Source organism: Podarcis melisellensis, assembly GCF_964234715.1.
Source record: "Podarcis melisellensis genome assembly, chromosome: 10".
In the NCBI taxonomy this organism is placed as follows: Eukaryota; Metazoa; Chordata; class Lepidosauria; order Squamata; family Lacertidae; genus Podarcis; species Podarcis melisellensis.
Genome location: NC_138542.1, coordinates 56,676,895 through 56,897,034, shown reverse-complemented (window position 1 = coordinate 56,897,034; position 220,140 = coordinate 56,676,895). Strand labels below are relative to the sequence as shown.

At 43.5% G+C, this 220,140-nt stretch overlaps 5 protein-coding genes and 1 long non-coding RNA gene across 15 annotated transcripts; 2 read left to right on the top strand and 4 right to left on the bottom strand.

Moving 5' to 3' along the window:
- Nucleotides 1-243: 243 nt before the first annotated feature.
- On the bottom strand, nt 244-26,163 carry CAPRIN2 (caprin family member 2). The gene is made up of 23 exons (XM_081927544.1): nt 26,012-26,163; nt 24,917-25,182; nt 23,224-23,286; nt 22,169-22,225; nt 21,188-21,274; nt 20,480-20,718; nt 18,575-18,657; nt 17,343-17,531; nt 16,860-16,903; nt 15,478-16,134; nt 14,497-14,592; nt 13,140-13,268; nt 12,817-12,892; nt 11,599-11,651; nt 10,740-10,835; nt 9,226-9,339; nt 8,581-8,730; nt 7,853-8,039; nt 6,751-6,873; nt 5,448-5,551; nt 3,265-3,328; nt 2,057-2,224; nt 244-1,142 (listed from the first exon to the last, which is right to left on the bottom strand). The coding sequence occupies exons 1-23, from the start codon at nt 26,109-26,111 to the stop codon at nt 577-579; spliced, it is 3,711 nt and encodes a 1,236-aa protein (XP_081783670.1). The 5' UTR covers nt 26,112-26,163; the 3' UTR covers nt 244-576.
- A 9,530-nt stretch (nt 26,164-35,693) lies between these two features.
- Nucleotides 35,694-54,974, bottom strand: SINHCAF (SIN3-HDAC complex associated factor). 2 transcript variants are annotated; one of them, XM_081927472.1, is made up of 6 exons: nt 54,825-54,974; nt 43,452-43,599; nt 43,187-43,286; nt 42,225-42,351; nt 39,973-40,123; nt 35,694-38,590 (listed from the first exon to the last, which is right to left on the bottom strand). In XM_081927472.1, exons 2-6 carry the CDS (start codon nt 43,577-43,579, stop codon nt 38,428-38,430), a joined length of 669 nt encoding a protein of 222 aa, XP_081783598.1. In that variant the 5' UTR covers nt 43,580-43,599; nt 54,825-54,974; the 3' UTR covers nt 35,694-38,427. The 2 variants fall into 2 exon arrangements, with proteins under 2 accessions (XP_081783598.1, XP_081783599.1); XM_081927473.1 differs by lacking the exon at nt 54,825-54,974 and adding an exon at nt 53,852-53,963.
- Nucleotides 46,110-48,180, top strand: LOC309378902. The gene is made up of 3 exons (XR_014172272.1): nt 46,110-46,126; nt 46,993-47,113; nt 47,832-48,180. It is a non-coding gene; the product is annotated as an uncharacterized lncRNA (long non-coding RNA).
- Nucleotides 54,975-57,597: 2,623 nt separating the features above from the next.
- Nucleotides 57,598-159,157, bottom strand: DENND5B (DENN domain containing 5B). 6 transcript variants are annotated; one of them, XM_081926726.1, is made up of 24 exons: nt 158,759-159,157; nt 113,815-113,880; nt 102,637-102,746; nt 97,137-97,803; nt 93,096-93,283; nt 90,355-90,891; nt 88,653-88,884; nt 87,921-87,992; nt 87,229-87,379; nt 84,403-84,496; nt 82,464-82,574; nt 80,805-80,936; nt 79,935-80,087; nt 78,497-78,575; nt 77,108-77,189; nt 73,244-73,372; nt 71,702-71,823; nt 69,495-69,640; nt 67,821-67,939; nt 67,231-67,418; nt 67,012-67,094; nt 65,329-65,455; nt 64,000-64,174; nt 57,598-62,252 (listed from the first exon to the last, which is right to left on the bottom strand). In XM_081926726.1, the coding sequence occupies exons 1-24, from the start codon at nt 158,877-158,879 to the stop codon at nt 62,069-62,071; spliced, it is 4,068 nt and encodes a 1,355-aa protein (XP_081782852.1). In that variant the 5' UTR covers nt 158,880-159,157; the 3' UTR covers nt 57,598-62,068. The 6 variants fall into 6 exon arrangements, with proteins under 6 accessions (XP_081782852.1, XP_081782855.1, XP_081782854.1 ...); XM_081926729.1 differs by lacking the exon at nt 82,464-82,574 and having other exon boundaries at nt 158,759-159,156; XM_081926728.1 differs by lacking the exon at nt 87,921-87,992 and having other exon boundaries at nt 158,759-159,156.
- Nucleotides 159,158-168,322: 9,165 nt separating this feature from the next.
- ETFBKMT (electron transfer flavoprotein subunit beta lysine methyltransferase) lies at nt 168,323-184,569 on the top strand. Of its 4 annotated transcripts, none has more exons than XM_081927448.1 (4): nt 168,323-168,417; nt 178,044-178,498; nt 179,404-179,534; nt 183,776-184,569. In XM_081927448.1, the coding sequence occupies exons 2-4, from the start codon at nt 178,179-178,181 to the stop codon at nt 184,117-184,119; spliced, it is 795 nt and encodes a 264-aa protein (XP_081783574.1). In that variant the 5' UTR covers nt 168,323-168,417; nt 178,044-178,178; the 3' UTR covers nt 184,120-184,569. The 4 variants fall into 4 exon arrangements, with proteins under 4 accessions (XP_081783574.1, XP_081783576.1, XP_081783573.1 ...); XM_081927450.1 differs by lacking the exon at nt 168,323-168,417 and adding an exon at nt 172,206-172,255; XM_081927447.1 differs by lacking the exon at nt 168,323-168,417 and adding an exon at nt 174,850-174,997.
- Nucleotides 184,570-188,527: 3,958 nt separating this feature from the next.
- Nucleotides 188,528-204,858, bottom strand: AMN1 (antagonist of mitotic exit network 1 homolog). The gene is made up of 7 exons (XM_081927451.1): nt 204,429-204,858; nt 200,207-200,339; nt 198,030-198,174; nt 195,639-195,856; nt 192,139-192,195; nt 191,410-191,521; nt 188,528-189,110 (listed from the first exon to the last, which is right to left on the bottom strand). Exons 1-7 carry the CDS (start codon nt 204,476-204,478, stop codon nt 189,037-189,039), a joined length of 789 nt encoding a protein of 262 aa, XP_081783577.1. The 5' UTR covers nt 204,479-204,858; the 3' UTR covers nt 188,528-189,036.
- Between the last annotated feature and the right edge of the window lie 15,282 nt (nt 204,859-220,140).

Genomic DNA, 220,140 nt, shown 5'->3' with positions numbered 1-220,140 from the left:
CAAGTCTTAGATTGCATATTTTTATAAGGAAAGTAAGAACATATGAAGCTGCCTTATACCGAGTTGGACCCTTGACTGGTCATCTAGTTTTAGAAGTCTACTTTGACAAGCAGCAGCTGCATCCTTTTAGGTGGGAGTTATGAGGACTGAGTCTGGGATCTCCTGCTTGCAACGCATATACTCTACCATAGAATGTGGCCCCTTATAAAGGAGATAATGTGCACCCAGCAGTACAGACATTGATACTAAGGCATATTTTTTTATTGAGGCACAAGGCATTGTGAATAGCCTAGACTTGAGGCAAATTTTGAGCAGTGTAGTAAGCTGATAATTACAGTTCAGGGAGAAAAGCAAACATACATTCACAGCTTTACTATCAAGACTACATCAAAACTGATAAAGTGCCACATTTGTGCTGACCCAACTCCATCTCATAGCAAGACAGTTCACCATATCCCATTTCAGAATTATGTGGGTGTGTTTTAAGCAGTTAATGTGCAGTGCAAAACGAGTCTTCCCAGTTTTCACCTTCCTTCACCAAATTGTTTAGAGCAGATCTATTGTAAACATTAGTATTCAGTCTTGATACAGCACAAATCCTGAGAATGTAGAGTACTTCCAACTACTTCCATAAATAGCTCCTCTATGGAGGCGTAACCAAATCTGGTCTCCCTGAAAAAGCTGGAGGACTGCATGATTACTAGCAGTCTCATGATCTGGAGCACCATCATTGGCGTACGCAGATACTAGAATCTCTTCATTTTTCATCAGGTTCACATACAGTGGAACATTCACAGCCAACTTCAACATATTGAAGAGGAACACATAAGTACCATTCACAGGACAACTAAACCTACCAAGATGGATATTAAAGGCTTCACCAAGATTGTGTAACAGGGAGTCAAATGTAATAGGTTGGTCTAGAGTTCCAGGAGTAAAGTTAGAAGTTCTACTAGCCGAAAAGGCAGCTCTGACTTGCTGTGGGAAGGCATAGATGTGCACAGGTACAAAGGTGGTTGCTTGGCTCGTCACTGGCATATCAACAGGAGTAATGCTGCGTGAGTCACCCTGCCCAGAGTCCCCACTGTCAAAAGTCTCACTGTCACGCTCTGGGCTGCTCACCTGAGAAGAATCGCTCCATCCTGCTGTTGAAGATTATGAGCAATGGTTAGTTCTGACGTAACCTTAAATTCAGTATTTCTAGCACTTGTTTGTTCAAGCTTGCATGTTTCAAGCAGTCGTTAAAAAAGACCTTGTGTATTAGTGACTAGACAGATCCCAGTTAGACTTGTACCTAGTTCTTACAAGTTTTTAATCATTTTTCTTCAAAGTGAGTGTGGAGATGAATACAATGTTAGAGAGGCTTGGGTGTGGGTTTCTCAGCTGTAAAGCAACTCCAGCTTTACTCAACCAACAAATATACAGCCTCTGGATTGAGTGTGTTCCTCATGCTGCTGCAAGCCAGCTATGCTTTGGTTGCTGTGCTTTATTCATTCTCCCCACCCCATGCTTATCTGCTCCAGTATCTGTTCAGTATTTTAAAAATCTTCTCCACTAATGGCAAGATAACCTCCAAAACACACAGTGGCTCCCTGACTGACAGCAGTTGGTGCTGTGCTCTGAAAAAAGCAGAGCTGCTTCATGGCAAACACAAGGGCCAGTCTATCAGCACGCTGCATGTCCAGATTTCCTCTTAACTCAAACAGCGCTCCCACCTCCTTACTCTGAAAACAATGTGTGTGTCAGATATGTAACAAGTGCGCTTCCACAGCAAGCTTAGCGTTGAATTGATTCAAGCTTCTCTTCACCCAGAAAGAGTAGCAGAGGTTAAGATGACAATGCAATAGTTCTACTATTATGTTTATGGTGAATAAGCAGTGGCTACATGCTCACCTTGAAAATCAAGACAAATACTTAAATATCTAGTTAACAGAAATCACATTTTGGAAGGTGCAATATTCTTACTACCAAGAAAGGATATATCTTATAAATGTGTGTTTATTTAGTATAGAAAACCAAGTTACCAATATCAACTGAACTGTTAATCAACACTAACTGAACTGATGCATCCTCGTGGCCACAAGACTGCTTTCAGACTCTGCTTCCTTCCCATTTCTCTCAGTTTTCCTCAATTCCCTTCTTCTGAAGTATTCTCTAACACGAGTTCTACCTCGAGCTCTACCTGATGAGCAATTCTCTTCCTGTCTGTTTTCTTGTCTGTAACCTAAAATACAGAAGCTTTAAGGATTTTATAAACTCTGCACCAAGCTGCTAATATGGCTAGACTGGAGGAGCAACTTCAGGACTTCTCCTTGATAATCTGAACAAACCATTAGGCCTACTTTAAATCACCTGTGTATAAAGTGGGCTTACTACTGGCTTGAGACAATAGTTACAGTGAAATGGTTGCTCTGAACTGTTAATTAAGCTAGTCTTGGATTCTCTCAAGTAGAGGTTGACAACCTGGTCCCTACCGCCCACTAGTGGGTGTGTCAGGATTCTAGGTGGGCGGTAGGGGATTCAACGGCACAAACGGAATCCTCCTTCCATCGAGCACTGGTGGGCGGTAAGGAAATTTTACCATCAAGAAAGATGCATTAGTGGGTGGTAGGTATATAAAGGCTGACTACCCCTGCTCTAGAGAATATTTTCTAGTTCTTTTTGCTCATATGACTCTGAGGTATGGAGAAGGCAGAGCAGGAACACTGCCTTTCCATAAAGTTTCCTTTACAGATGGAACAGGACACCCAGTGATGGGCAACTCCCTATCCACCAGAGAAGGCAGAGGGAGATTTCTCATGGTGAAAGTACCACAGCTGAGAAAACCTTTCACAGTTAAAAGCCAAGTATTAAATAAAAATAAGACAAGAACAAACCCAGCATCTGCTAGAAAGCCGGGATATTTGACTGATCCTCCTTGCTTTGGGCAAATGATTGAAGAGATTAGATATGATCATCTCTCCTCCATCAAGGAGAGCAGGCTCAGAACTCAACTGAAATGACAACTCTCCCCTTCCCCATCATCAATTTTTAATAGCTCTACAAATCATGTTCCTGGGCCAGAAAGAATTAGATGCATCTTGTGAGCAGAAATGGAGCTCGCATGGTGCATAAGACAGTTGATTCCAGCCAAAAAACATATGCGGTGAAAGAACATCCGATTATCCAATCACTATTGTATGCAGCCCTATGTTGTTTAATTTCAGGTATTGCATAATATCTAGGACAGAACAGCATTTTAAGCAATGTCTGAAGTAAACTTACCTCTTGAGGTTGCCCGGCCACTACTAATACCGCCTCGCTTATAGTTCTGCTGGTAATTCAAATCCTAGGAGAACACAAATATTTGTTCCTGTTTAGTCAAGCACCTCCAGACAATATTTACAGCCATATAACATCTACTTCATTGGGAAGGGGAGGGAGAAAAGAAAATTGCTACACAGTGGTACCTCGGTTTCGAACGTAATCTGTTCCATAAGACCGTTTGACTTCCGAAACGTTAAAAAACTAAAGCATTTACTTCAGGAAAACTCAATATGGAAGCTGTGTGACATGTTCGACTTCCAAAAAGCATTTGAAAACCAAAGCAGTTACTTTCGGGTTTTCGGCATTCGAAAACCGAAACATTTGACTTCTGAGACATTCGAAAACCGAGGTACCACTGTACCAGCACTGAAGTTTATTGCTGCTTAGTAGACATCAGAAGTAGTTAGTCCAACCAACATACTAAATTTCTACCAGCATCAACAGGATGCATATTAAGCACCTATACTTTTAAATTAGAATGTTGGTGCAGTACACGCCATGAATGCTACTTCTTATTGGGTGTGGGAGATGTCCAAGTGGGTTATGATTCCTCCTATTGCTCAGAAGGAAGGAAACATGATCAGATTTCCCCCCTTTCTCTGCTGGTGTGGTTCTGTTCCAAGGCAGAGGTGATGCCGAAACAACTTTGTAATATGAGACAGCGTGAGAGACTGAAGAACGAAGAAGAGGAGGAAAAGAATAAAGCAGTGTGGCCTGGACCTACTGGTTTCCAAAGCTGAACTTTCAAGAAAAAAAAAAGATAGCTAGAAGGTAAAAAAATATATTCTGAAGCATGTATGTCCAAATTGCAATGGTGTATGAAATGTGGCCTAGTTAACATGGCAAATCTGGTGCATTTATAGACAAGGCTGCCAATGTGTAGTGTGTCATGGTGTTGGCAGGTGTAATGACTCATAGAATACAGAATGCAAGTCCTTATCCACTAGGATTGAATTAAAGCTTTTCTGCTACTGTAGTTAGGCAGAAGGACATAAGATACTGTTTTGTGTAAAGGCAATTGTGTGGGAATGTTGATCTTGAGGACCCAGACATTCAGCTTCTGCCAGGTCCACTCAGAGGTGTGATGGTTTCAGGGTTGGATGAGGAGAACCGGTTACTGTGCTCCATGGAAAGACAAGCTGCCCTTAGGAATGAAGGTCAGGTCAGTCCAGAATACTGCATATTGGAACACACACCGGTGGTCATTGCTGGCAACAGCACTGAGTTCCAAGATTATCCACACTGTTGTGATGGCCGTGAGAAAAAGCACACTAATTGACTGACCAGGGGAGCTCAAAAGGCAGTTTTTATAGTGCATTGATGCCCTTGTGGGGAAACCAGTGGCCTCAGGTATATGTTTTAGGCTGGTGTGACTGCATGGCACTTTGATGCACATCTCAACTATGCATCTCCATCCTTTGGGAGGATAGCTCCAGTCAGGAGCAGTGCTCCAGGGGCACCCACTCCTGAGTAGTATTGGGAGAGGACTCCTGGAGAAAGAATATGATCAAATCTTTCCTGCCTTCAAAGCAGTAGGAGGGGGTCATAATCCACTTGGACACCTCTCATGGCCAACCCTTGCTCCAGTATCACTGCAGCTGACTGAATGTGCTTTATTAAATTGATATGAGTGTATCTTCCTTGAAAGTGGAGCAAGTTGTAATACCATTGTAGCTATCCATCAGCATACTGGGAAGTCAGAAAGATAGCTCCATGACACACACATTAACTTGGTTCTCCAGCTGCTTTGGGACTACAATTCCCATCATCCCTGACCACTGGTCCTGTTAGCCAGGGATTTTGTGAGTTGTAGTCCTAAAACATCTGGAGGGCCAAGTCTGGCAATGCCTGCATTAACCCAATAAACTTGAGAGATATAAACCTAAGTCATGTTCTCAGAGTTAGGATGGGAAGCATGAACACTGAATATATTCAGCCCTTTCTAGATGGCATTTCAATTAAAATTAGTCCCTACTAAATGATACATTACAATACTCCTCTCAGTCTGGTAAGTCAAATTTGTAAAGCACCATTAACCTGACTATGTGCAAATAAGTACTTGTTCTTTATTCCCGAGCAGGACACCACCACCAAGGGTCATGTATACTTTTGCAAAGCCAAAAGTCTTCCAAAATAATTACCCTGTGAGGATACTGCACTGAAGGATAATCTCTGCCAGGAAGATGCATTTGGCTATAAAGGCCATTGGGAACAGAAGGTGATCCTCTGTAAACTTCAAAACCTGCTAAACAAAATATGAAATCATTTGCTTTAAGAACTAGAATGATTTGGAGAACTCTGGTAGTTCCCTCCTAGGGGCAGGTCAAATACCCAATATGTTGCTGAGTACTGAGAGATTCTGACTCTTAGGACATAACTTTGTTTTATGGGTAAAGAGTAACTAAGAGGTTTATCCAGTGATTACAGTGTTAGAGAACTCTTCCTGTGTTAGAAAATTAAGGAGTTCATGACTCACTTTGGCAGCCAGCATTTTCAGGCAAAGGAGCAATGCTCAGTAACTACCGGTATGTATCTGACTTCAGTTGGAGCACATGCTTACAACCAAAGTTATTTAGGGTCATTAACACTTAAATTGATTGATATTCACCTAGTTTGCAATACCAAATAGCATCTCGGAATTACCACCAACCAAATACATGAGTGTTTCTTGTTGAGGTCAAAATCCAACTAGATATGGACAGCAAATGCTGCATTTGATCTTTTGGCTTAAGTTTCTTCCTTTTCACATGCTACTACTATTTGGTGAAAGTCACTTAAAAAAACAAGACTAACATTGTGGTTGATATGTATGGAGTTATATTGTTACATATGCAATAAACAATTCTTCTCAAAGAAATAAAATTCTTTTTTTAAAAAAACAGCTTAAAAAACAACTCCCTGCTTTTGCTTAAAGTAATGGATCAACTTCATAGATATCTTATTTAGGCACTTGAAAGTTGCCCGTTGAGTGCCTGCCTTTTCAACCTTAAGCTATCAAGCAGCTTACAACAGAGAACCACAAAAGGGCTTGATGTACAGCTGCACAGGCAGATGGCTGCTCATGAAATGGGACTTCCCTCCTTCTATTTGTGCATGGTGCGCTTACCAATTTTAGCATTTGACTCCATTCTAACCTCAGCCTCTGTGCTGCAGCCACACTTTAATAAAAGGTCCCAACTGAGAGACTTTAGGGGACACGGCGTTACAGCAGAGGAGAGCCTGGGAAACCCTGTTGTTCAAGCAACCAACTGCTGGCACAGCTTTGATCCAACCCAATGTGTCTTACTATTAAAAAACAACAACCATGAGCAAATAAGGTTTTAAAGCTCAGCAGTTTGAATGTTGCCCTTTACTATGTGGTTTTTTGTATTGGCCAACTATATTCTACTTGTACAATGTTAAGATATATCCATTGGTAAGTATTTCCACAGAAACTATACATACCTTTATAGCCACCAGGAGAGCGATATGAATTGGTTGCTGACCTTCCACCTCGAACGGTGCCTCTGACCGATCCACGGCTTGTGACAAAAGGTTGAGGTGGTCTAGGGAAAGTGGTCGGCTGTGCTGCATAAACGGCGAAAATACCATTGCTTACAGGAACAGCTCCCTCAACCAGGTACTTTAAAAATAGCCTTATAATTTTCAGGCTAAAAGCAGGAGGAGTTTCCCTTATTGCTTCACCCAACCTTTAGCAGCTAAAGACTTTCAAGATAGTTTGCAAGTCTTTATTTTGAACAGCTAGAATCATCTCCCCTATTACTGGCAGTTACAATTAACCAAACCATTTCTAGAGCTTTAACAAAGTAAAAGTTTTACAAATAAGTAATCCACCTGCCTTCTTGAAAATCTAATCATGTTTATCATAACAAGTAGTTAATGCAGTTATTTCCAACAGTGCTTTACTTCATCAAAGGCTGTCACATCAATAATTAGGACTTATTTTTAGAATTTAAATCTATACTCGACCCCTCAAATACAGGACAGATTGCAGTAGAAAACATAAGTAGCCAAAGTTAAAGAGCAACAAAAGTTGAAAGCCTAAGAAAATCTTCACCTGGCCCAGGAAGATTTAAGGATGTAAGATCACTGCTGAATCAGGCCAAAGGCGCTTTTGGTTCAACATTCTGTTCTCACAGTGGCCAACTAGATGCCTACCTATTGTCCTAGCAGGGCATGTGAACAATAGTGCTCTCTCCACCTGAGATTTCCAGCAACTACTCTGGTATTCAGAGGCATGCTATGACAGTGGGGGCAGGAAACAACCATTGTGGCTATTGATGGCTTTATCCTCCGTAGGGTTTTGTTAAAGAAACAGTCCCAGCCCAGCCACAATTTTTTCACTATGTGTCAGATAAGTTCATGTTTCCTTGGAGATGGGCAGTTGGATACTGCCAAGTCATCACTCTTCAGTCCTTTTCTACTTCTGCTTTTATAGCCACTAGCAGAGTGCCTTGAAATCATTTGGGTTAAATATTGTAAGGCACCCCCATTGCTGAGGAATCAATCAAGTTGTACTCTGATGTCCCCATTACCATTCTTGCACTGAGGTTTTCCTTACCATCTTGAGAAAAAGCAGTTTGTTCAACATTTTGAGTAGACTGTGGTTTACACTGGGGTGGAGTCTGTGTACTTGCTGTACAAAAATTCTGATTATATCCTGTAGGATGCAAAGAGTTCTCTTTTATATCCCGCTCCCTGCGAGGTGGTAAAGGCGCGTTCACTTTGAACACCTGCAAGACAACACACAATTATGCAAAAAAGGGGCTATTTTTACAGTGTTTCTATAGGCCACATGCATTATCAAGTCTGCCCCATCTTGTGCTGTGTAGTATACACAGAGTAGAAATTTAAGTATTTTCCATTTACGTTGGAGTGGGGGGGTCCGGTGCCATGGCCATATCACATTCTACCAGGAATTTGCAATTAATTTCAACTAAGTATTAAGATTGGTACTCCTTATTCACAGGGGTTCTAGTCTCAAAGCTGCAAAACTTCAAGTAGGAACTGTAAAACAGCAATTGTATTATTAGGTCTAAATGCAGCTGTAAGCATGCAAAAAAATAAAGGGATCCCTTCAGGGAATGCTTCTCTTGTAAACTTGTAGTAAATACATCTGCATCTGCTTAAAAATAATAGTTCCTACTAAACCCGTATCCTCTATCATACAGGATGCTCTGCTGTTTCTGAGGAGACCCTGGATTTAGCTCCTCCTTATGTCTAGCTTTTGCCCACCCATCTAATTGCATTCACCTAGACAGCCAATGTACTTACAATCTGCACAGCCTGAAAGGGAGGTGCTTTCATGCTAACACTACTACTTGGGGAAGGAGACTGGAAACCCTTCTCTTGGGGTACTGGTGACATGGTAGTTCTTGATGGAGTCAATGATGTCTCTGATTCACTTGAAAGAGGAATAGGAACCTTGAAGGAAAAAAATGTAATATTCTATTGTCATGCCAATGGGAAAGCCATTTACACTGTTAAACCCTATGCTGTCAAAACACCAGCAGTTTCTGCAAGCCAATGGTTGGGCATGTCAAAGAACAGAATAGCTTCTACTTCATTTGTTCTTGCTGTGCATTTGGGATTTCCATTAGTCTCTGCTGACTATGTCAAACATGTTTGAGCTAGATGTGTTACCACTTCAAACATTTACATACAGAAGTTTAACATGATGGGGATCCTTATGGCAATGAACTCGCATTTTAAAACTTACTAGTTTTCATTTTCAGAGATCATTATATAGCAAAGGGATAGCAAACATGGTCCCCCTCCAGTTGTTGGACTACAACTCTCATCATCCTTGACCAGCCATGCCAGCTGGGGCCAACATATCAAGGGAACAATATTTACCACCCCTGCAATAACGGCACACTTTTTTATCAGTCAAATTCTTACAGTATGTGTCAAACTCACCTGAGAAATTTCAGATCTTTTAGGCTTTAATACTTCAGCAATCTCTTTGCTTATCTGATAAAAGGACTGAGGTGGACTGAAGTTATCAGACTCTTGAGAATTTGTAACAGATGTCTAGAGACATAACCAGATAGTTATTAGTTACTTAAAATAGGGGGAAAATGCTTGCAAGAAAGTGTGCCCAGATTACACATGGTATTTTGGAAGATGCTGGGACTTAGTTATTACAGAAAGTATATCCTCTTACTACATGCCTAGATATCAATATTCAAGTTAGGTAAACTCTGAAATGAATCCAAGGCTGCAACCCTTACATCATTCCACCATAATGACCAATTGGCAAAAATACAGTCAATACTGCATGCATCAAATAACTGTTGTATTTCACTTAATTTCCTTCCCCACCAAATATCACCTAAGAGGAATGAAGTTAGTGCAGATTCACTAGAAGTGAATTCCCTGTTGTTCCAACTACAAGCAAGCTGTTAAGTATTCATATCGTGTGCAAAAAATGATAATAGTCACTTCCTTATTCAATAGCTATCAGTAGCTTTGGCACTGTAAATTGACATATTCTGGTTTTCAGTTTCGCTTGTAGTATAACACAACTAGAGCTGTATCTTAATTGGCAAAGTACCAGTTGCAAGATCAAGCTACATCTTCAGCTACTACAATCATTTAACTTCCAAGCTACAGTGGTACCTCGGGTTAAGTACTTAATTTATTCCAGAGGTCCATTCTTAACCTGAAACTGTTCTTAACCTGAAGACCACTTTAGCTAATGGGGCCTCCTGCTGCCACCGGAACACAATTTCTGTTCTCATCCTGAAGCAAAGTTCTTAACCCAAGGTACTATTTCTGGGTTAGCGGAGTCTAACCTAAAGCGTATGTAACCTGAAGCGTATGTAACCCGAGGTACCACTGTATATATTATTATAATTAAGCAAATATATCTATTTGAGAAGAATGCTTCAAAGAGTCCCAGGGCTAACCCACCTATTTTTTGATAGACAGCTCAGTTTCATTGAATAATTTGCCTTACTGAAAACTGTTCAAGCTTATATTATCAGAATTTCAATTTACTGAAGTGTTATCTTGTAAATGTAAAAACTCTGTTATAGGAATACATAAGGGTAAATTCCAAGCCTGGTTCACACATCACATAAAACTGCTGTTAACTTTAAACTATGCCTTAATGTGAACAAACGGCATGTTGGTTCATACTACTCAAGACCCTGCTTTGCTCCTCCTTAACAGTACAACAGCGGGGGGGGGGGGAGTTGGCTTCATTTGATATGCCTTCTCCCAGTAGGGGCTTTTCTCAAAGGCACGCCAGCATTTGCTGCACACCAACCTGTCACATTCAGTATCACCTGGCATAAGATGCTCCCAATGTGTGCCTGCCCCATTTCTCAGAAATACCAAACGAAGGAAGGTCAGAAATAGGCACCTCCTCATTAGAGGGCAACATGTTAATCAGGATCAAGGGCAAACTCTAAAGAACAATCAGTAACCTGTGGTGTCGCAAGTTCAGTTTCCGATTCAGACAGTGTATTGTCAGAAGTTAAGGAGGTGATTGAGCCGTGCAAGGCTATGGGAGAAGCAGCAACCTGTCAATAGAGGGATATACAATGTAATATATAATGTAATGTACGGTAGACTTCATATATAGTCTGAAAAAATTCTTGAAAATATTATTTAGGACTTCGGGTTTTTGCTGCCATGGTGAACAGCAGTTCCCACAATGGCAGACCAGGGGCATGCAGCCAATTAAGGATAATTTGAGAGTAATTATCATTGCAACCCCCCCACTTGGGTAGGAGGGGGAGAGCTCTCACTTGCAGATTGTCCAGTACCTGCCTCCCACTCCTACGGAGTGCAGGGGGGAGGGGTCGCTGAGTGCGTAGCATTCGAAACTCCAACACAGTCACCATGAGTGGAGATTCTTCTGTTTTTTAAGCTATATCAGAATTCGGACTTAAGAAACAGGCATGTTCTGGAAGGAGACAAGTTAACCTTCCCAATAGATCAGTCACTAAGTGTCAAGGTCTTGATCTGGAGAAGATTTTTGTCGTAAATGGATTGGTATGTGGTGGGGAGAAGCCAAAATGGCAAGCCACATTTAGAAGGTTACTCAAGGCCAGGCATCCCCAACCTGCGGCCCTCCAGCTGTTGCTGGACTACAACTCCCATGATCCCTAGCTAACAGGACCATTGGTCAGGGATGATGGGATTTGTAGTCCAAAACATCTGGAGGGCCTCCAGATGGGGATGCCTGCTCAAGGCAGTTTATGCAGTCAAGATACAAAAATACATTCCAAATAATCAATGCATGTTTGACATGCATTGTGACAAATGGCTCACCACTCTTACCTGAACCGGTTCCTCAGTGAAATCATTTTGGCTTGAAAGTTGTTCATTAGGTGCTACAATATATGGGAACATTTGGTTATGCCCTTTCTACACATGAAACTGCTCTTCAAATATCAGAGTTGAACTACCACCATTGTATGCCTGATGCTAGATAATCTATCAAGACAATGCTAACATATAAGGTTTTACTTAAATATGTATGTGTTTACTGATACTTGAAAATGGAGTTGTAAAAAGTCAGCAAGATGTACAAATCAAAATAAAATAAAAACCATAATAACTGTGACTGAGTGGAGTTCAGAGGTTGTTTACATTATGTTCACCTTTATATTAAGTAATAAATATGGAGCAACTGTCCAGAGTTGACATCTGAATGAAATCAAATCACAAGCCATCAACAACAACAAAACATCAGCTGAGAAAGGGGACAGTCCGAGACATGTCTAGGCCAACCAAAGAGTCTGATGGGAGGAAGGGAAGTAAATACTCCCTCTATAGTGATGTATGAGTCATTGGAGTTTTGTACAATATATTATTGTTGGTTATTAAAATTGTAAATAGAAACTATACTATTTCAAAGTATCTGCAGTGGTAAGCCAGATGCTCAGACAATACAATTTCCCATACACTCTCTAACCATGCAGTATGTGTAGGACCAACAGAAAATCTCACTTGAGGTTTTACATTTAAGAGAATTAGTTCTCATTTAATGACTATTTGTGTCAAGATCAAGTTTCCAAGTTTTAAAAATTGAAATTCAAAGATAAAACCTTTGAAGAAATTTCTAACAGGAAGAATTAAGTTCTGCTCCAGTATCAAGCAAAATTTTGGATGCAATGTAATTTAAGAGAATGTGTTTAACAATTTACTGCTTAATAGAAATAGAGGCTTTAAGAAAATAATGAATTCAATTAAAGTTTATCTCTTTTTTAACAATATATCTCTGCACAAGCTGTATAGTGTGTGTATTTACTTCTGGTGGTGGTTGAAGTGACCATAATGGTAGTAACAACAACAAAAATTGAATTTATATTGAAGTTTGCATACAATACTTATACCATGAAGTATTAATCTCACCTATCGGACATCTTTGTCACATAGATTTAATAATTTGTTGCTATACCAGTCTTTTCTGCTTTATGAAAGTGATAATAGATTCCTAGAACATCAAACAAAATAGGGTCTTCCTTGTTCACCATTAACCACAATTATGATTACCTGTGGAATCAACTGAAGGTGCTTGTGATGAACAAATGGCATGTTGTGAAGGTTTATCAAAATCCAGTAAAGACTCCTTAAAAACAAAAAAGTTACAAGTCTCTTGAAAAAAACAGTCTATTCAGAGATTAATAAAAGTTTACATGTTTTGTGGTGCATTTTAACCTCTGAAAATTGCCTTCAGCAATTGAAAACATGTGCCATTAAAATATCTATGACCTTAACACCAACTGATGCCCTCCTTTTCATTTTTTCCTTGCATTCACCATCCGTTAGGTACCTATCATACTCCCCCAAACTCCATGTTATCCAGGACAACTTACTTGCATGAAATTATAGGTCCCTTGTATCTGAGTCATCAGGTCTTGTAGTTTTTCCCTTCTTAATATTGGATCCTTTGGAAGACTAGTAGAGAAAAACTCTGCAGCTGGTTGATGAACAGGTTTAGGTGCCTAATAATAATAATAATAAATCACTGAGGAAAATGTTAGTTGAACTATTCAGAGTAGCCAAGATTCCCAGAGTGCTTTTTCCAGTATGCTACTGTATGGGTTAAAGCACGGGTAGGCAAACTAAGGTCCGGGGGCAGGATCTGGCCTAATCGCCTTCTAAATCCAACCCACGGATGGTCCAGGAATCAGCGTGTTTTTATATGTGTAGAATATGTCCTTTTATTTAAAATGCATTTCTGGGTTATTTGTGGGGCATAGGAATTCATTCATTTCCCCCAAAAAATATAGTCCAGGCCCCCGCCCCAAGGTTTGAGGGACAGTGAACTGGCCCCCTGCTGAAAACGTTTGCTGACCCCTGGATTAAAGGCTTTGTTGGTGCTGAAGTCAACTTGCAAAACACAAGTAGCCAACATGGTACCCTCTAGATGTTGGAATCCAACTCTCATCAGCGAACAGAACCAGAGGTCAAGAGCAATGCAAGCTGTAGTCTACAACATCTGGAGAGCACCATGGTGGTTACCCCTCCAATCAATAATATTCTCCCAATGTACATCTTACATTTTACTTTAGGCTTAAATTCTAAACATTGTTACAATGGAGAAAGCCCTCAGTGAACAAAGTAGGAGTTACTTCTAAATAAACACATGGGACTATGCTGCAGGTACACAATTTCAAGTCAAATAAAAGGGAGGATCCCAGAACCAAGTCCTGAAAGTGGCATTTTCAGAATATGAGCTCCTTTTCAAGTTACTATTTTAACAGGAGGTCCATTCGTACCTTTCCTGAAGTAGACCTCTTCCTGATATTAAAATTAAAAATTTCCAGAATTTTAAACATTAATCTACTACTAAGGTTATGAATTGATTCCTGAGACACTCAACTTAGGAAGTTGCCTTACAGAGGGCAGACCACTGGTCTGTCTAGCTCAGTACTGTCTGCACTGACTGGCAGCAGCTCACCAGGAATTCATACAAGGGTATTTTCCCAGTCCAACCTGGAGGTGTCAGGAATTGAACCTGTGGCCTCCCGTATGCAAAGCAGATGCTCTACCACTCAGCCGTGGCCCTATGTAACAACTTGAACAGTTTTTCTTTGGTTTTAAATTCTCCTTTCCCTGGGAAGATTCAAAGTGGATACTTCACACAGGAAGTATTCCAGCTGTTCTCAGGATTCTAAGTTTAAGCATTTTGAAGCATTTCCTATGATCAGTATGACCAAGAAAGCAAACCTGAAGGCTGTTTTCAAAGCTCCTAGGTAGTTTACAAGGTTCTCCAACAGATGTAGCATCAATGCCTCCTTCATTCACTCCATCCGTCTTTTCATCCTATGTAAAATAAGAATTCCATGTATTAGATTTATTATAATATGACTTAGCAATGTACACCTTTTACATAACTACACCACAGACTCAGTGTTATACACAAAGTATCAGATTAGCTAACTTTTGAAAGCCCCATTACCTAATGGCATTTTACTGTAACCACTTGTTTCATGTCGGAATCAAACTTCAGTCTAAGCTCTCATTTCTATATTGAAAAGCATTTAGAAATATGTTTTGACAAATTAATTGTTTAAGTAGAGATCAGTCATACAGAAGGATCTAATCTCAGCTGATTGATAACGTTGATGAGCCCTATCTGCCACTCACTTCCCTCTACAGCACAAGCAGAAACCACTTTGACTGTTGGACCCACTATTAGTCTTGTTTGTTCCCAATCTGCAGAGACTGACTTCACATGCAGGGAAGTCCTTAACTCACCAAGGGGTTGAGACCCATTGGCTACCCTCACCTTCTCCTTTAATCCTAACAACCCTGTCATGTAGGTTAAAAAAAGCCTTCCAGATTCATTATCCTTCCCTCATTTTTTTTATTATAGAAATCCAAAACTGATCCAAATTTTTGAACATCTAGAATCTTCAAGCTTTGTGATCAGCAATGCTAAGTTCTCTCCCCCTTGCCATTCCAAATATGAACCTGGCAAAAATTCACTGAACAGCAAACTATTTACGCCCCTTTAGGTTTAGTTTATTTCCATGCCCAAATATTCGCTGAGAACACTGTTTCAAGTAGAGTTAGACTACTGTGGCAAAAAATAAGCTGGTCATTGACAAAGCCCAAACATTGAACTTTTAGATACATCACCACCCTAAACTGTAGTTTTAGTATAAAAATATTGTACAGGCAATACTATTGTTTATACCAACTCACTTCACTGGGTCCCAAATCAGGCTTCTTTGGCCCAGATTGTTCCTTTGAGGTAAGATTTCCAGCTCCCCATATCTTTGGAGGGTTCTGTAATGGCTTCTGAAGTGCTTGCCGTGGTCCCTCAGATGTTTCCCAAACCTTTGGGGGTTGGGTTTTTTGTTCCCTCTCTTGCTTGATGTGTGCTACCCATTGCTTTGCAGGTTCGGGTTTCTTTTGCTCCTCCTCTCCAACACATGCACTCCAAAGCTTCGCAGGTTCCGGTTTTTCCACTCTTATTTGAGCAACCCATGTTTTTGGACATTGTGGCTTTTGTTCCTGCTCTTCCTTAGCTTTGCTCATCCAGTGTTTAGGGGAGGCCCGCTGCTCTCTGACCTGAGTTACCCATGGCTTCAGAACTTCCTCCTTGTGATCTTCATCACCTTCCTTAAGATGAGCTTCCCAAGGCTTTGAAAGTTCCAGTTTCTTTCCCTGCTGCCTTACAGATTCCAGAGTTTTAACATAATCTTGTTTCTGCTTCTGTTCCTGCTCTTCCGTGTCAACAAGCATTTCCCAGGACTTTGGAGGTTCATTTGTTTTAACATGTTCCACTTCCCAAGGTTTGGATTCCTCAGGCTTCTTGATAGGGGAGTCAGCTTCAGACAAATAGTGCCTATTAAGAAACTATACAAACCAAAGAAACTGAGCATTTTACCAGTACTCATCTTATTGCTAGCACAATTAAAATGAAATCATGCCAGAAAGTTGTTGTACAAGAGTCACCCAACAGGGTTGAATTGTACATTTTCCAAAAATGTTTGTAAATCTGTGTGACAGTGAACCGCCCAAAAATCTTTTTGATGAGGGGCAGTATATACCGTAAATTTAATAAATAAATGCCGAGATCTTCAGACATAAAGACAAAACAATTGCTTTCAGATTTCCAAAATGCTACTGTGCCATCCTGAATACTCATTATATGGTTCTCTTATTGAGAACATCTGCTGCAGCTTCCTGGCTAGTTTATATCCAGGATTCTTGAAAGAGAGAAATATGCCTGGTTTAAGACCACAGCAAGGTAGATGGCTTGGTTCAAAAAAACCACAGTGATAGCACAGAAAATCCACATTGTGCTAGAGACTTTGCCCATAAACCCTCAAAGCTGAACAGGCAACTGATTGTTAATTCTACCTCACTGCACCCTGTCTCAAAGTCAAAGGATTTATGGACTCCCATTTGGCAATTGCCTTTGCTGGAGCCTTGCTACAAATTTCTTCAAGTGGAGCTTTCTGAAGAGATTTCTGTATTATCTCCAGTTTTTAGTTCTAGCATCACTGCACTGATATAGCAAGCTATTCTGCAGTTTAACACTAATTTCTTCTACTGTAGCATATCATTTAATAACTTACCTCTTGAGGCTGTATCTCAGACTGAATGTGCTCCATTTGAGGTGCTAGGAAGAAGGATTGGATAACTTAAGATTCAAGTTCTCACAAAGCCAAATGATAGAAAGCATCCATAGCACATTCACTTTTGCGGGGTGGGGGTGGGGGGACCAAACAAAATGACTTACATTTCAGGCTAGTCTAGCAACCACCTCTTTGAGAATTTGCTAATGTCCAGTATTATAGTAAGAAGTCACACAACTTCTTCTGTATTTCTTATTAATACATTTAATAGGAAAGTTTAAAATTAATCCCAAACAGCTAGGATTGTTTTATTATTGTGGTACAATTGATTTTAACCACCAATAAAGCCTAAATAAGGTGAAGAGCAGAATATACATAATTATTTAGCTAAAAATTTAAGCTATATAAATTGACATGAAAATTTAAGACATACATCAGAAGTACTGTATCAGCAGTTAAGAATTTAAGATACAAATATATTACCCGATTCACTGACATGCTCTGAATTTGAGGGTTGTCTTGTTCTTTCAGGTCTTTGCATTTCTTCACACAACTCAGGTCTTGTAGACAGTTCTTTTGATTCCTCTTTTACTGGTATGTTGGAAGGAGCAGGAGTTTTTTCAAAATAACCAGAATTTAACAGTTTAGATAACAAATCCTTCAGATATTTATCTAGAGGACAGAGAGTTGAATGTTAAGCAGATTAAAAGATCACAAAATGAGTTTTCAGTTTTGGGATATGACACCATCTCATCTTAACAAAGATAAAACTTTTTTCTTGGCACAATATATTCTTGGAAACGTTTTTAAGTAAATACTTAAGAGGATGTTTGAAAGAGCAATGTAATTCAGGGATTTCAGTTAACCAAAAGACCCAAAAAAATTACAGTTGTGAACACTGAGAACATCCACAGAACACCCTTGATTTCAAGAACTAATTTGCTTAATGGTAAAAGACTGTCATATCCTCAAAGATTTAAAAAAATCTTTCATTTTCTCGACATATTGAAATGCAGCCTTGGGAAGTTATCCTGAGATATACTCTGAAGAATATATGCCATAAACACAGGGATGCTGAACTCACAATTGGTTAAAAAACCAATTTCCCTATCCAGCAAATCTCCTGGAGTCACACCCATAAATGTGCTGGTCTACCTTAATTATATACCAAGATAAAACATGGTTCCTGCAGCTGTGGGAACTCACCTGTTATTAAACACTTAACACATAAATGCAATCCCATGTACAGTACATCTACATAATATTGTGGCTTGCTTATTAAGCAAAATGACTTCCCACCCATGATAACAGACTGAGCACAATGCATCTAGCAGTACTTCCTCTTTGCATTCCTTGCACACACTCAAGGTCTGTTCTGGAGAGTTGGGAGTCTTCTGGAGCAGATTGTGGGTGCAGGGAGAGGAAAGGAAGAGGAGGTTCTGTCATGTTTCTTCATGCCATATTGGATATTGCCCTAAATGTGAAGTGGGGAGCTACAGGCCATGCTGGGGATCTCTAAACAGTTATAAACCATCTGCATTTATGTTGCCCTAACCAGGCAACAGCAGTTACTGACCTAGAAAATAATTCTTTCGAGCAAGGGAAGGAACAATATAAGTATGTTTCTGAACTGGAATAAATGTTCTAATCCCAATCTTGCTATGAAGTATTTTGCCTGAATACGGTAGATGCAAAAATATCTAAAGGCTACTCACAAGTTGTCCCAGCTACTGTTTTTTCACTGCCTTCTAGCAGATCCCAGAAGTAGCGTGATGATTGCTCCATTTGGTCTTCAACACTTCATGTCAGAGGAGAAAAACAAGTGTCAGTGCTAGATCAAGAAAGTAATGAACTTTTACTTAAGATGGTTGTTTGCTATAATAGGGATGGTAGAGTACCTTGTACCCTATAAGCAGCAACTGGTTTTTTGGTTCAGAATTGACTGACGTAATTAAAAACATCCTTTAGCCAGTTATGCCAACACCATTTCACCAATTTATTTATAAACCACTTCCTATGAGACATTTTGAAACAGTTTAATGATAAAGACATCAGTTTTTAGTAAGTCTTAGTACCAGTTTAACAGGTACAAGTGTACAGTGTACACCGTTCAGTTTTTTTCAGAAGACCCGAAAGCTAAGTATATTTTGCCTGCAAATGCAAATTGTATTCCCTTCAGGCTATCTAATAAGTTTTAATAATAATAATAAGACTTGTACGGCTCCATTCCAAGTTGGGCCTAAAGGTCTACCAAATCACATGTTAAGTTGAGAAAACTAGTAATTCTAATTGAATTTATAACTGTGCCATTTTAGTGTAGATAACTTCAAAAACTATTTTAGCAACCACAAAATAGCCACAGAAACTGGTGATATTCAGAGTCCCCTTCCCCCATAAAAAGAGACAAAACACATACACAATTCTCAAAAGAAATGAAATGTGGGAGTGTGTGGAGGGGAGAACAGGCAATTATCCAACTAAATCAAAACACTCAAATTTTAGAACACCAATTTGAGCAGCAGGAGGTCTTAGCAGATGCCAATAGGGTCTCTCTTGAGGACAGCAACACTAAGGTTTCTGGGAAGAATAAGCACATCAGCCTGGATTTCCCCAGGATGGCTTTGACTACATTATGGCAAAGTTCTGAAAAGGCTCAATTAAAAACCCAAATTTGCAAATTAGATGTTGATACCACTGGTATCCCCAAGATTAGCCAGTAGTCTGTGTTGCACATGCAATATGATTTCATTTAGTGTTGCATATGAAGTCTCCTCATTCAGAGAACTAAGCCACAACATCTCAGTTCAGTCCTCCGAATACATATTACGGTGCTCCATTAGTTGTTCAGAAAATTCTGTAAGTTGTCCCCTGAATAGTATTTGCTTGAAGAGTTTTATGTTTATCCCAGTCTTTTTTGGGGATAAACAAACAGGTGAAAGCCACAAAGCCAGCTCTATCAGCCTTGTAACCCTAAGGCAGCTTTCCCCAACCTGGTGCCCTTACTAGACTACAACTCTCATCATCAATCATGTTGACTGGGGCTGATGAGAACTGTAGACTACCACCACCTGGTAGACTACAACCACTCCAGGTTTAAAAAGGCTGCCCAAAGGAATTATATATTTCTAAACACAAAGTTCTGTAAAACAAACTATGCCAAGCACTGAGCACCAGGATGGCTGGGCACTTGTTGACATGCTGTGACTTAGAAGGGATCCACTACCAGGAGTTGATTGGCTCCTGCCATTCTTGCTCCATCATATGTAAAGGAGCAATGAAGCAACAGCAGCAAAAAAGGAAGGAACTGCCTGTCAGTGATAGATCCAATTCCCACCACTATCTTAAGCGACAAACAACTGCTCCCTTAACAGTGGGTGCCTCCTCACTTTGCAGGCAAAAACCTGCTAACCTCTCTCTGCAGTGAGAAAATGACTGTGGCAAGGAGGAAAGAAAGCACCAGCAGCAAGGAAGCTGGAGGCAGCTCATCCAAAGACCTATCCTGAAAGGGCCTCCTATGCGGAAAACTCGTAAGGTTTCAAAACTACACTTCTAATAAAGCTAAACGTCCAAATGCTAGCACAGATTCGCTTTGCAATTTAAGTAAGGACACATTTACTTACCTCACGCCTTCATTTCTTCCTGAGCAGGTCAATTTTGCAAAATTAATGAGGTAGTCTAGTTCTTTAGAAGACAAAAATATTGCGCCATTCAAGCCACATCTGAAGTCTTTCTGCACGTGCTCTTGAGTGAAACTCTGCAACACATACTGGACCTGCAGTACTGTGCGAAGTTTCTTCTTCTCTGCTTCAAGCTTCATTATACTCTCCCTTCTCTGTGCTTTCCTCTGTGCTTTCAAAAGCTGTATTAATATAAAAACAAAACAGGCATATTACACAAGTTCCTGACAGATCCGACCAGCAGCTGGACTGTAGCTCAGAGAAGTCAATCCAAAGTCGTACCTAAGTCATCTTCCTAAATGAAGGTGCTAAAGATTTTTCCTCAAGTCTCTAACAACACCTTTCAACTTCTACAATCATTCCACTTATCACACAACAAATGTTCAAAGCTTCAGTTTCTGGGTAGTGTTTCATATCAGGGTAGAATGGAATGACAGGGGTGGGATGGAAGAGGAGTACTCCATATCAGCATTTTTGGCACTGATATGCAAGAAGGCACCGGACATACAAGAGTAGAGACCCAACTCCAGATTCTCAGACAAGTGGGGATGGGGGAAGGATAAAGAGAACCTGAACAAAGCCCACCTCCCCTCACAAAGTGGATCCTAATCCACACCAACCCATTTCTAGTCCATAATTCAATCTACTTACATCTTGACTAAGCCCAGAAAATGTCTTCTGAAGGTCTTTAGCAAACTCCAAGTTATGGATCACTTCATCATATTTTTCAACAGCTTCCTGTAATCAGCCACACATTATTATTATTCATCATGTATAACGTGTCTAGAATTATGAAGCACTGATGTTTTAAGAAGACTGTCCTTTAATGTACACAAAGCTTCCAGTAACATCTCAACTTCTGATAGTCATAAGGTGCTAAACCTGAGGAGCAGTGTGAGCAACAGCCACTATGACTAAATTATAAGGTGACTTAAAAAGAATTTTAATTATGAAGTTTTCTGCCATGTACTGGTTATACAGTGAAAACCAATCATGGATTTTTTTAGAAGATACATACAACGAAGGCTTCTATAAATCTTAAATCTATTATTATTATTATTATTATTATTATTATTATTATTATTATTATTATATTATTATTATTATTATTATTATTATTATTATTATTATTATTATTCTACTTACAAAAGCACCTATAATTTACAGAATGCTACATTATTATTTTTATTAATTACCCATCTTACACCATGAAGCCCCAAGGCAGGTCACAACAATGTAAAATACAACATTAAAAGCAGTTATGCCTCTCTTCTTATATACTCTTCTATCTCTTCTTATATAAAGGGCTAGTTGCTCTTCCAGATGATGTTGCAGCAACTCCCATCAACCCCAGCCAGCATGGCTAATAGTCAGGGATGAGGTTCCCCATCTCTGATCTTGAGCAAACTGAGTAGTGCTATGCTAACAATTATGCTTACATGTGAAGGACTCTGCTCACTAAACCAGGAGGAACTCACCATCATAAAGCTTGCAAATTTCTTGCTTAACAACTATGGCTGGAGTGTTTAAGTATCTATACTTCCCTTCAGCAGTTATTCATAATACAGGGTTACACCATGGAAAATGGATTAACACAGGCTACATCTCCAACTCAAGATTCTCAGTGCTTACCTTGACCACAGATCCAGAAGTTATTTGACCTCTAACAAGCTGTGGCCCAAACTGCATCTATACAATTCGGTAAATGGCAGTTAGACAGCACCTCCCCTGTAAGCAGCAATATCTTCTATCTCCATCAATATGATGGAACCAATCTGAACTCTTGGTGTACCAATAGCCCCTTCGTAGCATCAATTTCCCAACCATTCATCCACTATGGTGTCATGAAGATCATGACATTCAAGTAAGTAATGGCTATACAATTTAACAACATTTGCTCATATACCTTAGAATTCTAATCAAAAAAGTCTACTAGCTGTCAACCAATAAATTGTATCTTGCTGTATCAGAATAATCTGGCAATGGCAGTGTGGGGAGAGGGCGGCAAAGAGAACTATTGAAGAAATTTTGTGTGTAAAGCCCAAACCATCCTCCTTAAAAGAATCAAAGTTATTGTTTCTCTGTGCAGTATTATAATATTTTTGTTAATGCTCACACATAATACTCAAACACGTAAAAATCAAAGTTCATGGCTTTCCTGCTGCCTCAATTCATAACCAATCCTGTATAAGAACAGGAAAATACAGCATCACAGTTACTATTGCTGGAACTTAAAATACCTTTTCTATCCAAACACGTGAAAAGAGCCAAGAGCCTGAGTCAAAAGGAGCCAACAGCATGAGTCAGGATGAAGACAGATCTACTATTCTCAGCAAAAAGTTAATTATATTTGATCATTCTGGAGCAGCTTACAGACCTTAGCTGAGAGCAATTTTAAGATTTTAGTAGTTTGCTTTCCTATCTATTTTCCCAGCTATGTTTTGCCCAGAGGACTGCTTGAAGGTAGGTCCTGTAGCTCTATTCCCATAGCTTCAATAGGGCCTAAACACAACACAAGACCTCAGCTTGACTGACACCACTGAAATCAATGTGCAATAACTCTTTGTTAAGATTTAGGCCAATGTATTTTGCCTAGGCATGAAGGAGCATCTCAGAAGTCTGTCATGAGCAGAATTCATTGCTGCAAATGTTTGCAGCAATCTGAGATACAAGAACAGAAAGCTTACCAACTGATCCTGATTGAGGGGTTCCCCCTTTTTCAGACGATCTCTGTAGTCTTCTAGTTTGAGCTGAAAACATGTATTGAGAGGGACAGGATTAGACCATATATAACCAACTTATTAAGACTTTAAGCATAGGCCAGACTTGAATAACATGGATGCCTACACATGCTACCATGCATTTATAGCCTTAAATACAATAAAATGCACATCAAAACAACAATAAATTAGACCTCTTTGGCAGACGTTAAACATTAGATTTTGGCAGTTAGTTTAAGCAAGAGGTACACAATATATTCATATGAATGGCAAAGGTTGCTGCAGCTCAGCGTCAAGTTCTATAAAGATGATGGCAATACAAGAATTTCATAATACTGGAACCACTGTTAAGATATTACCACTGGCAATATATCTTGTTACAGTTGAATAAGGTGAATGTTAGGTTCATAACAGCCTTTCTATGACATTCAAACTCTGGTAACTACTGCAGCTGGATGGCAAAGCCAACTTCCTGCTGAATTAAGACTGGCTAATTAAGCATGTGGCGCTGTGGGTTAAAGCCTCAGCGCCTAGGACTTGCCGATTGAAAGGTCGGCGGTTCGAATCCCTGCGGCGGGGTGCGCTCCCGCTGCTCGGTCCCAGCGCCTGCCAACCTAGCAGTTCAAAAGCACCTCCGGGTGCAAGCAGATAAATAGGGACCGCTTACCAGCGGGAAGGTAAACGGCGTTTCCGTGTGCGGCTCTGGCTCGCCAGAGCAGCGATGTCACACTGGCCACGTGACCCGGAAGTGTCTCCGGACAGCGCTGGCCCCTGGCCTCTTAAGTGAGATGGGCGCACAACCCCAGAGTCTGTCAAGACTGGCCCGTACGGGCAGGGGTACCTTTACCTTTTAATTAAGCATGAAACTACTTCTAGTCATGTAGGTTTCTTTATATACTTCCAGTAGCACCTTAGAGACCAGCTAAGTTTGTTACTGGTATGAGCTTTCGTGTGCAGGCACACTCTGAAGAAGTGTGCATGCACATGAAAGCTCATACCAATAACAAACTTAGTTGGTCTCCAAGGTGCTACTGGAAGGATTTTTTTTTTTTGTTTCGACTACGGCAGACAAACACGGCTACCTACTTGTAACTATATTTATATACTGACAGCACTGACAGACTGCATCAAAATTCAGTAGACAGTTTAATATTGGCATGCACTCTACACTACACACACAGCAGCATCCACCCTTTAGGTCTTAGTAGGCCAGTTTGGAAGCCAGAATACCATACTGGCAAAATTGTAATTGAAAAATGGAAGTAAAAGATGTGGGATTTTGCCATTGTAGCCATACAGGGAACACATGAACCTAAAGCTTGTTCTCATCACAGTAACAATAGTTTTTCATGACACCTGAACCAACTCAATACTGATGGCTCATGCAAATTACATGCCAAAGTAGAAAGTTCTTATTTCTCTCTAGTCATGAACTCTAGCCATTATATTTTATTAATCTAATTTTGAAGGCTGGCAAGTATCTTAAGTGAAATAAATTTATAGTTACACAGCATTTCACACTTTCATAAGCAATAAATACAGGCCTTGCACCTCAAAGAGCTTACAATCCAATAGGCAACGGCAAGGAAGAGTGAATGAACACACACAGTTTGGGCCGTTTCCTTTGGTACCATTTCTCTAATCTAGGAGAGATACATACCTTCTTTTTCTCAATGTTCCTGATCTTGTGTTTCATGCAGATAAGTCCATTATCAATGTAAGTCTCATACGCCTGGGAAGCCGTTGCAGCAGAACTCAAAGCTGCCTGCAGGGGGCTCAAGGGAGGCGGATTGTCCCCCTGAGGACCCTGAGTCACCTGCTGCTTGGCGGGTTTCATGCTCTTCTCCTCTGCTTCCTCAGAGTGGCATGAAGGCGAAGTGTGGCAAAGCGGGGACTGTGAAAGCTGCACCATTGAAACAGCTAGGGCTGCAAAGAAACTGGTACTGTTTAGTTTTTCCCTCAGAGCTGCAACTTCAGCATCCAGTTACTATTAAGTTTGTCATCCACGCAGTGAGCATCGAATGTGCCTTTTGTAGAACATGTACCATTACGGAGCAGGAGAGGCATCCAGAGACCACTATTTCTCTGTTCAGATAGCCTTACAATTGAGAGCACTTTAACATCCTCATCCATAATCTATTCTAGATGGGGGCGGGGACTGTTTTAAACAGCTGCAGACCTACCAGCATTTGGATCAATAAGATTCCTGAAGAAGGGGAGTCTCTCCCTTCTTTCCCTTATTCCCCATTCCAGTAAGATACCAGCTGATACTAATCACTATCCTAAACTCTTTGCATGCATGTACCAACTAGAACATCAAATCTATATGCCACTTTCCTAAACAATCAAACAAACCAACAAACCTACTGGAGGCTTTAGCCCTCCCCACCTGCAATAGAAACAGGGTCACAAATAAGGCATCAGCAATTCCTCATGCTGGAGACCGAAGGTAGCAGAGGAGTGCCTAAATATATTTTCAGAAAGAACACAACTTTCATTATGTATTTCTAATTGGTTAATTCACCTATGTACCAGCAGAAAAAAATTACTTCCAGAGAGGAAGCCCTGTGGGTCAGTTGCAGTGTGTGTGTGAGTGAGTGAGAGTGTGTGTGTGTGTGTGTGTGTGTGTGTGTGTGTGTGTGTGTGTGGAGTTCACACCTGCATCAAACACAATTTGAGAAAGATGCTAGGTTTCCCATTACCAACAAATTAGCAGTTGGGAAGCAGGTGAGTAAGACATTTCCTCATTCTTTACTGAAAATGCAAGGGCAGCTGAGCGTCCAAGGTAAAAAAAAACCCCAGCCATGTCGAGGCACTCTGCTTAAGTCGTCCTTCGTCAGAAGATTCGAGTGCATCACACAGAGCAGCGAATGAAACAATTTGGCGGCACGTCGCCGTTCTGTTCCAAGCCCGTCTCGCTACTTTCAGCGGTGCTCCTCCTCCCAGTGAAAGGCGCACGATGTTGCAGCCTCACAGCGCAGCACCGCCGCCCCCCGCCCGTCCGCTCACTAGGGCAGCTAATACCACATTCACACGTGCGCTTATACCACATTCACAAGTGCGCGCAGGACCGAGGCCTCAAAGCTCCCTCCCCTGAAAGGGCGTCCAGAGAACAAGGCGCAGCTTGCCTGGCAGGAAAAGCAGGGCGGCCACACAGCCTGCACCACTGGAGGGGTTTTGTGCGGCGTTTTGTTCCACGAGGGGAAAGACACCGGGGAATTCTGTCCGCTGTCGGGAAGGGAGGGTAGGAAAAGAGGAGGCTGTAATTATGGGCTACATCCAACTATGGATAAAAGGAGGGGGGTAATAAGCGACGTCGAGTTATCTTCTCCGCTCACGGAGGCGGGATAACGGCGAAGGCTGTCGGTCGTTCCTTTCCCCGCAGCGTTCCCGACCCCAAACGCCACCGGCCCCCGGGATACGCCGTCGCATGTACTGCCTTCCTTCCCTCCCTCACATCGCCGCCTCACCCACGCGGAGGAGGCGGGGGCGGCATCTGTTCCCGCGCTGCACGAGCAACCGCTGCCTCCCGCCCGCCGGACCCCGCCCTTCGCCAACTCACCTCAGCAGCCTAAACTCGCTCAAGCCCACCCGCTGGCCGGCTGGCCTCCCGGCTTATAAACCCGCCCCGGCAGCGGGGGAGATAAGGGGGCGGAGCCTCCGCGGGAAAGTCACACGCCGGCTTCCCAATCGCCAGCCGGCCACAAGCCGCCCAATCAGCCGCCGCGGCAACCGCGTGGCCTACTGCCGCTCGCGCGTTCGGCCCCGCCCCCGCGTGACATGCCGGACCGTTAACTGGTGAGGAGAAAAGAAGGTTGTGAGGTGGACAAGGGCGTCCTCAAGGAAGGTGATGTGTTTGTATGTCTCGGTCAAAGGTTCCAGGTCTGACCAGGATGATCTACACGTTCAGATACACATACAGTCCCTCCCATACGGTGTTTTAAAGCATCAAGCAACACTCCAGACCACTTTAAAAAGCACGAAAACCCCTGAAAACATATGCTTATTACGGTTTCTTTTTTAAAAAGCCACCAAACCAGATTAAAGTGATTTGGTATCTGGGTTGGTTGGTTCCACCCCGCCCTAGTCGATCAGACATATTTGCAATGCGTGCATTATATAGCACACGCATCCACACACTATAGGTATATATGCAGCGAGAGAGACATAAATGCACAGATAAAGATGAAAACAGCAGGCAAAACTGGTGCTTTAATTAAGGAATGCCACAAAGTAGTGAGCAAGCTTTGAAGTTTCACATTGTCTGAATGCTAAAAAGAAATACACACGTGCTGAGGAGGTGCTGCCTAAAGGAGAGGAAAAAACTCCAGTCTGCAATTTGGAAGATGGAGCTGAGGTGCTATGCAAACTCAGGATGTTTGTCTACTCAGAAGGAAGTTCTGCTGAGATGCTCTTAGGTAGGTAGGTAGATGCTGGGCTGCAGGTAAGGTAGCATTTTAAAAACAAAACATAACACAAACAACAGTAGTAGCAGCGCAAAACAACAGATGTTGAGGTTGGGTGGCCAGCTGTCATGTATGTTTTAGTTGAGATTTCTGCCTTCCAACTCTACAGTTCTATTATTCTATGTAGCACATTTCTGGGACTAAGTCCCAGTTGGGTTACGGAACTTGCTTCTGAGTAGACACGCACAATAAATTGAATTAGAACACGCTGCACTTCTTTTTAAAAACAGTTGACAGTTTTAAAGGCTGAGGCTTTTCCAACACATTCAGTAAGAACTTCCGCCTCCTGTCCCCCCCCCCAAGTTTTATTTCATTGATGTTATTGTAGGTAAGATATAATGCTGCTAATGCTTTTTTTAGTATTAGCCTTGGCAATGCACGTAGTTTATTGACAGCTCCCATAATTCTTTGGGAGAAGCCATGGATGGTTCTTTTTTTTTTGTTTTGTTAAAGTGGTATCATAATGCTTTAAATGCATTGTGTGAATGTGCCCTAAGTCTTTTTACGAACAGCAAACATTTTATTGTTTTGGATAAGAGCGGCAAGCTTGAATGCAATACCAATGACACTGATCAGATTAAAATGATTGTACATGTATCATACATGAATAAAGTTATAACTGTTGTTTTCAAAGCTTTGTATTATAGAGAACCCTCTGCTGACTTGCATGCATACCATCCTTAATAAGCAGTAGACAAATTGCTAATTTGTATGGACGGTCACTTTTAATAGCAGCAGCTTTTAGGAACAGTTTGACCTCTGAATAGATATCACCATTATGTTGAATATTCAGGTCTAAAATAATGTAAGAAGTCAGTGTCATTTAAATATGAAGAGCCACACTAACAAACAGGTAACCCTGTTCCAACAAATGGACTACCCTTGGAAAACAGTGATGGATCCATTGTTGCAACTGCAGAAGCACACAGTGGTGCCATTAGGGCAGGGCTTTGTGGGCAGATGCCCAGGGTCCCATTCAGCTGTAAGAGCAGAACAGCACTTCAGTGCAACTGGGCTGGCTTATAATATTTTGAAGTAGAATCACAGAATCGTAAAGTACCTCAAAGGTCATCTAGTCCAACCCTCTGCTGAGGCAGGTAAAACATTTCTATCTAAAGTAGTCTTTGCCAACCTGGTGCTCTCAAGATGTTGCTAAATGATGTCTCCCATCAGCAAAGCTCACTGGTGACTTTGAGCCAGTCTCTCTCTCTTCTCAGCCAACCTACCTCAGAGTGTTGTTGTGAGGATAAAATGGAGAGGTGATGAAGTGTGTATGTCACCTTTAGCTCTTTGGAGAAAAACTGGGATACAAATGTAATAATAATAAAAAGGATGGGGGATGCCAACTTAATGCCCATGGGTGCTATGACACTCATGAAACACTTGAGGGGCCTCAAATTCTAAGGTTTCATTAGAAAAAAGTAAACCTATATCTCTCCTATAAAGTAAGTTATGAAGCAAAATGTACTGAGTGATTTCTGTGAAATGAGCTAGGCTGACTGCTCTCACCTGTCACGGTTTTTAGCCAATGAGCAAAGCCAGCTGAAATTGATACATGAGTTGTTAGAACACCAGGCAATAGGAATCCCTGGGCGTGGCTGTAGTCCTTTCCACTTTAGAGGACTTATTTTATAGTAATCCTTGGAATCTCTGTGGTTTGGCTTTTCATCTTTCCTTGCCCCCAACTCCCATAAGACAAATGTGAAAATTTCCCAGAGGCTTAGCCATGTTTATTGCTGTGTAGGAGCTAAAGACCAGGCACTCAGTAAGAATTTACTGTATAGTTAACTTACTGTACAATGGTATGCATGTATACTGATGCAAATTAGAATTTGGATTAGGACTGGCTTTGGTGAAAATCAGGGTTCTTGTACCTTTAACAGCTGTATGGCTGGCAGAAATTCAACAGGTTAAGACTTTTTAAAGTATAGGAGCATAGTATAGGAAAAGCTTAAACCTGTGCTGTCTCTAATTTTTTGTTATGGCACTCCCTAAAAAATCAAAATGTGTGCACAGGGTCCTAAAAGCCTAGTGACCCCCAATATAGGATCATTAGCTTTGCCCACTGCCTGACATGGTACACTACCACTTTAGCATTCTATAGCTTCATTCAGCTACATGTGTAAATCAGACTTAAGCAAAAGTGCAAGTTTTTACCACTCTCCCAAGCTGAAGCCTTAATAAAGGCATATATTTCTGTTCTCTAGGGTTCAAATAAATTTTAAAAGGTTTTATCTATTACACAACCTGAGAAGGGAAATTCTAATGTATTCTACAATGATGTATTCCTGGGGTAAATGTTAGGAAACTGTAATGTGACCAATACATATCAGCTTTATGGCATTGGCAATATAGAGTTTGAGGCTTATGACATCTATTGCTAAACTAAGGCTTTGAACTGAATTTGGTGGCTGAAGATTCTCTGAAAAATTCTTTGAAGAGTCATGTTCTGCATCACATTTCAGTGATCTTATGAACTGTGTCATTCATATTTGTTTTAGAGCAGTGGTAGCCAAACTTGGCCCTCCAGATGTTTTAGGACTACAATTCCCATCATCCCTGACCACTGGTTCTGTTAGCTAGGGATGATGGGAGTTGTAGTCTCAAAACATCTGGAGGGCCGAGTTTGGCCACCACTGTTTTAGAGGAATGAAAGGACCTGGATGAAATTTCAGAGATATTGCCTACTTTACATTTCAGGGATCTGCTAAAACTACAAGTAATTTAGCTTCCAGAGTATTTGTATCACAGATCTCTAATATTTTACTTATGTACACAATAGCTGTGCTATTATTGCTAGCTAGCCTCAGTTATCCCTTAGATCAGGCATGTCCAACAAGTAGATCGTGATCTACTGGTAGATCACTGGATGTCTGTGGTAGATCACTGGTAAATCAGTGGCTCCCCCCAAAGAAGCTAAAAAACTTTGGCTTCCCTAAAAAAAACTTAGCATCTTTGCCCTGCACCCCTAAAATGACCTGAAACACCAAAAACAGGGCTTTCGTTCCCCAAAAAAGCTCAATGTCGCTTTCTTCCCTAAAGAAGCTCAACAACTTTGACGCAAACCCCGCAAAAGGGGGTAGATCACTGCCAGTTTTTAACTCTGAGTATATCGCAGTCTCTCGTAGGTTGGCCTTAGGTCATTGGGAAAGCTCTTTACTGGATTCCTTTCAATTTCAGCACAAAACATCACCTTTGAGCATTTCATTGCAAAGAATAAACTCAGAAATTAAATTTAGTTCAGCCCTTCCTGGGCTTATGTTTAACACTCCTTGGTTTTATCAAAGAATTGTATTTCCAGTTTTAAGTTCTACAGTCCCAATACAAATAGAAATAAATACTACATGTTGCTTTATGAATGAAATATCAGAGGGCAGAGTTGGCAGCAGGAATGAGGGTATGACGTGGATGTGCCAACATAGTAAGAAAGTTGTCCTGCATGCACAATGTTTGTAGGTGCTTTTGTGACCATTTCCTATTTTGCTCTATAATGGAGGCCTACCAAAATGGAATGCTGCTGTGTTCGCAAAACTGTCCAGCAGCCACTTACTTGGAACAAAAGTGACAGAGGCCCGTATTGTCAGGAGCACAAAGAACAGCTCTTACATCATTGCAGAGCTTTCCAAGAGGAATTAGAAAATGCAACCATGAGTGTCCCCTTGCTAATCTTTGCCTTTGCCTTACAAAAGTTCTTGCTGCCAATCATGTCCATGCCAGCATCTCCAACTGGACGCATGAGGCCAAGCCCTTGGTTCTCAGTTGGCATCTCATTACATGGGAAGATCTTTTGGATGCCATTTCTGTTTGCACCAATAATAGAATTAGCTCAGTACTGTGGTATCAGAAATGATTCCACTTAATATTGCTCTAGTAGCGTGGCCACCCATCAAAGGATAGATCCTCTGAGAGATGGTTGGAGCACTTCAGCAGCCCTGGTTCAACTCAGACACTCCTATAAAAGAACAGAGAGAAAGGGAGTTACCGTATTTTTCGCTCTATAGGACGCACTTTTCCCCTTCCAAAAATTAAGGGGAAATGTGTGTGCGTCCTATGGAGCGAATGCAGGCTCCTTGGCTTCAGCGATAGCAATGTGAAGCCTCCAAAGCGCAGAGGGAGCGCTCCCTCCGTGCTCCGGAGGCTTCGCGTTGCTTTCGCTCAAGTGAGAGGGCTCACCGACCCCTCTCGCTCTCCAGGCTTCAGGATAGGCGCCTGAAGCCTTCGGAGCGCAGCGCGAGTTCCTGCTGCGCTCCGCAGGCTTTGGGTTCCTTTTGCTGAAGCTGGGAGAGCAAAACTCTCCCGGCTTCAGCAGAGAGGGAAAGCTGCGCAGCACCCCTTCAGCCAAGCTGGAGGAGAAATGGAAGGGGCTCTGTTTCTCCTGCCGCTTCGCTGAAGGGGCGCTGAGCAGAGAGGGGGAGAATAGCACAATGGCAATTGCTCCAAACACATTAAAACTTGGTTAGATTTACTTAAATCTGCCCTCATCCACTTTAAACAAACGTACTCCACAAAAAGACCTAGGCTAGACTTAGTCAGAGTTAGCTTTGCAAACAAGTGAAATTTTTACTCAGTTTCAGGAGTTACAGCAAACAGGGCTGTGGCTTTGAGCCTCACATTGAGCAAAAAAATCTTGTATTGCAGGGGTTTGGACTAGATGGCCCTTCCAACTCTACGATTCTGTGCTTTTAAGTTGGCAGTAAAAATAACGAAGAAAAGGGTTCCGAACAACATAAAAAGAACTTTTGTTTCCTTACAAAAGAATCATGCAGTCTTTGCATTAGCAAAGGTATAGGCTATAAAAATCTCCTTTTAGAGATATTCTTTTGCGTGCAGTATTTGCTGACCTGGGAGCCAAGCCCATGGATCCTTTCTTCCAGATAGGCAGAGATAAGGGGGGAAAGCAGAGACTGCTGGTAGCCTGCCAAACCCCATCCACTGACAACTTGACTTCAGCACTCAGGTCAACCCTTTCATGCATGCAAGTAGCTTTTATTGATTGCGTGTTTATTGCTTTATTATTGCATTGTGAGCAGCTCTAGCTCTGTGATCGTAACTGGGTGAAGGATGGTATGTAAATGAATCAAATAAGTAAGGCTTTTTTGTTATTCTAGTTAACTTTGAAACCTATGTCTCACTTCGCAAAATTTCAAAGAGAACATTATTTTTGTCTCTGAATAAACTTTGAGTAGAATTCTTGTTCAAGCATTTGACTCAAAGCATTTTTGTGTGTAGAAGCCAGCCATACCAACCTCACCTCACATCATCCCAGTTGGCTGCAGACTTCAGACTTTGCTGTGTAGAACAGCAGAACATGCGAAGACCTTGGGAACTAATGGCCAGTTTAGCATGAGCTGCCTGCTTCTTTGAATGCATGGAGGCAAATGCCTGCACAAGTCTAGAATGAGACTGGAATCCTATATAAACTTGCCTGGATCAGAGTTCGGTGGGAGTTACTTCCAAATAAGATATAGATGGCATTGTGCTGTGTGACTGACACCCAGACATACTTGAGACCTTGAGGCTTTCTTAAGCAAACAACCCCATCTTGTGGCTCACAGCAATCATGTACAGATACAGTGGTACATTAGTTCTCAAACTTAATCCGTTCCGGGAGTCCATTCGACTCCTGAAACCGTTCAAAAGCCAAGGCGTGGCTTCTGATTGGCTGCAGGAGCTTCCTGCACTCAATCAGAAGCTGTGGAAGCCACATCAGACATTTGGCTTCCAAAAAACATTCGCAAATCAGAACACTCGCTTCCTTGTTTGCAGCGTTCGGGAGCCAAGCCGTTCGACTACCAAGGTTCCACTGCACTAAGAGATCATACTTGTACAGTTTGCACTATTAAGTCCAAGTCTACTCAAAAGTAAGCCCCATTACTTGGAAGATCACAGTTATCAGTAGATCTGCAAAGACGGACAAATTTCAGGCAGTCTGGTGAGTGTTTCATTTCTTATATCAAATCTGCTTCTTTATCTGTATTGAATTTGTAAATACCACCATTAACCCACCAACGGTGTACTGTTTCATCGTATATATATTATGATTTTTCTTGGGTGATGAAAGCTCAATTAAGCTTCTGTGACATGCATTTTGTTCTTGAACTTCAGCACCTTGCATTTGTTGCCGCGTTTCTTTTTGTTCGTATTGTTGATCTTGTTTTGTCTTGTTTTCCTTTTCTTACATGCAAAAAATCAATACAAACATTTTAAAGAGAAATGTAAGCCCACTATGTTTGATGTGGCTTACTCATAGATAAGAGTGCATAAATGTGCACAATAATATTGTCAAAATATAATGTGGGGTCAGGGGGGTAATAATAATTAATGCTTAATGCTTTCCCCAATTACAGTACTCAAGAACATTTCACATACATTACCCTGTTCATCTTTGCACCAACCTTGTAAAGTAGATCTGCATTATCCCCTCCCCAGACGGAGGGGGGAGAGAGTAGCTTTCCTAAAGGTCACCAATAGAGGTCATGACTGAGATCCCCATGGGAGGCATACTGGTTGTTGCTTAGAACAACTGCTGTGCCAAAGTCAATATATCAATATAGCCATCTGGTTTTTGGATGCAGAACTTGATTTATATCACATAAAAATTTCACCTCTATTAGACTCGAGAAACACTTCTGGGTACATTAAACAACATCCCACATGAACCAATGACAAGATCTGCTCTGAACTGTTTTAGATGTACATTAAGTACAAAATACTATTGAAAGCACTTCTAAGAAACAGCAACAATACTGAGACATGAGGGGATTTCAAGTCTCATAGGCTTTGCAGAAATTCTTGCCAGCAGCTAAGTATTGGGATCAACAATTTTTTTCCTGTGACACTTTGAACTTGTTTAATTCCCACACAGATCATAATTGGAAATTATAGAAACCATTATTATTCTGCTTAGGGAGTTACTTGCTCACTATGGTCACAGAGAAAACACATCAAAGATGCTAATTGGCTGGCAGCAAATATATTCATACATGTGAAATTAATTCCACAATAACTCAAGCTGTGGCACGGAGAATTCTCAGTGCATCTTCTAGCAACCAATTAATGCCAGAGTAACTCTGTCTTACACTATGCTGGTAAAGCCATGGCTAGGGTACAAAACGAATACAGTCGTATCTTGGTTTTTGAACAGCTTAGTTCTCAAATGTTTTGACTCCCGAACGCCGCAAACCCAGAAGTGAGTGTTCTGGTTTGCGAACTATTTTTGGAAGCCAAACGTCCGACAGGGCTTCCGATTGGCTGCAAGAGCTTCCTGCAGCCAATCAGAAGCCATGCTTTAGTTTCCGAACGTTTTGGAAGTTGCACAGACTTACGCAACGGATTCCGTTCAACTTCCAATGTATGACTGTATTGGGCTATTTTACTGTGGAGATAAAAATTCACGGAAGTGTTTCTCTGTGAAATACCTCATCTTTATTTCTGCAGCAATATGAGAAAGATCCCTGCAAAAAAGGGGGGAGGTTCTCCTTATTCAGCCCATGACATCATCACACATCCAAATCTGATTGACATCATGGTGTCATGCAGCCATCAAACTAGCTACTTGATTTGATTGGCTGAATCACAAAACAAACTCTTTAAAAATGTCAAAGTAGCTGTCAAGTGTGACAGTGAACAGGAGGGACACTGCATTTTTTTTTTAAAAAAAAGACGTTTGGTGGGACTGTGTGTGGAAAACATTCTGAGATTTATAAATCTTTTTCATACCAGGAATATTCACCCATAAAGGTTTATGTTACATAGTAAGTTCTCTCTTAACTTCCCATGGCTACCATTTAAGAATCAGGATGTTCTTCCTTATTCCATCCATCCTTGAAAATGAACAACTTCTTAAAACAGCATTAGCATTTGATCTGCCCCTGAATCTATACAGCCCCTATTCTCCTGCAATTCCCACCCACTTTAATGGTGAAATAAATAAATCAAAGTGTGGTTTTTTTAAGTCAGGAAGAAAAATGCTTATTTTTCTAAATAAAGTCTATTTTTTATTAATTACCCTAGTGTAAAAAAAAAAGTTTGGATTACAAGTGTATGAACAATATAAAAAGTATAAAAAACAGGTTCCATAGATTTCTACTACATTAATACAAAGTGCATAACTACATACAATTCATATTGCATTACTACATAGGAAGGAGGAGTAAGGAGGCTGAGGGAAAAGCAGTCTGCTGTTGTAGTAATAAATAAATAAATACAGAAGTAGACGAGATGATCCATATCATAGTACATTGTTTCATACTGTAGCTGTAAATGCACAGAACCATTGACGCTTACTAAAAACAACAACCCAGAAACGAACAAAAAAAATAAAACCTTAAACATGTAAATTGATGAGGGAAAAAATATCTGGGACTCCTACATGAATCCTTCAGAGATTACCAACCCAGCAAAACTGCCAAGTAGCTAGTCAGTTACAAATAAAGACCTATCTTATCCTCCCTTTAGAATATTTCTCCTATTTACAAATGCGGGGGACACAATTAAGGGAACTCTAAAAACAAGGTAGGAAAATAGCTCAGATTTTGTTTTCCTAATGCATCAGCTTAGGATTTTTTTGTTTAATAAAAAGTATAAAAGGAAAAGTTATGTTTGTAGTAGTGCACTGCACAAAACATGTCAAAATTCTCATGCTACTCAAATAAATTGGAGAAATCCGTATGAGCTAAATACAGCAGCATACTTACAGCGGAAGCCATTATTTGCCAAAGCTGATAGAACTCTTTCCTTGGTCAATTGGCGTATTTTATCAGAATCTTGGGAATCTCATTTTAAAACAAAGCAAACAATATTCTAATTCTTATGCTGGCTGAGATTTCAGGGAAAAACTGAATTCAGCCAAGTGCCCTGTCCTACGGCTAATATACTACAGTGACAATGCTTAAGAAACCCCCTTTTCCCCTCTCACAGTACAGACTGAGAAAGCATGGGGGGAAACATGGGAGTCTTAGGAAATGCCTGCTTGCCCATAGGGCAGAATTTAGGAAGAAGCAAATCCAAAATAGGGGACAAGCAGGCAGTGAGGGGAATTAACTGTGCAGTTCTGTGTTGAAGGCTGGGGACAAGAGAAGTAGGAACAAGGACTGAAGGCACTTCTGGGAGATTAGGAGGGAAGGAGGGGTAACAGGAAGGACTTGCAGCCGGGACCAGAAGATCATAAGACAAAGACTGACACTGACTACAACCTGTGACGGCTCTTCATACATGAAGGCTATTATACGCATTTAGTGTCGTGAACTTGGGAAATAGCTCTAACTAGACAATACTAGGTGGCTGTGGTTGTTTTAAAAAAGAGAAGTCACAGTAATTTACGCACACATTTACAGAGTATATATCTGAAATAAAAACGCTTTCTCTTATTTGCCAACAAATGCCGTGCATACCTAGACCTCTCTCTCTTTAGATAATACTTTATAATAAAGATGTGGGTGGGTTTGTTATTATTGCAATTTTCCTTCCTTGGGTGCGTAACCAAGCTAATCAAACAGTGCAGAAACACAGAAGAGGAATCTTAAACCTGAGCTTGTGCTAGAATGGGCTTGCTTTTGTTTCTGACTGGCCTTCAAAATTATTATTATTAATAATAAAATTTGTATAAAATGAAGAGTGATCACCGCACTGTTTGAATTCTGCTGTTGGATTGGGATTATAAAACCTTGCCAGGCACAAACTGACTGCTGTTCCCAGTTGCAATTTACTAGTTTTTGACAGATTTTTACTCGGTCCTTATCAAGGTGTGGAACTAGACGGGTAAAGAGAGCAATCACAAATTATAATATACACTTAATTGGTCCCATACCAAGGTACTGAAAACAAGGGCTTAGTATATATACTGTGTTATCATCACAGCCCTACACAACTGGCCAACATTTGTAAAGGGTGTCCCTTCAATACCATGAAGGAGCCCCTCATCTCCCTGAACGTTGTCTGTAATATTAATGCATAAATCATACATGGACTGCACACTGGAACAGGCAGGGGAGAGAAAAAAGTTAACTTGGTCCAGTACCAAGGTAATGAATGGGCCAGTCTCAAAACTTTATTGTTTGCCAAAGACTGATTACATGCTCAGTCCCTTCACATACAGACTTTGACTAGGCCAGAAAGATGAGCCATTTGCCTTGGGGTTCAGGACAGGCAAAACTTTTTATCCCTGTTAAAGCATCAGTAGTAAAAATTAAGGGCTCCCCACCTTTACAACATATACAGAGCAGGGAAGTCTTGTACAAACTTCAGCAAACCCAGGTCCATGCCTAAGAGTAATAAGTATTTTCCTCACAGGGAGAAAAGGTTACTGGCTAAAAGTTTTAACATGCCAAAATGTGAGCACTACTTCTCTTTCAGAAAAACACACTACATATTTTAATTCTCTTTTATGGCCTTTCATCTGAAGAAGAGTTGTGTGGGGAAAGAGACTGAACCAAGATGACTTGCAGCAGCATTCAGCTCAATTATGGATTTTAGAGCCTTTTAAATATTATTTACAGTCATTTGGGGGTGGGAGGAGAGATATGAACAGGTTTCTGAATTAGTGGAACTGAAACAGTAAAAAAATGGAATCCTCAAACCGTTCAAGGTCGCGGGGGGGGGGGGAGTCTTTTGGCAGCATAGCAGGCTTCTAAAGTGAAGAGAAAGTCACTTTCAAGCCTTTCCAGAGAGAAAAAGAGGTTCTTTTTTACACCAACTGCTGTGGAAGTCACCACTCTTCCTGGTTGGAGATGGCTGGAGACTGGGGACCTTGTGGCTCCGGCTTCTCAGTTGTTGACTTCTTATTGCTACAGCAGGGTTTGAAGAGGTGAGCATCTATAACAACTTCTCCAAAGCGGCCTGTGTAAATAATTCCACAGCAAATTTTTTGCCTTCAAGAGAAAAGAAGATAAATTTGGATTTCATTTCATACATGTCTTAATTTCGACAAAAGGTGGACTTGATGTGGCATACAAAAATATAAGTAATAATAATAATAAAAATCAGATAACAGATTAGGATGAAACCATCACAGCAAGGTAAAACAGCATTAAATCTAAGTGGTGTTCAATGAGATTACAAAGGATCAAAGCAGTTTAACCAGAAAATCAGGAAAAAAATGTTGCTCCTAAAATTCTTGCCTGAACAATGAAAGGTTTCACTGCCTCCAGTGGAAGTGAGTTCCATATGCACTGCATGAAGAAGTACATTCTTTTCTCAGTCCTGAATCTTCCAATATTCAGATTCAATGGATGTCAACAAGTTTTAGTGTTACACAAGAGAAAAACTTCTCTGTATCCACTCTCTCTGTGCCATGCCTAATTTTATAAATATCTACCATGTCAGCTCATATTCACTTTCTCTCTAAACTACAAAGTCCCAAATGCGGTAGCCTTTTTTCACAAGGGAGTTTCTCCACCCCTTTGATCATTTCAGTTGCCTTTTTCTGTTGCTCCCTTCCAAGTGGTATACACTTGCTTGTGAGCAAGAAGGCTCCAGCTAGCAAGCATACCTGATAGCCACGAATAGCCTTGCCCTCTGCAAATCTGTCTAATTCCCCTTTAAAGCCATCCAAGTTAATGGCTATCACCACACCCTGCAGCAGCAAAAGCCATAAATCAATGGTGCACTCCCAGACTTCTCAATCGCAGATTGTTATAGAACAGACGTACATATCTTGGTAGGCAATACAAGCCTACACCATATATGCAGCAACTAGCTAATCCTAAAGCAAGAGGGATGCTTGGAGATCAATACAACTGCTGGCTACTGTCACGGTATCCATCGTTTCCCTCTAAGAGAGGATTAATGGGGGGGAGCGGGGGGAGAAACAGCCCCAGGACTCTGGCTTTGCTTTCAAGAGAACAACAAGATGCCTTGTGACCCACTTCATGCTCTGCATGCTATCCAGTTACTTTATTTACATCCCTAAACACCATGTTGAGTCATCAGCTGTCTGCAAGTGCTCCCTAATTGCTAAACCGAACGGAAGCAAAAGAGCCTTGTAATTAAGATTACATTTATTGCAATTATGTGCATTTTTAACCTCTGCCTCTTCCTGTGTTTTCCTCCCGCTGTCTACTTTCCCCTTTGTCTAAAACGAAGACTGTGAGCCGCCTTCAAGCAGGGTCTTGCTGTAAGCATTGTTTTAAAAAGTTTTATAAAGAGTCATATTTGTGTAGCTCTACAGTCGCTAGTTGTGCTTTGGAAATAGTACAGATTTCTACCATGAATTAAAGGAATGTGCTGATTCTGTTTCAGGCTTCCTTTTTACCTTTTCCAGTAAATGGGATCTAAGAAGGAGAAGACATGAGGGCGGCTGGAGCCAGCGGTCATCTCAGTGTCTGAGCCGTCATCAGACTGATTGCTATAGCAGGGAGACTGGGCTGGAGAGGCACTTGAAGTAGTGCTGTGGGCATCAGAGTCTGTAAGGAAGAGGGAAAACAGTGTATTTAACTAGTTTTGCATACGTCTTTTATTTCTTTCGAATCTCAACTTCCAAAATCTCCCAAGTTTCTGGTCCATATGATGAAGAAAATGTACAGCACATTTCCACGGACTACTGAGACTACCCAAGTGTCCACCTCTATCAGTGGGGAAACTTTTGCTTACAGGCCACATGTGGCCCACCAGGGGTCCCAATTTGGCTCACCAGGCTGTTTCCCCCAAACCACACCCATCCACCCGGCCCATGACATGATATGTGACCTCAGATGCGTAGCAGGCACTGACATGGCTCCAAAGAAACATTTGTGAGCTTAAAGTTGAGCTCCCGATTCTCCCTTTGTTTAAACAAGACAGAGGGCACAACTTGCTTTGGGAGGGGAAAGTGGTTTCCATTGACATCTTCCCCTCCATTTTAACAGCCGTTTCAATGGAAACCACTTCCCCCTCCTGCAGCAAGGTTCAAAGAGCCACGTAGAGCTGTTTGAACGCCCCCCCCCCAAACAGCCCTGTGATGCTCTTTGTATCTCTGAAAATGTACCCCATTAGGGGTCGGAGTAAGAAAGATCTGGCCCGGCAGCCTGAAAAGGTTTTCCGCCCCTGAGTTATGCTTACACTTCTCCTAGGTTCTCTTCAGGGTTCTTAGTATTTAATCCCCCATGTACTTATTACCCCAAATCTTGCAGAGAACCATTTGATAAAACTTTTGGAAGTTTTGAAAATGTAATTTACCTATTGTGGGTGAGGAAGTTCCTGGATACACCCTCGTCACTTTGGTGGCTAAGAGTGCTTTTTACCAGTTACAGCTAGTGCACCAACTACCAACACACTCAGACAGGGACAGCTGGCCAAAGGTAACTCGGGACTTGATTACTGCAACAAGTTCTATGTAGGGCTACCCTTGGGCCTGGCCTTGAAGCTCTGGCTGGTGCAAAATGCTGCTGCTAGACTGTTGGTGGGGACAGACTAGTGCCAGCACTTAACACCTGCCCACAAAAGGTTGGCAGTTCAAATTCAGGGTTTTTTAAATTGATTTATAATGCCCTTAACTTGGGTTCAGGGCATCCTGGTCTCTTATAGACCTGCCTGGATGACTGAGATCTTAGGGGGAATCCCTGCCAGTGGTCCCCACTGACTGAAGACACATGGCTCATATCCACCAGGAGCCCTGCATTCAGTGCTTTGAGGGCAATTTGATGGAACTCCCTCCTGGCTGAGATTAAACGACTCCTGCCCACTTCCTGTTGAATGTCAGATGTTTGACAAAGACTTTTCCAGTTCAGCAGGGATTTTAAAATGTGTCTGATTATTAATTTTAACTGATCTTATGAATTGTATGCTTTTAATTTTTATGTACATTGCCTGGAACAGCCTTTGCTAAGCTGGTGTCCAAAACATCTTGAGTGCACCAGGCTGGCTTAGAAACTTTGGTAATTAAGTGGTATATAAATAACTTAAATAAGTAAATATGCTGCTGCTATATTTTAAAATAATGTCTTATCTTGCTCTTCTCTGGATTGCTAAAGGTGGTGTCATCCCATTTCCATCCCCAAAACAACTGCAATATGAATTATTCCTTTGGGATAAGATTGTGTACATACACAAAGGGTGGGAGATAGTGACCAGTCAAATGGGAGTCACATATTTTGACCCATTTATGATAAAAATGGTTTAAAATAGATATATGTCTATCCCTTAGGTCTCAAATTCAGCCAGGTTTGGGAGGGATTTTCAGCTTGACTGAATTTCCAATTTTACGCTGCAACTAAGCCACTGGAACTGCAGAAACGATACTTTCAAAGTCCTCCAGTAATGTTCCTTTGCTCAGGTCCAAGAATAAGCAAGACACATACTGTATAAAAATACAGTAAGGCTGTGAAACTAGCAGGATTTAAAGCCAGCCTCTTAGAGAGATTTAGGAGGGAGTATTCCAGGGTAGCCAACATGGTGGATTTTTGAATTTCATACTGCCTCTATACACCAAAGGCCCTCTCCTGTGATATATAGTACAGCCATTCAGAGTCAAGGCCCGCTGCACCAAATCAAGCCCATTAATGGAAAAAGCAGATAGGATTAACATACTGTGTCTCTTCAACTCTTTCTGCAGCTTGCTTATCTGATTGCTCTTCATCCTGCTGCCAGAAAGGGTTTTCATCTTCTTTGGCTTCAATGTCGTCTTAAGACTCGGTCCAGCTCTTGCATCCACCACCTGGAAAAGGACAGCCAGAAAAAAGTTTGTTTCATCGACTCTCATCTGATGAATTGTAGCAATAAGCAATAAGCAATGGTGCAAAAACTGCAAAACCTTTTTTAATGGGGAAAGCAGCTGTGTGCTGATTTGCACGCAAGAGTTTGCTTTACATTGCTCAGGCTCTACTGTGCTATAAAATAAATAATAAAAGAATAATAATTGAAACGCAGCACCCAAGACCTTTCAGGTTCAGTGCCAAGTAAAGCTGGATGTTCCGAACTGTATACATTATACAAATGGAGCAAAATTTGACTAAATTGCAACCCAGAAATCCACACCCGCCCTTTGAATTGTTCCAGCGCACTGGGAGATGCTTCTTCTGCCCCTTGCTTCTTATCTACCAGCTCCTACACCTAATGTGCAGCATACCTCTAGTCAGAAGGAATAGCTAACCAGTGTCCTTCAATCTGGTGCCCTCCAGATGTTGCTGGACTACAACTCCCATCAATTCCTGATTAGTGGCTAAGCTCACTGGGGATCAGAGGAGTCGTAGTCCAACTGTATCTGGGCCTGTTGTGGCTTATGCAACTCTCCCTCCCAGTCCTATTTATCGAATATATTAATGCCTTATGAGTCATAACATCCATTAAGGCAGGCAATGGCAGAACCATAATACCAGCTGTTCTACACATGTTGTACACACAATGGCTATTAAGGAAATGCTCAGGACAACAACTTCCACCAACCTAAGCCATCGTGATCAGTGATCATGGAATGTGTAGTCCAGCAAGATTTTGAGGGCAACAGGCTGGCTTCTCCTACCATGATACAGGATGAAAGATGACAAACTCACATGATTCCAGTTCTTTTTTGATCCTGCTGGCAGTTTTTTCCATCTTTTCACCAGAAGCACACAAGCATTGCAAATATCTCCTGAGCGGGCCTCGTGCAGACTGTGAGAAGAACACAATATAGTTCAACTGCTTGGTTATACTAGAAGGAGATCAACAGAAAGGCACACAACTTGGCACCCCTTTGGTTTCCAGGCTTCACTGATTTTTGTAACAGCCTTCGGCTCAGAAAACCCAACACAGTACTGGAACGGCACCAACTCTTACCCAAAGCAGTTCTGGAAGTCCTTTTCATAACGCTTGCTGTCAGTGAAGCGAGAACTGGAAGACTTTGCTCTGCAAATGCAGCAACCTTCTAAACTCCGGTACATCTTCGGTTTGTGGAAGCCAAACATCTTCTCTTCCCTTCTTTAGCCTGTTGGGATGAGGGAGGTTGGGAAGGAAAAGAAAGGAGGTGATCAGGCTTCAAAAAGGAACAAGAGTAGGCAACATTTAGAAGGCAGCTGTGATCTCTACCTCCCCGCATCTGCCTTGTACAACTCTGCAAACCGACACCGCATCGCAGTCAGAAATGCCCAGTGGGAGATGATCCATTATTCATGATCCCTGTCCCACACCATTTCCCATAAGGACAGGTGTCTCAGACACATTTCCGTTTCTCTCGATTGCCAGGAGCGCGTGCGTTTGTGTCGCCCCCTCGTTCAACACAGAGGACACCACAGGAAATTCAGCCAGGCATGTAACAAGGTGACCCAATCGGCTGCGATTAATGCAGGGAAAAAGGGGGAAGTAAAAAGGTGCATTCTAAGTCACCAAGTTTGTCTCAAAAGTTATTTCAGGTAGATTCATTGGCTTCAAATGTGGAAGGGAGAAAACAGGCATACACCACTCAAAAGAAAACCAATCAAAATGGGAATCTATGCCCACCAATAGCGTTCCTGATTTTTTAAGGAAAAAAAACCCCAAAACTACATTTCCGTGCTATTATTGCTACGGTACTATAAAAGTACAGGGTGGCCCCAAATACTGGTAGGTATACTTCCCTCAGGACCTGCACAAGTGCCCATCTCTGATAACCCCTTGGGGGCCTCCAAAGATCAGGACTGTATCCAAATTTCTATAGCCCCTGGCCATGGCGGGTGCTTACATGGGTCTTTCATTCTTGGCCCATTTCAGCTGTGCATGTTTTATAGCCATAATAATACAATGCAAAGTACCAGACTTTAATTTTTGTGCACTGCCTCGAGACTGAAGCGGGAAGCAGTACAAAAATGACTCAATAAAATAAATATAAAACAATAAGTCTTTTCAGGCTCTACTACCACCAACCCTTTTCTGTCGCAAACTGTAAATCCAACCTCTTAGCCGCTACGTATCTCCTGCCAAACATGTTGGGCAGTATCATCCTTCTTGCCGCTGCACGGCAGATTTCACAGAAGTGCAATATTAAATAAGAATACAGAAGCACAGTTATTTGCCAGGGGCACATTCCTTAACATGTACCATCTCAACTGAAGGGACGCTGACCTCACTGTTCCATCAACTGGGCAGCCCAGCCACCGCCTCTCGTGCCTTGAACATGCAAGGAATGCGCCTCACGACTAAGCTATAGCATCTCATCCAAGGACTGGCAAGAGGGTGGGGGCCACCGAGGAAGAGACACAGATGCCAAGGACAAAGTTGGCAAGGCTTTCTGTTGTCGACAGGTCTAATTTCTGTGCACCTGTAAGAAAAGCTTCCATCCAGTTTCACAAGGCTGGGTTTTCATCTGGCCAGAAATGAGCCTGCAGTTCACACCAGAATCTAAACCAGAAAGCGGCCTGTGGGTGTGGCCTTTATTTCTTTAATTTATATACCCCCTTTTCTTCCAAGGAGCTATCTCGCTTTCATCAGCAACTACTCCACAGGCAAAGAATCCCTTTTGTGCCAAGGGTGCCGCGTGTCAACTGTTGGGGCAGGGGCAAAGCCAGTGGTGGGTGGTGCCACCCCCTTTCCTCTCCTGGAGCCCCATTCTCTCTTTCACACTTCTTCCCCACCCAGAAGGCTACCAGGGAGGGGCAGAAGTCCACACTGATCACTTGCAAGGGGCCACTTATCCTACCTTCCCTCTGGAGTCCGGACTCCCCCTCCTTGCATGAAATTAAGCCCTATGTGATGGCTGACTCCTCCTGGAATTTATGGCCAGCTCTATCAGAGATGTGGAATTTCAGGCCCAGGGGCTGAATGTGGTCCAGGTCTCTGCCTGGCCCTTGTAGCTCTCCCCATCCCACACCCCCTCCCAAGTCACAGCCCTTGGCAGCCCTGCTTTACCTCCCCCTTTCCAGTGTTTCTGCCCAGCTGCGAGGTGACCCTGAACTCTTGATATGCCTCTTGCTTATCTGGGAGGAGGAGGATAAAGAGGAACACAGGAGAGCGAAGAAACCAGCCTTCTGTGCAAAAATCAACACTCACATTTCTTGCTCAGCTCATGTTTACCTCTGGTCCCATCCACTCCCAATTTGTGAAGGAGGCAAAGCAGCCACCTGGGCTGGGGGAAAAGTCCCCACTTCATTTTATACCTACCCTCTGTGCTTTGTTTTCGGAGGGGATGGTTTGGCATAGACTGGGAGCTGAATCAGGCACTGCTGTCCACAGTGAATCTGCACAGCTGCTGCCCCATGGCAGCAATTCCAAGCATGCTTTGATCAAGAATCAAGTCCCACTGAAGTCATGAGGACTTGTTTCCAACTAAGCGTATTTAGGAACCGGAAGCTGCAGATACAGCAGAATGCTGTGGCACAATCGCTGCCAGGAGTGAGACCCTGTCAGCATGCAAGCCCTTTACTCAGAGGTCTGCCCTGCTTGCCAACTTGCTACTGGGCCAAGTTCAAGTATATACATCCCTTAACAGCTTGGAACCAGTTTACCTGCAAGATTGCCTGGGAACTGCAGCCCTGTGACAGGTAAACTATAGTTCCCGGGATTCTTTGGGGCGTAGGCAGCCATAGGGTTGCTTTGTTGCACAGGAGCTGGGCTAAACAAAACAGGTTGGAGCAGAGCAAGAAATAGGAGTGTAAGAAAAAGCCGTACCAGCACTTGAAGACCTTGCACTTTAAATTAATAGCTAATACTGAAGGCTGAAATTGATTTAAGATACCATGCCTCAGTTGCTAAGACTTCTACCGAGTGTTGCTCTACTGAGCTCTGGGCACACTTTTGCTAGGGAATTTAACTCATACCAGGACTACTAGAGGGCAAATGGGAGTCCAGAGTCATCTCTGCAGCCACCAGTACTTTTCTGCAGTTTCTTGACAAAACAATTACTTCCAAAATCCTTAAACTCTCTTGTCCACCCAGTTACGGAGAAAGGTTGTAGTTGAAGCACAAGCTCTGCCTGCAGACAGACCCAAAATCAGCCTGTAGCATCTCCACGAAGGGCTGGGAAAGGCCACTGTCCAAAATCCCGGAGAACTGCAGCCAGTCAGTGTAGAAAATACTGAACTGGATGGGCTAAGCATTTGTCTCGGTACAAGGCAAGCTTCTTAAGCTCCCCAATGCATGCAATCATCCTACAACCTTTTGCAGAGACGCAGCTATTTTGGCAGAGTGACCATGCAAATAGAACAGATTCTCAGGCTTCTTTCAGCCTGAAACAAGAGGTTGAGGACTCTCCTTCCTTGGAGGTTTTTAAGCAGAGGTTGGATGGTCATCTGTCAGGGATGCTTTAGCTGAGATTCCTGCACCGCAGGGGGTTGGACTAGATGACCCTTGGGACCCTTCCAACTCCACAATTCTATTATTTTTTTCCACACCTATGTGTACCACAAAGGACAAGAAACAAATATGCTGAAGTACATGAAGGGCATTTATCTCTGGAAGGTAAGGGTGGATCATCTTGGGAAGCTATTAAGCACTGCAACTAAAAGCCAATGGACTTCAAAACAGAAAAGGTAGTAAAAGAAATATTTGGTTTCTATGGTGGTTTTACGGTGGAATGTTTAGTCTCCCAAAGTGCTTTATAATCCTTCTCTCATTCATAACAACCCAGTCGTGGCCCATTCTATTTTTTTATGATTGCACACACATGAGTAATGCCAAGTTTAGATTTCAAAGTGATCTGCAGGCAACAAAAACAAACCATAACTAGGAATTTTGGGTTGAATGCTGGTGCTCATTTCAGAATCCAGATCCAGCCGTTTAGGGGCAATTCCAAAACTTACTATTGCTTTCAAGTCTGCAAGAGTCATGCTTACATGAAAGGGCCTTATATACCACCCCCTTCTGACAATCTGCTTTCTCACAAGGCCAATTCATCTGCCAAAACCCTTCTGCAATGCAACCGTGGGAGATGATAAGCCTTGATACAGTTTGCCTGGGAGAAAAACACCCATGTGTGGAAACACCTGGAGCCTTTATTTTGAGAACGAAGGGTAACAATGAACAAACTGAACCACAACTGGAGGCCACGGAAACAGAATCTGCTGCTTCCCACTGGCAAGCGATGGCCCTTCTTCCTTTGGCAGATGACTATTTTTAACTTAAGCCTACGCTATGTAAGGCCAATCTCCACCAAACTTCAAATCATACTAGGCAGGACATCGAGCTGCCGGTCATTTATCTACCTGCACTTTTATTCCCATTTCTCCCTCAAAACTGGATGATACCAAGCACAGCCCCAAACTGCTGGACGTAAGATCTGCAAGTGGATAAAAGGAGCACAGCCCTTGCAGCTAATACCATGGACAGCCTTGGGCTCAGGAATTTCCTTCCCTCCCACCAACCGTTTACTGATCTTCAAGCCACAGTACAAACCTCCCATTTGACAGAGAATTCCTTGGCTCCAGGCACGGAAATTATTTACTTCGTTATCTTCCAACAGAAGGAAGTTTACAAAAGATATGCATCTGTACAGGCTTATATATTCTTTTAAACCAGTATTTCCAACCTGTTTTAAAAAAGTAGTAATTGTAGGGGGGATATTAGCATAAATTAAGTTTGTTCCAGAAGTGTAAGACCCATCTTTTTCCAGTTCTGACTATTCTTGCATAGATTAGTAGACTTGCAATAGTAGAGTGTCAGGGTTTTTTGTTTTGTTTTACTTTTGTCCAAATAGCACAAAGGAAGGTATTTGCAGGAATTCCTAGTTACATTGCACCCTGCTATTTCTTGCATAATGTACATTATATAAGAATGTATAATTCATTTGGCTTCTCTATCCATAATTTTGTTTTCTTTGCTTTTCTTCAAACTATAAAGTCTCAGATGCTGCAACCTTTCTTGACAGGGGAATTGCTTCATCCCCATGACCATCTGGGTTGGATACATGCAATCGTATTCACTGACTGTCCAATAAAACAATATTTTACTATGCCTGATGCAAATCTAAATGCTCTCTATGCAATACTTGTAAAACTATGTTAAGCAATGCTTCTTAAACACACACAGTCCATCTCAATATGGGATTGTGATTCTCCCAATTCCATCAATGACTATTAAAAGGTAAAGGGACCCCTGACCATTAGGTCCAGTCGTGGCCGACTCTGGGGTTGCGGCGCTCATCTTGCTTTATTGGCCGAGGGAGCCGGCATACAGCTTCCGGGTCACGTGGCCAGCATGACGAAGCCACTTCTAGTGAACCAGAGCAGCGCATGGAAACGCCATTTACCTTCCCACTGGAGCGATACCTATTTATCTACTTGCACTTTGACGTGCTTTCGAACTGCTAGGTTGGCAGGAGCAGGGACTGAGCAACAGGAGCTCACCCCGTCACGGGGATTCAAACCGTGACCTTCTGATCGGCAAGTCCTAGGCTCTGTGGTTTAACCCACAGCGCCACCCGCGTCCCCTTATCAATGACTATTACTGTATTTTTTTTCCATCCCTCAAACAAATTAGCAATGTCAGCATACTAGTGGGTGGGGTAAAATCCTGTAATGTATATAGAAGGCTTACTATTCTAGGACTAAGATAGGTTGCATACCCAGCTCTGCCTTCCCTTCAAGTCACTTCTATTTCAGCAGGATTCTGATCCTATGTTGTGGGTTTGCTGCTTAAGAGTCCACACCAACCGGCAAAAGCTTTCTGGGATTTCAGACCATCACAGATGGGAGATACCAGGGATCAAATATGGGGCCCTGCACATGCTCTGCCACTAGGTGGATCGTGGCCTGATCCAGCAAGATGCTTACATCCGTCACCAATAGTGCACACTCAGGACCATGCAACACAGCCGTGTTTTAACTTCAAGAGACCTCCAAGGTGGATCAATGGGGTTCTAGTAGAAAAAATAAATTATCAATTCAGACTAGCCCTGCTTTAAAAGGAGCACCCCAAGGAGAATGCGCCATTGCAGATCAAGAAACCCATGTGCTAAAACTCTCACCAGGTTCTTCACTGGCCCAAGTTTGCTCTTTCTGTTGCGAAAGATCACCAGATTACCAAGCTTCATTATCGAAAACTCCCTGGGTGGTCACAGGAAAGCCTGCCTCTCTCAGCCTTTCAATCAACAGCAAGTTACTTCACAAGGTTGATCCTGTGGGAATTAAGCATGGACTGCTCGGCTAGGTAATGCTATTAGTAGCAAGAACAATTTCTTAAAACTCTGGACTCACACAGTTTGTTAAAGATAACCGCCTCTCTCTCGCTTATTCAATGAAGTTTAAATGGGTATAGAATGATTATCTGTGATTGCTTGAGCAATACTTCCTTGCAATGTATTGGTGTGGCCTATAAAACACAGGGTGGGCCACTTTTCTCCTGCATTCCTTTGGGAGTAATCTGTGATGGGTGGGGCAGGAGCTCCAAGGGACAAAAGTGGGGAAAAATGGGTGGGTCCACTCCCTGTTTCTTTCTCTTTCCAGTGCCCCCTTCTCCTCCCTCCTTCCCTGGTGGGCCAGCAGGAGACAGATTGCTATTGTCAGAGGTCTGAATTGCTTGCCTGCAGAGGGCTGTTGAAATTAGGTGCAAGTTACCCACACTTTATCTCCATGGAGTAACATAAATGCAAAGCCAGCCAGGTCCCACTGCTGAGATACTGACAATTTAATTTCTTATGCTATTGCATCCAATAACACTGTCCTCCTGGAGCAAGGTCTTCAGTCTGCATAATGGGGCTTCTTCCCCCTCAGTGGTGCCTCCCCACACACCCTCCAGAGCAGATTCTGGGAGCGTACTGGGCAAGGAAGTCCCACCACGCTGGTGGAAGTCCTTGCACTAATGGGACAACTTTGTTGGATGCAATCCAAAGATAATAAAAGGGATGAACCTAAGCAAATACCGTTCCAAGTACTTGGAGATGAGGAGATACATAGAGCCCAATTCTGTATGTGTTTACTTGTGATGAAACTCCAGTGAGTTCAAAGAGCCTAAATCCCAAACTTAGAAGAGCCTATTGGACCACATAACCCTGCATCCTGTTCTCACAGTAGCCAACAAGATGCCTCAAGCAGGATCTGAGTGCAAGAGCATCTTGCCTATCTGCAAATCCCAGCGACTGGTATCGAGAGGCCCTACTGCCTCTGACAGCATCGCCTTATCCCCCATGAACTTGCCCAATCCTATTTTAAAGCCATCCAAGTTGGTGAGAATCACTACCCCCTTCGGGAGTTCCATAGTTTTAACTACACACTGTATGAATAAGTACAGTGGTACCTCGGATTGCGAACATGATCCATGCGGGAGGCTCGTGTGCAAGCCGCAGCGCCGTGTCTACGCACACGCAGGTTGCGATTCAGTGCTTCTGCGCATGTGCAAAGCACGATTTAACACTTCTGTACATGTGCGAGTGTCGAAACCCAAAAGTAACCCGTTCCAGTACTTCCAGGTTCGGCACGGTGCGCAACCCGAAAACGCACACCCTGAAGGATCTGGAACCTGAGGTATGACTGTACTTTCTTTTACCAAAGAGGTCCTTTAATTTCTGCCCATGATGCCTACTGTACTTTGCTGCTAATACCTGAATAAGAATAGCTTTTTCACACTACACTCAAAATTACCTTTGAGTTTCTGTTATAGTATTTCTGTAAGTCGCATGTGAATGCTCCTCTCTGTGCAAGGGAGAAAAGTAGATGAGAGCTTCTTAAGGACCCCTCTATAAAATACTGTATTGTAAATGAACACCCAAAGAGGTGGGAAAATACAAAGGGACTTTGAGCATCATGTTTTAAAAGACCCTCAACTGTCTCCGTCCATACACTGAAAGCTGTGTGCGTGCATATGTTGTATAAAGTGATTAAAGTAGGAAAGAGTTTCCTAGCATTTAAGCCATTTTTAAACGGAACCCTGTGCAAAAGAAGATCACCACGCCACTCACGGCGGAGAGGCAAGCCCTGCCTCCAGGAAAAACCACCCACCCACATCCACCTCAGCCAAGGACGACCTACTTTTCAAAACAGGCCATAATGATCAGAGAGACACCAAGCTCTGAGGTCTCTCTTAGGCACAGGTGCAAAGAACTCTGCCTGCCCAGAAACAAAATATGTATACACACTCCCTAGAAGCAGCAAAGAAGAAGAAGCAACACTCACAGCTACACTTACGCAAGAGGAGAATGTGCCAATCTACCTGCCAAGCTCAGCCACTGCCATGAGGTCTCTCCATGTAATGCCCAAACGTGCAACTGGACAAGAGAGAGGATACTGTTGTTGTTTACTGGTAGGATCTGATGGTTAAAAGAAGCCAACAATAGAGGGAGGTGGGAGAAGGGACTCACTCATGCATAGGCATTACAAATCATTACACACACACACACACAAAACAAATAAAAGGCAATCAAAAGCTGTCCACATTTCCTGTTCCGCTTTCGACTAGCTTTGCAGTAAGGGGCTGCCATGGAAGGAAGCGTCATAGCATTCCCCCCTCCAGAGGCCGCCTAATCTCCAGTGCTACTGGTGGTAGTCTCTGCGCAAGGGGGGGGCTGGAAGAGAGCGAGCGAGAGATCGGGGTCATCATAGCTACTGGCACGGATTTTCCACACACTCACACTATATGTATATAAAATGCGCGAGAGCACAGCCTGCGCACCTTTCCCCCCTCCCACGAGCACGCCTCCCACGTAGAAAGAGGGAAAGCGGCATCCCAGGCGAAGTGACTTGAGTTTCGAACGCTTTTTTATTAAAACTATAATGAGAAACAGCAGGTTGCGCTGGCGCTCTCACAAAATGTGTGTGTGTGTGTGTCTGCGCGCACACACAAACGGTGGGAGATGGAAAGCAAAGGAATGGACCCTCATTAAGTAACCAGGGAAAGTTTTACTCCTCCGCATTCTCGCAGAACAAAAGAGACGATAAAGGTTTCCACCCGCCCCCTCCATCCCATCGCCGCCGCGACCAGCAGCACTTCCTGCTCACTAATGCCGCCCGCCCCCCGCCGGCGCCCCGCTAAGCTCCTGCGCGCACATCGGGTGGGTGGGAGCGCGCGATCTGCCCGCGATGGTAGGAACTGGTTCCTCCTCATGGCTTTGCCCTGACGTAATTCAAACATGGCAACAGTTCCGACTTCAAAGCGGGATCGGCGAGACCTCCCATAAACACGCGCCACGAGGGGAGAGCGAAAGGCGCTTGAACCCCGCACAGAGGCACAAAAGCGTGTACCCAAAAGGCAAACGTGACATTTATTCCTTCCAGCTCTCTCACTTTCCCAGTTAATTAATGACCGAGCGACATTACAGCCCGGGACAGGCAGCAGCAGCGAGAGCGTGTGTTTGCTCCAACACTCCGCTCAGTCCCTCGACGGCGCTTCCTGCCTCTGAGCCGCCTAAACACGCCTCCTCTTCCCTGCACGCGGCTTGGTACCTTGCACTGGGGGCGCGCGGAGCATCTGAAGTTTAACATCAAAATAAAATTTTAAAAAAGTCCTCAAGAAGCGGCTGCGACCTCGTGCGTATTTCTCTGCTCCGATTTCGGATGCAACACGGTTCGTGCGTGTTTCTGTGTCGAAGGGATAGAAAGCAGCGCTGCTGCCGCCGCGCCGCCTTTCTCCCCCCCCCTGCCCCGCCTCTCGCGCGCCGCGCCGTTTGCAAAGCCCAGCAGCCACATGCTCTATATAAGCCCTTTGTTTTGCCTACATGCGGCAAACAAGGTAGTAGCCGGGGCTGTTTGCTTCCGCGGAGTGGAATTCGAAAACAAAAGATTAGGAGACGCGCGGGAAAGGGAGGAAAGGTTCCAGGTCGACTTTAAAGGAAAACAAGACTCGTATTGCACGGCGGCGCGGGCGGGGAGGGGCGGATGTTCAGCGAGGCGACTGTTAAAAAACAAAAGTTCCGATCAAAGTTGTATACAGTACAGTACTTTAAAGAGTGTCTGCTTTCAAAGTGGCAGGCCGCATGACCACCCACCCAACTCAGATGGTTAATGACATGGTAGTCTGATAAAAAGCTGTTTAATTTTTTATATTAAAAAACTCCGAGATTAACACCACAATCCTAACCATGTCAACTCATAAAGAAGTCCAGTTTTGTTCAATAAGGATTACCCCCTGGTAAGTAGCTTTAGGATTGCAATTTTAAACGACTTGCGTAGCTTGGAGCACGTGTCCTGACAGATTGCACAAAAACAAAAGATCCCTTCGTTTCAAGCAACTCAGTTGCGGCTGAAACTGGAGTCACCTCTAAAAGGTTGGGCAAACCACCCCAAGGGTAACCCGCCCCTCCTCTGTCCTGCTGCCTTTCCCATTCCTCCGAGGAAACATACCCCGACACCGCCATGGCTGTTACCCGCTTGCCATGCAACGCGGTGCAACTTTCCCCTCGCGGAATCGATCTACAGGTGTATCACTCGCAGAAAGGAACGCGGACCCCGGGGAACGTTCGGAAATGGAACGCCCGCGTCGCCAACATTCCAAACCTCGCCTCGAACCCTAAGCCGGTTTAGCCGACCTCGAGGGATTTGTAGCAAACCTTATTCCCCCTCCCCCTCCCTTTTGCTTCCCATTGTCGCCGGTCCCGCGTCCATAGCTGTAACGGACAACACAAATCTGACCGCCGCCAACACGCCGCGCACGGCAAATTGCTGCCCCAAATCCCACATGTTATTACTCGGAAGTAGAAACCCATTAACTTTCATTCCACTGTGAAGGGTAGCCGGGATTGCAGCAATCACCTCGCTTCCTTTCTGTTACGAGAGAGGAGCGAACAAACAACTTTTTTAAACTGGGAACTCCCCGCTCCGGGGCCCGACCGCGGTCCAAAGCACTAACTGCATTAAAACACCCAGCGATTTCCAAGTTCTCTTGACGACCGTGTCGAACAAACCGGATTCAATTGGGAGGGGTAGTGGAAGAGATAGAGAAACTCATCCTACAACTGTTTTCCTTCATGGGGGGCTGGAGTCGCCACTCCGCCACATGCTCGACCTACAACAATACAAGCAGCGTTCCGCTGCCCCCGTTTCTTCCGCCACAGGATACCCCTCCAAAATGCAAAGCATTCCAGAGAATAACGCCAGCTACACACCGTCTCACCTACAAGCAACCCCCTTGCATATATACGACGTCCTCTTGATAACTAGTTTGCCTGCAGAAAGGCAGGTTAATTAAAAAATTTAAAACGCACAAATAAAAGAGCACAAAACTTGTCCGACCCCGCTCCCCATGTTTCAGATGTACGGCTACTATTTTAAATCTATATTTCCCAACTGGAAACGACGAACATTTAAAAGGATTTACCTCCAACGAATCAATAGCGTGCTGGGTTGTGCGGAGCGATCTTCCTCCCCCCTCCTCCTCTGCGCGGTCTCGTTGTCTCGCTCCTGCGTCTGGAGAGATGCAAGCTCTGGAGTCATTGGCTTAACTTCCAGGCGGTGTGCGCATGCGCGGTTCCCACGACTCCGTACTCCTCAATCGAGCTCTTTTGCATGCGCGTACCATTGTCCTTTTAAGGGAGAAAAGGGCCGAGCGAAAAGCATGGGAAGGAAAAGCACGGGGGAGGTCCCGGTCATTGTGACGCCAGAAGTGACGTTGCACGCACGCGGGACTAGATTTGCGGGAGGGAGATTCTAAGAGAAGCTAAGGAAGGAGGAACGTCTCTTGCTGCAGTCGCTCATGCTCTCGCTGCCCATTCAGGATTTTCTTCGGTTAAAAGGACATAAATCTATGAATAAAGAGCAATGAATGAATGAGCTCGCTTCCCTTTCTGAGCCTATTTTATATTCTTCATGCACAGATAAGAGGCTTCGAGGTTTGGTTTGGAATGTGAGAGCACCAACGCTTCCTGTGTAGGATTTCCTCCCGGATACACACCGGCCATCACTGATTCTCCTGTAGCCTCCCATTCAGTCAATGATGAGGTCCATTTTGCCTTCGTTTCATGTCACAGGCTCCCAGCCTTCTCACTTAGGTGTGGCGTGGCGGCTAAAGTGTTGGGGCCTGAGATTCCAGGTTCGGATCCCGACTCAGCCAATGAAGCTCGCTGGATGAACTTGGGACAAGTCAATCTCTCGGACCAGCCTACTGCATAGGGGACAAGGGGCAGACCATGTGTCATCTTGAGCTCCTTGGAGCAAAGGCAGGATGCAGATGTAATAAAATACGTAATTGTGCATGTGGGCAAGTAGTGTTGGAGCACAGATTTTGGATATCTAATTAATAGCTGCCAGTCTGTGACATCGGTCACCCAGTCCTGATTCACTGTCTCTTAATTGTAATATCAAAGAGAAACCATTTCTAAATGTGTTAAAGATCTAGCTAGCTAGCTAGTTCAAGTCTCCTGTCTACTAGCATCATACAGTCGCTTCACCTGTTCTGCAGCAGGTACATTTGTGAAACACGTTTGCCAAACAGGAGTTTAAAAGCCCCTTGGGGCACAAAGAACTACCCGCCCAGTCTGGCCATCAAAAGCGTTGCATATGGACTTCTAATTCTACCAAAACTATCTAGGGCTGAAGTCAAACTGAGATGGTTGATGCTTTATCATCACTTGTGCTTCTAAAGTGTGCATTTCCTTTAACAACTCGGTTAGAGCGTGGTGCTGCTAATGCCAACGTATTGAGTTCGATCCTTGTATGGGACAGCTGCATACTTCTGCATTGCAGGGGACTGGACTAGATGATCCTCAGGGGTCCATTTCCAACTCAACAATTAAATCTTTCCAACAAGTATTTTCCTGTCCACTACCAAGAGTTGCTGTTGTGTTTTGGTGGTGGGAGAAGTCAACCTGGTTAGTTTATCACAGCCATCATGTTAAGTAAGTGGGTGGGGAAAGTGTGATTACTTTGGAAGGCCAGGACAAGGAGACTTGTGGGCAAGAGGTAAGGAGTAAATCCCAATGAATGCAGTATACTTCTGAGTAGACGTAAAGGATTGCAGTCTCTCAAGTTTCCAAACGTGCCCACTGGTCCAAAAAGGTTGGCAGTCCCTGACAGACAGGTTTGGAATGCATGCTAGTTACAGAAAACTACGGTATTATTGTAACTATAACATGGATAAGTGGGGTTTACATAAATTGTGAACATTAACTGCAGAGATTTTCCTGTTGGCTTTTATTCTGGGACATGGCGTTCAGCCTAGTTAAATTATGTTTAAAAAAATGAAATTCGAGCAGAAAAAGCAAATTTAATGCAACCATTAAAATCTAAACACCACTTTTTAAAGGCAATTGCACTTTAGTAGGTAGCAGACCAATTCTACAAGCATCATCAGCTTAATGGAAAATTTGACAATAGTAAGACCGTGTTTACATATTAGGCAGTCTGTTGGTCAATCAACCAGTCAAATATTACAAGAGTGCCAACCCTAAAGACTTGCAAATAAAATTCAAAGTGAGAAGTAATAGCAAAGCTAAGGTACAAGACGCCTTTTGTTCAGCTGGTATTACTTCTGCAATATTTTCCACTTTGGTCTGGTGCAGACTACTTCACAAAAGTAGTACATAATTGGTAACAACACAACCAAACTTGCACTATGTCAATTAACAACTGTAATATGAGGAAGGAAATTACTGTCTCTATTCATGCCCAAATGGATTGTCTGCATTTGGCATTTTAAACCCCCACCCTCTAAATACACCTGCCTATTGTTTCATATGCTGGCATCTTCCACTTTGTATACATGACAAAGCCAGCGTAGATGTCGCTGTGACAGGAGCACAAAGATGGTAGGCATATGGACTTGGGAGAACACATCTTTGAGACTCTGGACAGTAGAAAATGAACTTAATGGGCCTAAACAAGAAAAATAAATATTGACAACATACCCCAATCCCTAAAAATAGTGTTGATGCTATCGCTCCACAGTTCAGCCTATTAAATTCTACAAAGTTTTTTTTAAATTTTATTGGCCTTAATTAAAATAAAATATAATAATAATTTCCATACCATCCTATACCCGCAGGTCTCAAGGTGGTTCACAAGATAAAATTACAATATAAAAACACAAAATACATAATCAAAATATAAACGGAAACAGCCAAACAATCCCCCCCAATGAAGCATCACATGACACATTGTTGTTCTCAGTTTTATTTGTAAATACCATTGCATGAAAAGCTGCATTTAATAGTAATCCAAACCCTGGAAAAAAACACCCACGTCAGTTTGTGATATGTATGCTAAAGTGCTTGAAATAACAATACTTTTACTGATATTCACTTCCTGAACATTATCCAGTCCTGATTAATTTATGAATAACGTGAAGATAAAACAGCAACATATTCTGAAGATATTTAAGGGTGGGGTCGGAAGAAGTTCTTTAATAAACTCTGTCAGGTATATTTATACATTTCAAGTGTAACATACGACGACGTTTCCTTGTGAGAAATGCACCTTCACTTGATTGGGAAGAGGAAAATCAATGTTAATTATGACACTGCACCACCTCTTAAAACTTGCTCTAAACAGAAAAAGCTGCTAACAGCCCCATCCCAAACATCTTTACTCAGAGATCAATCCCAGTTAAAAAATAATGGCATTTACCTCCAAGTAAATGGGCTGCTAAAGTGTTAATTAGAAAGATGAAGTGGTGGGGTTTCCTCTGCTCTGAGACAACCACGTTCTGGTTTGCCTCAAAGAGCCATCAACTGTGTTACATTATTGATCTACTTTGCAATTCTACTTCTTAGCTTCAAATGTTCTTACTATGTTAGCTTAGCAATGCTATAAAGAACGTACAGTGCTTTGAGAGCCGCTGTTCTTCAACACAGAATTTTTACTTAGTAAGTTACCAGAAAGCCTTAGTTGCCTTAAAAAGTTGGGTTTCTCAAAATCAACAAAAGCTCATCAATACTGATGTTTAAAAGGTACATTAAATTCCAGAGAACCACGACTACTAAAGTCTTCCTCACTCTTTTAAAGAAACTGGAACAGTTTCTGAAAACTGCAACAGGGGTGGGGAACCTGTTTCAAGTGATCAAAATTCTTTCTTAAACAAAAAAAGTTGCACACAACAGGAATAAAACAAATGTAACGGAAGAACTGCACTCCTGAAGATGTCAAATAGAATTAATCTACCAGAGATCAATCTCATGCTTCAGAAATACCTTAAGGTTGTTATAATACTACACATTTATACAGTGCTTTATTGCCTAAAAGGAAACTCGACACCCAGAGTCCCTTTCACACCAGTTTCCATGAAATGCTTTACAGAAATAAATTATATTGTGAAGCAAGACGTCCAGAGCCACATGTTAGAGGGGGATAGAAACCCGCTGTGAATTTCAGGCAAAAAACCTTTTATCGGGTGTCTCTCTTTATCTGCATCAATGGTTATTTTCCCCATGTCATGAAATAAATGTCAAAGCAGAAAGGGGATAGTACAGAAAACCAGTAGATGCAAGGGAGATGGTAGTCAGTTAAGGAATCCAGGTCTCCAATTTGACTCAGATTCTTCTGGAATGAATGCAGCCATCCAAGTAACGTATTGCTTTTTATTTACTGTCATTTAGTAAAACAAGACGTGGGACTTCTTCCATGACTGGGGCCAGTTTTGAGACATGTAAAAGCAAAGCACATTGATATCTGGACAATTCCTTTATTCTCCTGTTCGGTTCTGTACCAGATCCTCATTTTTCTTAGCTCAGTCTTCTTAGCTCTAGTACAAAGGAATTTCTCAGAAATATCAACAGGCAAAATATAGATAAAACTACAAACAATCCACCATTTGTTTCTTGAGAAAAACAGCAGTGAAGGCCAAATTGTATTGGCTATCTGGAAATTACAGGAAAACGAGGAAGGATCAAATATATCTATTAACTGTACATACTTGGATTTTCAATGCAATAACCATTTCTCTTCTAACTTAAGAGCAGAGTAAATGAAAAGGAATGAAAGATCAAATAACTTATCCAGTTTTTAATGGGGTTGCATGTTACTCCAGAAAACAGCTCTGGAAATATTTAAAATCATGTCCGAGATTGCAGGAACATGTCTTCCATCAACATCGGACTGGGGTTACTTGGTGAGGTAAATACATGGCTGGGGTAAAAAGGAAGCTGGTTTTGCTTGAGAAGGATTATCTGGAAATTTCTCCCCACCCCCAAATATGTGCTCTGAAATTTTGGTGAATATTTTCAAATGCATTCATGTTTCATAGTCATGTTGCCAGGGCAAATTTCATGCACTGGGATTCATGTGCTATTTCAGCAAAAGTTGTGGCCAAAGGTGCCACCTAATTTTTCAAAAGAGCAGAGGTATTGGTGAAATATCTTGATGCGTGCAAGCCACTTGTTGGCTCAGAATCTTCTTAGGGTTTATGGTTAACATTCCCAGATTTCTGCTCTTTTTTTGGATAACAAATTCACAGGTGAAGGGCCTTTGGAGGTCCCAGGTATCATTACCAGAAAAAGGGTGGAAAGACACATTGCACATCAAAATACAGGGTTCTCAAAGTCAGGGCTGCTGCTGAAGTACAAATTGGCAGCAGTTCTTCCATCCACCATGTTCTCCCACAAATCCCTTCCCTGCCATTTTTCCTCGACTTGTGTGCAGGATGCAAGTTTCTAATAGACGCAACTCTCTGCCATTTCTCCCTTGCAATTGCCCCTCTCCCTCTGCCACTTTGCACACTGATGGCAAACCCCAGCGTTGGGAGCCCCGTGTTTGTCACTGAACATACTGTCTCACCCTTAATATCACGCCCTAAGAGAATTCCCTGTCAGCGTACTACTTAGGAAGATAATCTGTTAAATGAAATAAATAGAGGCTTTGCACACTATTCTCTTGGCTGGTTTCTTTCCCAAATACAGTGTATTTTGCTTTCTGGGTTTTCCACCTGCTTCAGCCTTAAGGGGCCCTCTCTCTTGGACTCTCTCAGTTGAGGGTGGGGGAATAGAATATTATACGATACATCTGCTATCTGTGCTGCCTCACTATCCAGTACTAACTTTTGCAGAATATTACTTAAATTGGTCTGCTTAAAGCAACTTGTTTTGCTTCTCAAAATATTGCATCTATCCACTTGTCAGGATAGCCTCTAGATTTGGGTATCTGTTGCCTCTGCACAAAACCAAGGGATGCCTTACATTACGAGGTGCACAAACCGCTGTTCCAGTGGGATGCTTTCACATGCCACTGTGGCATCATAGCAATGCTGAGTTCACACGGGAGGAGCCGACATGCAGCTACTTCCCTGTGCCACCATTGCTCCCAGGTAGGGCTACGCTGGTACCATTGCCAAGCCCTCCCATGCACCTACTGGCTTCCTCTGTTACCCGAGTGCCATGGAAAGGAGAAATGCTGAAGTAGCTACCGGACCACTAAGGCAATGTAAGCATCATCCCTTAGGGGAGCCTTTACCTAACTGCATGGGAGGTTATTTCTACATGGCTACTCCACACATCCTGGTCGTCTTGCCTACAGCACCTTGCTATATACGGACCCTTTCTGTTTACATGGGAAGAGTTGTAGCATTAAAAGGTTATAAGCAGCCTCCCATTGGAGTAAGACAGTTGCAGGGCAGGGAGGCTGCTGACATTTTAAACCTTCCAAAACAATCATGCAGAAAATGTTTGTGATAAGAGATTGCCTTCCTCTCCCCTTTCAAATATGTCTCCTGAAGGAGGCGTTGCAACAGAACTCCAAACTCCAAATGGGGAGTGAGGGGAAAAGGGGGAGAGAGAGAGAGAGAGAGAGAGAGAGAGAGAGAGAGAGAGAGAGAGAGAGAGCTCAAAGGCCAGTTAACCACTCAACGCTCTAGTACAGCTTTTCTCCTCTTTTTGTAATCCAGTGGATCCCTGTTCAAAGCTCAAGAACTTCTCATGTCCAGTGTGAAGACTTTCCTTTGCACCACTTGCACTGACTGACGAAAGTCAGGGAGGGGATCCAGAATCCTATGATTCACAGCTTATTGGATGCACACAAACAAAGGTTTGGATCTAAACAGAATAACGAGACCCCCCGACACATACAGGGAACAGAGCAAACAATATACATTCACAAGAGGAATACAGCAGTGGCTACCCCAGAGAGTCTTCAGTTGTTCCTCTGCAATATGCAAAAAAGCCCCCCGCGCTACGTTTGTACAATATTTACAGATGGAGTGGCTTTTTCCCATACTTGCAAGAAATGCTTCCCTCCTTCACCCAACCCTATAAAGTTGTTTTAGGCTACATTTCCTTCCCTCCCCCAACCCCAAAAACACTGATTCTAAGAAAAGTTCCATATTGGTAATATTTCTGAAGTAAGGTAGCCTATTTACACACATTGAAGACACGAAAATACTCTATTTTATACTAAACCTCTGGTTTGAAAACTACAATACTGCAGCGTAGCTTGTTTGCGGCTTTGGGGCAGACCAGTAAGGAAACTACACAAGCAAAGAATCTGCCCACAACCCCTACTCTCACCTATCAACAAGCTGTTTTTTGAAACACACAGTGGGGCAATACCAGCAGCATTTGCATTTTAACAGATCCATCCTCTCCCAAATTCAACATTTGCCTGGGAGAAGAGAGAGGCAGAGCGGGTCTGCAAAGCCATACACTACACATCCACCCCTTTGACGAGTGACCCTTCCAAGACAATGCTGAAGTCCTGCAATGTCTGTAGGACTCTGATGAGAGAATTCACCATCATGCGGTCACGCAGGAGAGCGTTCTCTTCGTACATCCGAGTGATGGCTGGGCACTCCGCCAGTAAGGGAATCCACTGCGGGATGAAGTGATCCCTGCAGAAGAAATTGTATCATCAACCCATTTATGGTACATCCATATACTTTATGCAGACATAACATTTAATTAAGGGTTTCCTTCCTTTCTTCCACTGCAAATCCCTCAACCATTATTACAGATGGGCAGCCAAACAGAGCCCAAAGCCATGGTTTGATGCGGTGCTTCCAACAACCGTTTTCATTAACCATGGTAAGCTTACATCTCCATTGCAAACCACTGTTCAGGCACTTTCCCCAACCTCTCGAGTCTTTGTGCAAGGTGAAAAGCAAGCCTTGTTGGTATCTCCCAAAAAGTTTAACTTGAGAAGCCAAACGATGCTTTCACAGCACACTGGCATATTAAACCAGGGTTACAGCAACCAACACAGATGAGAGCAGCGGTACTTTTAAAGATGCATTGCTAGGTAATTACTTGCAGAATGTTGGTTTTGTTGGAAGCTACAGGGTAATATCAGTGAATCACAGAATCATGGAATTGTAGAGTTGGAAGGAACCAACCAAAGTTCAATTCCTTACAATGCAGGAATCTTTTTGAAGAAGCATTTAAAATCATTGTATCCTATCCCACTAAGACCGGAATGGCAAAGCTGTGGCCTTTCAGTTGTTGGATTGCAGCTCCCATCAGTCTCAGAACAGCCAGGAATACAGGATTATGGGAGCTGGAGTCCAGAAGCATCTGAAAGGCCACAGGTCCCCCAAACTTGCGCTAAGAGTTCCCAAAAGTAGCACCTGAAAACATCGGGCTAGAAAAGAGATCACGAGGAAAGAACAGCAGAAAAGCAAAACTGAAAGTAATCATGCAGCAGCTGCTGTTAAGAGCACTTGCACATTTTTCTAAATCTGAGGATAATATTTGATGTTTGATTCAGCCTCTGAAAATTACGTTGAATGTGGCCAAACAATGGATGGGATCTGAAGGGCTCAATTGTTGAGTTGCAGACCCATTTCACTTGCATTATTGTTGCCTCAAAACAGATGGCCTGTTTCAAAAAGAAATCAAATGCCACGGAGAAGCAAGGAACAAGTTATTTGTGTCAGTGTCAGAAAGACTCCTCTCCAAGAAATCAGAGTGTTTAACTGCTGATTCTCCCAGTGTAATGAAGCTGTTTGTTGAGGACTCTATCTTGCTCATGCAAAGTGGCTGAAGCTGGCAACCAGAGAGATCAACATCTTTTGTGAACTGGGTGGGTACCTTTGGATGAATCAGAAGCCCCTGAGACATAGACTGTAAATTGCTCTGTGATTCTTGGATGATAGGCAGTATAAATTTAATAAATAAAATAAAATAATGTATCTGTTGTATGGACTGAGAGAGATGGTTGTCAATTAACATACATTTCCTAATAATCTCTGCACATCATATAAAAGGCAAAATTGCTGAAGATGACAAGCTATTTTACAGCTAGTTTACAGTAAGTGCTATCACAGCTTCCGGTAGCTGCCAGAAATCTGCTCAAATATCCAGACTAAAGAACTCAAAAGAGATCTAACAAATGTATACAGAGGAGGAGCTTAAAAATAGATTCCAGTCAAAAATATTAGAGGTATTACTGGGAAAATCCTGGCTCCTAAAGCCAGCTTTTAATGATGCCACTGTGATTTTGGGCAAGCCGCATTCAGTCTCAGTTGCCCATTTTGAGGGGCTGGAAATGGTCTACATGACCTCAGAGTGTTGCTAAGGAAGAGAACAGCTTTGGAGACTTTTGCATCTTAGAAGACATTTGTGAGCAAACGACATACGTACCGAGTTCCAAGGCAAACAAGAATTTGGAATTTGCCGTCCTTCCCTATGTTCCGTGGTGCCGTATTGATGGCATTTACATAGTGGCAAAATGTTTTGCAGGAGGATTTTTGAAGAAGAACATCCTCTTCATTGTCCCCAAGCTGGTCAGTAGTCTCAAAGTAAGCAACTGCCTTTTCTGAAGGTGGATGATGGGGGGGGGGGGAGAGAGAGAGAGAGAGAGAGAGAGAGAGAGAGAGAGAGAGAGAGAGAGAGAGAACAAAAGCTCACTGAATGTAGAATGCAAATAATCTCTCAGCCCTTTCAACCTGCCATTTTGTTGAGTGACACCCTTCAGAAGCTAGGATTCACAAGTGCAAATAACACATTGCACTGAAACTATGTAACTAGAGGCAGGGCTGTATTTGTGCTAAAAAAAAAGTATTAAACTTTTTAGTACACCCAGCTTGATCCAAAACCTGCACCATGAAAAACAATTCTGAATCAGTTGTGCAAGTTGAGTGTGATTGCACAACTTCTTCAGTAACTAAGCTTTTAGAAGCCACAGATTCATGGCAATTAGGACTTTGAAATTACTATTATATGAGGAACAGTTAAAGTAACCATTTTGTCATTATGTCTGAAGTGATTTCCTGAGTGACAATTTGGCCTAGGCAGTTCCAGAATCGCAGCTAATTTATTGCCTCAGAGTGCATTCCTAACACATTAACACACAGTATCCATGAATTCAGAGGTAATGACTGCCTTGAAGGCATTTTGCACATTCTGTTGCTTTACACTGTCTTGCAAGTTAAGGGTCACTTGGCAAATACAGGCCTGTTCAAACAAAGGAAGATATGGACCTGCCTAGAAAAATCCAATTTTCATTGCATATGGAATGTCTTTGTGAATTTCAGGGAGTGGCAGCTGTGGTGTGGGAAGTAGCCAAGTCAGATGTGTGCCATTTCCCTTCCCCATTTAAAATCTTACCAGTGTGGCAAGATACCTGTCCATCAAGAAGCATGACCCACACTATGAAAGCAATGTGAGAATAAGGCAAGAGATGGTATAAGACTTTCCCCCTCTTTCTGAGCTGTTTATTACTTTAAAAGCAAAACAAAGTAATTGCCAGTTTGCTAGTCTGTAAGTAGCTCCCCCACTTGTTGACCAAGGTGGACTACTCCACATTGTCCAATGGTCTAACAGTAGGGCTGGCCGAATGGTTCTCTCAGCAAGCAGCCACCCGTTAGAGATGGGCGGCATTCAATTTCACCAGAATGACATGAAGTCCAAACTTGTGGACCTCAGGAAATTGGGCCCATAAACCCTAATTGAACTGAATGTGCCAATTACCTATGAAGTCCCAGATGAAGACATTCTTATGGAAGATGCGAGCGGACTTGAAACCGTGGTGGAAGACCTGCTCCAGTGCTGCAACCAGACCATTTTCTCCACATAAGAGAACAGTGAGGCTTCCCCTCTACAGAAAGAGAAATAATGGTTGTGAACACTGGCATACCAACACAAGCTACTTCTGATTCCCCCGCCCCCTTAGCTATGGATGCTTTTTAATCAGCTTTCAAGACTTGTTATGATGAGTGCAACTTGGTTTTCCATGTCTGCACCTTAGGCGGAAATGTGATCTGGGTTCAGAGATGGGGAACTTGTGAACTGCAAAAGCTGCATTTCACGAGTCAGTTTTGGAGCCAGTAGATACCAGGGTGAGGGAGAGCGTTGTTGCTGATGCAGCTCCCTTTCCGGATACTTGCAAGATTTACTCTGGTGCGCAAGGGCTAAGAAGTTAATGGCAGCCAAGAACAATTGGCAGTGCCCCAGATTCTTTATTCCTCATATATACTAATAACAACCTCAGTATTCCAAGTACTGGTCCCTATTTAGCCAAAAATACACCACCCAATCACAGGAGAGAGATGTCAGTGGACTTGGGGGAACCTTGAGTTTGCAGAAGTACACAAAAAAATACCCCTCTTTACAAAGCATCAGAGGAGGGGTGCTGGGATATCAAATAGCCCAGTAAGGACTGAGTGTGCTCAGTGACCACAAGATGCTAACTGGGTGGGTTTGCTGGGGGCAGATAGAGGGGATGGAATACAGGACTGATCTACACCAAACATTTAAAGTGAATTCAGTACCCATTTAAAGCCCACAACTTCTCCCAAAAAGTGGGGGAAGCTGTAGTCCCGTCCCCCCCGAGATCTACAATTTCCAATACTCTTTACAAACTACAGTTCCCAGGATTCCTTGGGGGAAGTCATGGGGTTTTAAAGTGCACTGGATGTGTTTTAAACATGTGGTGTTGATCTGCCCAGAGATATGGAGGAAGGCTTGAATGAAAACAGTGAGCAGATGCAATCCACACTTCCAACGTTTTGTTGCAGGAGCTACTTGCATGTTCTTCTAATTGAGAAAGAAGGATCTAGAGTTGGGTAGAGATTTGCTACAGCAGTGAGCTATGACCAAGTCACTGCCTGTTCATCTCTGTGCTGCAAAAGTTGCTTTATGAAGTCTACATCCCATTTGCTCACATGGGAACAAATATCTGAACATCATGTCAAATGCTGGGGTTGTTAAATTCTGCTTTTCCTTTTCTGCAAGCTAGTTGGCCTGTTTTTTAAACTTTGAATGGATTCAGAAACCCTTTGCATCCACTGCAAATATTGTGGGCAAAAACAATGTGGTCCTGAACTGCTTGAAAGACAGATACCATCTTAATTTCATGCTTTCCACCAGGAAACTCTAAACACATTTATAAAAAAAGAGTGGGGTGGTAATGGTAGTTGCTGAATGTCTGCTTCAAGAGCAGGATCACACAACAAACAATGAGCAGTTAGGTGATGAACTCCAAAGCTTGCCACAATGATGAATCTGAATCCAGAAATTTCGTAACGTTACAATTTGATCAAGATTCTGCGCCTCTTCCACATAACCCTCTTGTCACCCCAGCAGCCAGTGGAAGAGGTTTGCTAACATCCCCTTTGCAAACGTTAATATAATTGCAATTGTTTGAGAAGGTACCTCTTTTTCAGGTTTGTGGAAATGCTTCACAATATTGTTCACAGCCTCCCCGATCCCCTCCTGGATCTGTCCTGCATTGGGTTCTGCAGAAAATAGGAGCGGGGGGGGGGAGAAAGGAGGGCAGAATTCAGTCTCAAGAGATTCGAAGGTTCAAATGATAAAAGGGAATTGTTAAAAATGTCATCATTGATGGTGTTACCGCAAGAAGTTATGCCTTACTTGTATTTTTCCCGGTGAGAGAAGTGATACTCAACCTCCGGGCTGTCGTTGGGGATTTCTGTTGAGGTGGGGTTCGGCACTGCTTCCCGAGATCTTCATCCGATGCTGTTGAAAGCAACTCTCCTATGAGAATCCTCTCCAGGCTACCATCATCAACACCCTTCCCCAACCATCTTCCACATGGGAACCTAAGGGGTCACAAAATGGAGTTGGAACTGGATTCAGTGTTCTAGTCAGAAAGGTATAACCACACAAGCTCTAACGTACAGTTAAGCCACAAAGTTTTGGGATTTCTTGTTGCATCAGTTCATATGAATGGGGTCACTGTAGGGCTAGGGTAATCCCACATTAAAAAAACTTGTGAACTAATTTGCAAGTATGATTAAGACTGCGGTCTTATACCCACTTACCTGGGAGTAAGCCCCATAGAATTCAATGGGACTTACTGTACTTTTGAGTAGACATGTATCCGCAAAGCAGTAAGTGAAAGTGATCGTATTCATATATTTAGCATCTCAACTTTAAATAAGATAGGAGTTTAGCCTTGCTTGCCTTTAATATAATGTTTTCCTTCACTCTTCCAGACTTACTTGTAAGTGTGCCCTGTGATTTCATTCCTGACCATGACACAATCCACCAGCCATTTGGCTAACAGTCCTGAGTTGTCATGACCTATCTGAACAGTAGTTAACTTCCCCAAGTTCTGACACTGAAAAGAGAAAAGGACAAGCTTAATTACTTTTAGTATAAACACAACCAAAATCACCCCATTTTATTTCATTTCTCAAATCAGGCAGCAAAACATGGCAGCCTTTGCTCCCTCTATATTTCAAAGCCCCTGGATGTATATTGCAGATGATCCAAGCATAACTAAATGTTATAATCATACCAAATACGATCTGGTCCACATATGAATCTTCTTAACTTAAAAGACTGCAATATCAAGCAATGACCTATAAGTGTGTGAATGAACCACTGCTGATCTAACAGCACAGATACAATGCTCATTTCAGCCTTATGTATTAGGCTGAATACATGCTTTGCAATGGAGTCAGTTTATTTATCAAGCATATAAACCCAAGGACTCTAAAGCAACATACATAATTCTGTCCCCCACTCATTTTATCCTCATAACAACCTTTGTGAGCTAGGTTAGGCTGAGAGATAGTGACTTGGCACAAGATCAAACAGTGTGTTTCATAGCCAAGTAATCATCATCTAATTTGGGGGCCCTACACCCTGCTGCCCTACACACCTCTGGTAAACAAGGACATACCAAAATGAGTTTGATAAATGTGAGCTGAGTCAAGAGGCAACTCACCACATGAGCCATAGCTGCTCTGCTAGATTTCTAGAAGACAGATTGCTGTGGCTTCTCAGGAGGGAGAAGGGAGGCCAGCACAGTACAAATGTACCTGGTGAGGCACTTCTGACCATGGCCAAATGCCATGCACCAAGCAGGGATCACGCACTATCAGCTGTGATGGGGGAAAAACTCCCTGTACTCTCAGGGAACTCAGCCTCTTTTATTATGAAAATTGGTGCTGCAATACAATACCAGCCACCATCACAAAACGAAGCTCCGTGTGAGCCCTTAATCATTTCCAGTGTTTATAACTCTCAATGAAAACATAATGGGTCCCCAAAGAATCAGGAGAGAGTGCCATCTTATGAGCAATGCAGAGAAACGGCGATCTCTTCGCCAGCATTATCCTTACCGAGGTTTTAAAAAGGAAAGTGACAAGGAGCTATAAAGCTTCCCTGTTCCCCGAGAGACCAGAATATATTGTGGTTGTCTATCAGAGAGCAAAGCAGGCTCCCTTTTGCAGCAAAATGCTCCATGCTTTTGCTGGTCATCAAGTTATTTCTGCAGGTTTTTAAAAAGCACCACTGGGTGCTGCTTAAAATTCTACCCATGTCGCAATTTTAAACCAGGCTTTTCTGACAGCAGCAACCAACATCTGAAAACAGGGCAGAAGTGCAGTGCACTAAACCAGGGGTCAGCAACCTTTTTCAGCCATGGGCTGGTCCACTGTCCCGCAGACTTTCTGGTGGGCCAGACTATTTTTTTTTCGGGGGGGAGGGGAAATGAACCAGTTCCTATGCCCCACAAACAACCCAGAGATGCATTTTAAATAAAAGGACACAATCTACTCATGTAAAAACAGGCTGATTCCCGGACCATCTGCGGGCCGGATTGAGAAGGCGATTGGGCTGCATCTGGCCCCCGGGCCTTAGGTTCCCTTCTCCTGCACGAAACCCACCTCAAATGTCATTTCTAAAAGGTTCTTTGGGATCTGCATTATTCCAGTATCTCCCAGTTCTCCCGAAACACAAATCCATGGGTTTGACGTGGTGATTGCATTGCTGAGTTTTTTAATGGGGATTATCACCGTCCTATATGGAATCACTGCAAATAGCAAAGAAAGAACATTTAAAAGGGTGTCTTCATGTTATAAATTAAGTTCTGCAGGCCCGCTAGGAACAACACTGTCGCTACTAAATATGTAGCAGGATGCATACATCAAGGTGGTTGTTTTTTAAAGAGAATAGTGTCATTTGCAGAGATAGGCTGACTTGGATCTCCAGGTAAATCTCTGGGATTTGCAGTAGATCAGCAGGGATTTCCAACTCCCTGTTGTTAAGCAACAACTTTTTAAATGAACACACATTCCTGGGTTCAGAAGCACTTGGAAGCACCCTGTATCTTTGCTCTCCTTTGTAAGCCAACACTTTGCCCTTGGCTCCTGCAGGTTTAATCCTCTTCCCTTGCTTCTCTCTCTGCAGCTGCTTTTTGCATTTTAAAGGGAAGCCTCCACTGGCAACAATGGAGCCTCCTTTGAAATGCAAACTTTGGCAGGGAGGTGGGGAAGGAGAGAGGAGGAGAAAGTTCCACTCCTGGAGGCTGCTCAGGCTTCCCTACAGCTGCTCTTTACATGACAAAGAAGCATGCATGTTAATTGCATTCTTGCAATCAGCATCAGTTCTGATTTGAGCTTTAGTTACTGTTCAATTTGGGGGGTGGTTTTAAAATGCAGGGGTCTTCTTTTACAGTATTTTGGGAAAGTGCCAAGTTTTGGTAATAAATAAATAAAAACGTGACAAAGTTTTCTGCATGGTTATTTCCCCCTCCCAGGGACAGTCAATAGGTCGTGCTTCTTACCTTGCCGATTTCAGCATAGAACGAGCTATGTATATGTTCAGCTTTTATCATGCAATAATGCAAGTAGCCACTAGGTGTTGCTATTACTGCACAACCAAAATTAAAAGAGCAAGCAAATTTAGGAATTAGCTGCTATTTTTGGAAGGTAGGGTGGATGTCAGGAGGCAAAAATTCATACTTGCTGTTCTATTTCCACGGAGCTTTGCTGCACACATTGCCATTATTGTAAAGATGCAAGTTTGGTGCCTCCACCTCTCTGGCAAAATTGAACGAACTGTCATAAAATTGGTGCAGTTTTGAGACGTATATGGCACCTGCCCCCCCATGTGCCTATCAATCTATCCTGCTATCAAACCTGAACTGCCTTTCACTACATTTTTCCCCCTGATGCTCCAATTAGGCAGATGGGTCAAGGGACTGCCATTTAAATTTCTCACAATGCCTCAAATATAGCATCTTTCAAGGGCAGGGGTTGCTAATACTGTCCTCCAACTAACTGTTTGAATACAAATTCCATCATCCCTGTCCACTAGCCATGCCATTGGGGCTGATGGGAGACGTGGTCTAAAAACATCTGGAGTGTCACAAGTTCTCTGCCCCTGATATAAGCCATAATTACAGAATTGATCACTATTATTATTATTATTATTATTATTATTATTATTATTATTATTATTATTTCAACTTATACACCGCCCTATACCGGAGGTGTCAGGGCAGTTCACTATGTCAAAGGCAACCAATGCCTCTTTCACTTATATATTCTGTAAACATGCAGGAAAGGCAAACAATATGGGGTCAAAACTTTTCATATATTTCCACGAATAATGTGGGAACAACAGTGAAAGAGGACCTCAAACGGGGATGCAGAACCTGGCTCGCTCCAGATGTTGCTGGACCACAACTCCCATCTTTCCTGACCTTTGGCCACACTGGCTATGCTGATCGGAGTTGAATTCTATCACAATCTGGAGGGCTGTGCACAGTGGCGTAGCGTGGGGGGTGCAGGGGGGGCCAGCCGCACCGGGCGCAACATCTGGGGGTTAGGGTTGGGGGCGCAAATCCACGGGTTAGGGGGCGCAAATTACTTGCCTTGCCCTGGGTGCTGACAACCCACGCTCCGCCACTGGCTGTGCATGCAAAGGAGGTGTACGCCTACAGTTTGTGCAAAGAGATAGCAACTTGACACCAGATGGGGAGCAGTGCCGATCGCAATAGCCATGACTTCAGGCTTTGTTAGACGACCACAGTTATTCCTTTATCACACAGCAGCAGCTCAAGCTGAGGATGAGATTCCACCCTACTCACCGATGGTGGTGAAGACACTCGTGAAGCAGAAGTAATTCACAGCGTTGAGGGAGAGGAGGTGATAGAGGAACTGTTCCCGCTCCTCTTCGCAGCGCAGAAAGGCATAACGCTTGTACAATTTCCTGCAAGTAACAGGGAAGATGTTTAGATGCCCCTGAGAACAACAGAACTATATTAGGGAAGTGCTGGATGAGAGGAAAAAACTAAAGGCAAAAGTAGATTAATTGTCCTTGCACCATCTAAACAAAACCACCTGTCTATGTTTTTTTCCTTCTTCTGTTAATTCTTAGACATAATGAAAAAATGCAATAGTTCCGGTTTTTATTTCATTTCTTTCATATGCCAGTATAGGAAGCATGCAATAATTTAGGTAAGCTTTGCGGGCTCGTTAGGAAAAAAGCAAATGTTTGCACAGCCAGGGCTGGGCTACTGACCGCTCTAAACCAAGTACTTTTAAGGATGATTCAGTTCTTGAATCTGTCTGTTGATACAATACAGTCTTATTCCTTGTAGCCACCTAACTTGTTTTCAAAAGGGCATTTAAAGTGGTGGGGTGGGGGGTTTGAATTATGTTACAACACACAGTAGATTGTATGGGAGAAATGGTTTGTCTTTATGCTTCATAAGTGATTTTATTGATTAAACTGCATGTTGTCTAGAGAACTATTAAGGACGATGAGGACAACGACAACAACAAGAGGTTTTTAAGGTACCCTGATCCAAAGCCATACAGTGGTACCTCAGGTTAAGTACTTAATTCATTCCAGAGGTCCGTTCTTAACCTGAAACTGTTCTTAACCTGAGGTACCACTTTAGCTAATGGGGCCTCCTGCTGCTGCCGTGCCGCCGGAGCACGATTTCTGTTCTCATCCTGAAGCAAAGTTCTTAACCCAAGGTAATATTTCTGGGTTAGCGGAGTCTGTAACCTGAAGCGTATGTAACCTGAAGCGTATGCAACCTGAGGTACCACTGTATGTGGCATATATATATATTGTAAAGCAGCCATTTGTTAGCCTTGTACCCACATCTGTTAAAATACAGAGTTCTTTGTCTCCCCATAATTGGTTGCTATCCATGTCTAATGGTTCAGGGTGGTGGAGTGACCAAAACATGTTTTGTCACCTTAGTGCCCTCCAGATGTTTCAGACTACAACTCCTACTATGGCTGTGGAATTGAAGACTTGAAAACACATGGAAGACAGCGGGTTGGTCAATGTTGGGCTAGCGTTAAGCATCTAGAGCAGATATGAATAACTTTTGGCCCTCTGGGTATTGCTGAACTACAAGTCCCATTGTCATTGGGTATGCTTGCTGGAGCTGTTGATCTAGAACAGGGACGTCCAACTCTCATGAAACCATGCTACTTCAAGCACCAAAAACAGAAGCTTTCAGTACCCAGGTGAAACCAAAGAGCTCTGCAACACATTCCAAAGTGCATTTATCCAGAAGCAAGCCTATATATTGAGTTTAATGTACCCAGAATTTTTTTGCCTCAGATGAGGGCCCTAAAAAGGACTGATCCGTGACAACCACGTTGCTTACTTTGCCAGGGCTTGGTTGGAAAGCAGCTGCTTGAGATGCTGAGACAAAAGTTTCTTTTCAAGGGACAGCCGTATCCAGGCTCGAGCTCGGCCAACATCAGTCTTAATTTCACTCATGTTCTGAATGTGCCTGAAGGAAAATAAAGAAACCCACAAGTGAAAGAAAGAAAGAAAGAAAGAAAGAAAGAAAGAAAGAAAGAAAGAAAGAAAGAAAGAAAGAAAGAAAGAAAGAAACTTCTTATATGTTGCACGATTTTCAGCTAAGTAACTGAGTCTGGTGTGAGAAGACTTCAAGCTTGAGAGAGATACTTTCCTTCTTTTTTTGGAACCAAAGTTGGTCAATCAGAGAGAGATGCAAAATGATAGTTCAGAGATTGAGCCAATTACCTTCTCCATCCCATAAACCTGTGCTAGAATGACCTGCATGTACACTTACATATTTTCATCTATGTTACTACAGATCAGGTGTTACATGCTTCCTCCCAGTTCTTAGAATGACTTAATAGGGGAGGAGGTAGCAGATCTCCAAATGAGACTCCTTAGTTGCTGTGCAGGTACCAGGCTGCACCAAGGCCTGCTGGGAATAACTATGTGAGAAGCTTTAGGTTACACAGAAGGAGCCTACACACCATGGCTGCTCCCTCTGCCATCACTGCCCCAGTTCCAAAAGGGATAAATGCTGGCATGGGTAGGAGCTGTGTTGTTGCTGTTGTTGTTGCTGCTGCTGTTAAGAAGAGAAGGCTGCTTATATCACATGCCAGAACTGCAATACGCTACAATATATTTGCACAGCCCCAAACACTGCATTGCTTCCTGCAGCTTTTCAAAAACAAAGTGCCTGCCAGGATTTGCTCCGCATACATCCCTGACCTCAGTTAATAGTTTTGCCTGAGATGACACAAATTTATTGTGGTTCCCAACTCCTCGCACAATTAAGACCTAAAGCGAGCCCTTGAAACTCCGGCAGGCTGTTTCAAAGCAGTGAGATAATCCCCTACAGCTCCCTTTGTCCTTTGTTAACAACTCCCACAGCCTCCCCTTCCTTGAGCAGTGACTCACTGCAACCATCCAAATAACTACAAAAGAGCCTTGCTTCTGGCGCTCCCAACACTTGCTGCAAAGCAGCCCCCTCATTTTTTGGCTCAGTCTCTGACAGGCAGCTCTTAGGCTTCCCAGCAAACACAACTGGGCATGTGATCAGAAGTCCTTGAGAAATGCGATGCACACACATTATTCACCCGCATCGTGCTGAAACATTCAGCTTAGCTATTTAAAGCCTTCTGATAGGGGACTATATCAAAGCAGTTGCCTCCCTGTTCCCATCTTTGATCATGAGCTCCATTTAAAAGCACCAAAACACTACAGGCAGATAAATAATTTCCCTAACCTTGCCAAAGAAAATGGAGGTGGACATTGACGGCTGTTTCCACTCAGACCCAAAGGGTGGAAACTTTGTTCCCAGCATGCTCTCCTCTGCATGCAAAGATATGCTCAGGGAAGCAGATTAGACACAACAGATGATAACACAAAACTGAAACGTATTACAGCCACCTTATGCTCTTGGGCTGATGGTAACATTCAGACGCTTGGCAAGGATACTTTAAATATTCAGTACGAAGACACAATGGGTTATCCCAGCAAAGTCATTCTGTTAGCTCAAGGACTTCTGTTTTCAAAGAGGACATTTCTTTTTCTGAAAGACTGAGTAGTTGAGAGCTGTTTCCTAGTTCTGCTGGATCTCTCAGCGGCGTTTGATACCACCGACCATAACATCCTTCTGGACTGTCTTGAGGGGCTGGGAGCTGGGGGCACTGTCATACAGTGGTTCCGCTCCTTCTTCCTGGGCCGTGTTCAGAAAGTGGTGGTGGGGGATGAGTGTTCAGACCCCTGGGCTCTCACTTGTGGGGTGCCTCAGGGTTCTGTCCTCTCCCCCATGCTTTTCAACATTTACTGGGAGAGATCATCAGGAGGTTTGGGCTGGGTGTTCATCAGTATGTGGATGATACCCAGCTCTACCTCTCTTTTAAATCAGAACCAGTGAAGGTGGTGAAGGTCCTGTGTGAGTGTCTGGAGGCGGTTGGAGGATGGATGGCGGCTAACAGATTGAGGTTGAATCCTGACAAGACAGAAGTACTGTTTTGGGGGGACAGGAGGTGGGCAGGTGTGGAGGATTCCCTGGTCCTGAATGGGGTAACTGTGCCCCTGAAGGACAAGGTGCACAGCCTGGGAGTCATTTTGGACTCACAGCTGTCCATGGAGGCACAGGTCAAATCTGTATCCAGGGCAGCTGTTTACCAGCTCCATCTGGTACGTAGGCTGAGACCCTATCTGCCTGCAGACTGTCTCGCCAGAGTGGTGCATGCTCTGGTTCTCTCCCGCTTGGACTACTGCAATGCGCTCTACGTGGGGCTACCTTTGAAGGTGACCCGGAAACTACAACTAATCCAGAATGCGGCAGCTAGACTGGTGACTGGGAGCGGCCGCCGAGACCATATAACACCGGTCTTGAAAGACCTACATTGGCTCCCAGTACGTTTCCGAGCACAATTCAAAGTGTTGGTGCTGACCTTTAAAGCCCTAAACGGCCTTGGTCCAGTATATCTGAAGGAGCGTCTCCTCCCCCATCGTTCTGCCCGGACACTGAGGTCCAGCTCCAAGGGCCTTCTCGGTAGTGGCACCTGCCCTGTGGAACGCCCTCCCATCAGATGTCAAAGCGATAAACAACTACCTGACATTCAGAAGACATCTGAAGGCAGCCCTGTTCAGGGAAGTGACATTTTAGTGTATTTTTCATCTTTGTTGGAAGCCGCCCAGAGTGGCTGGGGAAACCCAGCCAGATGGGCGAGGTACAAATAATAAATTATTATTATTATTATTATTATTATTATTATTATTATTATTATTATTATTATAGTTCTGGTGTGGGAGGGAGACAATTTATCTGGAATGGACTGAGGTGAGGAGAACAAGATGGGGCTCTCCTTTTAAGCCCTAGGAGTAGACTAGGTTGACAAATGTCTTCTGTCACTTCCAGGCCCTGCCCACAGAAGCCCAAGAATAGATTCCGGTTGGCTCCCTAGAGACCAGTCCTGCCCTTGCTCTCCTGCCCAGCTGGCTGTAGGACACGGGTGGCGCTGTGGTCTAAACCACTGAGCTTCTTGGGCTTGCCAATCGGAAGGTCGGCGGTTCGAATCCCCACGATGGGTTGAGCTCCTGTTGCTCTGTCCCAGCTCCTGCCAACCTAGCAGTTCAAAAGCACGCCAGTGCAAGTAGATAAATAGGTATTGCTGTGGCAGGAAGGTAAACGGTGTTTCCGTGCGCTCTGGTTTATGTCACGGTGTTCCGTTGCACCAGAAGCGGTTTAGTCATCCTGGCCACATGACCTGGAAAGCTGTCTGTGGACAAACGCGAGATGAGCGCCGCAACCCCATAGGCACCTTTGACGGGACTTAACCGTCCAGGGGTACCTTTTTTATAAACCTAGCATGCACAAATACCCCACGGTCACAGAAAAGGGTGCCTGCTGCCCCCACCTCACATGGAACCACAGTTTGGCTTCCCCAGCAAGTGAAGGAATTGGGATTTGTTGAGTGAACTTCATGGATGAGTGGGGATCAGAACCTATATCCCCTGGGCCTAATCTAACACTACACCATACTAACATATCACATCACATCCCTGAAGCTGTGCGGGAAAATATTCCTCTCCCTGACTCATTCTTTCCATGCTCTCAAGTATTGCAAAAAACAACCACCCCAAGGCAAAATCTATTTGATGGCCATAGAGCTGTAATATGCATCAGGATTCAGTTTTAGGCTGTGGTATCAACATTTTAAGCCAACATTTTACATATTGAATCTCATACCTCATATCACTGATAAGCGAGACTCTCAGAGTAGGTAACATAAGCCCTGTGTCAGACTTCCTTCGTTCTGGCCCTACGGCAACTGTGGAGTGGGGAGGGGGGAGGAAAGCTGCATTAATTTGTTAGCGACACATTATCAGGAAGCTGCAGAAATAATCCTAAGCCTCTTTCAGAACTCCACCAGGAGCAGAAGGATGTCATGCAAAGACATTTCTACTTGTCTGCCACAGTTTTACATCATGGCAGCTTACTGGTTACTTTTCCCTTTAGTTAATCCAGAGCTGGACTCTGTAGATTTAAGAAGAATCAGAAAAAAATGCTTCCACTTTTACAATTGTAAAAGCTACACAAGCCTGTCTGTGCAAACGTCGTTGTTGTATGTTTTTTTACACATGAGAAATGCAAATGATAAAGTGTTTGGAATTATGCAAGTTATTACCATCATGTAAAGGGCATATTATGCCCAATTGTGTAGTCTAATTTCAGTGCCTACTCTTCTGCCTTTTCATTACAGTATCATGAACAACACACAGATCCCTCCCTATCAATCTGGCTAGCTCCAAGCATTAAATAGCTACACATCACAAAATTTTATATATTAGAAGCAGAAATATGTCGAAGTTTTACAGGCTAGAGCTGGAGTAAAGGGAACACTCTACTTCTCATTCCAATCCTTCCTCCTTAGGTCTTCTTTTTTTTATCATCGCCCCCCTTCCCGCAACCCCTTCTCTCCTCCACTCTTATCCCCCTCCAATTTGCCATCTTTCCATGCTATTGTCCCTCTCCCAGCCAATATGGACAACTCCTTCCCATTTTCCTGGTGGGGGAGAGAGGAAGAGCATCAAGGATGGAAGAGACTAGAGAAGGAATGTGTGGCCTTCCAAGAGGTTGTTAGGACTCCCAACTTTCATCAGCACCAGCCAGTGAGGACAGTCTGTGTTTGTCAACTGATTCCAGCTGTACCAGAAACAAACACTCATCTTCAAAATTGTGGGAATAAACAGCCTATTTAAATGCCATTAAATACTTCAGAACAAGTTAACATTCTCATATAAGCTTGCTGTGGGTATACAAGACCACCCAACCCACAAACAATAATGAAACTGCTTCTGTAATATTTTACTGATAAGGCACTCAGCAGTTTTTGATCCAAAGGATCAAGTCCTAGGAGAAGTTACTGCAAAGCACACCAAGACAAAAACTGAGTCACTCTGCAAAACAGTGTGCCCGCCAACTATTTGGATCTCTGCAGGTGCTTAGCAAATTTTAGGAGTACATTTATTTCTCTTCCTTCTTTGGCCATCACCCATAGTTGAGTTAAAATTTCCTTTATAAGGTACAGCTATTGATGCTGCACAAAACCACTTGACCAAAGTATTCTGTACTCACTTGGGGATTCTGCAAGCTGCTCCTGTTTCTCTTCCCTCTCCTGGTACTGAATTAAATGGGACCACAATGCAGATTTCCCCTTAAAAACAAAACAGATTTTAAGAAACCATTTGCAACTTTTCCTGCTGCACAGTGCAGATATACCTAAATCAGTTTTATGGTGTCACTTTTATATTTCCCTGCAGAGCAAAACACTGCATTTCAGCCTGCGAGGCAGGTTAGGTTTAAAGAGAGTGGTTTCCCCCAGGGCCACCTGATAAGCTCCACAGCAGAAGTTTGAACCCGAGAGTCTTGTATCAGAGTCCAACAGTTTTATTGCTATACTACAATGGCTCTTGCCACACAGCAAGTGAAACTATGAATGGAAGAACTATGCAGGCCACACTCTGAAATGCTCCTTTTTATCCCGTAGATTTACATGGGGCTTGGAGCCCTGCATATCTAGACTCCAGCATCAGAACCAATCACCACCATGGCATTCAGCTAACCTATAACACTTTGACTGATTGACTTGACTGATTATGATTCTATACGTATGATCTAGTTGAGATTCCTGTAGGGGGTTAGACTAGATGACTCTCAGGGTCCCTTCCAACTGTACTGTTCTATGGTTCTAGGTATTTCAACCCATTCATCCAATCCACAAAGTTAGAGCTGCACGTGTAAGTACTTATATTCCTTATATTGCATCACCAACTCACCAATACCTATGCTACAAAGGTGCAAGGGCTGCTTTGCGCATGATGCTTTTCCTAAAGAGTGCACTCCCATGTAGGAAAAAGCCCCAAACCCATACCAATTAAGAGACAAAGCTCTCGGTGGGTAAGCGCATTTTGCATAAAAAGAGATTCTATGTTCAGCTCTCAGTATCTGCATTTAAAATGATCTTAGGTAGCAGGGGCTAGGGAAGGCATCTACCTGAAACCTTGGCAAATAAATAAAATGTCTGAATTCCATTAGATACAAAAGACCAAAATGCTTTCATAAGCTTGCTGGGGGTATAAAAACAGCACTAGCACTAACAAACACCTTACAGCTGCCTCCAAAGATGTAATGTTTTACTGATAGGTGCAGGTCAACCATTTCCGATCGAGAGGATGAAATATACTATCAATCTTTGTAGACAATATGGACCTAGGTGGACCAGTGGTCTGACTCAGGATTCAAGACTCCTTTACTGAGATGGTTCCATGCGACAACATGCATGGTTTCATCCAGTCATGAGGTATCAGGGCTAAATCAGGTGACTGCTTGAAGCACCGGTAACCCACGGACAGAACAGACAACAATCCTGGGCTAGGTGAATCAATTGTCTAGCAGTGTAAGATGAACATCATACGTTCCCAGAAGCACTCTAAGATGAGTGACAGCTTAGTCCTAAAGGGGGGTATGAAATAGTATAGCGGCTGAGGGTCTTTGTGTCTTCCAAGTCACTGACCTGTTTGACCAGTAGTCCATGGCTCCAAATTCTTTCCAGCAAGTCACAAAGGCTAGCGATGAGCGTATTCTCTTCCAGACCCGTAATGTTGGCCTCTCCATGTCCAAGCTCAACAGCTTCATGGCCCATCTTCTCTACCAGCATACGTTTAGTCTGCAAACAAGCAGGGGATTTACAAGCATCATTACGCAAAGCATGGAAACTCAACACAGTAGCCGCCCAAGGAATCCACCGAGCTGATTTTTATGCTGATTTTAATTGCTGTCTCTGTTGCTTTATTGCCTTTCTTCCTGTGATCTATTTTCAGGTTTTGCAAGTGGCCCAAATTTGGCAAAAGGTGCTTTAGAATCGTCTTAGTAAACAAAAAGCAGCGAAACAGCAACCGGATAATCTATCAAGCTTTGCTTTAATTTCTAGTGACGTGAACCTCACTGAGGCTGGTTGAATCGTTATGTGAAATAAGCTACAAAGCAGGACTCCCTCTTGGTATGTGCAGAACCAGTGAGATTGAAATACTTTATTGTCACTTGTACAACTTGTATACGGTGAGATGATCAGATATGTAGACTCTCCCAAGGGATAATCCTCTGCAGTCTAACACAAGAGGGGGAGGTACTAGTCTTCTACATGCAAACCACTTCCTATCCCATTCATAATAAGTAAACCATAAATAACAGCCATATTCCCACACATTTTGACAGGAAACTATAGTACACTCGCAAGCATTTGGGCATTCTTTTAGGGCAATGCTGCCACTCCACAGTGAAGGGTTTGAATGAGGGGAGTGGAACCATGCCTCCCAACACAGATGTCTTTTTTTAGCAAACCATATTTTTACCACACACACACACACACACTCAAAATACTTACCTTCATTCGACATTCTTTGAGTAAACCTTCTACGAATTTCCAGTTTGTTTGAGCAATGACAGCAGGAGAAAGATCGGAGAGTTTGGGCTGCCTCAGATTTTTCCCCAAGGTCCTTGCTTCTTGCATGTACTTCTAATCCAATGATAATTAAAAAACAACAACTAGAATGAACACAAAAAACCACAGCACAAACACCTCTGCCCTCCTTAATCGACAAAGTAACTCTGCACTAAAAAATAAAACAAAATATAATATGTGGGGCCAAGGTCATCCCCCCCACCCCTCAAATGTCAAGAAGCTGGAAGTGAGAGGTCAGAGAGGTAGAAATAATACCTGCACAAACAGTAAGTTTTGTGTAGATGGTTTTCTGTAGGCATCAGCCTTATAAATACACAGGTAGGGAGAGAAAGATAGCCTGCAGTTGAACTGCATGGGCTGTCAAACTGGCTACACAGCTCACATCTGTTTTCTGCCTGTTAGTGGAGTCAGATGCAACAGACTACCAAATATATTTTGGTGCCTGAGGCAGAAAGCCCACATCTTCACACACACAAGATATTACAAGAAATCCTAGATATTACTGCTGTTCAACTGTACCCCCAGATCTGCTGAAATGCACTGCTTCAGCCTGGTGAAATGCAGGGCTGGCCATACTGGGGGGTGGGAGAGATGCACCCTCATATTCTTGGGACACATCTGACACCCCTGATCATTGGAGGTTGAAAGGGGGAGCACAGTAAGGCTTCTGCCTGAATCCTTTTGCGGGAAAGGGATTTGCGATCCTCTCCACACTTCTACCTTGCACCTATGACACTGGAGCAGGCACCCCCAAACTCGGCCCTCCAGCTGTTTTGAGACTACAATTCCCATCATCCCTGACCACTGTTAGCTAGGGGTGATGGGAGTTGTAGTCCCAAAACATCTGGAGGGCCGAGTTTGGGGATGCCTGCGTTGGAGGCACAAAGAAGAAGAGCAGGGTGGCTTTGAAAAAGCTCTTGATGATCCTCTGCCCCTCTTCCTTTGCACCCCTGATGGCAGAGATGCAAAGGAGAAATGCAAAGAGGGAAGATCAGAATGCTCACAACCCTGAACAAGGTTCTGCAACAACCATTTTAAGTATTTATTTTTTCAAAATAAAGTAAGTGACTGTGCAAGGATTAAACAGCAACTGCTTTGGAAAAATAACAGTGGAGAGAACGTAGCAACAAGCTAGAGAAAAGGGTGAGGATTAGGACGAGGAAAGGTGGTAGTCATCTTTTAAAGTGTGGTTCCATTCAGATAAGTAGCAGAAAAAGACCACCTATATGGCCTTGGTCTTTGCAAGCCACCTTGGCAACATTAATATGGGAATCAGGATTTTAGATGTAATAAAAACAACTAGCTCTGCATTTGCCAGGACCTGAATGGCCACACATCTCAATTTTTTTGCCTGCCCAACAAGCTGTTCTGGAAAATGAGAGGCTGAACTTGAACATCTTTCTTAGGCCTCCTGTTGTAAAACCAACACAAGGCAGGGCCCTGTAGCACTGCGAGAATCATCTGCCTGATCAGAACCACACTTTATGGACTGCTATAGAGGGGTGCACAGAATTCTACCCAAAAAAGCAGCGGTTAGCGTGAGAAGGAAAGCAGCTCTGGGCAAAATTAAATAAAACATACCAGACAACATTCAGAGAATGATTTTTTAGGTGGCCGTGCAGGAGGAGGTGGGCCCTGATCCCACTCCCAGAATGCCAGTGAGTTCTGACGGATCAAGAACTCCTCCAATGGCTAAGAGGAAGGTGGATGTAACGAATGGCAGAAGCAGCAGATGGAGAAAAAGGAGGCGGCAGTACATGCATGCATAAGAGTCAAAGCAAAAACAGAAAGAAAGAGTAAATACAGTAAAGGGATGAAGAAATCAAAAAGCATGGAAGCAATTCATATAAAACGTCACAAGGAAATGCTTTTGAGCCGTCACATTCGATAGCATCAACGCTCACAAATAACACATTCCTTTTGTTTCAGCAGAATAAGCTTTCACATTTGGGTATGTATAAAATGCAGGGTTTCTCGCCCTCCCTAAAACTGCACTCACTGAACTGGATGCAGAATTCAGCAATGTCGCAAGGACCAAATGGCCTTAAGAATAAAAGGGTAACTAAAAAGAAAGAAGCACAGTGACTTTCGTCCTCGCGAAAACCCTGTGTTGTTCCTGCTTGTTTCAAATGGGCAAAAAAAGGTAAATAGGAATAAGACAAAGACGTATGGTGTTTTAACAAGCCACGCAGGAATCCCTAACCTTCAGGTGCAGCTATAAATCTGGCACGCTCCCATTTAAAAGGCTAAGCAGCATGCCACTCACACACAGGTTGCTGGGATGAAACCAAAGCAAAACGTGCTTGTTTTGCTCAAGCATTTAATCTCCAGGAAAGATTTATTTGTAAGTCAACTGCTAAGTATAAGGCAGAAAAGAACTGCAATCTGGGGCTCTGAGGGCAGAGCCACTCATTGTGGGCAACCTAGGCCTGCTAGGTCTCACCCACAAATTGCAGGAATATTTCTCCTACACTGTCATGTCACCAGGCTGTGTGTTTCCACACCACCACCAGCCAATGATGTGGAACATGGTTGGGGAAAAACACACACAGCCGCAATGTCACAATCAATGCAGTTTGACACTTTTGATGGTCCCCCCCCCACTTTGCCCATAACTCACTTCCACCCTGATATAGAGTTCTACGCGTTTATAACTCTGCACAGGAAGGGAGTGCCCTTTCATGTCAAGCATTCCTCCTGTCTACAGAATTGGATGTGGAATCAAAAGCTCATCATGCACAGCTCAAAAGGAGAGACCCCTCAAAGTCCCGTAAGACTGCCTTGCATGCCCAAGGACAACTTACCCAAGGACTGTTATGGATGAGAAGACTGTCATGCGCTTATGGGGCTCTGCCAACTAGAGGCAGCTTGAGGAGCCTTATATGCACACGGGGCCCTCAGTACAACTAGAAGCCATAATTAAGTTGATGGAAGCTTAGCTTAGCATTCATTTAAATGCATAATTCAGGAGTTGCTTTGATGTTCAGCACACTGGACAAGCGGATCAGCGGGGGTCTGTAATCCTTTCTGAAAACTGAGCCTTTTGTTAAATTGAATGGATTTAGCGATCTTATGGGATAAGGGAGGACATTAAAGCAAGTTCCTCCTGGGAATTAAATCCCTATCATCTCCCATTCCCAGAAGCATTCCTTCTTCTTCCCTGAAGCCATACTGATGCACTTTGGAAGAGCAAGGGAATGCAACCATAGGAAGAGGCTAACAATAATCTCAAAATACAACCGGCTGAGAGCAATGATTTCTGATTTGAGAGAACAGACCCTTGGGGAATCAAGTAAGGAAGCCAGTCTACATGTTAGGCTTGCGGGGACCGTGTGTGGGGAGAGGACAATTCTTTCTAGATAGAGATGGCTGGAAGATGGGATCTCAGATTTTGAACTGAACCTCCGTACATGCTATATGCGGAGGAGGTCTTGCTCTTAAGTTTTGACAAAGCTAATGCAGCCAAACCCTAAATGGATAACAAGTATTGGGTGTCTCTGCTACTAACCACAGCACTTACCTCTCGTAAGTCATTGTCCAAACCAATGTGTTCTGAATGTTGCCGGAGGCGATCTTTCCTGCGCTGTGCTGTAGCGCTTCGACTCACCCACCGACTGAGGTTGAAAGAAAGAAAGAAAGAGTTGTAAGAAACCATTACATGCCAACTCTGGAGGGGGAAAAGGTTAGCACAGGTACTAGCTCAAGAGCAGACTCATTGAATGTAATGGACATGATTAACTTAGACCCATTTATTTTTTTAATATTCTAATACAAGCCTCATGACTCCAAAAGGGCCCATTACAAACTAGAGCAGGGATTCAGCAAACTTTTTCAGCAGGGGGCTGGTCCACTTTCCCTCAGACCTTGTGGAGGGCCAGACTATATTTTGGAGAGGAAATGAATGAATTCCTATGCCCCACAAATAACCCAGAGATGCATTTTAAATCAAAGGACACATTCTACTCATGTAAAAACATGCTGATTCCCGGACCGTCCGCAGGCCGGATCCGGCCCCTGGGCCTTAGGTAGACAGATGGTGACAGAGAGAAAATGAAGAAAAGAGAGGATGCCATGGAGACATTCCAAGTTACTCTTCACTGGCTAGGTCAGAGGTTGCCAATGTGGCATTTACAAATGATTGTGTGCCCAACCAGAGTCTCCTATGATGCCCATGGAAAGTCTCACTAAATATCCTCTCAAAAATCCACAGCACATGGGAGACTCTTTGGTCTTCCTGCTCAGTTTCTCTTTGCACTGACTCAGCCTCTCCTACCCTGAACACGCCCACTTGTTCATGCCCACATTTTGCTGGATGCCAGCATTGGACGCCCCCACTCTCATCTGTTTCTGAACAATTAAATGAATTCCAACTGGAAGAGACTTCCACAGGCCAACCAGGTGGGAAAGGGTTTGTCTTAGGTATTCCCCTGTCCAGCTGCAGGAGAATACCTACCGTAAGCTCACAGACCCACCAGGCCACACTGGATATCAGCTCTTCTAAGGGCCTTCTTAGAGAATGTCTACATTTACAAAAGCCAAAGTCAGCTGATATCATAAGTGTTACAAATACTAGTGCTCTGACGTTGTTATAGATGCCTGGTAAGGAGAAACAAGTTTTCTTCCAGGGCTGCAAGTCAATACTACCAAATCTTCATACTGGAATGTGCCCCTTCCTGGTTTCCTTAAAAGAAAAAGAGGGCAGGAACTTTCCCCTGCATTAACTCCCCCTTCCCCACACTTTCCTACACTGGAATGAACATACCCCAAACATCACACTCTTCATTAAATCCAAGACCAAGGCAGGATACAATATAATAAACAAAAGGCATAAAACATAATGGGTGGAATTCAATTAGGTTTTTCTCAGAGCAGACCACTGAAATTAATGAACATGACTAAGTTAGGCCCATTAGCTTCAATGGGTCTACTCAGCATAAAACCTGGTTGAATACCACCCAATAAAACCATGCTATATAAAAATACTAATATAACCTCAATACAACAAATCAGTCAGGGCATCTTCAACAGTAATATTTCAGCAAAAGGCCTGGGCAAACAAGCACGTTTTTAACTGGTGCTGAGGCCCAACAGGATCAGTGCCCATTAAACCTGCAAGGGAAGGGTGCTCCACAATTGGGGTGCCAGTATCAAAATCATTCTCCCTCATCTACAGTATAGAGGACACTGCTAAAGATAAAAATCCAGGGTTTCTTACTCCATCTGCAAAAACATTCAGAGATGTAAATGGCTCTTGTGCTCATTTTGCTGGTTGCTCTACCAAACCAATACATGTGACGCATTATGCTCCTTTGTAAGTAATTACAAAGAATTACAGGATAATCAGTGGAGATTAGTGTATTAGAGAGCTTATTTAATTACTTTGATTTCACAGCATACGTGTTCTGATTCCCTCCAAGTTAACCTGCAGTTTAAAATCAATCAAAGAAAACCCAATGAAGATGTCTGCTCCTGCTTGATTATAACTCCTTTTGTTACCAGAAAAAGAGAATCTGGAGACTCTGATTGGAACTCGAAAAATCAACATTTCGTAACAGGTTCAATGCTTATAGTTCAGCTCCAAATACAAAGCTTGTAACTGGCAAGAACAAAATACAATGTCCAGGGGATAACAGGAAGCGTCAGTGCAGATGATAAAGTACTGGAATAATATAGCCTTGTAAATAAGCCCATAGCAACTAGCATGTAAATTGTAATTTTTTTCCTAGTGTGCTAAGATGCTATAAAAGCTTGTGTTTCCACAGAGGAAGAGAAGCCCCATACCTGAACTTTGTCCCTTCTCTGCTAACCTACTTGGTTAAAAGGTGGTTTTTACAGCTACCCTGCATTTCCATTCAGGCTGAGGCTGGAGGAGTTTCTCTTCCACTGCAGCCAGTCTACTCACTCACCCACATAGAACTTAGCTGCATGAAATCTCTGGTCACCTATAGCTACCAAGTGAGTTTAATACTAGGCTTCTGCAATACATCCTCAAAATGATTTGGCACAGGCTGCAGGCCCTGAAGCTGCAGGATACTCTTCACAGGAAAGCCTCATAGAAGGTACGCTACGCAATGATGGCCAAACTTGGCCCTGCAGCTGTTTTGGCACTACAACTCCCATCATCCCTAGCTAACAGGACCAGTGGTCAGGGATGATGGGAATTGTAGGCCCAAAACAGCTGGAGTAATGCTGCCAAGGGGAAGGGACAAGCTCATATCTAGGTATCGCTGGGGGGTTTTCAGTGACTGAGGGAATGGAATCCTAAAGTGGCAAAGCAGCCTAGAGACTACACTGAAAGAACTATTCCCATGCATTCCAAGGGGTTATTACAGCTGCAAAAGCTTACTTGTTGTTGGTAGGCCCAGCTGCCAGCACATCTGACTGAAGCTTAGGGAAGAAGCCTTGTTCATATTTGCCTTGGCCTATCTTCATATCAAGCAAATGAGGATGGATTGCAGTGTGATCAATCTTCGTCAGCCGCTGTTCAATGGCCTGAGCTGAAAATAGCAATTAAGACACAAACAATTTCTTTTTTAGTTAACTGAAACCAAGGAACTTTTCTTCCACAGGCAGGATCTATCTCTGGAGCCAGCACACCTGAGGTAAGTTGTGGTCAGTCTATATAGGTGAGGCAAGAACCATAGCTGTCAACTTTTCCCTTTTTTAAGGGAAACTCCCTTATTCCGAATAGGATTCCTTGCAAGTAAAGGGAAAAGTTGACAGCTATGGCAAGAACAGAGGCCATTAGTAGACAGGACCATGCTTACTATTAGGGACTCCTAAAAAAAATGTTCACCAACAGCATATCGCTTGAGTCATCATTGCTAAATGGGAATGAGGGAAGCTGCTTCTCAAAATGCAGGCTGAAATATCAGTATGTCCATATTCAAAACCAACTCTGTTCCTTGGTGAACAACTGGAGCAAAACGCTGGAGGTGAAGGAACACAAGATTCCATGCCTGTGTGTTAGTCAAACAAACGCTGGGTGTTGGATTCAGATCTGTGGGGTTAAGAGATCAGAAGGAAACTTGATACTACTATCAACTTGAAGCGCATGAGGTTCTGGTGCCACCATATCAACCGAAACTAGCCTCCGAAGAAAAAGCAGACCTGAAAATTTAAAATGGTTTCAAACACAAATTAAACTTTTTTGTTTGGCTATTTAAATCCCAGTGTTTCATTTCTAAACATAAAAGAAAATGGAAAAACAACACAGTTTGACAGATCATATCTAGCCAGCTGCAATAAATACCTTCAGTGACAGTAGAATAGCTTTCACAGGTAAAAAGGAATTGCACAGCTAAATCCCTCCACGGGGACTTTTACATTCTAAATGTATCCAGTCAACATTTTTCATTGTAGAAGGTTTTAGGGGGTGGGCTGGCAAGTTAGATTTTTAATTCCGATTCTCCTGCTGGTTTCCATGAACTCTCAGATTGTACTAACCCAATTTAATGCTTTGTTTTTCTTGAGGTGTTTTGCATTGCTCCTTTTTGTTTTACTGCACTGTAAGGTGCCTCAAAGGTGGTGAAGGGGACTCAAAGGAGGGATGTAAATTAAAGCAAATTAATTAACTAAATCAAATAGGGTAAAATATAACTTCTGAGTAGCTAGTTTCTTTCTTTCTTTCTTTCTTTCTTTCTTTCTTTCTTTCTTTCTTTCTTTCTTTCTTTCTTTCTTTTTCTTTCTTTCTTTCTCCCTCTCCCTCCCTCTCTTTTTCTCTCTCTCTTTTGAAGCTTCTACACTGACAACTGATAGACCTGTACATACCTGCTTCTTTCAGTGTGTTGCACTTCTGATATGTAGACGTTCTTAGTGAAGGAACCCGGACATTATACAGCCTTATCTTCTCGATTCGGGAATCAAACACTCGCAAAAATGGGTCTTTTTCTTCCCAGTGGGACATAATTTTATTGTCGATGAATGTTGCAAACATTTGAGTTTCAATGAAGTGTGAGAGGAATGGGAGGTAAGGCTCAGGTTGGTCAGAGAGAAATGAAGCCTAGAGTTTAGGGAACCCAAAAGAAAAAGTTACACCTTGCAGTATACTTGTTTTCCATTTCAGTAATTGTCCAATTATGTCCTAAGCATACTTTCACAGGGAGCATGCATAGCCCAATAGCCAACAGTGACCTAGTTGGCATGTCACACTAAACCAAATTGAAAAGAAACTATGGTTTAATGCCAATGAGCTCAGGCAGTTCTGTAGCACTCCTCCCCTGCTCAAGCTGCACTACAAATGAAAGAGCCTGCAGTCTGGCTTACAATGTCATCCAAACCCAGACTTGTGGTTTGTTTCCTCCCATAAAGCTACAAGCAGTCACCAAGATCTGCTCTCGTCTTAATACTCAAGATTCTTTGGAGCAAACAATTCATAAGCCCAAGTTCAAAGGACACAAGCCAGACCGTGGTCTGTTCGTCTGCAGTGCAGCAGCCTGAACAGGAGAGGTAGGAACATCATGAGAACTTGTTCACATTTAACCATAGGTTAGTTTTTAAACTATGGTTTAATGTGACACAACAAACAGTGTCAGAGATAAGAAAATAAAAAACATTATTGCACCAATATCTCCAATCCAAAATGTCTCACCAGTCTAGAGTTCCTATTTGCTACTTTTCACTCTTATTACACAGATTGGTTACCATAGTTGGCTGAGAGGCACTTTTTTCAGGATAGACACCCAGGGCCAAATATCTCACCCAAGTCACTTTGTGACTTGGTCACAAAGACTACTCCATAAATATATACATTTTTGAACAAAGGAAGGACACCTTTGCCATTACTGGCAATAAAAAAATCCCACAAGATTCTGATAAATTTTCTACACCAAATCTACGGTTCAAAAAAGAGAAAAATCCATGCCAGCATCATTTTGGATCAATTTGGGAAGTTATTTCATCAGCTGCCTCCTCAAGTACTCCTCCTCTTACTCAACATGAAGCTTAAGTATTTTCTAGTAAGAAAAATAAACCAGTCACCTAACAAGGCCTAGACAAAACCAGGCTGCATCTAAATCATGGGTGAGGGGACCTGCTCTTCCACAGCTCCCATCACCCCTGACAACTGGCCATGTGGGAATGGATGGGAGTCTGGATGTTAACAGAGCCCAACAACATCTGGAAAGCCATAGGTTCCTCACCCCTGACCTAAATAACAGCCATCTCCATTTACACTTGCTAAGCAATTTGTGGTGCCCAAATTCAAAAAGAGCTTTTGCTCTTTGAATGGGAAGAGAATCCAAATATATAATATAACTATTGACATGAAGCTGCCTTAATGCCAAACCATTTGGCCACTCTAACTCAGTATTCTCTAACTCAAAAAGTATTTGGGGATCCTTTAAACTGGAGATAGGGGACTGAACTTAGGGTGCTGCAAATGAGATCATGTGCTCTACCACTGAACACCGAGCCTTCAAAAGGCAAGGCAACCGAATTGATTGTTACAATGAAAATATTTGGCTGCTTTTACTTTGTCAAAGTTTTGCATCTGTTCCCTGTTGGTCAGCCACGATTCCCTGTCTTGTGCGGCTTGAATGACGAAAGCATCATAGTCAGAAAACATCTGCGTGAAGCGGTTGGCGAAGACCTCTCGTAGCTGAACGTTCAGTTTGTAGTCCCTCAGCTCCCCGTCTTCACACTGGAGCTTAACATTCCTTTCCTTCTCTTCCAGAGGAATGTTGATGCTCATTTTATCCACTGTCACCCCTGTTCTCTTTGCCAAAGCGTGGAGGCGGGCAATAGTCTCATTGCCCTTGAGCAACTCATACATGTTGATGGTGTTGCTTGGTACGTTCCCATTTTTTTTGTCATTGGCCAAGTCATTGAGGACTAGGTTCTTAAATTTGGTGGCACTCTCGCTACAATGGAGGGTGCCCTCAAGGGGAATTCCAAACTGAAGCAGAACTTCGGAGATTTCCTGGATGAAATCTGGCTTGTTGGGAAACTGAGGAAGTTCCTCTGGTAACTCAATAAAGTGGTTATCGATATCCACGAAGCAGAGGTTAGCCTGGAGGGTGGGGAAAGCCAAATATTATTAAATGAATTAGTTGCCTAATACAGAAATAGTCTCTTTGGGCGGGGGGGTGAAATAGTCTCTTGGAGACAAAGTGTTTGAAATATACCAATCATCAACACACTAAAAATGCAACTTCAAGTATCACATCAACAACGGCAACATAAGAAATACATAGGTAATGATAACCCATCAGCACACATAAAATATTCAGAAGTCACTTTGAACAGGCAGGGATGTCTTTACAGGGAAATCCTTGGGAAGACTTGGGAAACAAACAAAACAAAACAAACCTTTCCAACTGATTATGGTATGGGCAAAATATTCATGCCAGAGGCAGCTTAATCCAAATATTCTCTCCCACTAAAGTACTAATATAGAAAATCCAAGAATGAGCCATTGGCTCCCCTCTAGTAGTGCCCAAGTGTTTGTCGCCTGTCCAACGGTGAGGCTGGCTTCAAAAATATACACAATGGTTTCACCACATACACGGGGATCTTTTGTTTGGAAATATAAAGTAACCCACCTTTTACATAAACCAGTAAACCCTCAAAATAAAGAGCGGTGCCTTGGAAGAGATTACTATTTCCCACCCCCACGACTCAGCTTGAGTCTGAAATTCATTGCTCATGAATTTGCTGTGCTGAATCCAGTTTGTTTCCCCGCAAGGGAGTTGAGGCCTCAGATGTACCAACCATGACAAAGTAGCATAACAGGAGACCTAGATATTCACAAGGGCAACGGCAACTCACTCTAGTCAGTCTTTGAACTGATATTTAATTGGTACCAGCACTTGGTTGTTTTCTCTAGGGTGTGTTGAAGAAGTCCACTTGCAACGCGCTTCTCACAGGAAGGAAAAGGCAGGAATCTGAACTAAATCCCCAAATTACATTAATTAGCTGCCTCATATGCTTAGAGATATATTTTAAAAACAGGACATGAAGCAGGGAAGGACTGCAAGGTTCAGAAGTTCAACTGGCATCTACGGTGTTATCTTTTCGGTGTCAGCTTAATTACTTTCCCAAGCATTTGGTGTTCAGATTTTATAAAACTTCATTCCAATTTATTTGAGCATTAGCTTTATCTGTTCGTTTTACATATTATATTGTGAGGATGAGGACCTGCATTTATTATTTTATAGTCGACCCTTGTGTCAATAACAACATGGGTGAGAAAAAATGCCAAAATAAATTGAGTGTAGAAGGAGGATCTACATGATAAGCTCAACTCCATGTTGCACATTCCCATACACTAGGGAGGTGAGGTCGTCTTTTATGCAAGGCAGACTGAAACTGTTAATGGTATCTGATGTTTAGTCTTTTCTTTCTACTCCTACATCTACTGAAAAATGACTCTAGGTAACAGAGAAGGGGAGGAGCTGAGGGGCTGCATTTAATGGTGGCATTTTGAAACAGCGCTTTCCACAAGATGGTAAAACCATTCGGTCTTCTGGCACATGAATACTAGTGAACAAAGGTTCATTTCAGTGTTCCTTTCATTGTTCAGGCCAGGCCCACACTCTTGGGGCTAAAAATAAATCCTTTGTGCACTTGAGATAAAATCCTAACAAGTGGCATGTGTATGTGTGTGTGTGTATATATATATATTTGAACCACCTTGTTAGAAACAGGAAGAGATGCAGGGAAACAGCTGTCAACAGTAATAAACTAAATTAAATGACTGGTGATGGCCAGCAGCACTAATAAATGGGACACAAACACAAACTGGAAAAAGGCAATTCAATGCTACTGGGGCTTGGCTGGGTAGATGGAGCTACTTCCATACAACAAATGGTACAAAGCTGGTCAGGGAATATGCTTCTCCATAGCCCAATAGTCAGGAAGACCATTAAAAAAAAAAACTTCTGAAGTGCCAGGACATGTAAACAATGACAAGTGTAAAAATGTTTTTGTGCCACAGCTGCACCTAAAGAGATCTTGTTCTTGGATTGAGTAAGAGAAACAGAGTATTTAGATTGCATTCCTAAAGCCTTACTTTGATGTTCCTATCCAGAGAGGATCCATGCCCAAACACAGAGCCCATGGTTTTGCTACAAATGCACAGAAAAACCAGGAATACCCATGTGGAATTATATAGCTCACATCCAGTTTTAACAACAGAAGGCGGCATCCTGAACTCAGGTTGCCAATATTCAGCACTGCACACAGCCCTAAGGTTCAGCAGTGTGCAATATTCACCTCTTGAGGAAGCTCCAGTTTGGAACGGTCTGTTCCCTCCTTCGACTGCAGGCCCATCAAGTAAGGTACAGGAGCATCGAGGAAATGCAGGAGAGAGGCTGGGAGGATAGGGACGTAGACATGTTGCCACTGAAATGGGAACAGCAGAGTGGTGATCCCTTCTGCAACCGTCATTAGACGCTGGTAGTCTAAACAGAGGAAACCAAGACAGAATTACTATATCGCTCCTCTTAAAAAGCCACCAACACATCAGCGTCAGACAGACGGCAAGTGCAGAGCAATTCTTAAACCCACAGAGCACGTTTTGCAGCTATTCGCCAGCTTGATTTAAGTGTGCGGCACGAGCTCGCTGCTTGTTTAAAACGGATTGAAATATTAACTGCAGAACTATTACACAAAGAAAGCTATGAAATTTTAATAGACACATCCAGCTGTGATACAAAATTTAAAAAGTGAATTTAAGATGAACACCAGGAGAACAGCAAAGCGGAATTATGTACATTGCTCTGCTGAATTGCCAGAGGAAGAGCAATATGCAGATGGGACAAGAAAGGAACCAACAGCAAGGGGAGCAACGGCTGTCATGCCCGTTTTTGCTCATAATTGTTCATTAGGCTGAATTTTCAGCTCACGTGTTAGCAAGGCAGCCTGCAAATCCACCTTGACGGAAAATCAGAACTAACTACACAAACGTGAAATGCACCCTAGGACTTATTTTTAAAACAAGATTCCAAGCCAGTACTCTCAAACTCACCAGTACCCTGTCAGCATTTTATTCCTGTGTATTCTATTAAGTTTCTAGCCAGAAAGGATGTTTGTACAATAACTGATATAAAGTGTTCTTCTTTTGATGCTTCCCGATACTGTTCCAACAATTCCAACCTGATCTTCGACTACTCCTTCCATATTAGAAAGTGCAAATGATTCTGTAGGGGAGGGGGCTCTAAGTGAAGGTTTCACATGAATGTAAAATATATCCCAACTGAAAATGGTCAAGTGGCTCACCAGCGTTAACAGTGATCAAATTTCTCTTCTTGAGTCGGAACAGTTGTATTCATATTAACTCTAGTTGGTTAATTAAGAATGGATTCCCACAGTTTAGACTCCTTCACATCTATTAATTTTTGTGTGTGTCCACACGTGTGCACACACACACACACAGTCAGATTAACAAGAAAAGGTTTTATGCCTTTTCCCACAACAGAAAAAGTCCTCTGACTTACAAGCACATGGTCCAAAGGAATACTGAAATGTTTACTAAGAGCACTCTACCAGGGGGCCATATGGAATGAAATGCACCCTCTTCTCAAGTATTCCGTTCCCTGATCCATTAAAGGGATCCCTAACCATTAGGTCCAGTCACGGACGACTCTGGGGTTGTGGCGCTCATCTCGCTTTATTGGCCAAGGGAGCCAGCGTACAGCTTCCGGGTCATGTGGCCAGCATGACTAAGCCGCTTCTGGCAAACTAGAGCAGCACACGGAAACACCGTTTACCTTGCCGCCCGAGTGGTACCTACTTATCTACTTGCACTTCGTGCTTTTGAACTGCTAGGTTGGCAGGAGCAGGGACCGAGCAACTGGAGCTCACCCCGTTGCGGGGATTCAAACTGCCGACCTTCTGATCGGCAAGCCCTAGGCTCTGTGGTTTAACCCACAGCGCCACCCGCGTCCAAACTTTACACAGCTTTAAATATGGCTTTAGAAGAGGGAGGCTACCATTGTAAACTAAATTTAGAAGTATTAGCTTGGAAACACAGGTCAAATCCATTCTAAATGCATGTGCGCCATGTCTACACTTTTATACTGCCTCCCATTAGCTGAATAGCTTCCTATTTATTACCTCTCTGCTGGAGGAGCGTTAATGAGCAAAATAAAAACCACTGCCTCTCAAGTATATTATATCTTTTTATGCCTTATCTACATCAGAGTATATTGCCAGGCTTTCAGCACAGAAAAACAATTTGATCAGTATTCACCCAGGAATTTAAAATTGCTAGGGGGCGGCACTGGCAGCCCAAACTCCCTCTTTATCTCTAGCACAATGAAGCCTTCTCAAGAGGGCGGAAGCTTAGGAAAATGTACTTTTTGAAAGGGAACAGCAAATAAACAATTTAATTATCTGTTGAAAATAAATCCAGCTATACAGGTTATAAAACAACCAAATAATACAAATAACATATAATAAAATTCAACATCAGAACAAATACAACCACCTTAAAATAGCTGAGAAGGCTGAACTACTAATCAGCTAAACATTAATCAAGGGACAAGGTGGTGTAGTGGTTAAGAGCGCTGGACCAGGACCTGGGAGACCAGGGTTCAAATCGCCACTCAGCCCCGAAGCTCACTGGGTAACTTTGGGCCAAGCACTGTCTCTCAGCCTGATCTACCTCACAGGGTGGTTGTGAGGTCTGCACATGCCATCTTGAGCTCCTGGGAGGAAAGGCAGGATCTAAATGTATTAATACATACCAAAACTTCGAAAGCCTCAGAAAATTTAAAAAGAATTAGCCAGGCACCAGAAGGATGACAATACTGGCCTTCCAAAGACACAGTGCTACCACAGAGAAAGCTCTGTCCTACAAAACCACAAAGTGACTTTTCCCCAGTGGCGGAATGTGAAAATGTGGCTCCTCCCATAAGGTCTGGCAAGCAACAATCATGCACACTCTTCCACACATATCACCAATTTCATAAAACAAAAATGTTCCAGTATGTAAGATGGAAAAAGTTTAGTTTCTTTAATTTTTTTAAAAATGTATATATTATTTTACTTGTTGCAAAAACTGTTTCAGATGTTTTTCTTCTTAAATGTTATTTAAAAACATAGTTATTTTGTTGTTGTTTTATTTTTAATTCTATCTTCTTAACTTTTGGGTGGTTGCAGTTCCTTTAGGAGGAATAATGGGCTACACATTTAATACACAAAATAAATAAATTAGGGGGTAGCCAATGCAGTATCCCCAGACCGCATAGCCAATAGTCAGGGATGATGGGGGCTGTAGCCCCACATCTGGAGGGCAGCCCCCACATCTGGAGGGATAAACCTGCTTGAATTCATCTATCTGGCACCAACATTGCTGTCCTTTCAGTGCAGGCAAAGAAATGTTTATTCTTCCGCATCTTTTTTTACAATTTTAAAACTTTCCCCTCTATAACTAAAAAATTCTCTCCCCTAGTTCTTAGTTATGTTTTAATTTTATGTAGTATCTTGTTTTTGTAAACTGCCCTGGAAGAATATGAATCTTTAAATTAAATAACAACAAATAAATGCCCATGAACAGAAAAAGGCTTAAACTGCAAGGCCAGGAGAATTCAAACTCTTCTTCAAATTGCTTGCAGGCACACATCCGAAACAGATTTCCTCCTTTCTGCAGAGTTAACAATTTAATTCACCCCTCTCTGGTAGCAATCTTGTGCTGGTAGCATTTGTCACTTATCCTCAGGAAGCTGTATTAACAGCCTCAGAACAGGATAACTTTGAAAATGTTGGAACACACACTTTCCCGCAATATTCATGACACACACATGATATATAAGCAAATAAATTACATGTGTGCTCACACACGCCTTCAAAGGGGCAGCACAGAAATTCAGAAACAGAAGGAAAATTAAAAAGTGAGGTAATTGCTTTTAAAAGTCAGTCCAGAAGACCCTGCAAACTATTCAAAAAAATTTGTTAAGAAAAACACTGGTGTGAAATGCTCTGAGCTAAGCAGTTAAAAGGGTTAACACCCAAAAATAAGCAACGTCTTTCCACAGAAACTGCTGTACTCCTGAAGGTTATAATTTTCTTGGAAGACAGTCACAGCCTTTGCAACGATGGTGAATCTTCAGTTGGTGCTTAGACTAAATTTGTAGGAGAATGCAGAGCACTCTGTTAAGATATATGCATTTGGCTTTAAAAGATATTGTTTGGCTGTTTCAGGTCAGTTCTTTTAAAAACATTGTTTCTGGGGGAAAACCACCACCCGCTATTACCATTCATGTGGACGAAAAACTCAGCAACCTGATTGAACTAAAAGTTAAGTCAGCTTACCTTGAGAATAAAGAAGGATCTGCATTTCTAGGAGAACACACGTAAAAACCTGGATGAGGTTCTCCAAGCCCAATAACTCAAAGGCCTCCCGGAGAGGGTAGTCGGATAGCGGGAGTTCATTAGGCCCGGGCCTCTGGCAAAAGATAGGCTCATAGACCCCGTAGAATTTGAGAGACCTTCCTGGAGGCGGAAGGGGCACTTCATAAAGAATGTTATGGATGTAGCTCTCCAGGGGTAAAGGTGGAGGTTGCTGGGAGGTGACTGCCTTGTAAAGCTGGATGAGGAATTTCTTGCAGGCTTGCATGAAAGGAAGGGGAGCAATGAGGCAAATGCACTTGGAGACGTAGAGCGTGTCCCTGTTGATATCGTAGGAGTTGTAGCGCTGCATCTTGGCCAGCGACGTGGAGTCCCCTTCGTCGAGGCTGCTTGCCAGGGAGTCCATGCTGCACGACGACGAGGCACAGACACTGTTGCATTGCTCTGCGTTGTGCATTTGATAAAGCGTCTGCATAGCTGTGCAAATCTGCTTGCTGGTGACCTCCTCGTAAAAGGTGAGTACGAACCCGTAAGTGCGGGAACCGTCTTCCCGGGTAATGATGAACGAGTGGAACTGGGGGTCTCTGTTATCGGTCTGAGTCCTGAAGGATAGCCCTTTGGGCATACATAACTGCAAGAAGAGTGGGGAGGGGGAACACAACACATCAGTAGCTCATCTAATTTCACCTGGTATAACCCACAAGGATGTTTCTCTTGTGCAGGCCCCAATGCAATGCCCAGGAGCTCACGCCATTTGTATAATTCCTGTTTGGTTCAAGAGGGTTTTTGCACAGGAGATGTTTCTGGCAGAAGAAGTTGGAGAAAGCTATCTTGTTAAACCAGTTAATTTTAAAAAATCTGCACTCTTGAAAATAAGATTCCCAGCCTCAAACACAAAAGGGCATTGCCTTTAATTTGTATTTTTTACGAAGCAAACGGAATGACTTTGCACAATTATACCGCAACAGCCATTTGCCACCGTTCATAAATTCATTTACAGCCTCGTGAGTTAAATGTGAGTATCTCAATAATGCAGCGAACAAGAGCTCCTCTATTTCCTTTGTCAGTCAGTAATGTGGAGTACACATAATTCTTAAAAGCGAGCAAAATTTACTGGTAAAAAAATTAAGCAAGCAAAAGCTGAATTGTTCAAGGAAACTGCAATCAGAAAAAAGGAAGAAAGGAAAACCCAACCAGGATTCCCCATGGAACAAATAGCTGCAGCAACTTTATACAAGTTACAAAGAAATGTATGTTCTTATTAATTTTGGTAGTGGAAGCATAGGTGTAAAGCAGGCATGTCCAAAATCTGTTTTGGGGGCCGAATACGGCCCGCCGGTCAGTTTAATCCGGCCTCTGTGGCAGTTTATTTCCTGGGGTAAAATCCTAAAAAACCTCTACAACTTCAATCCTAAAAAAAGCTCAACTTCAATCCTAAAAAAGCCCCTCACTTCATCAAATATGGGCCTCTCTGAAAAAAGTTTGGACACCACCGACTGTAAAGATAAAGGCAAAGCATAACTGTATTTAGCAGCCAACAAGGTAAAATCCCATTATTCTCACTCAATGCCACTAGCTAGAGAACACTAAAATTACTGATTTACCAGATGTGAAATGCAACTCAACCATTGGCACCGGAAGCAGAACAGTGAGACGTACAAGTGTAGATCTAGTATTGTCATCACCGTGAGTCATTCAGACTGGGTCCTCAAAATCCCTTTTACAGTTAATGCATAGAACAGTATGGATATGACTCAGTAGCAGGGTTTAATTTCATTTAACTGATAGCCTGTGTTACAATTTTACGGTTCATGTCAACAAAGGCTATTTCTGGATGGCAGCCACGCATTCATTCAAAATGTTTCCAGATTGTTAATGCTCACAGGGCAGAATTTTTACCACCACATCCTGCAATCAGAGATTTTCCAGGCTAGATTTAAAACAGAGATTGATTCAACAACAACAAAATACATTTGGGGTATACTGGACAACATCTATGGAAGGAAGAATAAATTTGGAAATGCCTCACTGAGGTATGTGATGTGGGCTTGTCTGCCATGTGCCTTGCATGTGCCTGGGTGTATGTATGTGAGAGAGAGAGATCACAAGCCCCTGTGGGATGTGTACATCCACAGTAAACACACATTCAAAATCACAGAACTGTAGAGTTTGGAGGGAGTACGAGGATCATCTTGTCCAACCCCCTGCAATGCAGGGATCTTTTGCCCAACGTGGGGCTTGAACCCACAACCCAGAGACTGAGTCTTGTTGGGCATTTAGTAAGTGCAAAGCAAGGACTGCCTGTAAGCTAGTGGCCACTACTCAAGGTACTGACAATCATTTATAAAGCCCTAAAGAGCTTGAGGGCACAAGTTCTTGCATGTGCACCTCCTCTAATGCCAGACAACACAATCCTAATGATGGGGAAGGAATTCTGTTTGTGGTCCTAATGAGGACTTGTGGTGAGAGGGACTTGCAGAAGGGTCTTGCTACTGTCCAGAGTGAGGAATCAACTCTTTCTTGTCAAAAGTACACTTACAAGTTAGGAAAATGCATGTCTGTTCATAAACACACATGTTTTCATTGATGTTTTCTTCCTGTGAAAATGCTTCGAGATATTATATGGGATGTGATTCACAAACGGAATCAAACCAAGAAATAATACATTAAATGAACATATATTCATTAGACTGTTTGGCAGCTGCAATTCTAGCCAATAATATTCTGCCAGTAGGGAGTAGATCAAGCAAGGGTAGTGATTGCGGCAGGATCTACCATTTTTCAGAGCTATGACTTACTCACCCTTACGTTTCCAGGCTCATAGATCCTAAAATAGTCACATAGAAAGGACTTACCGTATTTTTTGCACCATAACACTCACTTTTTTCCTCCTAGAAAGTAAGGGGAAATGTCTGTGCGTGTTATGGAGCGAATGCCTGCGGGTGGTGGTGGGGATCTGCTGCAGTCGTGAGCAGAGGATCCATGGTTCCCCTTCCTTCCCTCCTCTGTGATTACAAAGCATGGATCCACATGGATCCTCAGGATTTTTGCATTGGGCTACTCCAAACTCACTGTCAGATCACATGTCTGTGGCCACAGCATGAACCACAAAAATCATATATCCACTATTTCATTTAGAATATATTTTTTCTTGTTTTCCTCCTCTAAAAACTACGTGCGTGTTATGGTCTGGTGCGTGTTATAGAGCGAAAAATACGGTAATACTAATTCCCAGGGTGGGGGTGGGGAATAAGCAAGAAAGGATAAGAAGCAACAGCTTGGGAACATTTACATTTGCCAATGGATAAGGACATGAGTCACCTGGGATATCCCCCATAATTTAAGTGCAGGATGAAAAGCAGCCATTGCTGTCTGTGAGAAAACAGAGGTTTCAATGTGTGTTACATCCTGCAAGGTTCAGTACAAATGGAGAGCTGCAGTTTAGAAAAGGATTCCCCCTTCCTATCTCCTTTTCCATGAACTAGATTTCTCAGAAGCCATTTGCAATCCGTTTAGCATCCAGCAGTCCCAGAAAGTTCCCCCATGGGCTAACCTTCAAAAAAGCTCATGCATTCGCCTCCAAGGAAGACCACCAATTGCTATTTATATAAAGGCAGGCAGAAATGCAAGGCAATGACAAAACTAATACTGAAAGAAAAAGAGCAACAAAAGCTAGCAACCGCCTATGGTTATTGTTAGCGGGGGAGAGAGAAATGCTCTCTTAAGTGAGGCTTTTATTCCCCAGCCCTTAAAATGACAACAAACAAGATTTGGGGCAGAGGCAGCTCCATAAGGATTATTAATCTTAGCACATTGTTTTCACCCCATCATCATATAGAATGATGTCATTAATAGGTCAGGAAGTGAAGAAGGCCTAAAGTAGCCTGTTCTGTTTTTGACTTGGTTCTGATGAGGACTGTAGACCTGGGGTAGGGAACCTAAGGCCCGGGGGCCGGATGCAGCCCAATTGCCTTCTAAATCCAGCCCACAGACGGTCCGAGAATCAGCATGTTTTTACATGAGTAGAATGTGTGCTTTTATTTAAAATGCATCTCTGGGTTATTTGTGGGGCATAGGAATTCATTCATTTTCTCTCTCCAAAATATAGTCTGGCCCACCACATGGTGAACCGGCCCACGGCTGAAAAAGGTTGCTGACCCCTGCTGTAGACCATGGGTAGGCAAACTAAGGCCTGGAGGCTGGATCTGGCCCAATCGCCTTCTCAATCCAGCCAGCGGATGGTCTGGGAATCAGCATGTTTTTACATGAGTAGAATGTGTCCTTTGATTTAAAATGCATCTCTGGGTTATTTATATAGTCCGGCCCACCACAAGCTTTGAGGGACAGTGGACCGGACCCCTGCTGAAAAAGTTTGCAGACCCCTGCTGTAGACCATTCTACACAGAATAAAAACTACACAGTGAACTTCTGTGTTTACATGGGTATTACTGACTGAAGCAAGAATAGGGGAAATGAGCATGAATGTGGTGAACTGAGAGCTTACATAAGGGGACAACAGGAGGAAGAGAAAACAGGGAAGAGGGAAGGAGGCTTGTAAGGTCTGGGGCAGTAGACTGCTTAAGAGTCAGGAGCATAAATAAACAAACCCTGGAGGTTTTTAAGCAGAGGCTGGGCATCATCTGTCATGGGTGCTTTCCTGCACTGCAGGGATTTGGACTAGATAACCCTTGGGTTCCTCCTAACTCTACAATTCTATGATTCTATGGCTGTGCTTGCTGATAAGAGGAGCCTTAACCTTGAAATGTAGATGGGATCACCAGGTGGCTCTGAACGGAAGAGGCATGCTGAATTTCTGAATGCATTTGGGACCACAAAGAAGTAAGGGAGGAAGCTTCACAGACAGATTGCTTCGTAATTCCAATAATAAATTCCTTGCCACTATTTTGTACCTAGCTCTAAATTTGGGATCTAGTAAACAAAGCAAAGCGGTAGGTTCTGCCAAGCCTGAATTCTGCCCAATACTGCTTTACACAATAGTAATATTCACTGGCAAAACTAGTGTTCCACCAATAACAGTTGACGAAGGATAATCTGAAAATCGTACTCCTTTTGAAAGGAATACTTTCAAGCAGAAAACTGGTTCAGTGTGACAGCCTAAAAGCCAACAAGGAAACAGAAGGGGAAACTAACCCTAAGCTTCTCTGCTTAAATTTAGGGGGCAAGCCTACGTTTACTTAGAAATTAAGCTTCATGGAACTCAGTGGGTCTCGGCGCATTAAAAAAAATAGGGGGGGACTTCAAGTTGATATGCAGGCTTAAGCAATCACTACACCAAAATCCTACACTGCTACTTTCCCCAGCCTCCCCAGCCTACTTTTCACACTGTGGCTGAAGGAGATAGGAAGAGAGGAAGGCTGAAGCATGCAAGAGAAACCAGCCTTCCTATAGAGATGGGGAAAATAATGGAAGGATGAGATCTTTGAAAGGCGTCTTCTCTACATACCATGTTGACTGCATCTTGATCAAAGGGGTTCCACTCTATGTTCTGGGGATAGTGAGCCAAGACTTTGGACTTGAAAGTTCTTCTTAAGGGGCTCTGGTCAAAGTTTTCTCCTGCAACAAATAAACACAATAGTCACAACAACTGGTTTGCAAGACATCTGGCCTGCTCAATATCTGATCAAAGAAGAAAATGCAGAGGGAAAGGACATGTACGTTTTTACTTCATCGGCTTTTAGAAAAGGAAGGTCTAAAGGACGTGCACAAGATGCATTCAGCTGTTCCTTCCTTCAGTTAACTTGGTTCTGTAATTTGAACTGATGTGGGTACATTTTAAAGCTACTAAAAGCAGTGCTGAAAACTCAACAATCGTCATTAGGGGCTGCTGTAGAATGGCAAACTGGCAACTTAATACTCTTGCCCAAGTTTAATGTATTCAGTCTAATCTCCGGCACAGTGGCGGAAAGATCAGCGGAAGAAGGGCGACACATGAACTTGCATGGTATACAACAGTGTCTGCAATAAGAAACAAATGTGAAAACATGTGATCCAGGGATCAGCTCCCCATCACCAAGGGAGGAATGCTCATGTTTGTCTACTTAAGAAAAAGCTGGTAGAAAGGTCCACTGAGGCACTCCAAAAAACTCCTGCTCAATGAGACCTAGAAGTTTCAGCATCTCTACAAAGGGCCAAGACACCATGTTAACTGCATCTATGCACTGATCATGCAGCCCTGTTGTTTTTAATGCAGAAAAGCATCAGGGAAAGGGGCTGAAAAGTATGAGGATCCTAGCAAGCAACCAAGGTGATTTAAACCCAGGAAATGCCCCAGTGGCACCATTAGGGAGGAAAGCATTGAATTCTCTCTAGCCACTTGGTAGGATAGTGATAATTATCAGCCCACCACAAGCAGATGCTATTTGCACTTCTGAAAACCTCCATGTTGAACACTGTAATGCCTAACAGGTATGGCGTCACCAGAGTTCTCTAGCCAAAGTGCAACTGAATATAAGTTGCATAAGAAGACCACAGTTCATTTCAACTGGGCTTGCACGGGAGACTTGCCTATGGTGGTGTGCTTTATGCCACCTGATTCACGTGGCAAAATATCTCAGGCTGGCCCTAGACAGTGATAGCACCAAACTTCAGGAGATGGGAACTTCAGAAAGGAAAAGTGAACCCACAACATTCTTCTTGGTTGAGAAACAAGGCGAAGGGCATTCAATTTAGCACCATCAGTTTCAATGCTGGCCCCTCATTCCCCACCCCAAAAGTATAGCACTATATCCAGCAGTGGTAGTAGTAGTAAGCATTAGTGGTGGTGGTAGTAGTAGTAGTAGTAGTAGTAGTAATATTAATATTTATACCTTGCCCATCTGGCTTGGTTTCCCAGCCACTCTAGAGGCTTATAGCATATATAAAAACACAGTATAACATCAAAAATTAAAAACTTCCTGATGCTGGGCTGCCTTCAGATGTCTTCTAAAAGTTGTGTAATTCTTTATCTCCTTGACACCTGAAGTGAGGGTGTTCCACAGGTAGGGTGCCACTACCAAGAAGGCCCTCTGCCTGATTCCCTGTAACTTCGCTTCTTTCAGTGAGGGAACCAGCAGAAGACCCTCAGAGGAGGACCTCCATGTCTGGGCTGAGTGATGGCGGTGGAGATGCTCCTTCAGGAATACAGTGGTGCCCCGCTAGACGAACGCCTCGCAAGACAAAAAACCCGCTAGACGAAAGGGTTTTCCGTTTTGGAGGCGCTTCGCAAAACGAATTCCCCTATGGGGGAATTGCATCCCCCCACGGGTTTTTTCCGCTTTTTCCGCCCTTTTCTTAAGCCGCTAAGCCGCTTATCAGCTGTTCCGCTGATAAGCCGCTTAACAGCTGATCGCTGGAAGCCGCTTGACAGCTGTAGCGCTAATCCGCTAAGCTGTCAATGGGCTTGCTTCGCAAGACGAAAAAACCGCTATACGAAGAGCCTCACGGAACGGATTAATTTCGTCTTGCGAGGCACCACTGTACTGGACAGAGGCCACTGAGGGCTTTAAAGGTCAGCACCAACACTTTGAATTGTGCTCAGAAACGTACTGGGAGCCAATCTAGGTCTTTCAGGACCAGTGTTATAAGGTCCTGGTGGATCCCTCCTCTCTGCTAGTGGAACAGATTTCTACTGTGCAACGGAGCTTACCCTTCCTCTGCTTTAAAGGGTTGGGTTGATGGCAAGACCCTAAATTAACTTCTGTGCCCAGTCCCAGCTGCCTGGAGCTGATGGGAATTAGGAGTCCCACAACATCTGGAGAACTGCAGGTTCCCCATCCCTACTATAAAATCCTAGATAGAAAACAATCAATACTTGTTATCACCTACAAGAAAGATACTAGGTTCTGTTGAGGTAGTTCCACATTTCTTCAGGAACTCCTAAGTCTTATCTCAGAATCCTTGTGCATCATAAAAACTACATAAAAATGCACCTTAGACATAAGGCACCCTCAAGCCCCATAGCTCATGTGGCTAAACTTCAGCTCCCCAGAAGCTGTTATCACTCCAACTCCCATCAGCCCCAGCCAATATGGCCAATGGGAAGGGAAGATGGGAACTGTAGTCTAGCAACTTCTAGTAAACCATAGTCTAGTAAACTGTAGTCTAGCAAGTTCTAGTAAACCATGGTCTATTAAACTGTAGTCTAGCAACTTCTAGTAAACCATACCTGCCCTTAGAGAATGGCCTGTCCGTTAACTGCTGAACTTCTCACTCAACTCAGCAAGGTACAATCTGCTGGTTAGGATCATTTTGAAACTTTACACAGAAGCAAGCCAATGTTTATCTTGTAACACACTTGTGCCAGGGGAAGGCTGTAATATAATATAGAATAATAATTTATTATTCATACCCTGCCCATCCGTCTGGGTTTCCCCAGCCACTCTGGGCAGCTCCCAACAGAATATTAAAAGCTCGATAAAACAGCTTCCCATCAAGCAAAGATGTACAATAAACAAATCTCCAGCTATGAGTCTCATCAAATTCACCACTTTCATTTTTTCAGCAATATATCTGTTTAGAACATACACCTAAAAGTAAGCATATTTTAAGACTCATAAAAACCATTCTCAGTTTGTTATTTTCCCAGAACATATACACCTCAACACATTTACATACATTTTCCTGTCTCTGCTTTAAATTGGACAAAAATGTCCTGCTCATTTTTTTGCTTTTTAGAAAAAATAATAGCTACTAACACAAAAAGATGCAATGTGTAGTAAGGCCCAGTTTAGAAAAGCAATTGCAAAAGAGGACTAAATAAAACACAACACAGAGAAATACACAGGTGTATACAGGCTGCCAATCAAAGGACTGAAAAACACTGCAACGAATGGTGCAGATTACAGTGGTGCCCCGCAAGACGAATGCCTTGCAAGACGAAAAACCCGCAAGACGAAAGGGTTTTTCGGTTTTTGCGACGCTTCGCTAGACGATTTTCCCTATGGGCTTGCTTCGCAAGACGAAAGCCCATAGGGAAATCTCCGGGGACCTCTTTTAAATGCTGGTGGTGGGGAGCAAAGCCTTTCCCCCCCCTCCGGACTTCAGAAGAGGTCCAGGAAGGCCGGCGGGGGCGAAAGGCTTTGCTCCCCACCGCCAGCATTTTAAAAGCGGTCCGGGATAGCAGGGAAGCGCTTCCCGCTATCCCGGACGGCTTTTGAAGGCAGGCGGGGGGGTGGAGCAAAGACTTTTGCCCCCCGCCAGCCTTCAGAAGAGGTCCAGGACCTCTTCTGAAGGCGGGCGGGGGGCAAAAGTCTTTGTCCCCCCTGCCTGCCTAACCGGGGGCTTTTAAATCGCCCCGGGACTGTCCGGGGCGATTTAAAAGCGCCCGGACGGCTTTTGAAGGCAGGCGGGGGGGAGCAAAGACTTTTGCCCCCCGCCAGCCTTCAGAAGAGGTCCGGGACCTCTTCCGAAGGCGGGCGGGGGGCAAAAAGTCTTTGTCCCCCCTGCCTGCCTAACCGGGGGCTTTTAAATCGCCCCGGGACTGTCCGGGGCGATTTAAAAGCGCCCGGACGGCTTTTGAAGGCAGGCGGGGGGGGAGCAAAGACTTTTCCCCCCCGCCAGCCTTCAGAAGAGGTCCGGGACCTCTTCCGAAGGCGGGCGGGGGGCAAAAGTCTTTGTCCCCCCTGCCTGCCTAACCGGGGGCTTTTAAATCGCCCCGGGACTGTCCAGGGCGATTTAAAAGCCCCCGGACGGCTTTTGAAGGCAGGCGGGGGGGAGCAAAGACTTTTGCCCCCCGCCAGCCTTCAGAAGAGGTCCAGGACCTCTTCCGAAGGCGGGCGGGGGGCAAAAGTCTTTGTACCCCCCTGCCTGCCTTTCCGGGTGAGCGGGAAGGCAGCGCTGCCTTTTCCGCTCTCCCGGGAAGGCAGGCAGGGGGGAGCAAAGACTTTTGCCCCCCGCCAGCCTTCAGAAGAGGTCGGGGGACAGACTGTCCCCGGACCTGGTCTGAAGGCGGTTTCCATAGGAACGCATTAATTGATTTTGAATGCATTCCTATGGGAAACCGTGCTTCGCAAGACGAAAAACTCGCAAGACGAAAATACTTGCGGAACGAATTAATTTCGTCTTGCGAGGCACCACTGTACTGCTTGTTGTAGAGCAACATTGTATAGTTATGTAGACTTATCTGCTTGGTGTACTGCAGCCAGTGCTTTGAAGTTTGGAAAACTCATATGAGAATTGGAGCAAGCCTCGCTCCACCACCCTCACAGCAATAAATATGGATCTTGGCATCTAATATATAATTGTAGGTTTTTCTAGGTATTTGAGACTTGCATATTTTGAAATTTTAAAGATGAACAAAAATCATTTTGCTGGATAACTGTATCACTAGAATTAATTACTTTCTCAGCTGAAAAAAATATAATCCACAAAGCCAAACACTGAAAAGAGTTCCAGTAGTTCTACTTTTGCTTACTTTGTACTGCAAAAATAAAGATGTTTTCAAGCACCTGCAAAGGTGAGGAATGCATGTCTTGGGGGCGTCATAAGTTAATAATAATAATATTAACTTACAAATTGCACAGGCTCGGTAACTTATTTTAATTCACATTTGGCAAGATGTGGGAAATACAAAACTATTCATCAAAAGTAAGTCTGAATGCACTTATTGGGACTACCTAGCTAGATAAATGTGCACAGGATTGCAGTCATGCACTCAAACATGTTCTGAAATACAGAAAATGGTGCAATTTATTTGCTTTCTAAGCCTTTGTAAATATTGCTGTGTCCCACTCACACTCATTCTAAAATCCCATAATAGGCAGTATTATGGCAGTAAGCCTTTACGTCCTAATCCAAGAGAAAACTACTATAATAAATTACCATTGCAGTGGCACTCTATGAGTGATATGCAAACTAATGGGAACTGCAGAGCATAAAATAATAAGAGGATTTCACCCAACGCAGACCTGCAACAGGGCTAGAAATTATTGAAGAAATAATAATGCGTGTGATGCAATAAAGTTGTATTTTATTAATCTGTTGCCATTTTTTCCTCTAGTGAATATATGAAGATAAAGCTGAAGGGAAAACTCTACTAAAAATGAGTCTCCAGAAAAGAGAACTGTGAATGTCTGACAATATATATAAAACAGTATGTTTTATTACAAGCTCTCAGTGTTGTGGAGTCTCCGATTTAGAAGTTTCAAATGTTGCAAAATTAGACTAACAATAAGGGTAAATACTGGCTTACTAGTGTAACGTTTCATTTTTTGAGCGTCCTTTAAAATTTCATCAAGGATGAATGGAGATTTGCATACATTTCTATGGTCCAAGTCCAACACCTTTAGGCACTCTGCTACACTGGTTTTCAAGTCAGATTTCATTGTTAAAGTAAGACTTTCTTAAATGCAACATACTGTGGTACCTTGGGTTAAGTACTTAATTCGTTCTGGAGGTCCGTTCTTAAACTGAAACTGTTCTTAACCTGAAGCACCACTTTAGCTAATGGGGCCTCCCGCTGCCGCTGCGCCGCCGGAGCCCGATTTCTGTTCTTATCCTGAAGCAAAGTTCTTAACCTGAAGCACTATTTCTGGGTTAGCAGAGTCTGTAACCTGAAGCGTATGTAACCCGAGGTACCACTGTACTTGTTACTGTTAGTCAGTATCCACCTTCTGAAGTTATTCTTCCATGCATTAAGGACACATGGGGGGGTCATGCCCTGGCTCCAGTGTCCTCGTGGGACCCACCCTGACCTTCACCTGCTAAGCAAAAGGTCTGAAGGGGAAACCGAACCATGTTTGCCTGAGCACACAAACATAGTCTTCTCTATGTGCTCAGGAACCAATGTGGAAGAACCTCCTTGCATTCAGCTTAATGGGCATATATTGTATTCATCCTTCTGAAGGGCAGCAACTTTGTGCAGCCATAAGTCATTCCCTCTGCAAAATACTGTAAGATCATCATTTATTTAGAGACTCTGATGCCAATATGAAAGTTTTGTATGTGCAGGGGGTATGAAAAGAACAATATGTCCTATGTGCACATCGGGCTCCTCTTTTTGTGCATAGTGAGTGTCAGGGAACTGCCATCTAAAGCGCCGGGGGCGCAAAGGCTCACTGAGGTTGAGAGAGGAGTAGCAGCGGAAGAGGGAACCAGTAGAGGGCGAGCAAGAACTCCAAGGGAAAGTGAGTCGGAGGGATGGCTCAGAGACGCTTCCAGCGAAAACAGTGGGGAGGTCTCAGGACCTCCTATAGGGACACCCACACCTCGCCGGAAACTGTCACGCCGAGAGGCCAGACGACGTGTTTCCGTTAAAGAGCTTTTATGTTGGAAACGATTCCAAAAGCAGCCACTTTCGGATTCTACTAGTGATTGACGCAGCCATGCTGGAGGGGCTCCGTCACAGGCAGAGGTTTGAAAACCTGATCAAACTCTGAGGGACTTGCATTTTACGCACAAGCAGCTCATCGTCCCATCACAGCAATCCGAAAGTCACCGAAAGCCAGCTTGTGCAGGGAAAAGCATCATGAGCAACCCAGCCGGAACCGGAGGAGCAGGAGCAGCTGGAGGGGGTCCAAGCCTGGAAGAAAGGTACAGGGCGTTGGAGATCCAGTTGGCGCTGCAAACGGCGAGGCTTGAGGAGAGGAGGGCTCAGGATGCAGAAAAGGGAAAGGAGAAAACCACCCCGCTCGCCAGAAAGGTGCCAGGATTGGTGCAGAAATTCGGGGGGGATCCCAGGAACTATCATGCCTTTAGAACAGAGATGCAATACGCTCTAAACTTGCAGTTTGATGACTTCCCCGACGAGGAATCGCGAGTGGCTTTTGTGATTGGCCATCTCGAATCCGGGGCGAAAGATTGGGTTAGACCCCTAATGGCAGCGAATAATGAGATCCTAAAGGACACGAGGAAGTTTTTTCGTGCCATGGACCTGATGTTTTCCAGCGATATTGAGCAGGGGGTGGTGCGAAGGCAGTTAATGGCTTGCCAGCAAGGAAGCAGATCTGTCCGTGAGAACTGGTAGAGGAAACGGAAAATGATGAATATGCCCAGGATAAGCTCAGAGGTCTCAGGGGGGAGGGCGAGAGCCCCGGAGGTTTTGAGGAAAGAAATGGGGCATTGTATTACAAAGGGGCACTGTATATACCCGAAGGTGAATTGAGGGGGAGAGTACTCAAGCAGTTGCATGATAGCCCCACGGCGGGACATTTTGGACAACACAAGACCATGTGGTTGGTTACCAGGGAATTTTGGTGGCCTAAGGTGAGGGAAGATGTAAGGGAGTATGTAAGAGGGTGTGACCAATGTCAGCGAGCCAAAGGGGAAAGAAGGGCGCCGGCAGGGTTATTAGAACCATTACCCACACCAGAACGGCCTTGGGAAGCGATATCAATAGATTTTATGACGGATCTGCCAAAGTCCAAGGGGAAAACAGCCATCATGGTAGTAGTAGACCTGTTAACTAAGATGTGCCACTTTGTAGCATGCTCACATGCAGTCACAGCGGAAGAAACAGCGAAGTTGTTTGTAGAACACATCTTTAGGTTGCACGGGGCTCCCTTGAGGGTGATCTCAGATCGCGGCAAACAATTTACTTCCAGGTTCTGGAGGAAGCTCATGAGCTTGCTGCACGTGGAAGTCAATTTTTCAACTGCCCGGCACCCTGAAACCAACGGGCAGGCGGAAAGAGCAAATGGCATTCTTCAACAATATCTGAGGTGTTATGTCAATGACAGAGAGAACGATTGGGTCGAAAAGTTGGCGTTGGCAGAATTTGCCTACAATAATGCGGAGAATGTGTCCACAGGGATGAGTCCCTTTTTGGCTAATTACGGGTGTCACCCCAGGGCATTTCCAGGGGAAGGAGGGGAGAGATGGAGCGTCCCAGCGGCTGAACATTTTGTAGAAGAGATGGAAGCGATCCATCATCAGCTCCAGCTCAACTTAGAAAGGGCTAAGGCACAATATAAGAAGCAGGCAGACAAGAACAGAAGGGAAGGTGAAACCATAAGGGTGGGGGATCAAGTGTGGTTGTCAACCCAAGGGTTGCCGTTCAAAGGGGGTTGTAAGAAATTGAGGCCCAGAAGATTGGGACCCTTTGAGGTCATTCAGCAGGTCAACCCGGTAGCTTTCAAACTCCGATTACCCAACCACATGAAATTGCACCCAGTGTTCCACAGGTCGTTACTGTCACCATACAGGGGGGGACGTGAAGGGGAGTACGTCAGGGGACCAGCCTTGGAAGAGAGGGAACGCCGCAACCATGTAGCGGAAATCCTCGATTCCAGGTGGAAGGGAAATCAGGTGGAGTATTTGGTGGCGTGGGAAGGGGAACCGGAGTCAGAAAACACCTGGGTGAATGCAGAGGAAGTCAATGACGAGGTTTTAACAGAAACGTTCCACCAAAGGTTCCCGAGGAAACCTCAGCCGATAGCAAGGTTTAGGAGGGAGTATTTCGGCACCACCGATGAGGAAGAGGAAATGGAAGGGTTCGCGGAGTCGGAGTTGGAAGAGGGAGTGGACTCCGATGACGAAGATTACCGAGAGAGTAGGAACAGCAACAAGTGGAGGGAAGTGTTCGCGACGTCGGAAGACGAAGGAGGTTCTTTCAGGGGTTTTACCTCCTCACCGCCAGTAGGGGAGGAGACGGGAGGGGGTGAAGGGGGCCCTGGAGGGGAGGTGGATGTCAGGGAACTGCCATCTAAAGCGCCGGGGGCGCAAAGGCTCACTGAGGTTGAGAGAGGAGTAGCAGCGGAAGAGGGAACCAGTAGAGGGCGAGCAAGAACTCCAAGGGAAAGTGAGTCGGAGGGATGGCTCAGAGACGCTTCCAGCGAAAACAGTGGGGAGGTCTCAGGACCTCCTATAGGGACACCCACACCTCGCCGGAAACTGTCACGCCGAGAGGCCAGACGACGTGTTTCCGTTAAAGAGCTTTTATGTTGGAAACGATTCCGAAAGCAGCCACTTTCGGATTCTACTAGTGATTGACGCAGCCATGCTGGAGGGGCTCCGTCACAGGCAGAGGTTTGAAAACCTGATCAAACTCTGAGGGACTTGCATTTTACGCACAAGCAGCTCATCGTCCCATCACAGTGAGCATTCCCCAAGAGCCTGTTTTTTGGCCAGCCATTGTCTTCTAGCCTAACCTGCCTCACAGGGTTGTTTTGAGGATAAAATGAGAAGGGAGAAAACCAGGTATACTACCTCAAGCTCCTTGGAGTAAAGACAGGATGTAAATGCAAGAATGAACAAAATAAACATTTATAATTAGCTAACTCCTTTCTCTTGTCTGCCTGCAAAATCTAGGGCAATTTAGGCTTACAAATGTGTAACTAAATGTTATGGATGCTGCTGTTAAATTAGCATCTCTCTGTTTTATATGGGGAGCTAAGTGGTCTCCATTAAGCTGTAAATTAAAGTTGCATCATATAGTGTTCTTAGATAAGTAGCCAACAGTGCTTCAATATATTAATCAGGATTAAAATATGCTTAACATTAAAATATTTCACTTTTCCCAAAAACAAATGGGTTTGAAAATCTACTGGGAACCTGGACATTGGGAGTATTTGAAATGTGTAATCAATGCAGAAATAGGATGCCGATTAAAAACAGCAAGGAACAAGGAAACAAGGAAGAAGAAAAGGAAGTCCAAAGTTATTACAGTGGTGCCTCGCAAGACGAATTTAATCCGTTTCGCGAGTCTCTTCGTCTTGCGGTTTTTTCGTCTTGCGAAGCACGGCTATTAGCGGCTTAGCGGCTTTAAGAAAAAGAAAACAAACTCGCAAGAACTCGCAAGACGTTTCGTCTTGCGAAGCAAGCCCATAGGGAAAATCGTCTAGCGAAGCGACGCAAAAAACGAAAAACCCTTTTGTCTTGCGCGTTTTTCGTTTTGCGAGGCATTTGTCTTGCGGGGCACCACTGTACTGCAGACCATTCCTTAGGAACTGTTAGAATGTGAGAGCAATTTCCTTCTCCCGCAGTTTCCCCCCAGTAGCTGGCATGCCAAAGCATGCCATCTTTGTTCCAGAAGATAAAACATTACTTTATGCATCTTACATCCTCCCACAAGAACTTGCCTATAAACTCAGATGCTTGCCTAAAGGGCAATTTTCCAGATTCCACTACTGTCAGCGAAGCAGGTGGCATCTGGAGATGTGACCTTTCCTTTGATGGTGGCCAAAGTTTTGCAACTCTTCGCCTGGAGAGGTACACCTAGTATCAAAATCTGTAATCTTTTTGGTACCAGAATTTTGGGGGGTGGGGAATCTTGATTCAATTTCTATCTAGTCAGGCAACTGATGTTTTGCTAGAACTGATGCTGCTCTTAATTCAATGCTGTTTTCAGGGGGTTTTTTGTACTGAGAGCCGCTCTGGGAACTTGGGTTGAAGGTAGGAGGACAGGATTAAAGCAAAACAAACTTGTTATGACCTTTCACAGGAAATCCTAAAAATTATTCAGGGTAGCTGTAGGGGACATTTCCAGACCGAAGAAAAAGATTGTCTTCTTCTGGCATATAACCACATCTGCCATACAGGGTGGTGGGACAGGAAATAATAGATTTATTGATTATTGATTACAAGGAATCAATCAAGATTGAACCAATCAAAGGAAGAGTGTTCAATTGAATTTAAAGTGCAAGATGGGTGTGATTACAGGAAATCTGGAGATTAAATTAGTAAGTATCCGCCATCTTTTTTTTTTTACCTGATGTTCTGTTTGCAGTATCTGAGCTCCTGCCATGACGATCGGCTTCTAGCCACTGGTATAAGACTACATAACACAACAGAAACAAAAAGCACGTATGAACAAAATGAACAGAAAGTGCAGACACACACAAAAACATGGTTAAGAAAAGGAGACATGCACCATGGAGTAGCAATATTTCCTTCCACTGCTTCTGACAGAAAGCAAAAGAATGGAACAATGCATGTTAAGATGGACAGACACACACACACATATCCACACAGAGCTCAGCCCACCAGGAAAGTCTCCTGCAGGAACCCAATTGAGACAAACACTAGGTGTTTTTTTAATGTGCTCAATCATTTCAAATTTGTGCTGCTTTTCCAAATGGGCTGTGCATTGTCTGTGATAGTAAACAGCAATGGAACACACTAGGGGGTAGTTCAGATATCGCTGCCTCCACACGAGCATCAATGAAGGGGAAGCATTCTATAAAGTTTAAGCAAGTGATCCTTAATCTGTGTTCTAAGAGGTTACAGTGCAGTACAATACAGTTTAGAAGTTAATGCTTGAAGTATGTCAGAAGCCACCCATGAGGCACTGATTCTCCGTCCCTACCAATGTACGGAACAGTGACATCATCTACAGCAGGGATAGGAAGCCTGCGGTCCTCCAAATGTTGCCGGACTACAATTCCCATCACCACTGGCCCTGCTGGCTGAGGATGATGGGAGATGTAGTCCAACAACACGTGACGGGCTGCACGCTCTCTATGCCTGGACTAAAGGAACACCTACTATGAGAAAAGTACTATGGCAATCAAACTACCATGTAGTGGCCAAAAATACCCTGGGAATATTTACTTACGTACAGCATTTGGCCAGCCCATGGGAAAGTCATTTCAGGATTGAGTGTCCAGGTGTTGTTGGAGCACAACTCTAATCACCCATGAATATTTCCCATGCTGGCTAGACCTGGTGGGAGCTGGAGTCTGGAAATGTAAAGGTTCCCTGACCTTGTGAGAAAATAAGGAAGTGCAAGGATTCCCCAAGGCAGCATTCCCTGCAGCCCCAAATGTGTGGAGGGTGGGATACGATTCTCCATTCCCTGGGCCCTGAATGACAGGGTTAAACAGAAGGGCTGGATACCAGGAGGCAGCATTAACTGGGCGATCTCAAAATTGCAAGGAGAATGCCTGCCCATTGTTCTGGAAGCTGGCGATTGGATGGTGCTTGGAAGTAAGCATTAAAAGCAACACTCTCACCATGGGCAATGCCAACACCTGAACTGCCTCATCTACAAACAAAATATGAGATGTTAAAATCAGCAATGAAAAGGAATTAGTATTTTAGAACAAGGAAAGCTTCTACACGTAATGCCATTCTCTCTCCCCCTTTTCGGTATTTATTCAATTTTTCAATAACAAGAAACCAAAGAAAACACAAAACATAATCACATGGCTGACAGGCAGGGATTATGGGAGTTGGGCTCCTGGTTTCTCATCCCCGCCATATACAGTGTTAGGCTAGTTGGACCAATTGCACGATTCCATACAGGCCAGCTTTAATGAAAATTGAGTAATCTGAGAACCTGAGGTTTCCATTTGGAAAATAAGGTTTCTTGTTCGCAACAGCAGCAAAGAGACATAGACATGAAAATTTGAGGGCAAAGCCTAGTAAAACCTGAGAAAACAGAGCATTATATTTTCCGTGGTCAGGGACAGAGCTTCATCACCTACTGCCGCATTTTGCTCCTCGTCACAACTGGCAGAAATGGAACACACTACCTGTACTAAAGATGTGGGTTAAGCTAGGAGATATATGCATAATTTTAGACACATTGCAAACTCCACCTCTCTTTGCTATACGATTTGGGTTTACTATGGTGCTAAGTTCTGACAGAAATTTATGCAGCCCATGAGATTTGCACATCTTTGCAGCAACCTGAAACCACCTGCTTAGAATGGATGGCAGGGTGGGTGTCTGATTCTCACATCCAATGAAATGTGAGCTTGTTGAAGGGGGCACATTCAGTGTAGGAGAGGCTGAGCCAATGTAAACAGTCTCTTGTGCATTCCAGATTTTTTGAGATGATGCTTACAGAGACCTTTTGTTTCAGTGGTACTTAGTGGGCAAATAGGCACCCCCTTTTAAAAGAAATTGTCCCTTTCCTTCAGAATTATAAAAAAATACTCCTTGATTTGATTTTGTAATATGAACACTTAAAATTTAAAGGTCAAATTTATTGGCTAAAGCCAGACTAATCATTTGGGCAGCCCTCTTTAATTCATTTCATGTTTTTAAAACTAGAGATCATCTGCTCTGCAAAAAAGACAGAAAAGTGAGAGAGAGACAGAACAGGTTGAACACTTAGAAGTGTCAACCTGCACTGCTGATGGAAATGAATACACGAGCAGTATACTAATGGTGCTATAACGACAGACAAAAATGGTTGTGTTTATATGGCCTCCGAGATCTCATTACCGCAAGCCATTCCTCTTTGATTAGCTTCTACACAGAACTGAGGCATGCACAGGCAAGACCTACAAATACCCTTAGGAACAAGACACCCAAATATTTTCAAATAAAGCTCCTCCATTCATTCCCCAAGAGCTCAGTTATATCAAATGTTGGTCTACTGGGCTTATAAATAAGGGGCTGCCCCATTTTGCTATGAAGTATTCATGCACTTAACGCAAGGAGTTCGCTGTGATTGCTTGAGTCTACAAGTTATGCAAATCCCTGAAGTAAACTGATCAGCAAGACCCATTAAAATGAATATTAATTCACGGAGTACAATAAAACTCTTCATATTTTGATTCGCTGGGTCTATAACACAATTCACAGAGCACATGAAGTCCTTTTCAAATTACTCTCTATGTGTGTGTTTTGTCTCCAGCAGAGAATAATTTGACTGCTTTAAACAACAGCTTTTCAAAAATACAATCTGAGAAAGGGTGTTTTATTCTAGACTTCCTTCCCATCCTCCACCTTCTGACCTCAATTGAAGGATCTCCACTGTCTGCCTGGAGAGTAACGTTATACCAACCAACAGCTTTGGTTTCTTAATATAGCTACACATCCAAATGCCAGCAGAATAACAAAGACATTCAAAAGGGGGGGGGGGCGGTGTTGCAATCTGAAAGGTAGACCAAACCTTAAGATTCTGGCTGAACAATATTCAAGTGAAAGCCACACACAAGCACAAACAACACGGCTGCTTGAAGAACAGAGACCCAACATACATAAACTGTGCTTTGCCTTGAGGAACTCAAAGCTCAATTACAGTTCGTATCATATGCATAATTTTCAGAGATACGATCACTTCCACTTCATGCATATATCGGCTTCAACGCCCCACCCCCCACTGCATTTCGACTGCTAGCTGCAAGCTATTTTATAATACTCTTGGCACACGCAAGGCTTATACCAAACGACACCAGTAAGCAGGTGCAGAACTGGCATTTTCAGAATTCTAAGCATGGGAGAGAGCAATTTTCTTTTCGCCCCAAGCCTCTCTTTTCTCCACGCCAAACACGCATGGAATTGAGACATTTCCTTTCTGTTGCCTCTCTGTCCTAGCATTCTAAGCATAGGATTGCTAACGTTTTATTTAAGGCACACCCACGGAGTGAAGCTTCGATACAGCACACATACCCATTAAAAGAGACAGCACTGTCACCCTTGCAAGAAGGCAAGTTCGTGAGGGATGATCACCTGGAACAACCCGAAGTTAATCTCATTATCTTGTATCATAGGAAACAAGGAATGGACATAGGCAGGCTGCCTTAAACCAGAACAAACTGTTGGTCCATTTAGCGCAGTATTGTCTACACTGACTGGCAGCAGCGCTCCAGGGTTTCAGGCAGAATCTCTGCCAATCCTGCCTGCAGATATTGGGGGTTGAACTTGCAGCCTTCTGCATGCAAAGCAGATGTGCCCCCACCAAGCTACAGCCCTACCTAGAATTGCCAAGTAATAAACCTGCAATCTTTTGCACGCACAGTTAATTCAGAAGAACTATACGGCTATGAGTCAACAGCAGGGTTTAATTTCATTTAACTGATTGTCTTTGTTGACATGAACCATAAAATTGCAGCACAGGCCATTTCTGGACGGCTGCCATAAATCCATTCAAAATGTTTCCAGACTGTTAATGCTCACAGTGGTGGCGTTTTTATCACCGCCACCTCCAAGTGGAGATTTTTCCAATCCAGGAATGACACTAGCTTTTATGAGACTGCCATCAACACATCTCCTCTGGCTGACCTATGACCTAATATCCCAAAGCCTGATTCTGCTTTTCCTCCTGGGGGGCTCAGCGTGATCACATCTGGTTCCCCTCGTTATCTTCACAGTAAGGCAAGAGGTAGCTTGAGGCTGAGAAGGAGCCCAACTCTGCCAGAGGCGACCTAATGAGCTTCGTAGCAGAGAATGGATCTGAATGTAAACAGATCTCAAACATAAATGCAAGGATTTGAATTCCAGGTCCAGCACTATTTCACAACACCACCCACCGCCCTCCTCCAAATCCTAATACAGTGGTACCTCGGGTTAAGTACTTAATTCATTCCGGAAGTCCGTTCTTAACCTGAAACTGTTCTTAACCTGAAGCACCACTTTAGCTAATGGGGCCTCCTGCTGCCGCCGCACCGCTGGAGCACGATTTCTGTTCTTATCCTGAAGCAAAGTTCTTAACCCGAGGTAATATTTCTGGGTTAGCGGAGTCTGTAACCTGAAGCATATGTAACCTGAGGTACCACTGTATAACAGGCTTGAGAAACTTGCTTATATTGTCACACCTAATCTAGCCATATATTCTGTTTTCCATTTATGACTAGACAAAAGCCACAGAGGAAATGTGGAAGTGGGAGACAAAAGATGCTATCTATCACCATTGGTAATCCTAGCACCTACATGAGCAGTTCAGGTGCATAATGTATAACACTCCTGAAAATGAAATGGTTTGGTACTTAAAATTCTACTACAGAAACATGTTAAATATGCTAAAATGTCGTCCAATATATTTGAGGAGGGAAGCTATAGTTACGGAGAAACTGTGCAGCTGTAGCATTGTCAAAGCAAACCATGGATTGCTCTGAGAACTGACATGCTCCTTCGTCTTCCCCTTCTTCTCCCACCTTTCATTTTCACAGCTAACCATGGTCTGCATTGCTGAGTTTGATAGCCCTGGTCAGCTCCAAACCACAGGCTGCAAGCAAGATGCAATGAGTACCTCTGAATACAGCCACTTTTTCAGCCCAACGTGTTAGTGAATGCATTCAGTATTCAGAAAATAGGTTTGTGGTTTCATAAACATGTCTGGGGGCTCCAGTTTGAGGGCAAAAAAGCTGGTTATAAAATATGGGAATAAAGCAGAAATAACCCTAGCATGAGGAACAAAGGAAGCTACAGTGGTGCCCCGCAAGACGAATGCCTCGCAAGACGAAAAACTCGCTAGACGAAAGGTTTTTTCGTTTTTTGCGATGCTTCGCTAGACGAATTTCTCTATGGGCATGCCTCGCAAGACGAAAACGTCTTGCGACTTTGTTTCCTTTGTCTTAAAACCGTTAAAACCAAGGGTGCTTTGCTTGAACGGCTGCAGTTGCGACTTGACTTCGAGGAGCAACTGTTAGCACGCGGTTTGGTAGCCTTTTCTCAGACTTTGCTCATTTTTGAAGCTTTTCCAAAACTTTTCCAGAACTTCTTCTGCATCCATTTGGTAAGTTAAACTTTTAAAACTTTTTTTGGGATTTTTGGATTTTGGGTTGGGGTGTTTGGGATTCAAGGACTTGGTGTTGGGGGGGGGTTTTAAGAGAATCTGGGAACTTGTGGGGGTTTTTTATTTTTTTTATTTTTTTGTGACCATTGGGCCATGTGGTTGTTTTTTTAAATTTTTCTGAGTTTGAATTTCTGTGTGCTGGTTGGCTGGGGGAACAGTTGGGGAGGGGTTTGCAGCAGTTGGGGAGGGGCTGGGGGAGCAGTTGGCTAGGGGTTTGCAATTTCTGTGTGGTATGGGTGGCTAGGGGAACAGTTGACGTTTTTGAAGACTTTGGTGATTTTTTAAGCTTTTCCAAAACTTCTTTTGCAGCCATTTGAGGTTTCTGAAGACTTCGGTGGTTGATTGTTGAAGCTTTTCCCGAACCTCTTCTGCATCCATTTGGTTAGTTAAACTTTTAAAACTTTTTTTGGGGTTTTTGGATTTTGGGTTGGGGTGTTTGGGATTCAAGGACTTGGTTCTGGGTTTTAATTTCTGTGTGGTGGGTGGCTGTGTGCTTCTGAATTTTTTGGATTTGAAGCACATCACTGATTTTTTTTTTCTTTTTCTGAGTTTAAGGTAGGAGCTGTGCTGCCATGAGACCCAAGAAGACTGCTGCTGCAGAGGCCGGCGAGAGGAAGAAGGAGAAGGTGACGCTGGAAATGAAGAAGGAGATCATCCGGAAGCACGACGGCGGAATGCGTGTGACGGACCTCGCCAGGGAGTACGGCAGGAATCCATCGACCATCGGGACCATCCTGAAGATGAGGGAGAAGATCATGGCGACTGATGCGGCCAAGGGAGTCACCAGGATCATGAAGAACCGGCCAGCTGTTCTGGAGGAGGTCGAGAAGTTGCTGCTGATCTGGTTAGAAGAGAAGCAGCGTGCAGGGGACACTGTGACTGAGGCCGTCATTTGCGAGAAGGCCAAGGCCTTGCACGCAGGCCTCATCCAGGATCAGCCAGGAACATCAGGCGAGCCAGAGGTCTTCAAGGCAAGCAGAGGTTGGTTTGACCGGTTCAAGACAAGATCCGGAATCCACAGCGTGGTCCGGCACGGAGAGGCCGCCAGTTCTGATGTTCCTGCGGCTGAAGACTTTGCAGCGGAGTTCCTGGAGGTTGTGAAGACGGAGGGCTACGTTCCACAGCAGGTCTTCAACTGTGACGAGACCGGGCTGTTTTGGAAGAGGATGCCCAAAAGGACTTTCATCACTCAGGAGGAGGCCAAGTTGCCTGGCCACAAGCCCATGAAGGACCGTCTGACCCTGCTCTTCTGTGCCAATGCAAGCGGCGACCTGAAGATCAAGCCCCTGCTGGTGTACCACTCGGAGAACCCACGGGCCTTCAAGAGACACAAGATTGACAAGGAGCAGCTGAGTGTCATGTGGCGATCCAACAGCAAGGCTTGGGTCACACGTGTGCTGTTTGTGGACTGGGTCAATCTTGCTTTTGGCCCTGCTGTCAAACAGTACCTGCTGGACAACGACCTGCCGCTGAAGGCTTTGCTTCTGATGGACAATGCTCCTGCTCATCCTAAAGGCCTTGAGGTGGACTTGTTGGAGGAGTTCAGCTTCATCAGCATCATGTTCCTGCCGCCTAACACCACGCCACTGCTTCAGCCGATGGATCAGCAGGTCATCGCCAATTTCAAGAAACTGTACACCAAGGAGCTTTTCAGGCGATGCTTCGAGGTGACTGACTGCACCACCATCACCCTGCGGGAATTCTGGAAGGACCACTTCGACATCGTCACCTGCTTGAAGATGATCACCACGGCCTGGAACAGGATCAGCCAGAGAAATTTGAATTGCGCTTGGCGCAGCCTGTGGCCGGACTGTGTGGCACCAAGTGACTCTGATGCACCAGAGGCAACAGTGGTGCAGGACATTGTTGCCTTGGGGAGGACCATGGGACTGGAGGTCACAGAGGAGGACATCAGCGAGCTGGTGAAGGAGCACGACCACGAGCTGACCACCCAGGAGCTGGTCGAACTGCAGGCAGAGGCTGCGCAGGAGTGGGCCTCACTGGAAGAGGAGGAAGCAACTGAGGAACGGCTGTCCTCCGAAAGACTGAGGGACATTTGCCAGAAGTGGAAGGAGGTGCAGACTTTTGCAGACCAGCACCACCCTGACAAGCAAAAGGCACGTGACTCTGGGAACAGTTATGATGTGATGGTCATGTCTTCTTTCAGGGAGGTGCTGAAAAGGCGGATGAAGCAGCAGACTATGGACAGGTTCTTGAGCAAGAAGCAAAGAGTGGAAGAGGAGCCTTCTTCGAGTGGTCCCCCAGAGTCTTAGAAAATGTACTGTACACTTTGTTGATTTTTAAATGTTTTTCTGTCATGTTTAGAAACTTAATTTATTTTTCCTTCAATTTTTGAACTGCTCTTTACAGTATGTGTGACTTTAAAGAGCAGTTAATAAACTCTTGTTGTACCAAATTTGGCTTTGTTTGGACTTTTTTTGACCATAGGAACGCATTAATTGATTTTCAATGCATTCCTATGGGAAACCGTGCTTCGCAAGACGAAAAATTCGCTAGACGAAAAAACTCGCGGAATGAATTAATTTCGTCTTGCGAGGCACCACTGTACCTAACAGCTCAGCACTGTCCATTCTGACCGGCATTTCAAGCAGAGGACATTCCCAAGATGCTGGGAATCAAACCCGGGACTCTCCAAATGCAAAGCAGATGCTAACTGCTCATAGCTGTCAACCGTCCCTTATTTGGCGGGAAACTCCCTTATCCCAGCGCCGTGTCCTGCTGTTGTCCCTTATTGATGATTTCCCTTAAATTTCCCGGGTTTCAAAGGAAGCAGCTCCTCTCCCTCCCTCCCTGCTGGCCAGGGAGGAGGGAGGCTCCAACTGTGTTGCTTGGCTGCGTTGCTCACCCAATAAGGAGTCTAAGAACGACTGGGGGGGTGGAGCTTGCATGCCTTGTGCCAATCAAATCGGCCGCGTTGCCTGGGTACTCGCCTTTGCTCAGCGCTTCCCGGCAGAGAGGTGACGGTGGTTTTTCTTGCTGCACCCCGTTTGCCAGGTTGCTGTGCTGTGGGAACCACTGCTTGAGGCTCCGTTTGGCTGCTGGGCTGGCTGGGCTTTCTGCCTTTGGCTTGGGAGCTGGCTGACTAAAATCCCTTACTTTGGCTGCTGGTCCCTTATTTTGAAGGCTGCTGGTCCCTTATTTTCAAATCTGTAAATTGACAGCTATGTAACTGCTGAGCTACAGCCCTTCCCCAAATGCTATCCAATCTCTGTGTGGAACAATCAAGCAGGATTGCAAAAGGCTTACAGCCTAGAGATGATCCCCCCCCCTCAAACACCAACACACCCTGTTTCTTAAGTCTATATTTCAAGAACCGTTTTTCCAAGGCAGTCACTGCTTATTGCAGCAGCCAGCATATCAATGTTTCCTACCCTCCATCGGCATGTCAGTTAAAATCAAGGGTGTGAGCTTAGGCATGACTTTCAAGCCCTTTCAACTCATCTAGGAAAAAATTCTCTTTAAAAGCAAAATCCTAGGAGATGTCAACAATGTAGTGGGGTGCAATATGTTTGGAGTTATGTATGTGATATTTTTTTTCAAATAATTAATAAAAAATATATTTTAAAAACCACCAATGTAGTGGGATACAAGAAACAAGAAACCAGGTTACTTCAGAGGTTACTTCCCACAAAGCCCATTCACACCTTCACCTGACATATCACAATGGGATATCATGAACTGTCTGGGATGTTTTTAGGGTGGCTTATTCATGGTAAATGAGTAGGTAGCAGAAGTGAAGTGTTTGCAGCAAGACTACCTACTTATTTATTTATATCATTTAGTTAGTTATTTAAGGCACTTTTATCCTGCTTTTAAATACCAAACTCTTCCAAAGGAGCCTCACATAAAAAGAGAACATGAAACAACCAATTTACAAAGTGCCAGACAGATTAAAAATACGTTTGTTTTTCAATGATGTTTGTATCGTGCCTTGCTGTTTTTGGAAAGCAACAACACCTCTCTCAATAAAGCAAACCAACATATACATTAAAAACCACCAGGAACAGCAAACCACTGTTATGGAGTGCCTCCACAAAATACTCTATAAAAAAATAGCCATGCCTTTTCAGCATAGCAAAGGGGAAGGGGCCTGGCAGGTCTCTCTGAAGAGGGCATTCTACAGCATGGAGGGACCATGACCAAAGTGGCCCTAAGCCAGGGGTCAGCAACCTTTTCCAGCCGTGGGCCAGTCCACCGGCCCTCAGACCTTCTGGGGGGCTGGACTATATTTTGGGGAAAGAAATGAATGAATTCCTATGCCCCAGAAATAACCCAGAGATGTATTTTAAATAAAAGCACACATTCTACTTATGTAAAAACACCAGGCAGGCCCCACAAATAACCCAGAGATGCATTTTAAATAAAAGGACACATTCTATTCATGTAAAAACATGCTGATTCCCAGACCGTCCGCGGGCCGGATTGAGAAGGCGATTGGGCGGCATCTGGCCCATGGGCCTTAAGTTGCCTCCCCTGCCCTAAGCCATATGTCCTGCAATTGGGACATGCAGCAGAACCTGTAATCTTTAATATAACCTAGTATCAGATTATTTCGGGACCTTTCGTTTAGAATTCAGGGTTTCCCAACCTTGGGCCTCCAGCTGTTGTTGGACTACAACTCCCATCATCCCTAGCTAGAATGACCTGTGGTCAGGGATGATGGGAATCATAGTCCAAAAACAGCTGGAGACCCAAGTTTGGGAACCCTGGTTTAGATACCTCCACTGCCAGAGACAGTAAACCTCTTGTACACTAGTTGTTCAGAATCAGAAGCAGAGAGAGGGCAACTGCATTAGGCTCCGCATGGCCACTGAGAAAACAGGATGAAGCCTAGACTGGCCTTTGGCTTGATCCAGCACAGCTTCTCTTTAGGACAAAGACTGCTGACAGGCGGACAACAAAGGGGCTAGCACTGGGGTTAAGAACCCTTTCGACAACATGCTGGACCACAAAGAACTCTGCATAGGCAAGTGGTTGTTTTTTTTTAAAAAAAAGGTTACCACATATATACATGTGATTATTATCATTATTACAGTATTATTATTTAGTGAACTTGCCACTTCTTACCCAAACAAGGTCTCTAAGCAACATATCTGATTGCTCTTAAGAATGTTTTTTATTATAATGTATTTTAACAACACATGCAGGTCATAAAAATCCACCCAACAGCAGCACAACAAAATCTTGGGCAGCACAACTAGCAGCAAATAACATTGTTCTATTCAGTCAAGAACCTGAGAATAAAAAGGTGAGTTTTTACCTGGCACTGAAAACATGCCAGCATAGGCATGAGGCAGACCTCACCGGGGGCTACAGCGTTCAGCAAAGGGGGAGCCACAATTGAAAATTGCCCCCTCCCTTGTCATTCTCCTCCAAGCCTACTGGAGAAGGGTCTTAGATTCTGCACAACAGGGAGCTTGAAGGGGAAGACTGATGGAAATCTAAACACCGTCTTCTGAAAGATGACAGCCCTGGGTTTAAACTGTCTGGGTATAGAACTGACTGCAGGGATTTGCCTGTTTGTTCCCTGAACGCATTTATGTGCACGCACAATACACATGGGGGAAGCCTCTAAAGCACTGTAAATATTTATCAGTTCCAACAACTGCCCTAGACTTTGCAGCTGTGAGATATTTTTTTCCCCAGATCTGAAACTCTTTGTGTATTTTTAATACAAACTGAGCTGTCAAGTTTGGCTCGCTGCCAAGAAACCTAAATACAGACACTGTGAGCCATCTGCCCATCCTTTGGCTGCCTCCTGACAATTAAAGCCAAAACAGTAGTAGCTGCCCTATAAAATGACACGTTACTCCCAAGTCAGGGGCACAACACAATATGTTGTGCCTTCCCCAAGGAGCACAGAATGGCATATCACTAGGACAGCACATATTTGAAATATTGGTGAAATGACCCCCAAAATTCCCAAGACACATGGACCACTGCAATAAATGTTTATGAAGCAACTTGAAATCTGTAAAGGGCCTAAACAAACTCTTGAATTCTATACACGCAAATAGTCCCTGATAAACAAACAGACCTTCAACCACAAGCAACAGCAAAATGCAGACTTATTAAAAAATAGATTAAAGGAGAACTGCATTATCATTGCAGGGCTGAACGCTCCCATTCCAACTCCAAAAATTCTACGATTACCCCAATCCTTACAAACTATCTTGTAAGGTAGGCACACTTTACCAACCTTGTACTGCGGGAGACAGGGATTCAACCTTGAGAACAGAGCAAGCTTTCCTACAGTCACAGGGCAAGCTCAGATCTCCCATTCGTCAGGAGATGGGGATTCCTTCACTCTTTCTTAGCCACTGTGTTGCACCAGCTTTCTATTACAGTGATTATCATTTGTGTTTCAAGGTAATGACTATAATCAGTGTGCTTATAAATAATGGTTGATAGCTACAGTAGCTACTTATGGTCAGGTAACCGGTGCACACAGCTGGTTGTCAGGCGCACCATTACGTAGTGGTGCTGTGCCACAGCTAAAACAAAAACACACTTAAAGGGTCTGCACTCAATAATCAGGTTGTGCAAACAAATACAGCAGGCTGGAAAAGTTTGCGCTGTTCTGCTCATGTTTGGAACTTGAGAGGACTCTTCAAAAAATTAAAAGAACATGTGGATAGTTCAGCTGGTATAGCATGAGACGCATAATCTCAGGGTCGTGGGTTCGAGGCCCACATTGGGCAACAAGATTCCTGTACTGCAGGGGGTTGGGCTAGATGACCCTTGTGGTCCCTTCCAACTCTACAGCTCTACGATTCTATGTATCACAGTGTTGTTCTACCTTGTATCATGCTTAGGCAGCTTAGCCACTTATCAGAGATGATGGGAAGTGGAATCCAACAACCACAAAAGCCCAAGTTTGAAGAAGACTCAGGCTGGTAAGTTGAAGGGCAATGCTGAACTTAGCTATGAAGGCTAGATTCTATCAAAACGTAGATTACATGCAGCCATAAAACACCAGGCTTTTACAAGAGCAACATGCTGTAGCTTGGTGATATATTTCACGGATTGTAAGGGGGCGGAAAAATGTACAAAGAATCCCAAAGCCTCTACAAATTATGCAATCTCATATCATAACTGTAAATCTGCTGCAAATACCGTTGTTTGCAGAAGGCTTCAGGGTTCCAAAGGGGAGGCATCTCTGTGCTTTGTGTGACCAAATGCACCTCTCCTTTTAAACAAATCAATCCCTTCCTGTCACCAGACACCCCTGTTGCTGGAGCATCTCCCTTCCTTTCGCTAAATTGCTCTTTCAAAAGGAAAGGAAGTGAATGTCAATAGCTTGGTTCTGGGTCCGTGAACACCAGGCCCGGACCAGTTTACAGTCAGATTTGCTTCCAGTTAAGTACAGTATTGTTTAAAATGTCTAGCTTTGTGTCAAGTCTCATCTTCCTGGGTACATGCTGATTTAATGTCCAGATAAGCTAATGTGGTAGGCTCTAGAACAGCTGCCAACCTTCAAACATTTTGTGCAGTCTGAGTAGAAAAAATAAACACACTGCAACATGCAGATTTTGGCTGTACGTTTTTAAAAGAGCATTATAGAATGAATAATCCTAAGAAGAGTGTAAAAGTCTAGAAGTGAAAGCAAAAAAAAAGTCAAGATGGATGATAATAAGTCAGTGCTATAAGGCAGCTATATCAACCTGGCATCCTCCAGATGTTTTAAACCACAACTCCCATCAGCTGCTGGGAGCCATGGTCCAAACATCTGGAGGGTGCCAGGTTGGCAAACATTGCTTCACATGAAAACCATAAAAATATTGGTGCTTGTGGAAGAAAGAAAAAGAGCAATGAACAGAAGCCAGTGCAGCTGATTCTTCTTTCCTAAAAGTAGAACCTGACATTTGTCCCTATTGAAATTTTGTCATTTTGTTAGTTTGGGCTCAGTCCTCCAATCCTGAATCCCAATTCTGTCTTCCACGACATTAGCTACCCCTCCCAGTTTCGTGTCATCTGCAGATTAGACGAGCATCCCCTGACAGTAAGAGCTGTTTGACAGTGGAATTTGCTGCCAAGGAGTGTGGTGGAGTCTCCTTCTTTGGAGGTCTTTAAGCAGAGGTTTGACAACCATATGTCAGGAGTGCTCTGATGGTGTTTCCTGCTTGGCAGGGGGTTGGACTCGATGGCCCTTGTGGTCTCTTCCAACTCTATGATTCTATGATTCAATGCCTTTGTCCAAGTCGTTTATAGAGACAATGAACAACAACGGGCCCAGGAAAGAATCCTGCAGCATCCCACTTGTCACTTTTTCCCAGGACGACAAGTCAGTGAGCCCTCTTTGGATTAGGTCAGCCAACCAGCTACAAATCCACCCAACAGTTACATCATCCAGTCCACAATTTACCAGCTTCTCTGCAAAAATATCATGGGGGGAACTCATGCTCTTCAAAAGAACAAGCTTAAAATATGAAGAGGCATCTGGTTTAGCTACAGCATCATTACTGTATATGGTTTCCTGGCTAGTATGTCCTCTTAATCCCTCCATGAAAAATCCATACTAATAGTCTATCCCCAGCCGCAACATTCCTTCTGTGCCCAGATCCTTGTCTCGGTTGGCACGGCCAGCTCCACTGGCACACTAAAAGGAAGTGCAAGGCTAGAATTTACATTCCGAAAGTGCCATGCCTTGGCACACACCAAGCTAAAGTGGAAGAGGCCAACATTCTCCAAACAGAAAGCTGCCTTTTGTGGAAGGTGCTGCCATTTGCCGTGCCCCACAGATCAGGCTATATTTGTTTATGAGTCAGCTCACTGGGGAGCCGCAGAGGTCAACTCAACTCAAGAGCAGGCAGGCAGAGTAAAATACTTCCAGCAGTGCCCCCCCACCCGACCTTCCTTCCTCCAGCTGATGCACAAGAGCTGCATCCAAGGCGGTGCCGTTATTCATGCATGCGATTGCCTCTTCCCCCGCCTTTGCTGGTGATGCCGTGCAATTGCAAGCCTCCGGATCTGACCTAATGCCAAGTTAGTCCTGAAACCATTTGGGCGTAGGGTCCCTGCCAGGAAGGAGAATGAGCAGGATGGGGGCCAGACCAACAGCTGCCGTCACCCCGCCCTCCACGCATGAGAACCCTGGGCTAAAATTAGAGACAAAAGGACGGCAACAAACGTGGAGTTAGGAGTTAGGACTCCTAGCTGAAAAGTGCTAGGAGTCAGGTCGCTGGGGCGAGAGATAATCAGCAGAAGTTAAAAGCAAACCTTGGGGGTGAGGGGCAGAGAAGGCATTCACTGCACACCTTGGAAGTGCTCGTCCAGAATAGAAAATCTTTTATTTGATGGTTTGTTTGTTTTCTAAAGAGACCTGCAAATAAAAAGTCTAAAAACACAGACATGGGCTCTGCGCCATCGTCTATCTAAACAAGAAAGCCCTGAAGCATGTGATCCGTGTCAAGGATAAGCTTCTCCCCTCTGCAGAGCCAGCTGTTGGGTAAAGCAGCAGCTCGCTGCTAGTTCCCATAGCACCAAGAGGCTTGTGCTACTGATACTTAGGGCACAGGCGGTTTAAATCAAGGCAGCTGCCTGCGGAAGAACTGTGTGGCAGGAGCTGCCTTGTTCTTCAGGGTCGGACACGGTCACTTGCCCAGCTCCTGGATCTGACCTGGGAGAGAAGAGTGCTTCCATGGAAGAACCACTCTTTATCAAGGGAAAGACACCCAGAGCCCATATAACTGTTAAAAGAACAGGAACTTGGAAGAATTTCTGCTTGAGCTTGCTTTCCCCTCTCCTCCCATTCTTTTTTCCTTGTTTGCTGCGTCTCTTTAGATTGTGAACCTGAGGGTAGCGGCCATCTTATGACTGATTTCTGGTGGGTGCTCCAAGAGGCCTTTGGTGACAGCGCTCTTCTTATGAGTTGTGCTCTTTACACTTGATGAGTTAATTTATTTAATGTATTTACAGTACAGTGGTACCTTGGGTTACATAGGCTTCAGGTTACAGACTCCGCTAATCCAGAAATAGTACCTACGGTTAAGAACTTTGCTTCAGGATGAGAACAGAAATCGTGCTCTGGTGGCACAGCGGCAGCAGGAGGCCCCATTAGCTAAAGTGGTGCTTCAGGTTAAGAACAGTTTCAGGTTAAGAATGGACCTCTGGAACGAATTAAGTACGTAACCAGAGGTACCACTGTATACCCTTTAGCAATTTTTTTTTTAAAAAATGCATTAAATACACTAACCCATTAAGTGTAGAGAGCACAACTGATAAGAAGAACGCTGTCACAAAGTAACACCCATTGGCTTTAATCCAGTGGGAACATTGTTAGCATGAATGGCAGTTCTTCAGCAACTATTTACAAACACAACATGGTTCTCTGAAATTTCACAGCTGCAAGCATCATGCAGAGTTATGTCGTGGGGAAGGGATGGGGGAAAGAAAGCTTGTCCCCTCAGGGATACCCCTATCTTGTTTATTTATAAATTAAAGTTGAAAATTAATAAATTAATAAGGATACTCATATGGATCAGATGGCTGGGGTCAAAGAAAAGTTTAACGAATGGTTGAAAAATGTGTACATTTAAGAAAGGAAAGGAGGGAAAGCTCAGTAAGGAAAGCGAAGATATTCAGAAGGAATACAGAGAGAGAAGCCACTGGACTCTACCAAGACAGCAACAAGCTTTCTTCTGGAAAGCTGCCAGTCAAATACATAAGAACAATGCAACTTATTAGGCAGAAGGTCCCCATCACTGTCACTGACCACGCAGGAGGCAAACGCTCTTGAGCCCCCGCCCCCCAGCATGCCTAAAAAGCCTTCTAAAAGAGGACAGACACACCCCCCTTTAGCTGGCTTCAACTGTGTAGTCATAGGCCTACAAAGAGTTGGCAGCTACAACACTATAAACTTATAAAACAGGAAAGGATGAAAGAAAAAATCAGATGTAGCACACTTCTACTTAGGGCAGATCCACACCATGCATTCAAAGCACATCCATTGCACATGACTTCCCTCAAAGCATCCTGGGAATTGTAGTTTCCCCATCACAAAGCTTAACCACCTACAGTTCCCAGGATTCTTTGAGGGAAGCCATGTGCTGTACAGTATCTGCATACAGTATTTTATTGCTTTATACCAACTTTTTTTTGCACACTGCTTAGATATCTTGATGTTTAAGTCTAATATTTTCATTAAATAAATGAAACTTGTAACCTGCCACATCAGCCCTACTCTACCCTGGGACAGAAAAGGGAAACGGGCACTTCTCTTCTCCGAGGAAAAAGTTGGCTCCATCAGAACTTAATCTGAGCCTTAAAAAGCATACAGAGCTGAAAGAGAAAGTAGGAAAGTAGGAAAGTGCATCACGCTTCCAACTTTCTATTTCCGTATTTTACTTAGTAATTTTCAGAACTTCACCTGTTGCATATCAATTCCATTGTCTGGTACCCAGCAACATATACCTTGTTCTACAATTTTCATTATTGCAGAGACTATATTGCATATAGTTTTTCCAGTAGTCTGGGGTGTGGAGAATTCTCTAGATTTGAGTTAATTTTTCAAGCAGTAGTCAAGGGCAAGGCAGACTGATTTTATGTTGGTGTTACTTCTCTAACCAAAGCCTGCACAAGCAAGTGAAGGCACATCTTAAAAAGCAGACAGCTGAAAACCAAGAGACTGAATTTTCAGCTAGCAGCGGTGTGCAAATAAAACACAATAAAACCCAAGTATCTGACAGCAGAAGTCATCAAATCACATTTAAGCCCTCAAACGAATTGAGCAAATATATAGATTTTGCAGCGTGGTACACATCCGGCAGCAGAACAGCTCATACACACAGAGGAACTGATTTTCCTTCAGGGGAGGAAAAATCTAGAAAGCTGTCTTCCCAGCCTTGTCAAAACAGACATGTCATTATTGTATGCCCCTCCTTTGACCCTTCAAATGGAAGTACTGCCAGCACAAGACCTCATCCATGCACTTCTCCACATGTATGTATGGGGAGCTGCTTCCACACTGTGCCACCCCAAATTTGGGCGGGTGGAGGCATGTTGTTCCAGCCCTCTCTCCCTAACTGCAGACCAGACTGAGATTCTGCTAGGAGAGAAGATACCCAGCAGGCAGGATAGATACCACCAACTCAGACCATGTACTTGCAGAACCTGGGGACACAGGGAGCTGCCTTAAAGAGAATCAGACGATTGGTCCATCTAGCTCAGTACTGTCTACACTGACTGGCAGCAGCTTTTTAAAGGGAGGGGACATTCCAAGCCCTGCCTGGAGATGTTGGGGGTTGAACCTGGGACTTTCTGCATGCAAAGCAGGAAGCTCTTCCCATAATTTCACACATGTATTGCTGCTACAGGGAGGGTTTTGCACAAGCATCTGGTTGGCCACTGGGGGAGCAGAATAATGAATAAGATGGACCCTTGGTTTGGGTGTGGGTGTGTGGGAATGCACATCACATTTCTCCAAATCTAAATTACCTAGAAATGGCATTTTTTTACTCCAATGTGACAAAAAAATCCCACACACATAACAGATTAGTTCATATCAAGCCAAGCTGCTTTCCATGATTTAGATTTGGAAAGATTCCTAACCCTACAGAGTTCACATATGTTCGCTTTGAAAATGCAGGCGCAAAGCATTCCAGTTACTACTACTTCAGGGAAGCCCATGCAGGCAGCATCATAGTAGGTACCAATATGTTCTCATCAAAACACGGAATTTCATTGCCACTCCCCACCCTGTTTGTCAGCAATAAGTATGGATTAAAAAGTGGGGGTGCATGTGTGCAAAGCTATCAGTTGTGCAGGACTACAATATGCCCATAGCGCAACTTTGAGCTAGTTAGTGAAGAAGTAAATTAGGCACCAATTGATAGCTTAAAAAAAAAAAAAGATAAACGCAGCACACATTTTATTAAAAATTTCGGGAAACTAAACCTGTCTGCAGACAGCTTACATGGTGCATGGAAAAAAATCCCAATTATATCCAAGCTGATAACATTATCAGGGGAACCATGTGATGCACTCTTGCTGAGCTACATCCATTCAAACTGATAGAAGCAGGGACAGGTGTGGAATATTTGCATTCTCCACCAATGAGAAAAGGTCTGTTCTTCTCAAGATGCCAGCTTTCCCTAATATATTTGGATGCTTCTCCATGTATGTGTGAATGACACAGGCTAGAAGTGGGGGAATGTAATTACCCATAGAGCTGAAGACATGTGCAGAACTCATCTATGCATAAGGGTTGTATGTAGAAACAGCCCCATATGGAGAAAATGCATGAACCAAGCCCTACACAATTATTTATGTTTACTTCAGTGCAACATATATGGAATGCTAGATGGAGGCTTCTATAAAAAGAGTACTCATTTTATTGTCAGAAATCAAAAAGACACCTTAAACACTCAAATTTAAAAAGAGCGAATATCAAGTCACAATACAGATGCAATTTTGGGGCACTCCTGACATGTTTAGAAACCTCCCAAAGTTGTCATAGAAACAGCAATAGAAGCCAGATTTACAATTCTCTGCGCATTTAAACCAGACTGAAGTATAGAAAGGTCAGGATTAACTGAAGGGCAAATCTTCCCAAGTTTGATAGAGGCAAATTCTCAGAGATAGAAACAGCAAATGATTGTCATTCAAACAAACAGCAAGTTGCTGGTGTATGAAAAGGAAATTTCCATCAAAATGGAATAAATAATAAAGTCTTTATGTTATTCAACAAATGGCACTGAAGCATCTTAGAGACCAATACAGATTTCCTGTTTTACAAGGACTCCAAACCTCTCTTAAGATGACACTGGCTATCTGTGTTTACCAATACACACTTTGTGCTTGTACAGTGGTACCTCGGGTTAAGAACATAATTCGTTCTGGAGGTTCGTACTTAACCTGAAACTGTTCTTAACCTGAGGTACCACTGTAGCTAATGCCACCACGCGATTTCTGTTCTCATCCTGAAGCAAAGTTCTTAACCAGAGGTACTAGTTCTGGGTTAGCGGAGTCTGTAACCTGAAGCATCTGTAACCTGAAGCGTCTGTAACCCGAGGTACCACTGTATTGTGTTTTTATCTGCTGAGCAATTAATATGGGGCACCTTTTTCAACAGTTGTGATGCTTTCAACTGAGCAGTCTAATGAATTACCCAACTAAATATTGAAACCGTAATAGTTAGTGAGTAGGCACAAGCAACTCTTGCATCTGTTATGCGCATGTATTAACTGCTGTGGCGACTCAGCCACAGTTTCACCAGACAACTGCTCAAGATTCATAGTCTCTAGAAAGTTAGCCCTGCAAGGACTAGATCACAAAGTTATCAACCATGCTTTTCAAAGTACCAATTTTAATACACTACAAAAACAGAACTTAAAGGGACTAACTGAAATGGTTGAGGCTTTAAATTTTCATAAAATTAAAAGTTAATGGGAACAATAAACACAAGCTACTTTAGAAACAGAATCTTCTGAAAGCAAAAACATTTCCTTACAAGTTAGAAGGAACTTACATTGCCTAGATGTGACCAACACAATCAGTATGTTTGAGAGGTAGAATGTTATGCCTTAAAAATGTTGTACTGTACTTCTTCTTTTAATTCCAAAGCTAAACTACATTTATGCTGATTGCAGCTTTTACATTCCTGGTTGTCATGTACAAACTGACAAGCTAAACCTCTGTGGAGCAGGGTGGAAGAGGGGGAAGCTGCTCGTTGACATTTATTTGTCAATCTGGGAAGAGTGAAAATTGGCTGTCAACATTTCTAGTGCATGCAGAGATATAACAGCTTTGCATTAATATCTAGATCTGTGCATCTGTATCAAAACATGCTTTTGGGGGTGTGGGGGGGGGGAGGAAAGCTTGGCATATATTATACCAATTACCATTAAACATCCCCCATAAGGAGAAACACTGCCGTTTTAATAGCAACCTGGTGCAGACATAGCATTTCTGGTCTGTTAACAGTGGTTAGAATGACCACGGCTGTGCAAGGAACAGCTGCAGTACCAGTTCAGTTACCAGATACTTGCCTTTCTGCACCTTGCCTTCCAGCACCCGGTGAGGCAACAAGAAGGAGGATGACACACATATATAGGCTCCACTGCCAAGGAGTGAGGGGGTAAAGGGGCCAAACCTGGTTCTACAGTAGAGCAAGAGTCTTGCCCATACAGGCAAGTGGCACGCGGTGCCGAGGCGCCAAGTTCTGGAGGGCGCCAGGAAAGAGGCGGAGGCTGGACGTGGTGCCTCCTGGCATCAGCTTGCCACCCTCACCCGCCTCGCTGAAGCAGCGCCGCACCCGGAGCCTCCACCTCTTCCGCACCGGAAGAGCCGGCCTCCAGCCGCGGCCCACCTCCTCCAGCCCCGCAAATCTGCTAGCAGCGTCGTAAAAAGGTTGACAACTCTGTGAAATGGTAGGGGGGGTGACGACCAGATATACTTAAGACGGCCCTGGAGCCAAGATATTTAAACACTCTGTGCTTACCTCACAGTGAAGGGAGGGCACTGAACTTCAGTGTATGGTGATATTGGTTTCCTGTCATCAGATCACAAAAGAGGTGTCTGTTCTACGAAGAGATCTTCCCCAGCCACAGGCGGAAATTCCAGAACTTTGAAAATATGAGAGTCACTCATATGATCCATGGTTTTCTTGGCAAAGAATTGGATGCTCAGCTTGCCAGGTCTGGTTCCCAAGAAGGAACCTGTTCCCTTAAGATTATACACCCAGGAGTTGTGCTCTGAAGATGTTTGTGGACTTCAGCTCCCATCAGTCCCAGCGAACACAAAGGATGATGGGAGCTGCAGTTCACAACATCTGGAGAGCACCATGTTGGCTATCACTGTTCCAATCACGACAAGACTGTGGTGGGAAAAGGGACACATTTTGGACAATGTTCTACTTTCTATGAAATGGCATCTGAACACGCACAGATACCAGAAATCACGTCTGCGCATGTCCAGATGCCAAAAATCGCTTCTGCGCAGGTGCGATTTCTGGCATCACGCTGCGCCAGTCCGGCCCACGGATGATCTCCATAGGAGTGATCTGGCCCATTGCTGGCAAACCTTGCCAACCCCTGATTTACATAGTATGTGAAATTAACATCACATACATTTAGTAGACAGAACTAAGAAAATTAGTCAAAGTAGAACATCATTGGATTTAGGGCTGTGGAATGCTCATTCAAAATTTTCCAGAAAACCCAAATAAATGGGTACACATGGTCATTGCTCTCCATCTTATCCTCACAGCAACAAAGAGTTGTAAGACACAGTGACTGGGCCAAGATTCCCCAGTTAAGCTTTGCAGATGAGCAAGAATTTTCACCCAGGTGTCCTCATTGTGCAGCTTGACACTCTCTAGCTAATGTACCACACTAGCTCAGATCGCAAGCGCCTATTTGAAAACCAAAAAAAGAAACCTGACAGTGTGTTTCACCCCTTAAATTAGAGTCATCAGAACAAGAGAGATAAAAGGCAGACAAGATGCTTTAAGCCATATATTACAGAAGACTCAAAGCCCACCCCACCAAGACGTCACAGCGACTGCCTGCTGCTTTCAATGAGTAATTTCCATGCTGCCACATTTGTTTTCCAATAGATATGGGAGCTCTGGAAAAAAAGGTTAAGTGAAGGATCAATAACACACTTCAGAAGCTAGATTTATGGAACAAAGTAATCCATCCTTTCTTTTCCGAACTCATGCCCTCCAAGCACTGTCAAAGCCATATGATGCTCCCATGGGTAACATTTTTGTAATTGCATTTCTGCTTTAGCTAAGTGATGGAGATGATCCATGTCGCCAGCTTCCCTGTCCCTTATTGACTATATGTGAAAAAGCTACAATCCATAGTTTTTTCCACATGCATTTACAGCCTTGCTTTCACTAAGCTGATTTAAAACCTCTTATTGTGGCCAGATTTTGCCGTGCTAAAAAGCTACACAAGAAATACAGAAAGAAACCATGACTTCATTTCCCCCTGCCATGCTGCAAGCAATGCATTGATCCATATCTGAATTCCATGGGAATGCAGCTTTACCTTGGTCTAGAGAAGATTGAATTACATCCGAGAGTCCTCATCCAGCTACCACAGTGGACAGTAGCCTAAGAGAGGCATTTGATGTGTCGGTGCAGAGCAACAGCATGTCAGATTTTCAAGTGCCAGCTGTGAAAGTGAAGAATAGGGTTCAAACACACCCCATAATCTAGCCCTGTGTTTCTCAGTGAAACTGGAGTCACCGGTGGGCCTGGAGCCACTATCTGGTGGGCTTCAGTGCCACAGCCTGTCCAGTGGCATCATCACTGGCCTGGCCTGTCCCCAGTTGTGCCAATATTTTTGAGAGGCATGTAGGGTGGGAAGAAAAAGCCATATCCACTTAAGAGTCTTAAATCAGCAAATTCTGCCTAAACTGGGAAGGCTGAGTCAAAATACCGTACCTCCAAAACAAAGGTCCGTCCTTAGCTTGAGGAAGGCTGAGCCATGACACTCCTTGCTACATGGAAAAGGCTGCCCCCCCAAAAAAAGCTGTTTCCAAAGATGGGTTAGATAGCAATAAATTGCCAATTGATTGTGCCAAATTCTGCCTCCATTTGCCACCATTTTGTGACCAGCTTTATCTCTGCACCACCATTTTGTGACAGGTAGGCCTCTGTTTTTTCTAACCAACTTCAAGTGGGCCCTTGGGATAGAAAATCTAAGAGCCCTTATCTAGCCTAAATCTTTCCTTGAGATAGGATAACTGATACCCAAGGTTTTTTTTAAAAAGCACCATGTTACTATTCACCAATAACAATATGCTCTGGGAAATAGGACCTTGGAAATTCCAAGCTCCTGGCTCTAATGCAACACCTGTCAGAGTTTCCTCTTTTCTCTATGTGTTTCACTTACTGTGCCATTTTGATTCAGAGATAAGAATTCGCAGATCAGTTGATGAAAAGGTAGGCAAACTGGATTCCTAGTCTCTTCTGGACATGGGTGGCACTGTGGGTTAAACCACAGAGCCTAGGACTTGCCGATCAGAAGGTCGGTGGTTTGAATCCCTGCGATGGGGTGAACTCCTGTTGCTCAGTCCCTGCTCCTGCCAACCTAGCAGTTCGAAAGCACCTCAAAGTGCAAGTAGATAAATAGGTACCGCTCCGGCGGGAAGGTAAACGGCGTTTCTGTGCACTGCTCTGGCCACATGACCCGGAAGCTGTATGCTGGCTCCCTCGGCCAATAAAGTGAGATGAGCGCTGCAACCCCAGAGTTAGTCACGACTGGACCTTATGGTCAGGGGTCCCTTTACCTTTACCTAGTCTCTTCTGTCTGAACGAGCAACATCCTGTCATGCTCAGGAGTTGGGAACCTGTGGCCCTTCACACACACACACACACACACACACACCTGCCACACTACAGAAAAAGGAATTCCTCCCTCCTCCCCATTAAAGAATGGTTTCAACCTTCAGAAAGATTTAGCACTGGACTATCTAAGCACAGAAGAATTAATATATGGGCTAATCCCTCCACGGCACATATCTAGACAAATCCGCTTAGACATTTAGCGAGAGCCACATCACTTACTTTCTCATCCATGAGGTACAGAGATTTTGACTGAAGGAAGGAAATATTTCAAATTATCATCTTGAGGACGCGATTATTGGGCATCAGCTACAAGATGCAACTTCCCTTACCTTCAAACGTATTTGTGGTAAACCAACAATGATTTAATAACTGAGTACGGTAATTATTAGATTGCTTCAGCATTTGGAGCAATGAACTGTGTGATAGAAGCAGTGTAATTGCACAAAATATGGGAGACCTTTTGTGTAATTGCACAAAAGGTCTCCCGTGCCTTGGAGGGGGGCGAGTGTGTCCGCCCTGCACATTTGTGTAAATGTTGGGAATAGAAACTCCCATTCCCCAGGGAGCCATTAAATCCAAGACTGTGCATTTCCACAGCAAATGCTGGGAAACTTTTCTTTGCAACAGCCTCCCATGTCTGGAGCTAAGCCAGCTTGTGTCACAAAAATAATGTACAGTATATTATTGGAGAAGGCATAGCATTTCATTTTAAGAATCATTACCCATATTGCATGGTAAAACATAATGCCCACCTCTTTTGGATGGAAGCATCCTTAAAAATCTGTGTAACTGAACTAAGAAATGGCCCTTCTTTAAGAGCAGACAAAATGACCCTGGGAAGGCATAAAAAGGAAGGCATGGATGCCCTAGCCCAAGGACTGAGAAATCTTTTTTTAACCCCAAATGTCCCATTGCCTTCCAGGGGTCACATGCCTATGGTGGGCAGGGTCAGAGACAAAAGGAGGTGGAGCAATGGATGTAAACATTACCTCTGTACGGCAGGCTAGCTTCTGCACACACCAGGGTTCGAAATTAGCAGGGCGCCAGGCGCATTTTGTGCCTAAAGATTATCCATATTGCGAGCACCTCAAAAAGTCTGGGTGCCATTTTTTTGCACCTGGCTGACACTCAAGATTCCTGACAATATGTTTAACAATAAAGAGTAGAGTGTTTTGAAAACTGAAGTATCGTATCAATATTTTTATTGTAAACAGCAAATTAAACATGCATTAACAATTTCTGCTAAAAATGTGATATTAATAATGTGTTATAAACTTATGTGAATTGTGTATTCATTCACGCTTACCAAAATAATAAATAAAAAGTGTTGCTGATCTCCCTCCCCCCAAAGTGGCAATTAAACATTCTGTTTTGGTGCCCACAACCCAGGTGGCAGAAACCATTTGGCTCCTAACTTTTCTATCCCAGTTTGTAACACTGGCACACTGATAATGTAAGCTGCATTATCAGAATTCAAGGGCACATTCCAGACAGTCAAAAACACTCATGGGAGGGTGAGAAGCAGGGCCAAGCAGGGGGTGTAGCCTAGAGAGAGTTTTAACGGCCAGGCAGAGAAGCTTAGAAAGCCACATTCAGCCAGCAGACTGATGTTTCCCACACTTGCCCTAGCCCTCCACTCCCACTACCCTCTACCCAGAGAAGTGGTATTCAAAGGCATCCTGTCTGATCCCAGATGCAGCATAGAACCATCATGAGTAGCTGCCGCTGACAACTTTATCCTCCCCGAATTTGTATGAGAAAAACTACAAGCCCAGTTTTGCAAGCAACACTGAGCTGAATTACGTCTTAGCGCAGCAGCACCTGGGAAGGAGCAAAATGAAGGCAATCTTCCTTCTGGGTACCCACACACTGACTTGTTCCTGCTAAACCATGGTTTGCCTTCATGTTATGTGCAAAGTAGACCTGTGCGAAGGTCACTTGGGAAGACATCTTGGGTGTGGCCTGGAAATAGGATCGTTTCCCCCCATATATTAACTCAACAGCTTTCAAATGACTATTTTAGAGCATGCTATATGCAGTTGCTTTAAAAAAAAGAAGAAGGACAAGGGTAAATTGAGTACCTAACTCAATGAACTACAAGCAAAACTGACCAAATACAAATCTCCCTCTCTTTTATTCTGAGAGTTTCCCCCCTTGGCATAGTCTTCAGTTAAGATTTACTTCATACAGACAAAGACTCGCAAGTAATAATTCTCCCCACATTCAAGCAGGGTGGGGGGAGAAAGAAAAGAATTGTGTGCAGATTGCTTTATCGCTCCTTGCTAACAAAGGTTTTCAGAAGCAGATGGCAGCCTGTAAAGTCCTACAGATGCTTTGTTTGGAGTGCAAACTCGGCCGCGTTGCCTATCAAAGTCAAGCTTCACATTGTGAAGCACTGACCCTAACAAATTCATTTTGTTTCTTTCTGTCACTATGCTGAACCAGACAAATGAATCTGGCATAACAAGTGCAGAGACTAAGAAAAACCTTTAAAACTCCTGCAAGCTGCAAAATGCAGAATGTGCTTGCAAATCTCACTCAGTGAATAAGAAGAAACTGGTCTGCAAGTTATCCATGGCCCACAGGACATTGCAAGAGCTTTAAAATCAAGCTCCTACATTTTTTCAGCTTGTAGAATGCTCAATTAGTTTCGTCAACAGCTTAGTTATCAATTTAAAAACTCAGAATGCTGTAAGGGTTCTAAAAGATGTTTGCTGGAAGATGTTATCTATGTGTTGCCTCATTAGCAGCACTGGACAGGAACCATTTGGCCTCAGGACTGTTCTGCAGACAGACGGCATCCTAGAGAAAACACTCAGACACTCTCCTGGCAGCTATACATTGCAGGGTGGTGGTGGAATCAAAAGCAGCAAGAAAGCAATCTTTCAGTGAAGCTTGTTCACCGTTACCAATCTTCAAACCCAGTTTAACAGCCACTGGACTGATGCACTTATATTTTTCTAGAGTTGTGCTGCTCCAGAATGCTGTAACCGTTCCTCATAGAACAGTTCCGGCCTCTCAATCCTCATGGCTTAATATGAACAAGCAAACGAGAGTTCCTGGAGTGCAGACGGCAGCCAAAGCGCACCTCCATCAGTCCTGATGCTGCAACACTACTCTGGGCTAAGCCATGGTTGTCTTAGCTTAGCACTGCGTGCTAAATGTCCTCTCTTCCTGTGCACCATTCTCTCCCCCGGTCCCGGGGCTGGTGGGTGAGAGAATGCACCTACAGAGGTAGTATCTTGGGTCACAAAGCTCTTCTAAGAGGACTGGATTTGGCTCAGGGATCTGCAGTTGTCAACCCTTACTTGATAAGGCTGGAAGCAAGCAGGCTTTTTTAATAGATCCAAGGTTCATACACACTTTGGAAGTCCTCTACTCCAACATCTTGTTCGTTGATGGATCTGCTGCAACGCAGGATACAATGACAGCAGTCCACTACATTACTGCTTCAGGGATTGCTTTTTATTCCTATTTGTACCCACAAAATATTCCATGTGCGAACATCAGAGAGGTATGTGTCGAGGATGCAGTAATGAGCATCGTCTACTGCCTTCTGCTCTGTTGTAAGCATCCTATATATTGGTTATGCCCTTACTATGAAGTGTAAGAAGCAAGAAATACCACCATTCCTAGATTAAACAGAAGTTCCAGGGCTATCATCTCAGTGGTAGAATCCCACTTTGAAATGCAGCCACACAAGAAATGAGGGGGAGCCATTTCTGAAGGGAACAGCAGGTGATGTAACGGTGACCAAGAAAAATTCACCGAAAGGCAAATGGCTGGTGGGTAACTGGCCATCCCTTTCACTCCCATGGAACTTTTAAAAGTGGCCTTACCCAGGTGTAGTCAATGTGGTGCTCTCCAAATGTTACTAGACTACAAACCCTCATTATCCCCAACCATTAATCATGCTCTATTAAATTTTAGCACCCAATGGATTTGGCCCAGTGTTATACCCATATAATGCATTTTTAAGTTCTTTGTGATTATATAAGCATGGAGTAAATAAACCTTTGTCTGTCTGTGGTAAGATTTAAAAATCTGACTTCCAAGTTTGTTGGCTAAAGGAGTTTCCTTTTGGGATATTTGATTCCTTCCCTTCCCCCCAAAAAATACACAGCTGTTGCCACTGAACTAGCAATTTGAAGGGTGAATGTAAATAGATCAATGGTATGGCATCACTGTTTACCATTATGCATAGAATGATTCACCACTTTGGCAGCCTGGTCAGTTTATTGCCTTAAATACAGACGTGTCCAGGGACTCACAGAAGGCAACGTGATCAACTCGAAAACAAAGACTCCAGCGGGAAAACAATGGTGGAAGGCAATGGCTGTGCGCTGAAACTGAATGAGTCAAGGCCCAGCAGAAATCAGCATGCAGATTCCTCCCCTTCCCACACACCCATTCTTCCGGAGCAGAACTGAACAAAATTACACACTACATTCTCCTTAACCTTCATGCTGCAACGCTTTAATCTCCACAATGCCAATTGCCTGCCAGGTTGCTCAAAAGTTTGCATTTCCCTCCATAAATATTTTATGTACAAGGACTATTTGTGTTACCCGTTTCTCTCGACATGTTTTGACAGCCATGCTGCTCATCACATGACAACGACGTTCTATTTAGAACAGCAGCTGCAGACACTGACAGATTGAGTTTCCATCTTAAACAGCACAGCTGAACTCATGACATCATGGGTAATAGGCTAAACACAATTCATGAGATGCTGAGACTAGTGGTTAAGAGCATTTGTTTCTGAAAGTTGGTTCTTTAGAGGCAAACTCAGTCCTGCATGAAATAAACACACAGACCCAAAGCAGACATAAACAATCAGTCATAGTTAATTTTTGCCTTCCCCATGGTTAAACATTCCATCGAAACACAGTGGTACCTTGGTTTGCATACGTCTTGGTTTGCATACGTTTTGGATTACAAACATGTCAAATCTGGAAGTGTGTGTCCCAGTTTGCAACCTTTTTTGGATTACAATCCTTTTTTCTTTTTTGGATTATGAACAATTTGGGGGGGAGGCCTCATTGGTGAAAGCACGCCTTGGGTTACAACCTGTTTTGGTTTACAAATGGACCTCCGGAACGGATTATGGTTGTAAACCAAGGTACCACTATACATAAAATTATGGTTAAGGATTAGCTGCAATTTAGAATGCAGAGCCATGGTTTGCAAGCCATGGTTATTCAGTACATGATTAAGAGAGTTTCCCTGGTTCTCTGCCTGCACAGGCAAAAGCCTAGGTTTCACTCTATAATACCCTTCAGGGGTAAGACTGGCTTAGGAAGTTAAAACCTAGTTGTATCTTGGAAGATCTTAACCAAAGATATGACAGCAAACTATGATTAGTGCAAACCATGGCTAAGTGTTAATGTCTGCACAATGATCAGAGACTGACGAGTATGTTGCCAGTAGTAGAAAGTCATGAGTTCAAATAGGATATACGGAATTCAGTTAGAAAAAGCACTCTGATGGGGGGGAAAGCAGGGGGATAACAGGGAGGAGTAATTTAGTTATCTTCACTCAGTTTCAGTAAGAGTTTATATCAGAGTAGTATCCTTCATATGTATGTTGCATTACAACTCTAATGCAGGGATAGGCAAACTCTGGCCCTCCAGATGTTTGGGACTACAATTCCCAGCATCCCTAGCTAAGAGGACCAGTGGTCAGGGATGACGGGAATTGTAGTCCCAAACATTTGGAGGGTCAGAGTTTGCCTATGTTTGCTCTAATGCAACCAACCTGCCAACCAAGAGAAAGGGATGGTGGAAATTATAGTGCAACCACATCTGGGAAACAAATATTGAAGAACAAATGAGGGCAAACAATACGACTTACACATTGCAGAGTAATGCAAGCAGAAAGATAAATTTCTGCCCAGATTATATCACCAGGTTTAGTTCTAAAGCCCAGTACAAACAATGCACTTCTCAGTCTAAACATGGCCCTGTACACAAGATCAGCAACTTAAGAAGTGTAGCCACACATGAGAATCATGAACAGGATATTACTTCAGAGAGTACTTACAGAGAACACACTTGCAGGGGAATGATGATGGCACATTGGGACTCTCTACCTACTTATTTCATAAAATTTTACACTGCTTTATTATAAAAGACCTCAAACAAGTTATTTACCATTTACTCCTGGGGACTTCCTTCTGAGTAAACATGCATAAAACTGTGTTGTAAAAGTGCACATTCAAAATCCTTTCAGCTATGCAACTGCACAGATTCTGAAACAAACCTAGATGCATGATTACATCCCTAACTCACACCTATTAAAAAAAATTAATGTAATATTTGAAATATAGGAAAGATTGCTAACTACTGCCACTTCCTGTGAACTCCTGAAATACTGTGGGCAGCATCCTTTTAGGCAATGAAGTGCTACTATGAATATTCATAATGTAGTGACAATGAGACAAAAGACCTGGCAACCTCCAAAAAGACTTCTCCTTCGGGGAGGCGGGGTGGGGAGGGTATCAGAAGGAAACATTTCTCCTTCCCCATCTGCTTCAAAGACTTAAAAAAAAAAAACAGCTCCCTGTTGCATTAGTTCTGATGCGGTCTTGAATCTACCAAGAATACACAAGACATTATAAAGACATTTGTTCCTCCTGGAGGGCACAACAGTCGAATTAATCAGGGCACTACATTTTTTGCGGTCATGGTGAGGACAACCTCTCTCACAAGCATTGCACCTGCTGTTAAGGGCAGAGCAAGAGACTGAGCTGGCTTTATGTATTTGTACACCCAATACATCTGTCCTGAAAAGGTTACTTACTTCCATGCTTAAGAACAGGTCAGCCAGGATTCCCCACATTCAAAAGAAACAGGTGGGGGGAATACACATCCCGTCCCCAAACTGAATCTTTAAAGGAATGGCAATTATATTCCAAGTTTGTTTTTATTTTTTTTTAAATCAGTTTGTCTTGGAGATAGATACACACTGTCCCTGGGTCTCCCCTGGGTGGCTTTAAAACAAAACATGCTAAAAATGCAATGTCATTTGATTAAAAACCAACTAATAAAGGCAGCAATATATATTACCAAGGAAGCATAACACTAGCTAGATTTAATACAATTTAAAAGCCTGGATAAACAACAAAAAAGTCTTTATTAGGCACTAAAAAGGCCACAGAGAAGACAAGGAAATTCTCTCTAGTTAGGCCCCATCTGCACTATACATTTAAAGCAGTGTCATACCTCTTTGTATGGGGTGTTAGGGGATAGGTAGGATCTCTGGTGGGGGACATGTCATGCTCCTTCTGGGGTAGTTTGTCCACCTTTGGTCCGCACCCTGCACTCGGCTCTCACCTGTGGCCCCTATAAGCTGTCAGCATGTGACAGCAGCCACACCCCAGGAACGGCTTCGAATGGCCAGATAAACCAATTGGGTAGCTGAATGGTCTGAAACATTTGATGTGTTAGGGACTTCCTATGCATGCAAAGACAAGCTCCAGCAGAATGAGTGGACAAGACCAATCATGAGTCCAATGGTGAAGAAGGTGGTTTCTGCACAGGCTGTAGAAGAAGTGAGGGGCAGATGGGGCTCAACAACCTGGGAAGTCAGCCCATCTAGGAGAAGGGAAACTCTGATCCTAAACCTCCACTGCCTTACAGGATACCTTTGGGAGATGAAAAGGTGAAGGAGTAAACCCTACACAAATCCGGAGTGGAGTCCCTAAAGTAGTTGGATGGTGTCTTGTACCCCTCATTCTGGAAATTCCTGCAGCCATGCTGGTGCCAAAGGTATTGCCGTTTTCCTTTGGACCACATCAGTGATGCCGAGAGGGGGGTTTTGTTGTCTGACCTCCATACTCACTGCCCAGGCTTCGGCCCCAGGGAGCTCACTTTGGTGCTGCTAAGGAGCAGTTTGATTTCACCCCTGGAGGCGCACTCCATTGTCTCTTGAGACAAATGGATGCCAACAACCGCCACTTTAAATATTATGGACTTCCCCAATGAGTCCTGTAACTGTAGCCATAGGCGCCGACTCCATGGGGCCTGAGGGGGCCCGAGCCCCCTCAAAAATTCGTTTGGGGGGGCTCTGCCCCCCCAATAATTTAAGAAAATTATTAGTTATATTATGCTTTGTAAAATCACAAAATTATGTTGGTATTTTTTATTTTCCTTGTTTGACGATAGTTACCTTTTAAAATACATTCAGTAATGAGTTAAAACAAAGCCACTCCCGATCTAGAGAGGGGGTGGGGTTGCGGGCTCTCAACCCATCAACAATCTCGTGGGGCTGGCGTCAGCCCCGCAAGAAGCGGGGATTCCCCCTAGCTCATTAATATTCACCGCCCACGGCGGCAGCCAATCAGCTGCTGCAAAGGGCGGGCCCTCACAGGTTCACTTAAGGTCGGGGCAGCCCGGGGCTCGCCCCTTTCGTTCCCCCAGCAGCAGCGGTTTGGAGGTCTTGGGCCCCCCAATATTTTTTATAAGTCAGTATGGGCCCCTGCCCCCCCCAATATTTTTTATAAATCAGCGCCCCTGACTGTAGCTTGGGAAGAAGGATGGACTGTTAAGCCACTCTGGGAACTGTAGCTCTGTGAGTGGAGTAGGGTACTCCAAACACCTCTCCTAACCCTTAACAAACTACAGCTCCCATGATTTTGGGGAGGGAAGCCATGGCTATTTAAAGTGGTATGATGCTACTTTAACTGTACATTGTACATAGGGCTATAAACAGGCTGTCACTATAGAAAAGCACTAAAGTACGCTTCCTGCCCCCCTTGCAGCAGACTATGTACATCTTCATAATCACAAGCTAATAAGTAGTTTTGCTTGTGTTGCCATAAAGTGGTAATTATGCCTTTTATAAGGCACTGGTGTCTCACCCAGTCAGATAGAGACACACAGTAGGATGATAGGGGGATGAGAGCCTGATCTCCTATGGATCATGCCATTTACTTATCATTGTATATGTTTTAGCAATATTAATAAGCTACTTCTAATGTCTGGAGAAGTGAATGAAAAGACTTAAACACACCCAAGAGGAAAAAGGCAGCACATTTTATTTCCAATATTCAGACTATTAATGCCATATAGGTCATGGCTACAAACATGTGCACTTGAAAGGACAGTGTGTTTTTGACATATAATGGATATATTTTGATTTCACGAAGGCTGGTGCAGGTAAACCTTGGCCTTCCAGATGTTGCTGAAATACAACTCCCATCATTCCTAGCTGTTAGCCATCCTTGCTGGGGCTGATGGGAACTGCAGCTCAGCAACATCTGGAGGGCCAAAGGTCCCCCGCACCTAAACTAAACCAATTTCAAAACAGAACAGCTGTTTTGCTAACATTTACTTAAACAGCAGGTTATAGCTGTGATAAAATAATTCCTCCATGTAACAAAAGAGTCAAACGTCCCTTACTGAATAACATTCATTGCACCGTGACAGACCTGTGAAAGTCTGAAAAACGAAAAAGGGAACCCAAACAAACTCAGATATGTTAGGAAGGTATTTTGAGAACAATCTGATGGAAATCTGTGCTTTGTGTCCTTCATCAAGATGAATGGCAATTGTGCAGAAGCTACTAATGTAGTACTTTTGTGGAAATATCAAATGTCTACACCAGGTATAGGCAAACTCACCCTCCAGATGTTTTGGGACTACAACTCCCATCATCCATAGCTAACAGGACCAGTGGTCAGGGATGATGGGAGTTGTAGTCCCAAAACATCTGGAGAGCCAAGTTTGCCTATGCCTGGTCTACAAAGAAACTGAATACTGAGTGTTCTGAATAAACAGTTTCCAAAAAGCAACATAAAAAACAAAAACCCACTATCTGCCAAGTGCACCATTTAAATTGATTTCCATTTATGTTGTTAAATATTTATCTTCTAAAGTCCCAGAAGGAAATCTTCAATCCCTTTTAATATAACTTTTGATCTGCCATCCACACCTTTTATTTTAGGCAGATAGTTACTAAAATTCTATTGAACTCACCCAGATGTTCTTCTAGATGACCACAGATGGGCAACCTGCAGCGACAGGGCTGAATGTAGACCTTTGTTGCAATTTCATGTGGGTTACGAGGATTGGGCAGCGGTATTGTTACTTCTGTTGACACTATACTTCTGCTGATGCGGTCTAGGATTGCATTAGGCATTTCAGCCACCCCATTGCAGTAGTGACTCATGGTTAGTCTGTGGCTGCACCCACCAAAACTGACAGCTGTGATGAATTAACCCATACAAAGTCTTAAACTGACAGTCTGAGGGATACCAGGCAGGGATTTCACCAGCTAGAAGAACAGATGTCAATCATATTAACTACAGAACTCTCCTTACACCAACAAGTCAGAGTTTCCCAGGTGACTCCACAAGCCCATACATTTCATTTATTTAGTAAAGACATGTAAAGATTCCAGGTGAGGTCAGCTCACAAGTGAGAGCAACCAGTTAAGGTAACAAGTCCCTGCTGACTACAGATTGTCTCTTCTTTTGCTTTCTATCCAGACCTCCATTTCACAGAAGCTGGATGTTCAAATTGTGTGTTCCAATGGCCTTTAGATGCACAGCATCTATCTCATCATTGCATCATAATAATTTATCAACAGCAAAGTTCTCACATTCCTAGTGGGCAGGCCTTGCGCTGCCAATGAAAGTATCTGTAGATAACCTAAGATGGCACCTGATGACCTAAGATGCAACTGAAACACTTTTGCAACAGGAGCCGTTGTCAGCTTAAAATCTCAGTCTTGATAATCCTCAAAAAAATCCAGATAAAGATTGCAACTCCCCGGCCACCTATTTCTCATCTTCCATCAATACAACATGGTCTCAAGTTTCCCTGTTACGTGAAAAGCCCACAAAAGCTATGAACACACAACTCATGAAAAGCCTAAGAAAAGGGGATTCTACTACTCAAGATTCCCACCATAAATTGGCCAACATGTCACAGTTTGTTATGTTTTTGACAAAAAGGAATCTTTATAAGTCTCCAGACCCTTTTATAATTGAAACTAGGCTTCTACCTTCCTAAGAATTCTTCTTTCTAAATGACATTTTCCCCTTCCAGCAATATTTCTGTACAACACGAGCACTGAAAAAAGTTCTATATAGCCAGAGACACTATTCCTTCTCAGGAATTTCCAAGAACAAGCATCCCGCCTCAGTGACAAATGAAACTTCAAAAACTCTTTCAAAGCAGGGGCATTTATAGTGAGGTTATCCTTGATGTTTATATTACATATCAGGAGTACTGGCAAGAAAATATCTTTCAAGCTCACTCTTCAGATATGTCATTGTGTTAACAGGTTCCTGACATTATTAATCGGGGAATTAGTTTGAAGAGAGATTTAAAAGAGCATCAAAAGTGATGTCTTTAGGATGCACAAGAAAAGGAAGATGCCCATTTCAAACTAATCGCCACGTACTTGGTATGCAGAGCAAACACCGCTGGGAACAGAACAACTGAACTATGAAAAAATCTTGAAGAAGCAACTCCACATTCCCCCGCCCCAATCACCTGCTTGAAGCGTCAAGGAGAACCTGTTATTGAACAGTGGTAGCAATGTCAATGTGCCTTAGTAAAGTGTTTCTCAGTAACTATAAGCTAGACTCCACCTCCGGTATGGCTGTTAAAGCAACCAACACTGGCAAAGTATCACGTTGTGGCCAGTGCAAAAGAATCCCCTCAAGTGCCTTTACCTGAGGTCATTCTAGGTGGTTAACCCTTTGCACACGTCTAACCTCAATTGCAAATTTTAGAAGAAAGCTAAAAAGATAGAAGTTCATTCCATGCCTATTTATGAGCTGAGTCAAGGGATTGAATGGAGTTTCAGCAGGGTCATTTTTCCAGATGAAGACAACCCCATGGAACTTTAATGCTTAGGAGCAAGACCCGCTAAATTCACTGTGACTTTGACATGGAGGCTTTCTTAATATGATCAGACAGGGAGAGCTCAGATTTCCTAAGTGTGACATAGATTCCAGTAGCCTTTAGCCAGTCTCTTAAATCTGTGGCTCTCCAACTAGTGTTGAACTCCAACTCCCATCAGCTTCAGCCCACAAGGTTAACAACTCAGGGATCATAGGAGTTACTGAGTCCAACACCATTTGGATAGCCACTGGTTCTCCATCCCTGTTCTATTGGCTTGGAGACCAGACTAGGAACTTCTGTAATATTATGGGAATTCACTGCACTTATTTTAAATAAGCCAGCAACAGGGGAGGAAGAGGCTAGGGATAAGAGAGGAGAGAAAGGAACCTGAAAAGAGCAGCTACACGAAAATTAATCTGTATGTGCTTGTCCACATTTTCAGTCACATGGCTCTGATCATGCGAGTTCATACAAGACACACATACCAGACTACTAAGGACACCCAATTTAGAAGAGTATTTGTATAAGTTCACCCTAATTCAGGACAGAACAATTGTCCTGGTGATGACCCAGATGCAGGTAAGAAGAGTTCAATGAAAGCAGTACTGCTACTCCAAATTTTGAACTCAGTTCCAAATTCAGACTCAGAAGGTAAAATGAATTCCTCAAACTAAGAACACAGCAGACTGCAGGTACAGGCATTTCAATCTTAAATTACAACATGTCAAGCGTGAAGAAATGTATTACACTGTCTGATTCTATCAGCATCTTTATTGATTCTGCTAAGAGCTCCAAGAATCAACATCCTATTGATGAAAATGGAACAGCAAGAGGTGCAGTCATTCCTCCCAGTCTGGTCGTAGCAATTTATAGCTCTCTGAACAAGAGATGCTGCTTTATATGTGGGTCAAGTAATTTTGTTGTAAGACAGCCTGAATAGCAACTGCCTCCAACAAGTGATGCTCTCTGTGCTGACAGCATAAAGTACTACTGACACCATGTTTGTATGACAAGCACCAAGCACAGAAGCAAGCAACTGGGTATTAGACAAATAGTCTCCAGAAACCTGCAATTACTTCAAGGCAATCAAGTTCAATACCCAGAATCTATGGCAGAGTTCCCCATTATGGAACACTTGTGCCCACAAGGCCCCTGTTCCTCCTTCCCTTAAAAATGTCTTCCATCTTGGTTATGAGTTGGCAATGGTGGTTACTTTTTGGTCTCCTGAAAAATTCCTAGAACTTAAGGAGGAAGTTGGAAAAGTGGTGCTCTTTCCCACTTCCTCTTTCAGCTCTAATCCTAAATTTTCCTTCAGCCAAACTTCGACTTAAAGGGGCCTGCAACTCAGAATACTGCATTTCTGATATTCAAACAACATATATATTTGCAAAACAGTTTCCCCCATGCTGTTATGATATTAGCCATCCCCAAAGCATCCATTTCCCATCCCTTCTGGTGACAAGCATGAGCTACCTGGGGAGGGAAACATGTTGCCCACCAGATGTTGTGGGACAACAAGTCCCACCACCCCAAAGCATTGGCCATGCTGCTTGGGATTGACAGGAGTCCAACAACATCTGGAGGGCCACAAGGTCCTAAGAACATAAGGTTGTAAGAACATAAGAACATATGTTCAGGTCCCCACCTCTGAGCAACCTGTAGGTCATTTTTTGAAAATCATTAAGTGATAAGCAAGGCAAAGCATTGTTGCTAGTTAATACATCAAAGGACTTGCAGCAACACATACACGAAAAGTGCAGAAAAAAACACAAAGCACATAATCGAGTAGATTATCTCCCACCAAAAGATACTATGCATCTGGAAAGGCATATAAAGTGAGGAACAGGGGCGATCTTCCTGGAGACTGCAGCTAGAGATGGCCCTCAACTAAAAAAATTAGTTGGCAACCAGGTTGAAAGATATATGCATCGTTTGGAGAGAGTACCACTTTAAAAATAAATTAAGGACAACAAAAAGGGGTGCTTCATTAACAAGTTCCCACCTTGCCTCCCACATTTCAAAAAAATGAGTCAAAAGCATCTGTCCAAGAAGTGCTCTATAATAGTTGTCTACTAATAAAGCTCTGGTGCTCTATCATACATAGCATATACTGAGTTCATATGTAGTGGCACCAGGGACACCTCTGGGATTGGGGAGAGGTTTCTGGAAAACATCTGCCCTCCACCCCCTTTTTTTGAATGGTCTTTGGGGATGAAAATGCAAGGTTGGCAATTCAGTTAGAATGGTTGGACCATGCACCCAATGCTGCTTTTAGCCTATTTTAGTCCGTGGTTATTTGCTCTTATTGTAATTAGATACAGTGGTACCTCGGGTTAAGTACTTTATTCGTTCCAGAGGTCCGTTCTTAACCTGAAACTGTTCTTAACCTGAAGCACCACTTTAGCTAATGAGGCCTCCTGCTGCCGCCGCGCCGCCGGAGCATCATTTCTGTTCTCATCCTGAAGCAAAGTTCTTAACCTTAAGCACTATTTCTGGGTTAGCGGAGTCTGTAACCTGAAGCGGATGTAACCTCAGGTACCACTGTACAGTAGTTTTTGTATTTTAATCATTTTTAATAGATGTATCTTAGTGATTGCAAACAGTTTTGTCGGACGACAGTTCTGAAAAGCAGCGTATAAGCCTTTTAAATAAAAGAAGCAAGGTATTAATTATAAAATGTGTTCAGCCTTTAAAATGCTGCAAGACTTTGTCCCTCCTCACACCTTGCAAGCATTGTAATAAATTAACAATCACTCAGCAATCTATCCAAGGGTTGGCAACTGCCCTTGGACATTCTCTGCCCTTGGACATTAAAAAGTGGTGTGGAGGGGTGTAAAATATGCTACGCGAAAGCCATGCCATATGTTGGAAGGAACAGAAGCAGTACTGTCCAGTATTGTTTTATTTCAGGTAAGCTCCTTCTGAATCGAGAGGCAGTAGGGAAATCAGATAAATAATCACATTTGACACTTGAACCATAAGGATTGCAGTATTTTCATTCTCGTTACTTCCTTTGCTCTTCTCCCTGCCCCCCCACCCCCCGTTTATACTCCAGGGTGCTGCAGCCCAGAAGTCCACAGTCCACTTAATGCATCTGATGATGCAAGCTGCAGACTACAAAAGACTACAGTAAATCATTTTAAGATTGGCTCAGTGAAGAGGCTGAAGGAACATGATGCAATTCTACTGCTGAAGTTAAGTTAACTGACCCTGGATGGGAAATCAACAGAAAATCGCATAAAGTTATTTGAAGAATACATGGCTGCAAACTATTATCGCTAAAGTTTATAGAACACTTTTTTATTTTATTTTTATTTTTGCCAGCACAGACTGACACTATAATCTTTTGTAATTCTTTCTTCAGGTTTCAAATCATATGTCAGGAGAAAGGACTACAGCTCAGAGGGAGAATATATACTTTCCATGCTTAAGTTCCCAATTCTAATCCCCTATTGAAATATTATCAGGTATTCTTCCTGGTATAAGAAAGAGACCCCAGTGGGAGTACCCAACTAGCCAACACGTCCAATGGTATGGGATGATCGGAACTGTAATCCAACAATATTTGGAGGGCACCATGCTGTCTGCCTCTCATAGATGCGCCAGTGATTCAGCTTTGTAGGTTCATAAAACATTAACTGCAAAATGGACCTTGGATTTCTTATTCAAACAAGGCGCTCGGTTTCCTCCAAAAGTTAAGTGCTAATTTCTGTTTACCCATATACAAATGACAATGCTAGAAGAACATGAACTTCCATTCACTGCCTCAGTCATGGAGGGCAGAGGTCACCTGGTTCAAGATGCTGCTGGAATGCTGACTCACTTTGCCTGTCAGCAACTGAAGTGTCAAAGCACGACTCCTTTCCAAGCACGTTATAACACAGTCCCCCAAAGTTGTGCAAGGTCTATTAGAATTAGAGCAAGATTTTTGTTTCATCTGGCCAACAAAAATAGATAAAATAAATCTGTTTTAATCTTCTAACCCCTTAAGTCCCCATATCCTGCTTTGAGACTAACCCTTTGGTGCTTTTTAATTGTCTCATTGTTGTTTTATTTATTATCTAGAATAGCAGCCATCACCAGGATTCATGGAAAGGATGTAAATGATAAATGAGGCCAATCCTATGATCGGGGGGGGGGGGGGGCAGGCAGCTAAGAGTCTATAGGATTCAGGAGAAGGGCCACCAGAGGGACCCTGGCACAAAGCACAGCTTCCCGCCACAGTCCCACCATCCATAATCTGCAGGTGGTGAAGGCCCAAATCCAGACCCAGCTTCCTCTTACCCCAGCATGATGCCAAACATGCCCTGAAACTATGCCAGCCCCTGCAGTTGAATGAACAATGAAAGGGTAGGGAAGAGAAGACTCCACCTCCCACCCTGGCCACCAGTAGCTCTCAGGGATTTGGATGTGGCAGTTGTTCCAAGGCTTCACTCCCTCATTCCCAGATGGAACCTTGTGCTCATCAGTAGCTGAAATAACTACCTATTCTTGTTTATACCGTCTTCCGTTCCCTTCCCTTCCTTCTCCTCCACTGCCTCCCATGTCAGATTCTGCTCTGCAAGCCCTCTCATGTAGGAACCTGTCCATTAGGACTTGCAAAGCACCGTGCACATTGAGGAAGATATGCAATAAAGAAAACATTAATATGGACGCTTCTTCTGGAAGCGAGTTTTCAATATTTCCCTTTTGATTCCCCCATTACACAATAATAAATCAAAAATAGCTTGCAAAAACAAACAAACAAACAAACCCAAGTGTGCCCTTGAATCTCAACCCCGCCAATTAAATTTGCTAGGCCAATTAATCAAAAAGCTTTATTATTTATTTATTCATCCATTCATTCTGAAATTGACATCCTGCCAACCAGCTAGGAATGGCTCTCATGGTAGCTATCAATACATTAAAAGCATTTATAGCTAAACAATATTTTTAAAACTGTACTTTTAAGCAAACAGCAAGCTCGTCTACAGCTTCCTTGAAAGGCAACCATTTAGTTGATTAATCTACCAATTAAGTCAATTAAAGTTTGCAGCCCAATTGTAAGCAACTGATGTTTTGGTGGGAGGACCAAGAACATGAATACATGAAGTTGTCTCATAAAGGGTCAAACCACTGGTCAAGGCAGCCCAGTTCTTCCTATTCTGACTAATGGGAGGTTCTCACTTAACCAGCCACACACTTTATTAACTAACTGTGCAATCCTGTACAAGTCTACTAAGGTGTCAGTCCTATTGAGTTCAATGGAGCTTACTGCCAGGTTAAGTGGGCAAATGATGGAAAGAAATCTTGAGCAGCAGTCAGGCGCACAAACCATTTACTGAACTTCAAAAGCAGCTGGTGATAGAATCGTGGCCTTTGACTTGACTTCAGAAGGCCAACTCTTATAAAGTTTTGGAATGTAATGAACTTAATGACATCTGTACACATTCTGCAAAACTGTAATATCCAACTTGATAAGCCAACCTGGCAAAGACAATCAGCAAGGGGGGGAATCTAACAGCATCTTTACTACTCATCAGTTTGAAAGCAAGTTAGCATATAAAAGGTAACTTTAGATCAATGGTTCTCCAACTTAGACACCTGCTGTGCTTCTTTGCATTTAGCCTTCAGGATACTGCAAATCTTCTTTTGCAGTTCAGGAAACAGCAACAAGACTATTCACACTTAAAAGCAGTGAGAACTTCCTAATCAACACCACCATGTAAATGCCCCTATTTTCAGAAAGAGGAATTGGAAATTACTCTAGTTAAAACTCCCAAAGGTCATACTATGCAAATCAACCCTGGTGCACCTTCAATGCTAGAGGAACCAGCAGGGTTCTATTTCTGAAACAAGCATGTATGTAAACGGAAGCCATATTTGAGATTGAGACCAACACACACACTCAGGCTCCAGGTGGGAAACCAAAACCTTATTACAATAGCTTTGATTCCGTCACAGATGATCGCATAAATGGACATCAAATTACTAAAAGTTACAATGTGCAACATATACAAAATGGCAATGTCAAATCAATTGTAAAGTTCAAAAATTGTATAGAAACAATTTGCTAATTACTGCTTTAAAAAAACAAAAACAACTCAATGAGACTTCAAGTACATAACCCAGATTCAGCTCCAGCAGTGCTTTAAAAGCAAAGTTACATGCAACTTAATTGCACCAAAACACAAATAACTTCTAACTTTTTCTAATGAAGACTATGGGGAAGCAATTTCTGTGCTGGTAAATTAACACAATCACCCCTTATCCCATATCAAACCGACTGAATGCAATGAACACAGATGAAATCTATATTCAGGTAAGGATTCCTGTTTATGCATGGATCCTCTCAATGGAATCAGGGGCTACATATTAAAGATTATGGCCCTAATCATTTGATTGCTTACCAGGTATTAGTACTCTGAAACCATCCTGTTTCAAGTCAAAAATGTCATCCACACAGCAAGTGTACAATTAAGACTTTAAATGAAAACTCGCCACCAGCTCACTCAATAAGTGGCAAATTAGTTTTTTTAAAGAGCATGCAAAGAATTTAAATGAGGCTGATCTCAACTTCAAGCAAAAGCTGAAGAATTCTTTATATCCATTGCTTTTGAAAATTTAAGAAAAGTTCACCATCATGAGTCAGCCTAGTGAAGACAAATATCATAAAAAGCATTTCAGAATTTCCTTGTGTCAAGTTAATAACCCTGAATTAAGGCAAGTACAAGCTATTTTCATTCCAAAAACTTTACTAAAATTATTAAATTCAGCTTCAGAATTGGCCACAATGCTCATGCAAAAGGTAAGCAGGTAAATAGCTCAGGAGTGGGGAGACCTGTTTACTTCCAGATGCTGCTGAACTACAACTCCCATCATTCCTGACCACTGGCCATGCTGGCTGGGGCTGATGGGAGTTCGAGTCCAACAATACCTGGAGGACCACAGATTCTCTATACCTGAATTACCACTTTAGCAACAATAGTCAGCTACTTTTATTTCACATACAAATGGATCCCGATTAAGTTTGAATACAGCTCTCCCTTTTTCTTTTTTTGGCTAATCATCATACTGCAGAATCTGGAGAGTTTTCTGAACGAGATGCACAATTTAATTTTAACCTACTTTATTTTCAGAGATGCAAGTGCCATGTATCCAGCACAGGTCGTTTTTAAAAGGTGTCTTTGTAGTTTCTTACAACCCCCTTTCTATATTTTGATAGACTTTCTCCTACTTCCACAGCTAGCTATGCGGAGAAAAGCCTCTGGCATCTCTCCAGCTTTAAACCTGTTACAATTTATTTTTGACAAATCCTATTGAAATCACTCTAAATCATATGAGCAGTATTTTTAGCAGAATGCAACAAACACTTTCAGGATTGGGGATGATGGAGAGACTCGTTTTTTTAATCATTCTCAAGCAAACTATTCCAGCTAAAAGGACAATATACCCAGATATCTGATGAGGGGGAGGGGGACTGGTCTGCTGTCTGTAAGCATTTGGATAGATAAAAACATTGGGGGGCTTCGTCAAATTGGTAGCTAATGCAAAATAATGATTTTTACTAGGAACTATTGATTTCACTGGATTGTAGGAAGACAGCCTATGGGGGGTGGATTTTTCACTAGACGTCTCTTAAACACATTTCCTCACCGGAATTTTCTAGATTAAGCTTGTGTACATAGCTGTGTCTCTTAACTTTTGTAGGTTGCCTGATACAATGACTAGCACAGAATGAGTAATATTAACAGTGATGAACCTCAGCACCGGCCCAAACAGTATCACAAGCTTACCTGCAATTTGTAATGAATAATTCACACTGTTATGTAAAGAGCTAGCGTGGTGTAATGGTTAAAGAGTTGGGACTAGGGCCTGGGAGACCAGGGTTCAAACACCTTGAGTTCCTTGGATAAAAGGTGGAATTAAAATGTAACAAAATGTGTAAATAAATACCTCTTACTGCCCTTCCAATAATAATAATATATTTTAAAGAAACCTAAAGCTATGGTACAAAAAACAAAACAAAGCATCTTAAGATATGTTTTTCCTTTTGTAACTATCTAGCCAGCCAAAATACAAAACTGAAATATAAATTAGCATCATTCTGTCAGCTGGCAAAAAGGAGTTTTAACTTGGCTATCTAATCCCAGTGCAGAGTGGCTTAAAGCAACCCTTTCCCAGCCGAACAGAAGAAAGCACTGCAGTCTCCCAAAGTAGTTACAAAAGGTAGCTTTCCCTGCTCTTTGGACCCAAGATAGCGGTCATTCGAAGGGGAGGCGATTGCAACATTCAAGACCTTCGCAAGCGCACATTATCTAAGGCCTGGTGGCAGCACAGGGCACTGGGGGGTGGGGAACAGGGAATAAAGCCTGAGCCGCGAGGAGGAAGACTGCACTGAAACGTGGGTCCTCCTGGCAGTGACATAACCGAACCTGGCCACTGCAGTCTGGAAGCATCACGATTTTGGGAAGCGGGTGAAAGACGAAGAAGAAGAAAGGGGCAGCGAGAGCCAGGCTGGCTACTCAGATCTGGAGATCCGTGCATGGAAAAGCAATGCGGAAGGCACCATCGGGGTGTTTGGAGGAGGGCTCCTCCTGAGCTGTTGCGGGAGCGGGCGAGGGAAATAAAAACAAAAAGGGAGCTGCGAACACAATAAGTAAAGTCTCCAGCAATGGAGCCTCGGGCGGCGTGTGCGCGGGGCCTGGCCGGCGCAAAGCGCAGACCCCCGCGCTCCAACCCGGGCGCAGATGGAGACCGCGCGCACGCGGCCACCGAGTCGTCCTTTGCTCTCTCCGCCGGGGTGGGCGCAGTGCAAGCGGAGCAGCAGCCCGATCCTCAGGAGCAGCGCACAGCCATGGAGGGGAGGGGATGCGAGCAGGCTCCGTGGGGAGGCGCTAGGGAGAGAAGGAGCAAGGCAGCGGCGGACCGGGGCCGAGCAGGGACTGTGTGCCTCGCAAGGAGAAACGGGGACAGGGTCAGACCCCCCCCCCAGCCCCCGTCTTTGTCTCCCTTTCCCTCCTCGGCTTACCCGCCAGCTCGTCCGGCTCCAGCCCGCTGTCGGCATCGATCCCGCACAGCACGAAGTAGTGCGCAAAGCGGCAGGGCGCCGAGCCCGAGCCGGGCCCGGGGGGCGCCGCGCTGCCGCTCATCCCTCCGCCGGCGTCCGCGATCTCTCTCGGGCAGGATCCCAAGCAGCAGGGGCAGCGCCGCTAACGCATCAGCACCAGCAGCCGCGCTCCTTCCATGGCGCAAGTCCGCCCGGGTGGCGGCCTCCTTCGCCGAGCGGGAGGAAGACGAGGACGCGGCGCCGGTGGTAGTGGCAACAGCAGGAGCAGTGGCAGCGGCGGCGGCGGCGCCCCTCGGTCAGCTGAGGCTGCAGCCGGCGCTCGAGCCCCGCTAGGCACCGTCCCGCCGTCGCCTCTGCCGCCTACCCCTGCCGGTCAGACGCTAAGCCGCGCCGCGGGAGGGAGAAGGAGCGCACCGGCCCGCTTCCGCCCCGCCTCCTCGGCGGGACATTTAAACCACGCTGGGATTGGTTTGGTTCTCAGCCGCCTCCCGAAACGCGTGAAATTTTGCTTGACGGACCACCTGAATTGTTTTCCTGCCTGTTGTAGCAATTACAATGCGCTGTGCTAGATGCTGTATGGTTTTTAATTGTATTTTTAGTGCCTCTCCTGTTTCTCTGCTTGTTGCATTACCATTTGAATCCCATAGAATACAAGGTATCAGAAAGAATCAGAATGCAATTTAAAATCATTAAGAATATTTACTACAGGCTTGCCATGGATCATCTGAGTGAAGCAAATACTGTATGCACAAGGAAGAGGAGAAGAGGCACGGAGCTAACAAAACAACAAAGAGTGGTCAAGAAGCCAAAGCAGAGAAAATGACTCCTGCTAAGCTGACCAGACGCAGGGCAGATGCAGAAGGTCGGATGGCTCCTTCCCCACATATCTGTCCACCAAAAGTGGAAAGTGAAGCTCAGACAAATGCAGAGACATGAGAGACAGGCAGGCAAGATAAAAAGGCTGGAATGGATCTGCAACACTTGCCTGCAGAAAACTGCCACCCCTGGATCCATTCCAGCCTTTTTTTCTGCCTGCAACTCACTTGATGCCCTTTAATAAATAAAATTAGAGTATGTTTGGGCACACTTGGCACACCCCCTGAGCACACCTGGTACAGCCCAAAGTGTTGTTTAGGTGCAACATGATTTTAACGATGATCACACTTAGGAATAAAAAACTAAGGGTTTTGCATTCCAAAATAACCTTGGGTTACTCCGATTACATTTCTGTACATCCTAGTACAAGAGTCGGAAACCTTTTTCAGCCTGAAGGCCACAGTCCCTTCTAGATGTTGGAAGATGTTTGGTGATACCACAGGAAAATGCACCATTTCTTAATTCTAAGAGCATTATTTGGCTGGCTGGCTAAAGATTTTTAATCATGCTACTTAAGTAACCTTAGCAATGCCAGAATATCTCTGATTTCTATGGCCAATCTTTTGTCTTGATTTGATCACTTAATCTCAGCAATTATCAAGTTACCGTATTTTTCGCCCCATAGGACGCACCGGCCCATAGGACGCACCAAGTTTTTTGGGGGGGAAATAAAGAAAAAAAAATTATTTCCCCCCCAGGTGCTTGTGGGGCCGGCAGCGGGGAGAAGCGCTCTTCTCCCCGCAGCCCACCTGCAGATCAGGTCCGGGGACAGAGGGAGGACACACTGCGCCTCCCAACTGTCCCTGGAGCCTGTGGGGCAGGCAGCGGGGAGAAGCGCTCTTCTCCCCGCCGCCCGCCTGCAGATCAGGTCCGGGACAGAGGGAGGACGCGCTGCGCCTCCCAGCTGTCCCCGGAGCTTGCGGGGCTGGCGGCAGGAGAAGCACGCGTCTCCCCGCCGTCAGCCTCCAAACCACATCGGGAGACAGCGGGATGGCGGCGTTCCGCCTCCCCGCTGTCCCCCGACCTTGTGGCACTGGCGCTGCGGCTCTCCTGAAGCCTGGAGAGCGAGAGGGGTCGGTGCGCACCGACCCCTCTCGCTCTCCAGGCTTCAGCGAAAGCCTGCATTCGCCCCATAGGACGCGCACGCATTTCCCCTTCATTTTTGGAGGGGGAAAAGTGCGTCCTATAGGGCGAAAAATACGGTAAGTGATTTGAAAAAATCAAGACAAAAGATTTGTTTTCATATTGCATATGTTAATCAACTTACCAGTGTCAGGTTGTCTGTGCTGTCTTCTTTTTTGCAAATGGTTTCCTGCCCTACTGTTAATACAATCATCTCAGCATTTGTTACCCATTTAGAAGGTTACTGTAAAATATTAAAGGCACATACCGGTATTCAACATATATAAATTTAAACTTTAATTATCACTGATTGTAACTTTTGTATCCCATTGCCATTCAAATCCCGCCTTACAATTTTCCCTTTATATTCCTGGCTGCTAATATTTCACATAATGCTTCTGATGAAGTGAGGTTGAATTTGTCAGTCTCTTAAAGCACTGCAAGGCTCTGCTAGTTTTTACTTTGCTTTGTAAGCCCTCTTGCAATTGAGGTCAGGGAAGAATGCACCTCCTCATACTGGATTGGTTGGTAGTCTGTTCTGTGGCTGCGTGTGGCAGTTTCCTTCCTATGTGTAGTCTGATATATTTATAGGACTCCTTTAAGGGCTATCACAAGTTGCTGAACATCTACACCCTTGTTGTTGCCTACAGCTGTGTGAACTAGATTCTCTGCTATGTATTAATTCACTGTTTAGGACTAAATGCATGCAAGCTGAGAGCAGTCTCTGGGAACTGGCTCATGGGCACATGTGTTCTGTTCAGTTGTGGGTGAACATATCAGACGACACAGCGATTCTTCAAACAGCTCTTGTTTATTCACAGGCCAGAACTGAACTGAACTGAAGGGTTCAGCCAGCCTGCTTATATAGAGCTCCACTACAATGCAACAATAATCACTTTCTGTAACTATCCAATCACCGAACATCACTTTCAATCCCTTATTTGCATATGTGGACCTGAGTGAAAACTATCTACAATATCCCCCTGCTGGCCCAGGGTGAGAACTTCAGTACATAACATGTTCCAAAACTGAAAAGAGAATGGTGAACGTGGAAGAAGGAAACAGGTCTGGTGTGTGGTTGGGAAGACCTTAGGTATGTCAAATATGGGAGTGGAGCTCTGAACACAACCTCAAGCTATATTTAATGGCAAGAAACATATTTGAATGTCTAAAAGGAGCACACCTAGAAAACACCTCTGTCTGAGACATAAGAAGAGCTTTACTAGATAAGGCCAAGGGTTCATATAATCCAACATATTGTTCTAATGGTGGCCAACCAGATGCCTATGGAAAGCCCATAAGCAGAAGCTGGATTCAACAACAAGTAGGAGGGGGAGAAGAGGGAGAGAGGGGGGAAAGAGAGAGAGAAAAGGAGAAGGAGAGAGAGAGAGAGAAACAAGTAGGAGCAGTGGAGTTAAAAGATGCTGGGGAGCAGCTGCTAGACCAGGCAGACAGGTCCTGAATTAGATTGACTTTCCATTTGATTCTGTCTGAATTTACTTCCAGGTGTAAAAAAAAAAGTAAACCCACTTAGGGAGAAGTGGGCACTACAGTATTGAACACATTGGGACTTACATTTGAATAAACATGCATAGGATTAGGCTAAAATCCAATGCACACTTATCTAAGAGTGATAATGTTGAATTTATTCTAAGTAAACCTCAGGTGTGCACTGAATGGCTCAATCAATTCTAAGTAAACCACTGGCTCAATCATTTGCACACTTAGGTTGGCCTGTTGTCTTACTTAGGTGGGTTGTATTTTGAGTAAATATGCAAAGCTCTCTTAGCTGTGTTAGTCACACAGCTCTTTGCATCCTGGCCCCTCTGAACAAACCAAGTTTGTCTGAATCTAGTCACCATCTTTACAGGTACTTCAGATTGCAACATAACTAGAGTTGGGTGTTCTTCATAGCAAGAGAGGAAGTATTTCATTTTTAAATATGATTTTTTCTCAGCAAGAAAGTTGCCCCTGAAAAAAAGTTTATCTCCAAGGGTTTGGGGCAGTGGCAGAGGAAAGGGCATGTGGGGGGTGCGGGCGGTCCCAGGTGTCATCACTGGGGAGGGGTGTGCGACAAAATGAGTTTTTTTAAAAAAATTGGGCTCATGAAACTTTTTAGGAGTGACATGGTGGCTTAGGTGTCTGCAGGTTCCGCGCTGCCTAAAACGGCAGCGTGGGACCTGCAGCTGCCTACTGCCTCTCCCTCAGCCACCCTACAGCTGAGGAGGAGGCGGCGGAGAGACTCCAAGCATCCGAGAGGCTCGCCCCCATGGGAGGCTCACCCTGCCCCTGACTGCAGGACACGCCCCCACACCAGGCACCTGAGCGGCTAGCTACACCACTGGTTTGGGGTATTTTCAGATTCATGAAGATCAACATCAGAGGCTCTTGCAACTTTGCCAGGTATCAAGCACTCAGCCTTTCCTGTAATGGCACTGCCATCTTTCCCTGCTTAAAAAAACCCTATCAATTTTGCACTGTTTTATGCTGTCTCCTTTGGTTTTAATGTTGCTGATGAATATGAAGCTGCCTTATACCAGGACATCCTATTGTCCATTTAGCTCAGTATTGTTTGCTCCAGCTGGAGGTTGCTGCCAAAGTTTCTACAGAGATGTTTCCCACCATCTTTCCTATGCAAAGGATATATGACCATGCTATGACCATGCTGAAGGAAGAGAGCAGGGGCTTGGCTGGAGATTGATGTATTTTAAAGTTGGTGTTATTCTTGCCATAATTGCAATATACTGTATATATTTTTCTTTTGAAAATAATAATAGTAATAATAATGGGGTATAGATAATTTTGCAAACAGGAAAGGGAATGTGCTCATTTAACTAACACACACAAAAATGCATGTTTACTTTGGAGTAAGTTACACTATGTCCAAAACGGTTTGCTTCCCATCACATCTGTTTAGGATTGCAGCCTAGTTTTGGGATTGCACCTCTGGAACTAGAAAATAATAGCATAGCTACTTACTACTTAACTCTATTTTGGCAGCATCATCTTTTGTATTATAAATTAACATCCACTCCTGGATTAACCTTTTGCCTGCAGTAATTATCAGCTCCATTCAAACACTCATCTTTGATTCATGGCCAGTTCTTGGACAGATGGAATAAGAAGGTTCAGCTATAGAGACATTTTTTAACCCAATTAATTGCCTTTTTTATTGCAGTGACTTATTTTCCCCTTTGAATTTTCAATTCTAGCTTCCTGCATTAATAATAGCATTTTTCCTTAATCTCCTCTGAAGCCTTTACCTTTCAGAAGCTGCCAGCCTAAATTGGGTCAACAGCTGACACATATATTAAAGTCTTTTTGGTTTTGCCATAAAGGATCAGACCATTTGTCAATCAAGCCCTATCTCATGCACCCTAGAAATAGTTTTTTAAAAACCCATTTTTAATTGTAATGCCATACAACTGGGAGTAAATCTTTCTATGTTCACCAAGCCTTAAAGGTAAAGGTAAAGGTTCCCCCGCCCGTACGGGCCAGTCATGACAGACTCTGGGGTTGTGCGCCCATCTCACTTAAGAGGCCGGGGGCCAGCGCTGTCCTGAGACACTTCCGGGTCACGTGGCCAGCGTGACATTGCTGCTCTGGCGAGCCAGAGCCGCACACGGAAACGCCGTTTACCTTCCCGCTGGTAAGCGGTCCCTATTTATCTACTTGCACCTGGAGGTGCTTTCGAACTGCTAGGTTGGCAGGCGCTGGGACCGAGCAGTGGGAGCGCACCCCGCCGCAGGGATTCGAACCGCCGACCTTTCGATCGGCAAGTCCTAGGCGCTGAGGCTTTAACCCACAGCGCCACCTGCGTCCCTCACCAAGCCTTACTCACTGATAAATTCTGAAAGCAATTCTAAACTTACTTATTTGTTAGTTTTCCGGTAAGGAGGACCCTGTCCCTTGGTGTCAGCCAGGAACAAATATATCTGACAAGTCAAGACTGCTCCGCCCCTTAATCTTTAAGATTAAAGTTGTACCCAAGCAATTCACTTTATATTTGACCCTATAAACCAAGGAGAGCACCCAAGGTGGCCGACACCCAACTCTTAAGGAGCAAAACTTTTGCCTGCAGCCACAATGCTTAATTTGTTGAAATGTAGAAGGCATGCTAATGATAGGACTAATGCAAGCTTCTCTAGAAGGCTATATTGAAAAACTGCTAAATGTAGCCAATTTGAATTCGTTTTAGCCACAACACAAAATCAGTACAAAATACGTTATGAAAGCAGTTGTGTTTGGTCACATCCATACCATACATTTAACACATGGTTTTCCCCAAAGAATCCTGGCAACTGCAGTTTGCCCTTCACACAGATACAATTGCCAGCACACTTAACAAACTACAGTTCCCAAGATTCTTGTGAAGGAGTGACCCATGCACTTTTAATGTGTGGTGTAGACATGACCTTAGTTGTAGAGCTTTAAACGATGCGCAGCTACATGCATAAACCAGCCACCTTTGACACTGTGATGCTGGGAAAAAAATGGAAATTTAAATAGCCGTTACCAAAGTTCAAACTGAAATATAGACACCAGTTTGTAATCAGAACAATGAACGGTTTAGAGCTGCAGCAGCAGCACCTGCTATTACCCTAGGGAACAAGGATGAGTCCGAGGTCGTTCAAATGCTGCTGGACTCCCATCAGAGTCAGCCAGCAGGACGTAAGACCAGGAAAGAGTTGTACAGTGGTACCTCGGGTTACATACGCTTCAGCTTACATATGCTTCAGGTTACAGACTCCACTAACCCAAAAATAGTGCTTCAGGTTAAGAACTTTGCTTCAGGATGAGAACAGAAATCGTGCAGCAGTGGCGTGGCAGCAGCAGGAGGCCCCATTAGCTAAAGTGGTGCTTCAGGTTAAGAACAGTTTCAGGTTAAGAACAGACTTCCGGAACGAATTAAGTACATAACCCGAGGTACCACTGTAGTTGTAGTTCAGCAACATATGGCTGGACACAAGTCCTCCACCCTTGCCCTATAACAATTCCTTATGATAAGGTCCACATATTTCAAAAAGTGAAAATCCGGACTCAAAAGTTGTTGAGCTTTTTAAAGTTTTGCCCAAAGTTGTTTTGCTTTTCATTATTTTAGCCTTTTTGAGACAGATACAGATAGACGCTTAGCAGCAGGCTCGTAGACAAGGCAGGCCTCATAAGCTCTTATTTCACGTTGAACAACGTCACTATCGCGTTGTGCAAGTCTGCATAGAATGTGCAGCCTGTTTTTCCAGAAGCACAGAAAAGTTCCACCCCTCGCAACTAACAACATAAGAATAGTCTGCTGGATCAGGCCACTGGCCCACCTAGTCCAGCATCCTGTTCTCACAGTGGCCGACAGATGGGAGGGAAACCAGGGAGCAGGACATAAGCACAACAGCACTCTCCCCTCCCATTCTAGCAACTGGTATTCAGAACATTGCTGCCTCCAACTGTGAATCTAATCATCTTTTAAAGCCATCGAAGTCAGGGAGCCCCACTGCCTCCTGGGAGAATTCCATAGTTTGACTGACTATGCACTGCTTGAAGAAGTGCTTTATGTGTCCTACATCTTCCAACAACATCTTTTCTCAACAAAGACCAACTCTACCCACCTCTGTAAAGGGCTGGAAGGCTATAGAAATGCAAAGCCTCCTGACTCAAGTAAATCCTGCAATTGTCATGTAAATGCAGACAAGCCAAATTGTTGGCATCCATCTGTTGACAAACCCCATCTGCCCCTCACTTCCCTCTACAGAACATGCAGAAAACTGGCTTATTGACCATTGGACCCACTACTGGTCCACTCCATTGCTGGAGCCTGTCTTTGCATGCAGGGGAAGTCGCTACTAAGGTTACCTTCACCTGCTTTAGCCAGCCAGTTGAAGCCATTCTTGGGGTGTGGCTGCCATTGCATGCAGACAGCTCCTAGGAGCCACAGGTGAGAGCTGAGTGCAGGGCGGGGACCAAAGGTGAACAAACTGCCCCCACCTGAGGTGCTGCCCCTCCCATAACACCCCAAATAATCAAGCTAGGTGTTAATCATCACTCTCAGGAGCAGCTTTTTGGAGTGGGACAATCTGGAGCTCTGCCTCGCACAACTTTCTGCAAAGCCACGGTAACTCATTGTCTGTAGTGCAGAGGCGGAGAAAGGAAGGCGAATGAAACCCATTGTTAATTATAATTAATTACATTTATATACCACCCTTCATCAAGAGGCCCCAGGGCAGTTCACAAAATAAAATACAAGATAAAACACAAGTAAATTAAACCAAAACAACAAAACACTGAGCAGTCAAGTTTATTAAATTTGTGAGGTCCATGCCTTTACACAAAATACCATAAAACATTATTAAAAGATAAACAATAAAATTATAATAATAAGCTAAAATTCAAGCCTTGCTGTCCCAGCAAGGAAACTACCCCCCAAAAAAACCACCATTCAAGAAAGAAGATACAGCAACAGGTTAGGAGAGCAATGGGAGGGACCTCCCCTTTTCATCCAGGAACCATACTCTAGTTTTCATAGCCTTCACCACAAAGACCGCTACCACGTGAGAAATCCGTGGATCAGCGTCCACCAGTAAAAACTTTACTTGGTCCTCAGAGTTGACTATAGTCAACAACGAAACAATAACACACACCCCTTCCCACAGATACATTTAAAATATGGTATGAATCAGCCAAAAGCCTTGTTGAAGAGGAATGTTTTCGCCTGGCACCTAAAAATATATAATGAAGGAACCAGGCGAACCTCCCTGGGGAGAGCATTCAACAAATGGGGAGCCACTGCAAAAAAGGCCCGCTGGGTCTCATGTGAAGAAGGACCTCAGTATGAAATGGTCCAGCTTTTAATAATGTAAATCTGTGACCAGCCATGCAGTTAGGTAACTTTTAGACTCAGGACTTAATGGTCGCTCCCTCCTTTTGATGGCAATATGTATTTGTTCACTTACCTTACATCGTAGTAAGTCAGCTCTACTTAGTTTGCAGGTTCTCCTGCTCGTTCTGCTGTGCAGGACTCTGGCCCAAACTCATGCACCATCACCACCACAGACCATGCGAGTATGGAGAGTTCTGGGAGTCACATTTGTCTCCTGGGCCTGAATTCCCCTACCCTGTTATCTGAGAAGAGGCCTCCTCCAAGGCAGCTGATGTAACAGAAAGGGAATGCTGAATAAATACAGTATAATAAAGGATTTTTAATGGTAAATGATAACACATGAAGGCTTTGCAAGGGTAGGGGGCGCTATGATGTCAAATCTTTGTTCTGAAAAAATACTAATTGCAGCACATATCTATTGTACTAAAATCTGTGATCACTAGATGGCCTCATAACCTAATAAATTTAGGGAAATCTAGGCATAATGTCCCTACTGTGTGAGTGGCATTAAATCTGAAAGGTTTACTCTGACAGGACTCTGCTGTTCCCTCAAGCACCACGCAAGGATGGCAGAGATCTATTTATTTATTTTAAGGTTGCCCCTGAACATATATCACAGTACAAGGTTCCAGAACATAGGCCTCTTGTTGCCTTGGTAACGGAGATGTCATTACAACAAAGCAGGCCAGCATTTCCTTCCTGGTAAGTTGGGTGCATTGACATCTCATGGAATACAAGCTAAGGTAGCTTTAAGGTAAGAAGAGTTGATACACTTGACAATGTTTGCCACTGTTTCCACTAGGGTTGCCAACTTCTTTTAATCTGCCCCATGCCTGAGCATTTAATAGGAGCCTGGCACACAGAAATGCAGCCAGTGAGCCTTTTTCTGGCACGGAGGAAAAGTGAGAGGAAAAGCTAAGTCTGCACACTTTTGTACTTGCTTACAACGGAGACGATGAGAGTACAATACTCTGATAAGGAAGGGGGAAATGACATAATATGAAAATAGCTGGAAATCTCTCAGCCTTGCTCTCATCAAGGGGAATGGAGTTAAGTTTTGGAGTCTAAGTCAAGGAGGCCTATCAGGGAAACCTACCGGGCTTCTTCCCCCCATAACACCTGAAACATGGGTGACCCACTTTAGTGACATCTATGGCACCTCAAAGTGCAAGTAGATAAATAGGTACCGCTTCGGCGGGAAGGTAAACGGCGTTTCCGTGAGCTGCTCTGGTTCGCCAGAAGCGGTTTAGTCATACTGGCCACATGACCCGGAAGCTGTACGCCAGCTCCCTCGGCCAATAAAGCGAGATGAGCGCCACAACCCCAGAGTTGGCCACGACTGGACCTAATGGTCAGGGGTACTTTTACCTATGGCAGTGAAATGAACTTATTCACCTATACACCAGAAAACTCTGATCCTCCCTGGCTGGTCACCTGTCTCCACTACAGAGATTGGAGAACTTATTGTGTCGCTGCGTCCTGGTAAAGCACTGGGTGGAAGATATGGTCTCTCCAGAGATATTCTCCTCAGATGTAAATTGGTGGGCCCCAATTTTGGCCAAACTATTTACTCACATAAACATGACTGGCGACATCCCCTCAGAGTGGCACACCAGCATAGTTGTACCAATCCCCCCCCCAAATGAGACCTATTGGATCCCAGTAACTATAGACTCATAAGTCTCCTAGATGTGGCTTCCAAATTATACTCACAATATCTATTAAATAAAATTCTGGACTGGGACGGCAAACAAGCCATCAACCCTGAAGAACAAGCAGGATTTAAGAAGGGCTGGCACACTACAGACCAAGTTTTTGTTTTGTACCACCTAATCTGTTAATTCACCAATGAATTTACTAGAAGCAATGCAGCTAGGAAGCCTGATCTTTATTAAAGGAAATAAACTGTTGCAACAAGGTCCCCACACGCAGGAGGGAGTGAAAATACATCAAAGGCTGAGAAACGAGCTGGAGCTAGACAGGTATGAAAGCTCCTAATCAAATTACCGTATTTTTCGCTCTATAGGACGCACTTTTTCTCCTCCAAAAATGAAGGGGAAATGTGTGTGTGTCCTATGGAGCGAATGCAGGCTCCTTGGCTTCGCTGCGATGCGCCTGTCCTGGAAGCCGGAGGAGGAACAGAAGGGTCTCCTTCTGTTCCTTCTCCAGCTTCGCTGAAGGGCGCTGCACCTTCTCCCTCTCTGCGCAGCACCTCTCCTGTGAAGGAAAGGTGCTGCGCAGAGAGAGAAGGCGCAGCACCCCTTGAGCAACGCGCCTGTCCTGGAAGCCGGAGGAGGAACAGAAGGGTCTCCTTGTTCCTTCTCCAGCTTCGCTGAAGGGCGCTGCCCCTTCTCCCTCTCTGCGCAGCGCCTCTCCTGTGAAGGAGGGGCACTGTGCAGAGAGAGAGAAGGCGCAGTGCCCCTTCAGCGACGTGTCTGTCCTGGCTTCTGCTTTAACCCTGCGCAGCCTCTGTGGGCAGGGGGGGCCTTCATCCCGCTGCCCTGAGGAGGCTTGGCGCGGTTACCCCAGAAGCCAGAACAGCCACACGGTATCCCAGAAGCCAGATCCCTCTTGCTGTTCTGGCTTCTGGGGTTCAGAATAATTTGTTCTTGTTTTCCGCCTCCCAAAACTAGGTGCGCCCTAAGGTCCGGTGCGCCCTATGGTGCGAAAAATACGGTATAACTAAAGATTGATTATAGCATGACTAAAGCAATTGCTAATGATTGATCATAACATGAAAGAATATAATTGAGAACAGGTAAGCATGAACTTCAGATGAACTGAGCACATGAGGGAACATCTTTGGTATTTGGAATGTCTTGGTGCCTGGAACAGGTTCGCACAGTTTGCAGCAAGGAGAGAAAAGATTATAAGCAAAGAGAGGGGATTATAAGCGAGACTTCCCAGAATGCCAGAGAAAAGAAGCAGTACTTCTTATAGCAAGATTTCCCAGAATGCCACAGTTATGCATAGAAAGAGGGGAAACTTCCCTTCAAGCGAGAACCCCAAACAATGCTGTTCAAGCCCCTATATACAGTAGACTTTTGAAATTGCCCACCCTGTAGCCCAAGACTGTTGCAGGTAACACACCTGCCTTCCTGGGTCCCACTAATTGGACACACAGGAGCGGAGAGGAGGGAATCCAAAGTTCCTTTATTTTGCTGCACAACAAAGTGTTCCAGCTGAGATCGCTCTCAGTCTGGACCCTGGAGTGTCACCCTTAGGAGTCTTTTATAAGTTTCAGAAACAATGGAAAACATAGGAAAATCCTTGGTCTCACTTGGATTACCAAACAAAGGCACCAGCCAGGAATATAGGAGCAAAACAGCAGTCTCTAGGCCTGGTCTTTATTTTAAAGGACTGTTACAAGAGGACTTCCACCCACCACATGGGAGAAACACAGAACAAAGGATTGCTCCCACTTGTATAAGTTTACAAAGATACCTACAACACATCACAAATGCATCACAAACTGAGCATCGGGTTTGTCCCCATCCTTCCCTTGACCTCCACCTCACACCATTCAAGTAAGACAAAATAAATATTTACAAGTTCCTGGTTTCCCAGGCCAAGTTAATCACACCTCTTTGTCCCAACCAAGAACCCAATCCATTCCTGGATGGTTTGCCATTGTCCATGGGATGACTGCCTGTCTGACACCCATTGCCAGAAAGTGTTTTGTGGCGACATTTGCCCAAGTGATTGTGTTGATTTTTGTCAGGGATCGGCAAGGTTTACCTCGCCCGGGCCAGTTCACCCCCGCAGAGATCGCTCCGTGGGCGCAGATGCAATTTTCAGCGCCACGGAAGCAAGTCCCCGCTCCGTGCTGCACCGAGCGCACAGGGACACGCCGAGTGGGCAGCTTGTTCGCCGACCCCTGATTTTGGTAGTTGGGGTGTGTGTGTATGGTATCTGCTGGAGGGGCAACACACCCCAACCTTTACATAAACTACAATATCAAACCAATCACAAATCCCTCATTGCTTTATTTGGAAGCGAAGCAAGCACCCTGATACTGTTCAAAACTTATACGTGCGTGGCTGTGACTGCGACCCTTCAGTTCTGCTGACATCTCATTTAACTTGTTTACTTCAGCTTATTTACTGCGCCTCCGCATCCCATAGCCTTAATACTGCTCTTTGCTAATACAGTATTGTAGACGGGGACAATGGCTCATTGACAATTGGAAACTCCTTAGCAGGATATGTGTGTCTGCTTTAAAATGCTATGCATGCACTTTCTCACTTTGACACTTTTGACCTCATGCTTGCAGGAGCCTTGCCAACAAGACTGTCTGTGGTGTATTTGTAGATAATCTTGTCAACTGGATCTTCGTATCTTTAGCATTACATGTGGGAGATGAAAGCTGCTTGCGCTTTAATATTACAAGTATATAGGGGGTCATGCTGGGTCTACCTTTACCTGACACCCACTACCACAAAAGCACCCCCCAAAACATTATACATATATCACAGAAGGAGGTGGTCTCCAGCAGAAATTTGAGAGTGTTGCTTCTCTCCTGTCTGCCAGGATACCTGATAAAGCCTTACTTGATTGCATTTTCTGGGAAGCCTGACCATTCCTTCAAGATGGTAAATACTTAGTTCCTGAATCTTTTACCCATATTGATAGTGTGCTCAGCTTAACAGATACTTGCCAGACTGTATTTGCAAACAGAGGTATAAGCCCCTACAGTCAAAAGACAATTGGAAAGCTTTTCCCATTTCCTTCCTCCTTGCAGTGAAATATTTGAGGTCAATTTGGGAGAGTCAAAATGGCTTTAGGATTGTTCTCCTGTACTATTTAAGATGTGGTTTATATACTTCTGTATGTGTTGGCCTTGTACATTTATGAGCATTTATTTTATATTTGAGACCTTAGAATTTTTATAACAATTGTAAAAGTCTTTGGCTATATACTATAAAATTGACTATGTATGTTAGGGAGCAGTGGGAGGGAATGGGCATGCTCTGTTTTGAGTGTGCTCAGTCTTTTTGGAGAAAAATGAATACTGAGCCACTATTGCTATTGTAGCACCCTGCTTGTGGTTAACGCTTAGCTGGAATGAAATATTCAACGCAGCAATAGAGAAATTAAAATAATAATTTATTTGTCAGACAAATAAATGGTAGGCACAGTGGTATATGGTTACCAAAGCTCTGCCCCCTCCAGCCCTGATGGCCAGCTGCTTTTCCCATTAGCTCTTCCCAAAATTTATTGCCCTTTAACTCTCTCAGTATACCTTAAACCTTAGGAAAATATGACTGGAGTCTGATGGGAGGCACATGGTATTATTTTCTGTTAAACAATAAATCTTACTATTTACCAACTCTTAATGAGTGTTTTCCCAGCTTGATTGTATTCTGTAATATGTAGGGTCAGTGTAACCTTTGCTCCCAGCCCGTAATTCCCTTTTACAGGCTACTGCTATAAATCAGGGGGGCCCTTGTTCAGGAGAGCAGGAAGATAAACAACTGCCAAAGTACTTAGCCAGCTGGTTTCTGCCTGGCATTAAACATACAAACATTTGCAAATATATCTTTAAGCTCATTTTAAAATACAGGCCTTGATTAGATGTCTCACTATAGCAATAAAGACTTGAACCTTTCCACTCATTGCATTGGTGAGGAGTTGCTACTCTTCTAGACAGCCAGAGTCTGCACAGACAGAATTATATATCCAGTCTTTTTTAAAAATAGAAAAATAGGTACCGGTACTCACCATGAAGTTGTTACAGTGTGTGTCACACTTTTTAGCTACATACACAAAAGAGATGCCAGTACTGCGTACCGTTGAGTACCCCCTGAAAAAAAAGAGCATTGTATATAGCAGTCCATTTAAGAATTTGCATTTGAGCTTATTTCCCCTCCTCCCTTCCATTCCTTTTTCCTTGTGTGTCCTGTCTTTATGTAAACTGCTATGGGACCCCTTTTTAAACTTAAGAGCTGTGTATAAATGCCTTCAATACACAAACCAAAAGCATATGCAAAAACAATTTTTGACCCTAACAAGCTTAGTGCTTGTCAAATTGTGCTGCATTTGACTTTATTGTTTCATTTTTATTCCACCCTTTCCCCAAGGAGCATAAGGTTCTTTCCCCTCCCTATCTTTCTATGCACAATTACCCTGCAAGGTAGGTTTGACTGAGGAATAGTGACTGGCCCAAGGTGGGGATTTGAACCCATGTTGTCCTGGTTCTAGTTGCAGCTTGTTTACCCACTAATTACAGCTGTGGGAGGGCTAAATGTGGCCCTCCAAGCCTTTATCTCTGGCCCTTGGGACTCTGCCCAGGCTGCACCCCTCGCAAATCTTGTTTCACAATCTTCTTCGGTGTTTTTGTCTACCTAGAAGTGTCCTTGGGCTCTGATATGCCTCTGGGTTGCCTGGGTGGTGACAGAAAGGTATGTATGTGTGTACAAACTAGCCAGCCCACTCTACAAAGATATCATTTCCATTTGTCGCTCTGTCCATTTTTGTCAGCACTAGCATGTGACCCCCATAAAATGGTCCAGGAAAGAATGCAACCTTTGAACTGAAAAAGTTCCCCCACTCTGGATTACACCATACTGGTGTAGCACAAAGAATCCTTTGTAACATTTGCATTGTATTTGCATTGTTGAACTATTACAGAAGAGAAGACGAGAGAAGGAAAGACTGGGGTTATCAGTTTTTTAAACACTGGCTCCACTTCTCTGCCTTTAACTGCAGAATGGGAGGCTGAGATGGAATAGGCAAAGATTATCTCCATGCCAAGAGAAGCTTCACCTGTTGAGCTTCTGTATGCCAGGCTGTAGTTAAATATACAGGGCAAGGGTAGTTTAAAAAGTAAAATAAAAAAAATACTAGCAGAAAAGGCTTGGCTCACAAACGCAGGAGGAACGACAGACACAATCTGAAAGCGTTCTCAGAAGCTGTTAACACAGGGAAATTGAAGCGGCGGCTCTCTTAAGGCGTTATTGGACTCCAACTCCCATCAGCCCCTACCACCACGACCACAGATGAGGCTTGATGGGAGTTGTAGTCCAGAATGTTCCACGTTCCCGGTGCAGCAGCTAAACAAAGCAATAACACTTCCGGTTGTTAATCGAAGGCGAGGGGCATCCCATGCGGGTAAAGGAATAGGACGAGGCACCATAGAGGTTTCGGTGACAGAGCGGTTCCGGGATGCCCGTTGTGCTCCAGCCCGCGGGTGAGGGTGTTCAAATGGAATCCGGAAATGAGGATTGTTATTATCACGTTTTCTTCTTCGATTCCTCAGGCCAAGGCGCAGGGTAGCGTAGCTGCGGGTACGACAGGAAAAGGCTTTAGCAAAAGCGGGGGGCCGCTTTGTTTCTGTGAGTGCAAATTGTTGATGAACGCGAGAGATTTTGCAAACAAAGGCCACTCTCAAGCGGTCCCTCGTTTCTCTCTCAGTGGTTAGTCGTGGATACCTTATTTCCTACTGGGATTGTCAGAGAGGAAAATAATCATTGGGAGCGATGACCTGCTTCCCAGTGGAATTAACGGGTTGCTTTTATCTTGCGTTAGACCCCTACAAATGAGTGAACCTAAGTTTTCATGTACTGTACATGAATTTCAGTGGGTCTACTCTGAGTAGTTTAAGGTTGGCTACAGCCCTAGGTTTCTCTGCTATCAGGTTGTAAAGCATCTATATATAAACACAAGCCATTTTCTTAAGCTAGGAGTTAACAAAACAAACGAAAGCTTCTTGATAAAGTAGCATATATGATATCCCCCTGGTGTTCACGTTTGACATTCTAGAGTAGATTGTAATGTAAAGACCGCATTTTCACTAAAAAAAACTGCTGAAAGAATTCATGATACGACACGACAAAAATGCAGTTGATTCAAAATTGAATGTAATTAGACTTCTCCTAACACAGTTTCCAGAGATACTGTATTGCCAAATTATGAGATGATGCTATGCATGTTTGCTCAGAAGTAAGCCTCACTATGCTCAGTGGAGTTTACTCAGTAGTAAATGTGTTTAACCTTAGTTTGTTCCTACCAAAAAGACAAAGACTCCTGTAGCACATTAACAAGGAACAAAGTTAATAATGACATAAGCTTTCATGGAGTATGTTAAAGGAAGGTGCAACTGTTGAATTTCTGCCTGTCCAACAACAGGGAGAGCTGCAGTTGGGAGCCCTTAAAGCTCTGGTTCTAGGATATGGTCGTAAAAAGACATATGAAGCCACTCTTTTGCTGAATTAACTGCAACTGGGCATTGCCTGAATGGGGGGGGGGTGTTTGTGAGTATGTTTTCTGTGGCTCCATGGAGGAAAAGGGGCAGGATGTACATGTAATAAAATAAACAAACACATCCAAGCTTAAACAAGGGTATCAAAGGAAGACCTTGTGATTGGTCTCCCATGAGTCCTGTGGAATCAGTTGCTCTTTAAGCAGGTTACCTACCGTATGTGGTCTCTGTTTCTACCCCCTCGCTTGTGAACTCTCTTTTTCAGACGACAACAACAGGAAGTTTTCAACCCCAAAGTATGTCAGGTTGACAGTGTAATTTCCTCTAAGAGCAGCTGTCAGCTAAACAGCCCATGTAGCTTGCAAGCACAGTATGACTGAGAAGCAATCTTGTGCCAAGAGGGCCTCTCGGACCCCTACACTAGAAAGGATCCTGGGAACTGTAGTTTGTTAAGGGTATTGAGAGTTGTTAGGAGACCCATGTTTTCCACAGAGCTGCAGTTCTCAGAATGGCTTAACAGCCAATACCTCTTGCCAGGGAACTCTGGGAATTGTAGCTCTGTGAGGGAAACGGTTCTCGCGACAATTCTCAGCACCCTTAACAAACTGCTCTTCCTATGGGGAAGCCATGACTTGAAAGTGGTGTGATACTGCTATAAACATATAGTGCAGAAAGGGCCCAAGATAGGTGGAAGTTATGGTTATTTATAGAGGTATAAAACTGAGGTGGGGTGACATGTGACTGGAGAAATGGAAATATAATAGTTGGGAAGGATCATAGAATCATAGAGTTGGAAGAGACCACAAGGGCCATCGAGTCCAACCCCCTGCCAAGCAGGAAACACCATCAGAGCACTCCTGACATATGGCTGTCAAGCCTCTGCTTAAAGACCTCCAAAGAAGGAGACTCCACCACACTCCTTGGCAGCATATTCCTCTGTCGAACAGCTCTTACTGTCAGGAAGTTCTTCCTAATGTTTAGGTGGAATCTTCTTTCTTGTAGTTTGGATCCATTGCTCCGTGTCTGCTTCTCTGGAGCAGCAGAAAACAACCTTTCTCCCTCCTCTATGTGACATCCTTTTATATATTTGAACATGGCTATCATATCACCCCTTAACCTCCTCTTCTCCAGGCTAAACATGCCCAGCTCCCTTAGCCGTTCCTCATAAGGCATCGTTTCCAGGCCTTTGACCATTTTGGTTGCCCTCCTCTGGACACATTCCAGTTTGTCAGTGTCCTTCTTGAACTGTTGTGCCCAGAACTGGACACAGTACTCCAGGTGAGGTCTGACCAGAGCAGAATACAGTGGCACTATTACTTCCCTTGATCTAGATGCTATACTCCTATTGATGCAGCCCAGAATTGCATTGGCTTTTTTAGCTGCCGCGTCACACTGTTGGCTCATGTCAAGTTTGTGGTCAACCAAGACTCCTAGATCCTTTTCACATGTACTGCTCTCAAGCCAGGTGTCAACCATCTTGTAATTGTGCCTCTCATTTTTTTTTTGCCCAAGTGCAATACTTTACATTTCTCCCTGTTAAAGTTCATCTTTTTTGTTTTGGCCCAGTTCTCTAATCTGTCAAGGTCGTTTTGAAGTGTGATCCTGTCCTCTGGGGTGTTAGCCACCCCTCCCAGCTTGGTGTCATCTGCAAATTTGATCAGGATGCCCTTGAGTCCATCATCCAAGTCGTTGATAAAGATGTTGAATAAGACCGGGCCCAAGACAGAACCCTGTGGCACCCCACTAGTCACTCTTCTCCAGGAGCGAGCCAAGTATTTATTGTACAGGGCATACAAACTATTGCAGAATAAGGAAGAAGCTCAGTGGTAGAACACATGCGCTGCATACATAATATATCCAAGATGCAGTCTTTGGCATCTCCTGTTAAAAGGATCACCCATGAGCTGCCACCAGCCAGAATAAGCATGACTGGACAATAGTCTTAATATAAGGCAGAGTTATACATTTCTAGAATAATTCAAAGAGGGCTCCTAATGCAAAATACTGAAAGTAATAATAATAGCAACCATAGAAATCTGTGGACATGAGTAACTTTGGTCCATTAATTTCAGTGGGTCTACTCTTGAGTATAACTTGGGTTCTGTCATCCTTAGTACTAATTGATACACTCAACTAATGGCATATATACAGTGGAAATATCTGTTCTTTTGTTTTTTTAGGAATGACTTCCCATTGAGCCTGAAAGCTACAGCTGATGAGTTTTTCTTACCACTGTCTTGACACTTTCTGCTCCAAGGAAGCATTCCTGATGTGAACTTAAGCTGGGGAGGAGCTTGCTGAGAGCAGTAGAGGACATGATTTTCATAGGTTGGAGGCGGCTGATACGCTTATGCAGCAGAGACATCTTCAGTACAAGTCTAAAGCAAAAGGATGGAAGCAGCTGTTCACTTTGGAAGTGCTACCACCAGAAGACTTCAGGGAGTCTCCTGGATCCAGAGATGAGACTGTTTTTGGAGAAGAACACAGAAGTCATCAGCAGTGGCAACCTGACACCAGAAATAAGGTTAAGACTTCTGACTCCTCGCTGTCGATTTTGGCATGACAAGGCTGCCTTATGGCCATATGGGGACCCGTACTGGGCAATCTATTGGCCAGGAGGCCAAGGACTAGCCAGGTATAAAACACTTATCAGTTCTAGAAGGCATACATGCCACATGTTCACCCTGACTTAGGTTTACTAGTGTTATGGAAATAGGGTTCGCTAATGCGGGTGGCGCTGTGGTCTAAACCACAGAGCCTAGGGCTTGCCGATCAGAAGGTCGGCAGTTCGAATCTCTGCGACAGAGTGAGTGCCTGTTGCTCGGTTCCAGCTCCTGCCAACCTAGCAGTTCGAAAGCACGCCAAAAGTGCAAGTAGATAAATAGGTACTGCTCCGGCGGGAAGGTAAACAGCGTTTCCGTGCGCTGCTCTGGTTTGCTAGAAGTGGCTTAGTCATGCTGGCCACATGAGCCGGAAGCTGTCTGGGGACAAACACAGGCTCCCTCGGGCCAGTAAAGCGAGATGAGTGCCGCAACCACAGCGTCGGCCACAACTGGACTTAATGGTCAGGGGTACCTTTACCTTTAAGTGGGAGGTCAATCAACCAGACAAGAATCAGCTACGAAACTCTTTATTCCTGAACAGGAAGGGTGTGCCCTGCACCTATTGGTCGCAGAGGCAGGCCCCAAACACATATAACACATAGTCTTTTATGCATTGAAGTAAACAACTCCTAAAACATCATCAGCTGTATGTTAGTCTTTGAGTTAGTCTGCAGAATTGCCTAATCTGTTCAGTTAGCTTTCTATAAATGTTTCATGTCTTCCATGGCTCTTTTATTGTGTTCTTAGTTGTTTTCCTTTTAACTCGCACCTTCTGCTTTTCTCAATGCCCTTTTCCTTACATCCATCTTCTGCTTGATTTGCGACGTATGCATTCCTTATACCACTAGCTAATTCATATTCAGTGCTAGGCTAATGCAATAGACTTTGCTATGAATGTTTTTTTTTTTACTTTTCTTGTTTTTCAAAATATACTCAGATACCTTCTTGATAACCCCGAGGTTGTCAGAGAGAAGAGAGTCCTCGATCTTGGAAGTGGTTGTGGAGCAACAGCCATAGCAGCTATGATGAGCGGCGCATCGCACGTTGTTGCCAATGACATTGATCCTGGTAAGATGCTCCATTGCATGTGCAGTGCAGTCAGTCTCAGTGCATTGGGAAGAAGGGAGGACCATATGCGGCTCCAGCATGTTACAAGGTAACATGATAGACAAGGAAGCCTTTGAAAGAACTGAGCATGTCCCATAGCCATTGATTTGGAGGCAGGGCTACTTGATAGTGAAACAGTCAACACATCGGTGATGATCTTCCAGCTTTGTTTAAATGAGATTCCCGTTTTGCAGAAGAGAAATGGTGTAGAACAGGTGTTAATTCGCCCTCTCTTAAAGACATCCAGGATGAGCAGTTTCGCCTTGTCTGTCTGAAGGATAAAGAACCCTACACTGACATTTTGGCTGACTTCCCCAAAGTAGCTGGCGTTCTTTTATAACTCCTCAAGATAAAAGGTAAAAAAGGTAAGACCCCCCCCCCAATGGTTAAGTCCAGTCAAAAGTGACTATGGGGTTCCGACGCTCATCTTGCTTTCAAGCTGAGGGAGCCAGCATTTGTCCACAGACAGCTTTCTGGGTCATGTGACCAGCATGACTAAACCGCTTCTGGCGCAACCGAACACCATGACAGAAACCAGAGTGCAGGTTTTTTTGTGTTTCTGTACCTCCTAGATCAGGAAATCTGCTTGTTTTTCACTATTTGTTCCAACCACAGACTGTCTGGTTCTAACCACCACAACATCTGGCAAGTTATTTACTTTGTCTTCACTTCCTTTCCTTTACTCACTGGAAAATGTTGCCCCAGATTTAGAGAAGTCACATGACTCACTCATGCTAAGCTTGCCAACTTTGGCGAGGGAAGAAAAACCAGTGTGGAAAAAGCAAAACACACAATGTTCTTGCAAGGCAGAAAGCAAATGTAAAGAGAAACATAGGTAAAGGTAAAGGTACCCCTGCCCGTACGGGCCAGTCTTGACAGACTCTGGGGTTGTGCGCCCATCTCACTTAAGAGGCCAGGGGCCAGCGCTGTCCGGAGACACTTCCGGGTCACATGGCCAGTGTGACATCGCTGCTCTGGCGAGCCAGAGCCACACACGGAAACGCCGTTTACCTTCCCGCTGGTAAGCGGTCCCTATTTATCTACTTGCACCTGGAGGTGCTTTCGAACTGCTAGGTTGGCAGGCGCTGGGACCGAGCAGCAGGAGCGCACCCCGCAGCAGGGATTCGAACCGCCGACCTTTCGATCAGCAAGTCCTAGGCGCTGAGGCTTTAACCCACAGCGCCACCTGTGTAGTAGTCTTTTTATATGAGCAAAGTCAGAGATTGGTTTGGGGCTGAGCCACAGTTGAAGCCAAATCTCATAGTGTTATCTAGTGGTTGGAGGGCACTTAGCCCTCAATATGAACACACTTCAAGAAGTAGAAAATGATCTTCAACAGGTTGTAGATTCCACCATGAACAGCTAGATAAGATATTCACCAGAGCATATTCAAAGGACAATGAAGGCAGCTGTTTTGGTCCATTCAAATCACTAAAGAGATTTGAACTTTCCCCCAACCTTCAGCCCGGACTTGGGGCCATTAACCATTAAACCTGCCTTACAGAATGAATAACCAGCCTGTTACCCAGTTTAGGATCCAATATAAGGAACAAATATAAGAAATACAACACAAATTCCACAATTGAAACCAAACAATGGCTATCGTTAATCATCATCATAATCATCATTATTCCACATTTAAAATAATATAATTAAAGAGAATTCTCAAATCAATGTGCTTAAAACAACTAAGAAGCACAAAAACAAATAATATGCAAAAAATTGAAATATATGAAAATGCATCATAATTGCAATATATCATATTGCAATTTTACACAGAACACATACTTCAATTGTTTACTGCGCAAAACACTATTTCTGCTCTCTGTTGGGGACCCCTTCCTCTTTCACCACAGATTTTCTGAGGAAAATACAATCTTTAAATAATCTTCCTAACAATACTATACTAGCTACTATGGATGTGGAATCTCTGTATACCAACATCCCACACAACGATGGTTTCAAGCTATAAGGAACACCATTTCAGATAAAACCACAGCGGACGTTGCCACCAAACTGTGCCAATTTGTCCTTACCCACAACAACTTCAAATTCGGTGATGACCTGTTCCTTCAGATCAGCGGCACAGCAATGGGCACCCGCATGGCCCCACAGTATGCCAACATCTTCATGGCAGATTTAGAACAACGTTTCCTAAACTCCTACCCACTCAAACCTCTCTTGTACCTACGATACATTGACGATATTTTTATCATCTGGACACATGGTCAACAGACCCTGGACACCTTCCACCAGAAATTCAATGATTTTCACCCCACAATCAACCTAACAATGAATCAATCTATGCAAGAAATACATTTTTTGGACACTACTATAAAAATACAGGATGGGCGCATAGACACCACCTTATACCGTAAACCAACTGACCGACAAACATATCTACATGCCTCTAGCTACCATCCCAAACATACCAAACAGTCCGTTGTATATAGCCAGGCACTACGTTACAGCCGCATCTGTTCCAATTCTACAGACAGAGACTCTCACCTAAGAGATCTACAGCAAACCTTTTTAGAACTAAAATACCCAGCAGATGAAGTTAGACAACAGATCAACAGAGCCAGACAGATACCCAGAGAGAACTTGCTGCAAGACAGACCCAAAAAAGAAAATAACAGAACACCTCTAGTCATCACATACAGCTCCCAAGTTAAAACAGTACAACGCATCATCAGAGATCTACAACCTCTCCTGGACAATGACAGTTCTCTTTCTCAAGCTCTGGGAGGAAGACCTTTCATTGCCTACAGACAGCCACCCAATCTTAAACAACTCCTAACCCACAATAATACTACAACCAGACTTAACACGGACACTGGCACCAGAGCCTGCAATAAACCCAGATGCCAACTTTGCTGCCGCATACACCCGGACAACACCATTACTGGCCCAACAACATCACACATACCATCTCGGGACTATTTAATTGCTCATTGTCTAACATTGTGTATGCCATCAAATGCCAACAGTGTCCTTCAGCTCTCTATATTGGACAAACAGGCCAAACCTTATGCCAAAGAATAAACAGACATAAATCTGACATCAGGAATCACAAGACAGAGAAACCAGTAGGAGAACACTTCAATCTCCCAGGACATTCTATACAAGATCTCAAAGTAGCTGTTCTACTACAAAGGAATTTCAGAAATAGACTGGAAAGAGAAGCTGCTGAATTGCAACTTATTACCAAACTTAAAACCATGGAGAGACCTGGTCTGAACAAAGACATTGGATTCTTATCTCATTATACATGACAAAGCCATTTTTCACCTCACCCCTTGCTTTTTCCTGTAAGACATATTGCAGTCATTAAGAGTCGTCAACAGGCTCATCACAGCTATCTGCCAATCACCCATTCCCACCACCCTTCTGAGTAATACCCCTCCCCACCTTCTCACTATATAGAAGGGTCTGGTGACTTCTGTTTCAGTGTATCTGAAGAAGTGTGCATGCACACAAAAGCTCATACCAAGAACTAACTTAGTTGGTCTTTAAGGTGCTACTGGAAGAAATTTTTTTATTTTGTTTTTCCTCATCGCTCAGTTCATCTTAAGTTCATGATGACCTGTTCTCAATGCATAGCTGACCACATCTACGGAACTCGATTATTATATTATTTCATGTTATGATCAATCATTAGTAATTGTTTTAGTCATGCTATATCAATCTTTAGTTATAATTTAATTAGGAGGTTTCATGCCTGTCTTGTTCCAGCCCCGTTTCCCAGCCTTTAATCTATTGGTGATTAATGTTCATATGTAATTCCCGCCTTGTACTTATGTTAACCAATCAGCAACAAGTTGCTTTGTGTTTGTATCAACCAATCAGCCACAAGCACACCTGTGGCAATGTTTGTAATAATCAATAAAAGAGAGTTCCCGGGGCTTGCCCCGGCAGACGCCTCTCACGACACCTGCTCCTCGTCTGTCGTGGTTTCATTCCTACAGAGTACAAAATGTAAGGGAGGTACCAGGGACTTGAATGTGATCAGCCCATGAATTGTGTCCCTAGCAATACTCTGCCCATAGAGACTATAAGATAGCTTGTTAAAAACAATTCTGGCAAGGAAAGTATTGCCCAATAAAGGATCCAAAAGACTAGAAAGTTGACCAGTCCAGGTGGCGTTACCAACTCAAAAATTTGGGCACTGATCTTTTCTTGTTTGTTTCCTTATTTCTCAGTTGCAGGAGCTGCCATGCTGCTGAACTGTGAACTGAACAACCTGAATCCTTTCCATGTTCTCACGGATAACCTCATTGGTACAGAGGTAGACAACTGGGATCTTATTATCTTAGGGGACATGTTTTACAGTGAAGCTCTTGCAGACAACCTTCATCAGTGGCTGAAAAACCACATCCAGACTCATAGGACTAAAGTGTTAATTGGAGACCCCGGCAGGCCCTATTTTGTGTGCCACAAAATTCAGAAGCAGCTTCTCAAAGTCAGTGAGTATGACCTCACCAAATCAACGCAGCAAGAGAACAATGGGTCCACCAGTACTGTGGTTTGGCACTACCAGCCTTGACTCTCCATGGACCTCAAGTGCAGAAATACTGGACTATATTGCATGTCACTTGAACCACTAAAAGCCCCATTTTGTGGCAGTTCAAATTCTGACTGATGCCAATACATACTATACTGCCCATATGCATTCTATCAGCATGCATACATTCTATATATTTCAATGACACAGCATGGTTTGTACCAGCTGAAGGTGGCATTTGTGCAGACTGGGACAGGCGTAATAAAAGAAAGCACTTTGCCTTATAATTCCCACTTTATTCAATGGAAATTATGTGTGCATGCCAGTATGTGGCTGAGTTTTATTCTTTAGAAACAAAGAAAAAAACCTGTTTTCAATAAAGTCTTTTACTTGCAGAGGATGGGTGTATCAGTAGTTGCTGATGTTGATTAAAAATGTAAAATCCTATCTTCGTTGTAAAAATTTGATAAACCACCTCTTTGTGGCAGCTCACATGGAGCTTTGGTTACATTGGAAATTGCAAACAGATGTACTATCTGCAAGTGGTATGTGTTGTGTCCCACAGGCCTAAATGCAGATCTTGGGCGAGTGGTTTACTGAGACCTCGAAAGACCCAGTTGCAGGGATTCCAAATGATCAGTTGTAAAGCTTTATTATAGAAAGACTTACAACACAATACAGAGATTCTTGCTGTTACAACTCGGGACAGATTCCGCATACATGGGGCAGGAGGTTTAAATTTTAATCTCCAGATTTAATCCTCAATCCATCTCCTACACTGTAGACTATCTACGCATCAATATACTTATTTTAACAAACATGCTGGAAGTGCTGTCAGCCACATTGCAGTCACTCTTTCAGTATTTACTTTTGTGAACACTTTTGAAGTCTTGGAAGGAGCGGATAGCGACCAGTTTCCAATATCAGTGACCCAATGTCCTTTAACAGAATGCATATCAACAACCAAATCTGCAAAGTGCGTGGAGAATTACTGTATTTTTCGCTCTATAGGACTCACTTTTCCCCCTCCAAAAATTAAGGGGAAATGTGTGTGCATCCTATGGAGCGAATGCAGGCTCCTTGGCTTCAGCGATAGCAACATGAAGCCTCCAAAGCACAAAGGGAGCGCTCCCTCCGACCCCTCTCGCTCTCCATGCTTCAGGGATAGCCATGTGAAGCCTTTGGAGCGCAGCGGGAACTCGCGCTGCGCTCCAAAGGCTTCAGGTTCCTTTTGCTGAAGCTGGGAGAGCAAGCCAGGAGAGCAAGAGAAAAATCAGGAAAGATGAGTCCGATAAAATCACTATAAATTGTTGTGATTTGGAGCTTTAATCTTGAATTCCAAGTTGAATTTGAGTTTGTAGGTGTCTCTGGTAACTATTTTATCATAGATGTTGGCTAATATTATGGACATATGTTCTTTATTATTCTGTTAATGCTATTGCTACAAGTCTGCCATGGACTTTGGCTAGAATAATAAACTTTCAAACTGAACCTACCATCCACCCATCTGTCAGATGGGGGAATGAGTGGGACACATCCACTAGGTTGCACGAATAACCACCAACTCCCTAGGCCAGCAGCCAAGCTCCCAAAGCAAGCAGATAAGCATATGTGGGATGGCTCTGCAGCAAGTACCAGTTAGTTTCAGGATTATACTGACTACCAAGATGGCTTTACACATATGGTACTTGGCAGTGACTGCTAAATTTACACAACATTGCTGAGTGATGCATGGTGAAACAAAAGGACACTTTCGATGCTGATTGGTTTACATCTGTTTCTTTTATTAACTGTCACCCAGAAGAACCCAGACCCACTATACTGTGGTACCTCTGGTTACGTACTTAATTCATTCCAGAGGTCCGTTCTTAACCTGAAACTGTTCTTAACCTGATGACCATTTTAGCTAATGGGGCCTCCCACTGCCACCGCCAAGCAATTTCTGTTCTCATCCTGAAGCAAAGTTCTTAACCCGAGGTACTATTTATGGGTTAGCGGAGTCTGTAACCTGAAGCGTATGTAACCTGAAGCATATGTAACCTGAGGTACCACTGTAACTCATATATCCTTTTGACTTCGGTTATTTAACAACATGCTATTATTAACTGCCTAATACACATAATGCCTGTATTTTCAATACCCATTATTTCATGTTATTCTGAATAAAAATAATCTCATTAAAAATGTAAAATCTACATCAGGGCAATAACCAAACTGCCATAAAATAGCATGTAGGTTTTGACTTATACAGAATGTTTTATCAGAGGAATGGGTGTGGGATAGAGTTGGTTGCTGTCAAAGCCACAAAGATGTATATCTTCTCACAATCTCAAGAAAGAATGTGGCAAGATATATCAGACATTCAAACAAGACTCCCGCTGTGTGCTATGCAGCTTTAAAGTTGCACTTAGGGCAGCTGAGATGGAAAATATATAAAGGTTAGCATTTTCCCTTCCCAATTTTTGAAAATATAAAATCAAGCTGTTACCTAGATCTGTCTCGCTCCTTAGGTGAAACACACAGGTTCCTTGGTAGACAGAAAACAAGGAATCAAGAGAAAGTAGGTAGCTTTTATATTAACAAAGCTAGATGTTAATTTTAGGTGGCATGCTAGGTAAAAAAGCAAAAAGAAGTCAAATTGGGTAGTTTTACTTAGTACTTGGAGTGTTCCGTCAGAGAATAAAGTCCCATCTTTGAGTAGTATAAGTCCAGTTTGCAACCAGCTGTTGAATGGCTGAATTCGTTATTATCCAAGTCATTTAAAAAATGCTAGGTGCTTTTATTAATAATATAGCTAAATGGGATCTCCAGATTCAGAGACAGCATATCTCTGAAAGTCAGTTTGGGAGGGAGGGAAGGAAGCAACAGATGGTGGTTTCCCAGATACATCTGGCTGAACATATGGGGAACAGGATGCTGTACTAGGGGCTCTTCTGCTAATTCTTTTTTTTGGGGGGGGGAATCCAGCCTCTGGTATGTAGGCTTTGAACAGAACAGCAGTCATTTCAAGAATAAGAACATACAAGGGGATCCCCACTTAAGCAAAGGTACTGTTGCAGTCGCCACACACATTACTGGGATGCACATGAGAGAGGATTCCCCGATTCTGCCCCCATCCCCTTTTGGAGCCGAAAATTGTGCACTTGTCAGCAGAAGTGCTCATGCTGATCATGCGCAAGTGGGGAGGTGCCAGTACAGGCTTTATTAAATAGAAGACATAAAATGTAAGACCCTCACCTGGTTTAGCTGGCCAGTCAAAGCCATTCTCAGGGTGGGGCCGCTGTTGCATGCTGACAGCTTCAAGGAGCCACAGGTGAGAACTGAGTGCAGGGTGGGGACCAAAGGTGGACAAAGGAGCATGATGTGTCCCCCACCAGAGGTACAACCCCTCCTCAGTCCTAAGTACACCTACTAGAGAGTAAGTCCGATTAAACATGTACAGAGTCGGTCTACAATTCAAAATAAATTTATAAGAGTAATTATTTAAGCCAACCTTGTTATGCAGTTACATTCCCTTAAATGTATTCTATTGCTATAAGTAAGCAATTTTCAAGTTCAAAAATATTCAAACTGTTGCTAACAGCCACAATGAAAATTAGATTAAATAAAAGACATCAGGTGTGGGTAGCTGAATTAAAGCTGTGTGGTTTTCACTAAGGCTGAAAACATTGTATTCACTAAGGCTGAAAACATTGTACTGTTGAGTCAATTAAAGCTGTTAACACAGATCTGACCTTCGTGCTTTAATCAGGCTCTAATCAAAACTATTTTCTGCAAAAGAAGCAGCTCAGAGCACACTAAATAGAAACACAAAACCTTTCTTCATTCAGATATTGGGAACTCTACCTTCTGCCCTGAACATGTTCATTTATTCCTTTGATTATCCAGCACAACCAGTGGAAGTGTTCTCTGGATATTTTAAGCTTGTATTCTCCCTTGGTCATGAAAGTCACCGCTAGCAGCCTTGAAGCAAGAATGCAGTGGGGCAGATATACCGTATTAGTAACTTTAATGAGGCTGTTATTAACAACCATAGATATTTCTATTTAATATTTTGTGTTATACAGGTATATAATATAAAATGATACAAAATGAGATAAAAACAGAGCTTTTTAACGTTCTATAGTATTCTATGCTGCAGATGGACAAGACAATCAAATCCTATTGAAACCTTTCGTTTGAATACTCATTTTTCTCTGGCAATGCATGGCCTGCACATGATCAAACAACTCTTATACAGGGTTTAGGAAGAAATCCAAATTCCTAGACTAGATAGCAGTATACCTTCTAGTTTTCACTACTACGTTCCTCACTGGGCCAGAATGTGGTATCTTGGCTAGGAGATATTAGCACAAAGTCATATGTTAACCTTTCCACCCAAAAACAGAAGCAATGAGTACTATAAACACATGCATTAATTCTTTGGAATGAAAGAAAATACATTCACAACTTGAAGACGGTAGGAGCATTTATTTCAAAACAAGAACCAGCATGCAGGAAACAAAACCTCATGTCTCCAATTATAATGGCTACCTAGAAACATAACTGACCCTCCCCAAAGTGATGGCTGCGCAAGTGACCTTACAAAATGCTTAGATGCAATAGTGGCTGTCAAGTCTTGCTGGCTCACCACCGGCCACATCACATTTTCCTGTTAGTTCTTCACTGCCACAGAACTTAACATTTGAACATAATGATTCCTGAATTGCAGTTCTGACCTGTTGCTCTTATATGAACGCTAACAACTTCCTATTCGTAATCCATCATGTGGAGTGGAAAAAAGAGCAGCATTCTCATTAATCAAGAAAATCAACACGACATTAGTGCCACTACCTTTGGCAGTTGAAACAGAAACAAAGCATGCCAATGGGAGACAGTACACTCTACAATACCAGAGACATGCCGTTTCGGGAATGGTTCTTTCTTGAAAAAGAGATGCCATCAACAACTAAAGAAAAATCAATAAACAGTCCATGAAACCTGCTTAAACTTATTTGGTCCAACCAACTGTTCCAGGGCTTCTCGAGAACGATCTGCAAAACAAGGAAACAAGAATGATAAAATACATTGGACAATTCAATTTTCTCTAGGATAAGAAAATGCTAGGTAGGAAGGGTAATGCAAACAAATAATTTAGGGGGAAGAAGGAATGAGTTTCAGAGATCTTTCTACAAGAAATGGGCCTCTAGATCAGTAAATTGATGCTGCTATTTGCTGCATAAATGCTTTGCAGGCTCTTGTAATAAGCTTATTCTTCTCTTCTGGTTAAGCAGGTTAAGACATGTTTGTTTCAACATGTTTTCAGTTGTTTATTTTCCAGTGTTTTCTGCAGACATTCATTCATTGTTTTTACCTACTTTACCATTCACTGAATGGTCCCATACTGAGTTACAAAAACCTCACAATAAAACAGCACACTGTATTAAAAACATAAAATAAAATGACCAAACTAACAAAACAGCAGCACAGAACAGCAATGCAGCACGAGGGCAGGTTATTCCACAAACAGAGAGCCAACACAGAGAAGCAACTCTCACACACCACTGCCTATCAGACTGCATAGGGCAGCTGAAGGGAAGCTTTGCTTCTGCACATGATTCTGGCAAACCGTTCTAAGCTGAAACATTCCTAGAATGTTCAGTTGACATTGAGTTCATGAAAACATTGTACCCTGACCTGTTCTTAATGCATAGTTGACCACATCTATGGATGAATGCTATATCAATCATTAGTTATAGTTTAATAAGGAGGTTTTCATGCCTGTCTAGTTCTGTGTTCCCTTTCCCAGCCTTTATTCTATTGATGATTGATGCCTATATGCAACCCTTGTATTGTATTTGTGTTAACCAATCAGCAACAAGCACATATGTGGCAATGCTGTAATATTCAATAAAAGGGACTCCCTGAGACATGCTCGAGAGATGCCTCCCATATGACACTTGCCATTCGTCTGTCGTTTATTTCAACCCAACAGGCAGCAGAACTGCCAAGGGGGCCTCCCCTGCTGATCTTAACACTAGAGCAGGTCAATGTGGTTGTTTTGCTATTATTTCTGGGTTTTACTTAAGTTGCTTTGAAACTGTTATTCTTATTCTCATCTGTTTTAAACCACATTTTTGGGGTGGAAAACACCCAATTTTGATTGAACAAAATGTACTAGCATCAAGGCAAAATAGTTTTAGCAACATTGTATCCAGTACCCTTTTTCTTCCCCAGGGAGTACTCAAGGATACGCAGTACTGGCACCTCTTTTTGTTGCTAAAAAGTGTAGCGCTTGCTGTAACAACTTCTTGAAAAAAAGCACTGATTGTCTCTGATGCAGCTGAATTAAACAATTGCTCTGATAAACAAGCGTATCTGGCCAGAAGCCACACAGGCATACTGTCAAAACCTAAGTTATACAAGAATGTATTTGGCTCATATCCAAGCATACGAAGAGCAACTGTTTAAAATTGCATTTGCTGTGAACGTAATTTGTTTAGCTAAGTTGTGAAGGTGGACTGATTGAGTCAGGACAATTTAAGGCTTTTTTTTTAGAACAGGAGAGATAAGCATATTGTTTCAAGATATGTAGCAGGGAGTAGTGGTGTACCATTCTGTCTCTGAAGACTATTAGAAAAATAGAAACATGCCTCTTATTCCCATTTTAACAAGTTTAATTGTGTTGCATTGTGGTAAGGAAACATTTACCTATATATTTATTATTTACTGCTCTATTACTGCTTGTCTGCCAACATCTGCTTTTGACTATGATATCAGCCCTCCTACTGACCTAAGGTTAAATGAAATTCCCATGCCTAGCATTCATTTCACCATTGCCTTGGTGATTATCTGTTGCATTCTTTCAGTGTACAAGGACATGTCCTGATTAAAACAGTTAGTTTTTATCTACTAGGAGGGGACAGTGAATACAGAATATGGAGTTCTAACTGCTCAAAACGGATTCAAACTAGAAGGAAAAGGGAGATTTATCCTTCAGCTTGCAATTAAAAACATATTTGAAATATAACAGCTAAAAGAGCAGCAAGAATATATCAAACCAGCAAACCAATGCACAATTACATGTACTGCAATATTTTAAAACCATTTAAAAGAGCAAAGCTAATTTAAAATCCAATCCACTCACAATACCAACCAACATAAAAAACATCTTTAAACTCATTTAAAAGAAAATATGGGGCCACGGCTGAAAATACCCTGTCTCTCGTGCCCACCAGTGAGATGGATCCTGCTGGTGGGTCTGTGAGCAGTGCCTTTGAGACTGATCTTAAGGCTCAGACAGGTTGACAAAATCTATTGTTGATCTTAGCTAGTTAGCAGCACTTTAATCACCTGTTATCAGTGGGCATCCATGGAACAGAAAAATGTATATCCTTGGACAGCAAGTGAGAACAGCTTCCACAGCAATGTCAGTCAGATTCACACACCGTTCCATATGGATCTCCTATTTGGGATAATGAATACTAGCATCAGCAACTGTTACAGACAATAATGCAGGGGTCCCCAACCTGCAGCCTATGGGCCGGAAGCGGCCCAAGGAGGCAATTTAACCAGCCCATGAGCCGCCCCCGAACCAAGACGCCCACTCAACGAGTCCCTACGTGCTGCATTAAACCAGCGCAGCATGGCGCAGGGACTCTCTTCCACGGCTCCGGAAATAGCTTCTGTGCATGCACAGATGCTGAAAATCACTTCTGCGCAGGTGCAATTTTTGGTGTCTGGGCATGTGCAGAAGCGATTTCCAGGTCACGGACATGCACTGGTCCAGCCCACGGAGGATCTCCGCGGGAGTGATCCGGCCTTGCTGACCCCTGCAATAATGGAAAAAAACCATATGAGTAAGAGCCACCCTGCTGGATCAGACCAAAGTCCCATCTTGTCCAGCAGTATTCTGTTTCTACAGTGGCCAGTCAGATGACTATGGGAAACTCACAAGCAGGGCATCTAGTTATCTTTGACTAATAGCCACTGATTTTATTCCTTAATTCTATAAAGAAATTTAAATAGTATATTTAAATTTACTAATGATAATGATTTGTACTAAACATGTTGAAAAATTACCTTTAAATTCTTTGAACACATTCCACTAACAAGTGCTATTACACCGTCATCAGTAACCTGGATGGGACAAAATCAGAATTTTTGTTGGTACACTGAATAAAACTATAGTAACTGTCCACTTCAAAAAACCAAAACATTAAAGCAATCCTGTAAAAAACAACAACAACCATAGCAACTTCAGTCTGGTTTTCTTCAATTTGTATGTCTTATAAACTTGAATTTTACACAAATGGAAGCCAAATTAATATATTCTCTTTAAATGACAGGAAAATATTATATATGTGCAAGAATGCCACTTTTCCAGCCCTTTCTCTGACTTAGTACAAACATCACACTAAGCCAAAGCATGGCTTAGCAACAGAAACAGAGGAAGCTTCCTTATACCAGCTCAGACCATTGGTCCATCTAGCTCAGTATTCTCTCTCCTGACTGGCTCTCCAACAACTGTAGGAGATCTCCATGGATCTTCAGTGTTTCAGGCAGAAGTCTCTCTCAAGTCTACCTGGAGAGGCCAGGGGTTGAACCAGACACCTTCTGCATGCAAAGCAGATGCAGAATTTCCTATCTCCATTTATCTCTCTGTTAGGACACTCCTTTGTTTGTTAAAACTCAGTATTTTATATTAGTGGTGCTGCTTAGCAATCCATGTATGAACTCTCACCAATCCCTTCTAGCAAGGAAAAAACCAGAGTGCTTCACGTACATCCTGTATTCTAATGTGAAAGAATTAAAAGTTGAAAATACATGAAAGGAGATCGGCCAGGCGGAACAGTTTCACTGAATTTATGTTAATGTAGAGAATGAATATATTAATCATGTATGATTAAGAATAGATGTTTGTAGACAGGTAAAGAATTAATTAATTAGATATCAATTAAAGTAGACCTTGAAGGATGACAATGTATGATCACATATTATTATAATGAGAAGGCTGGAGTGGGCTAGTAAAAAGAGTACTGTGTAAGGGTTTCGATTTGATTTAGAATTATGACCATAGGTTGTAATTCCTATGGGGAAGTTGTTGTAATCATTTGATTGGCTACTCAGAAATCATTTGTGTAACCTGAAAGTGTATAAGAAACATGGCTTTGCTGTTAGTTTCTGTGCAGCTGCGTGGAGTCACAGGACTCTGTTTACATTCCAGAGGCCTTGCAATCTCATGGGAAAGGGAGACGGGATGTGACGTTAGTGGTTTCCTGTTTCCTTTGTTCCTTTGTTCAGTTGCTCTCTGCTTCATAGAGAGAGGATGTTTTTTCTGTTCTGCGTAGTTTAGAAATAAAACTCTTTACAATGTAGCCAAACCTCTCGTCTCTTCCCTGTGCTGGTAACCCTGCTGGATAGAATGTGCTTGAGGCTCAGGTCATTAAACATGTCGGAGGCGATTTCAAAGGCTCAGCTCGGAGGAAGATGAGGCCTTATCGGCTTGGCCGAGCGGAGTTCCGACATTTTTATGGGGTTCTTGGAAGCCTCCTCATTTTTTAGGCTGTGCCTATGTGCATTTGTATTTCAGTCTTTCTATCTTTTCACTTAAAGCCTGCATCCATTTCTTCTGAGTTTCTGGAAGGGATACTCCAGTCTAGGAACCCCTTTTAAATTTAGCCAAAAGCTGTGATACTCTATATGAAGGTTTGCTGTGTTTATAACTGCTTTTAACCTTTCTGCCATTAGACACCCATTTATTACCTTTCAAACTGGAGACCCACAAAGATTCAAGAATAGCAGACAGTTCCAAGCAAAAGGGAGCTTCCTTGGAAAAGTCACATTCCTGATCTGTAATTAGCTGGAAAAATAACTTTCACACCAAATTATGGGGAATATATATGTCTCATTCATATATGTATGTATGTATGTTGAAGAGCAGCAAGAGTCAAAAGAGAAGAAACAAACAAGCAAAGAGAGGAACAGGAAGAGTGGTTCTGATCAGAAAATGGAGAGGATCAATATGGAAGAGACCTCCAAGCATGGCGTGAAGGACACCGGCTATTTAATTGGTTTTCTGCACTAATGTTATGTGATGAATTGCTCCCTCTGATTATGCTTTATATTAATACACTTGCATCACTGATTGCACCTATATTTAATTACGTTTCTGGATTTTAATTATGCCATGCCTTTGCCGCATTGATTACTCCCTCCAATGAATCGCTCCCCCCATCTGAATAAATGAATTGCTCCCCCTCCTGATAGAAGTACCGTAGTTAACTGAGCCTCAAACCTGCAGATTGTATATCGTGTGATTGCTTCCAATATATCAACTTATAAATCTTGGGTGCTTTCTTTTCTTTCAGATTCACATATTGCTAAATATTAACCTTGCTTAGTGCAGCCACACAGTGCCTGGTTTATTGGTCAATTCTCACTAGTTTTGGCAGGGTTTCCCCTAGCCTGACTTGATCTGCAGTTCCTCTTCTAGTTTCCTCTTTCACCTTATCTTTTCCTTTCCTTTCCTTTCACTTCCTTTTTTATTTTAATTTTGTATCTATACATTATTCTTATTCTTATTATTACCTTACTATTCAGTAGCACTACTCAACCCCATTATCTTCTGTTAACTCTGCATTAGTTGTGCATGCAGCAGCCCTTAACCTCCGGCAGCCTCAGCAGTAGTGTTTCTGCTACAAATAATCACAACAAGCCCAAACTCTTCCTACATGATACTGCAGAATCTTTGTCTTACCAGCCCTCCAAAACTGGTCTTGCCAGGCCTCCCTGTCCCCATACTAGCAGACAGACCATGTGCCTACCAACTGTTGCGTGGTTGGATGCCCAGCCAGGAGCCTGGAAGGAGGCACTGCCTGCCCTAAGAAGGCCGTAGGTAAGGACCTCTTGGATATTTGTCCTACAAAAACCAGGGAGCAGACCAGAACCACCATGGATGACCAGGTTCCAGGAACATCTAGGCACCAGGTAAGCCCATCATCTTCTGGCTCTTCTCCACAGTCGTCAATAGTTGGCTCTCACTGTCTTCCCTTCTTCTCCTTCCATTGTTCATATTACATATTACAGTTTCCTGCATAATTTTACTGTAACTATTCAAATCAGTTTTCCACTTTTCTATCAATCAAATATTATTTACTCTGCTGAATTTATTTTAATACTGCACTCTGATAATGTAAGCTACATTAAGTTAAAACCTGCACTCTGATAATGTAAGCTACAAATGTAAAATGGGTGGAAGGGGAAGGGAAATGGGAAACACTAGATTTACAAGCCAGATGACAATTTTTGCAACAAACTTCACTGCAATTTATAGATAAGAGACCACATTTCCTGTGGTAGGCTCAAAACACTCATTTTATCTAATGCAACCACACTAGGCAAAATTAAGGTAACTGTGAAAGCAAAAGAGGCCAAATGCACTTTTATCAAGACAGTATCTCAAAATACCAATAGCAATTTAGTGAAGTAAGAGTTAGTTCTCAAGAGTATCATTTTAATCATGCCATTTTGCAAGATATCTATGCCAACAAGATACGGTATATATTTGCCAACAATCTTACTTGGGTAGATGAAAAATCCACACTATGTAAAGATTGGCAGTTCTGTCCAAGAGCTTGCAGTGATGTATCTGTAATGCTGGAACATCCACCTATGTTAACTATTTGCAAAAGTGGGCAGTGGAGGGCAAGGGCAAGGACTCCACTATCTGTAATGTTGCTACATCTTTTAAAAGAGACTTCACGTAAATAAGGGCATGACAAGGCCAGTGCTGCAACCCCTGTTGGATAAACAAAGCACATCATTCTCATGTTCATCTCCAGAGGTTCAAATAGAAGAGCATATTAGAAGAAATTATAACTTTAAGAGCAACATATCAAAACACTTTGGGCATTAATATTACAAATTACAGTCAAACCTGAGGGATACTAACCTCAAATATCAATTCTGCTTATAATGTTTGAATGCTGGCCACTTTGGTCATCATATTAGTACAGTGGTGCCCCGCAAGACGAACGCCTCGCAAGACGAAAAACCCGCTAGACAAAAGGGTTTTCCGTTTTGGAGGTGCTTCGCAAAACGAATTCCCCTATGGGGTTGCTTCGCAAGAAGAAAAAAATCTTGCATCCCCCCGCGGGTTTTTTCTGCTTTTTCCGCCCTTTTCTTAAGCCGCTAAGCCGCTTATCAGCTGTTCCGCTGATAAGCCGCTTAACAGCTGATCGCTGGAAGCCGCTTGACAGCTGTAGCGCTAATCCGCTAAGCTGTCAATGGGCTTGCTTCGCAAGACGAAAAAACCGCTATACGAAGAGCCTCACGGAACGGATTAATTTTGTCTTGCAAGGCACCACTGTATATTCATTGTGCTCCACTAATAATGGTTGCAATTCAGTATACAGTGGTACCTTGGTTTATGAACTTAATCCGTTCCTGAAGTCCGTTCTTAAACCAAATCTGTTCTTAAACCGAGGTGCGCTTTCCCTAATGAGGCCTCCTGCTGCCAGTGCCCTTCCACCGTTCAGCTTCCGTTTGTAGATGAGGTAAAGTTTGCAAACCGGAACGCTACTTCCAGTTTTGCAGAGTTGGTAAACTGAATAGTTCATTAACAGGGTTGTTCGTAAACCGAGGTACCGCTGTAGAGTTAAGTGTCCTTAGGACCACTGGTGTGAATGGGCATTGAACTATTGTTAGCTTGTTCTCATCTAATCCTTCCTTTTCTATTTGTATGACCGGTACCTAAAATGACATTCATTATTTACATTCATATCCCACCTTTCTACTATAATAGAACTCAAAGTGATACACATAGGATTCTGAAATGGTCTCCCAGACTTGGACTTCAGCAAGGTTGATGCATCATGTGCCTTTAGGCCAGGGTGGGGAACTTGTAGCCTTTCAGATGTTTATTAGACTCCAACTCCAAACAGCCCCTGTCATCCTAGACAATGGTCAGGGATGATGGGGTTTGCAGTCCAAAAATATCTGGAGAGCCAGATGTTCCTCACCCTTACTTTGCAGCACACTTTGCAACCTTGTAAGATACCTTGAAGGCAATCTAATCCAGCCCCTTGCTCAGTGCAGGATCCACAATGGAGGATGCAACTGCAACACCCCTGAGAGATGGACATTCAGCTTCTGCTTAAATACAGTGGTACCTCGCAAGACGAATGCCTCGCAAGACGAAAAACGCGCAAGACGAAAGGGTTTTTCGTTTTTTTAGTTGCTTCGCAAGACGATTTTCCCTATGGGCTTGCTTCGCAAGATGAAACGTCTTGGGAGTTTGTTTCCGTTTTCTTAAAACCGTTAATACCAGGGTGCATCCGTGCTTCGCAAGACGAAAAATCCGCAAGGCGAAGAAACTCGCAGAACGAATTAATTTCGTCTTGCGAGGCACCACTGTACCTCCAGCAAAAGAAAGCCCTCCAGCTCCGGAAGGCAGCTTGTTCCATAGCTCTGACTTCTTTTGAAGCTTCCTTTCTAACTGCCTAATGTTCTAGCCCAAACCATCTACTTGTGGGCTTCACATAAGCACCTGGCTGGCCCCTGTGAGAACAAGATTCCAGGCAAGATGTGCCCTTGGCCTGAAGCAGCAAGACTCTTCTTATGTCAAGTCTCTGGCATCTTCAGTTAAAAGCTCCTCACAAAGCAGGGTTGCTATTTGCTGGGATGACGTGGTTAGCTGCAGCCAGTAAGAGCAGATGGTGCTCTGGGCTAGATGGATCAATGCTCTGACTTAGCATAAGGCAGCTTCCTGAGTCATGAAAGCTCAAAACTACAAAGAAAGAGCATGTGTACAGCCTTCAGAGCAGACGTATGGAAGGAAATCCAATCTTCTGGATATTTATTTACTAAAAATGATCATGAGAATCGTATTTGGGGAAGAAGAAGAAGAAAGCCTGAATGAAACTTAATTTCTCTCACTGTCCTTTGAAATAAATATCACATAGAAAACAAACCTTCTGAAGTGACTGTTAGTCTGTTGCCTTTCCAAATGTTCAAGTTGATTTTCTTAAGCTGTTTGCAGTTACAAAGCTGTTGCAAGGCATTATCTGAAACATCACAGTCCCGAAGGTCGAGTGCCTCTACTGCAGGGTGCAAAACCTAAAATGAAAATATTTTTGTCAAGCTCTACGTGGTGCGGCACAGGAATGGGGAACCTTAGGCCTGAGGGCCAAATGTAATCTTCCATTCCTCTTTATCTGGCCTGTCAGCGGCTGGTGGTGGTTGCTCGCGAGTAACCAGGCAGGACTCCGACCTGTCTTTTACAGGTTTTATTGGTCCAACCAAATACAGTGCAGAAACACAAAGTTCATGTCCGTCCTAGTCGCTTGCAGGTTCCGGGAGTGGCCCCTTCCGGTTTCTCCCCAACATAAGAACTTAAGACACCCCAAATCTCTGCCTCCCCTCCTTACGTTTCACCCCTCTGCGTAAGCTGGGTGACAGAAATGGCGTGTCTGTCTCCTGGCCAGCTGGTAGCATCTTTGAGCCCTCCCCTCGCCTGGCTATCCCCTTCCCCCTCCGCTCCACTGGAGGTGTGGCTTTCCCCACCACGCTGGATGAGGGGCTGCTCCTCAGAAGCCTCGGAGGCTCTCTGTATCCCCCTGCTTCCCTCCCCAGCCCCGATGGCAGTCCCCTGACAAGGCCCTTGGGACTCTACCAATAAATAATAAATTCATTTAATATTCATTAAGATTTTAATGAGCTTTTCTGTCCTTACTCACAAAAGACCCTGAAGTACTATCTGCAAAATGCATGTTTGTTACCACAGCTTCAACTTTTGCTCTATCACCTCAAATTTATTTAAAACAATAGCAGATATGCCTTGTCAGCAACAGATCAGTATTACATCTAATTTATTCCCTCCTGGAAGATCTAGCAGGTATCCCAAGCTTGTCAAGGGGTCAGCAAATAGAATTCTTCTATGGATAATAAAATTACTGTGCCCTCTTTCCTTAGGCAAGCGGTTGATCATTTTGCCAGTTTATTTAAGCTTACGGATTTTAATAGCTTTGCCATTAGAAACTGGCCTGTATATGGAAGATGAGTCATGTTTGGAACAGAACTTTAAACGCAGGCAAAGGTTTCAACCATGGTTCCCATTTGAGGCTAATGTAACAATTTAGAAGAGGAGTATACTACGCTGATGGCAAATGTTGCTAGATGCAACTCTACTTCATGATAGATTGTCCCTATCAAATCCAGATTCCTTCATATACTGTATCTGAACATTCTTCAAGGTAATATGAGATAATCAAATTCAGCACCAAAGAGAAGAGGAACTAGCCTAAATGGCAGAATGCTGCAGGTGTGGGTAAATGCAAATGAGAAAATGCAAGTTTTTTGTTTTGTTTTTTTTTTAAAAATGCAAGTTTTGTTGAAAGAGAAATAATAAACTCTTCTGATGCTTAAGTTTGTTACTTGTTCCTAGCTCCTTATCTGTGTAGGAATTTGAAATATAGCTCAATCAGAAAACTAAAAAACAAAACAAAACTTGACATGTCACTGAACTCCAAAGTAAATTTTAGAATGCCCCATATTATCCCAATGACCTGAAGAATGTCCCTTTCAAGATACACACTACTTTTCTGCAATCAAATTATTTGTGTTTGTTCAATACTCATGAGAACATGGTGACCTCAAATGACAACAGCAAATGAAGAACTAGAGGTGTACGATCAATAAGCTTTGGGACATCACAAATCACAGACCCATACATCCAGGACAGCATCCTCTGGGAACTGACATTAAATCACATCAACTCCACCACTTTATTTGGGCACAATACACTGTCATATTGTTAAAATATGAAGAAATTAATACTGAACTGGGGCACTACACTCCAAAATAATGCCCCACCACAAATCACACAGCCAGGAAATATGGCATTGAATTGCATCCAGCCCAACACTTTCCTGGAGGTCATCTCATAAAGGACACTGTCACTAATGAACTACATGGCTGAGTCTGGATTAGAACCCTGGTTTCCCAGGTCCTAAATCAACGCTCTATCAAATACACAGCCTTGGCTTTGACTATGGAAAAGACAGCAGGAATAAATGCAAATATAAATATGTATTGTTTGTAAGTCCCAATGATGACAACGTGGAGAGTTGTGCTCAAAGTGCCACCTTACCGTATTAATATTTGAATCACTTATCCACCCTTGGACACTCAACGATTTGATCAGTTTATCTTTGATGTTGGGAGGCAAAGGCTTAATATCTTCCGCATATCTGGATATGTTCCTCGTTAAGCAATGAAGGCTTCTGGAGGGGAGGAGGGGAAAGAACAAAAAGTAGTCATAAGATGACACACTTTCTTGGCAACTTGGGAAATAATTATGTAAGCACGATTTCTTAGACTGTAACAACAGGGACTTCTCTTGGGGGGGCGGGGCTATCCAGCACCTAGTACAAAATTAGGTAATGAAAAAAAAAAAGATGTACACCAGAGACAGGGGACCTATGTCCTTCCAGGTATTGTTGTATTCCCATCACTCCTGTCTATTGACTGTGATGGTTGGGGCTGGTGGGAATCCAACATGTTGAAGTCCACCTGACATACACAAACACATGGAAAAGATATTCACAAAGTTTACTCATATCAAAAAACATTTAACACAACTTTAAATGAGTTCTAATCACAAATATATGTATATTCAGTTCTGAATGGCTTGGAGCAAGTGTGCAGAATCTTTGTTGCTGAACTACAGCTCCCATCAGCTACAGGAAGCATGGCCCATGGCCAGGGCTGATGGTAGTTGAAGTTAAGCAACATCTGGAAGATCAAAGGTTCTAAGGTTCCCCACATTAAGCTTAATTATTATTGAGACATTTAGTTTTAAACTGCACTTTGGGAACTTTTAGGTTCCTCAGATGCTCATCAAGGGCTTCTGAGTGAAAATGATCATTGGCTGAAAGGCAGTTTGCTCAATGTGACTGAATTCCCCTACAACGTGTAGCCAGAGTTAGAGAAATCAATAAATTATGACTTCAGGATTAAGGATAATGAACTTTGCTCTGATCAACAATAAGAGTGAAGGTGACATTGAATAAGGGTGAGGGTGACATTGCTGATTCACATACTGCTTTAGTCACAAGAACAAAGTCGCGCAAAAATGTTGTAACACTGCAGACTGCCAATAAGCAAAATTATTGCTATGTGTTGGGTTGAAATAAACGACAGACAAGTGAGGAGTGTCATATGGGAGGGATCTCCCGAGCAAATCTCGGGGAGTCTCTTTTATTGAATATTACAGCATTGCCGCATATGTGCTTATTGCTGATTGGTTAACACAAGTACAAAGCAAAGGTTGCATATAGGCATTAATCACCAATAGATTAAAGGCTGGGAAAGGGAGCACAGAACTAGACAGGCATGAAAACCTACTAATTAAATTATAACTAGTGATTGATATAGCAAGACTTAAACAATTACGTTCTGATAGATGTGGTCAACTATGCATTAAGAACACGTGAGAGTATAATGTTTTCCTGAACTCAATGTGAAGTGAACATTCTAAGGTGATGAGGGAATGTCTTAGTATTATAACAGTTTGTGCAGCATGTGAGGAAGCAAAGCTTATAAGCAAAAACTTCCCATCATGCCACAGTTATGTGCAGAAGCAGAGCTTCCCATCATGCCACAGTCATGTGCAGAAGCAGAGCTTCCCATCATGCCACAGTCATGTGCAGAAGCAAGGCTTCCCTTCAGCTATGTAAAATAAATCTTAGGGCAAACAACTATTTATGCAACATGTTAAAATACTGCTTTGAACTCTTGGTAATATTCCACTGTATTTGAAGAAGTGAACCTCTGTACTGTGCATGACATTTACTGTATAACTACTATGCACTTTGTGTCATATTCAGAGGACACTCAGGTAAACGTATGCTAAGACCTCTTTCAGCCACTTGGAATGAAGAGGAGCATTAGGCATGAAACAAAAGTTGTCCTGTAGTTTGTTTTCCACATCAGTATTGGGTGTGCTATAGAGTCTCAGTGCCCTGGGTGAACGAATGGGTACCCTTCAGCATGCCCCCAGAATCCTCTGCTCTGTGCCCAGGTTCTGCTGGAAGTCACTCTCAGTAATGCTATATAGGCACTTGAAAAGTGTTTGGAAATCTCTATATACTGTAAATAAAATAAGTATGTTGTAGGATTTGATTATTTGATTATTGTACTTCATATTTTTTTATAAATTTTGTATTTTTAACATTATGAAAACCGTCCTGGAAAAAACGTTTGAAGAGCACATAAGCAAACAAACAATGAAAATGAATTCAGGGGCTACTCAGTGTGTCAAGGATTCCTGAGATCAGACAAATTTATAGAAATGTCTCCCAATAGCTAGTAGCGTGTTGAAAGAAATCTCCTATTTAGAAACTGTGATGGTTATTTCCAATTTGCTCTGCCTGTGAGTTTCTTAGAGGCATCTCTCTGTCCACTGTTGTCTGCAAAGCTGGATCACTATTCAGATCCATTACAGAATATTTTTATGTAAGCAACTGTAAATTTAATTGTTCAGAATACAAGTAACACGGGAGGTCAAAACTGCTTCCAGTACAATTTTTATCACGTACAGTGGTACCTCGGGTTACAGATGCTTCAGTTTACAGACTCCGCTAACCCAGAAATAGTACCTCGGGTTAAGAACTTTGCTTCAGGATGAGAACAGAAATCATGTGGTGGCAGTGCAGTGGCAGCGGGAGGCCCCATTAGCTAAAGTGGTGCTTCAGGTTAAGAACAGTTTCAGTTTAAGAACTTATGCCCAATTTATTCCCCATACAGACTTCTTAAGCTTCTGTTAAACTGCTTGTGCTGTCAACAGACACATGAGGCTGGTGTGGGAAATATGTTGCTTTTTCATTGTTTCCCTAGGATAAGGATGCTTTTATTAATGCTTCTTATTATAAGAATGCTTTTATTAGTGGATCCTATTAAGACACACCTACCACAATATATAGCTTGGCCATTTTTTTAATAGGATGTTTCTAAGCAACTCTTTGCCTTTCAATTACTTCTCAATTTTTAATGATGCTATATTTTTGCTTTTTCATAAAAGTCTAAAGGTCTAAAGAGCAGCTGCCTGCTAAGATAATAGTGAGCGTAGAATTTGATAGTTTATAGCTGAGAGGGTAACCACAAGGGATTCCACCGAATAAGGAATGCAGATTTAGCAAAAGTCATGCAGCTCACTCTTAAGAACCTAGACTTAAGAGCAGCTCGCACCTGTAGCTAGGATATTTGGTGGTCAACTTGGGGTTTGTCCTCTTAGCCTTATCAGATAACAAACTAGCTTACGCCTGCATATGGAACAAAGAGTGGTTAACACATCAAAATAGGACAATTTGAGATGAGAATAAAGGGGTTGCTTGCATCAAAATATAAAATGTAAAGATGCTTTGACAATATTTGTGCAATGATTAACATGGGGAAGTGGGATGGTAAAATGTTAAGGCGGACGCGATATGTTGTAAACGTTGCATGCCCCTCCATGGTGGGCATGTAAAGTAGGGACTTTTTGGCGGTTGGGGGGGGCAGATTATATAAACTGTGTTTTTCCTCATTAGGGTGTGCCTGCATTGGTCACCCATCCTTGTTCAACCATGCTTTTCCTTCAATAAAATTCTACTACTTCACCAATTTTTGTCCAGATCTTATTATTTAAAGGATTTTGAGACCTAAGTCTTAGGAACCAGGTTTTTTTGGTTGGTTTTTTTTTGTATCTCTAACAGCTGGAAAACCAACAGGTGAAGTTTTTCCAGGTATGAGATAAATGCAGGGTCACCCGAGAAAGTCTTGCAGCTCAATGATATTATTATTATATCACAGTATTATTAAAAGCACAGCTATAATGGTCCCAGGGTGAAGTTGGTCACACTTCTCAATAGAAGAACAGCCAGGTTTGTTTATTTATTATATTTTTCTATCCCACCTTTCCTCCAAGGGTCTCAAGGTGCCATACATGGCTCTCCTTCCCTCCTCATGGAATTTGTATCGGGCTGCTCCCTAGCCCAAGGGCTCTAACCACTACTCAAGGCAAGGTGGAATTTCAGCAGGCTTGCTTGTCGACCAAGCCGCACCTGCTGAAACGGCCTCTTCCGCGCAGCTATTTAAACTGCTCTCTGCACACGCTCAGGGGCACGCGTCTCCTCGTTGATTTGTTGGCACATCCCAGGGGCAGAATCCGGACAAAGGGCAGCAAAGAGGTTAGCGAAGAGGCGGGGAGGACATAATAAGGGTAACGTTGGAGATGGAGGTGAAATAAGGTGGTTTTCCTGGTGCCGGGAGAGGTTCATGGTGGGTGGGGGGACGCACGAGTGAAGACCCCGCTCGCCCCGCCGGCCACTCACAAGTCGAGGAGGGACCTAACGGCCCCGCTGCTTTCGCTGAGGTAACTCATCGCTAGGCCCCGGCAGCTCGCTCTCGCTTTTCCTCTCAGGCCGGGGGATGTGCGGCGTCAGGGACCGTCCTTCAATTCCTCGCAATTCACGGACGCAGCGCCCTCTATGCCTCAGGCCTTTCCTCTGCGACGGAACTCGAATGAGCGAAAGGGGAGTTCGGAATTGGCAGAGCGACCCTAAGCTGAGAGCGGAGCACTTTGGGAAACGTAGTCTTCGGCGTGCGGTACTGAGGCCTTCGGAGGTAGTTTGGCGTCGAAGGGGAAGGGGTCGTCGTAGCTTCTAAACGGGGGTTTAGCTCAGTCTCCCGCCCTCAAGCCCAGCGGAGCTGAAGCAACGTCAAAATAAGCCAAAATAATCCTATAGTATCTACTACTTCTTCCTCCTCATCTCATTTCGTTTCACTTTTCATTTTATTCGTATGCTGTCCATTGCATAGTTAAAACCATGCGCAAGGCGGCTTACAACATGGAAACAATTTGCGTACAATTGGAGAATTGTACAGTTGGAATGGAGCCCAAGGACCATGTAGGTTAACCCCCTGCAATGCAACCATAAGCAGTAAATAAAACACATCAAGAAGTGCAACCAAATTTGAATCGTTTCTACATAAACCATCATAAGATGTTTAAAAACAATAATATTAAATGCAATAGTATTGTTACTTGGCAAAAAGGCAGTTGCAAATAGTCAGGCTCACAATTAAATGTCTTGAAGTGTAATCAGTTAAGCAAGATTGAAAAGAGGAAGGGAATCTGTTGTGACGTGGGGTTTATGATTTCAGCTCTCTTGACATAATATGCTGGGGACAGTTCTCTAGTAACACTTCTTTATTAAAGCAAACAAGACTGAGACCAGAGGAGGGGAGAGCTACATTTATAGGGACAGGGAACTAGCTAGAAAGGATACATTTTGGAGGGAACAATATCAGGCAATCACAGTCCTGCCTTTTGGAGGAAACCAATAAGACAGAGGATCCAAATACAGCAGCTTAAATGAACCAATAGTAGCTGTACCCTCTGGAACCAAAAGGCAGTTACTTTACCCTAATGCAAATACAGACAATAATAATACAGGTATAAAATCCTTTGACTCAATACACAACAGAATCCTTAATAGCTTGTAGCAGAAGGAATTTCAGCAGGTGTGGCCTCTTATGTCTCCATATGCTTCCAAGAGCTGGTAAGTCAGGAAAGGGTGTGTTTGCAGAACCATTCACCACCCTCTGTGGTTCTATGCTTAGGGCCAAGGAGATCCCAGTATAGGACTTTCTCAATATATAATAAAAAATATAAGGAGGTCATTACTTGGCCCCCACTGGAATATATGTAGTGCCACATCACAAATTAGGGTTTATATAAACACAGGAAAGTGAGAGCTGGACCATAAAGAAGGCTGATCACCGAAGAATTGATGCTTTTGAATTATGGTGCTGGGGGAGACTCTTGAGAGTCCCATGGACTGCAAGAAGATCAAACCTATCCATTCTTATGGAAATCAGCCCTGAGTGCTCACTGGAAGGACAGGTCCTAAAGCTAAGGCTCCAATACTTTGGCCACCCAAGAGAAGAGAAGACTGCCTGGAAAAGACCCTGATGTTGGGAAAGATTGAGGGCACAAGGAGAAGGAGATGACAGATGAGATGGTTGGACAGTGTTTTCGAAGCTACCAGTGTAGCACCCTGCTTGTGGTTAACGCTTAGCTGGAATTAAATATTCAACGCAGCAATAGAGAAATTAAAATAATAATTTATTTGTCGGACAAATAAATGAGAGGCTCAGTGGTATATGGTTACCAAGCTCTGGCCTGGGCTCCTGCCATTATGGCCAGCACTTATATTCCCTCAGCCCAGCCTCCTTGCTCCTCCTTTGGCTGCCTCTGTCCAATCAGCCTGGTTGAAATTCCCATTGGCTGTTTGCTAGAACCAATCCTAAAAGATACACCCATTTCATATTACCATTTATGGGAGACAGAGAGAGCTATATTTTCTTCTATCTATAAATGACAAATAAGTAGTCATTTATCTTACATTTGTCTCAACAAGGAACCTTAATTACCAGCTCACCTCTTGCCCTCCTTGCCCTATTGCCCTCCAAAACAGATGGTTAATAGTTTTAAATTTTTATCTTAAACAGATGTCAGAGATCTTGAGTTTATCATTGAAAGATCTCCTTCTTTTGGAGGTCTTTAAACAAAGGCCTGACAACCATATATCAGGAGTGCTCGATGGCATCTCCTGTCTGGCAGGGGTTTAGACTCTATGGCCCTTGTGGTCTCTTCCAACTATTACTTTCTAAATCCTTTGCATAATTACATTTAAGCCAATATACTTCATATATTCATACATTAACATAAGATAAATAACTTCTTAAAAGGAAAACAAATATTTGCAGAGAAAAAAGTCTCAAAAAAAAGAACAAGGAACAGCTTAAAAACGGCTCTTTACTCTCTCTCTTGCCAGCCTTTTGACCTTCTGGCAAATGTGGCTCTTTGTATGATGAGAGGCCAAATGGTATTATTTTCTGTTAAACAATAAACCTTACTATTTACCTACTTCTTAATTTAACCGTTTTTACAGCTTAATTGTACTCTGCAACATGCAAGGTCAGCGACCTCGCTCTCAGCCTTTTTATGTTCTGTAATATGTAGGGTCAGTGTAACCTTTGCTCTCAGCCTGTAATTCCCTTTTTACGACTTTGAGAATTGTTTTCTGCTATAAATCAGGGGGCCCCCTTGTCCAGGAGGATAAACATCTTGCCAAAGTACTTAGGCAGCTGGTCTTCTGCCTGGCATAAAACATTTGAAAATCTTTAAGCTCATTTTAAAATACAGATCCTCATCAATATATAAGCCTTGATAAAAATGCAGGCTATGATTAGATGCCTCACCAGCATGAGTTTGACCAAACTGCGGGAGGCAGTGGAAGACAGGAGTGCCTGGCATGCTCTGGTCCATGGGGTCACGAAGAGTCGGACACGACTAAACGACTAAACAACAACATGGGACCATTCAGTGAAGGGTGGGCTATAGGTAAAAACAATGAATGAATGTCTGCAGAAAACACTGGAATATAAGCGGGATCCATCCCGCTCGCTGTCTTGGCTTCTTTAGCCGCGCGCAGCCTCTCCGGCCGGGAGAAGCTGCACATGGCTATAGCAATTCCCCCACCTCCTGTGAAAGCGCACCCTTTAAGGACTCCTGCAGGCTTTTCTACAAGGAGGGAGAAGGGACTGACTGGCCACGTCAGTCCCTTCTCCCTCCTGGGGAAAAGCCCACAAGAGCCATGCGGAGCTTGTGTGCGGCTCTTTGGGGCTTTTCCTGCCTGCCTCTCCCCTGCATTTGCTCCATAAGAGGCACACACATTTCCCCTTACTTTTTAGGATGGAAAAAGTGTGTCTTATGGAGCAAAAAATACGGTAACTATCCCAAGGTTATTAGAAAAAAACCTGGCTATTTGCCAAGAACACCCCATTTTTATTTCCTGCCACTGTACACTGGACATAACATGCTCTGCCAGGAATATGTGCAGTGGACTTTGTCTATATCAGCATAGTCTGTGCCAATAACATATTATTTGGCCAAGAGTATTATGAACCAACAGCTTTCACGAAAGCCATTACAGCTGTGCTGTCATTTAATCAGTTGTTAGATGAACAGCCTTACTATCCACTCAGCAAGCACCTATTCTTAACTATGGATACATGCAAAGGATTAAGGTTTGTTACATATACATAATACCAACTCTCTGGCACTCCTCCTTTTCGTCTTGTTTGGGGCCATATTGCAACTGGAAAGTGTCTCACCACAGATCAAACATGTAGACTGAGGGACGTTTTCATCTCCAGTCCATGTGAAACCGAGACTCAGTGCCAAGGGCCTTCTGACGGTTCCCACATTACGAGAAGTGAGGTTACAGGGAACCAGACAGAGGGCCTTCTCAGGAGTGGCGCCTGCCCTGTGGAACACCCTCCCATCAGATGTCAAGGAAATAAGCAGCTATCCTATTTTTAAAAGACATCTGAAGGCAGCCCTGTTTAGGGAAGTTTTTAATATTTAATGCTGTATTGTTTTTAACTCGATTGAGAGCCGCCCAGAATGGCTGAGGAAACTCAGCCAGATGTGCAGGGTATAAATAAATTATTATTATTATTATAGCTATCTACATTTTTTGACAAACTTTATTTTTGGAGGTTTGCTTGGGTCTGCTACTGGTGTCGAATTAAATGAGTCTTCTCTAGCACTCTGTTTGTTCAAACTAGTTGGATCAGAGCTAGGATTGTCCTCAGTATCACTTGATGCTCTTGCTATCCTTTTCAAAAGATATCTATATATTTTGCAAATAATAAATATATTTTTCCTATACTATATGATACTACACTAAACTGAAATGTTTAAATGTTTCTTCGATTGTCCTTGAATCTTCCTGCCACGCTTGCCATCTTCTCCTTGCCACTGCCCTAAATGAAACATTTCCCATAAGACCAGCTCAGCCCTTCAGTTTTCTCTCCTTCACAAAGGGACCCTCAAGACTCGCTTCTTACCTGCCCAGATCTGTTACCCCTGCTCTCCAGAGGCTATTTCTGAGCAGCGTGAACCAGCAACAGCACTCTTACCTGGGAGGACAGGAAGCTTGTTACAGGAGTTATATTTTAAGCAGGTTTCCCCACCTACTCTCCACCCCATAGCATCTTGAAATAGGACAGGAACTGTTACCTGGTCCACACTGATGAGGTAAGGAGGGTTCTTGATACAGCTATCCATCATATCCCTTTTGTAGCCATAAGTGTATGAAATTTAGATAACCTCTTTCCAGTGCTGAATAGTTTGTTTAAAATGTTAGGATTCATTATTGTTTCACAGGATGTGTACCACTTTAAAAGCTAGGGTGCATATCCTAATCTAGTTTTTACAGCTGTGTAGCAGGTGCTGATAAGTCACTGTAATTAGCTGTGTCAGCAATTGTGAATGATATATAATGTCCAGTATGTACCTTACTCTGCCCTGGTGGATGGATGGGTGATGATTATAGACACTATGTAAAATGGAGTTTTGTTATTAAACCATGCAAAGATATTTTTGTGTCTCTTCAGTGTTTCCATCTGTGTGGTCTACTCTGCATGCACTCTGTGGCATGTTTCAATGCCCAATATCCAGTAGAACAATGTTTACAGACAGTACCTACAATACCAAGATTACAGCATAGTAAAGGACTGCAGGTCTTGCAGGTATTCCCAGTCAATAAAGACAGACAAGGGTTCTTTCTGAGGAAAGTAAAATTTATTCACCTGCGCAGGGGCTACAGCAAGAATATTTCTCAAAGGCTGCGCCCCAAGTCAGTTTCAGGGGCTCTTCTTATAGTGAGCAACAAACAGCTTTCGCAATATTACTCAAACAGGCTGTAGTGAGCAGGACTATCTACCCCCCTGACCATTCCTCCTAGACACCGACAGGACTTGGCCAGGAAAGGGGAGAGATTGCTAGTTACTGCATATCACAAGCCAAACAGTAAAGCTGCCCACCACCTCCTTTCCTGGACCACCCTCGAAAGGGATTCAAGGAGGAGAACCCCCCCCTTCGATATTTACCTGGTTTGCCCAGCCCTGAGTCACTTTATTGTGACGCAGGCAGAAATTCAACAGGTAGGTGCCCAAATTGTAAGGCACCAGTTAAGTTTCCCCGAGCAAAGGCACAGAATACAAGAAGTCAAAAAGTCCTTTTCCAAGTTTATTGAACAAGCCACTCAAAAAGTTGCACGTTTCTGAGAGGGTTACAAACAAAAAATAAAAACATTGTAAAATATAACTAGCTAAAACCATACTCACACAGTAACAATAGTTCAAAACACAGCGAATAGTCAAGAACCCTTTCACTGGTCAAATGCTCCGAGGCGAAGTACCAGGGCAAGTTAATAACAGTAACAAAACAATAACAATATATTATTTATACCCCGTCCATCTGGCTGGGCTTCCCCAGCCACTCTGGGCGGCGTCCAACAAAATATTAAAATGCCATGATACATCAAACATTAAAAGCTTATTCTGTCCTTTGCATCTGAATTTCCCAATCCTTTATTCTTTAAAACCCATGTAGAGGACAGGTTAGGGACCAATCATTTCTTTAGGTTCATTACCAATTTACCAATGGCTGTATGATGAGAATATATCTCCTGATTGTCAGGAGACCAGCACAGCTGAACTTTGTTTAGACTCAGAGACCTTAAGATCAAAAGGCTCTTCCTTCCTTCCCAGACCTCTCTTACACATACCAGGCTCCTAAATTGTAAATTGCTTGATAGCCTTCTGTGCCTTTTTACAACCCAATCTACACTCAGGCCCCCAGCTGTGCCAGGGTCTGCAATCAGATAACATCTCATCCTGCCTAGATTCAAGATGTACCTTAATTGACTCACATTTCTAGAGATAGGGAGTTTTAGTTTAAAGAGACAAAGCACCCATTCCTCAGAAGGCCAGCCTCACTCCTGCGTGAACCAGTTTTTGGCATACCAAGATTTCCCAACTTCACTACACAGGCAGAAAAGCAGAACTTTACTCCAGCAGGTGAAGAAACAGAACTTTATTTGGCCTCCTTGCTTCATCTTGTCTGCCTCAAACTGCGAGCATATGCAGATTTCTTGCTCAAACTGCAATCGTGCAAGTTTAAAAACAGACACCCTTTAGCTTATTTTCTTGTGACTGACTTTCTGGCATAGATTGGATTACATAGCACTTTCAGCTCATCTCCACAGTGGGGGCTGTTGGGGGAAGATAGATTCCATTCGGACCCTCCCTCACAGAGAATCAGCAATGGGAAGCAATTGTATGTAATCATGTTGTGGCAAGAATTTGCCCAGGTGAGGGAATAAAAACTCAGAGAAAGACACAATAAAGAGAAATAAAAAAATTGTCCAGTAGCACCTTAGAGACCAACTAAGTTTGTTCTTGGTATAAGCTTTCGTGTGCATGCACACTTTGTAGCACCCTGCTTGTGGTTAACGCTTAGCTGGAATGAAATATTCAACGCAGCAATAGAGAAATTAAAATAATAATTTATTTGTCAGACAAATAAATGATAGGCACAGTGGTATATGGTTACCAAAGCTCTGCCCGCCCTCCAGCCCTGATGGCCAGCACTTATATTTCCTCAACCCAGCCCCCTTGCTCCTCCTTTGGCTGCCTCTGTCCAATCAGCCTGGTTGAAATTCCTATTGGCTGTTTGCTAGAACCAATCATAAAAGATACACCCATTTCCTATTACCTTTTATGGGAGAAAAAGAGCTATATTTCCTTCTATCCATAAATGGCAGACAAGTAGCCATATATCTTACATTTGCCTCGACAATGCACCTTAATTACCAGATCACCTTTTGCCCCTGTTGCCCCCACATTCCAAAACAAATGGCTAAAACAGATGGCTCATGGTATTATTTTCTGTTAAACAATAAATCTTACTATTTACCAACTCTTAATTACAGTGGTGCCTCGCAAGACGAAATTAATTCGTTCCGCAAGTCTTTTCGTCTTGCGAGTTTTTCGTCTTGCGAAGCACGGTTTCCCATAGGAATGCATTAAAAATCAATTAATGCGTTCCTATGGAAACCGAACCGCCTTCAGACCAGGTCTGGGGACAGTCTGTCCCCCGACCTCTTCTGAAGGCTGGCGGGGGCGAAAGTCTTTGCTTCCCCCCCGCCTGCCTTCCCGGGACAGTCCCGGGGGCTTTTAAAATGCTGGCGGGCGGCAGCGAAGCCTTCGCTGCCGCCCGCCAGCATTTTAAGATCGCCCAGGGACAGCGAAGGACTTTTCCGCTGTCCCTGGGCGATCTTAAAATGCTGGCGGGCGGCAGCGAAGGCTTCGCTGCCGCCCGCCAGCATTTTAAAAGCCCCAGTCCCGCTCTCCCGGAAAGGCAGGCAGGGGGGAGCAAAGACCTTTGCCCCCCGCCCGCCTTCGGAAGAGGTCCAGGACCTTTTCCCAAGGCGGGCGGGGGGCAAAAGTCTTTGCTCCCCCCCGCCTGCCTTCAAAAGCCGTCCGGGGGCTTTTAAATCGCCCCGGACAGTCCCGGGGTGATTTAAAAGCCCCCGGTTAGGCAGGCAGGGGGGGGGCAAAGACTTTTGCCCCCCGCCCACCTTGGGAAGAGGTCCTGGACCTCTTCCGAAGGCGGGCGGGGGGCAAAAGTCTTTGCTCCCCCCTGCCTGCCTTTCCAGGAGAGCGGGAAGGCAGCGCTGCCTTTTCCGCTCTCCCGGAAAGGCAGGCAGGGGGGAGCAAAGACTTTTATTACAGAGCATGGATCTGTCTTTATTCATTTCTTCAAACAATGTAATATTTGACTAAAACCGGCTACCAGCATAAGATCACAGAAAATCTCCAAATCCTTTGAGTGGAATCTTAGTCACTACATCTTATTTGTTATGACCACATCTACTTGGCTCTAGTTATTTTTAGACAGCCCAAAGGAAAATAGAAATTTCCCAGTTAACCCAACAGAAAAATATTCTTTAAAATAGTACAACACACACAAATAAGTGTAGGTTTATGAAACCTAACTCCTAACTCTATAAATCTAGCAGATAATCAGTATAATGCTATCTCAGCACAAACCAAAACCACACTAGTTGGATGATAAATCAAACTAATGAGTTGGGTGTAAGTGACCAATCAGGAAATTGTTGCACTCATAACAAAGGAATTTCTATCAGGAAATAGAGATATTGGTTTCACTTCCTTTACTGAATATGGTTGATGAGGTTTTATGTTTAGAATGATTAATCCAGTGTTTCTCAAACTTGGGTCCACAGCTGTTAAGACTATAACTCCCATCATTCCTGACAACTGATCATGCTAGCTAGGAATGATGGGAGATGTAGCCCAAAACCACCCAAGTTGATTTATGCAATTACAGATGGAAGAGATTTAATGCACTCAGAACCTTCAGCTCTCCAGATGTTCCTTGACTAAGCTCTGACCTATGCTGGCAGGGGCTGATGTGACTTGGGAGACCAGTCATAAATGGAGAGCCAGGAGTTCCCTATCTTTTTGCCTAGAATGTGCCTAAGCAGTGATATCACTGGAGACAAAAGGATGCTTTAGGTTTGAAATGCTGTTAACCTTCCCTACAAGTAGAATTTGGTGTGAACCTATTGTTTTGAATGGAATGGAGCTCCACTGGGGCTTTCTAGATTCCTAAGGCTTTCTTGAGAAGACCTCACAAGAATGCAAAAGTGCAGCCCTAACAGTGAGAACATTATTATTATTTTTTTTAAAGGTAAAGGTACCCCTGCCCTTTCGGGCCAGTCTTGACAGACTCTAGGGTTGTGCGCTCATCTCACTCTAGAGGCCGGGAGCCAGCGCTGTCTGCAGACACTTCTGTGACGCAGCTGCTCCGGCGAACCGGCACTAGAGCAGCACACGGAAACGCCGTTTACCTTCCCGCTATAAAGCGGTACCTATTTATCTACTTGCACTTAAGGGTGCTTTCGAACTGCTAGGTGGGCAGGAGCTGGGACCGAACGATGGGAGCTCACCCCGCCGCGGGGATTCAAACCTGCGACCATGCGATCGGCAAGTCCTAGGCGCTGAGGTTTTACCCACAGCGCCACCCGCGTCCCCCAGTGAGAACATTATTCATATTATCACATGCCATCCCAGTCTCCAAAGGCTGAGAAATTATAGGGGTTCCACATGCTTACTCAGGGTTGAGTTTCCTTGGAATGAGGGTCAGCTGAGACTGTGGTGTCTTTAGAATATATACAGTAGTTTATTTACACACACGTATATATAGCCTGAGCTTAAGATGGAGGGGCTCACAGCATTAACATTCCCATAAGATCTTGCTTCTCCATCAGGCACAGCTTTTTCCAGCACAAATCAAATAGGTCTCTGTTTCTCAGCTTCTTAACCTACCACCTATTTTGAGTTCACACACAACTACTCTGGCTATTCTTCTTGGCTCCTCCCAATGTACTGTAGCTGTGTTATTCCTAAACAAGGGATATTCCTGTGAATTAGAAATCCAGGCTTAGCAACATGGGCGCAGCTGCCCCCCTCTAAATCAAGTAAATAAATAAAAATAAAATAAATACTTAACCGACCAATTGTGTCGCAGATAACATAAAACTAGGCCACACCCATGTTTAGCAAGCATACAAGTCATCATGATTCAGCAATAATGTTAACCACTCTCAGGCTTAGAAGAGCAGTGAAAGTCTGCTTCTTTGACAAGCCTCATATAGCGGAGCCATGAAGGACCAATTATGCCTCCTTTAAAATACAGCAGGTCACCACTGCAAATACAAAATGCTTGTGTAACATTCCAAATATAGACACAGGGACGCGGACTTATAAAAAATATTGGGGGGGCCCGGGAAAGCTCATGAATAATAAATAAGCTCATGAATATGCAAATAAAGTGGCACCGCCTCCTCGTGAGCGAATAGGGGAGAGCCTGCTGCGCCTATTAATCAGCTCCAAAGGAAATTGGGTGGAGCTTTTGCTCGGGAGGGAGGGCAGGAGGCATGCAGCCCGCCCCTCCCTGTGCATTTTGGGCTGGGGGAGGGGCGGCGATGGCGCTCTGCTGGAGGGGCGCCGGAGATTATTGGGGGGGCGGAGCCCCCCCAAACGAATTTTTGAGGGGGCTCGGGCCCCCTCAAGCCCCATGGAGTCGGCGCCTATGAATAGACATGATGAACACAGAGTTTCAACAGTGAATATGCTTACATTGCAGATTTCAGCACTAGCTTCTAAAATTGATTTGAAAATTATTTTAAAAGAAAATTAAAGAAAAGAAGGCAAATAGCTATTTCTTATTTTATTTTCTAAAGCAGCTAACAATTTGTCTGCCCTAAATGGCACAATTACATTCACAACAAGTTCCCAAGCATCAGATAAAACCAGGAAGGAATAAAAGTTTGCATTACAAAAACGAGTCATTTGACCACTTTGCATTTCAAAAGAGTGAATGTTCAAGGAAATGTCTCCAGCAGTCTTAGCACTGCCTCATCCTATTTACTGTTGTTGTTGTTTAGTTCGTGACCCCATGGACCAGGGCATGCCAGGCACTCCTGTCTTTCACCGCCTCCCGCAGTTTGGTCAAACTCATGTTCATAGCTTCGAAAACAACCATCGAACATGTCCAACCATCTCGTCCTCTGTCGTCCCCTTCTCCTTGTGCCCTCCATCTTTCCCAACATCAGGGTCTTTTCCAGGGAGTCTTCTCTTCTCATGAGGTGGCCAAAGTATTGGAGCCTCAGCTTCAGGATCTGTCCTTCCAGTGAGCATTCAGGGCTGCTTTCCTTAAGAATGGATAGGTTTGATCTTCTTGCAGTCCATGGGACTCTCAAGAGTCTCCTCCAGCACCATAATTCAAAAGCATAAATTCTTTGGCGATCAGCTTTCTTTATGGTCCAGCTCTCACTTCCATATATCACTACTGGGAAAACCATCCTATTTACTAGTGCCAGCTAATAACTTATTGCCTGGCAAGGACCTGGACCCCAAGCTTCCCCGGTTACAGATGTGAGCGGTATTGGCTTAGGCAGTTGGTGAAGCAAGACTATAACCTGACTCCTGCACACTTGCAGGAAGTCTCTTTGAAGGGTTCACCACCGGAAGGGGGGAGCCCTCTGATGTACATCAAATGAGGCCCCCCTTAAGGGAAACCGTTGGGGATGTGTCTTGGCCCTAGCCCACGCCCAGGCTTCGGACAGGAACCACACCCCAGGATCCCTTTAACGGGATACCCTTACCGTGGAGGGGCAGGCGGAGGCAACAATCTCCTCTCCCATAAAAGGCTTACCCAATGCCGAACCACACAAAGTTGTGACGATTGCTACTAGGTAGGTGAAAATCAAGTGGCTAGAGCCAAGTATGCCAAGTGGGGAAAATTCCTACCCAGTCCCAACAACCAGGCGACCGACATAAGTCATAGCAAGGTCATAGGTGAACCACGTAAAAGAGGGTGGGTGGGCAGGGAGATCCAACAATTGGAAGCAAAAGAGGCAGCATCCCCTGGCCCCAACATTTAACAGGGTACCCATGCTCCCAGGCAAGCTTCAATTGGACAGGCTGAAGGTGACATGGCCAGGGAACCTGCTGACATGGGCAGCTTATCTCCGCCCACTCTAGGGTCACTATGGAGACCTGGTTCCTGCCCGCAAAGCAGCCCCTCCCTAATGGGGAGCTGACCTAACAAGCTATTGGGAAAGGACCGTAGCTCAGTGGCAGAGCATCTGCTTTGTATGCAGAAGATCTGAGGTTCAATTCCTGGCATCTTCAGATCAGGCTGGGATTGTTTGCTATCTGAACTCATGGGAAGCTACTGCCACTTAGTGCAGACAGTTCTGAGCTAGATGGACTAATGGTCTGTCTTTTAAAAAGGCAGTATCCTCTCAACTTGGCATATAAAGGTTGATGTTGCTAGCACCGCCTTCACACTCTATTTTGCTCTGGAGGAGAAGCAGTTTGTATCATAATAAAACAAAATCAGTGCAGCTCAGCATTGAGAGACATAAACACTGGTCCCCAGGACTTAGGTCCTGGACCTCTTTGAAGTAATCAAGTCTGGGCAAAGTTGATGATGCAGCAATATTTTATTGAAATTAAACACTTGTAAGTGGGTGTCCTGAAAAAACAGGCACACACTTCCTTATCAAAAACATTACTATATAAACCCTTTTCCAGAGCACAAGTCCCTATGTGATAGCCTGCGACTCGGGCTCGGAAACAGAGAAGACTCAGTCTGCACCAGATCCTTTGCCTCAGGCATCACCTGAACCAAGTCTGGGGCCTGATCCTGAAGAGTCCCAGTCTGCACAGGTTCCCCTGCAAGAAACACCAGCTGGGCCAAGTCAGGGGCCTGAGCCTGCCCTGGCGCCAGATGCGGGGATTACCTGGTTGCCTTCAGCTGGGCCATCACTTACAGCTGCTCCACTGCCTGTTTGGTCAGGGAAGGCTGAGGTGGCCCCTGGGTCTAGTAACCCATCGACACAGATCTGAGAGGAGAGACCTGAGTACTTGCAGGAGGAGTGCTCACCTTCGGGCAAAACAGGGAGGTGAGTCACCGGGGAATCAGGACCGGTCGCTACCCCAACAAAGATAAAAGGCTGTCAGACCCCGCCCCAGGTTGCGCGAACAACATTGCTGTAAGCCAGATCCTGCCTGAGATCCTGTACCTGTCCTTGCCTCGTTTCCTGCCTTGGCTCTGTCGGATTGATTCCTAGCAGAACCTCCGGATTCTGGGCCAGTCCTGAACTGCGTTTCACGGGTTACCCCCGGGCCCAGTACACCTTCCTTCGCCACCCACTAGGAAGGGGTGTTCAAAGTTCACACCTACCACGTCCGTCTACTGCAATGTAAAATCCAACCCCCACTCCCTCTTTCATCCCCCAAAGCCCCTGATTTGGTTAATTTTTCCAGTTCCCCAAAGCCCTTATTTGATCAAGCCTCTGTGCCCTTACATACTGTTTTAGCAATAAAGCTATGTTCCTTTATTTCACCAAAGCATGTAACACTCTTTGGGTTGGGTCAGTGTGAGAAGTAAAAAGTGGGTCCTAAGACCCTTAATCCTGCTCCTTAAAATACAATCAGAACAAAACTGGTGAAGCAGCAAATAATTTATTGAATACAATACATTCTTTGCAAGAGCAGGTGTCCAAAGTAGGCACATCCAAAAACTGGCAAAACATAAGCTTATATTCACTATACCTGAAGGTTCCCTCCCTTGTCTCCTCATTGGCTGGGTACTGCAAGGGTTACAGCCTATCACGACTGCCTGATTTCCCTACTAAAATTCCCCTATTTGGTCTATGCAATTACTTGCTAAGCCAAGCAAAGATACTGCCTTCTAATCACAAGCTCTACCACCCCCAGTTAACAAGTTTGAGTCATTCTGGACCGCTGATGCTTGTCTACTTATTACAACCACATCCGGACCCCTAGCAGGTGCAAGCGTGTTCTATACTTGCTGAGGCGTATAAATAAACCGTTTCTCATCTGCAAGCTGCCCCACTTACGAGCATCCTAACCACAAGCCGTTCTAAATATAAATATAAGCAAGTTTGTGCTGCCTGCAGTTATATAACCATTGCAGCATTTTGGTGAAAATGCAACTCCTCAATCATTCAGCTAGGAAGGACCCCTGACCATTAGGTCCAGTCGTGACAGACTCTGGGGTTGCAGCGCTCATCTCGCTTTATTGGCCGAGGGAGCCGGCGTACAGCTTCCAGGTCATGTGGCCAGCATGACTAAGCCGCTTCTGGCGAACCAGAGCAGTGCACGTAAAAACCGTTTACCTTCCCGCTGGAAGTATTTATCTACTTGCACTTTGACGTGCTTTTGAACTGCTAGGTTGGCAGGAGCTGGGACCGAGCAACGGGAGCTCACTCCGTTGTGGGGATTCGAACTGCCAACCTTCTGATTGGCAAGTCCTAGGCTCTGTGGTTTAACCCACAATGCCACCTGCGTCCAAATCATTCAGCTAGCCAGGTACAAATTCACCTAACCGTTACCTCGTTCAACCCACATTTTACCAGAATATCCTGGCTGCTTATCTCCTGTTTTGCCCAGTCCATAAACTGGCTCAGTAGTTCTTAAACTTTGATTCGATAATTTCCTTATCTTTTGTCTTCAGAGTCATGAAGCATCTAGTTCTGCTCACACTTCAGACATATCTCCATTCATACCGTACTGAAATTATCTTCAATTATACCATGAGATCTCTTTTTAGACCTCACATACTAAACATATACAGTGGTTACATACGCTTCAGGTTACAGACTCCGCTAACCCAGAAATAGTGCTTCAGGTTAAGAACTTTGCTTCAGGATGAGAACAGAAATCGTGCTCCGGCGGCGTGGCAGCAGCAGGAGGCCCCATTAGCTAAAGTGGTGCTTCAGGTTAAGAACAGTTTCAGGTTAAGTACGAACCTCCAGAACGAATTAAGTACTTAACCCGAGGTACCACTGTATTCAATTATACCATGAGGTCATTTTTAGGTCTCACAACCGCAGGGAGCGCGGCGGTTACAGTTCCTCGCCTACAGAGGTCGGCGCCGACCCAAGAACCGCCTGCAAACTCCAGGAATCTTTTGCCTCCTCAGGGAAGGCGACTTGTTCCTGCCGCCCCCCCCTCCGCACCTTCGTGGGCGGGGCCAGGTGGATTTAGGGAGGGGAAAGCAGCGGCTGCTCGATCCTCCTCATTCAGAGCTGAGGTAAATGTGTCAGCGGCTTTTCAGAAAGGGAGAGACTAGAGAGCGCTGCTCAGACTCTCCTCTTCTCTGGACTCCCGACTCCGTTTTGCCCGGCGGCGGGGCTTATCCGCCTTCTAAAAGCTGGCACTTTGAGGAGTCTTTTTCTCTCCTATTGCTTGGAGAGCGAGGGGCGGAAAGCGCTTCTGGAGAGTCGCTTCCGCTTCTTCCCGGAGAGTTGTCGCCTGAGGCCCATCGGGGCGTCGCCTGCCTCTCTCTCTCTTCCTCTTCGGCCACGGCGGAGGATCGCTATGCCGCGGGCGGCGTAGAAACAAAACGGGTACGAGGGGGGGGGGAGGCAGGCTTGGGAGGGAAAGGACGTGAGTGGGTTCAAAATGGCGAGCGGGAAGAGGGGGGGGGGAGAAATAAAAACGCGGCCCCAATTAACGCAGCTAATTGCAGAGGGGGTTGGCGGCTGAGGCTGCGGCGCTGAG

What these genes read in the sequence shown, in the direction of transcription:
- CAPRIN2 (XM_081927544.1), bottom strand. Translation starts at nt 26,111, where the DNA reads ATGCACTCGAATCTTCTGACGAAGGACGACTTAAGCAGAGTGCCTCGA. An exon ending in CTTCTGGATCTGTGGTCAAG is followed by an intron (nt 21,275 to 22,168) that starts GTAAGCACTGAG and finishes GGCTGATTACAG; the next exon opens with GAAGCTGTTGAAAAATATGA. An exon ending in AGATGGTAAGGAAAACCTCA is followed by an intron (nt 6,874 to 7,852) that starts GTGCAAGAATGG and finishes CCGTTTATGCAG; the next exon opens with CACAGCCGACCACTTTCCCT.
- ETFBKMT (XM_081927448.1), top strand. Translation starts at nt 178,179, where the DNA reads ATGATTTTCATAGGTTGGAGGCGGCTGATACGCTTATGCAGCAGAGAC. An exon ending in GGAGGCCAAGGACTAGCCAG is followed by an intron (nt 178,499 to 179,403) that starts GTATAAAACACT and finishes AAATATACTCAG; the next exon opens with ATACCTTCTTGATAACCCCG. An exon ending in TGCCAATGACATTGATCCTG is followed by an intron (nt 179,535 to 183,775) that starts GTAAGATGCTCC and finishes CTTATTTCTCAG; the next exon opens with TTGCAGGAGCTGCCATGCTG.
- SINHCAF (XM_081927472.1), bottom strand. Translation starts at nt 43,579, where the DNA reads ATGTTTGGCTTCCACAAACCGAAGATGTACCGGAGTTTAGAAGGTTGC. An exon ending in CAAAAAAGAACTGGAATCAT is followed by an intron (nt 42,352 to 43,186) that starts GTGAGTTTGTCA and finishes GTCCTTTTCCAG; the next exon opens with GTGGTGGATGCAAGAGCTGG. An exon ending in GAAAGAGTTGAAGAGACACA is followed by an intron (nt 40,124 to 42,224) that starts GTATGTTAATCC and finishes TCTTCCTTACAG; the next exon opens with ACTCTGATGCCCACAGCACT.
- DENND5B (XM_081926726.1), bottom strand. Translation starts at nt 158,879, where the DNA reads ATGAGCGGCAGCGCGGCGCCCCCCGGGCCCGGCTCGGGCTCGGCGCCC. An exon ending in TCGCTTATCAGTGATATGAG is followed by an intron (nt 73,373 to 77,107) that starts GTATGAGATTCA and finishes ATTTTCCTTCAG; the next exon opens with GCACATTCAGAACATGAGTG. An exon ending in TTTTAGAAATGACATTTGAG is followed by an intron (nt 67,940 to 69,494) that starts GTGGGTTTCGTG and finishes TTCTCTTTTCAG; the next exon opens with TGTCAGAACTTGGGGAAGTT.
- AMN1 (XM_081927451.1), bottom strand. Translation starts at nt 204,478, where the DNA reads ATGAGTTACCTCAGCGAAAGCAGCGGGGCCGTTAGGTCCCTCCTCGAC. An exon ending in TGGATTTTTCATCTACCCAA is followed by an intron (nt 192,196 to 195,638) that starts GTAAGATTGTTG and finishes TGTCCCATCCAG; the next exon opens with GTTACTGATGACGGTGTAAT. An exon ending in TGTGTTCAAAGAATTTAAAG is followed by an intron (nt 191,522 to 192,138) that starts GTAATTTTTCAA and finishes TATCCCAAATAG; the next exon opens with GAGATCCATATGGAACGGTG.